Source organism: Heteronotia binoei, chromosome 14 (assembly GCF_032191835.1).
Source record: "Heteronotia binoei isolate CCM8104 ecotype False Entrance Well chromosome 14, APGP_CSIRO_Hbin_v1, whole genome shotgun sequence".
Taxonomy (NCBI): domain Eukaryota; kingdom Metazoa; phylum Chordata; class Lepidosauria; order Squamata; family Gekkonidae; genus Heteronotia; species Heteronotia binoei.
The window spans coordinates 14,324,454-14,542,388 of record NC_083236.1 but is presented as its reverse complement, the minus strand read 5'-3'; the positions used below and the strand labels follow the sequence as shown (position 1 = coordinate 14,542,388).

Sequence of the window (217,935 nt, the reverse complement as noted above, 5' to 3'; positions counted from 1 at the left end):
AGGCTTTGGGGGGGGCTGTTTTTTGAGGTAGAGACAACAAATTTTCAGCATAGCATCTGGAGTCTCTCCTCAACCCCCCCCCCCCAGTTTCAAAACAATTGGACCAGGGGGTTCAATTCTATGAGCCCCAAAAGAAGGTGCCCTGTCCTCCATTATTTCCAGTGTACGGAAGGCAGTGCAAAGGAACACGGTCCCTTTCAATGTGATGGCCAGAACTCCCTTTGGAGTCCCATCATGCTTGTCAAAACCTTGCTCCTGGCTCCACCCCCAAAGTCCCCAGATATTTCCTGAATCGGACCTGGCAACCCTAAGCAGTATAGACCACAGACGCCAATCATTTATCCAAGCAACGTAGTAAAACCATTTTTGTGCAGTGCAATCCTATTCCCTGTGCAGAAAAGCCCCCTTGAAGACTTCAGTTTTGCATAGCTGGCAGAAAGCCAGGGCACTGCGTGCTTTCCTGACCTCCTTGGGCAGGAGCCGTTCCACAAGGTGGGAGCCACAGTAGAGAAAGCGCTTGTACCAGCAGTTGCTGATTTTGCCCATTTGCACCTGCTGATTTAAGCAACGTTGTCCTGGTGGAGCAGAGGGGGAGAGGCGCTCCTGCCAATAAGAGGGGCCAAGGCCAGGAATAATACTCCATTTTGAAGACTGAGTACTTGGGTTCTCTGGAGATGCCATATTCCCAAACAGCATGCACAAGTTCCAACCTGGGAAACATGACAGAATGCTCAGTTGTCTGCCTGTGCTCTCTCCCCCATTGATCAGGAATGTAGGGAGAGAGTTGGCCAACAGGGATCCCGCAGCTCTACTGAATGCTCCACAGTTGTCCTCCTAGGGCAGTGTTTCCCAGTCTGTGGGTTGGGACCCAAAAGTGGGTTGCAAAGCCTCTGCGAGTGGATCGTGGGCCAGCACTCCCTAATGGCCACTCCCACTCTTTCTATTGCTCTCTTCTGTACTTTGGAAACTGAGATCTGATCCTGGAAGTAGTATCTTCCCTCTCATACATTAGTTGGTATTTTTTCTTGTCTATATATTAGGGGCATGAACTGAAAAACGAACTGCGGTTCAAGCACGAACTAGGCTGGTTTGGTTCGTCTTTGGGGTTGGCTTTTCCAGATAGCCCTGGCACTGTTTCAATCAATTTCTAGGTAATGCTGGGAATGGACTTCTGGGAGCCCTAGAAACACCCATAGCAATTGTAGCTTGATTGGCAATGGGAGCCAATCACAGAAATCGCATTCTACTCTGAGGGCACCCTGACTCAGGTGCTTTCATTTTGCAGCACAAGAGAGAAGAGTGAGTTGTCGCGAGAACTGAAGCTGAGCTTTCCTGGGGGCACTTTCTTTGGGGGGCTATACCTCAGACATTCCATGTCCAATCTTCACCAAACTTGGAGGGCAGGTGGAGAAGAGTCTGCTGAAAACTCTCAGTGAGTTTAGCATCTCTATCTCTTGAGGGTGCTCTTCTACACCTCCTGAACCAAACAAACCATGAACAAGTTTGGGCAATCGAACGAACCACAAACCATCACGAACCACCATTTCCCCAGCTCATGCCCATCCCTAGTGTATATACATTGATCAAGTAAAATGTGTCCTGATGGTCACTACAGTGAATGAGAATCTTAGGGAGGACTGAGAAGAAAAGGCTGGTCAAAGGCTGAAAGGAACCTTAACAGGCAAAGGCTGTCTAATGTCAGACTTCCACTTGCTTGGACTTCATAGTGGAGGCAGCTGTGCCCTTTGCGAGATGTTTGTTTTGTGATGTATGTTGGTTTCTCAAAAACATCTGGTATGCCACTGTAGAAGAAGAAGAAGATATTGGATTTATATCCCGCCCTCCACTCCGAAGAGTCTCAGAGCGGCTCACAATCTCCTTTACCTTCCTCCCCCACAACAGACACCCTATGAGGTAGATGAAGATATTAGATTTATATCCTGCCCTCCACTCCAAAGAGTTTCAGAGCGGCTCACAATCTCCTTTACCTTCCTCCCCCACAACAGACACCCTGTGAGGTGGGTGGGGCTGGAGAGGGCTCTCACAGCAGCTGCCCTTTCAAGGACAACCTCTGCCAGAGCTATGGCTGACCCACGGCCATTCCAGCAGGTGCAAGTGGAGGAGTGGGGAATCAAACCCGGTTCTCCCAGATAAGAGTCCGCACACTTAACCACTACACCAAACTGGCTCTCCACTGCAGAATATGGGAAGCAGATGGGCGCCAAGGTTATAGTTTGCCTAGGCTGCCAAAAAACCTAGGGCTAGCCCTGAATGGGTTACAATACCAAGTATATTTGGACTTGTGGATCACTTTATCCAAACTGGCTGTCCTCTAGGGGAGCTGTTGGAAGAATGCTGTCCACAGAGGCCTGAGCCCAGTGTGTGTGTGTGGGTGGGGGGGGGTCCCCTGCTCTCCCCCAGGCCGTGTCTCTGGCTCTTCCTCTGAAGCTGCTAAGTCAGCTCTAGACACTCACTGGGAACGAGAGCCGCCGACCTTGTGGGATGGCAAACCCGGAAAGGCCAGAAGGGTGCCATTGCACCAGTTTTTATTAAAAGGAGGGAAGCCGTTTTAGTCCAGTGTGCTTTCTGTTGATTTGTATGGCCCCTTTGTGGGAGACAAAAGCTGTTGTCCAACAGCAAAGCTATAATAATAATAATAATAAATTTTTATTTATATCCCGTCCTCCCCACCTAGGCAAGCTCAGAGTGGCTAACAACATGTCCATATAATAATTATACAAAACTTTTAAAATCAGCATTAGTCTTAAAACCATTCTAGTTTACAATTAACAAAAAATTAACAATGACCGTAGGCTAGTGGAAGCATTTTCTTTGGTTGCATGAAGGGTAACGCTAAGGAAGATTTTCTAAAAAATGTATTGGTATACTTGTTGTAGAGTGCTTTGGGACTTTTAGGGGGGAAACAGGATGCAAACATTTTAAATAAATACATATGTCTGAGAGGTCTGGTCCTTTACTTGTTCCACAAACACTTTTCCTAACTAGGCAAAATCACTACGTGACTCTTCATTCCCCCTCCTCCCATTCACCTCCCAGCATCCTTTCAGGTATTAGCAGAGGGCTGGCCCTTGGTGACCCCGCATGGCTAGAATTTAGAATCCCCCAAACCCAGAGGAAGTATATAAAATTTTATTTGGTAAAAAAGGAGTGTGTATAAAAATGTATTTATTTCCAGGATTAGCTAGTACGAGTTGGCTCTTCTGGAATTCAGGACTGTAAGTCGGCCTTGCAAGAGTCTTTGCTTTAAGCCTTTGTTTAACTCTGTGTCCCAAGAAGTTAGTTTGGTGGGGCTTCTTATAATGTACTGTTGCTAGAATTGGGGACTATAATGAAAGCCAGTTATTTGCAGCCATTTGCGGCATCTTCAGTGAATTTTCGAGAGACCTTGCTTGGTGTGGGATACTGCGGTGGTTGCTTTTTACCGCCTTCAGTAAACATAATTGGACTTGGTTTTTGCCATCAAGTTGCAGCCAACGTACGCCCCCCCCATAAGATTTTCAAGGCAAGAGACACTCAGAGGTGGTCTGCCATTGTCTGCCTCTGAATCACGACCCTGGTATTCCTTGGAGGTCTCCCATCCAAAGACTAACCAGGGCTGACCCTGCTTAGCTTCCAAGAGCTGGCAAGGTCAGGCTAGCCTGGGCTATCCAGATCAGGGCAACGCTAGCAGATAGCCCTTGTCCATTGCCTTGGACTGGACATTCCTGCAGGGAAGGTGCTCCAGCCTGCGGGGTGGGGGGCGGAACAGATACAGCAGTCTACAGCTATGGCAACAGCTCCCCCCTCAGGCAGTCTTTCCCTTGTTTATAATTGGGATCATCCAGAGTGAAAAGGTTCTTTGCATGCCTTCCGTTCGAAATAGATATATTTACATTATTTCAGAATGTAAGAGCCAAATGTCTGTAGGCTTTATTGCAATTTCCACTCACTTTACATATGAACATATGAAGCTGCCTTATACTGAATCAGACTCTTGGTCCATCAAAGTCAGTATTGTCTTCTCAGACTGGCAGTGGCTCTCCAGGGTCTCAAACTGAGGTTTTTCACACCTATTTGCCTGGGCCCTTTTTTGGAGATGCCAGGGATTGAACCTGGGACCTTCTGCTTCCCAAGCAGATGCTCTACCACTGAGCCACCGTCCCTCCCCAAAGACACTTTAGATACTTAAAAGATTTGCAACTTGGCATAATAATATGAACTAAAGCCTATGCTGTTATACATCTGGAAGGCTGTAATGAGCCACAGACATCATGGGGCCAGTACAAGTATTACTTCAGAACAGCATGCGAACGCAAGGTGGGAGTTTGGTGAAAAACATGAAATAAGAGTTTAGCTGTGGTCTTCTGTTGATGTTTCTACAATAGGCTGTCCTTTCTCCTGTCCTGAGAGCCTGTTATCCAGCAATTATCCCCAAGTGCTAAGAGAGAAACCTACTTTACACAGAGAGTGATTCAAATGTGGAATTCGCTGCCACATGAGGATGTCATGATGCCCATAGAAGAAGAAGAAGAAGAAGATATTGGATTTATATCCCGCCCTCCACTCTGAAGAGTCTCAGAGCGGCTCACGATCTCCTTTACCTTCCTCCCCCACAACAGACACCCTGTGAGGTAGATGAAGATGTTGGATTTATATCCCGCCCTCCACTCTGAAGAGTCTCAGAGCGGCTCACAATCTCCTTTACCTTCCTCCCCCACAACAGACACCCTGTGAGGTGGGTGGGGCTGAGAGGGCTCTCACAGCAGCTGCCCTTTCAAGGACAACCTCTGCCAGAGCTATGGCTGACCCAAGGCCATGCCAGCAGGTGCAAGTGGAGGAGTGGGGAATCAAACCCGGTTCTCCCAGATAAGAGTCCGCACACTTAACCACTACACCAAACTGGCTAACTTGAAAAGGGGATGAGATAGATCCAGGGCTTCTTTTGAGCAGAAATGCACAGGAATGCAGTTCCGCCTGGCTTGGCATCAGGGGGTGTGGCTGAATATGCAAATGAGAACACAGGAAACAATGAATCCACCAGAAAACAACAGAGCAAAAAATGATACTATGAGGAGAAGCAGACTCTTCACTACATAGGATTTACCTCTGTTGACATATTGGAACATGCCCATGGGGATGGTAGCTCTTTATCAAATGCTGTGGTGAAACTCACCTTTCAATTTTGCCTACAGCTGAATGTGGAAAAAAAAGGAAAGTTGTGGCTGTGAGGAGAAAAATGTTGTGGTCAGGAACCAGCCTTTGTTTCTGCCAAGGACTCTCATGTTCTTGCTGTGACACAGCCCTGAGCAAGAATTTATGGGGGATTCATGTGTGTTGTAGTCACCTGAATGCCCCCGGGGGATGCATAAAGAAGCAGAGTGGTCTAGTTTTTTCCACAGAATATTGAGCAAGTATATGAGGGGAGGTAAACCCTGCCCATTCCTTATTTTGTGGCTTTAACTATTCCTTTTCCAGCCTGGCTTACTTCTAGAAAATAGACAATAATATACTGAAAGACCCCCAAATGTATTAAGCCCTCAACTGACTCACAGTAGCCTTCACCATCTATTTTCTTGTTCCTTGTGCATGCCAATTCTTTACTAGCATCTTCATCAGATGCAATTTGGAACTTTTTTATTGGTCCGTCTTCAAACATTTAGGCGGTAATTTTATCTTTGATACCAAGCTGTATTAGTCTGCAGCAGCAGAAACAAGCAAGAGTCCAGTAGCTCCTTAAAGGCTAGAAATTTGTGGCAGGCAATGAGCTTTCCTCACGAAAGCTCCTACCTCCCGAGAAATTTTGTTAGTTTTTATGGTGCTCCTTGATATTTATTATTATTATTAAATTTTATTTGTATCCCGCCCTCCCCGCCTAGGCAGGCTCAGGGCGGCTAACAGCATTCAATAAACCATTATACAAAATACAATAATTAAAACAACATTAAAATTATACATAGTTAATACATATCTTAAAACTAATCCAGCATATATAATCTAATCACTGTGAGGATATCACTGTGAGGAAATCAGTAGTTGTTTTACTGCAAAGGAACTTCAAGAACAGAATGGAGAAATTGCTGAATTACAAATTATTATGAAACTTGGAACAAACACCTCTCCAGGACTGAACAGGGATATTGGCTTTTTATCTCATTACATATGCTAAACCCACTCTCAGTGACTATAGCTATACATCCACAGTATTCCAATGTATTTCTCTTTTGTAATAGTGTATCAGAATAATGTTTTATATTGACATACTCAAATAAGGGATATTGGCTATTTATCTCATTACACATACTTAACCCATTTTCATTTTCTGTATTCTTGTTTTCTAATGGCAGACTAGAATGATGTCTATAATGTATAGATTGGGTGGACTACAACTAAGATTCACCTAGATTTGCAGAAACACCATTTGGCAGGGAATTTTATTACCTTTTATGGCTAGCCAGACCAAATGGCCAAGCCGTACTGCTTTATGTGACCATGTGATCAGTTAGTTTGCTCTCTTAATCAACAAACTGCTTGTATTTCAGCTCACAATACCTGATCCCCTCGTCTGATGAAGCGTGCTTAGAGAGTGCACGGAAGCTTATGTTCTGAATAAAAACTGGTTGGTCTTAAAGGTGACACTTGACTCCTGCTTTGTTCTACTGCTTCAGACCAACACGGCTGCCCTCTTGGATCAACCTTCTGCTAAACTTCCCCTCCCCCCCCCAGTCACTTTTAGAACATAAAATACTTGTTATTCATCATGCCTTGTTCTTCAGGGCTGGGGGTGAGGGTCATGGCTGGGGCGGGGGGGGGGGGCTGAGACATGGTGTTGGGACAGAAGCAGAAAATATAGGGTTGGAAGTCAGGATCAAAAGAGGGGAGTTGGGAACAGGTCAGAAGAGAGGAAAGAACAGGCTGGGATTCACAGTCTGAAAGACCGGATTCAGCTGGAAATTAGCAAAAGGGAATATTTAGAAAATGTATATGGCACCTCACAAAGTAAAAACAATATACTATAATCATAAAGCATGTGATCTCGGACCAGTCACACCCCCTTAGTCTAACCTACCTGGCAGGGTTTTTGGGAGGAGAAAATGCAGACAAGGAGAACAACAAAGGCTGCTTGGGGTCCCCACAAGTGTATAAATGAATAAACGAAATCAGAACAAGAACGGCACCGTTCCTTAAGGGTCAAATTACACATTGCTTTATTAAACATGCGTAGTATCTGGGTTTTCCCAACCAGTCTTACAGTCATGCATCAGGTGTGAGGAATTTGTTTCCCAAGCATGCAAGGTCCCAGTGTGGATTGGTATCATGGTGTGAGGAAGAAAGGGTTTCCACAGGGTAAGCCTCGATGACTTTAACGAGACCCACTTCCAAAGAAACATGGGCCTCTAAATCACTCGGAGATCTTCCCCAGTCTTCCTTCCCAACCTCTCTTGTAGTGTCAGAAAAGGTGTGTGTGTGGGGGGGGGGGGGAGAGTAAAGCACCTGAGATTCTGGGGTTGCAAATTCACTTGCCGGTGCAGAAATTCCAGTCAAGCAGTTTATTAAAAGCGTACAAAGATCAGAGGCAGGAGAGATCACACACAGATTAAAAGGGAATGAAAAGGCCTGTGTGAGCATTTCAGAATACAGACAGGTTTCTACTTCTGCACTCCCATATCAGATGTACAGGGCAGCTTCAGGTTCATTCTGAAGAAGAAGGCTGGAATTCGGCAGGCATAGAGAGACTATTTTTTTCCAGCCCTGGAGCTTGGGAAGAAGGGAGAGGAAGAGGGAGGTAACTTAATCCTGTAACTTTTCTTCCTGGAGAGGAAAAAGGGCTCCTCATAGAGCATCAGAGTGCCCTGATGGCAGAGAGTCTCCCAGTAGTGTGGCCCATGGGATCTGGGGCCACTTGCCAGTATGGTACCGGTTGCCAAACCAACACAGTTGGCGGTGATGCTCTAGAATGAATGTACCACAGAGATCTGCATGTGCTTCCCCCTCCCACACGACTCCTGTCCCTCAGTCTCCTGATTACCAAACTGGGAACAGAGGAGGACGGATATGCCTCAAGTGTGAGTCAGGGGGAAGAGTCTACCAATCTAGGTTGGGAGGAGACCCCCTTCCAACTTTTTGAAATGACCTCGATTCCATCCTTGACACATCGCTGCTCCAGGTGGCCTGCATTGCCATTGAGATCGACAGTTACTGTGTGTGCCAATAAAACAGTGTGCCGTTTAATTTCACGCTGAGGTGCAACTGGTCCAGGGCACAAGCTGCATTTTCGCAGTTCAGTTCTCAAACCGAACCTGTTTGCATTGGTTCATGAGCCATTTAAAGCTTAAACCCCCGTTTTCTGCTCCCTGCAAAAAACAGGAGCAGAAAGCAGGCATTTAAATATCTCTGAGGTATTTAAACCAAGCAGCTGAGGAAGTATTTTTCGTGAAGAGCCACAAACTATATCAACAATTGTGGAATCTCATGGAGGTTCTTCAGTTCGCGAACAATTATTAGGGGGCATCGTCAGGTGCTTGAAGATTTGTCACTACGGATGGATCCACATGCAGGTGTGCAGAAGCAGGAGCAGAAAGCAGTGCAGGAAGGGATGGGAATGGTAAAAAAGGTAAAGGTAGTCCCCTGTGCAAGCACCACTTGCTTCCAACTCTGGGGTGATGTCGCATCATGACGTTTTCATAGCAGACCTTTTTACAGGGTGGTTTGCTGTTGCCTTCCCCAATCATTTACACTTTACCCCCAGCAAGCTGGGGACTCATTTTACCAACTTTGGAAGGATGCAAGGCTGAGCCAACCTTGAGCCAGTTACCTGAACCCAGCTTCCGCCAGGATCAAACTCAGGTCGTGAACAGAGCTTGGACTGCAATACAGCAGCGTACCACTCTGCACCACGGGGAATAGGGGGAACGGTATGCACCCCCCTATCAATGTTCCCTCTAAGCTGTGGAGTCTTGTGAGCAAAAATTCTACTTTGTGAGCTACTGGCATTAAAGTTGTGAGCGGCTGCATCAATGAGTTTGCTCTAAGGCCGTTTTTCCTGAGCTGAGACAAAAATGTATGAGCTGGAGGCTAAAAAAAAATTGTGAGATAGCTCACACTAGCTCAGCTTAGAGGGAACCCTGCCCCCTATTCATGTGCCCGTTGTTGCTGCTGTCCCCACTTCTCTCCCCCTCCCCCCCACACACATGCCCAACAGCCCTGAACCCCCACTCCTTGCTCTTACTGAGTTCTATTGTAACAGGCAGTGCTGTGGCTCAGTGGCAGAGCAAGTTTGGAGAGAAAGTTTGGTGTAGTGGTTAAGTGCGCGGACTCTTATCTGGGAGAACCAGGTTTGATTCCCCACTCCTCCACTTGCACCTGCTAGCATGGCCTTGGGTCAGCCATAGCTCTGGCAGAGGTTGTCCTTGAAAGGGCAGCCGCTGTGAGAGCCCTCTCCTGCCCCACCCACCTCACAGGGTGTCTGTTGTGGGGGAGAAAGGTAAAGGAGATTGTAGGCCGCTCTGAGACTCTGTCTTTGAAAGGGCAGCTGCTGTGAGAGCCCTCTCCAGCCCCACCCACCTCACCGTCTGTTGTGGGGGAGGAAGGGAAAGGAGGTTGTGAGCCGCTCTGAGACTCTTCGGAGTGGAGGGCGGGATATAAATCCAATATCTTCTTCTTCTTCTGCTTGGCATGCAGAAGATCCCAGGTTCAATCCTCGGTACTCCCAGCTCAAATGATAAGGTTAGGAAAAGGAAAGATCCCCTGTGCAAGCACCAGTCGTTTCCGACTCTGGGGTAACATTGCTTTCACAACGTTTTCACAGCAGACTTTTTACGGGGTGGTTTTACAGGGTGGTATGCCTTCCCCAGTCATCTACACTTTCCCCCCAGCAAGCTGGGTACTCATTTTACCGACCTTGGAAGGATGGAAGGCTGAGTTAACCTTGAGCCGGCTACCTGCTGAATCCAGCTTCCGCCAGAATCGAACTCAGGTCGTGAGCAGAGAGTTCAGATCACAGTACTGCAGCTTTACCACTCTGCACCACAGGGTTAGAGGTGATGGGAAAGACCTCTGCCTGAGACCCTGGACGGCCACAATGTCGCCAGTCTGAGAAAACAATATTGACTTTGATGGGCTGAGGGTCTGATTCAGAATAAGGCAGCTTTGTGTGGGTGTGCCTGCTACAGCATAACTGGAAAAGGGGAGAAAGCCATTTAAAGAGCCAAAGGTGGGGGGAAGCACAGGCCAGCTCCCAAGGCGTTTTAACAGTGGAACTTAACTTAAACTTCCTTGTAGTGGCGAGAGAGAAAATGTCCCCACAGACACTCCACCAAAGCTACTCCAAAGATTGCTCTTTAATCCAAAGAAAAACAGGTTAGTCTCTGGATTAACAGGAAAAGTCAAAGGAATGTAATGAATCATGCTCAGAATGAGCACATCACACACACACACTCCTCTTTATTTTTGGGGTTTCCTGCTTTCTATACGGAGGAAAAAACATGTCTTTAATATGATCTGATTTGCAGTTGCAATTTGTAAATCATGACTTTGCATTGGGCAATATCTGTCTTTGCTATGGATGCACAAATTAAAAGCTTAAGCCGGGGCCTGTTTAAAAAACAAAACTGAAAATACGTGAGAACGACAGAAAAGCCCTGCTGGATCAGACCAGTGGGGGCCCCTCTAATTCAGCCTCCTGTTTCTTGCAGTGGCCAACCAGTTGCCCTGGAGGAGCAACAAGGCACAGAGACTGAGGCTTTCTCCAACGTCGCCCGCTGCTCTACACACAGTCCCTCAGATGGAAATCTCACTGGTGTCGACTATGCTGATTCCCGAGTAAGTGGGCTACACTTCCAGCAATGTTCATTGAGGCACAAGAAACCAAGACACTGTCTCTGGGTTTAACCTGGGGATGTACCCCCATTTTGTAGTGCTGGAGAAAGCTACTTAAATGTTCCCTCTAAGCTGTGGAGTCTTGTGAGCTGTGGAGTCTTTGTGAGCTACCGGCACTAAAGTTGTGAGCTACTGGAATTAAAGTTGTGAGCTACTACATAAATGAGTTTGTTCTAGGGCTGTTTCCCCTGAGCTGAGACAAAAATGTGTCAGCTAGCTCACACTAACTCATCTTAGAGGGAACGCTGCTTAAGACTGCTGCAGGGGCCCAATTCTGGTCCAGAGAACCACAGCATTGGAGAGAGAAGGTGCTTCTACCTCCACCCCATGCCATTTTTCTGCCTTGTTATGGTGCTGGGGAGCATGTGGGCAAATGCACTCCTTGGCACTATTTTGGATAGGGAAAGCAGCACGGGAGGGAGGGAAGGAAGGAGCCCCCCCTCCCATCATGCCACAGAGGTCCTGATCCCAGGGCACTCTTAATCTGTTTTCCCTGCCCTGCATAACACCCTGGGAAACTGGGGAGACAGTCTCATCTAGCTGTGCACTAAGGAGGGGCTAACTCAGATTTCATGCATTCGAAACCTGATGCAGGAAGAGCTTCTTTAGGGGCCCATTTGGAGCAGGAAACAGGCAGGAGGTAAGGGCACTTCCTCCCCTCCGAAAGTGGGCTTGCATGCCCAACAAAGGGTGGGTCGCCTCTCTTGGCTACAGGCAAAGCCCTTGGCCCTTTCCTGACCTCTTTGCACTAAAGCCTGGCTTGTTAGCTCTGGAGAGGGCAGGGTTCCTCCTTCCTCTCTTTTATAGGTGCTTCCCATGGAGGCAAGCAATACTTGACATAATGCTTCAGCAATCCCCAGTTTCTGTTAAGGAAAAAAAAAAAAGCCCAAAAAGATGCAAGCAGACTGGGTCACCCAGTTCTGATCAGGAGGCATGACTTGGAATGACTGCAAATATGTCCCCAGAGCAGTCCTCAGAAGCAGCCGTTTTCTCATTCAGCAGTTATGCCTAAATGACTGTACAGATGAGTAGAAGCAGCGGGAGATTATGAAATCGGTGGCAATCCCAGGGAAGCAGAACCTGAGGCAGACATCGTTCAGCCTGTTTGTTGCATTCTTCATTGGCTTAGTTTCTGCAAAAGTGCCTAGGTCCTCTTTGATCAAAGGAACAAATGGCAATAGCTGACAGCTGTTAACAACATCAATGGTGCCTCCACATTAAGAAGCAGTAGAATTCGGAGGACTTGCTGCCGGCGCTCAGCAGCGAGGGTGGCCATCAGCACTGCAGCAGTGGCCCATTTGTGAGAACTTAGTTCTCCGTTGCACTTGCAGAGATGCTGATGTCCTACCAAAGGATCTCAAGGGATCCTCCCACTGGTTAGGGCTGCCTCACTTATTCAATGCCTGCGCTGAACATTCCACACAGGGAAGAGATAGATCAGGGGTCCCCAACATGGTGCCTGAGTGGTTTAGAAAGTGTTTTAGAAAGTAGAAGGGTTTGCCCAGCAGGGCTTCTCATTGGCTCTGAACATTAAAAGGCGTCCTGTTAAACAGAGTTTCTTCCTGGGATGTAAAATTGTTACTGTTAGAATTAAATACAACCTCACTCTTTGACATTTTTGTGGCCTTCTTATGGCAGCCAAGCGGCCCATGGCACAGAGTGGTAAAGCAGCAGTACTGCTGTACTGTGGTCTGAACTCTCTGCTCACGACCTGAGTTCGATTCTGGTGGAAGCTGGATTCAGGTAGCTGGCCCAAGGTTGACTCAGCCTTCCATCCTTCCGAGGTCGGTAAATTGAGTATCCAGCTTGCTGGGGGGAAAGTGTAGCTGACTGGGAAAGGCAATGGCAAACCACCCCATTAAAAAAGTCTGCCGTGAAAACGTTGTGAAAGCAAGGTCACCCCAGAGTCACAAATGACTGGTGCTTGCACAGGGGACCTTTCCTTTTCCTATGGCAGTCATTTTGTGACTGCCCCCTCATCCTGTGGCAGCCATTTTGTGACTGCCCTCACCTCCTGTGTCAGCCATTTTGTGATTTTTGCCCACCATCCCTTGTCCAAATTCCAAAGATGCTGGGGATCCCTGATACAGCTCATCATAAGGGGCATTTGAACCCATGCATATATGCTAGGAAGGACTTTGTTGCCAGCAGTCTTGCAGAGCAGTTAAGTGAGAAGCCTCTTCAACAGCGTCCTGTTCTCAAAACCAATTCTAAAGATGCTCCCTTCTAAGTACAAACACAGCCGACACAATGGGGACTTCCCCCGCCTTTGCATCACCGATGTGCCAATACCAAGTCACAAACCTGCTTACATTATTTCCAGGATACCTGCTGGGTGGAGCCTTTCTACAGTCTTTCCCAGGCCCTGGAGAGATGTGTAAATCTGCTACCGAAATTTCGTCATTCCACACATGAGTCACCCAAATGGGGCGTTAGCCAAATAGGTGATAAGCCACAATTCCGATTCAGCACCACCACCTCCGTTTTCTCACCCACATAAAAGAGAAAATTCCATCGCAGAATGAGTCACGGGTATGGAATCCCAGAGTGCGTGCTTTCAGTCCCCCCCATCCTCTCAAGGTGAGCATGGAGAGGTCAGTAAGAAGGAAATATGACCCTCCGTGTCTTTTGCCCCCACTTTGGACTGGGATTGCTTTCAAAACAGATTTTTTTTTTCAGGGCAAGTTTATCCCAAAGCTCCAGTCCTCGGAAAGTGGCAACTTTATGCCTTCTTGCTGTGTATCCCAATGGAAGACTGCTAGCTTGGGACCAAAAGATGGGGAAAGGGGCAAATAGGGATGCTCTTAGTTGGCATTAGTCTTAGAATATAAGACCAGCCCAACAGTCCATCAAATCCAGTATCCTGGGTCAAATTTTTGAAATGCTTTTTTTCAAAACGTTACTACTTGGCTTTGCTTTTTTAATGTTTGCTTCCATGAACTTACACAGGAAACACATTCCCACCAGACGATCATTTCAGAGGGTGACTCTGGTTTTCAGGATATGAGTTGGGGAGTCAAAGCTCCCTACATCGACATCATATTCCATGCAGGGAACGCTGACTCTCCAAACTTTATAACCCCCAAATCTTGTTGGTCTCTAAAGTTCTGCTGGACCCAAATCCAGCCCTTTCTCACCTGTAACTTTCTCCTGCCATCCCGCTTAGATGTAAGGAAAAGGTGTATCCGCTTAAGGGATCCTGCCTGCCAAATTCTAGGCAGACATTATTGATGGATTCATTTATACCCCCTTTCTCTGCAAGAGACCCAGAGCAGCCCACCTCATTCTCTTCTCCTTCGTTTTGTCATCACAACAACCCTGATAGGTAGGCCAGGCAGAGTGGGAATGGAGCCCTGGGTCTCCCAGACACGAGACCAGCCCTCTAGCCACTATTCCACATTGACTCTCATGCCTTCAACATTGACAGCACAAGAAGGGGAGGCCCACTTAAGAGCCGTATAAAGTTTGAGACGAGGACCCTGGCAGACCCAGATTCTACCATGGAAGCTTGCGGGGTGAACTTGAGCTCTTCACAGTCCATCAGCCTGCCTGAATCGCAGGGTTTTGTGAGAGAACAGAGAAAGGAAAACAACGTTCCAAGAAGCTCTGAGTCCCAAATGGAGAGAAAGGGAGATGTAAATAGATCAAAAGGATAATGGGTAGACACTTGGGTATGAGCCCCCCCCAAACATATTAAAACCAAAACAAGACCAAATGGAGAATTAAAGTTACGATCTGCTCCTTTCTGCTCTTGTCCTCGAACCAGTTTCTCTACCCAGCAGATGGGCTTTATCTTACGAGCGCCGCCCGATGTAGGGCGCCAGATGAGCTTTGGACAGCTTTTGGGGAGAAAAAAAGTTAGAAGGAAGGAAGCAGGCGATGGAAAGCCACAAGAGAGGGGGCAGGTTTGGCTCTCCTTGCCAGCACCCTTCACTGGGCCCAGGGTTGCCACACACACACCCCCCCCACTAGTGAGGGATGGTGGGTAGGGGTGCCAGATCCAGGAAGGAAACTCCTGGAGATTTGGGGATGAAACCTGGGGAGTACAGGGACCTCAGTGGGGTACAATCAAGGCCATAGAGTCCACCCTCCAAAGCAGCCATTTACCCCAGGGAGATCTGCAAAAAACACCGGAAGCAATAATGCTATCACACTGTAAGTGTGTAAATGCGTTCTTGTTTAGTGCAAAATAAATTAAGACAAGGGAACACGTATTGTTTGGAAAAAAAACCCCCAAAGTCACTGCATCAGTCTCTCCCTGGCAATTGCTTCTTCAAAATAAACTGTAGACCTGGGTGGCGTCTTTTGGCGTTCCATTTGTGATTTCGACAGAGAGAATAAGGAACGGCTTATTAAAGGAATCCTCACGGTTTCGCTTATCAAGTTCTTCTTCAGCCCTTTCTCCCGACGTTACATGGAGCCACAGTATTATTTTTCCATGACACGGATCAGCGCATGCTCTCAACATCTGCCAGTCGATAGGGTTTTTTTTTTCAAACAATACGTGTTCCCTTGTCTTATTTTATTTTGCACTACACAAGAACGCACTTAAAGCCTTACAGCGCGACAGTATTATTGCTTCCGGTGTTTTTTTGCAGCTCCTTCTATCTATATGCACCGGTCCCAGTTGTTCTAATCAAGGAAACTGATCAGTGCAGTCTGGAGAGGAGCTGTAAGCCTGGCATCTCTAGACGGAGGCTCAGCCCATGAGGGTCTACGCTCCCGACTCCATAACGGGCCGCCCACAGAGAGAGGGGCTGCCGCGTAGGCGTCTCGGGCAAGGAAGCCAAGCGGCAAGGCCTCCCGCAGGGCCCTCCGAAGCGGCCGGGCACCAACTCCGCCGACGCTTTCCCTCCCACGGAACTCCCGCAGGGCAAGGCCGGGCTGGGAGGAGGCAGGCAGCCGCCCCGGCGAGCAGAGCCCAGGGAGCTTCCCCGGCGCCCGGCCCGTCCCGCCCCGCCCTCCCGCCGCACCCGAGGCGAGGCGCGCCCGGGAATGGGGGCGAGGCGGCGGGCGCTGACGAGTGGCGCTTGGCCCGCCCCCTCGAGGCTGTAGCCGGGGCTCGGAGCCGCCCGGGCAGTCGCAGGCGGAGCGCACGTGGAGGGTGGCGCGCCAGGGCGGCTCCGGCAGGCAGGCAGGCAGCGGCAGGCGAGGCGAGGCGAGGTCCGTGGGGCGGCCGAGTGTCCCCGCAGCGCCATGAAGGGGCCGTCGGTGGGCGCGCAGGTGCTGCTGGCGGCAGGTGAGAGAGGCCCCTGGCGGAGGGCAGGCTGCAGAGCAGAGCCGCGCGGGGAGGCGGCCGAGCGCCCTTGCTTTGGGCCGCGTGGCGCAGGTGGCGCTCTCCAGGGCCCGGGAAGGGCTCCGCTCGCTGTGGACGCCGCGCGGGAAAGGCCCCACTTCCCCGCCCCGAGCGATGCTCCGGCGGCTCTTCTCGCTCCTCCGCGCCGCGGCCAAATTTAGCCCGTTCGGTGACAGCCGATACCGGCGTGGAAGGGGGTGGGGTGGGGGGGTGCGATTCGCGCCCGACGGAAAGGAAAGGCGAGGGAACCCCCCGACCCCGGGGCGTCCGAACAGGCTTGCCTGACACGTGTAGCGTCCGGAGGTTCATGTCGCGGGTCACATCCGTGCGCGGGTTCAGCAGCGAAGGGTGATTAACATGTGGAATTCACTGCCACAGGAGGTGGCGGCGGCCACAAGCATAGCCACCTTCAAGAGGGGTTTAGATAAAAATATGGAGCACAGGTCCATCAGTGGCTATTAGCCACAGTGTGAGTGTATATATAAAATTTTTTTGCCACTGTGTGACACAGAGTTTTGGACTGGATGGCCCATTGGCCTGATCTAACATGGCTTCTCTTATGGGTGCGCGCCTGTGCCGGTGGGAGAGCCCTGCAGCCAGAATCGACCTGGCGGGTGTTCTTCACACGCTTGGTACTTGCGTGTCTGTGTGTGTGTGTGTGTGAATGGAGCTTATTGGCTGTTGGGAACATGCACCTTGAACATGAGCTTGTGAACTTGCCGGACATTTACACACGGGAAGGATTGTGGGCCAGCTCACGTGGATGTGTGCATAGTGTGTGAATGCTTTGTTTGTTTTTGCAATGCCGTGGTTCTATAAATAACAGTGCCCGATATATCCTGAGAAATGTGTTGGTGGCGGTGGTGTGGGAGCCTGATGCAGTGCTTTCCGGGCTGCCTGCCCGGCCCCCGTGTTCAGGGTCCCCGTAACTGTTCCTTTTTTTCCCCCTCCCACCCTTGTAGCTTGCTGGGTGCTGGTGGATGGTGAAGGGATTGGACTACTCCGAAATGACGTTTACCAGAAAGAGGGCAGCGAAGATTTGGCAGCTTCCCAGCTCCTTCCAGTCCGGGAGATTTTGGAGCGTGAAAGAGAGCGAGAGGCGAGCGTCACCTCCTCTGGGGACAACTTCAGAGAACTCCCTGGAGGTATGTCTGCGGGTCCTGCTGAAGCAGAGATCCGCGTCTCTCTCTGTAAAACGGTTCCTTTGGGGTGGCACAGGTGCTAGTAGCCGGTGCCTGTGAAATGGGCTCTTCCAGTTCTTTGGGCTAGGAAATCTGGATAAACTGCAGACCTTGTCATGATGGTGTCTGGCCATAATCCAGTGGAACAGAATAGCCATATAGAGTTGTGTCCATTGAGAGCGGCGCTTTGAGCGCCTGATGAGGGGGGCAGATCCTCCCAAAGGGTGACTGTCCCAGTTCAGCAGACTTTGAACAACTGGTACAGGGGCTGCAAACTGGGGAAAAAACCATGATTTAAAAAATAAAAAAATGAATGGGGAGAAGGAGTTGACCTTTGAAGTGTCTGAGCCAGTGGGGTGCGCTGGTTAGAGTCACGGATGAGGATTTAGGAAACCCTGGTTCAGATCCTCTCTCTGCCATGGAAGCCTGCTGGGTGACCTCTGGCCAGTCACACACTCTCAGCTTAACCTACCTCACAGGGTTGCTGTGAGGACAGAATGGAGGAAAGGGGAATGATGTACGCTGCTGAGGAGGGGTGAAGGCAGGGTGTAAAAATAAAACAAATTTAGGTTTTGTTCAACCTGACCTGTAAAGATGCTAGACTTAGCGTGGTGGCACGGCACCCGTTTTACACTTGCAAGGTCTCCAGTCCAGTTTCTGGTGTTCGAAGGCTCTTGGGACTAGGGAAAAACTGAGTCCCTGGAGAACCTGCGCCAATCACAGCAAGCAGTGTGGGGCTAAAGGCGCTAGTATGAAGGGTTTCTTGCAGGATCCTGTTCATTGCAAACTCCTCTTTGTGAAAAGGTAAAGGTCAAGGTAGTCCCCTGTGCAAGCACCAGTCGTTTCCGACTCCGGGGTGACGTTGCTTTCACAACGTTTTCACGGCAGACCTTTTTATGGGGTGGTTTGCCATTGCCTTCCCCAGTCATCTATACTTCTTGTGTACCTCTTTATGAAGGCCAGGCTTAAATCCCAGCTAATATGGTTCAGAGAAACAAATTTCAGTGCCTCATGGACTAGATGGAGACTAATTTTTGACCTCTTAGTTGTCAGCCAATGCCACCTGTTGAGCAAAGTGCTTATGCGCATTAATTTAGGTACAAGTGCATCTTGAATTGGGTGACCTTTGCTTCCGAGGAAGTGCTTAGAGTGGGACAGTTACGCAGGAATGCTTTGGCAGCAGGGACATGTCTCCCTGCTGGGGTCCTTGAGAGCCTTTGTCACTGGAGGGCTGGCCAGAGTGTTGAGGAAACACCAGAGATGCGAGAGGAGGCTGCAAATGAGCACCATCATTCTTTGAAGTTGGAACAGAGATTGTGTGAAGCTCTGTCAGAGTCCTAGGAATCGGTGGTGTCCTGGTTAGAGTAGAGTCTCAGTCTTTTTGTCCTTTTTCTCTTGTCCGCAAGCCACTTAGTAGGAACAAAACCTTGCAACGGGGTAAGAGGGGGGCAGGCTGGAATGCTCCCATGGAATTTCTTGCTGCCTTTGCTTTCCATCGCCGTCTTTTCCTGCTTTCTATTTTCTGACCTTGCTTTTATCTGGGAGGGGCCCTTCCCTCCCACCCTCCTGCTCTGAGCCTGTTGTGCCTTCTCGGCTCCCCAGGGAGACTCCCGAATGCTGTGTGCGTGTTCTCCGGTGAAGTGCGACTGTTTGCCCTTCTGCCAGCCCCTGCCTTTAAATGGACTTTTGCAAAGTCAGTAAGCTGTTGGGTCAAAGGGGTGCTTTTGGTGAGGGAGTCAAGAAACTGTGGGAGGAGCCTTTCTTTTCTGCCTCCTCCCACTGACCTTGGGAAATTGGGCCAGGACGGAGTAACCTCTTGGCTGCTTCTTGGCTCTCCTGTTGGAAGCTGCTCCGTACCTTGTGAGTAACTGGATGTTTTGGTGGCTTCTTGCCCTACCAGTCTTCCAGCATTCTGCTTCCTGGTTTCTCCTTCCAAGAATCCGCAGGCCTGCCCCCTTCAGCGTTTCCTTTGCACCAGTATCCTTCCTCCCATCGAAAACATTTGCCAGCACTGGAGAGCCATAGCAACAGTGCTTCAGGTGAACCCAAAGCAAGAGAGACCTCGATTGTGGATGTTTGGCATCACTCAGGGCACCAAGGAGACTTGCAGTAGAGAAGGGCTGGCTGAACCTTCAGGTGTCTGTCATCCTGTGCCGATCCCTTTGGGGGCGCGTAGGCTTGTCCAAACGGAAGTATTAATTTTCTAGTCTGTAGGTGTGGGGTGGTTGGCGGAGGGGATGCACAGATGACTCACTCTGTCCCCCGCCAACCTGGTGTGGCTCTTCTTACTTTGTCCGGCTTAGTCACTGAGGCTAAAGTGATGCCATCTGGGGGTGTCTGGCTGGCTGGGTTACCGTTTCATCCTCCTGCCTGTTTGTGTCCTGAGTGCCTAGCATGTGTCGTTCCTGAACTGGATCTGAGGGCAACAGGTATTAGGTTCCACTGCGTGGGAGAAACTCGCTGTTGGCTCGCAAGGGTGCCCATATCGAGATCAGTTTTCTCCCCTTTCTGAGTCCTGGCATTTTCTCCCCACCCCCAGGCTTGGGCTGCCTGCATATCAAACTCCCTGACAATTGCAGCAGTTTCTCGATGAAACAGGCTTCCTCTGGAGGTGGTGGGCTCTCCTTTAGGGGGTTTTAAGCAGGGAAGAGATGTCCTTCTGACAGCAGTGCTGATTCTGGGAACTTTGGCAGATCGTGAGAGGGAGAGCAGGAATGGATGAGCCAGTGGTCGGTTCTCATGGCCCTTCCTTGCATGCTCAGGATAATGTCGATTGCTGCTTTGGGGCTACGAAGAAATTTTCCTTCAGGCCAGAGCGGTCCAGGGATCCGGGAGGGTTTTTGTCTTCCTCTGGGCATAGATCTGGGGGTGATGGGAGGTGTGGGGGAGGAGGTAGTTGTGAATTGCCTGCATTGTACAGGGGGTTGGGATAGATGATTGTTGAGGTCCCTTCCCAACTCTTATGTTTCTCCTTTTCCCTCCATGACAGGAAACCAGTGGGAGGGCCCAGTACAGACCTGTAGCCACAAGGAAGCCTTTGAGGGCAAATAAGTACCACAAGGAAGCGTTTGGGGGCAAATAAGTTCTATCCCCCAAAGGAAAAAAATTGAATTAAAAAAAATGCAAATTTTTCTTTAAAAAATGTAAGATGCATGTGGGGGTTCCAAAATGACCCCGGGTATGGTCAGGGAAGCTTCAGTCTTGTTTTCTTTTTTCCAGACAGGAAATAAATAGGTTTTTAAAAATGCAAAATAAAATAAAGTTAGGAAGTTAGTAGAGTCACGAGGGCTGCAGGTGGGGGAGCTGTTCTGTCAGCAGCTTCCAACTCTCCTATTTCTCCCACTCTCTTTCCCCCGGCTCCCCTGCCCCACGGGATTTCCCAATGCCCTGCCACCCAAAATTTTCTAGCTACACACCTGGCCCAGTAACAGACACCCCCCCCCCCTTTGTAGAAGAACATTTGTTCCTGTACCACATTTATGTACTTCCTGGCTTCATTGTTTTCCCTCTTCTTCCTTTGTCCACTTATAGTTTATATTTTTGACTCCAGTTTTTTTCCCCTTTGCTTCCAGCTTCCCCTATGAACCCTGATTTTTCCATTTTGGGTGAAATATTTGGTCTGATGAGTGGCATCACAATTCGCATCCAGAGCGGCAGATGAGCACTCGTGGAGGGTGTGACTTAAGACCCTTAGGTGGTCCTTAATGAGCTGAGTGCTAGTTTTGGTCCCTGTTTCCATAGCTTATCTCCTGCAAACCTTTTGTGGACCTTTTGTTGCAACTTTAGATTTTGGCCTTTGCGATTCAGCTGTTTCTGTCCTTCACAGGGCTGTTTGCAACTCCAGCTGCTGTGCCAGTTTCATGTGTGTGGGGTGGGGAGGGGGGTTGGAGGGTGCTTAATGTCTGAGGGGGGGAACGATCCCTGAGCTGTGCATCTGACTTTCCTCCTCTTGCATTCTGGATGCTGCAGTGCTTCCTTTTGCTACTGAATCCTGTCCAACACTTCAGAAAAATTGCTCTGTTGAGCAGAATGGAATATGAACAGCAGCCCCCCCTCCTCCCCCCACACATTGATACAAGACTTCTGGAGTGTTTCTTTATCAGTTGGACCAATCTCTGATGTAGTTTGGTATAGTCGTTAAGTGTGCAGACACTTATCTGGGAGAACTGGGGTTGATTCCCCACTCCTCCACTTGCAGCTGCTGGAATGGCCTTGGGTGAGCCATAGCGTTTGCGGGAGTTGTCCTTGAAAGGGTAGCTTCTGTGAGAGCCCTCTCCAGCCCCACCCACCTCACACGGTGTCTGTTGTGGGGGAGGAAGATAAAGGAGATTATGAGCCGCTCTGAGATTCGGAGTGGAGGGCGGGATATAAATCCAATATCATTAGAGTAGGCAAGGAAAAGATGATGAGACAAGCAGATGAGGCTGTGCAACAAAAAAGGAGGGTCTGAGCTTCTTCTCTCGTGCTGCACCTGTACCGTAGACTATCCTGCTGCCTGGGAGAGGAAGAGAAACTGATATATTCCTGGGGTGAACTGAATCTTGGTGCGGAGCTATTTGGGGAGGACTGGGGAGCTGCCAGTGGGAACACAGCAGCCTTCTGAAGTGAATTGTAAATCACCTTCTTGATCTGTCTTGTGTGAGCTCTGCTGTGCCAGGAAACTCCTCCCATTTATGCACCATTCAGTGGTCCACATGGATGGACCGTGCTATGCCAAAATGGAGCTGCAGTCCCCTGGTACCTCTGCCTGGACGATGTGCTTGGGTGCATCACGCAGCGGTCTTCAACGTGCTGCCCGTGAGCAGTGCCCGCCAATATCTATCCTGGCACCTGCAAAGTGTTTTTAGAAAGGGCTTTTTGCCAAGGAGGGCTTCTCATTGGCTGAACAGATTTTTAAAGATGTTGCTTTGGGAGCAGTTGCTGCCACAGCGCAAGGATTTTCCCTGAGCGATTAAAGATAAACTGGGTTTATCTGCAAGAAAATTATTTTAAGTGGGCTATTACATGGATTCTGCCTGAGATGTTGAGTTGCTGTTGGAGTTGCATATACTCTCCTTACCTGACACACTGTGGTTGGCATCACCGCCTGTCGGGGCCGTTCTGAAGCTGCGTCCACCACCCTGTGTTCCAAAGGAACTTGCAGGCTCCAAAGGCTTGGGGACTCCTGGCATAAGGTGTTTGTGCCTGTCAAAACCATAACCTGGGGTGTGGACCTGACTTTGAACGTGGAACTGCAGTTCACTTTGCATTTCTGGGTTTGTCCCAGCACATAAAGTGCATATCTACTCTTGTTGGGTGTGATCCTGAGCTGGTCAGACATGGATAAAACTATAGCAGCCCTGTGGTGCAGAGTGGTAAAGCTGCAGTACTGCAGCCCGAGCTCTCTTCTCACGACCTGTTCAATCCCGGCGGAAGCTGGGTTCAGGTAGTCAGCTCAAGGTTGACTCAGCCTTCCATCCTTCCAAGGTCAGTAAAATGAGTACCCAGCTTGCTTGGGGGAAAGTGTAGATGACTGGGGAAGGCAATGACAAACCACCCCATTAAAAAAAAGTCTGCTGTGAAAATGTTGTGATGCAACGTCACCCCAGAGTCGGAAGCAAATGGTGCTTGCACAGGGGACTACCTTTACCTTTTTATGTCTGTCTAACACTGCAATGTTTGAGCAGGCACTTCTTGTATCTTCCTAGGGCAGAAACATGGGATCTTGCCCATCTGCAGTAGCTCTTGAAGACCCCACTTAGGGAGAGCTCTCTGGCTCTAGGAAATGTGGCTTTAGATCTCTGCTCTTGCATTCCCTTTGGTCAAGGTTCTGTTTCAACCAAAGTTCTTCATCTATAAATCAGCCAGTTACTAACGGTCTACCTTCTATGGGGGTATTGCAAAGATTAAATAGTTTGCATAGTAAAACTCCTGAGGGAATTCTTAAGAGGATCAAGATATCAGTCGTTTGCTACACAGATTCTGTGCAGGATCTCTCAAAGCGGCTGAAAAAAAACCTAGGCAGATGCTGCTGTCTTCCGCAAGCTGTAAAACAGGGTACAAGTGAAGTGACACCCTCTGTAATGTGGGTAGGATGCTGGGTGAGGACAGCTTCAAACCAGAGTTGCCTTTTTAGTCCTCTTTGTAAAAACTGCATGTCATTTTGAAGCCCTGTTTTTTCAGGTTATCTTAATGATCCCCTTGTGGTGCCCATGAGCTCTGTGGCTCCCATTGACACTTTTTTCTGGCCCCCACCCAAGTGTTTTTAGGGAGTGGGTGGGCCAATAGGGATTTTGCTCAGCAGGGTTTTTGATTGGCTGTGCATTTATTTTAAAAAGTTGTTTTTGGTAGCGCTGCCGCCGCGACACTAGGATCTTCACTGTATGACTGAAGGCAAGGTGTGGCGGGCATTTTGTGGGAGACTCCACTTCCTGGGGCAACTGTTTTGTGGCAGCCATTTTGTTACCATGCCCACCATGTGATGTCAGAATTCTACAGGTGCCCACAGGCTCAAAAAGCTAACCCCAGGTTAGCTTGATGACTGCTTCTTGGCTCCAAAGAGCACCTGGAAGGGGCACCTGGGAATGCTGAAATGTGTCGGATGAGGGGAGGTGCTGAATCCTTGCCCTGCTTTCCTCTTGGCACTTTCTTCCCTGAGCCATGTGAACCTCTGCCAGAATTCTGTGCCTCCTACCACAGGTGGAACCCAGGCTGCGGCTCTGCATGTAGGGCACGCTTGCCTTTTACAGTTATTTTATTTTATCGGTTTAGTAGTTTATTTATCTCCTACCTTTCACCCCAGTGGGGACCCAAAGCTGCTCACATCCTCCTCCTTTCCTCCATTTTATTCTCACAACAACCCTCCCAGGTAGGTTGGGCTGAGAGTGTCTGACTGGCCCAAGGTTACTCAGCAAGCTTCTGTGGCGGGGGTGGGGTGGGATTTTTTTTTGTCCTGGTGGGGTGTGTGTGTGTGTGATGACGATTTACTTTTATCCTGTTTGTTTGTTTATTTATTTATTTATTTATTTATGGTTTATATCCCGCCCTTTCCACAAAAGTGGCTCAGGGCGGCTCACAACAGATAATAAAACATAAAATTAAATTAGCGTTTAAATATATAAACAGTTAAAACAATCAAAACATTTAAAACCTTAAAACATCGAACCTTATAACAATATAAATAGCAAGAATCTGGTAAAGCTACATTAGTTCCGATATCAGTTAGGTGTAAGCTAACCGGAAGAGGGTTGTCTTACAGGCCCTGCGCAGGGCCCTCACCTCACCGCAGGGCCCTCACCTCCTCCGGTAGCTGGTTCCACCATGTAGGAGCCATAACAGAGAAGGCCCTGTCCCTAGTAGACTTAAGGCGGGCTTCTTTTGGCCCAGGGATAGCGAGATTTTAGGTTCCCGACCTCAGTACTCTCTGGGGAACATGTGGGGAGAGACGATCCTTCAGGTAGGCAGGTCCCAGGCCATATAGGGCTTTAAAGGTAATAACCAGCACCTTGTACCGAACTCGCCCCCAGTTAGCAAGCCCCCAGTTGACTTTGTATCTTCCCATGCCATACTATTTTCTTTAAAGTGATTTCTGTGGATGTTGGGAAATTATGCAACCCCTGTACAACTTTCCAACATCCACCAGAAATCCCTTAATATTGAGTGTTCCTGCTGCTTTAGGATTCTCTTTGCTGGATTGGGATTGGGCCTCTTAGGAACTGCCTTGGCTCTCCACCACGTTTTTCTTGGGCCGGACATCGCACAGCCACAACACCTAACCTTGGCCTGATAGTTCCTTCTTCCTTGCAAGGCACCCTTGAGTTGGGCATTTTGACTGGAGTGTGTGTGTGTGGAGGGGTACTTTGTCCTTCCTCAGCCAGCTGACCCTCTTTCCCCTTCCCAGCTGCTTTTCACTTGCCAAATTTCAGGCTTGTGGATAACTTAACACAAGTCAGGAACATAACAGAGGGAGAGGCAGCCAGGTGGGAAGGAGATATTTCTGGGGGAGGCAGGGTTAAGCATCCTTCACCTGCCCCCAGTCTGCACTGCAGATGGGTCATCTTGAGGCTACTGTGTGGTAGGGGAGAAGCAGTCCTAGCTGCTTAGTTTAGCCTTGAGTCAGCTGCCAGGGGAACTGCATGAGAATCTCTTTGGTGTAGTGCTATTGGAAGTGCTGGATGTGGACACAGAGGAGCTGGCAGTGGTCTTGTGCTTTGTGGGTGCCTCCCGTACAGAAGAAGACCCTGAGGATTTGTAAAGCTTCATGTTGTGAAGACACAGCATGGGAATCTTCATTTTTTCATTCGTATGTGTATGAACCTCTGTAGTCTAAGTAGATAAGAAGCGTACACACTCTTAAGTGAGGTCTCTTATGGGTTCTCCATTTTGCAATGTGTGTTCATGCCCAGCAACCTTTGTGTGCCAGTGGGGTGCTCAGAAAGCACAAATGACAGTTCTGTTGTCCCCAAGACTGGGCAAACCAAGGCTGGGCAAGTTCACAGCAGTGGTGAGTGGGAATCTCTGTGGGGAGACCTCCGGTATAGGCTCTTCACTGACTTCAGGCAGCCAGCTGTAGCTGAAGCAGCCTGGGAAGAAGGGAGAGGTCAACTTTGCAGCTTTCCTTGCTGGCTGCTGTGTAGGGGAGCCAGCAGATATACTGTTTCACATGATAAATGTAACGAAGTGAGCGTGGGGGGCAACTACTGAGGGCTGGGAAACCAGGCCATTGCAGTCTGAGAAATCCCAGGGTAAAGCCACCAGCAGGCATAAAGATAGGAGCAAAGGCCATGTACTCTGACTTGCTTCACCATTTGGGTGTGCGTGAGTCATTTTGCAATTAGGATTCTAGGGTTCATGCCCTAAACACATGAAGCGGCCTTATACTGAACCATACCATACCAAACCTTTAATGGCATAAATATACTGAACCAGATCTTTGGTCAGTCAAGGCCAGTCCCCTCTCCTTTGACCAGCAAGTGACTCTTGTATCACCCCCTACCTGACCCCTTTGAAAAGGGGCATCGTAATTGGTGGCTGGAATGACTGAAGGCTGGTTCGTTAGTATTCAGCTATCTAACTGCCATCTTGTTGATTTCCTCCTTTTCCACAGTTGCGTTCCTGTCCAAGCCGCAAGATCCTGTGACTCCCAAGAAAGAAGGGACAGGGAAGAAAAGAAAGAAGGGGAAGGGGAAGAAGAGAGACCCCTGCTTGCGAAAATACAAGGATTATTGTATCCATGGAGAATGCAGATACATCAAGGCACTAAAAGCGCCCTCCTGTGTGTAAGTTTCAGTATATCTGACTGGGGAGATGCCTTGATCTTTTTTTGGGAGGCAATAAAGACAATCCCTGCCCACTTCTTTTTGCACGTTTGGGCTGGCACTAGTAGTGCAGAACTTGCTGTTCTGCAGAAAGAAGGGCTGCATGCATGTGTCGGTAATATTTTAGAAGTTCCCTTTGGTGTTGGAAGGAGGAAGTTCACAGTCCAAAGAAAACCAGGCAAAGACCAACAAAACTCTGGGACGTTTTGTCAGGGGAAGCTGGCATCTGGTTGTTTGACGTGCTTTGGATTCTTCAGAGTATGCCGGAGTGTCTCTTAGATCACGACGTGAAATAAAGAACATGGCAAAAAACACCTTTTGAATTTTCAACCAAAGAACTGGGGATTGTGGAAGGGGAGGAGCTGTCTTGCTTATCACCATTGATCTCAAGGGCAATGTTCCCCGGCTGCTTGTGACACTGGAGAGCCAGTGTGATGTCAGGGTTGGATTAGGGTCGAAGTGACCCTGGTTCAAGTCCGTGTTCCATGATGATGCTCCTGGGATGACTGGGGGGCAGTCCCTCTCTGTCAGGCTCAGCTGCTAAACAGGGATGTTGTGAGGAAAGGACGAGGGAGAGGGCTGCGTACATCATCCTGAACTCCTTGGAGAAAGGCTGGGCTAAAAGAATACATTCAATTGGGCAACTGCATCCTGGGTAGTGGGCGCATATCAGTGGACCTGCTAGATGATGAGACTGCTGAATTTTCCATGTGGCGGTAGTTAGCAGCTCAAGAGCCAGCAGTATGGGGCAGTGATGCTCTGTATTTTTGGTGCTTGGGAAGGCTTCTGGATTTCCGGCCCCACTGGTAGACGGCCTGATGGCACCTGGTTTTGGCCACTGTGTGACACAGAGTGTTGGACTGGATGGGCCATTGGCTTGATCCAATATGGCTTCTCTTATGTTCTTATGTGTGACACAGAGTGTTGGACTGGATGGGCCATTGGCCTGATCCAACATGGCTTCTCTTATGTTCTTGTGTGTGACACAGAGTGTTGGACTGGATGGGCCATTGGCCTGATCCAACATGGCTTCTCTTATATTCTTATGTGTGACACAGAGTGTTGGACTGGATGGGCCATTGGCCTGATCCAACATGGCTTCTCTTATGTTCTTATGTGTGACACAGAGTGTTGGACTGGATGGGCCATTGGCTTGATCCAGCATGGCTTCTCTTATATTCTTATGTGTGACACAGAGTGTTGGACTGGATGGGCCATTGGCCTGATCCAACATGGCTTCTCTTATGTTCTTATGTGTGACACAAAGTGTTGGACTGGATGGGCCATTGGCCTGATCCCACATGGCTTCTCTTATATTCTTATGTGTGACACAGAGTGTTGGACTGGATGGGCCATTGGCTTGATCCAACATGGCTTCTCTTATATTCTTATGTGTGGAGCAGTGGTGCTCTGAATTATCGGTGTTTGGGGGCAACAGTGGGAGGGCTTCTGGAGTTCTGACCCCACTGATAGCTCCCGATGGCACCTGGGTTTTGGCCACTATGTGACACAGAACGTTGGACTGGTCCAACATGGCTTCTTTTATGTTCTTATGTAAAATGCAGTATCCCTGCTAGAGAAATGCTGCCTTACTTTGTTGAGGTGGATCTGAAACACTTCCCTCGACTACTGAGTTAGAGCAGAAGAAAGGACCTGGCTCTTGCGTTACGTTTTAAAGCAAATTGTGAAAGCTGTGTGCTCAATTTGTTCTCAGTTATCCTTTGCAAACGAGGGGATACAGCCTCGAGCTTCACACTTTTCATATGAACATATGAAGCTGCCTTCTACTGAATCAGACCCTCAGTCCATCAAAGTCAGTCTTGTCTACTCAGACAGGCAGCGGCTCTTCAGGGTCTCAAGCTGAGGTTTTTCATGCCTCTTTGCCTGGACCCTTTTTGTCGGAGATGCCAGGGATTGAACTTGGGACCTTCTGTTTACCAAGCAGATGCTCTACCACTGAGCCACTGTCCCTCTCCATTTTCCATGTTCCTTTTGTGAGCCACCCAGATGCCACCTGGAGCCTGTAAGGGAACAAGCATCCCACGCATGCTTTGTGCTGGGCAGAGGTCTGCAGACTGTGCTTGTGTGTGTGAGAGAGAGAGACCGTGCAGACCTGCCATGGCAAATGACGAGTAGTTTTTCTTATTGGGAGGGCAAAACACTCTCCTTCCTCTGCTTGTTTGTGGAGGGAGGATATGCTGGATGACGCATTCTGTCTCCTTGACCTTCCAGCGAGGTCTCCCTCGGGTTCTCCAACAAGCTGAGCCTCCATCTGTGCCCCGCCAGTCCAAACCACTGCCTTCTGGGCAATGCCACTAGAATCTGTCTGGGTGCATGCTGTCAGCTCACTAGCTGAGGTCACTAGTGCTTCTATCTGGACGGTGGTGGGCATTTGTGGGCCACGTCATCACTCAGCATGCTGCCATCCTCCCTTTGGCCGCTGTGTAATTGGAGCATTGAAGCCTGAGGGTGACACAGAAGTGTGGTATGTGCTGCTTTCAATGGAGCTCTTTGGGAGCGTGAGACACTTGAGCCGAGATGTTTGGAGCAAGCCTCTTCCCTGTCGGAGTAGTGGGTTTTTTGAAGTCTGTTTACTTTGCTGCTCTGACTCACCTCTGGGGGAATTTGGCCCCTGTGGTTATTCTTACCATGCGAGTAAGACTACCTGGGCAAGTGAACAAGCAAAGACTCAGAAGCACTGAGGAATGAGCGCAGAGATCCTTACTACAGGGGACGAAAAGGAAAAAACCCATGAGTCACTTGTGGCCATTTCTCTACTAAGTAAAGACGAGCAGCAGCATGGAAGCGAATGACTTTTGCCTGGTCTTTTGTCGTCGCAAGAACAAAACATCAGGCCTCTCTGGGACTCATCGTCTCCACAGCTCCTCTGGGCTCTGCAGCCTTTGTTCCTGTTGCTGTAGAGAGCACCGTGTACACTGAGAGCAACCAGTCAGAAAGCCACGTCACTTCTGCTCTGGAGAGCAAGTTTGGTGTTGGCGGCTCAGGCTTGGTCTGAGGCAGCCTGAACTCAAGAAGGAGCATTGTGGGCAGGGAAGCAGGGAGGCCTCAGGGGACTGCCTTGTGGTGTCGAGGCGGGACGGTCCTGTCTGGTGTAAAACGGATGCCCCACGGTAACCTTCCTGGGCAGAGTGGGCTGCCAGGTGTCTGAGCGTTGAGGAGCCAGTGGCACTGATTGAGTGGGCTATAACGTGACTGTTCCTTTTGGGAGTTAAGCCAGGCATCTTCTCGTTTTCTTTCCGTGACTCCAGGTGCCAGCAGGGGTACCAAGGAGAGCGCTGCCACGCTCTCAGCCTCCCCGTGGAGAACCCCTCCCGCAGCTACGACCACACAACAGTCTTGGCGGTCACGGCCGTGGTCCTGTCGTCCCTGTGCCTTATCATCATTGGGGTGTTGTTGATGCTCAGGTAAGAGGCTTGGTGAGGCTAAGGAGAGTCCGGCGGTGAGGCTGTGCGGACATTTGGGGACTGCCTCACAAGGGGCCTGTCGTGGGAAGAGGAAAGGAAGGCAATTGGAAGCCACTCGGAGGCTCCTTAGTTAGGGTAGGGGAAAGTGAGGCATAAAAACCAACTCTTCTTCCTAGGAGAACTTTTTTGGGAGGGTTGCCTGATGTACATTGTTTGCCTGCTTGCTTTCAGGTCACTGCTTTTTTCCTAAAGGTCTTGAAGCGGTTTAGGCATTCTGCCCCAAAAGCCTCCCTTGCCAGCAGCTCACAGGGCCAGATCGTCCTCACTTCCGTAGCAGAAGGGTGTCCAGTTGTTCTCAGACTGTCTCTTGAGCTTGTAGCTCCACCCCCCCCCCCCCCCCCCAAGACTTCACTGCAGGGCTTCTTGACAGTATTTTAGCTTGGGTTTGCTGAGCTCAGCCGATAGTGCTTATTAGAAGCAGCAATTGTCCTCTAAAACATATGGAGTATTTCAAAGCACTTTACAATCCTAGCCTTGCTCAGTCTCCTAACCACCAATGCAGGGCTTTTTTTTGTAGAAAAAGCCCAGCAGGAACTCATTTGCATATTAGGCCACACCACCCTGGTGCCAAGCCAGCCGGAACTGTGTTCCTGTGCGTTCCTTCTCAAAAAAAAGCCCTGCACCTCTGGATTGTGGAGCCTTCAGGTGAGCATTGTGCAGCCGGGGAACTGAGATGGATAGATCCATTGGCCAAGCCAAATCCATTGAGGTCCTGCTCTATAGAATGTGCCCTAGAGAATGCCTCTATAGAATGTGCCCTATAGAATATTCAGCACCAAGCACTTCTCAGTAGGACCTTTTGGGAGAAGCGATTGCCCCTTTGATGAATTTGCAATAGTCATTCCTTGAATTTGGTTTGGACATCGCTTCCAATCTGATTTCTGTTAGTTGTAGCAACTCTTCTGCCAGGTTGAGCTCGGGTCCAGAAAAGCTTGTTCAGGAAGTGAGGAACGAAATCCAGTTCTAGATGGCGATGTCCCAGATCTTTTGCTCAGGGTGGACACTTGCCAAGGAAAAGGTGCACAAGGCAGAGTTTCTGATTCTTGGGTCTGGGAATCTAGACGGGAACAGGAGCCGTGGCCCGCATTGACAGCCGACAGTTTTGCCTCTTGCACGTAGGGTTGAAATTGATCCATAGCTTTCCCTTTTGGATTTCCCAGGTGTCACAAGCAAGGAGTTTACGATGTAGAAAGCGAAGAGAAGGTTAAGCTGGGCATCACCGTCAATCACTGATGCACCCTGGGACTACAAGGTAACCCTTCCAAATATGTTGCTGCGGGTTGGGAGGAAGAAGGGTTGTGGCAAGAAGAGATGACTCAGGCCTTTGTCCTGGCCTTGCCCTGAAGGGAAGGGAAGGGACTGATCCCATGATGGCAAAAAATAAAGTGGGGAATGTTTAAGCCTTATTTATTGACTTTAAGTATAGCCTGGCTTTCTCTCCAAGGCTCACGGTGGAATCGCACAGCATAAGGCAATGCAGTCAAATAGCACGAGCCTGCTTCGACGGGGAGGGCGGGATAGAAATACAAGAAATAAATAAATAAATCCAGTAGGATCGTTATTGGATCATTAAAGCAAATATCCATTAATAATAAATTAATGGATCATTACTAAGCAAATGCCCCCCAGTAGGAAGCAGTACAGAAGCTGGGCCAGACTAATGCAAAGCAGTAGAATTGTGGAAGTAGAAATAACGCAGCCAGAGCGACAGAAAACATAGCCCAGTTTCGCACTAGACTTTTAATCTTGGTTTAACTCTGTCCCAAAACTGATTCTACGTTAGAATCAGAGAATCACAGAAACCAACTCTATGACTCTATGATTTTAGTGTAGAATGTCAGCTTGGGGACAGGGCTAAACCAAGATTAAAAGCCTAGTGCGAAACTGGTCATACTGTAGATTAGACTGCAATCCTGTTCCCTGCTCCCTTCCAGGGCTCTAAAGCCTTATTTTCCTTTAGCAGCTTTGCCCTGCCTTTGCTTGGGGATCCCCCTCTCCAGCATCACGAGCTGCCTGCTTTTTCTTCTCAGTCAGCCCCTCTATATGTGGTGTGATTTGCTGCCCATCTGCTTCAGCGCAGTGCCCTTTTTGCTGCTGACTATCCTGTTGCCGCCCTGCCTCCCTCCTTGCGGGGACCCTCTCCTGCTGAGCTGCTTCCCCTCTTTAAACTGTGTCTAAGAAAAGATTTTTCACTTCTACAAACCTTTTTCTGGAAGTAGTTTCAGACTTAACTTCCTGTCTTCAGAGGCTGCAGAGTGTAGCTGTGGCTCTGGAAATAGGTGCCATATCTCTCCCCCCTTCCACCCGTTTCTCCCTTGCCAGTGGTCAGGTTGGGGACTCTTCAACCATTGCTGCAGGAGGCAGAGCCAGCCACAAAATGGCAGCCGCAGCTTCCCTTCAGTTACACAGTGAAGAGCCTGGTGGTGTGGCTGCTGCCACTGCCAAAACAACGCTTTAAATAATCCGCACAGCCAGTCAAATCGCCTGTCAGAAACCTCGCTGGGCAGCAGCTCCATCTGGTCCCACCCCCTTTCTAAAACCACTTGATGGGTGCCAGAGGTGTCAGTGGGCACTGTGGCACCCATGGGCACCATGGTGGGGATCCCTCATGTCTCCTGCCATCTTGAATTATGACTGTTGAGTAGACTGCCTTGTTTTGACCCTGGCTCTCTTTCTGTTGTGCTTTAGGATGCAAGAGCAGCTCTGCCTTCACAGCTCTGTGGATAATCCTTTTTCCAGGACACATTTCAAAGCCAGAGGGGAGTTTATATGAGTAGAAGAGTGTGCTGTCTTCCGAGGGGTGGGACTGTGCTGAATCATTGCTGCTTTGAAGAAAGAATACTGCCTCTCCACGTTGGAAGAACTGGACAAGCAGAGAGACAGACAGGCAGTGGGCTTGTCCCTGAAATGTGAAGCCACAGTGTACAGAGAAGAGTCAGGCCTTGCCTTAATGACATTGGAAAAAGTAGTCTTTGCAGACAGACAGTGGACTGGGAAACTGGATTCCTTCGGACACACCCTCTGAGGATTTAACTGTGAAAGACTGCTGAAGAAATCTAACTTTGGAACTTCATTAAAGAGAGGAAACTATTTAACAAGATATTTCATTTTAAATTATATATTTATTTTAGATACACATTGTACATATTATTATTTATTTAGGGCTTGATCCTGTTGTCCTGCCGTTGGAGAAGAGAGACAGGAGAATTTTGCAGTGTAATACTCTAATAAATAACTTTTTGTTAATACATACTGGTTCTTGGCACATTAATTAATGTAAATCTGATTTGAAATAGTAAAAAAGAGACACCATTTGTGACACCAAATTCTGACCTGTATAAATATTTATTTCTTTCCTTTATAGTCCTCTTTTTTTCACAGATGCTCATGATCTTTGCTTAGATCTCTTGATTTTGTTTGGCTTTTTGCATTAACAACCATGTCCTTCTTAATCTATCAAATCCTTCCTCCCAGGGTAGCTTGAACAAGGTATGACCCCAGTATATGTCAGGGAGAAGGAACCATTTCCCTGGCATGCTTGTTTCATAGGTGAAGGAAAGTGTTTTTGGTGGGGAACCTTTCTGCTATAAAAGACCTTCAGCATCCCATTGTAGGTATTCAGTTTAGAATGTACTCCGTTTGTACACATCTGATTTGCTGGGGAAGGTGACCTGTATGCTGAAAAACCATTTTGTGATCCACAGCTCATTGGGCACAAATCAGGATGCAACCCAGCTTGGCTGCCCCATGGAAGAGAATCCTGTGTCTGACCTGGCCCCCTTCAGGCTTATAGTGAGGCTAATGGCCTTTTCTTTGAAATCTAGCTTTCTCTCTGTAGAGTTGTGCATGTGTGTGTGGGAAAGAGCATTCACCTGTGAGCCCTTCCCTCCAGTCTGCAAAGGATGTTGGGCCATGGGTCCACTGTTGCATGTGGCAACATCTGTGACTCCAAAAATGCTCGGGGAGGGGTGATAGCCACACAGTGCACTCTTTCATAGATTTTAGCTTCTGCCTGAAAAGGAAACCACACAGGTACAGCAAAACAAGTTTCTCTCTTACCAGGTTTGAAGTATCTTTTCTTAAAATTCTAGTTGCATCCATTAGCTGCATGCGCGGGTCTAACATCCCTGCTTTTGCATGCAAGTGGATGATGCTGGGGAAGTCCCGAAAGGATGTGAGAGAAAGTGAGGACAAAAGTTGTTTGGAGCCATGCTGTTCCAAATCAAACTGCCCCAAACAAGGCATTTGGGTCTATCAAAAATTATGCTAACCAGTGTGCCTGTTTTCACACGTTGCAGAACTCATCAGCTGCTGTGGTGTGGTGGTTAAAGTGTTGGACTAGGATCTGGGAAATCCAGATTTGAACCCTCGCTCATGCTGCAGAAGCCTGCTGGCTGACCTTGGGCCAGTTCTATACTCTCAGTCTAACCTACCTCACAGAGTTGTTGTGAGGCTAAAACAGAAAAGACGAGAATGATGTAAGCTGCTTTGGGTCTCTGTTGGTGTGAAAGGCAGGATATGAATAAAGAAAAAAACAATCAGTCTGGAATGGATGCAGCAAAAAAGAGGAGAGGTGGGGAAGATTTTTCAGGGCCTGATTTTAAGGCCTGGGATGTCTTCTGAGCGTCAGAGGGCAGGTATCCCAAATTTGGAAAAGGACAGCAAAATAACTGCTGTTTCCTCCCAAGGAGAGCTCTGTTTCTAATGAAAGCACTAATGAAAGTCATCTGCTATTGGGAAATAAGAAAACTCCATGCTAAGGCCCAGCTATGCATGACCAGAGATCCAGTCTGGGCTGCCGGCCCATTGACCATATGGTTGATTTATTCCATTTCAGAAATAAAACACATTTCTCTCCCATGACTTCTGAGATGGTATCTATGGGCCAGGTCTTGGTGAGAGCCAGTTTGGTGCAGTGGTTAAGTGTGCGGACTCTTATCTGGGAGAACCAGGTTTGATTCTCCACTCCTTACACTTGCAGCTGCTGGAATGGCCTTGGCTCAGCCGTAACTATTGCAGGAGTTGTCCTTGAAAGGGCAGCTGCTGTGAGAGCCCTCTCAGCCTGACCCACCTCTGTTGTGGGGGGAGAAGATACAGGAGATTGTAAGCCGCTCTGAGTCTCTGATTCAGAGAGAAGGGTGGGGTATAAATCTGCAGTCTTCTTTGTAAGCATAAGAACCTTTGTTAGACTGATATACAAAGGAGACGTCCATCAGTGGCTATTCTTCTGTCAGGTCACATCTGACTTAATGGTGATCCTGTAGGGTTTTCAAGGCAAGTGACGTTCAGAACTGGTTTGCCATTGGCTGCCTCCGTGTCACGACCTTGGTACCCCCTGGTACCATCCAAATACTAGTGTGGGTTAGCCCTGCTCCGCTTCTGAGGTCTATTGTGATAAGCCTTGTGTGGCTATCCAGGGCAGGGCTCAGTGGCTTCTAGCCATGGTTGAAATAAGGCATCCTCCATAAGCAGAGGCAGCAGACCTCTGAACACCAGCGCCAGTAGAAACCATCAGGGTAGGGCCAAGTTTGTAGCTCCAGGTTCTTGGAGAAATGATGCTGTACTCGTTCTTCCCTCCTGGATTTCACATCACTTCCATGAGAGGGATCATTGAAAAGAAAGGCAGGCAGGAAAAAGATGGCAAAGCTGTGACCCAAAAGAGAGATTTAGCATGAGGTGAGCCAGGAAAGTGTGACTAAGGAAGAGTGGGGGTTTAAAACGCGTCAAGAATGTGATATGCTGTAGGGCATAAATTCCAGAGCATTTTCCCCACCATTAGTACCGTGAAATTTATTTAAATTGGATTCTGAATAATAATTGGATTTTTCGCACATAGTTTAGATCGTATTCACATGTATAAATGGTGATTGTGTGAACCTTATAAAGCTTCGAGCTTAGGCCTGCAAAATAAATGCATTGTGGGAACATCGAAGCAGGAGAGAAGTGAAACTGGCTTGGAGGCACTTCTGGGCAGGGGAAGTCAGCAGCGTCATTGCCGCGGCAGGAGTGGACTGGCCTCCCTATTTACAAGGACATTTCCTGAGCGGCTGCTGCTCTGGAGCCGCAATGGAGGCCATCCGCTCAACACCCACTCGGCTGAAGCTGATGCTCCTGCTCCAAAGGCTCTTTTAAGATCCCAGTCCACCCTGTGCAGAGCCCCGTGGCACAGAGTGTTAAAGCTGCAGTACTGCCGTCCTAAGCTCTGCTCACGACCTGAGTTCGATCCCCGGTGGAAGCTGGGTTTTCAGGTAGCCGGCTTGAGGTTAACTCAGCCTTCCATCTTTCCGAGGTCAGTCAAATGAGTACCCAGCTTGCTGGGGGGTGGGGAGGGAAGTGTAGATGACTGGGGAAGGCAAGGGCAAACCACCCCATAAAAAGTCTGCCATGAAAATGTTGTGAGAGCAACATCACCCCAGAGTCGGAAACGACTGGTGCTTGCACAGGGGGCCTTTCCTTTCCCACCCTGTGCAAACTCCAATCCTCCCACCCCTGCAAGCTGTTTCTCATTTTTTCCTTTTATTTTAAAATAAAAACGGTTCTTCCATTTTCATCCAGCCTTCCGTTCTCTTTTTGTTCTTGGTTCCAGCAGCCTGTTTTATTACCTTTTCTGCCCCTGCCCCCCCTCCCCCTCCTTGCACTGGTCTGACAAAGAGAGCTTTGACTTTTGAAAGCTGGAACCCGGAAACACTTGCTGCTCTCTTAAGGTGATCCTGGACTTGAATCTAAACTGTTCCACCCACTAGTTTCCTTCCTCTGTTTTGTCACACCTCTCTCAACCAGTGTTCCCTCTAAGCTGAGCTAGTGTGAGCTAGCTCACAGATTTTTAGCCTCCAGCTCACACATATTTGTCTTAGCTCAGGAAGGATGACTCCAGAGCACACTCATTTATGCAGTAGCTCACAACTTTAATGCCACTAGCTCACAAAGTAGAATTTTTGCTCACAAGACTCTGTAGCTTAGAGGGAACGTATCCACAATTAGGTTTCAGATCCTCTTAAGATTTCCATGTCCTTCATTCAACCCTCCTGCTACTGAACACCTCCCCCCCCCCCAGCCTACCCTTGTGGAGACCTCCTGCTCCTTCAGTAGCCAGTGCGCATTCCTCATTGAATGGCCCGGTTGACATCACTTGTCGAGCCAATGGAGAGCCCTTTCAAAGCCATCTGGCATTTTTCTGTTAATGGTGGGCCGTGGGTGGCTCACAATGGCTTATAGGCTGAGTAAGAGGGCGTGAAGCCTTCCCCTGTTTCAAGCCGGCGGACTGTGACAATAGCCAGTGTTTGCAAGCCAAGACTTTTTCATTAGCCTGTGGGAAATTAAGATAATGATCTCAGCCCCTCAGCCAGAAGGACTGAATCCCTGGCACTGTTCTCGTGGAATAATTGCCAGGGGTAGCAGGGAGCTCGAAGAGACTGTTGCTGTTCTCTGCCTTCTGTAGATGGAGTGCTGAAAGACTGGTTTGCACCAGTGTTCCCTCTATGCTGAGTTAATGTGAGCTAGCTCACAGATTTTTAGCCTCCAGTTCACATATTTTTGTCTCAGCTCAGGAAAAATGGCCCCAGAGCAAAATAATTTATGCAGAAGCTCACGACATTAATGCCAGTAGCTGATGAAGAAGAATTTTTGCTCACAAGACTCATAGCTTAGAGGGAGCACTGCACATGCCTGTATGTTAAGACTTCCACTCTGCAATGATTGTATGAACTGAGACAGTTCTGCCTGTGGTGGCTGATGTGGGATCGCACTGTCCAGAGATGTTGTCACAGTTCAAATTGCCTGGTTTGCAATATGAACTTGCCAGCAATATGAACTTATCAAACAAGAAAAGAAGAGTTGGTTTTTATGTCCCCCTTTTGCCCCGTGGGGCAGAGTGTTAAAAGCTGCAGTCCTGCAGTCCTAAGCTCTGCTCACAACCCGAGTTCGATCCCCGGTGGAAGCTGGGTTTTCAGGTAGCCGGCTCGAGGTTGACTCAGCCTTCCATCCTTCCGAGGTTGGTCAAATGAGTCCCCAGCTTGCTGGGGGGGAAGTGTAGATGACTGGGGAAGGCAATGGCAAACCACCCTGTAAAAAGTCTGCCGTGGAAATTTTGTGAAAGCAACGTCACCCCAGAGTCGGAAATGACTGGTGCTTGCACAAAGGACCATATGAACATATGAAGCTGCCTTCTACTGAATCAGACCCTCGGCCCATCAAAGTCAGTATTGTCTTCTCAGACTGGCAGCGGCTCTCCAGGGTCTCAAGCTGAGGTTTTTCACACCTATTTGCCTGGACCCTTTTTTGGAGATGCCGGGGATTGAACCTGGGACCTTCTGCTTCCCAAGCAGATGCTCTACCACTGAGCCACCGTCCCTCCCTGAAGGTAAGTCATCCTGTGAGGTAAGTCATCCTAACTTACCTCACAGGGTTGTGAGGATAACATAAAGAAGTGGAGACCAGAAACCCAGAGGGACCATTCCTTTCCTTTGTCTACCTTAAGGAGTCTCAAAGCAGCTTACAGCCCCCTTCCCTTCCTCTCCCCACAACAGGCCCCTTGTGAGGCAGGTGGGGCTGAGAGAGTTCAGAGAGAACTGTGACTGGCCTAAGGTCACCCAGCAGGCTTCCTGGGGAATCAAGCTGGTTCTCAAGCCCTGCTGCTCTTGTCCACTACACCACACTGGCTCCAGTTTCAGGAGACAGCTATATTGACCCGCAGAAGAACAGTTAGTTAGATGTAAGACTGACAGCACCTAAAAGGCCAACTAGAGTTTCAAGGTGTGAGTGAGAGTCAAAGCTCCCTTCTCGTGTCTGGCAAAGGGAGTTTTGACTCCGGAAAACTTCTGCCCTGAAATTCTTGCTGTTCTCTAAGATGCTGCTGGACTCAACTCTAACAGATCAGCCGAGCAGTTCTCCTCTGGTTTAGTAGGTCAGCCGAGATACTGCAAGTGCACAGTCGGCCTTGAGGCTGATGAGGGCTGCTTTGAAGGCGTGCACATTAAAGTCACAAAGTCTCAATGAAACTTTTGTTGGGCGCTGTGAAACTGCGTTAACGACAAACCCATCCGTTGCTTTGCAGCATGCGTGGAAGTTCTTTAACATTCGCCCTTTATGAAATTCTCATTGTCTACTGGGAGCTCTATGAGCTCTTCCCCCCCTGCCTGCGAACATTTTATACTATTGCCGCCTTCTGGGTGTTTGTTTTGGCATGGTGGCATCTGAATGCCAAAGGGCCTCTGGGCCGTGGCCCAGGCAGGGAACACCAGTCCCCAGGCAGCCATACAACGAGGCCATGGTGCCCAGCTGGCGGGTTGCTTGCTCCCCTCGTCTTACAGGTTGGTCCCCAGGCCAGGAAGGCTGAAGCTAAGACAGGAGGCTGGGGGCTTGCTTCCTCCTGCCAGAGGGAAAAGAAGGAGAGGTCTGCCGCGCTCTGTCCTTTGTCCCCGGTTCCTTCCATCAGAGAGGCGCTCTGCCTCCCAGGGGAGGGGGGCGTGGGAAGAAGAGCAGAGTGCAGCAGGTGGCATTTAGGACCTCTTGGTCCCAGGCTCTCAGTGGCAGAACAAGGCGCCACAGGGGCTTAGCTCAGCTTCAGGAGGAGGCAATGAGCAGGAGAGCTGCTACTTCTGGGCTCCATGCTGCTGGTTGCAGAGGGTGAGATGAGCCCTTGCGGTGAAATGGGTCTACAATGTAGTGGGCTCAATGCATGGAGAGACGAGGTTGCAGTGATCAAAGCTCGTTTATGAAGAAGAAGAAGAAGAAGAAGAAGAAGAAGAAGAAGAAGAAGAAGAAGAAGAAGAAGAAGAAGATATTGGATTTATATCCTGCCCTCCACTCCGAAGAGTCTCAGAGCGGCTCACAATCTCCTTTACCTCCATCCCCCACAACAGACACCCTGTGAAGTAGATGAAGATATTGGATTTATATCCCGCCCTCCACTCCGAAGAGTCTCAGAGCGGCTCACAATCTCCTTTCCCTTCCTCCTCCACAACAGACACCCTGTGAGGTAGATGAAGATATTGGATTTATATCCCGCCCTCCACTCCGAAGAGTCTCAGAGCGGCTAACAATCTCCTTTCCCTTCCTCCCCCACAACAGACACCCTGTGAGGTAGATGAAGATATTGGATTTATATCCCGCCCTCCACTCCGAAGAGTCTCAGACCGGCTCACAATCTCCTTTCCCTTCCTCCCCCACAACAGACACCCTGTGAGGTAGATGAAGATATTGGATTTATATCCCGCCCTCCACTCCGAAGAGTCTCAGAGCGGCTAACAATCTCCTTTCCCTTCCTCCCCCACAACAGACACCCTGTGAGGTAGATGAAGATATTGGATTTATATCCCGGCCTCCACTCCAAAGAGTCTCAGAGCGGCTCACAATCTCCTTTCCCTTCCTCCCCCACAACAGACACCCTGTGAGGTAGATGAAGATATTGGATTTATATCCCGGCCTCCACTCCAAAGAGTCTCAGAGCGGCTCACAATCTCCTTTACCTCCCCCCCCCCCCAACAGACACCCTGTGAGGTAGATGAAGATATTGGATTTATATCCCGCCCTCCACTCCAAAGAGTCTCAGAGCGGCTCACAATCTCCTTTCCCTTCCTCCTCCACAACAGACACCCTGTGAGGTAGATGAAGATATTGGATTTATATCCCGGCCTCCACTCCGAAGAGTCTCAGAGCGGCTCACAATCTCCTTTCCCTTCCTCCCCCACAACAGACACCCTGTGAGGTAGATGAAGATATTGGATTTATATCCCGCCCTCCACTCCGAAGAGTCTCAGAGCGGCTAACAATCTCCTTTCCCTTCCTCCCCCACAACAGACACCCTGTGAGGTAGATGAAGATATTGGATTTATATCCCGGCCTCCACTCCAAAGAGTCTCAGAGTGGCTCACAATCTCCTTTCCCTTCCTCCCCCACAACAGACACCCTGTGAGGTAGATGAAGATATTGGATTTATATCCCGGCCTCCACTCCAAAGAGTCTCAGAGCGGCTCACAATCTCCTTTCCCTTCCTCCCCCACAACAGACACCCTGTGAGGTAGATGAAGATATTGGATTTATATCCCGCCCTCCACTCCAAAGAGTCTCAGAGCGGCTCACAATCTCCTTCACCTTCCCCCCCCCCCCACAACAAACAGCTTCTGAGGTAGATGAAGATATTGGATTTATATCCTGCCTCCACTCCGAAGAATCTCAGAGCGGCTCACAATCTCCTTTGCCTTCCTCCCCCACAACAGACACCCTGTGAGGTAGATGAAGATATTGGATTTATATCCCGCCCTCCACTCCGAAGAGTCTCAGAGTGGCTCACAATCTCCTTTCCCTTCCTCCCCCACAACAGACACCCTGTGAGGTGGGTGGGGCTGGAGAGGGCTTTCACAGCAGCTGCCCTTTCAAGGACAACCTCTGCCAGAGCTCTGGCTGACCCAAGGCCATTCCAGCAGGTGCAAGTGGAGGAGTGGGGAATCAAACCCGGTTCTCCCAGATAAGAGTCCACACACTTAACCACTACACCAAACTGGCTCTTAACTACAGCATGGTAGTGGCTGAACTCAAAGGCTGGAGAACTGGGCCAACGGGGCCAGCTATACACATCAGGGTTCCCACGCAAGCACGCCATTGGATCCTTCAAACCAGCAGGGGTCCTGTGATTGGAGCAGGGCAGCAGGGATATGGATCCTACTACTGCCCATTGTTCCCGAGTCCCCAAGCTCAATCCTAAAGGCTCCACATACACAACAGGGTCTCACTTCAAGAAGGTCTACGACTCAGTGCAAGAAGGCATGTGTGCGCCCTACTGAACGATTGCTAGTCGGGTTGCCAGCTCCGGGTTGAGAAAAACCTGGGGATTGGGGGGCTGGAGGGAGCAAGAGGACGGCAGGGCTTGGGGAGGGGAGGGGAGGGACTGCAGCAGGGCAGAATGCCACAGAGCAGGGGTGGCCAATGGTAGCTCTCCAGATGTTTTTTGCCTACAACTCCCATCAGCCCCAGCCAGCATGGCCAATGGCTGGGGTTGATGGGAGTTGTAGGCAAAAAAACATCTGGAGAGCTACCGTTGGCCACCCCTGCCATAGAGTCCACCCTCCAAAGCCGCCCTTTTCTCCAGGAGATCAATTGTAATTGTGGAATATCTCCAGGTACCCCTGGAGGCAGTCAGTCCCAGTTGGCAGCTTCTGGTTGGGGAGTTCTTGGAGATTTGGGGGTGGAGGCTGGAGATGGGGGGAATCTCAGGAGAGTCCCAGTGCCATGGGTTCCACCCACCCTTTGCTCCAGGGGATCTGATCTCTGCAGCCTGGAGATCAGCTCTTCAGGCCCCACCTTTAGGTTAGCTACCCTAGTTTGCGGGGGTGGGGTGGGGAGGGAACTTTCAGACTCAGAAGGGCCTTTCCCCCAAATGGTTGCATGAACGCTCCGAAGTGCTGAACGGATCCTGAATCGATCTGGGAGGAAAACCTCTTTTCAGGGTTCCAGCAAGTCTGACCTTTGGGTTTAGGACTACACATGCAGCTCAAGAGAGAAGCCGATGGGCTGGTTGGTCATGCAAGCATCCCAGGCAACTGCTTCAAGTGCCCAACCAGTAAGGGGGGCAGCAAGGTAGCAGGAGGCACAGGTGGGGCTACAGCCTGCACTGCCATTCCAAGCCCAGGCTTGAGGCGGTGGCAACTCGAGGGCCGATGCTTGCCTCCTTGGATCCCTCCAAGATGGGCTGCAGAGGAAGGTGCTTTTCTGCAGCCTGCCTGGGGTTCCTTTGGAGGAAGCAGAAGAGCTTTGCATCTGGTGACCCGGACAAGGCCCTGTGGACTTGCTGGTGGGTTTGACTCCGAAGGGGTGGGGGAGAATCATGACCCTGCCAAATGGGGCACTCGGGAGCCACATTCTTCAAACGCCTGAGCGGTTTTTTTCATCCCAATCCAGTGGCCGCTCTTGCAGAAAGGGAGGGTGGAATAAGCCTTGGTTCCAAACAGCAAGTTCTGTTCCAGGCAGCCCAAAATGTGCTCCTGCCCGTGGGACAGCCCAGCATTGTTATTTAATCACACAGGATGCTATTTTCGGGCCCCCATTAATTTTACAGCCTGAGTGAAGAAGCTGTGTGGAAAGGGGATCCTGCCTGCCAGAGCTTCAGCAATGCAGGGCAGGGCGTGGGCAGGGGCGGCTCCCCAGAAGCTTGCGGGGGGGGGGGAGGGGAAGGGAGGTGGATGGCAGCCCAGCCAGAGCCTCCTCGTCGCCTGTGCCAAGTTTCCTACTTGACCCAAGTTTACTAGTTAGCTGCTGGCTGAAGTTGTCTATTTTGGAGCCTAGCTGGCCAATTTCATTTTGACCCTGAGTTCATCTTTAATGCTTTGCAAGCTCGCCTCATCAGTCTCTTTTTTCCCCCTGGAAGTTCTGGCAGCGCCATTTGGCTGCAGCCTGCAGACAAACGGATTAATCCATCACAAGCAGGCTACGTCCAGGCAGAGTGGTTACTGCAGCTCCATAAACCTATTTGACATCCTTAAGGTTCTTCAGCTCCTTTGTGGTTAAGTGGGAGATGACTGAAACATAGCTAAGGAATGCAATTGCTGCCAAAAAAAACGGGTTGGCTTACAGCACGGGCTGGCCGGGTGAATAACCAGATCTGGATGTGATCATAGCCACACGGAGGCCTGGCAAGCAGAAGGGAGAGAGGGAGGGAGGGAGGGAGGGAAGGCGCACAGGCAGGAAGGCTAATAGATGGGAGGAGGTAGGAAGAAGTGGAAAGAAAGCAACTTTAAATACATTTTTCAAGCTGCCTGCTGGCTTGGCTTGAAGAAGCGATTTAAAGAGACAAATGCCTTCTCCAAGCCGGCCAACAGGGCAGTGGGGGCTTCAAGAGCCACCCGATATGTGTGAAAGCCACCTGTGGCTCCCGAGCTGCCGTTTGGCTACCCCTGTCCTGAACTATCAATGTGGAATAGTTACTGCTTTCGACTATAGTATTGTGCCTAACTACTAGCTTTCATAACCACTTTAAACATGGTGAAATTCATTTTAAAAGAGAAGGGCTGGAAGGAGGAGAAGAGAGAGCAAAGCCCTCCACTAGCCTGCCTTCAAAAGTGTTTGCAAAAACAATTTTTGTAAGGTGGCAAAATGACCTTATTGACGGTATGTTGGTCCCAGACCACAAAGGGCTTTAAAAGTTAAAACCAACACCTTGAACTTGACCTGGTATTCAGCTGGAAGCCTGTGCAGCTGGCAGAGCACTAGTTGTATGTGTGTTCTCAGTGGTGTCCCTGGGACAATGTGCACTGTCACATTCTGGACCAGCTGTAGCTTTTGGATCAGTCTCAAGAGAACCCCAGCAGAAAGCAAGCTACAGTAATCCAACCTGGAACTGCCCATTGCATGGATCCCTGTGGCTAGGACATGAGGGGAGACTTGGTGAAGCTGGTGAGATGCCAACCTGGCAACATTCTGTTTTACATGACAGAAGAAATCTTAATTCGGATTGCCACAGAAACGTGGCTGTCCAGTGATGAACATATGAAGCTGCCTTATACTGAATCAGATCCTTGGTCCAGTCAAGTCAATATTGTCTACTTAGAGTGGCAGCGGCTCTCCAGGGTCTCAAGCTGAGGTTTTTCACGTCTATTTGCCTGGACCCTTTTTAGTTGGAGATGCCGGGGACTGAACCTGGGACCTTCTGCTTACCAAGCAGATGCTCTACCACTGAGCCACCGTCCCTCACCTGCTCTCCAGGGTCTCAAGCTGAGGTTTTTCACGCCTACTTGCCTGGACCCTTTTTAGTTGGAGATGCCAGGGACTGAACCTGGGACCTTCTGCTTACCAAGCAGATGCTCTACCACTGAGCCACCGTCCCTCCCCTGCTCTCCAGGATCTCAAGCTGAGATTTTTCGCGCCTACTTGCCTGGACCCTTTTTAGTTGGAGATGCCGGGGACTGAACCTGGGACCTTCTGCTTACCAAGCAGATGCTCTACCACTGAGCCACTGTCCCTCCTCTGATGCCAGGAAAGAGTAGTGGGTTAAAAGGGACATTACACTGTAGGGAAAGAGGCAACACATCTTCCCTCTCCTTGTGGTTATGGAGTGGAGTGGCTACGAGCCTGAAGCAAGAGAGAACTTTTTGTCCTACCTCATGAGAGAGAGTAAACCACCAAGGAAGTCTGGCTTTACTCCAGTTCTCTTGGTATGCAGTGGCTTACACTTGGACTTGCTCTGGCAGATGCAATCTGAAGACACTTATCTCTGCTTTGTCTGCCAGGACAGAGGCTGGATACAGACTTTGCCAAGTGTGCTATATACTTCGTGAAAATATGCAGGAATGCAAGCTGGAAACTCCTCCTCCACAAAAGCGGAGCTTGGCATTCTCCTTCCTGGGCAAGAAGTAAAGGAAAAAAAGGGGAAAAAATCCCCCTCCCACCACGTTTGTCAGCAGCCGCAGGATTTCCTGCCCATGGAAAAGGCATCAAAAGATCATGACGACAGCAGGAAACAAGGTGCACCAACAATATAGCAAAGACTGCAGGCAAACAGTGGGAAACGGAGCAGCTTTATAAAAAGCTTGCAAAGGGGCTTAGATTCATGGAGGTTAAGTCTATTAATGACAGCTAGCCTTGGTGACTGAGGTAAGGTTGCCAAGTCCAATTCCAGAAATATCTGGGGACTTTGGGGGTGGAGCCAGGAGACTCTGGGGTGGAGCTAGGAGCAAGGGTGTGACAAGCACAATTGAACTCCAAAGGGAGTTCTGTCCATCACAATTAAAGGGACCTCACAACTTTTTAAATGTCTTCCTTCCCTCCACCCTCCCCTTCTCTGATTTCACCTCAGAGGCGGAGCGGGCGACACCGCTGCGCTGCTGCCGCCTCTTCTCCACTTCACTGTAGCTGCTCCTCCGAGATGGGCTCAGCCTGAGCCCATCTCGGAGGAGCAGCTACAGTGAAGCGGAGAAGAGGCGGCAGCGACGGAGCGGCGTTGCCCGCTCTGAGATGGGGCAGCTCACCACGCTCCTTGGCGCCGTTTCCCCCCCTCCCCCCACTTCCATTTTTTTGGGGAGCGGGGGAAGAGGCTGGAAATCCTGGGGTCCCCCGCCAGGGCGGGAAGGTTGGGAAGCCTAGACTGAGGGGAACCTCCACATTCAGAGGCAAGCAATCTCTGGATCCCGGTGCTAAGAGGAAACATAAGGGAAGGCCTCGGCCTCTATGCCCTGCTGTTGGCCCTCCAGAGGAACTGGTCGGTCACTGCATGAGACAGGATGCTGGACCGGATGGACCACTGGTCTGATCCAGCAGAGCTCTTCTTATGCTATCATAAACAGCTGGGACCCAAACCAAAGTGTGACACCAGGAAAATTCAGCACAGGCCATCTGACAAAGCTGGTGTGATTGGTCCCCCCCCCCTTTCCCGCCATCATATGTAAATAGACCTGCTTATTCCAGGACTTTACCAAACACAAGTGAAAGACGAGCAGCCTTCTTGTTCATTTTGAGTAGAAGCTATCAGGGGGAAAGTTGAGTAGAAGACTTACAGGGGGAGGGTGGCCCTGCACCAGCGGGAGTGGAAGGAGAACGGAGTGATTCTCAGGGCCCAGTTTGATGTAGTTGTTTCTTAGTAGCGAATAGGAGGAAATGGGAGGGAATGTTCTGCAAAATTCTTTGTGCCCAATGAAAGACATCCTCCCTGTTTGCCAGGGCAGGAGCTGGGTGCTCAGGGGGAGGGGGAAGAAGGAACATGTCTCTGCTGTGCAGGGCACCCGTTTAATGTTTCCTTTCCCTGTACCCTGTGCCTTTCACTTGCTGTTGGCTAACTAGGACAGAATGGAGGTGGAGATGAACGGCCGCCTGGACCCATTGCTGCAAAGCGATTGTGGTCAGCGCAGCTGCCACAGGCAGGAGCGGCTCAGTTGCCATCAAGACGCACTCCCTTCCTCCATCCCGCCATTCAGAGGGGAAGGGAGCTGGAAAGCTTCATCTGCCCACGGTGGTCACCACAACACAACACATCTGACGACTTTGGGCAAGTTGTCTCGGACAGAGTTCCTGATACTTACCCACTGGGTCTGGCGGGGTGTGCTGCAGGGGCCAAACCCAGCGGCCCCCCAGACTTAAGGTGCCGGGATTCTCTCATCTGGGTGTCAAGACAACACTGTTTGTCTGCAGTTTGGCCACCCCATTATAAGACCTTGTGGCAGGTAGTTCTATAGGTTAACTGAGTGCTTGAACAAATAATAGCTAGTTCTTTAGAAGAGCTCTACAAACTGAAACAATTGACCTATATAGCTTTAAATAGTTAAACATCGTCCTTTATAAATAACAGTAACCCTTGCAGATGCCAATTCCTCTCTGCCGTTGACCGTACAGATCCACAGCACCGCCCAGGGCAGGGCTGGCCCCGCTTCTCTTCCCCTGGGTCCTCACTGGGCCAGGCAGGCGAGGCTGCTGCGTCCCTCCCTGTCTGGTCAAAGGGTTTTGCCTGGAGCGCCGAAGGGCTGTTGGCCTAGAAACACTTTCTGCCCCAGCAGCCTCCCAAGGCCGGACTCAGCAGGACTTGATCCCAGGGCTGGAAGAGGGCAGGTGTACCGAGGAGTGCTTGCAGCCGTGTTGAGGGAGGCACCAGTAGGTAGCCTTGCCTAGGGTGCCAAAAAGCCTGGCACCGGCCTGAGACGACAGGTAAACTTAGCTTAAAAGCTCACTGCGCTTCCAGTGAGGGCAGAGGAGGTGAGGTGTGGGAACCCAAGAGACTAGGGTTGCCAAGTCCAAATCAAGAAATATCTTGGGGGGTGGAGCCAGGAGCATGGTTGTGACAAGCATAATGGGACTTCAAAGGGCGTTCTGGCCATCACATTTAAAGGGACGGCACACCTTTTAAATGCCTTCCCTCCACTGGAAACAATGAAGGCTAGGGGCACCTTCTTTTGGGGCTCATAGAATTGGACCCCCTGGTCCAATCAAATTGGACCAAATCAAATTGGACCCAAATTGGACCCCCTGGTCCAATCGTTTTGAAACTTGGAAGGTATTTTGGGGAGAGGCACTGGATGCTATGTTCAAAATCTGGTGCCTCGACCTCAAAGAACAGCTTCTCCAGAACCCCAGATACCTGCGGATCAATTCTCCATTATACCCTATGGGAATCGGTTCCCATAAGGAATAATGGAGTGCCCAGCAGACATTTCTCCCCTCCTGGCTTTCTGATGACTCCAAAGCGAGGGGAGGACCTCCAAACCAGGGGAATCCCCCGCCCCCACCTGGGGATTGGCAATCCTACAAGAGACCCAAATCAAACAAGTCTCTGGGAGGGAGGAGATGAGACGGAGCCCCTGCAGGGCACTCAAGGCCATCAGGAGAATGGTGAGAGGACATCACATCCCAAACTCCTTAGCAAATCTTGGCAGTGCTTGACAGCCACCCAGGGAGATCTCCAGCATGGTGTGGGAGGGGATGCTTGGGGGAAGAGAGGGAGGCTCTTTGGAAGGGGCACACCCTTCCCTACGTCCCCATTTTGCATTTTAATTGTCACTTAAAGCAGAGAAGTGCTCTTAAGCCTTATGGCACGGTTGCCAGCTCTGGGTTGGGAAATACCTGGAGATTTTGGAGGTGGAGCCTGGAGAGGTCAGGGTTTGAGGAGGGGAGGGAACACAGTAGGGTATCATGCCATAGAGCAGGGGTGGCCAACCTTGCTTAACATAAGAGCCATATAGAATAAACGTCAGATGTTTGACAGCTGCAAGACAGGAAGGAAGGAAGGAATATGCATGGAGGAGGGAGGGAGAGAGGTGGAAAGAAAGCAACTTTATCTATGAATGCATTCTCCAAGCCACCAGCTGGCTTTGCTTGGAGAAGTGGTTTAAAGAGAAGAAGAAGAAGAATTGTAGATTTATACCCCGCCCTTCTCCCTGAATCAGAGACTCAGAGCGGCTTACAATCTCCTATATCTCCCCCCGCGCAGAGCAGACACCCTGTGAGGCGGGTGGGGCTGAGAGGGCTCTCACAGCAGCTGCCCTTTCAAGGACAACCTCTGCCAGAGCTATGGCTGACCCAAGGCCATCCCAGCAGGTACAAGTGGAGGAGCGGGGAATCAAACCCGGTTCTCCCAGATAAGAGTCCATGCACTTAACCACGATGCCAAACTGGCTCTCTTTTAGAGAGAGCCACCAGGGGCTTTGCCACACCCCCAGCCACCAGGGGCTTTGCCACGCCCCCAAAGCCCACACCACCCTTTCTCCACTTCTTATGTGATTTTGGGTGGTGGGTGGCTTGCTGGCCTTTTGGCTGGGGTGGGGTGGCCCAGGAAATGCCTTCTCTGAGCCAGCCAATGGGACGGTGGGGGCTTTGAGAGCCACACAATATGTGTGAAAGAGCTGCAGTTTGGCCATCCCTGCCATAGACTCTAGAGTCCATTCTTCAAAGCAGCCCTGTTCTCCAGGAGAACTGATCTAGGTCGCCTGGAGATCAATTGTAACAGCAGGAGATCTCCAGATGACACCTGGAAGCTGGCAACCCTACCTGTGGGTGAAGCCAAAAAAGAGTCCCACAGTGATCACATCAGCCACTTGCCTCTTGACTCGCACAGATGCTTGTAAGCCCAGTGGAAGCCAGCTTATCAGTGTAGGGTTGAAGACACCCAAGTTCAACTAAGGACTCAGACAAGGTGGTCATGGGGTGGCCTTGGACTAGCCATGCACAGCCTAATCTGTGCGAAGGCCCATGTAATCTGCCCACGTAAGTTTATAGGAGGAAGGGTTGGATCTAAAAACATACAATAAAACAAGAACTCAGATTCAGCAGGAGCTCACAGGAGCACAGCTCCTCTTCCTCCCCTCTTCCTCCCCACCTACCTTGTCCATTGAATAGGAGGTGCAGCTGCATAACAATTCCTGGATTAGGAGAGCAGGCAGCCAGCCAACCACCAGGGGCTTTGCCACGCCCCCAGCAGCCCTCATTAACCCCTGGAGAAGCCCACGCCACCCTTTCTCCACTTCTGATGTGATTTTGGGTGATGGGTGGCTTGCTGGCCTTTTGGCTGGGGTGGGGTGGCCCAGGTGAGTGAGGCCTCCTTGGGCTGGCTGGATCCCCAGCCAACCCAAGCAGGCCTCGCTCGCCCAGGGCTCTCCTTTCTTGCATTGGGTTGCTTTTAGCTTGTGGGGGTGGGGGCAGCATATGCTAATGAGTTATGCTAATGAGCTCTGCCATCTATTTTTCTAAAAAATTCCGCTTGGGAAAGGGCAGAATATAAATTAACCAAAAGAAATACAAAAGAAAAGAAACGAATAAAAAATGGTTAATATCTTGTCCCTCACTGGCTTGGAATCCAAATGAAGAAGCAGTTTCAAGTAAACCAAAAATGGTGTCCAAGTGGCAGCAGATGGTATTCTCTCACTGCAGCTTGATGAGGGGAAAAAGGCAAGAATAGAATGGGCAGCACATGCAAATGTAGCCCTCTGGAGCTAAGTGGTTTAGCCGGGGTGGGGGGGGAGCAGAGTCAGGGACTGGAGGCTCGCAGGAGACTCTGTTTGCTGGGCAGCTGTATACAATGTTGGTCTCTTACCACCTTGGTACAAAGTAATTGAAATTTATGTGTGTGAAATGTTAATTGGAAAGGGGTGCGTAAATTTAGTATGACTGGTGTTATTATTGGAAGCCGGGTTCAGGTAGCCGGCTCAAGGTTGACTCAGCCTTCCATCCTTCGAAGGTTTGTAAAATGAGTACCCGGCTTAAAGTGTAAAGTGTAGATGACTGGGGAAGGCAATGGCAAACCACCCCGTAAAAAAGTCTGCCATTAAAACGTTGTGATGCAACGTCACCCCAGAGTCTGAAACAACTGGTGCTTGCAAAGGGGACTGACTACCTTTACCTTTTTACTGCTCTTGTAGGGCTGTATGTTCAAGCTGATGACTGAAGTCTGATTTATGTGATGTCCATTGATTCCTTTTCTATGCAAGAGGGATGAGTTAGAAGCACCTGGCCCTTGGATTGGAGGAGCTGGGACTTTGCTTACCACCAAGTTGTTCTCAAGCAAGAACTAATTGCTACTTGAAGTTCTACAGATGATATATTTTGCAAGTAACTGGTTGCTGTTACATCTACATGTTTAACTGAGTTTGTTGCACTGTTCCGTGTTTTGGAGAGTTGTTGAGTACCCAGCTTGCTGGGGGGAAAGTGTAGATGACTGGGGAAGGCAATGGCAAACCACCCCGTAAAAAGTCTGCCATGAAAACATTGTGAAAGCAACGTCACCCCAGAGTTGGAAACGACTGGTGCTTGCACAGGGGACCTTTCTTTTCCTGCATTAAAGGAAAATCTTGTTTAATTAAAATTTGACTTGCAAGTTTTGTTCTAAAGTCAGCCCCACAGAACCTACAAGGAAAGAAGTTACACAGACATTTGTCTATCCGCATTTTTTTTTGTGATAAAAATTAATCCTTTGGTGCAGCGCTATTTTTATCTTCAGCCACGACAGCCGTTCCCAACATTTATCACAGTGACACTCTTTTTGTCATCATGAACCTCATATAGAGATGGAGCGAGAGAAAGACTTGCTTAAGGCTGGTGAGTTTGGAAGCTGAAGACCTAAGCGACACCCTACACTCCTCCGGGTTTGTTCCCCCAGTCCTGACAAAAGCTGTGATCTGGGAATTGGGCCCTCAGAACAGGGTTGCCAAGTCCAATTCAAGAAATATCTGGGGACTTTGGGGGTGGAGCCAGGAGACTTTGGGGGTGGAGACAGGAGACATTAGGGGTGGAGCCAAGATCAAGGCTGTGACAAGCATAATTGAACTCCAAAGGGAGTTCTGGCCCTCACATTTAAAGGGATGGCACACCTTTTCAATTCCTTCCTTCCATAGGAAATAATGGATAGGGGCACCTTCTTTAGGGCCTCATAGAATTGGACCCCCTGGTACAATCTTTTTGAAACTTGGGGGGTATTTTGGGGAGAGGCACTAGATGCTATACTGAAACTTTGGTGCCTCTACCCCAAACAACAGCCCCCCCAGAGCCCCAGGTACCCGTGGATCAATTCTCCATGATTTTCTATGGGAATAAATCTCCATAGGGAATAATAGAGTCCCCAGCAGACATTTCCCTCCCCTCCCCCCGCTTTCTGACGACCCTGAAGTGGGGGGAGGGCCTCCAAGCCGGGGGATCCCCTGCCCCCACCTGGGGATTGGCAACCCTACCTCAGAATTTGATTTCCAGGTGCATGAGGATCTGATTTAGTGCAGGACCTTAGCTTGGAGTGAGAAGGGGCTTAAGCCCCTGCCTTGAAATGGGCCGGGCAGCTGCTGTTTGCTCTTTTGGGAGAAACTTAATGTGTAGTTTATAAGATTGCCAGTTTCCAGAGGGCAACTGGTGAGCCCTGCTATTACAACTGATCTCCAAACAATCAAGATCAGTTCCCTTGGAGAAAATGGCTGCTTTAGAGGGTGGACTCTATGGTAGGGGTATCGAACTCATTTATGATGAGGGCCAGATCGGACATAAATTAAACCTTGTCGGACTGGGCCATGTGTGTCATAAAATGTAATGCCAGGTAGCAGAGATATAAACTTTATAAAGGACACAGGCAAACACAATTAAAGATTTTTTAAAAAACTTAAAACATGCTACAAGGATTAGCACTCTTGCAACATTTTGTTTATTACAGTCTTTGATAACTGACACCTCTTGCTCGGAATCATTGCATCAAAATCTGAAGGCAATGTCTGTACTGTAGCAATCCTGACTATGCTGTTCAGGTGTGTATCTGTAAGTTTGATTTACTGGCATTCATTACAGAAATCTCATGGTCAATGCTTTGAGCCTGAGATCCAGAGGAAAACAGGGAATGGCTGGACATTGTGAGCTTTTGTACATAAAAGTTGCTTCATGTGTTGGTCAACCAACGGAGAAAATAGAGGCTTTGCTCTGTAGCTTGACTGAGCAAGTCGGGCATGCAAGCTGTGATGCAGAAGGAAGCAAGAGAGGGAGGAAGCAGAAAACAGTGAGTTGCTCACAGGCCTGATAGGAGCCCTCTGGAGGCCTGATCTGGCCCATGAGCCACATGTTTGACACCCTTGCTCTATGGCATTATACCCTGCTGAGATCCCTCCTCTCTCCAAATCTTCCCCTCCACAGGATCTACCGCCACAATCTCCAAGTATTTCCCAACCTGGAGTTGGCACTACTATTATCAGTACACCCAGTGGGGTGACAACAGCTCTCCAGGGTCAATTCAGACCCAGGAAATGATGCTGGTGAAAGATTTGCATTTATTAAGGAACAACACCATACGCAGTCTGTTGAGATCTGCATAAGTGGTCCTGTTTGGAATTCCATCTCCTCGGAAGGCTCCAGTCTGTGGTTGCATGGATGTCTGTCCCAGTGTCATTCATTACTCGAAAAAACATATTGGAAGGAGCCAGTCTCTTAAAAAAAAAAATTAGACCTAAGAAAACCAGTTTTCCTTAGCCAGGCATATATATTTCTGATATTGCTGCAGCAGTTTATATTGGGTGGTATGTTTTTATATTGTAATTCATGTTTTAATTGGACTGGTATAGTCTTCTTCTTCATAATGTGCAAACTAAAGGGCGCATGATCAAATAGACTCTCCATGAGCGTCCTCTGCAACAGAAAGGTATGATATATATTTTAAAACTAAATAAAGACATGTACAAATTCCAGAACAGAGGACAGGCATTGAAAACATGTTTGGGGCGTAGTCCTTCTGAGTCCTGGCTCAAATTAAACCTTGAAGATATGTGGTATTTAATCGTAACCTTGGAGACGGGGGGTGGTATTTCATGGCTCAGTCCAGATCTGCCCATCTCCAGTCATCAGAGAATGACTTTAGGAACACAAGACATTCCAGGCAAACCTTTTTAGAGAGTCAGTCCCATGATCTCAGCTGAGAATAAGTAAATTTTGTACCCTCTGTCAGCTGATTTCTTACCTGTTAATTCCACAGAGGAATCTCTCACAAGTCACCGCTTTCTTCTTCCTCCTTCCAGCTTTCCCAATCTCAGCAGAGCCCTCTGAGCCCCCTGGGGTTCAAATGAGACACCCTGCAGAGTCGGCAATGGGCACCAGAAGCCACTGGGGTTTACAGGAAGCCAGCTCTAGCTGAGGGTTTTGCACAGTAACTCATAATCCTCATGATTTGGGGACGTCATGCAATAATAGAAAGCCAGTCTAGGGAATGCCACTGGTGAGATAAAGATTCTTGGATGGGATTCTCCTGTGGTTTATGCAAACTACTGCTGAGGAGGCATGGCAAGGGATGCAGCCGGGTTTGTCAACCTCTTCCAGGATTACAACTCATCTCCAGACTATAGAGATCAGTTCGCTTGGAAAAAAATGGCTGCTTTGGAGGGTGGGCTCTGTGGCACGATGCCCTGCTGAGGTCCCTCCCCTCCCCAAGCCCCTCCCTCCCCAGGCTCCACCCTTGAAGCTCCGGGAATTCCCCAGCTCAGACTGGCAACTTTAATGCAGTGAACTCTGCTGAAAAGGAGACGGGCGCTCAGATGGATCTTGCTCAATATGCCCTTCCGTTGCCATGCTAAGCCTCTCTTTGGATTACCCCAAAGATGTGATTGTGATTCAAAAGGAGCAGGACTGCGGCAGTTCAGCTTCTGCGCAGCGCCAGCATGGCAGCCGGCCAGGTAGCTGCAGATTAGGCGCTCTTGATTCTTTTGTCTTCATGTCTACATGGGACCGTCTTTCCCCATACAAGCCCCAGAGAGCACTGAGGTCAGCGGGGAAGAACAAGCTGACTATCCCCGGGCCAAAGGAGGCGAAATTGCAGAACACCTGCACATGGGCCTTCTCTATTGTAGCTCCATGCCTATGGAACCAGCTCCCGGAAGAGGTGCGGGCCCTGCGGAGTCTTGACCAATTCCGCAGGGCCTGCAAGACCATCCTTTTTAGGTAGGCCTTTGCGGACTGCTGATTAAGGACTGCTGAACTGATGGGTTCGCCTAAGCGACTTTAATTGACAGAATAGCGCCAAAAATGCCACTGTTATTGTTATTGTTAAATTATGTTAATTATATTAAATGTGAATTAGAACGGTTTTTAAGATAATGCTGATTTTAAAGTTTTCGTAGAACTATCGTATGGATATGTTGTTAGCCGCCTTGAGCCTGCCTAGGCGGGGAGGGCAGGATATAAATAAAATTTTATTATTATTATTATTATTAGTTGGCGCATGCTGCTTGTGTGCCTGCACATGCAGCCGCAAGCATCAGAAGGGATGTATAATATAGTGCAGGGGTGGCCAACGGTAGCTCTCCAGATGTTTTTTTGCCTACAACTCCCATCAGCCCCAGCCGGCATGGCCAATGGCTGGGGCTGATGGGAGTTGTAGGAAAAAAAAACATCTGGGGAGCTACCGTTGGCCACCCCTGATACAGTGGGTTCAATGCAGAGAGGAGACGCGGTTGCAGTGATCACAGCTCTCTTTATTAGTTACAGCAGGGTAACATGTAACTAGAAGACTGCTCTACTGGGCCAACGGGGCCGACTATATACAGTTCAAGGTTCCCGCGCTAGACCATTTAAACTAGCAGGGGGCCTGCGATTGGAGCGGGGCAGCAGGGATTTGGATCCTCCTGCCCATTGTTCCTGAGTCCCCAAGCTCAGTCCTAGCGGCTCCAATGAGCCAGGCAGGAACCCGGGTAATAGTATCATTAGCCCACATACACAACAGGATGCTAACCTTCAGGTGGGACCTGGGGATTCCCCTGATTTGCAGCTCATCTCCAGACAACAGAAATCAGCCCCCCCCCCCGAGAAAATGGACACTCTGGACGGTGGACTCTATGGCATTGACTGTATCCCACTGAGGTCCCCGTTTTCCCCGGGTTCCATTCCCAAATCTCCAGATTTCCCAACCTGGCTCTGGCAGCCCAGCCCAGTCCTTGCTGGTGGGCAGGGGGCACCTGGCAACCCTATTTGTCCATCAGTGGCATTTGTCCTCCTCTTTCCTTGCTCTTAACAGACAGGAAACCGTTCTTCTTTTTACATTGTTCTATAGTTCCCAAAAGAGCCCCGTGGCGCAGAGTGGTAAAGCTGCAGTACTGCAGTCGGAGCCCTCTGCTCACAACCTGAGTTTGATCCTGGCAGAAGCTGGTTCAGGTAGCCGGCTCGAGGTTGACTCAGCCTTCCATTCTTCCGAGGTCAGTCAAATGAGTCCCCAGCTTGCTGGGGGGAAAGCGTCGATGACTGGGGAAGGCAATGGCAAACCACCCCGTAAAAAGTCTGCCGTGAAAACGTTGTGAAAGCAACGTCACCCCAGAACCGAAAACGACTGGTGCTTGCACAGGGGACTACCTTGACCTTTTTATAGTTCCCAAAGGTCTGCACACCTCTGCAGTTAGGAAAACTTTGCTCAAGTTCAGGTTCCTACTCCAGACGCGGCACTCTCATCAAGGCGGCTCATTTTTAATTCTTCAAACGACATGTATACAGCAGCACGTTTCCTTTGTGCTGGGTGTGAGCACCAGCAAGAGAAACATCAAGCCATAATCGGAAGCACGGATGTGAAGGAGCAAGCTGAGGGGGTGTTCGGGGGGGAGCTTTTAAAACAAGAAATGGCAACAGTTACAGAAATTAGCCCTGGTTCACATCTTGCAGTAGCCCCCCCCCCACTCATTAAAGGGGGCTTCACAAAGCACAAGGAGATAATCAGGAGGACGTTGCTACAGTTGACCATGTAAAGCACCCTGGGTTGAGAATCCAAGAAGGGTTTGGCAGGAGTTGGACCACCTCCACTGCAGCATTTCTTGCAAGAATCGCAGCCCCAGGAAGGACCCTGAATTCTGGCCAGGCCGAAGGCCTGCTGCTGGACTGAGTTCTACCTTCAGCTCATCCCTGCCACAGGTGTTACGGGAAGTGTTCTCAGCCTCAGCCTCCTAGGGATGAACAATATATGGCTTGTAGCAGGAACTCCTTTGCATATTAGGCCACAACCCGTGATGCAGCCAATCCTCCAAGAGGCCCTGTAAACTCTTGGAAGATTGGCTACATCAAGGGGGTGCAGCCTAATATGCAAAGGAGTTCCTGCTACAAAAAAAAGAAATCCCTGGGCCTATGTAACAGGGCTGCTGTATGAACTTGAAAAGCATCATATAAATGCAGTTACGTGACTACTGCTATTTGTCTTTAAAACAGAGGATTTGGAGATCCATAGTGCAGCTTTTAGACTGGATGCGTGCAACAGGCTCTCTTCTGGCTACTGGCCTGTTAACAAAGCAGTGTTCTGTTGAGGTCCTTTCAGGAATGTGCTGTCTTTGAGCCTGCTGCACAACCCCTAATTCTTTTGTCTGCTTGTACTGATGGAACAAGATTGACTGTCCTTAGCCTTGGCAGTGATGTAACTCCTGGGATTCTTCAGTCAGAGCAAAGAATGATGCAACGCAGGCATTTATTTATTTGATGCATTTATGTCAAAGTTTTCCAACAAATACACATGAAAGAAATGAATGTGTGTGTATACACGTGTGCGTGTGTGTGCATATTCATTTCTTTAAATGAAATGAATCTATGAATTTGTAAAACTTTGTATTCAATTTCTTAATTGAAGAAATGCATCAAAATTACAAACACATATGTCTACAAAACATGTATAATTTTAAAACATTTATTCAATTAAGAAACTGAATATAAAGTTTTACAAATGCATCTTCAATTCAATAAATAAATATAAACATTATGAAGCTCAATTCACCATGCTGGTCAAAATAACATTCCATTTTACTGAACTCCATTCTGAGCCCCTATGAGGGAATGGGTGGAATATAAATAAATGAGTTCTAATAATAATAGTAATAACAACAACAACATCCAACTTTTTACCAGAAACTGTACAGGTTAATTTACTCAACTGTACACATTCTCCTAATTTTTCTAGCCATTCCTCTTAATTATATTCCAGTATCTGTAAAATAGAATCTTGTTGAAATTATGGCATTTAAAACAATTTTTTTAGTCTCTTTAGAAAGGAAAACTACATAATTCAACAACAACAAAAGCAATTTAGGGATAAAGAAAATAAAAATGTAATATCCCAGAAAACTGTTATTTTCTGTGAATCCATGATGTGCTGTTCAGGGAGAGTAGCAGTAAAACTGTACCAAGCTTCACATGACAAAATATCTTAGAATCATAGAGTTGGAAGGGATCTCCAGGGTCATCTAGCCCAACCCCCTGCACAATGCAGGAACTTCACAAATATTTTCCCCCAACAGTCCCCAGTGACTCAATGCCCAGAAGGTGGCAAAAAACGCCCCCCAAACACCCACCCTCCAGGATCCCTGGCCATACTGACCAGGAGACAGGGCTGGCTTCAGGGCATCTGTGTCAAATGCTGTAAAGTTGACGACCTCCAGGAAGAACTGGAGATCTCCTGGAATTACAACTGATGTCCAGACTCCAGATGTCAGTTCCCCCGGAGAAAATGGCTGCTTTGACAGGTAGGCTCAATGACTGACCACTCAGGGCCCTCACCTCTTCAGACTCCACCCTGCCCAGGCTCCACCCCAAAATGTACAGTTGGCAACTGTATGTTCTGCACGCATTCGGGAGTACCTTCCTCTCTCCTGTGGGCCAAGGTTTACCTTACCTTTTCCAAGGAAACCATACTGAAACTGTGTCGTTTTTTAATTTTTATTTTGCTTTGCTTTTGAATTCCATTCCAGAAGTTGCTTACACTACGCCAAGATGAGTCAGCGGGACTCACAGCTTGTTGAATGCCATTAATAGTCAGATGGGAGTGCTTGAAGGAAAACTCTCGTCTTCATGGTGGGAAGCAATGTGAATGATTCACTTGCTGGCTCTCCCTCCTTTGAGTCACTGCTAAATCAATAGCCTCGCGGACTTGGCAGCTGCAAGATCCATCTTCCAGATGACTTCAAACCATGGTGTTGACCATTACACTCTTCACTCCTTTTTGGATGTTCACTGGGAAGTGGGGGGGAACCTGCTGAGGAAGTTACAGCAACCAGCCTGCTGCTCAAACATCCTCCCAAGTTCAGCAGGGAACAAAATTAACCCCAAACCCCACGCAACAAGGTCTGGATCAAATAGAATTTCTTTCTCCCTTCCTTATGTTTCTATCCCATCCGTCTCCTGCTGACCAGTAAAAAAACAAAACAAAAAAAACCAAGCGCGCTTTCAAAGGTCGGGTCTCCTTTGATCCATTGTAGAATGTTATAATTATGGGTCCACCACTGAGTATGACCCTGCGTGTGACCTTGCTTGGCCCACACAACACCCTTGCAGTATGGTGTTCTCCAATAGTGTTCAGTGCCTTTTGGGCTTTATGCATTATAATCAGTACCCTGAATTGTGCCCTTTGTGTGCTGAGGGTCACAGAAGCTGCTGCGCTTTAACTAACTGAACCAAATTGTAACTGGTCTGGCTCTATTCCCGTTTTTCAATTATGGCTGCCTTTGTAGCCAGGAAAAAGCTTATCTGTTAGCATTCCTCAGAGAGTGTTAGATGTTGTTTCAGCCTCAAGAGAAGCTTTCCTTTGACAATGTGTGACTTTGTGAGTTAATATCATGCCCTTTCAATTCTACGGTTACAAGGGATCAACCAAATGAGAGACAGTGCGGTGTAGGGGCTAGAGTGCCTTTTGCCAGCAGCTGTTTTGCTTCTGCCTCATCCTCTCTATGGTTCGGTAATGACCTGGTACTTGCAAAGGGAACTACCTTTACCTTTTACATCCTCTCTCTCAGTTTGTCTGGTAGACAGTAGACAGACAGTTTGTCTGGTAGACAGTGATTTAGAAGGTACCTTCTAAATCGCTACCTACCAGATAATTTTACTTCACTGTCATTGGTTCTTAAATCTGTACCATTTTGCATTCTGGGCCACTGCCTACCAGCTATGTATGGCTCTGCTCACTGTGCCAGATTCCTCATCTGTTGAAGTGTGCTTAGAGAGCACACGAAAGCTTACATTCTGAATAATGTTGGTCTTAAAGGTGCAATTGACTCCTATTTTGTTCTGCTATTTCAGACCAACACGACTGCCTACTGGGATCTCTCCCAGTTTGCTCTTCCTTCTGCAATGACTCCCAGATGTCTCCATCCCACGTCTCTGGGTCCCACCTAGAAGAACTTACTAAAGTCTGTACATTCACAAGAGATCAGTGTGGAGATTGTGTTTGGGTTGGTCTCTATGGTGTGGGCAGGCAAACCAAACAGCGAAGGTCACACAGCCTCTCTTTTGGCTTGGGGTCTCTCCAGTGCCTTCCACAAGGATGCTTATTGCAGGTCTAACGATGCAATGCAATCCCAAGTCTTCTGGAGCACTATCAAGAGGACCCATGCAATCCCCCATATGGCCTTTTGGTCCTCATTTTCCAGCCCAAGCACCATCAGACGGTGCCTTTCTGCCACTGGGGTCAGACTATCTAACACCTATTGTCTGAACTCCCAGGTGATCTGGGGAGCGCGCAGTTCAATAGCTGAGCTACCCGGTCCCTTGCCAATATGGTGAGCCACTCAGGCATCTGTCCCTGCTCTGGCTCTTAACCACCTGTCTAGTTCCATCGTGGTGACTAGACAAATCCCATCATCATTGCCAATTGTTTCAGCGGAAGCAGGAATCCTTTAAGAAGTCTCTAAGATATCGGGGGCTCGTGCAGCATGCAAAATGAGATTTCACTCACACTGCCTCTGCTCTTCTGGGTGCTCTGCCATCCTTTGGGGACTGAGGCTGGCTTTCACAAAAATCGGCAAGCAACCTGGGGACTGGACAAGTTCCTTGACTCATCCCTGCCAGCCCAAGAGGCAAGACTTTAGGGCAGGGGTCCTCAACCTGCGGCCCGCTGAGGACGTTTATGCGGCCCGCCGGGTTATGGCAAAATCAGACCGGAAGTGACGTTCGACCTAAACTCGTGTTAGCAACGCACACTTCCGGCACTGGGCTGAGGCGGCGGAGACAGAGTGTGAGGCGATACCGAGGTGAGGTGAGTTCCCAGGCCGGGGTGTGTGGTGTGGGGAAGGGAGAGAGATGCAGAAGACGGAGAACTGACGGCCCGCGGCCTTGTACAGTAACGGCAGTCCGGCCCTCCAACAGTCTGAGGGACAGTGAACTGGCCCCCTATTTAAAAAGGTTGAGGACCCCTGCTTTAGGGGCATCAGCACACGCAGGAGGGCCTCTCACGGGAAGGTGGAACGTGATGAAAGCCAGGGAGAGCGTAATCCATGGGATTTACTATTAAGTTCATCAAATTGGGCTGCAGGGCTGCTGTTCTCTGCCCATTGACTTGGAAGCAAGTCAACATGAAGTCATTGAGGGTCGCTTCCAAGTAAGTGTCTCAAGGCTTAGGGCTGTAACCATTTTAAAATGTGTTTGCTTTTAAAATGTAAAAAAGAACACCGGCTGGCAATAAAAACTTCCAAGGCGTGTGCAAGCAATTCAATTTTTCCCTGCAGTTCCCCCCCCCCCCCAATTCACTATTATTAATCAAAAAGTAATGTTGCTGTTTAGGACACAGGCAATGAAGTATTTGATGTTTTCTTAGCATTGCATATTGCTTTTGCTGTACTTAATTTTTCTCACGCAACTCGAGTGCCGCTCTGCAGGTTCAGTACTTTACTCTGGCTTAATCAGCCTGGGACATGGATGCTCTGAGGGGCACAGGCAGTGAGAGGCATGGGAGGTGCCTCTGGAGCGCCAACTGCTTTGCACTGCACCTGATGCGCAGGCCAGCTAATCAGGGCCATAACCACTGCAGATAAGAGAATATTACATTGCTGCAGATAAGAGAATATGAACATATGAAGCTGCCTTATACTGAATCAGACCCTTGGTCCATCAAAGTCAGTATTGTCTTCTCAGACTGGCAGTGGCTCTCCAGGGTCTCAAGATGAGGCTTTTCATGCCTTCTTGCCTGGACCCTTTTTGGAGATGCCAGGGCTTGAACCTGGGACCTTCTGCTTACCAAGCAGATGCTCTACCACTGAGCCACCGTCCCTCCCCTAACATATGAACATATGAAGCTGCCTTATACTGAATCAGACCCTCAGTCCATCAAAGTCAGTATTGTCTTCTCAGACTGGCAGTGGCTCTCCAGGGTCTCAAGATGAGGCTTTTCATGCCTTCTTGCCTGGACCCTTTTTGGAGATGCTGGGGATTGAACCTGGGACCTTCTGCTTACCAAGCAGATGCTCTACCACTGAGCCACCATCCCTTCCTAATATTACATTGGCACAGTCTCATGTAGGGTTGCCAATCTCCAGGTGGGGGCAGGGGATCCCCTGGTTTGGAGGCCCTCCCCCCACTTCAGGGTCATCTGAAAGCAGGGTGGGGGGAGGGAACTGTCTGCTGGGCACTCCATTATTCCCTATGAAGATCGATTCCCATTGGGTATAATGGAGAATTGATCCATGGGTATCTGGGGAGGCTGTTTTTTGAGGTAGAGGTCCCACATTTTCAGCTTAGCATCCAGTGCCTCTTCCCAAAATACCCACCAAGTTTCAAAAAGATTGGACCTGGGGTTCCAATTCTATGCGCTCCCAAAGAAGGTGCCCCTATCCTTCATTATTTCCAATGGAGGGAAGACATTGAAAAGGTATGCAGTCCCTTTAAATGTGGTGGCCAGAACTCACCTTGGAGTTCAATTATGCTTGTCACACCCTTGGTCCTGGCTCCACCCCCCAAAGTCCCTAGATATTTCTTGAATTGCACTTGGCAATTCTAGTCTGATGCTTTCGGGCCAAGCAGGAACAGATACCTGAGTGGCCCACCATATTTGCTCTATTTTATTCTGTGGGTCCCAGACAGAGGGCTCCATGGAGCCATAAACAAATGTCTGTTTTAAAGTTTTATTAAGTTTTCATATAAGCATAAATAAGGGCCAAAGGGGATAAAAGGATATAGAAAAGAAACAGTACATCTCTCTCTCGGCTTGACTTCGCGAACGAAGATTTAAGAAAGGTGCAGTAGTCCACGTCTGCTGCAGGCTCGCTGGTGGCCGACAAGACCAATGCGGGACAGGCAGGTCCGGCCACAGTGGCTGCAGGGAAAAGTCTGATTTGGGGTAGGTGCTGTAGCAGTGCGATTCTTCCTCAATCTCCTTTTGTCCTCAAGACCAGCTATAGACAGACAGAAAAGTAGTCCATTCTGCACGACCATATGTTATTCACCATACAAAAGACCATAACATCTTTCCATATTTTCAGCATAGAACCTCAATGCTCAGTGTTATATACGTATCATTAACTCTCGCTCCAACTTTCTTAATTTGGATCATAGACTCAATATATATACAATACCACATAATAATAGTAAGTAAAAAAATAATTATGTTTCACATCAGACAAACTTAATCAGAAACTTAGCTAAGAGCGTCAAACCAAACGCATAATGGCTTCCAATTTTTTCTTGCTTCTTCTTTAGATTTGCCACAGCCATAAACAAATGTCAACAGACAATAATCACAGCCTATTTGGAACAAACATAATGCCATCCATATACTTTGAAAGTGTGGGCTGGGGCTGTGTTTATGCGAGGATAACTTTGTCAATATGTTTATGAATCCACCTGCCCATTCATCCCTATATTAGTCATCCCTACATTAGCGCTTTTTTTTTTAAAAAAGTACTTCCCGTTGATCAAAGCGTCCACACTAAGACTGTGGTCCGATGATCTGATGTCGTTGCTGTTCCCTTCCAGACTTAAAGTGCATGATCAGACAGCAACATCAGCCTCCCATTCCCCACCACACCGTTTTGACCTGCCTTCGATCTGAGTTATTAGGCACCAGGGAAAGTCCAGTCTTTTACAGATATCAGTGCTTTCACCCCCCCCCCCCATTTCTGGATGTTTGTGAACTCAAGCCAGTTGGGAAGAGTGAACCTTCCTGTCTGTTTCCGACCGCCCTCTTTGTTTTTTGATCAGGTCGCAATGTGTGCATAAGCACATCTATAGAAATTCACTCTTTTGCTGCAATAACCAATAAATGCTCAATTTATATTCCAGTTTCACAAGGTGAATCTGCCATATGACCTCTTCCTATTTTGAATCCAGCTTGAAGTCATTCCATACCCAGTAACGGTTTTTGTTGTAAGATTTTAAGCATCACTTTACTTGTTTTAATACAGGTGTTTAACAGAAATTTAACCTTTGGTCCCCACATTTGTTAAACATTTTTATGATGCTGTCTGCTAATTTGCTGCTAACCTTCTGCCTATAGGTATGGACTGGAACTTCCATCTCAATGTATCTGAAGAAGAGTGAACGCACATGAAAGCTTATACCTTGAACAAAACTTTGTTGGGCTTAAAGGTGCCGCTGCTCTGCCGTCTTTGATGTCTCCCTTTTGTGAAACTGGAATATAAATTGAGCATTTATTTATTTAACTAATATCCCGCCCTCCCCACCGAAGCAGGCCCAGTTTGTGGATCACTATCGTTTCCCACTTTTGTTGGCATATCCTTGTTAAGATTTTTTTTTTTAAATAGTAAGTTTATTGAGGAAAAAAAATACACATTACAAGAAATACCGCTATTTAGAGCAGTATAAAATCAGCACGCAAGAAAAGCTTGAGATTTAAGGTATGGACTCTGTTTCTGTGGTTTGGAAGAGTTCTATTGATATCCCAGACAGGAATCTGTCATCCTTTCCCCTCTTCTGTATAGTTTTTCTGTGTATTACTCCCATCTTTTATTTTGTCCTGCTCAGTTAATGTATTTCCATGTTGATCCATGTGCTTTAACTTTCCTTTTGATTTCTTGGTCAATAAAAACGTGAGGATAAATAGCTATGACTGCGTGTTTAGGCAGCCTTACACATGCTACATAAGAGAACATAAGAGAAGCCATGTTGGATCAGGCCAATGGCCCATCCAGTCCAACACTCTGTGTCACATAAGAACATAAGAGAAGACATGATGGATCAGGCCAATGGCCCATCCAGTCCAACACTCTGTGTCACATAAGAACATAAGAGAAGCCATGATGGATCAGGCCAATGGCCCATCCAGTCCAACACTCTGTGTCACATAAGAACATAAGAGAAGACATGATGGATCAGGCCAATGGCCCATCCAGTCCAACACTCTGTGTCACACAGTAGCAAAATTTTTTTGTGGCTAATAGCCACTGATAGACCTCTGCTCCATATTTTTATCTAAACCCCTCTTGAAGGTGGCTATGCTTGTGGCTGCCACCACCTCCCATGGCAGTGAATTCCACATGTTAATCACCCTTTGGGTGAAGAAGTACTTCCTTTTATCCGTTTTAACCTGGCTGCTCAGCAATTTCATCGAATGCCCACGAGCTTATTCAGCTCACCCAGGCCCAAGTAAACCTGACAGTACTGTGGCAGTTCAAGATAGCCCTAGCAACAAGCACCATTGCCTTCTCCTTCCCTGAGCACGCGCAGTCGTACTGTCAGGCCGCAAGCGGGAGGGAAGGGGGCGGGGCCAAGCGCGACAACGATCGGTTGCGGCGGTTACGTGATGCGCACGCGTAGTGGCTCTTCGAGCAGGCAAGATGGCGGCGCCCGTGGACCTTGAGTTGAAAAAGGTAGCGGTCTGGGTTGGGCGAAACGGAAAGGAGGGGCGGGGTGTCGCTGCCGGGGCAGGCCGGCGCTGTTGCATGTGAGGAGGTGGCCGATTGGATTGGGTCTCCTCGGGGGAAAAGGCTGCTCGGGCTTCTGGGGGAGCAACTTTGGAGGTTGCGCAGGAAGGACTTGCTCGTGAGGAAGCGGCAGGTCCTTTTCAGAAAGACGAGGCGCGCTGACTTCAGTTCCCCGGGGCTTGGAAAGGGCTGCTTCTATTCGCCTCGACCCTTGAGCAAGCGGACTGTTCTCTTGAGCAAGCGGACAGTGGAATTCACTGCCACAGGAGGTGGTGGCGGCCTCAAGCATAGCCACCTTCAAGAGGGGTTTAGATAAAAATATGGAGCAGAGGTCCATCAGTGGCTATTAGCCACAGTGTGAGTGTATATATAAATTTTTTTTGCCACTGTGTGACACAGAGTGTTGGACTGGATGGGCCATTGGCCTGATCTAACATGGCTTCTCCTATGTTCTTATGTTCTTTTTTGGAAGCGGCTCCAGACCGAGTGGGCGTGAATTAGCTCGTTAGCACCCCCTCGTCCTTACCTGCCCACACACCCCGGGGAAGTGACTGCCGATCCTAAAAACAGCCGTATGTGGTAAACACACACACACACACGACACAGGTTACACTGCAGAAAATGTCCCTCTTCATTCGTATCCCAGCATTTCTTTCTCTTGTACTATATTCCACAAGCAATGCCTTCGAGCAGTCCCTGAAGAAACATCTTTGCATGACAAGGAATCGGTAACTCTTTAGCCAGATTCTTCTATGAGTCATAAACAATAGGAAGTATCGATGCAGACCAGAATACCTGCGGCGTTTTTAGCACACATGAGAAATGCTTTAATTTCTCTAGAAACAGCTGCAAGGGTTATGAAGAAGTATTTAAAAAAAAATCTGCAAGTAAGCATGCACAGGTTTGCATGCTTAAGATTTTTTAGTTTTGAAAAGTCATATGTTATTCATTGTAATATCATTACATGAATTATAGTTGCGCAGAACGATATTCAGGTTGAAAATTCAGCTGATGTACATTCATTCCTAGCTACAAAAGATACTGTTTTATGCATTACGCTACCACTAAATTTAAATATCTATTTAAAAGTTGCCAACTTTCTTATTTGACATTCCTAAAATGCTGCAGTATAGCTAACTTTTAATTTGAAGAATATTGTAAACTTTCAAGAGTCATGATTGCTCTTTTTTTAATATTTGAAGGGCTGTCATTTAGAGGAGCTTAGGGAACTGTTCCTGTTGGCTGCAGAGGGTGGGACTCACAATAATGGGTTTAAATTAAGGGTGGGAAGGTATCTTGCAGTAAGAGTTGTTCAACAGTGGAATCAGATACCTAGAGAGGTGGTGAGCTCCGCCTCACTGGCAGTCTTTGAACACCAACTGGACAAACACTTGTCAGGGATGCTGTTGGCCAGAGGTGTCAAACAGGCCACATCTGGCCTGAGCAGGGCTCAGATCTGTCCTCCAAGCAACCTTCTTTTCCTGCTTCCTTTTCCAGGGCTGCTTGCACCATAGCTTGATTTTCCCCCAGCTCCCTCATGGCTCTTTGGTTCCTGCCTCTTGCCTTCCTTCTCTCTCTCTCTCTCTCAGACATACACATACACAAAGCTCTATGGCTGCTTCCTATGGGAGAATGTCTGTCTCTGTCTCTCACTCACACACACACAGTTTCTGCTTCCTTCTCCCTGGTTGCTTCTCTTTTGGGGAGGAAAGAGAGAGAGAAAGCAAAGTTGGAGTGAGTCCCATGGCAGGTTTAAGACCAACAACATTTTATTCCAGGTGTAAGCTTTTGTGTGCAAACTTCTCCTCCTCCTGCTGATTCTCCTTATTCTTCTGCTGATTCTTCTGACAAGCACAGTGTGTACAGGGGAAATTATTTTAGCTTGTTCTGGAAAGTTTTTTTTTAAATTGGATTTCTCTGTTCCCTATCTGGATTTATTTTCTTTCAAAAAAGACCCTGATTAGGAATTAGAACACTTGGATTGGTCCTTATATCTTGGAGAGTGGAGTGATTTCAGATGCCAAATGACAATACCACACATTGGTAAAGAGACGGGAAAACTAGCTCTCAATTCAATCCAGGAGGATGCATTGTTTTGAGCTTCTTTGAAATTTCTTTGTACGAGCATTGTTACTCTTAGGTCATTGTTACTGAATGTTCTGGTTATTCTTTGCTTCCTGCTGGACTGAATGCTCCTGGATGGAACTGAGACCTAAGTTTCCTGTCTCGTTACCAACACTGGTACCTCTCTGCTTATACTTAATCCAATCAAGCCTGAGCTATTGTCATTCTCCTGCTATTGCCAATCGGCATCTGAAACCACTTTTATAAAGTGTGTATCTCCGTACCTTGTGTTACATTTTATGACTCACATGGCCGGTCCAACAAAATGACACTTCTGTCCAGTCTGTCCCTCATAACAAATGAGTTTGACACCTCTGTGCTAGACTGATCCTGCTTTGAGCAGGGGATTGGACAAGATCAGGGGTGTTGAACTCATTTGTTATGAGGCCCGGATCCAACATAAATGAGACCTTGCTGGGCCAAGCCATGTCGGGCTGGGCAGTATGTGTATCTATTTACCATAAGATTAGGTAGCAGAGATATAAACTTTATAAAGGACACAGATGAACACAAGTAAAGATTTTTTTTAAAAAAACTTAAAATAAAACATGCTTAAAACATCAGCACTCATTGATCTTAAAGGTGCTTTTTTTGTATCTCTCCCATGGGATCCTGGGAACTGGGGAAAGGAAGCTCTGGCTCTTTCCTTCCTTCCCCTGGGGACCAGAAGGGGGAAGGAGGCTCAGCCAATAGAAGGAAGAGAGGCTTGGCTCAGTAGCTCTGCTGTGCAATTGAGAGAGCCTGTCAAAGCAAGCTCTTCCTCCCCCCTCCCTTCCTCCCCAAGGGAGGAGCCTCAGCCAATGGAGAAAATAGAGGTTTTGCTCTATAGCTCCTGTGCGATTCAGCAAGCCTTGCAAAGCAAGTTGTTATGCAGAAGGAAGCGGGAGAGAGGGAGAAAGAAGCAGACGACATGACAGCCAGTTGCTTAGGGGCCTGATAGGAAGCCTCTGAGGGCCTGATTTGGTCCCCAGGCTAAATGTTTGACATCCCTGGACTAGATGGTTTGTATGGCCCCTTCCGACTGTGATTCTTTGATTTATTGCTCAGTTATCTTGACTCTAATTAGCCATTCCTGGCAACTTATCCCTTCACCTATATGTAATATTTGAGGAAATCTGCTTCAATGTATCTAAGAAGTGTGCATCTACACAAGCGAAGTCTCTAATTTCTTGCTTATTCCCAGAGTTGAACTTTGGAGGTCTTGGAGGTGCCATTGGACTCAAACTCAGTTCTTACATCTGTTTGTTAACTCTTGTATTTGTTTGCTTATTTATTACTATTCACAGGTCTTACCAACTATTTTAATTGAATCTCCGCTATAATCATCCAATTACTTATGCATCCTTACTCTAACAAGCCCTTCCTTGCAACTAGGAAAGGAAAGATCCCCTGTGCAAGCACCAGTCATTTCCAACTCTGGGGTGACGTTGCTTTCACAACATTTTCTCGGCAGACTTTTTATGGGGTGGTTTGCCATTGCCTTCCCCCAGTCATCTACGCTTTCTCCCCAGCAAGCTGGGTACTCATTTTACTGACCTTGGAAGGATGGAAGGCTGAGTCAACCTCGAGCCGGCTACCTGAAACCCAGCTACCGCCGGGAGTCAAACTCAGGTTGTGAGCAGAGCTTAGGACTGCAGTACTGCAGCTTTTACACTCTGCGCCATGGAGCTCTCTTCTTGCAACTAACCCCCCCCCCCCCATATATGTAATAGTTGCGGACATCTTGTTTCACTGTATTTGAAGTAGTGTGCATGCACACAAAAGCTTAAACCTTAAATAAAACTTTGTTGGCCTTAAAAGTGCCGCTGGATTCAAAATTTGTTCTGCTACTTTAGACCAACATGGCTACCCCCACCTGAATCTATGCTACAGTGTAGATAGATCCCAGTAGGCAGCCGTGTTGGTCTGAAGCAATAGAACAAAGCAGTAGACAAGTGCACCTTTAAGACCAACTAAGTTTTATTCAGAATGTAAGCTTTTGTATGCTCTTAAGCAGACTTCGTCAGACAAAATGGGAATGGCAAGCAGCATTTCTTAATATAAGTGGGCAATGTTGGTATGTAGAATCATTGGAATGTTTTTAGCAGATTAAAAGAATCGCAAATAGGGATCTGTGTTTGTTAGTGTTAGAACAAAGCAGGGCTGAAACAACACTGGAGGGTGATAAAAAGCAGACTGCTGTTGTAGGTGTGAAGTGCCATAAATCTAGGTAACATTCTGGCTTTGTTAATTTAAGTAGAGGGCATGGTTTCTCAAGAGGTTATAACATCCATTAAAGTTTGCCATTAGAAAAAAGGAAGACATTAAAATACAGTGGAGGATGGGTTAGTATATGCAATAAGACAAACAGCCAATATCCCCCATTTGAGTATGTCAGTACAAAAAAACAAAAACAAAAAGCCCAAATATTCTGATACACTGTTCTAAAAGAGAAATAAGATAATTTAGCCATTAGAAAAACTGAGTGCGTTAAAGTACAGTGGAAGTTGAGTTAGTATATGTAATGAGACTAACAGCCCACATCCCTCATTTGAGCATGTCAACACACAAAAAAATTATTCTGATACACTGTTCTAAAAGAGAAATACATTGGAACATCGTGGATGCACAGCTATACTCAGTTTAGCATATGTAATTCAATGAGCATTCAATGGGTGACCTCAAAGTAGCTGTTTTACTGCAAAGAAACTTCAAAAACAGAATGGAGAGAGAAATTGCTGAATTACAAATTATCATGAAACTTGGAACAAACATCTCCCCAGGACTGTACAGGGATATTGGTTTTTTTATCTCATTACATATGCTAAACCAACTTTCACTGAGTATAGCTGTGCATCCACGGTGTTTCATCTTGTTTCACTGTATTTGAAATTAGAAAACAGTTTTTAAGATGTGCAGAGGTAGCATAGGTGTAGCACTTGGCTTCTCCCTCTCTAGCGGTTGGTATATTTGCAGTTTTGTGTGTAGAAAATTATGGCATTTAGATGTTCCATGGATATACCAAATACTACAGTTTTATAGACCAGTTATAAATGTTGTACTTAATGTTGTAACAGTTATTGTACTTAATGTTATAACATTAATGTAAGTTTAGGTTTGATGGGAAAATAAGTATATTGCATTTTTTTACCTACCTGCTACCTCCCCCCCCCCATTTAGAAAATCTAGTTTTAGATTATGTGCACAGAATTTACTGGAAGTAATCTTGGATAACTCTAAATGCTTGACATTAACGCTGTGTAGTTTCACCCCCACAACAAAAGGCCTTTGATTGGACCTAGGAATATAACTGAATCTGCTTGGTTGCACTGTGATGTTATTGCAATTGAACAAAATGGTGTTCTTTTCAGGGAGGAGAAAAAGGCTAGAAAACTCAGTCATAAAGCTGCTTGATTCTTTACACTGATCTCAAATATTCAGGAGATAATAAAACCACAACACCAGTCTGCTCATTGAACTTTTTACTGCTAGTTCCACCTTTTCCTGCCAATACCATTAATATTTATTAAGTAAAAAGTGTGTATCAAACAGGAACTCCCTGAGAACCTAAATGTTTGCTCAAGAAATTAAGGGTCGAAACCTTCTAGTTGTAGCTAGCCTGCACAACAATTAGTGGCGGCAAGCTTCCTCCTAGCAACTGTTGCTATGTAGAACAAACTTTCGCTGCTTGTAGAATGAAGGGCAGTGGCCTAGAGAAAGCCTAGCTAGCTGAGCAAACATCATTGAGTGAGTCAGGGTAGCTCTTTGACGGCACAGGACAGCCCTGTTCTCGAGGAGCAGAAAAACTGGGGAGGGGATATAGAAAACACCTTAAACGTCAGCTGCTTAAGGAATCTTTTAGAGAATTAGCCTATCTTTCAATATAGTATTTGAATTAATTACTGGTGATTTGAACCTGAGTCTTTCAGATCATAGTTGGAAACTCTGACCGCTCTGCCATGCTGGCACCCACAGTCGCCATGAGTGGAGAGAATGCTCTGTCTCTTCATCTTCACTACAAATGCTTATGTGCTCCCACTGGCATGTACCAGTCTTGAGCTGCCAATATTTGTCTTTTACAGATTGCAGCTGTGGCTTGAAGTAAATCTCAGACCCAGCAAATAAACAGAAGAATAGTTCTTTGTGAGTGGTCTTTGTGTGTGTGTGAAGTGCCATCTAGTCTGTTCCGACTTATGGCGACCATACAAATTAAATGTCCTTTGAAACATCCTATTGCTAACAGCCATTCTCAGGTCTTGCAAACTGAGGGTCGTGGCTTCTTTTATTGAGTCCATCCATCTCATGTTGGGTCTTCATTTCTTCCTGCTGCCTTCAGCTTTTCCTAGCATTGTTGCCTTTTCCAGAGATTGTTGTCTTCTCGTATGTGACCAAAGTATGATAACCTCAGTTGAGTCATTTTAGCTTCTAGGGAGATCTCAGGCTTGATATGGTCCAGAACACGCTTCTTTATCTTTTTGGTAGTATCTGTAAAACTCTCTTCCAACACCGCATTTCAAATCTGCTTTCTTCCTGTCAGCTGTCTTAATTGTCCAACTTTCACACCCATACGTAGTAATGGGCATTGCTATGGCATGAATTAACTCAATCTTGGTTGTCAGTGACACATCCTTACACTTAAGGATCTTTTCTGGCTCCTTCATGTGTGCCCTCCCCCAGTCTCAGTCTCCTTCTGACTTCTTGTGTCTCCCTGTTGATTTATGATGGAGCCAAAGAATAGAAAATCTTGAATGGTTTCAGTTTCTTCACTGTCCTTAAAGTTGTGTAATTCCCCAGTAGTCATTACTTTTGTCTTCTTAATGCTCAGATGTAACCCTGTTTTCTGCTTTTTATCAAGAGCTGTTTTAAGTCTTCACTGTTTTCTGCCAATAATGTGGTAACATCTGCGCATCTCAAATTGTTAATGTTATTCCACCAATTTTCATGCCAACTTCATCTGAATTTGATCCAGCTTTCCTTATATGTTCTACCAACACACTGAAGAGATGTGGATACAATGTGCAGATAGCACATTGTGGATTGATGTACTGATTTTAATGTTTTTAATGTTTTAATGATGTAAACTGTTATTGTATTTAAAATTAGAATTTTATTGTTAGAACCCTTTGTGCTGTGAGCCGCCCTGAGCCCGCTTCGGTGGGGTAGGGCGGGATATAAATCAAAGCAAATAAATAAATAAAATAAATCCTTGTGTGACACCTTTGACAATTGGAAACTGTTCTGTTTCTCTACATTCTGCCCTAGCAGCAGCCACCTGTCCAGAGCAGGGATTTAGCCGTAAAATTCTCATTGATGGGGCATTGGGAAATCTGGGGGTGGGGGGGTGGGGCCCTGCTGCAGCTCCTGTATGAGGAACAACACCCCTGTGAGCCTGCTGTGAGGAACATACACATGTACACACGGCTAGTGAGACAAGCCCCAGAAGCCCCATTGCTCCTGGCCGTCTTAGAGCAGGAAGTTGTTCGTTCCCTCATCTTCTCCTATTTATTTATTTAGCTGATTTCTGTTCCACCCTATCCTGCGAATGGTCTCAGGATGGAGTACAACATATCCCCCTTTCCTTCATTTCCCGGCCATTAGCCTCGGAGCCACTGGGTGCCTCCACCGGGCTCTCAGCTGTCTAGCCAGGAGACATTTAGTGGGCTGGGTTCACAGCAGCGAAGTGCTTCCACTGTCCCGGCAGCTGCCACAGCAATGGCACCGCCACCTGCCAACAGCAGTCTCGGTTCAGCCTCCTTGCCCGGAATATCCCACGGCATCTGCAGCCACAGCAGCATCAGTGACCAGAGGCCCCACCATTCCCATTGACATGCCAGCCAGAGGGAGGAAAGCTGGATGGCCGTGGCGTTGCCGCCCTGCTTAAAACTGAGCCAGGCAAGGAGCGAAGCCTGGGGGACATGGCACTTAAAAGCCCAGCCAGGGATGCGGTACTGACTCTTTGCCACCCCACCAGCTGAGCTAGCCGAGGAGTGAGCACGCTGCCTGCCTGCCTCCTTGTCTTCCTGACAGAGCAAGAGTGTGGGCTGGGCTGCTTGTGCTGCTGCAGTAGCAGCAGGAGGAGTCAAGTGTCCAGAGCCAGCCTGGCCACTTGATTTTAAAGTTTGCACCCCCCCCCCCCAAAAAAAAACCCCCATACATTTTCAGAAAAGAAGAGTTGTGGGGTGTGGAGGGAGAGTCGAGGACGTAGCCACAGTATGCCCCACCATGGCTACGGCCCTGGTCCAGAGTATAGATTGGACATCAGAACAATCCAATTCTGTGGCACACCCTTTTCCTTTAAAGCCAACCATAGCTTTTCATGATCTGCACAGTCCAAAGCTTTGCTGTAGTTTATGAAACACAAACTGATTTGAATGAATAAGTTTAATACGGTCAGAGACCAATCAATTAAATACAGACAACTTAATAAAGTACAATGAGATAAAACTGTAATCAGAATAAAACATACACAGTATGAAATATGATTCCCCCCCCCCCCCAAAGCACTAGTTAAATTCCATAGCCGAAGCATTCAATTGGCTATTTCCCTTAGGAATTGCTTCCGGAGACTTATAGCTCGCGAGGCAAATTTTGCCACACATAAAGTGGTTCTTTTGTTCCTATCAGCCAATAATTTATCTATCTGAAATCTAATGTTTCTTCCAGGGGCACTGGAACAGATCGGGAGTATATAATCGGCCCTAATACGCTGATATAATTTACATTGAAATAATACATGTTCCCTATCTTCCGGTTTCTTGTCCCCACAAATACACAATCTCTCCTCGTATGGTTGTCCTGTATATCTGCCTTCAATAATAGCTGACGGTAACATATCAAATCTAAGAAGAGTAAATGCTCTTCTGTACTCTACTTTGTCAAGATTTTGCAAGTATGGCATCATAAACAACATAAATGTGCAATATGATCTCTAGTGCCCCTTGCTTCTCTGAATTTAGCTTGAACATCTGGCATTTCTTGTTCCATATATGGTAGCAGTCTTTGTTATTATTTATTTTATTTTATTTTATTACATTTGTATCCCGTCCTCCCCTGACGGGCTCAGGGCGGCTAACAGTTTAATAAGATTTTGAGCATCAATAAAATTTTGAGCATCACTCTACTTCTCCATAATTTAGTATAATAGTATTACATTTAGCTTCTCAAATCTAAGGAGTTTTCCTTCCACCCCTGGAAAAGTAAACTGGCTCACTCGGATGAGGACCAGGTTACTCTGAGCATAGTGAGAGCTGAGCAGCAGCTCTAGTTCTCAAAGAGGCTGATGGTCAGGTCATCTAAGACAGGATCTGCTAGTCCCCAACAGTTCAATGATCAATGACAGTCCATTGCAAGAGTAGCTGTTTATTGATACCTGACGGGTCAGAGCAAGATGGTCCTTGTGAAAACTGGCAGGCAAATGCCCTCTACTTATAGTTCAGGACTAAACCGTTACACATTCAAATCATAAGGCACGAAGCGAGCAGTCCCTCCCCCAGTAGTTCTTTCCCAGACCCCTTGCAGGTGCGAACATAATCAGACAGAGACTACCTTGGCCATCCCCGAGACTAGGCAGAAAGAATTCTTCACTTCATTACACAGAGATAGGAGTGGCGCAAAGCAGAGATGGTGAAAAGTGAAAGTACTCCCAGACTAATGGCAAGAGTCTCTCTTGACATTTAATGGTATAGGCCAGGGTAATCTTTGGGAGATTTAAATAGAGCAAAATTTTAGATTTTCTGAAGCCTGTCTCATTTCTGCTGAGGTCTTTAGAAATGGCTTGGAAAGGTGTAAAAAGGGGTCCAACATGGACTAAAAACGTGTGCTTGAAATTATTTACGTCACAAATTGCATGAATATAGTTCCTAGCCATGATTAAGTTGGTTGCTGATAATTTTATTTAACTGTAGCTACATTTAGATAATTTTATTTAACTGTAGCTACATTTGTACTCTTCTCTTCTGTATCAGGCATTTAGTGAACTTCAGGCAAAAGTCATTGATACCCAGCAAAAAGTGAAGCTTGCGGATATACAAATAGATCAGCTGAACAGGACGAAAAAGCACGCACATCTTACAGACACAGAGATTATGACCTTGGTTGATGAGACACGAATGTATGAAGGTGTAGGAAGAATGTAAGTAAACCTTTCTGTTTATGAGCTTTTTGCAAAATTGAATGTAAATAATATTGCCATAAAATCTGAAGTCCTGCGTGCTGTGTCTCAGTGTTACCCATTTAGAGTGACTGGGCAGCTAGTAACTGGCTCAGTTTAGATGTCCTGTGAAGCCATGGTTTAATTAATACAATTGTGGTTGGTGAAATTTTGTCCACTGTGTATGACTATTTAGGGTACATCAGATCAGTTCAGATTAGAGATGGGCATGATGGAATGTGAAAATGGTGGTTTGTTTCATTTTGTGGTTCATTGCGTTGCTTGAATCGGTGGTTCATTTTGTTTTGTGTTTTTTCAGTTTCCTAACAATTTGTGGTTCCTTGGTTAGTTCAGTGCAGGGAGGCATAGAAGAGCCCCTGAGTGGGCTAGAAATGCCAGACATGTGGCGAACTCTTCAGTGGACTCTCCTTTATGTGCTTTCCAAGTTCGGTGCAAATTGGATTTCGGGGGGCTGACCTACAGCCCCCCAAAGCAGATGCTCCCCTAGAAGCTGGGGAAAGAAAAGGAAGCCGCCCTGCAGCTTCCAGTCAGTTTCACCTCAGGAAGCTTGGAAACTGACTAGACACTGCAGCTCCACTGTCCCAGTCCTTCTCTTCTGTTCAGTTTCCAGTGAAACTGACTAGGCCGCAGGGGGCTGGGGATAGCAGCTGCCATGTCTAGTCAATTTCACTGGAAACTGACTAGAAGTGCAAGGGGGGTGGGGAGAGCAGAGCTGCTGCTTCTGGTCAGTTTCACTGGAAATTGACCTGAAGTGCACATGCCAGTGCCAGGCTGTCTGAAAAAAACCAAACCAAACACGAACCAAACAACACACAAAGAAAAAGGCCGTGTATTCGGGTGTTTGTTTGGGTGTGGTGGGATCAGATGGACCAGTTTGGAATGAACCATGATTCAGCCATTTTTTAGCATGAATCATGATTTGTGGTTCAGTTCATGACCATCCCTAGTTCATATGTCCCATGAAATTAAATTAAAACAACTGTGATTGGTGCAGTCCCCTTTGCTATGTATGACTAGTTAGGCTATATCAAATCAGAGTATGAAACCATGGTTTGACATTGGTTGTATGTGCTAAATATTCTGGCTTGTTCCCTGGTGCCATCTTTGCTGCAATGCAGGCCAGTCAACAAAACCATCATTAGTCAAGGCAAAGCATGATTTGAATGCTTGTCAGTGAGACTGATCTGGGTTTCACAAATGAACTGTAGTTAAAGTAAACCATGGTTTTGTGTAAGCCACGATTTACACAACAGCGTAACAGTTTAGGGTTCTTCTGTGTGTGCGTGTGTATTCCACCTCTCCAAGTCAGGTTGAAGCAGTTTCCAGTATAGTTTAAAAATATATCAAAACACAACCATATACACACAAACATATACAAAACGTCTGCACAACACTGTTGCTTTCATTTTCTAACCAAAAGCCCTTTACAAGCTTTCCTAAATGGAAGAAGAAAGGAGAATGTGAGACTTCCCCTGGAAGACTGTTCCAGAGAGCAGCAGGAGCTTTCACAGTAATAGAATGTGTACTGTTCTTTTATAATTTGATCCTGGTCACAGTAGATGATTTTCAGGTTTTCTGTTAAGATGGTTCTGCTAATGCTGGTAAGTGTTTTGGTGCATCCCAAGAGTCACAAGGCTCTAGATCACCAACTGCTAGAGCTGCTTGTGCAGCAGTCCAGCAATGGCTTGTGCAGCAGAGGGGGCAGCGTGGCTGGCCCCAGCGACTGAGCAACACATGACACGTCTCCCTGTGCCGCAACTGGAACTCTAGCACCAGGTCATGTGATCTGTATTCCTGACAGAGCGTAGATCAACTCCCTAGATAACCAAACAGTTCAGACCAGGAAGTTTTCATTTCAGTTTTGACCTCTGGGAAGACCAAAATTGCCCTGAGCTTTACACCAGATGGATTATAAGTATTTCCTAAACTCTGACGAGTTCTATTAATGATCTGCGTGCTCAGATGGTGTAAAGGGAAACATCCTCAGCTATTCAGACAGGGAATTATGCATTTTAAACTTTCATCATAGTTCTGAAAGTAATATGTTGATGTCAGTTCACAAATAGTTTAAGCAGCAAAACTAGACTTTGGGGCGTGTGTGTGTGAGAGAGTGAAGGAGGGAGAGTGTATCAGGCTACGTCATGAGCCTTTCAAAAGTATATGAACTAACGGAATTAAAATGTACTGGCAAGATGCCAGGAGTCTAACTGTCTTCTGAGCAACAGATACCGGTTGCTTACAGTATGCAGCGGCTCATGATCCCCTACTGCGTGTTGCTGGCTTTCCTTGTATGAAGCCTAAAATAGCTATGGAGGGAGAATAGCATGAGCCCTGTCAAGCTTCCTTGGACTGAGAAGTTATGCATGGCCTGAAAATTCTCTATGTTGCACGTATTACGAATAATTATTTTGCTTAGATATTGCATTAATGGTTACATAGGTGTGCTGCTGTAAAACAGACTCGGTTTGGGAAGAAGAACACTTATGCTGAATCAGAGGGCCCCTGAAAAGGCAAAAGCGGCAGAGAGCCGCTAAGAGCTCAGTGCACAAGAAGCTGTTTAGGAAGATTGATTTCAAGAGCATTTGTTTTTGCTTAATTAAAATATCTTATTCCGTCTTTCTCCTAAGTGTCTCTAAGGCAGTTTGTAAAAATGAATACAGACCCAGAATGCCAATTTACCAAATTTAAAATCAGCCCAGAAGTATCGAATGATCAATCCAGTAGCATCAAATTATATTAAAGGACCAAGCCTCCATTGGTTTGCCCTTCCTTGTCTGGTTTGCCCTTCTCTGCCTGTCAGTGCATTAATTTGAGTGATGGCAGTGCAAGGATTTCCTGGGGTGGACAGACAAGGGCTGCTCCAAATGCAGTCATGCTAGCAGGGGATGCTCTCGCTTGGAAGCGAAAAGCAGCAGTGCTTAATTCACAAAAGTACTCTGCAAAAACTGCAGTGGAGTCGGTGCTTAAGGCATACCGTTTTTGAGCTGCCTTCAGTCTGGAGTTCAGGTCAGAGCTTAGCAGCTACCAACTCAGGAACTCTATCGAAGGAAATGCCTGTCCACCTGGAAGCCCCACTGGTGGGTTGGTGAAGTAATTTTTCTTTGCTATCATCATTACCACAGCATAGGCATTCATAGGAGGAGAACACTGACAAACTGGTAGATGTGTCAGCTGGAAGTTTCCCCAAGCCATCAGAAAACTATTTGAATCCCTTACCCTCCTGGGTAGTCAATGTGGTCCCTAGCCCTGATGATGCTAGAAGCTACAAATGGACTAAAAGACACTCGGTGAGCAGATCCTGTAACAATCCCTTGTTCCCTTGTCCCCATTCTACCCTTTTGGCTGTGGATTCCTAGGTTACAGTGCTCACTAGGCACCAGTTCTTAGGTCCATTCAGCAGAGACAAGCTGGCTCAAAGCATCAACCCTTTATTTGGAAGGAGCTTCAACTGGCCATTATGCTGAAAAAAGTAAAACTGCCTTAGCTGCACTCAATTGAAATACACTGCAGCACAAAATTGCAAGGAAAACATGGAATGGATTTTCCACTAAGGTCTCTGGGTGCAGAGAACTTAATGGAAAATCCATTCCATGTTTTCCTTGTAGCTTTGGAAACCCAGAAGCCAGCAAAGACAGGGCAGAAGGAGCTGGGAATATCAGGGTGAGGACAGGAGAGGAAGTGAGTGGGGGTGGGGGGAGGGAGGGAATTGCCTCAGGCCTGATTAAAGGGTGTGGCCTGTGGGCCAGAATTTTGACAGCGCTGTTCCATAGAGTTTAACTTTGGTTGAAAGAAACTTCAGTTTCACTATGAGTGGCTGCAGAAGGGCTTGTGAAACCAGTTAGATTCAGAACCTATTGACTCATGTTGCGTTTCACTAAAGGATGAGTCTCCCTGCAATGTGTTTGTGAGCAACTTATTACAATTCATTTATCAGCTTTACTAATCTTCAGTGTGGTCACCTGGTAAAGATTAATTACAAGTTTAAAACTATCCAGTTTGGCTGGCCCTGACTAGAATTTTGCTGCTAATTTCATCAAACCATGCATTTTTAGAAATGGAAACTGTTCTGTCGCAAAATGGACTAGCCCGCAATACTGTAATTCTCACAGTCACTTTTTGTAATAGGACTTCCAGTTTTTGATATGATTATGTAGAGATCACTTGGCCTTTGGGGAGTCTGCTTTATGAAATTGCAGCATCACAATCTCACTAGATGAGAAATCATGGTCCATTCAAACTATTTTGTTCACACCATCACATTAACAAATAAAACAAATTCGCCTTTGAATTGTAAGGCTTTTAAAGATTGTCAAGCATCGTTTGGGATGCTGTGTACAGTTCTGGTCACTTTACCTCAAAAAGGGTGTTGCAGAGCTGGAAAAAAGTACAGAGGAGGGCAACCAAGATATAAGGGATTGGTGCTTTGAGGAAAGTCTGAGGATCGTGGAAATTTTCAGTTTAGAAAAGAAGTGATTAAGGGGGTATGTAATAATGGTTTATAAAATTACGTGTGTTATGGAGAAGAGTAGACAGAGAACTTTTTGTCTCTCTCTCAAAATACTAGACTTGGGGACATCCATTGAAGTTGATAGGTGGTAGATTCAGGACAGAAGGAAATGTGTCTTTACTAAAGAAAGGAAAGGTCCCCTGTGCAAGCACCAGTTGTTTCCGACTCTGGGGTGACGCTGCTTTCACAACATTTTCACGGCAGACCTTTTTATGGAGTGGTTTGCCATTGCCATTGTCATTACACTTTCCCCACAGCAAGCTGGGTACTCATTTTCTCAACCTCGGAAGGATGGAAGTCTGAGTCAACCTCGAGCCGGCTACCTGAACCAGCTTCTGCTGGAATCGAACTCAGGTCGTGAGCAGAGGGCTCCGACTGCAGTACTGCAGCTTTACCACTCTGCGCCACGGGGTCTTGGCTTTACTCAACAACTACTTAAATTGTAAAATTCATTGCTGGTGGATACAGTGATAGCACAGATGACTTTAAAAGAAGATTAGACAGATTCAAGGAGGACAGGACCATCAATGGCTGCTAGCCATGATGATTAAAAGGGACCCCTCTGAATACCAGTGCTAGGAGAAAACATTAGGAGAAAGTTTTGGCCTCTGTGCCCTGTTTGTTGACCCTCCAATGCAACAGGTTGGCTATTGTGTGAGGCAAGATGCTGGACTAGAAGGACCAATGGTCTGATTCAGCAGGGCTTTTCTTATGTCCTTATATAGACTTTTCCAGTTACCTACAGAAATGCAGCAGATACTGTATTTAGCCTTGTATGTACTCATAGTTTCTACAGGCTTGCTTTCTTAACTGTCTTTTCCTTGACGTAATTGTATAGAATTGGTCCCAGATTGGCCATGTATGGGGAATCCTGTTGTTGATTTCATAGTATGTAAAAGCCGTAAATGATGCAAGATAGTGTCGTTGAGTAACTAGGCAAGTGTCCTAATTTTTAGATGAGTAAAACTACATGCTTTGCAGACATCATAGATCAAGAACCAGATGGTGTTTGCTACCCAGATATTTGGCCTGACAACTACATTGTTGTTGAAAATTGCTCAATTTCAGATTAGATTCTTCTTTCTAAGGAGAAGGAGTATAACTTGAATCTCTTTTCTTGCTCCAAGCTGCATCAGGCCATTGTCCATCAAGGTCAATATTGTCTACTCAGACCTAAAGCCAGAGCCTCAAATAGAGATCTCTCACATCACCTACTACCTGATCCTTTAACTGGAGATGTTGGGGATTGAACCTGGGATCTTCTGCATGCTAGGCAGATGCTCTACCACTGAGCCACAGTTCCTGTTGTAGTATTTGATTCAAGTTTGTAATGTGTGAAAGCAACCTTAGCGCCTCCTTTTGTAATATAAGACTGACATTTTAAATACATTAAAGGTAAAGGTAGTCCCCTGTGCTGGGGAAGGCAATGGCAAACCACTCCATAAAAAGTCTGCCGTGAAAACGTTGTGATGCGACATCACCCCAGTGTCAGAAATGACTGGTGCTTGCACAGGGTGCTTGTCGCATCACAACGTTTTCACGGCAGACTTTTTACGGGGTGGTTTGCCATTGCCTTCCCCAGATCTACGCTTTCCCCCCAGCAAGCTGCGTACTCATTTTACCGACCTCAGAAGGATGGAAGGCTGAGTCAACCTGGAGCCGGCTACCTGAATCCAGCTTCCACTGGGATCGAACTCAGGTTGTGAGCAGAGAGTTCAGAATGCAGTACTGCAGCTTTACCACTCTGCGCCACGGGGCTCCTTTTTAAAAATACATTAAACCTCCATATTAACTTTCACTCCTGTATTTCTCACAGGCCATATATCACTGCAGTAGCACTGCTTGCTACTGGTCTGCCCTCCCATCCTTTACCTCAAAGGAAAGCTAACATGCCTTTCCTATACTCCTCTGTAGCGAACAAGAGAGTAAAAAAGAATGCCTGAACAATGAATAGCTGTCTTGGCTTGGAACAAATAGGTCTGTGCTAGCCGACTCTCTGAACTGGCTTTATGTTTTTGGAAGTCCTGGAGGCAGGACAGGGCGTTCTTGTGCCTAGCTGTCAGGCTTGGCCTTCCCTTGATGTGCAGAGGATTAGTCCTGGAGCATGTGAAGAGGCACTAATGAATGGTACATTTGAACAGATCCTCTTCCCCGTGCAACTGGCGCAGCTAACAGAAGTAGGATTTCTGCAAGTCGTTGACCCAAGGAAACTCTCGGCTATTCCTTATAAAAAGTTTCCATTGCTTTTGAAGCTTGTTGAATGTTAATCTTGTTGGGTATGTTTTAGGTCTTGGATTCTGCAAAAAGATGACATGTATATTGTACCAAATTTTGTGGCTTGTATAAATTATGTGAAGTAAGCAAATTTGCACGTATTTGTTTTCTTTGCTTTGTTCTGCCTGTGCTAATTTTATGGACACCCTTTCATCTCTTTTGAAGGGCAAGTCCACAAAAGATGTAAAACATATTTGGAAACCTTTTTATGACCGGCTTAATGTATTGGTGGATCCAAGTAGCCAGCCGTGTTGGTCTGAAGTGGTAGAACAAAATAGGAGTCAAGTTGCACCTTTAAGACCAACTTAGTTTTATTCAGAACATAAGCTTTCGTGTGCGCTCTAAGCACATTTCATCAGATGAAGAATCCGGTACAGTGAGCAAAGCCACACGTCGCTGGTAGTCAGTGGCTCAGCATGCAAACTGGTACAAATTTAAGATCCAATGACAGTATAGTAAAATTATCTGGTAGGGAGTGGTTTAGAATGTAAAATGGTAAAATGACACAATAGTAAAATTAACAAATTGAGCAAACCTTTGATCTGAGTAGCATGAGCATGCAAAAGCAATAAAACAGTAATATGACAAAATGTGAGAATGTCTGCTGATGACTATATTGTGTTAAGCCTGGGTCAAAAGGAAGGTATTTATATTGTATTGTATTTATAATGTATTGGTGTATTTCTTGTACTTAAAACATTACATATTATATTCTGTCCCTTTATCCCTGAAAGTATAAGTGTAAATAGTAGATTATTAACAATCAAATTTACTGTTTCTAATGTAAATAGTGGAAAAACATTTTGTAGCTTTATGATGCAGAAAACAAGATGGTTAATTTTATCCTTTTTTCCTGATTCGCTTCTTTTTTCTGTATCCCCCCCACTCCTGACCTCTTTCTTTACAAACTGAACAAAATATATTGAAACGAAAGGCAAAGGAATTACATGGCCTTTCTTTTGGCTGCAGAAAATCCCCACTCAAGTCTTCTTACTGGCTCCTGAGATACCATCATGCATTGCCACACTATTTCAACTGTAGTTCTACATCCTGAAGACCCCCGAAGCATTTCCCCCCTCAAGTGAAGTCTCAGATTGGTAGGATGTTGAATGGGTGTGTCCATAGAAGTCCATGCAGGCAGTCTGTTTTCCTGGAATACAGAGGGCTTCAGTGACATAGCTTGTTCCTAGGGTTCACAGCCTCCCACATGGGGGGCGGGGATTCCCTGGGTTTTGGAACCTCCAACCCGCCAATATAGAGCTGGCCAGTGGGGGGGATCTCACCCCCAAAGAGCTTTGTTGGTGCCCAGTGTGCTGACATCACCTGGAAGTGACATCATTGCGCTGAGCACATCACACGGGGGACGCTCTAGCATTCAGGTAAAAATTCTATGGCACCATGGAGTTTTTTACCCAAATACTGGATCATCCCCCGACTGGAGCCAGGTAAGATCTGGGAACCCTACTTATTCCTTATTCTTTTTCAGCATACTTCTTACATTCTGTTGTGGCCTTCATAGGCTGAGTGAAGAAATGCAGTTTTTTCTTTGGAGGTATGAAATGAGCAAAGCCTTCACTCTGAGTTTTAAACATTTTCCCTCCCACCAGGCAGTGAGCATTCAGGAAGAGGGGAGGTCATTTCAATCACTTTCCAGATGTATGCCAGCCCACTTCATACAACTGCTAATAGAGCTTGTCAGAAAGATAGTGGGTGGGCTGAGGTCTCCCCCCTTTCAAGCAGGGAACAGAGATCTGGAGGCATTAAATACTAGAGAGACTTTAGGAAGGAAATTTCTGGAAACTTCAGGATAAGCCTCTCTGAGCTGGCCTGTCTGGGTCAGTGGGAGGGGAAAGGGAGAAGATGAAACTTCTGAGAGAAAGGAGGAGGCTATGAATGAATGACCTCCAAAATGTCTTATTGTTAACAGCCTTGCTTGGGTCTTGCAAACTGAAGGCTGTGGCTTCCTTGATTGAGTCAATCCATCTCAGGTTAGGCCGTCTTCTTTTCCTACTGCCTTCAGCTTTTCCTAGCATGATTGTCTTTTGCAGTGAGTAATCTCTCATGATGTGATCAAAGTACTTCTTAAGTTTCACATATTGGACAGAGACACTTTTGCTGTCCTAGGCATTTGGCAAAAATCAGTGTGTTTATGGTTAATTAATGTTTTTGGAGAACTTAAATAATTCATGTGTATGTCTACTCTTAGCACTTCTTGCATATAAGTTATTTGTAATTATTGCCCCTGGTTTTCATTGGATTGCTGCTGAGTGGTTTTATATTTATTACTAATCTTGTGGTGAATTGTTGTAGAAATTTGGTGTAGAAATTGTTTAAGTAAGTGTTGATAGGTTTCTTTCACAGTACAATTCTAAGCAGAGGTATACCCTTCTAAACCTATTGACTTAAGTGTACTCTGAGCAGTGTAATGGTGTTTGGGATTGTACAGTTCATCGTTAATTCCCACAAAGGGGGAGAGTGCTGGGGCCCATTCCTGCCTGAGGCCCCCACATTTAAAAAAAATGAGCGGTTTTCTGCTGTAAGTAGTGCTGTATAGGATATTCTATGTTTGGGGAGGCGTGACATGATCGTTTGAGGGCCCTTGTTGTGGAAGGAGCAGTATGGCTAAAGGGGAAGGTCTCCTTTGTTAGTATTTAAGCACATGCTGGCCTTTCTGCCTCTTCTTCCTGGATGCCTCAACATTCCACCAGGCTCATTATCATCTCCCGTCTTCTCTCATTTTCATGCTGTTGCTTTTTATTTATTTATAAAACTTCTCGGCACTGTACAAAAGTTAAAAATAACACAGGCCCTGCTTTACAGGCTTACAATTTAGTTTAGCATTTATGAATGCAAAATATTTTTATCCCTCTTTTTGGTCTCTCGAGATCCACAGCGAAACATCAAAGCATTAGTAAATCCATACAGTAAAACCCAATTGATACCGCAAAGCACCAGGTGATTAAAATGGATCAGTGGGACTGGGGAACCCAAATGAGAAGAAAGCAGGGTTTTGTTTGGGAGTTCGGATTAACTGGCCAGGAGTGACCAACCCAGTTAATCTGAACTCCAGTTAGTTTCCCCCAAACGCCTCCTGAGATAGAGCAAGGACCCAGAAAGCAACTGAAACCAATGCAGTTCTTTCAAAACTGGGCTTGTGTGGTGTGAAAAACTGTAAAAAAAAAATGGCAGACTCTTTTTGAATCAGCACTGTTTTGGGACACTTTCCCACGGAGCCAGAAAACACAAGGAATCTCTCCTTTTCCAGAGCATCCCAGCTCTTGAGCATGCTCACTGGAACATCCATTGATACTGGGATGCCTGTATAAGAGAGCTCCCAGTGCTTCCTGAGTCATTAGATGTGTTGGAAAGCATTTGAAACTCTGCTTAATGGCTGTGGAGACGCATCCAGGCTCGGTCTGCTGAGCATGGATGCACAGAAGTTCGATTGTACCTTAGAACCTTATGAATTTGAACATATGGCATATAGACAATTGCTCATGGACGTGTTTTTTATATTTGGAAACCTTTTATAGATGCTTACCTGTACGCTTGCCACCATTGTTGTTGTATTGTTTCTACATTTTTAAATGATGAAATAAAAAATGCGCAGAAGTGTTATTCCACGCCCTGGAAGGGTTTGGAGGGCTGTGCGCAAGCGTGGTCGCTTCCTGTAATGTGTGAGTCAGCAAAACTTGTTTGTGAGCTGGGTAATTTTGTATTTAAGCTATACCAATGTCAATAATAACCTCACATAACCATTCCTAGACTTTTTGGTCAGAGCTCCAGCTATTTAAACCGTTTTTATTTGTGGAGTTAAGAAAATTGCAAGTGACACCCCCCTCCCCCCTGCACACCCTTTCCATGAATCTTTCCCCTTCCCCTTGTTGACCTCAACTATGATTACGTTGGCAAAAACAGTGTTTCGTGCTAAGCCAGCTCCCTCTTACCAGCTTCAAATACTGGTTTAGATGGGCTGCATTTTACCATTAGTCATGGTTCATGTCAGAATTAATAAATGCTTAGATGTGGTTAAAATTAGCATGAGAAAGTGTATGGGATTAATGCATGAGAGGACAGGAAGGAACTGGGCTAAGGGACCGCAGGATCTGACAACTCATGCTTATTTCAGCAATGGTTCGGAGACATGCCTCCACCTTTGCTGACACAAAAACTGAAGGTGTGATTCTAGGTAGTTTTGTTTCCTTAAGTGCTTGTTGTAGAATAGAACACTAAAAAGAAACGTTGCCAAAAACTGACATTTTTAGAAGGAAAAGGGAAAAAGGAAAGTTCCTCTGTGCAAGCACCAGTCATTTCCGACTCTGGGGTGACATTGCTTTCACGTTTTCACAGCAGACTTTTTATGGGGTGGTTTGCCATTGCCTTCCCCAGTCATCTACACTTTCCCCCCAGCAAGCTGGGTACTCATTTTGCCGACCTCGGAAGAATGGAAGGCTGAGTCAACCTCGATCTGGCTACCTGAAAACCCAGCTTCCACCGGGGATCGAACTCAGGTTGTAAGTAGAGCTTAGGACTTCAGTACTGCAGCTTTAACACTCTGCGCCACAGGACTCTTTTTTTTAGAAGGACAGGGTGGTAAATATTAATTGAATTAAATTTATTTAGATGCTGGACTCCAAGGCTACATAAAAGGTAAAGGTAGTTCCCTGTGCAAGCACCAGTCGTTTCCGACTCTGGGGCGACATTGCATCACAACATTTTCACAGCAGACTTTTTATGGAGCGGTTTGCCATTGCCTTCTCCAGTCATCTACACTTCCCCTCCCAGCAAGCTAGGTACTCATTTTACCAAGTTCAGAAGGATGGAAGGTTGAGTGAACCTGGAGCCAGCTACCTGAACCCGGCTTCCACCAGGATCGAACTCAGGTCGTGAGCAGAAAGCTTGGACTGCAGTACTGTAGCTTTACCACTCTGCGCCACGGGGCTCCTCCAAGGCCGCATAAGAACTTTTAATTATTAAAGTTTATTCTTGAATTGTTCAGTTTATTTTCCATTGCATGTAAAATCCAAATTAGAATTTTTGTAACTGGCTATTCATAGATCTTTTAAAACTTTGCCTAGCAAATATTATGATGTCCTAATATCATTTAAAAGCAAGAGGTCCCGTTTGTTTACCAATGCTATACTACCTCAAAAGGTTATTTTAGCACAGTTCTGCCTTATTTTTTTTTACGGGCTTGAGGTATGAACAATGGTATAAATCTACCATCTAGTTAAGTGTCTAGCAATGCAAAAAGCCCCATTTGGAAGCTGCGTGGCTATTTCTGTTTGCTTAAGTAATGTAATATGTTAGAACTGTAGACCAGCCCCACCCCCACCCCCCCCTCCCGGTGTAACTAAAGTTCCTATAATTCCAGGTATAATACCAACGTTGTGTTCTATCCAAGGAGCCAGTAAGGTGTTGGTCTTTTTACTGCCACTTCTCTGTGCCTTTGACCACTGCTTACCTCTATACTATAAACATACTTGCCTGTTAAGGCACAGGGGAAGAGAAAAGGTGGCAATCCTAAGAGCAGGTGTGCCACAGTGAAGAACACCCATTTTCTGGTCTTTGTCTCTGCTTTGTGGTAGTACCAGAAGTTGCTTTTGGTAGTCGCAATGGAAGTTTAGGACTCTTAAGTGGCATACAGAGCATCCTTAGCAGAGTTTCTAAGCCTGTTGAAGTCAGTAGTCTTAAAAGGATGGAACTCTGCTTCGGATGGCACTTTAAAATTGCATGATTGTTACACTTGTTGGGGTGGGGAGGCCCTTCTGTGGGTGTCCCTGATGTCAGCAGTAGTGGCATAGGTGAACACTGGGTAGAGGACTCTGTCTGTGGTGGCACCTTGGTTAGAGCACTTTTCTGATAACTTCACTTGAGACCACCTTTGTTGAACAGTTTAGACCAGGGGTGTCGAACTCATTTGTTATGAGGGCCAGATCTAACATAAATGAGACCTGGTTGGGCTGGACCATGTCGAGTTGGGCTGTTCCATGTTGGGCTGGGCCATGTGTGGACCTGTTTAAGATTAGGTAGCAGAGATATAAATTTTATAAAGAAGACAGACAAACACAAATATACACACGCACACTTAAAACATGCTTAAAATGTTAGCACTCATTGGTCTTAAGGATGCTTTCTTTGTATTTCTCCAATGGGATCTTTCCTTCCTTCCCCAGGGGGCTGGGGGGGGGGGGGAGGAGCCTCAGTCAACAGAGGAAGAGATGCTTGGCTCAGTAGTTCTGCTGTGCAGTTGAGAGAGTCTGGCAAAGCAAGCTATTCCTCCCCCCTTCCTCCCCAAGGGAGGAGCCTCAGCCAGTGGAGAAAATAGCGGTTTTGCTGTGTAGTTCCTGTGCAATTGAGCAAGCCTTGCAAAGCAAGCTGTTATGCAGAAGGAAGCAAGAGAGAGTAAGAAGAAAGCAGATGACAGCCAGTTGCTTGGGGGCCTGATTCAGCCCCCAAACTGCATGTTTGACATCCCTAGTTTAGACAAACAGATTTTAACTAACTTAGTATATTTATTGACCTGGCTTTTTAACAGTATCTGATTAACTGAATTACACTACTATTCTTTTACACTACACTGCTGAATTACACTACTATTGGTTCTTGTTCTGTTTTTAGGCTAAAGTGTGATTGTGTTGTGTACCGCTGTTTGTTTTAAGCACTATTTTCCTTGTTGCATTATAACTTTTAAAATTATTTGTAATTTGTGGGAGAGCTTTTCAGTCTGCCGGAATGCACTATGACTGACATGAAAGAATTCAGACTAAATTTTCCATCTGTGGAACAGAACTTTCCTGCTTCCTCCCACTGATCTCCATGAGATGCTGTTCCTGGGGTCCCCAAGGAACAACATTGTGTGTGTGTGTGTGTGTGTGCCCGTTCACCAGGGGTGGGGTCTGAAGAAGGAACTGGCAGAAAATTTAGTCTGGATACAACTCCTTTTTCCAACAAAAGAAGTTTAAAGGGAGACTCCATAAGAAATTCATTGATTAGAATGTGTCAATAGATTTCATAGGCTGGAACAAAACTGGAATAGTTTTTTTAGCCTCTGCAGGTGCTAAACTGCATAACAAACTGTCTGCCACCAAGTACAACTGCAGTTGTTTTTCATAGGAATGTCACGTTTAATGTTTGATTTTTCCATAGTTTTTTAATCCACATTGATTTCCCCCTTCTCTCTGTGTGTATATGTCTGCAGAGAGTCTGCTTCATGTGCTTGATGAAATGTGCTCTAGCCCTTGAATGCTTAGACTTCCAGATCTTCAACAAAAGAAGCTATCTTTGTAGGTTGCTAACCTGTCAACCCTGCCCTAACTGTGGCTAGCCCTTTGATTGATGCTGTAATGAGCTTCTGGGTTGTTTTGGATCAGGACCGCAATTCAGGAGGGAACTCCCAAGTGTGTGTTTAATATCCCTGTGGTCAGGGGTCCTCAAACTTTTTAAATAGGGGGCCAGTTCACTGTCCCTCAGACTGTTGGAGGGCCGGACTGTTGTGGTGGCTGCCGTTACTGTACAAGGCCGCGGGCCGTCAGTTCTCCGTCTTCTGCATCTCTCTCCCTTCCCCACACCACACAGCCCAGCCTAGGAACTCACCTCGCCTCGGTATCGCCTCACACTCTGTCTCTGCCGCCTCAGCCCAGTGCCGGAAGTGTGCATTGCTAACGCGAGTTTAGGTCAAATGTCACTTCCGGTCTGATTTTGCCATAACCCGGTGGGCCACATAAACGTCCTCAGCGGGCCGCATCTGGCCCGCGGGCCGTAGTTTGAGGACCCCTGCCTGTGGTGACCATGTCCCTGTATATCCAGTGTTCTCTTTGTAGATGCTGTTTGCGTCTTTGCAGAAACTACTGCTTGGTCGCTTAATCAATGAGGATATTTTAACCTTCTTCTCTTACGCTTTGTAGGTTTATTCTTCAGTCCAAAGGGGTGATTCACAATCAGCTTTTAGAAAAACAAAAAGTTGCAGAAGAGAAAATAAAGGAATTGGAGGTAAGCGTAAACATCTTGGTAAGAGACCACTTATTTCGTTGGGGGGCATTTTTATCCTCCATTTGATTAGAACGGAGTGGTTCTGAAATTAAAGCCCTTTTTTATTACTGAAATTGTGGGGAGGGGCAGGGCTTTGGTCCAGTATACAAATGGACCTTGAGTTTGTCTGGAAATTCTAGCAGGGGAGCGCAGCTATCGTATACCTTTGAGTGAAGAACGGTACACTCCTTTTATCTGGGATGGTCGTCCTTTTCCACTGAGCGCACAACTTTGGGAGGGACTTACGTGGAACAGTGAGGGTGGTAGGGGACACCTACCTAGCCACCTGGATTACCCGAATCAACCCCTGGCAATCAATAGGGTGACAGACGTCACAGCAAGATCGCCCTCACATCCAGTATAGAGATCTCATTTCTTGTGCAGCTCAAAAATAATAAGAGCACACAACCATATTATATAATGCGAAAGCCACTGGAAAGAGGAATGGATTTGACATATTTCAACAGGTGGAACTCCACTTTGGCTATCCCTAATCAGTCGCTGATTAACAAATACGGTCTTATGAATGTATATGCAGACTGGAATTCTCTGGCTAACGGGAGCCAGTCTGGGCAGAAGGATGTGCCCAAGGAGAGTATAATGGGATAACTGGGGTGTATCTTGGTGTAACGTGCATCCAGTAAGCATCCAGGGTTCTTGTGGCCAGTGGGCATGTGCTGTGGAGAAAAAGGCTTACTTTGAAGTGTATGCTGTGCAAACCTTTCTGTGAAGGACAGTGAAAATGCCGCTCTCTCTTTGCTTAGAGGGAAGGAAACCGTTTCTTGTCTGAGGCTTAACACTGAAAGTGTATTAGCAGAAAAGAAAACAAACTTTTCTGAGTGACTCTAGATAACCTCCAATGAAGGCTTTTCCCCAACTACTAACTGGAATTGGAACACAAAACCAGGAAATTTTTATTTATTAGGAATTATAACTGATCTCCAGACTACAGAGATCAGTTCCCCTGCTTTGGAGGTTGTTCCTATACCTCGAGGTCCCTCTTCCCTCCTCATATCCTGCCCTCTCCTCCAACGCTGCAGGGTGTGACAAATGTCACTGCTTCCTCCCTCCCACTCCAGTGTTTTTAGCCCTGTGAAAGTTTGTTTTAGGGGTTTTTAGGGAACTACATAGTGGGGATTTGCTGTAGGAGAGGGGAATTAGCAAAAAAACCCACCCCCTTCTTAAGGGCATTTGTTTCCTTAATAAGATTGGCTCCACCCCATTGTCTTATAGATCCAAGTGGGCAGCCGTGTTGGTCTGAAGCAGAGCAAAGTAGGAGTCAAGTTGTACCTGTAAGGCCAACAAAGTTTTATTCAGAATGTGAGCTTTCGTGTGCTCTAAGCACACTTCATCCGATGAGGAATCAGGTACAGTGAGCAGAGCTACATATAGCTGGTAGGCAGTTGTTACCAAGTCACTTAGTCGGGAGGATAGAGTGTGGCTCTGCTACCTCCTTAAACTTTACTCATGCTGGTGAGACATTTCCATGCCCATTTCCAGCCAGAGTTTTAGCAGCAGGTAGTTCAGCAGTCCCCTCTTTAGGTCAAGCGTACATTGAGTGCTGTTTCATTTTGGCCTTTCAAGAACATTGGTAGCTTTGCGGTCTTGTAAAGACTCTCCCCACACTGACTGACACTGCGGAATACTTATTAATCTTCCAAGGGAAATAGCGTAGGAATTGCTTGTTCAGTGCTCTGTTTTGATCACTTGCAAACCACCGTAACAAATCGTTCTAAGTTGCATCCATGTTTTGTGCATAAAATCTGCGATATTCGTTTTATGCAGTGCACAACATGAACACTGCCAGCCTCTTGCAGCCAAGGGACAAGCTTGTCTTCACTGTCTTCTAGCTGTAGTGGCCTGCCAGTGAGCACTGACCTGGGTGGGTATGTCCGCCACTGTGGACTGGGATGCGGAAAAGGTATATATGCCGCACTTTTCCATGCAACTACTGAAATAGCCCTGCCACCTAACGGGTAACATCTCTTTCCCAAAGCCGTTGGCATGGCAAATATGTTCTTGCTGTAATACGTGTATTATATATACACGGATTCATACTGAAGGAGATCTTCTAACAATTTTCTAGTCTTTGAATGTCTATTTTTAGCGATTTGTTTTAAATGGAAAGGGGGGTGGATAAATACGCTCAGGGACAACTGCGCTAACGATATGAAGCAGGCGAGCCTTTTAATTTCATTTGGGGCTGAATGTCAGGTCTGATCAGATGGAGACAAAGTCTGCTTGACTCGGCAGCTAAGGACAGCCTTGGCGGCCAGCGTAGGTCAGATGTCTTAGAGGAAAAATGGCAGACATGTTACAGCTATATTTGTTCCTCTTTCAAAAATGCATTTAAGAATAACAGCTGTCAGTTTGGAGCAATGATGATCATGGTACCTTCATTGCTAGGACAGTTGGCATTGAAGTAGATCTCTGGACAGTTTCCATTCTCTTCTTGCACGGGCTTTACAGTTACTTAAAAACACCACCCTTTACCAGGCTGTTTGCTATCTAGGGATTTCTTCAGCCATTCCGTTAAGCTGCCATGCAAATGTGGGGGTGTGTACGGAGTAAATGGATGGAAATGGAGGCTCAATTGATAATTGTACAATAGGGAATGCATAGAAGGTGCGGTGGAGTCATTGGCACGTCAGAGCATCAATCGTTTTTATAATTTGCTGGAGCAGACTGTTTCCGCAGTGGCAGTTCTTCAGAGATGCCAAGCGTGTTCAGAATGCGAGAGGTATCTGTTGGATGCGAAAAATGGTCACAAACTTGTCCTTCCAAGTTATTTTAAAATTTTATTTTGTATTCAGCTTGTCTTTGGGGCCATTCCAGGCCTTCAAGGCAGTTTAAACAATAAAAATGTTTTTTCAGCATTCAAGGCTCCAGAACTGCAGCTAGGAAAAAAACTGATTTCCAACATTTTATTTCTAAAACAGCAACTAATTTGAATTATCTGATTCTTTGGCTTGTCATAACTTCTGCTGAACTTCAGTTTGTGGGAAGAAGCACAACTTCCTGCACTCCTGGAGAGCGTTCTGGCCTGAGCAGAGTGGATGGAGCTCCCTTTCATAAGAATACAAGAGAGCCATGTTGGATCAGACCTTGTAAGAAAATGCACTTTCTGTGGCCACCAACCCCCTCTCTTCCAAGGGTGGGGGGATGCCAAACAGGACTTTGAAGGAGACCTTCCTTATCAGCCAGATTCAAATGGGAGTCAGCGGCCCTTAGGAGCCACTGTCTAAGGGCATTCAGCCCAGGAAAAAATTGGTAGTCCGTGCAGATCTCTCAGGATGGGTAAAAATATGTGCCTCCTTTTTCTGACAGTCAACCTGCCTTGACTGTCAAGGATCCGTTGTGGTTTCTGAAGCCATTGTGGTTTCTAAGTGCTCTTTAAAGGCAACTTCCCTGTGTTGTATTAGTTTAAGGGATCAAACCAGGGGTCATGTTGCACTGAACAGAGTCACACAACATGGTAGTCTGAAGTGGGCTAAACAAGTTTGTGCCACAGGCAGCCCTTGGATGTCCCACTGTGGGCTGGATCTAACAGTGCCTCAAAGCTGCATGTCTAATCTGTTGAGGAGAATGCAGGTCTGTTTGGAACAGGATGAATCCTCTGTCTTTGGTCTGCTACATTACCAGCTATCAAGCTCTTGGCCTATCTGGGTTATTAGTTTATTTTTTTCTGGTCCAGAACTCTGGGCTTCTGTTGCACAGTGCAAAAGTGTCTTGTCTTGTCAGTCATGCACCATAAACTTCTGCATCTCCCAGAGGTCTGTGGGTTAGGGCTTATCGATGCCTGTGCCTCAGTTTCCTTGTATGCCTGGCGGCACTTCTCCTTCTCAACCTGGTCCCGCCAAGGCTTATACGTCTCATAGTCCGTCCATGCCTTGTTTTGATGGAGAGCTGCGCCCCAAGTTGAGAAAGTGCCATTATGTTTGCAAGAAACTTTTGTCTTAGCTTCCCCCAGGTGTTTGTTTTTTGTATCATTGTGCAGCATGTTTATTTCACTCACCGTTCTGGGTTGATTCATGTTTCTTCTTGTATATTGCTTCATATTTGCCTCAAGCTGCGCAGGCAGGATTCTCCGAGCAGACCATAGCCTGGGTCACTGGAAGAAGCCGGCCAAGAGGTTTTGTGCCCTGCTGGATTGTTGCCAGGCACACCTGTACCTTCTTGCTGCTTCGAGTAGCGCCTGGGACTGGGCGTTGGGAAGGAAGACAGAGCTTTCTTTCATTGGTTCTTTTTTGAGTCTGCTGCCTTTGACTGCATGAAGGGACGGCTGCTTTTGCTGCTTGGAGATGCAAACCCAGAAGCCAGATGTGTTTTTGCTAGCATGGGTGGTAGCAGCAGTGGTATAGTGAGGAGTCTGTGTCTAGACGGCTGGACCGTGCTGCTCTAGTTCTACATTTCATGACCACCGGGCAACTCCCTGTGCAATCCCAAGAGACTAGGAAGGTTTGCACTCTGCTGCTGTTCGTTCCGCTCTGAAACTTTCCTGCAAGGAGGGTAGGAAACATTGGCCTTGTTGGGCATAGACACACCCAAGGTGCAGTGAGACTGGGATCAGGGCCTGGGAAAGTGAAAGCTATAAGTCTTCTTTATACTAGTTAGACCTTTGGGTTGTCCAGCCCAGGATACTGTAGTGTAGGGCTGATATCCGGCTAAATAGCATCCTTTGTTGCTGGAGATGCCAGGGCTTGAACCTTTGGGTTGTCCAGCCAAGGATACTGTAGTGTAGGGCTGATATCTGGCTAAATAGCATCCTTTGTTGCTGGAGATGCCAGGGCTTGAACCTTTGCGTTGTCCAGCCCAGGATACTGTAGTGTAGGGCTGATATCCGGCTAAATAGCATCCTTTGTTGCTGGAGATGCCAGGGCTTGAACCTTTGGGTTGTCCAGCCAAGGATACTGTAGTGTAGGGCTGATATCTGGCTAAATAGCATCCTTTGTTGCTGGAGATGCCAGGGCTTGAACCTTTGCGTTGTCCAGCCCAGGATACTGTAGTGTAGGGCTGATATCCGGCTAAATAGCATCCTTTGTTGCTGGAGATGCCAGGGCTTGAACCAAGGAAAGCCACCAGCTTGCTGAAAATAGGTTCCTCATCATCATCTTTGGTTGCTGGCACTGCAGACCCTGCAAAACAATTTTATATACTCTTGATATATTGTGTGTGTGTGTGTGTGGGGGGGTACGTATGAGAGGGAGGGAGGAAGAGGGGAGAAGAAAAGAAAACAAACAATTTCAGGGGCATCGCAATAGGTCGTGTTGCAGCTCCCCTGTGAGTTCAACGGTGCCGGGAGGGAAAAATAATGTTTTTCTTCTCTTGTTTTTAAGGAAACCCGATGCACAAGTAGCGTGACAACGGTTTGTTTCCAAATAGCGTTATCTGTTTCCATGATGGTTCTAGTTACATTCCATTTTTATATGTGGTGTTTCAGAGCGCTCAAAACATTGTGAAGAGCAAAAGGATGTGGAAAACTCGCACTCTTCCTTACTGGAGGAAGTGGTTCTGGTCGTGTGTGTTCCCTGGCCCTGCTTGATAATCCCTCCTCTTGACTATTCTCAGCCTGCTTCGTTGCCGGGTGTTGTCAGACGGGGAGGCTAAAAATAACAAATAAGAGGAGGCTGCCGTCAGAGGGCTTCCTCCATTGCTGCCGCTTGCTGAATTTGGTTTTGCCCTAAGAAAGGAAAAGAAAGCACCTGCCGGTCCTGTTGAGAAATGCAATTTGTTTTAACCTGCTTTTGTGTTTCTCGGTTTCTCAGACTTCTGTCATTACATATGGGAAGGGGAAAGCTCCCAAGTATTTGCCTGTCTTCAACCAGAATTCATGTCCTCTGAAACCACAGGAAATCGCTTTTTATCTCTTCTTTTGACATCTTCCATTAGCCGTTTAGACCAATGGCACTTGCTTGTGTTGTCCATTCTCAGCATTGCTAGCTCGTTGCAACAACAGTGCCACTTCTGGCTTGTGTTTTGTCCGGGGTGGTGGCCCCCTCCCCCTGCACTCACCTGCTCCAGAGGGGGCAGCCTCACGACAGGATCCTCAGAATCGGCTGCAGAGAAAAGGAGCAAGGGGTGAGGCCATGCCTTGATATGGGCCAGCATTGCCCTCAGAGCCTGGCAGGCCTGGTGTGTGCCTCAAAAGGGAGGCATGTCACGGCTGGGGCCGGGTCAGGCAAAGTCCAGAGGCAGTCCGAGGTCTGTAGCCAGTAAGCAGGAGGGTCCGAGGCGCCAAATCCGAATCACTGTAGAAGTATCGCAGGTCTGAGGTCCAGAAGCCGAGGTCAGGGAGTCCAGAAGTCCAAAGCCAAAGTCAGGGAGTCAGGAACCAAAGTCAAGCCGGAGTGGATGCTAGAATGTCAGGGAGATGACTAGTTGCTTCCACAAAGCCTCCTCCCAAAGCCCACAGCTATATAGCCCTCTGCTGGCTGTTGCCCGTTTGGGCTAATTGCTGGCTCAGGGAGGCAGCCAGGATCCTATTACCACTCAAGCATCCTTGCTCTTAGAAGGGCCAGAATCCTCTCAGAATGCAGGGCTCAGGGAGCGTCTTGCTTGTGAGCGTGCTGCCCTCCTCCGATCCCTGAGGTCCTGCCGGAGGCGGTCACGCACACGAGCCACCCGAGAGGGCGAGGCAGGGGGGCTGGGATCTTCTCCAGCAGGAGGCAGGGGCGCTGGTGCAGGTGGCAGGGGCACAGTTTCCTCATCAGACTCAACTTCCTCTGAAGGGCCCCCAGCACCCATGACAAGGCAGAGCTCAGGTGGCAGACTTGCACCCTGGAATGGGTCAGAGGAAGGGACTGGCAGCAGTGGGGTCTGCACAAGCTGGCAGAGCAGCCTCTTAAATCCTCAGGAGAGGGTGAGCAGGAGGGCCCAGCTAGGGAGGCTATTTGCCCAGATTCCCTTCACTCGCTGTGGGCCTGTCCCTGAGGAGAGGGCATTAGAGGAATCTAGGATCAGTCCACCCCCAGACAATCCTTTATTAGGCTGGCCCAGGGAGAATCAAGGACAAAGGGTCAGACCACGCCTTCACAGCCAAAAGACTAGCATAAGGCTGGAGAGAGAGAGTCAGGGTGCAGCTTGGACCCCCCCCCCCTTTCCCTAACCGAGGCCAATCCTTGGGCTTGCTGAAGAAGGTATGCTAGAGGGCATGCCCACCCTGGGCTCTGGCCCCACAGGAGTCAAGAGTCTGGCAGCTTCTTTTCAGATGGTGCCTAGTGGTCCCAGCTCAAAGCCTGAGATCATGAAAGTCATGGATTTCTCCTGCCTATTAAATCTAAATGGCCACACTTCATGGTTTCAACTGAAAGATCTGCGATGCCTCTTAGACAAGATGGAGAAAGCTAATATAATAATAATATAATAATAAATTTTATTTATATCCCGCCCTCCCCGCCTAGGCAGGCTCAGGGCGGCTAACAGCAGTTCAATAAAATTATACAATACATGATATACAATATAAGATGATTAAAACAACATTTAAATTATACATTAATTTAAAACAACAACCTAAAACCAGTTCCAAATGTCTGGGTCATTCCATAGTTTAAACGGCGGTGATCTTCCTGATGTTATTCTGTACACTTATGTTCTGGCAGGGATCACTAGGTAAATCGTTGGTGAATTAAACAGCCATCCTCTCGACGTCTACAAAAGCCTGCTTGAAAAGGATGGTCTTACAGGCCCTGCGGAATTGGTCCAAATTCCGCAGGGCCCGTACCTCCTCCGGGAGTTGATTCCAAAGGCACGGGGCTATAACAGAGAAGGCCCGTGCCCGTGTACTTTGTAATTTTGCCTCCTTTGGCCCAGGGATAGTCAGCATGTTCTTCCCTGCCGACCTCAGTGCTCTTTGGGGCTCATATGGGGAGAGACGGTCCCTCAGGTAGGCAGGTCCTCGGCCATATAGGGCTTTATCGGCTAAGATGTCAGAGGCCTTGTTTTTTTTACTTCCATGAGGTTTCGTTAGTTTTGAAGTCACCTTTATCCAGGTGGCTGTGGAACTGCTCAGAGTTGGCTTATCATCCTTGAGAAAGACACCACTGTATGGTCTTATGGCCCACTCACTGGAAGGTCTGCTGCTTTTCAGGAGGAGGTTCCCTTTCCCCAGTCGATGCGTGTGTCGGTGCACATGTGCACTCCGCAATGCAAGACCCCTGTTCTTTTTTTCTGCAGATACAGCTTTTGGCAGGAAGGTTCAGAGGGTTCTGGCCTGGAAAGACTTCCTCTCTTCTTGGGAGTCCGCCTAGAGGTTACTGCTGTGTTGCGGCCCGAATGATCTAGAACAGGGGTGTCGAACTGATTTGTTATGAGGGCCGGCTCTGACATAAATGAGACCTTGTTGGGCCGAACTACGTTGGGTTGGGCCGGGCCAGGCCATGTCGGGCCAGGCCATATGCGTACCTATTTAAGATTTGGTTGCAGAGATATAAACTTTATAAAGGATATAGACCAACACAATTAAAAATATATATCTTAAAAAACTTAAAACGTGCTTAAAGCATTAGCACTTATTAGCACCTGGACCGGGGCGGCGTGGCGGTGCTGATGTTGTTAGATCTGTCGGCTGCGTTCGACACGGTCGACTATCGGCTACTGACCCGCCGCCTCGCCGATATAGGGGTGAGGGGGTCTGCCTTACAATGGCTCTCCTCCTTCCTCGAGGATCGGGGACAAAGGGTGGCAATTGGTGGCGAGCGGTCCCGGAGGCGCACACTGGATTGTGGAGTGCCTCAGGGGGCAGTTCTCTCACCAATGTTATTTAATATCTATATGCGCCCCCTTGCCCAGATTGCCAGGAGATACGGACTTGGGTGCCATCAATATGCGGATGACACCCAACTCTACTTACTGATGGACGGCCGGCCTGACTGCGTCCCTGAGAATTTAGACCGGGCCTTGCAGGATATGGCAACATGGTTGAGGGGGAGCGGGCTGAAATTAAATCCAGCGAAGACAGAAGTCCTTTGCCTGGGTCGGGGCGCCCGGGAAGGGGAAATACCTCTTCCGGTCTTCGACGGGGCGCCGTTGAAAGCGGCGCGCCGGATTAGGAGTCTGGGAGTCTTACTGGAGCCTTCATTATCTATGGAGGCTCAGATTGCAGCCACTGCCAAGTCAGCCTTTTCCCATCTAAGGTGGGCAAGGCAGTTGGCTCCCTTCCTAGAGCGCCAAGATCTGGCAACGGTACTTCACGCAACGGTCACCTCGAGGCTGGATTACTGTAATGCCCTCTACATGGGGCTGCCTCTGTACCGAACCCGGAAGCTGCAGCTGGTGCAGAACGCAGCGGCCGGACTGTTGCTGGGGCTCCCTAAATGGGAGCACATACAGCCTGGGCTGCGCGAGCTGCAAGGGCTGCCAGTTATATACCGGGTTCGTTACAAAGTGCTGGTCATTACCTTTAAAGCCCTATATGGTCGAGGACCTGTCTACCTTAGGGACCGTCTCTCCCCATATGAACCCCAGAGAGCACTGAGGTCAACTGGAAAAAACTTGCTGACCACCCCCGGACCAAGAGAGGTGAAGCTGCAATGCACCCGCAACCGGGCCTTCTCCTCTGTAGCCCCGAGCCTATGGAACCAACTCCCAGAGGAAATGCGGGCCCTGCGGGACCTTGAACAATTCCGCAGGGCCTGCAAGACCTTCCTCTTCCGACTGGCCTTCGCTGAAGAAAGAAGCTGCTAAGGATAACCGCCACCACAAAAGAATGAATAGCAATAGCACTTTTATTAATTTAATTTAATTGATTGATTGATTTTAAACTTGTCAGAATTTTGAATGCTGGATGTAACTTTGTTTTTATATAATGCTGTTAGCCGCCCTGAGCCTGCTCCGGCGGGGAGGGCGGGATACAAATAAAATTATCTTATCTTATCTTATCTTATCTTATCTTATCTTATCTTATCTTATCTTATCTTATCTTATCTTATCTTATCTTATCTTATCTTATCTTATCTTATCTTATCTTATCTTACCTTACCTTACCTTACCTTACCTTACCTTATCTTATCTTCAAGGTGCTTTCTTTGTATTTTTCCCATGGGATCCAAGGAACTGGGCAAAGGAAGCTCCAGCTGTTTCCTTCCTTCCCCAGGGGACTGGCGGGGGAGAAGAGCCTCAGCCAGTGGAAAGGAGGCTTGGCTCAGTAGCTCTGCTGTGCAATTGAGAGAGCCTGGAAAAACAAGCTCTGCCTCCCCCCTTGCTCTCTCAGCCAATGGAGAAAATAGAGGTTTTGCTCTGTAGATCCTGTGCAATTGAGCAATCCTCGCAAATCAAGCTGTGATGCAGAAGGAAGCAAGCGAGAAGGAGAAGGAAGCAAATGACAGCCAGTTGCTTGGGGCCTGATAGGAGCCCTCCAAGGACCTGATTTGGCCTCCGAACTGCATGTTTAACACCCCTGATCTAGAATGTCATCCTGCCTCTACTGGAAGGAAAACAAGTTCTTTACTGGAAATGTCTGTTTTGGGGGCAGGTGGAGGCTTTCTGGCTGCCATGCTCAGAATCAAGATTATTGTTCTGGATGATCATGACATGTGAGGGTCTATTTCTCTTTCCACCGACCTTTCCCCTCCTTTTAGTTGTTGTTGGTAACTGTTCTACCATTGGCTGTCATATAGATCTGCCATGTTGGCATTTGTGTATGTTTGTTGGAGGAGTTTCTCAAGATGGGTTCCTGCTCTTTCCAGTTCAGGTTGGGAAGTGCCTCAGCGGAGGAATCTGTTAACAAGCTGCTCCTTCCTTCTTTCTGGATTGGAGGCGGTGATCCCAAAGGGCCAAGGATGCCTTTCTGTCTTTCCTGAGAACATGAATTTGTGCTAAGAAGAAATTGCCTTTTCTGGCTAATGACCGTTGTGTTGTTTAGAGAACCCTATTTTGCTGCTTGTGTTTGTGGGTGCCCTTCTGAATTTAGATTTGTTTTTTTCATGCTGATCTTCTTCGTGGTCTCTGTGCATCACACTTATGGGAGAAGGCGCCGGCGCCGATCACGATCGGTAACTTCAAAGCCGCGGATTTCCGCGCCCCCGTCCTGGTGCGTATGCGCAAGCACTCCCCTCCCTGCGCATGCCCACCAGGACAGGAGCGGACATCCCGCCAGTTCTCTTCTGACCGCCGTTGGGATCAGTCGATCTTCGCATCGGTCGGTGGATTTCTTCTTGCTGTTTGGATTTCCTTCTAGCTGTTCTTTGTTCGTCTGTCAGTGAGTGGGGAGGAATAGGCGTTTGTTATTTTTCCTATTTCCAGTTTCCCTTTTTCCCCTTGTCCCCCCCCTTAGCCTTCCCCCCCTCACCCCCCGCGCTTTCCGCGCATGGAAAAGCGCTGGGGATTTTTCAAAAGGTGCAGGAAGTGTGGCAGTAAAATCGCCCCTCCGGACGGCCACACTCTGTGCCTACTCTGCCTCGGGGAAGCGCATAGACCGGACTCTTGCTCTCATTGCGCAAAATTCTCCAGGCAAACGAGAAAAAACCGAGCCGCTCGCCTCGCGGCAGCCTTGATCGAGCGAGTGCTGACCCCTCGCGAAATGGCGTCGTCATCCGAAAACGCGCCAAATTCCTCGGTGTCGACGGTCGATGTCGACAAGACTCCCTCCGATGCCGATCGCCCCCTGAAAAGAGCGGGCTCGGCTTCGAGGTCGGATACCTCCACACCAGCCAAGAGGCCCAAGGAGGTAGAAGAGGCTTCCTCGGAGCCGAAGAAGAGGAAGAAGACGGACAAGCAGAAGCATGCCGAATCTGCTTCACGCTCCGTCCCGAAGTCTCCATCCATCCCGAAGGAATTACTTGTCCCGCCGCTGAAGCTACTCGCATCGCCGCGTCGACAGCAGAGCCCACCCAGACTGCAGTCGATGTCGACGCAGATTGCCATCTCGTCGGACTCCGACCACGACCTCGACCCAGCTCAGCGGTCGGTGAGGGGGGAGAGTCCTCTGGAGGTTCAGTCGGAGCAGCGCAGCCCCCAAGACCGTGCCGGAGGCGTCAAGCGGGATCGGTCTCGCAGTCCCCGCAGAGTCTCACCCTTGGTTCTGAGACGTGAATCGGTACCGAAGGACCGATCGGACAGCTCGCATCGGGACAGGTCTTGGAGCCCCCGACACCGAAGAGACTTTAGAGTGTCGAGAGACAGATCTCCGGAAGATCCATCCCCTAGGAGACGTCAGGACTCGCCAGGGCGGAAGACCACTCCCCCGCTGTCGTGGGACCAGCGTCAATGGCAGTACCTATATGGGTCCTGCCCGATGCCCACGATGTTCCCATGGTTTCCTCCTCGACAACCTGACTGGGACCGGCGCTCGGAGGCATCTCATCGGTCGAGAACATCCTATCGACCGCGGATGAGATCCCCATCCGCATCGGTATCGAAGCCCCCGGTGGAAGGCCCTCCCAAGAAGAAGTCACCACCCAAACCTCCTATGAAGGAGACAACGCCACCAGACCCGCATCGGGACCGAGCGTCGCACCCGTCCGAGCAGTCGGAATCTCCCGGGGCATCGCCGAGGTCGTCGGGAGACTCGGTACTGGAAGATTCTGCTCCATCTTCCCCGGAAGACAGCCCTCCCTCCAACAAGGTCGGTGAGGATCAACCCATTTCCCCTTCGGAGGACTTAAAATCCTACGGGGACTTGGTAAAAAGAATGGCCCAATCCCTATCCCTCTCTACGATTCAGCCACAGCCTGTCATCACGGACACTGTGTTCAACATCGTGCAAAGGGATACATCATCGGCGGTCGCCCTTCCAATGACGACGGTGCTGCTGCATACAGCCAAAGCTTCGTGGGACAAGCCTGCGTCGACGCCTATATCTTCGCGCAGGCTTGACCACATGTACCGCGTACAGGAGTCTACAGCCGACTTTCTGTTCAACCATCCGAGACCAAACTCCGTGGTTGTGGCATCTTCATCTAAGGCCCGGAAGACCCATGCTTCCCCCCCAGATAAGGAGGGAAAGAAACTCGATGGTCTGGGCCGACGGGTCTATTCGGCCGGGGCGTTAGGCCTGAAGGTTGCTAATTACGCCGCATGTATGGGGCGATACCAATATGCCATTTGGGACCAAATCTCCACACTGCTGTCTGGGCTCCCCGAACAAACCAAAACCGCTATCAGGAAGCTTCAGGCAGAGGGCATGACGGTGGCCAAGCAACAGCTCAATTCCGCCAGGCATGGCGGCGACATTGCAGCAAAAACTCTCACGTCAGCTGTCACACTAAGGAGGCACTCTTGGCTTAGGTCCACGGCTCTGCAGGCTGATACCCAAGCATACATTGAGGACTTGCCGTTTGACGGGAAGGGGCTGTTCAGTGCTAACACTGATACAGTCCTGCAGGAAATGGATAAAAGCATCCGCACATCCAGAAACCTTGGGGTACCAGCTTCCTCTAGGCAGCAAAGCAAACGTTCCTGGTCGCGAGCTTGGCCTAAGAAGTCTTTCCCCAAGCAGTCGACTGAGCAGCAGTGGAGGCCTAAGTCCACAGCTCCCTTCTCCAAACCACAGTACGGCAACAAGTCTAAGTACTCCCCAACCTCTTCCCCATCGTCTCGCCAGAAGGGAAACCGACAACCTAAGCAGGGACTTTGACTCTGTTCTCCCTTCTTGCACCCGCCCTTGCTCCTTTTTGGACCGCACCCGGCTCTGGCCTTTTTACAACGCGTGGGCAGCAATAACATCAGACCAGTGGGTTTTATCGATAGTCCGGCTGGGCTATCAAATAGAATTCCAACAGGAACCAAAGGTTCCAACATTCGTCTACACCACTCCGTCTCCGACGCTTCAAAAAGAAGTAACTGCCCTCCTTCAGAAAGAGGCCATAGAACGGGTCCCGTCGGACCAATTAAGACTGGGGTTCTACTCCCGCTATTTTGCAGTCCCCAAGAGGGATGGTGGTCTCTGGCCCATCATGGACCTGCGGGGCCTCAACCTGTACATACCACACCAAAAGTTTCGCATGACGTCGCTACCCAGCATACTTCCGTTGTTGAATCTCGGGGATTGGATGGCGACCCTGGACCTGCAGGACGCTTACTTTCATGTAAGCATCCACCCATCCCACAGGAAATTCCTCAGGTTCGCCATCGGGACTATGCATTACCAGTACAGGGCCCTCCCATTCGGGTTGTCGACAGCCCCCAGGGTCTTTACGAAGATCATGGTAGTGGTAGCGGCTCATCTCAGACTACAGGGTGTAGCGGTGTATCCGTACATTGACGACTGGCTTCTGGTGGCCGAATCAGAGGCCAGTCTTCTCCGGCATATCACAATGACTCTTTCCCTTCTAGAAGAGCTCGGCCTGAAGGTGAATGCAGCGAAGTCCTGTCTCCAGCCCTCCCAGAGGGTACACTTTATAGGGGCTATCCTGGACACGCAGTTGTGCAAGGCCTTCCTGCCAGAGAAGAGGGCGGAGGACATCATGGACTTGGTGCAGGTTTTCCTGGAGAGCGAATCGGTCACGGCCCTTCAGGTGCAGCGGATGCTGGGCCTGATGGCATCCACTACAGCGGTGCTGACCTTTGCCAGGTTCCACATGCGGATCCTTCAGCTGTGGTTCCTGGGGGTCTTCAACTGCGTGCGAGACTCCCCTCATCGCAGACTATTTCTTCCCGAGGGTGTGCTCAGGACTCTGCTCTGGTGGCAGCACAAGGGCAACTTATTACAAGGGGCCCCCTTCCACAAACCACGCCCGACTGTCACTCTGACCTCGGATGCGTCCCTGTGGGGGTGGGGAGCGCATGTAAGCGGACTATGTGTGGGCGACAGATGGCCCAAGGACCATTTGCAATACCACATCAACTTCCTGGAGCTACTGGCGATCCATCATGCGCTCCTTTCTTTTCGGCACCTGCTGGCGGGGCAGACGGTTGCGGTTGTGACGGACAACACCACGGCACTTGCGTACATAAACCGTCAGGGCGGCACAGTGTCTCGGAAACTTTGCCTTCTAGCCTTGCGGATCTGGGAGATCTGCAGAGGGATGGACACGAGTCTGGCTGCAGCCCATCTGCCGGGAGATCAGAACGGGTGTGCAGATTTTCTCAGCCGAGGAGGCGCTTCCATACACGAATGGGAGCTCAACTGGACCCTCTTACAACCTGTCTTCCAGAAATGGGGGACTCCGGACATCGATGTCTTCACCACCCGCGACAACAGGAAGTGCCGGCAGTTCTGTTGCCGGGGGGGGAGGGACCCCCTGTCGTTGGGGGACGGACTATTGCTACCCTGGGACAATTGCCATGTCTACATGTTTCCCCCGATCCCTCTTCTTGTTCGGGTGGTACAAAAGATATACAGGGAGCGCCCGAACGGTGTCCTAATCACTCCATGGTGGCCCAGGCAACACTGGTTCACCCACATCCTGCGGTTGTCCAAAGGAGTCTTTCACCAGTTTCCCCCTGTGCCAGATCTACTGCTCTCAGAGCAGGGACGAGTGGTCCACCACGATGTTCCACACCTCAAGTTGACGGCGTGGAGACTCCCATGACTGCACTGTCGGAAAGGGTTCAGCATGTGCTACTCAACTGCAGACGGGAGTCTACAAGGAAGTCTTACGCCTATAAATGGACCTGTTTCGTTCACTTCGTCTCTGAGACCGGGGGTGACCCCAGAACGGCAGGCCTTCCGGGGATCCTTGACTTTCTCCTTACCTTACTGGACAAGGGGCTGTCGGTGTCCTCTATTCGGGTATACCTGGCAGCCATCTCAGCCAATCACGAGCGCATTGAGGGCCACTCGGTGTTCGCTCATCCTACCACAAAGAACTTCCTTAAGGGACTGCTACGGCTGTACCCTGCAGTCAGGAAGCCGACCCCATCCTGGGACTTGCCGGGAGTTCTAGAAGCCCTTACGGGCAAGCCCTTTGAACCCATGGCCACGTGCTCTGTGCAACTGCTATCTTGGAAGACGGCATTCCTGGTAGCTATCACTTCAGCCCGGAGGGTGGGGGAACTGGCGGCACTACGCTGCGATGATCCCTACCTTCAGTTCCGACCAGACGGGGTGTGGCTACGCCCTGACGTGACCTTTCTACCTAAGGTGGTATCCACCTTTCATCTGAATAAGGACATTTGCCTACCAGTGTTCTTCCCGAATCCTTCAACAGATTCGGAACGTCGGCTTCACGCTCTAGATGTTAAAAGAGCGCTGTCTTTCTACCTACATAGGGTAAAACCTTCGCGTAAGGACCCTCGGCTCTTCATCTCTTATGCTTCAGCCTCGCTTGGACAGAAGGTCTCCTCGCAGAGACTGTCAAAATGGCTGACAGAGACTATCAAACTCTGTTATCTCGTACGGAAGCGGCCTCTGCCGGGACCGGTCAAGGCTCACTCCACAAGGGCAATGGCCACCTCTGCGGCGTTTATGAAGGGGGTGCCATTACGAGACATCTGCAAGGCGGCCACCTGGTCTTCTCCGCATACGTTCATCAGGCACTATGCGCTGGACCTCCGGTGGAAGCATAGTTCGTCTGTGGGCCGTGCAGTTTTGCAGTCGATGACCTGTTGACGGACCGTGCAACCCTCCTCCAGGTAGCCTGCTAGCTTGCTAATCTCCCATAAGTGTGATGCACAGAGACCACGAAGAAGATAAACAGGTTTCCTACCTGTAACTGATGATCTTCGAGTGGTCATCTGTGCAGTCACACTACCCGCCCACCTTCCCCTCTGCTGCGGGTCCGTCTACAGGGCTTCTGCAGCGGTCAGAAGGAACTGGCGGGATGTCCGCTCCTGTCCTGGTGGGCATGCGCAGGGAGGGGAGTGCTTGCGCATGCGCACCAGGACGGGGGCGCGGAAATCCGCGGCTTTGAAGTTACCGATCGTGATCGGCGCCGGCGCCTTCTCCCATAAGTGTGACTGCACAGATGACCACTCGAAGATCATCAGTTACAGGTAGGAAACCTGTTTTTTTCTTACCTCGTGAGGCTGTTGGGAGATTTCTGCTATTGTTTTTGTTATTGCTATTTTGTTTAAAGCCTGTCTTTCTCAACAGCAGGCAATCAATGAGTGGAGTATACAATATGGTAACATTTGACTCTAACAGCAAAGATTTCGAGTATGGCAAAATAATGCAGCCATGCTGAGATTGCAAAACTTGGGATCGAAGGCAAAACAGAACGCCTGCAAACCTCTGTGTTGAAGGCAGCAAGGTAATCCGCGCAGGGAAGACTTTATGCCTTATAAAAGTCACCTTCTGAATGAAACCATTACACTGCAGCTTTACTCCTTCTCGCTCAGTTCAGAGTAAAATCAAGAAGGTCACATATTCTGTCAAGGACTGAAAGCCACAGTAATGCATCTTACATTTTAAAATGCTTTGTGGTTGAGGAGCCTGAATCACACATTGAGAAATTAACAACAACAACAACACAAAACTGGCAGAACGTCAAAGTAGTAGTGATCATTTTATGGGCCTGGAATTGTTGCCAAAGCCGGTTCTCTTCTTTCCGTACAATAAAGCACTGGCATGTACAGAGTCCCTGTTTGGATTTTAACTTGGTTTTTTTTCCTGGTGGATCTTAATGTTTGCATTTATTTTGCTATGTTTGTATCTGCTTAACTTAAAAATAGTCAGTGAAGAAGACTGCAGATTTATACCCCGCCCTTCTCTCTGAATCAGAGACTCAGAGCGGCTCACAATCTCCTATATCTTCTCCCCCCACAACAGACACCCTGTGAGGTGGGTGGGGCTGAGAGAGCTCTCACAGCAGCTGCCCTTTCAAGAACAACTCCTGCAAGAGCTATGGCTCACCCAAGGCCATTCCAGCAGGTGCAAGTGGAGGAGTGGGGAATCGAACCCAGTTCCCCCAGATAAGAGTCCACGCACTTAACCACTACACCAAACTGGTGTAGACCGTAGATTTATACCTTGCCCTTCTATGTGAATCAGAGACTCAGAGCGGCTCACAATCTCCTTTATCTTCCTCTCCCACAGCAGACACCCTGTGAGGTGGGTGGGGCTGAGAGAGCTCTCACGGAAGCTGCCCTTTCAAGGACAACTCCTGTGAGAGCTACGGCTGACCCAAGGCCATTCCAGCAGCTGCAAGTGGTTTGACAAGACAGCACTCTCTTATACTTTCCTGCAACGGCAATGTGTTTAGAAACCAAGTTTTGTCTTAGGTGGTAGTTCCATCTTTTTTCGTAACATTCCAGCAGAGAAAACTTTTGAAACAGGCAGATTTGTACATATGCTTCAATAAGATGTACTCTGTGCAAAGAAGGAAGAACAAATCCTAAAGCCAGACATACCCATGCACCAGTACTTGGGCAGCTGCATTCTGCCAGCCTTTGAATCTTGGTTTATAATGTTGACTCAGCTGCAGAGTGTTCCCCGTATGCCAGCTGGGTAATGGGAGTTTCCTGATTTCATCCTTTGGCATGGAAATATGTGAGGACCCTCCAGCTCAGTGCCGTGGTGGTGGAGGTGGGTGGCAAGGGCCCTGCCCTGTCTAAAATGTATCTTGGCTTGTGGACTTGGGAGGAAGGGTGGGTACTGTGGAGCCCAAGGGCAGTCAGAGTCGTTGCTCTTTAAGCAGAAGACTATTGCAGAACCTCAGCTTTTCTGCCGCACCCCTCCCTGCATTTTGTGAAGTTACTTAGTTGTGCAGGGTGTCTTCTTCCTGTGATGGCACAAATGAAAAGTGGATCTGTTCCCTTCCATCTTTATGTACTGCACGGCAATGTCAGAAGCTGTCTGTAATGAACATATGAAGCTGCCTTATACTGAATCAGACCCTCCTGGGTCCATCAGTATTGTCTACTCAGACTGGCAGCGGCTCTCCAGGGTCTCAAGCTGAGGTTTTTCACACCTGTTTGCCTGGACCCTTTTTAGTTTGAGATGCCAGGGATTGAACCTGGGACCTTCTGCTTACCAAGCAGATGCTCTACCACTGAGTCACCGTCCCTCCCCAATGCAGGTTCAAGGATGTATATCCAAGTCACAGTTCAGCCCCAGTGGCAGACCCATGGAGAGGGCCTCGCCCCTTCCTGCTGGCACTGAGTTGTGAGGCTTTGAAAGGGAGGGGCTGATGCTTGGAACCAAGGTGAGGTAAACTTGCTTGGCTCTCCAGCAGCCTCACTTGCACCTCCTTGGCAAGATCTGCTTGCTTGGAGCTCACAGAGTAGTCCTGAGTGTGATGCTTTGATGAGAAGGGGCCATTTGAAGATCCAAACCTTTCTCCACAGGCTCTCCCAGCATCTCTGACGTGCCGAAGTACTGATCTGCTGAGGTTTCCCACTCAAATGCCTGATGAAATCAGCTCTAGCCTGGAGGGATGAACTCAGAAGAGCATTTTTAGCCTTTATTTAAAGCACAAATTTATATTATAGAACAGTTCGTGTGTTCTAATATAAGATACTTGTGACTTAAAGCAACACAGCACTTAGATTTAATGAGCAATATCCACATTTCCAAAAGAACTGGGTCTTTGTTAGTTTGTTGTTTTTTACTCTGTTGGTCAGTTTTTGGATTATTGTCTGGTACTGACTCTGACATTTGTTGGGGGAGCTCTGAGAGACAGTTTGGTGTAGTGGTTAAGTGTGTGGACTCTTATTTGGGAGAACCAGGTTTGATTCCCCACTCCTCCACTTGCAGCTGCTGGAAGGGCCTTGGGTCAGCCATAGCTCTCGTAGGAGTTGGCCTTGAAAGCACAGCTACTGTAAGAGTTCTCTCAGCCCCACCTACCCCACAGAGTGTATGTTGTGGGGAGGGGGAAGGTAAAGGAGATTGTGACCACTCTGAGATTCAGAGTATAGGGCGGGATATAAATCCAAATCCAAATCCAACCATGTGGCTCCCATTCTAATCCCGAAACTGAGAAGTCTACGCCAGTTTCTGAATGAAAATTAATATATCCCAAGCTGTTTTTACTCCCGGTGGGGAAAATGTACCACCTGTACTTTTTCCAAGCACAAGTAAAAGCGGCAGTGGAAGGGAGGGAGGAAAGGGTTTAAGAGAACTCCCCCCCCCCCCGATTTTTTTTTGCTGCCCCTGTGGCTTGATTTTGCAAAAGAATGCCCATTGAAGGGAGCTATGCATGATGTTCCCTTCCTCTTTGCAGTAATGAGCTGCAGTCTGGAGGGAATTAAGCACTTGGATTGGTTCAGCACAGCCTTGTAACATTGGGTGTGTGTATGCACATGGTTGGATACTAGGTTTAAAATGTTACATTCAGATGCTTATGCAACCAAACGGCACTGCTGGTTTTTGGCAGAGCCCTTGAGCCTGCGGAGAAGCTGTTTCCCACTTTTAAAAGGGGAAAAGTCAGCCATCTGTGGAGCTTGGCTGAGAACGCTAGTAGCCTTATTTGGTACGAGCCTTATATGCTACTGGCAGGAAGCAAGGTAACTAGCCATCTGTGAAAGCCTGCTAGAAAGTAGGTTAAAAGTAAAAGTGAATTGAGGGCAAACTTAGCCTTAAATGTTTTGATTTGGCAGTATGATTGTTGGCATTAAGATGCAGCTGGAGATTTTTGGAATGCATAACATCGGATACTATCTGATAAGATAGAGATGGTGAGATGGGTCCAAGCCTTTAAAAGCTCTGGACTTTGGGCAGAACGCTGCTGATCTGCACCAGAGGCTGCCTCTGTGCTGATCATGCCAAGCTAATTGGGACTTAGACTCTGGCCTGGCCTGCGTGAGAGACAGTCTCTCCGCTGGTCAACTCAAGAAATTCACAGCCTTTGCTGATTTCAAGCCATCTCCTGTTTGAGGCCTCAAACACAGCCTAAATGCTCTAATTTAGAATATAGAGCATAACTCTATTAGAGACCTGGGACTTAGATTTTAAATGGGACTTATATTTTTCAGTATATTCTCTGCTTTATTGTAGAACTATGCTTTATGCTTGACGGAATTCTATGTTTTCTGAAAGTTATCTAAACTGTTTTGCTTTTCCATCCATATATTTTAAGCCTTCTGTCTAAAGGAGAAACTTGGAGCCTAATAAAGTCTATCTGTTATTAGTGTGTACGTATTAGCCTTCTAACTGCAGGTTGTTTTGGTTTCTGGGTTTTTGTTTTGGGTTTGTGTTACTGGGGGTACAAAATAAATCCTGCGACAGGTGGCACTTGGTGAGGTGGTCTTTCAGCAGCACCCACCCTCTCGCCAGTGCTATTTAACATCTATATGTGCTTCCTCACCCAGTTGGTATAGAGTTTTGGGCTGGGTTGCCATCAATATGCTGATGACACCCAGCTCTATCTGTTGATGGATGGCCACCTGAACTCTGCCCCAGAAAATCTGCACTAGGCAGTGGAAGCCATGACTGATTGGCTGCAAAGGAGTTGGCTGAAACTTAATCCAGTGGAGATGGAGGTCCTTTGTCTGGCCCTGGGCGAAACTGGTTCAGGAATTAAGTTTCTAGCCCTCAGGGGGGCATCTCTTGCCCTGATCCCAAAGATTAGATGCCTTGGGATGATCTTGGATAGCTCACTTTCTATGGAGGCCCAGGTCACTACAGTGGCCAGATTTGCCTTTTACCATCTACTGCAAGTCAGGCAATTAGTCCCCTTACATTTCTGTTCAAGATCTTGCCATGGTGACCCAAACAATGGTCACTTCCAGACTTGATTTCTGTAATTTGCTCTACACAGGTTTACCCTTGGCCCTGACCTGAAAACTCCAGCTGGTGCAGAATGCGGCAGCCCGCCTGTTAACTGCAGTGCATGCTGCCGGTGCTCTGCCAGCTGCACTGGCTACCAGTTGAGTACCGGATACGGTTCAAGGTATTGGTGTTGACCTTTAAAGCCCCGAGCGGCCTGGGACCAGCATATTTAAGGGACTATCTCTCCTCATATACCCCCCGGAGAGACTTATGCTTCACTGATCAACATCTACTTGTTATCCTTGGCCCAAAAGAGGTCCACGTAGCCTCAACCAGGGCCAAGGCATTTTCTGTCCTGGCCCTTCCCTGATGGAACAAGCTCCCACTGGAGACCTTGATGCAGTTCTGCAGGACCTGTAAAACAGAGCTGTTCTGCCAGGCGTTTGGTTGAGGCAGTGGACACCATACCATCTGGCTTCCCTGCTCACTCTCTAACCCCCCCCTCCCTCTCTCTCTCTCGGCTTGGCTTCGCGAACGAAGATTTAAGAAGGGTGCAGTAGTCCACGTCTGCTGCAGGCTCGCTGGTGGCTGACAAGACCAATGCGGGACAGGCAGGTCCGGCCACAGTGGCTGCAGGGAAAAGTCTGATTTAGGGTTGGTGCTGTAGCAGTGCGATTCTTCCTCAATCTCCTTTTGTCCTCAAGACCAGCTATGCGTGCGTTCTCAAAGGAAGAGACAGCCTGGTGGATGGTGTGCCTCCATGCTTTGCGATCTGAGGCTAGGTCAGACCACTGGTGATGGTTGATGCGACAGGTGCCAAGGGATTTCTTCAAGGAGTCCTTGTACCTCTTATTTGGTGCCCCTCTATTTCGATGGCCGGTGGAGAGTTCGCCATACAGGGCAATCTTGGGAAGGCGGTGGTTTTCCATCCTGGAAATATGCCCTGCCCAGCGCAGCTGCGTCTTCAGCAGCAGTGCCTCAATGCTGGTAACCTCCGCCCACTTGAGGACTTCAGTGTTGGTCACAAAGTCACTCCAGTGGATGTTGAGGATGGTGCGAACGCAGCGCTGATGAAAGCGCTCGAGGAGTCGCAGGTGATGACGGTATAAAACCCACGATTTGGAGCCATAGATGAGGGTTGTCATCACAACCGCTTTGTAAACATTGATCTTTGTGCCTTTTTTCAGATGCTTGTTGCTTCACACTCTTTTGTGCAGTCGGCCAAATGCACGGTTTGCCTTTGCCAGCCTATTGTCAATCTCCTTGTCGATCTTGGCATCTGAGGAGATGATGCACCCCAGGTAGCTGAACTGCTGGACTGTCTTCAAAACTGATTCACCCACAGTGATGCAAGGAGGGTGATAATCTTCCTGGGGTGCAGGCTGGTGGAGAACTTCTGTCTTCTTCATACTAACTTCTAGGCCGAATAGCTTGGCAGCCTCTGCAAAGCAGGACGTCATATGATGCAGAGCTGATACCGAGTGCGAGACGAGTGCAGCATCATCAGCAAACAGTAGCTCTCGGATGAGTTTTTCCATTGTCTTGGAGTGGGCCTTTAGTCACCTCAGGTTGAACAGGCTGCCATCGGTGCGATAGCGGATGTAGACACCATCATCATCATCTAGATCTACTGCGGCTCTTTGAAGCATCATGCTAAAGAAGATCGTAAAGAGAGTTGGCGCGAGAACGCAGCCTTGCTTTACACCTGTGCCTATTGGGAAGGGCTCCGAGAGGTCGTTGCAGTGTCTGACTTGGCCTCGCTGGTCTTCGTGTAGCTGGATGATCATGCTGAGGAACCTTGGGGGACATCCTAAACGTTCCAAGATTTGCCACAGGCCTTTCCTGCTAACGGTATCGAAAGCTTTGGTAAGGTCGACAAAAGTCACATACAGAGCCTTGTTCTGTTCCCTGCATTTCTCTTGGAGCTGCCTGAGAACAAAAACCATGTCAGTGGTGCTCCTGTTAGCTCTGAAGCTGCACTGGCTCTCTGGGAGGAGTTCTTCTGCAATGGCGGGCACCAGTCTGTTCAGGAGTATTCTGGCAAGGATTTTGCCTGCGATGGAGAGCAGGGTTATCCCCCGGTAGTTGGAGCAGTCTGACTTTTCCCCTTTGTTCTTGTATAGGGTGATGATGATTGCATCGCGAAAGTCCTGTGGTAATTTGCCTTGTTCCCAGCAGGTGACAAGTACTTTGTGAAGTGAGCTATGTAGTACTGTGCCCCCATGCTTCCAGATCTCTGGTGGAATTCCATCAACTCCTGCTGCCTTGCCACTTTTCAGTTGCTTGATGGCTTTAACAGTCTCTTCTAGGGTGGGGATCTCATCCAACTCTGTTTTCACTGGTTGAAGTGGGGTGAGGTGGATTGCTGAATCTTGAACTACGCGGTTGGCACTGAAGAGAACCTGAAAATACTCCGACCACTGGTTCAGTATGGATGCCTTGTCTGTGAGGAGCACTTGGCCGTCTGCACTACGCAAGGGACTCTGAGCCTGATATGATGGACATATACTGCCTTCAGGGCTTCGTAGAACCCTTTTAAATCACCACACAGCTGGGTTCTCTCTGCAAGCTTGGTCCACCAATCGTTCTGAATGTCTCGAAGCTTGCGCTGGAGGTTGCTACATGCAGCGCGAAAGGTTGCTTTTTTCCCAGGACAGGAGGGCTGAGCAAGATGTGCTTGGTAGGCAGATCTCTTTTTCGCCAGTAAATCTTGGATCTCTTGATTGTTCTCATCAAACCAGTCTTTGTTCTTCCTTGTGGAGAACCCGAGGACTTCTTCAGAGATCTGCAGGACGGTAGTTTTTAGGTGTTCCCAGAGTGCTTCTGGAGAAGGGTCTGTGGGGCAACTGGGGTCCTCAATTCTTGACTGGAGTTTTGCCTGGAAGGCAGCTTTAACTTTGGCTGACTGGAGACTGCCAACCTGAAACTTCCTCCGAGGGATACCTCCTCTCCTGGGTGTGGGGACTAAACCCAGGACTATTAATATTATGCAGAAGTGGTTTCATCTGATTTGCCTTTTGCAGCTGTGAAGCCTCATGTGGGATAGTAGTTTGTTGTCATCTTGATAATTTTAATTGGTATCTGAATTGATATTTTAATTTTCCGTTGTTAAATGGCTTGTGATGTCCGTTTGTTTTATGTTCTCACCTGAGCCCACTTGTGGGGAGAGAGGGCTAGAAATTGAAGATATAAATAAAAATAAAATAAATAATATCAAAACCTTGGAACGTGAAGCCAGGGCAGCTGGCAGAGTACAGGTTGAGTGTGGGCTCTGAAAGAGTTCTCAGGAGAACATGAACTGCTGCATTCTGGACCAGCTGCAATTTCCAGGTCAGCTGCAAGAATAGCCCTGCATAAAGTGAGTTCCAGTAGTCTAGTCAGATGAAGATCGTGGCATGATCCACTGTGGCTAAGTCAAGGCAAGACAGGAAGGGAACCAGTTGCCTAACACAGTGCGGATGGAAAAATGCCGCATTTGTGACATGGGCCTCCGTAGAAGGGAGGCATTCAGAATCGCACCCAGGCTTTTGATGGTTGGCATTAGCATTGAAGGCACATCGTCAAGAGCTCCAGCCCCAAATTAGTGTTGAAGGCACTCCAGCCCCAAATTTCCTTGGCTCAGCCAAAGAACCTCCATTTTAGATTGATTTAATTTCAGCTGGCCTTTGTTTTACCCAGCCAACTACGGCCTCCAAAACCTTGGTCAAATATCTGGGGCAGTATTCAGCTGGCTGTCCATCAACAGATACAACTGGGTGTAATTCCATATCAGCTGGATGAGGGGTGCATGTAGATGTTAAATAACATTGGGAAGAGGACTGCCCTTTGAGGGACGCTATACACCAAAGGGTATTGTGGCGAGACCCTATCCCCTAGCACCACCCTCTATCCCTGACCTTGGAGAAATGAGAGAAACCACTGCAAGGCTGTCCTGTGGATCCCCATATTGGCGAGGTGATGGATCAACAGATTGTAATCCATAGTGTCAAATGTTGCTGTCAAATAGTAACAGCAGCGCTGACCCACTTCTATCCAGCTGCCTACAGATGTCTTTGAGGGCGACCAGCGCTGTCTCTGTCCCATGGCCTGGGCAGAAACTGGATTGGAATGGATCCAGGGCTGAAGTGTCTTCCAGGAAAAAGTGGAACCATTCTGCTGCCACTCTCTCAACTACCTTGCCCAGAAATGATAAATTCGATAGTGGTAGTTGGCTGGATCAGTAGAATCCAAAGATGGTTTCTTTAAGAGTGGTCTCACCACTGCCTCCTTTAATCTCCTTGGGAAGACCCATGAACTCAAGGACAGATTAACAGTGTCTACCAGGGAGGCCCGTATTCCGTCACCACTGGCTTTCACCAGCCATGATGGTCATGGGTCTAATAGGCAAGTGGTAGGCTTCACCACTTGCCAGGCTCCTGTCGACATGGGCTTGGAAGAGTTGTCTGAATTGCTCCAATACCAGACCGAAAGACAGCCAAAGGCGGCCTCCATTTCTCATACTGTGTCATTGTTGGCAGGCAGGTCCTGGCAGAGTGACAAGACTTTGTTCGCAAAAGAAGCTTGCAAAAGCCTCAGAGCTAATTGTCAAATTACTAACATTTTGGGCAAGAAGTAGTGGATACAATGGAAGCTGCATAAAATTCCTTCCTATTGTGGGGGAGGAAGGTAAAGGAGATTGTGAGCCGCTCTGAGACTCTTTGGAGTGGAGGGCGGGATATAAATCCAATATCTTCATCTACCTCACAGGGTGTCTGTTGTGGGGGAGGAAGGGAAAGGAGATTGTGAGCCGCTCTGAGACTCTTTGGAATGGAGGGCGGGATATAAATCCAATATCTTCATCTACCTCACAGGGTGTCTGTTGTGGGGGAGGTAAAGGGGATTGTGAGCCGCTCTGAGACTCTTCAGAGTGGAGGGTGGGATAAAAATCCAATATCTTCATCTACCTCACAGGGTGTCTGTTGTGGGGGAAGGAGGTAAAGGAGATTGTGAGCCGCTCTGAGACTCTTCAGAGTGGAGGCGGGATATAAATCCAATATCTTCATCTACCTCACAGGGTGTCTGTTGTGGGGGGGGGAGGTAAAGGAGATTGCGAGCCGCTCTGAGACTCTTCGGAGTGGAGGCGGGATATAAATCCAATATCTTCATCTACCTCACAGGGTGTCTGTTGTGGGGGGGGGGGAGATAAAGGAGATTGTGAGCCGCTCTGAGACTCTTTGGAGTGGAGGCGGGATGTAAATCCAATATCTTCATCTACCTCACAGGGTGTCTGTTGTGGGGTGGGGGGAGGAAAGGAGATTGTGAACCACTCTGAGACTCTTCGGAGTGGAGGGCGGGATATAAATCCAGTATCTTTATCTACCTCACACGGTGTCTGTTGTGGGGGAGGAAGGGAAAGGAGATTGTGAGCCACTCTGAGACTCTTCGGAGTGGAGGGCGGGATATAAATCCAATATCTTCATCTACCTCACAGGGTGTCTGTTGTGGGGGAGGAAGGGAAAGGAGATTGTGAGCTGCTCTGAGACTCTTCGGAGTGGAGGGCGGGATATAAATCCAGTATCTTCATCTACCTCACAGGGTGTCTCTTGTGGGGGAGGAAGGGAAAGGAGATTGTGAGCCGCTCTGAGACTCTTCGGAGTGGAGGGCGGGATATAAATCCAATATCTTCTTCTTTGCGGCCTTCACTGCCGTCGCACAGGATCTTATAAATGCCCTCTTGGATGTTCTTACAGCTTTGTCACAAGGCTGTTGCCAAACTCACTGTAGCCATTTAAGCTCCCACTTCATCCTCTGAAGTGCCAAGGAATACCCGGGTGCTAATTTGGAGTGGGGATGAAGAAGGCACTGGGGAGTGATTTCATCAATGGCTTCAGAAGGACAGCTATGCAAAGTCTTCTATGAGCCTATCCAACAAGCCACCAGGGATCATTGGATCCCACAGAGCATTCTGGAACCTGATTGGGTCCATTGGATTGGGTCGTTATTTCCTGTTAAAGCAGGAGATGACAGAAGGCGTTTCAATAATACTGCAAAACAAACCGATATTGGCATTCAAGGTGGGAGATCAGGCACCCTGATTACAACTGACTCTGGCCTGAACTTTGCTGGCCACCTCTACACGCAGAGGTGCTGTCATCTGTGTTTACCACATGAAAACAGGAACATAAGAAGAACCCTGCTGCATCAGACCAATAATCCATCTAGTCCGGCATCCTGTCTCACGCAGTGGCCAACAGGGCATAGAGGCTGAGGCCTTCCCTTGACGTTGCATCCTGGCTTTGGGATTCAGAGGATTCGTGCCTCTGAATGCGGATATTCCCCATCGTCATCATGGCTAATAGCCATTGACAGACTTACCCTCCATGAATCTATCTAGTCCCCCTTTAAAGGTGTTTATTCCTGTGGCCATCCCTATGTGTCCCCCTCCCCACGAAGTAATCTCTTCTCCAAACTGAAAAGTCCCTTTCCTCATAGGGAATGTGCTTCATATGCCCTCTTGCCCATTCATCCTTGCTGTTCTCTCCATCCCCCTTCACTTTACTGCTTGGAACCGGATTCAGCTTGAAGGTTTTTCCCCTCCTTTTCTAAGCCAGGGCTGGACACGCTTGAACAAAGAGAGAAGAGCCTCCTGGCGTTCTCTTGGAAACAGCTCTGAGTCACAATTGCTAAGCATGCCTTTGCTTTCAGGTATGTGGATGTGGTCTCACCACTTCCGGCATGGGCCTCCCCCCTCCTTTTACACACCTTTCACTCTGGGTACGGCTCTATGCTAAGTGTGTGGCTCACTTCCTTTCCTTGGTATATAACTGCTGGGCATGCAGATTCAAAAGTGACAGAAAATCTTATTGGGCTCTGTTGGACTTTTGAGCTCTTGGCTGCGGTCCATGACCAATTTCCTATGCTTGGGACAAGCAGAGCATGGTGTTTTTTAAGCACACTTCTGATGCTGGGTGGACTTTGCTTCAGGAGAACAGGGCAAAGCTTGTGCCTTGCATTGTGAAATAGTTCTGCAAAGGAGTGCCCCACAGAATAATGCTGTAATAGATCAAGTTGGATATATCATGACATTGTTTTTTAAACGCACTCAGCTTCCGTCTATTTAAGATAGCTTGCCAAGACCTCATCACCCAGCGATCTGGCCAAGGAATCCAACCCAGGATGGGGCTGTGCAAATAGCGGGCCCGGCTTTCTTCTCAGGGGCCTGGGTCCCTAGAGGGCAAGGAACAGGGGTAGTCTCCACCCCTAGTCGGGTCCCCCATTTGCCTTCTCCTATATGAAAAGGAAAGGTCCCCTGTGCAAGCACCAGTCGTTTTCGGCTCTGGGGTGACATCGCACCACGATGTTTTCACGGCAGACTTTTTACAGGGTGGTTTGCCATTGCCTTCCCCAGTCCTCTACACTTCCCCCCCAGCAAGCTGGGGACTCATTTTACCCACCTCGGAAGGATGGAAGGCCGAGTCAACCTTGGGCCGCTACCTGAACCCAGCTTCCGCCGGAATCGAACTCAGGTCATGAGCAGAGTTTTCAGACACTACAGCTTTACCACTCTGCGCCACAGGGCAGTTATTATTTACTCCTATGGAGGACAGTAAAAGTGCTGCATTTGGGACAGTTGTCTGTTCATATGAAGCTGCCTTATACTGAATCAGACACTTGGTCCATCAAAGTCAGTATTGTCTTCTCAGACTGGCAGTGGCTCTCCAGGGTCTCAAGCTGAGGTTTTTCACACCTATTTGCCTGGACCCTTTTTTGGAGATGCCAGGGATTGAACCTGGGACCTTCTGCTTCCCAAGCAGATGTGCTACCACTGAGCCACCGTGTTGTTTCTTTTGCGTGGTCAATAAATGGTAAGGAGGAGAGCTGGTGGATTCTGTACATTTCCTCTGGCCATTTTTTTTCCTTATTACCATTTTTGGTCATGCTGTCCTAGTGCATTATTTCACCACAGGAGGAGGAATAAATGGAGAGGTTCTGGAGTGATAAACATCAGAGTTCCGTATTGTGTCATGTTCAGTCAAGGAAGAGAAGTGAGCTCTGAGAGTGCATCTTGTCCCAGTTTTGGTTTTGGATATTGCTGCCTTGGTTCTAAATACACGTTCCTCTTGAAGGCCTTCCCTTGGTTTCATCGACTAAAGGGGCTTCAGTAAAATAGGCTTGCAGATCACCCCAGCTGGGCTTATAACTGCTACAGATACCCTCTTTTCCAGCTTTTTTTACAAACTCAAAAGAAAAACATATACAATATAGTATTACAATTATACATATGATATAGACAGTTGTCTTGCAAAAACAGAGATAAATGCATAGGTATGAAATAGACAATCATTTATGGTTATCTACTTCACTGTCTCTTACATAAACTACAATACTACACTGATCTATTTATTACAGTTGTCAGTCAGAACTTACTTGATTACATAAGATCTATTTATATATACACTCATTTTCATTTCTGTTTTTTCTTTATTCATTGCTTCATATTTAACAGTTCAATCATAATTTTCAGCTATATAGTAAAAAGTACATTAAACTTTTCTTGAAATCCTGAATTCAATCTGTTATGTAAATAAGATGTTAGTTTTGCCATTGCTGCATATTCAGTTAATTTGTTCTTCCATTCTATCCGTTTTGTGGCTCTGCTTACGATACCTCATTCCTCGTCTGAAGAAGTGTGCATGCACACGAAAGCTTATGTTCTGAATAAAACTAAGTTGGTCTTAAAGATGCAATCGACTCCTATTTTGTTCTACTACTTCAGACCAGCATTACTGCCTATTAGTTTTGGGCGTTTTCCGATCTTTCTATTTAAATGCCAATATGACCCTTCCCACCATTATCATATATTTAAATAATTCTTGTAATATTCTTTGGTAAAATATTTAATAGCATGTTTTTGGGGGTCTATCGCAAACCTAAATTTTAGGGTCTTTCATATCTCTTCAGGGATCTTTATCCAATATTGTCTTGATTTCTTGCATGTCAACTGTTGCACCCTTCAGATTCCCTCTTGAGGTGCTTTGGTGAAACTGCCCAGATGAGCATTCTTTTGCCATAATATTTATGCATTGCCTTTTCTGCCATCAAAGAGTGTCTTCACCATTTGAGTAACCTGATACTATCTGCCCAACTTGTTACTTATTTATATGCCTCACGACATAGCCAACTTGGCCAGAGCTTAGAATACAGGGAAATTCTCAGACTTCCCCTTGGTTTTATTTTGATTCAGTGCTGGTAAAATGCCTTGTCCTAAATCCCTGTCTTTGGAGAGGCATTCAGAATAACTGGAATGTCCTGGCTTCAGTGACCTTCTAAGCAGATAAACTGCTATGATGGGTTAAAAGTTGCCCCAGTTGAATCAGGCCCCCTGGAGGGCTCCTATCAGCACCCCAAGCAACTGGCTGTCCTCTTGCTTCCTTCTCCCTCTCTCTCGCTTCCTTCTGCACTCCGTCTTTACAAAGAATGAGCTAGAGCCTTGTGAGGAAGAGACACGCTTTTTGGGTTCCACTTAAAAGCCATCAGCCTTGAAAAAGGCAATGAAACGTTTGACACCGGCTTAGGTGGACTGACTGGCTTTATGTGGATGAACTTATTCTTTATCCTACACCTCACTGAAACAACAATGGACTGAATGTGCAAGACTGTGAAGTGGGATAATTTGTTTCTTAAAGTACCTTTGTGCAATCTGGATGAAAGAATTCATTACAGACTGTTTTCTCATGTTTTTGGTTTTTGAGTCAAAAGCAGACTCTTAACCTTTAAAAAAGTGCCTGTGTGCACTTTAAAAATGCCTGAGTGCACTTTGATTTATTTTTCTGCAGACTGTTTGAATTCATTTTAGTGCAGACTGTAAGAGGTTATGTCTAAGTGTCTGTGTGCACTCTTGTGTTTCATATTGCAGTCTGTTTAAAGGTAAAAGCTTTGGAATATTAAAGTGCCTTTGTGCACATTTATATTGTTCATCTTAGATTATTTAGAAGTGGAGTCTACTCAGAAGTAGAGGCCAAAAGGTTTTTTTTCTAATACATAGATAGATAGATAGATAGATAGATAGATAGATAGATAGATAGATAGATAGATAGATAGAAAGAAAGAATAGTTTCACCTGACGTTTCTTCTATTGCTTAAACTCAGGGAACCCCCTTTTTTTCTATAGTACTCTCCTTCTGCATCACAGCTTGTTTTGCCAGGCTTGCTCAATAGCATAGGAGCTACAGAGCAAAACCTGTATTTTCTCCATTGGCTGAGGCTCCTCCCCAGGGAAGGCAGGGGGAGAGGCAAAACTAGTTTTGCCAGGCTCCCTCAAATGCACAGCAGAGCTACTAAGCCAAGCCTTTCTTCCTTCTATTGGCTGAGGCTCCTTCCCCTCCTGGTTCCCTGGGGAAGGAAGGAAAGAGCCAGAACTTCTTTTGCCCAGTTCCCTGGGCCCCATGGAAAAATACAATGAAAGCACCTTTAAGACCAAGTGCTAATATTTTATGGATGTTTTAAGGTTTTTTAAAAATCTTCGTGTTTGTCCTTTATAAAGTTTATATCTCTGCTCCCTAATCATTAACAGGTACGCACATGGCCCAGCCCAACCCGACATGGCTCAGTTCGACAAGGTCTCATTTATGTCCGATTCGGCCCTCAAAACAAATGAGTTCAACACCCCTGGTCTAAACTGTTCAGGCCTCTTGCTTTCACTGTGGTTTTACCGTTCTCTTGCTTTTATTCTTCCTTGCACTGAAAATATTCTGACTGCAGTGATCCACTCCTCAAACATTTTTAAACAAATAAAAATAATCTCTTCATTTCACAGGACAGGGGGAAATATTTGACTTTGTTGACCTTGAAGCGTTTATCACCAGAGTCGTTTCCCTGCCCAGCTGGAATGATGGGAGCAATTCTGAGCATTCTGATGGTGGTGGGCTGCGTCAGCATCAGCCCCGTTCGATTTGCCATCACCTCGCACTGCTCCTGTCTGACCTCGCAGGGTAGGATGAGGGCTTGAAGAGCACGATCCACTTAGATGAGCCTGCCCAGCTATGTCTCAGGACACAATTATCCCTTTCCCAAAGTGTGTTTGCACACAGTGTTGGAGGAATGCAAAAAATGAGAAGTGTTAACTTTAGAGAGGTATAGAAACACCACGGCGGTGTCACAAGACACTCGGCAGCACCGTTTTTTTATTCGAGGCAGTTGTATCATGCTGAAGGATTCCAGACCTTCGTGGAAGAAGGCATCGGGTGGTGTGAACGAGGGGCCAGCATCTCGCAGGCCAAGGCTTCTGAACGTGGTGCCAGAGGTCAGGAAGGGGATCCTCTCTCAGGAAAGCTGACCTTGCCGCTTAGCTCTGTCACTCCAGGGATGCTGATCTGGCCTGAATGGTCCAGAGATAGCAGCATTCTTCGGAGTGACTGGAGCTGGCTAGTCACTTTGTCTGACAGACTCTGCGGGGGTGGAGGATATTAAGTGTGGCTTTGGGCCCCAACTGGGGAACGATACCTAAATGAATAAGAAACCACGGGAGAAGAAAGGGTGTGCGGCCCTCGCAGTAGTTTAGACTCTAGCCTTCAGCAAGGCACGCCAACAGGGGCCCCATTCAGCTTGGTTAGGCTTGCGTCTCAATACCAGGTCCCGAACCCGTGCCAGAATCCAGGTCAGCCCACTGGCCTTTTGCTTGGTGCAGCCACGGCGTGGTTGCATGACGCGTGGGGGAAGCCAGGCGAGGGGAGGGTATTCTTGGCTTGGAAGGGTCAGTCATTGTGGGCTCTGACTCATGGGTGTTTCATGTGGGCGTGGAATTCTTGCAGGGTGATCGTTCTTCTGTGCACTCGTCTGAGTGGCAGCGAGTCATCGCTGCTACCAGGGGAAATTACGTTCTTTTTGCCAAAAGGCAAAAGGTTTCACCTGAGAGCGGCCTTGTGCAGTGCTGTGGGGCCCAGAGCTGAAGGAGCGTGAATGCGAGCCGGCTGCCGGCTGCTGGCAAAGGACGGAAGGCCGTCTTTGTCCACGTTTTTATATATTCATGGTGGTTATGAAAATGCTGGGGGAAGCCAGGAAACGTGGTGGGGGTGGCAGCATATCAGCTTCCTTGGCGCATGGGCAGGCAGTTCGTGCAAGCAGCCGTGGGAGATGGAGAGGGGCTCTTCTCTGACAAACGCGTGGCCTGCAGATTTTGTGATGCTGACTCAGCACAAGGCCCTTCGGATCCTGATAGAGAATGCGGCAGAATTGCCAAACATTTAGCCAGGCAAGCTGCATTTTTTTTTGCCCCATAAGTTCCTGCTGTCTGGAAGATTTAATGGCAATTTCACTGTCGATCTTGTAGCTTCCTTTTGGGCGACCTGAACAGAAACTGGACGAGGATTAGTGAGGAAAGAGCAGTCAGGCATTCCCAGGGAGTTGATTCATGATACTGAAGTATCTGTAAATTTGGGGCTTGTTGACATCTTTCACTGCACAGATATCAGGTAGGCTTGTCTTCTTGGGACAGGCCTAGTCATGGTCTCTTGATATTAGTCTCTGAGGAGCACATGTCGCAGTGTTGCATGTTTGCTCTCCAACCCCAAAGGTTCTCTTGAACGACCATGTACCAAATTGGGAAGTGTCTCCAGGCCCTGGACCCCAACTTGGTTTCTAAGCCCCTCTCTATGGCAACACAGAGGGACGGTGGCTCAGTGGTAGAGCATCTGCTTGGGAAGCAGAAGGTCCCAGGTTCAATCCCTGGCATCTCCAAAAAAGGGTCCAGGCAAATAGGTGTGAAAAGCCTCAGCTTGAGACCCTGGAGAGCCACTGCCAGTCTGAGAAGACAATACTGACTTTGATGGACCAAGGGTCTGATTCAGTATAAGGCAGCTTCATATGGTCATATGTTCAACATGGTTGGATTGGCGGTCTTGCTGCCTTGTGTTGGGAGAGAGAGAGTCCAAAGCTAGAATCTGTTTCCTGCTCCATAAAGATTGTGTGTCTTGGGGGGCGTCCTGGATTGGAGCTAGCAGTGTAAGGAGAAGTTGTCATCAGCAGTGTGATGTTGTGTTGGGCTGGAGATGAAGCTCCCACCTAACAGGGTTTATCTGGCTGTCCAAGCTTGCTTGTCTCAGATGGAGCAGGCCGACAGTTAAAAGGAAAAGAGCCGCGGAGCGCTCCTTGTCTGTTGGGAAATTATGGGAAGTGTCCTTGGCTACACCAGAGATAGTGGGATATTTGCATATGCGCACACTTGATGTGCACTCCAGAGGCCTCCTGCTTTGAGTGCCACATCCAGAGCAGGCGTAGCACAGTGGCTAAGAGAATGAGCTGTGATAGGAAAGACTGTTGGTTCAGATCTCATCACAAACTCATCAGGTCTCCTGCCTCCGTCCCAGTGTGCAGCATGGCCGGGATAATATTTCTGGGCTTACATAACACGCTGGGCTACTGGGATTATGTAGTCAGTCAGTCAGTCAGTCAGTTTATTACGGCTCTAGGCCAATCAACAACAACAATACAGCACAACACCGAGCTAAAACGCGACGTAACTATCTAATAACTGTGTACAGCCATCAAAATAATGTTAAAGTTAAAATTTTCTGATATAGGCAACATATAACTAAAGACAGCATTGTACACTCAGATCGCAGCTTCATTCAAATACAAGCGACATTAAGTTTCTTCCTGTCAAGGTCAGTAACATATAGAAACTTAGCGAGATCCAGGGAAAGTTGATCACTCCCGTCCCCTAGGAGGAAGTAAATAGCTTGAGACTGATTTAAAGATTCAGCTTGCATTAGATGGTTCCGCAGAAATCTACACCTTGCCTCTGTATGGAAGAGACAGTTCAAAATGAGATGGGAAGCCGTATCGATCTCCTCAAGGCCGCACGGGCAGCTGGGATTATGTATATGAAGCGCCCTGGACACAAGAAAGACTTGAACAGGTACTAGGTGGTGGCAGCAGCGGTGGTATCTTCCCTGCCTGCCTGTGTTTCTTGAGAAGAGAGGTACATAAAACAAAGGGAAGGGGAGGAAAGGATTTTGACCGGAGGTATGCCTTTAGCCCACTCCCTGCAGATGCGTAACCATAGCAAATACTCTCCTAGGATCTCCGTTTCCCGCCTTCTCTCCCCCTCCCTCTCAGCCCAGGGTTCCTGCTGTCTGATTCCACTAGCAGACATGCTTTCCTTCCGTGGAAAGAGCCTGCCCCCGGGGACAAGTTCCTCTGCTAACAAATGAGATCCACAGGATCCATCCCTGCGCAATTCTTCCCATACAGAAGGAAGCACTTCTTGTGCCAGCAGAGGAAAAATCTGCTGAGCTGTGTACAGTCCTGTGTAAGTCATCTACTTTGTTCTCAGAGCAAGAGTATTTTGCTTGTGTGTCAACCTCTTTTACTTATTTGGAGTTCCGGCTCAGAATGCTTTAGCCAGGATTTCCTGCGGATGGAAAGTAAATGCAGTTCAACCTAGAAAGGCATGCAGAGGCTCAAGACAGGCATCGGACCAAACCGCTGCTAAGGAAGCTTCACTCACGCTTGATGTGGTATCTGCCTTGACAGACTGATGGCTAGAGCACCAGCTCTGGATGTCTCCCAGAGGCTCCAGATGTTGCAGTTTTGGCACTAAGCCAGCACTTAGAAGCCATGGATGACGGGGACAATCATGAGCTTAATCCAGAGCAGATGGAGGTGATGCTAGTCAGGAAAACTGATATGATTGAAGGTACTGACTTGCCAGCTCTGGTAAGCAGGTAGTTAAAGTTTGGGATTATTTCTGGACTCAGCTTTGCTTCTGGAAAATCAGGCCGCTGTTGTTGCTAGAAGGACCTCCTGTCATCTTTATCTGCTGTGTAAGCTGTCCTCCCTTGTGCAGGCCTAGCTGTGGTGATCCACGTTTTTGATAGGTTGGATTACTGGAGCAGGCAGATAACCACGTCCACTTAGTAGTATCTTGAAAACTTTGGTTGGTGCATAGCAGGACTTCCCTTCTTTTGTTGGGAATAATAATAGCAACAGCAGCAATAATAAGACGACTGCAAGTTCTAGCTCTTTTAGCATTACACACCACTAGGTGGCGAGCTAGACTTGCTTTTAAGGCAAGAGCTTTTTCAGAGGTGGTTTGTCATCGCTCCCTCTGCGTCACACCCCTGGTATTCCTTGGAGGTCACCCATCCAAATATTAACTTTGCTTCTGAGATCTGAAGAGACCAGGCTAGTCTGGGCTATCCAGGTCATAAATGTGATGTCAATCTAGAAACAGCAGTGCTGGCTGCCTTTGTGTTTCCCAGTTCAATTCAAGGTGTTGACTCTCCCTTATAAAGTCTGCCAAACTTAGGTGCACACAACAGTTGCTTTTAATTGTGCTAATTTAATCTGTTTGCCAGGTGTGGTTCTCTGGCTAGATGTAGAGCAGGAGTGGCCAAGCTTGCTTAACATAAGAGCCACCTAGAATAACACACCAGATGTTTGAGAGCCACAAGACACGAACTTCAGATTTTGAGAGCTGGAAGGCAGGCAGGCAGTAAGACAAATGGATGGGGGGAGGGAAGAGGGAGGAAGAGGTTGAAGAGGGAGGAAGGAGTGGAAAGAAAGCAACTTTAAATGCATTCTCCAAGCTGCCGGCTGGCTTAGTTTGGAGAAGTGATTTAAAGAGAGAAATGCCTTCTCCAAACTGGCCGATGGGGTGGTGGGGACTTCGAGAGCCACACAATATGTGTGAAAGAGCCACATGTGGCTCCCAAGCTGCAATTTGGCCACCCCTGATCTAGAGCTTGCATAATAGAGGCCTTTCCCAGGCAGTCTGCAGAGTTCCTTCCCCAGCTCTTTCTCACAGATCATGTAAAAGGCAGCCCTACTCAGGAGCATGTCTGGGGATGAATGACAAGAGTGCTGTTTTTATTACTGTTGCCTTTAGTGTGGGTTTATTATTCATGGTTGATGCTGTTGCTCAGTGAATTGTTTTAATATTTTACTGAAGATACTGTATTTTAGATTTTTGTTTTAAGGTTTGATTCCCCACTCCTCCACGTGCACCTGTTGCGCGGCCTTGGATCAGCCACAGTTCTTGAACGTTTTTCTCTCAGTATTTTATCCTGGAGCCTCAGTACAACATTTAACAACTTGGATCAATGCAAGTTAATTGCTCTTTCTGTTTCCAGCTCTCCGGAAACAGAAAGAGCGGTCAACATGTGTTGATCCAAGTTGTTAAATGTTGTACTGAGGCTCCAGGATAAAATACTGAGAGAAAAAGGCTGACGAAGGTCTGAAACCGGGAGGAATCGCTGGAGTCTCTTAATCTCTTGGAGGCAAGCTGTGCTGGAGATTTGAGGGCTCCACCCAAGTTGCTGAACATAAGGAAGAACAGCAGGAAGGCAATTGCCTCTGAGGAACTGTACCTTATTATCTTCATACAGCAGACAGTGTGGGGGAGTGAAAAGAACTCTTTTTTCAGCTGCATTTGTATTATGAGCGTTTGTGAATTTAGTATCAGGAGTGGTTTATAAGTTACTAATGATGAATATTGCTATGCATATATTTTGATAAATTTAACTTGCATATACACTATATTGCAGGGGTGGCCAACGGTAGCTCTCCAGATGTTTTTTGCCTACAATTCCCATCAGCCCCAGCCAGCATGGCCAATGGCTGGGGCTGATGGGAATTGTAAGCGATAAACATCTGGAGAGCTACCGTTGGCCACCCCTGCGTATATTGTGTAAAAGGTGTTATTGTTATTCCGATGTTTTTTGACTTATTATCCACTCACATCAGAACCTGTTGATATTTACCACAGTTCTTGAAAGAGCTCTCTCAGCCCCACCTACCTCACAGGTGGGTGCCTGTTGTAGGGAGAGGAAGGGAAAGGATATTGTAAGCCGCTCTGAGATTCCAACTGAAGAGTGGGATATAAATCCAGTCTCTTCTCTTCTTCTGGGTAGGTGCAACTGGAGACTTTTGCCTCTGGTTGCCAGATATGTACAGTTATTCTTGCAGATTATGGGGATGTTGTTCCATGGATAGGAACACAGATGGCCCATGAGGTGCAGGAAATTCTAAATTTTGTGTAAAGGTGTATCATTTTGTGGGAATGTCATTAACATGAAGAAATGCAACACACATCATTATGAGGACTTGGGATAAAATATGCCAGCTATTTACAGTGTAGCATGTTCAGCTGATGCAGCCAAATGTACCTGAGAGATAGCCTGGAAAACCATTTCCCATTCCCTAATATTGATCTTGGCTTGCCATTCTTCAAGTTCTAATAATCTTCAAGATCTAATAATCCAGTGGCCAATGGTAGCTCTCCGAATGTTTTTTGCCTACAACTCCCATCAGCCCCAGCCAGCATGGCCAATGACTGGGGCTGATGGGAGTTGTAGGCAAAAAACATCTGGAGAGCTACTGTTGGCCACCCCTGTAATAATCTAATAAAGGCTACCCATATGATGAGAGATTTTGGAGGCTGAGTTCATGCTTTAAAAGATTATGATGACCTGTCATAATCTAAAAAACACCCCTTCATCCTGTCAGTGTGACCAAAATAGAGTGCAAAAGATAAACGTCCTCCTCCTTCAAGGGTGTCAAACATAAGGCCTGGGGGATGGAACCGGCCCATCCATGGCTGTTACGCAGCCCATGAGCAACTGGTGCAAGGGAGGGAACAGGAGGCTGCTTGGGGGGCAGGGGGCGGATCCACTCCAATTGTCACTTCAGCGTGGTGGGACAACCTTGGCTACAGCAGTCAAGCAAAAACTCTTCATTTTAGGGACTGGTAAGCTGGGAGCTGCTGCAGCCGCAGTCATACTTCTCCACTCAGCCTGCACCTCTAGTGATGCTGTCCCAGATGGCCATGGGGATCAGTGTTTGCACAGTGTGCAGATAATCCTCTGTTGGGGCATGGGAGTGTCTGCCCAGGCCGCCCATGTGGGTTTCCTCTGCACCTTCCTCCCAGCCCGTGGGGCCTTGCAGTGAGGACACACCAACTTGGACCTTACCAGTTGCTGACCTTGATTAAGTTTATATCTCCAGTATCTGGCATTACATGACACACACGGCCCAGCCAACCAAGTGACATTTATGCGAGATCCGTCCTTAACAACAAATGAATTTGACATCTCTAATCTAAATAGGCCAAATGGATCGGTCTCTACGTAAAATAATAAGAGCCTATGTTGCTTGGGGTAGCCTAGTCTTGTCAGAGCTCAGAAACCAAGCAGGGTCCGCTGTGGTTAGCACTTCGACGGGGGGCCACCAAGAAAGCTCAGGGTTGCTACGCAGAGGACAATGATCATTCCACCTCTGCTCATCTTTTACCTTGAAAACTTTATGGGCGATTGCCATAAGTAGGAGGAAGTTTGACTTCAGTGGCACCCTTTAAGACCAGCAAAGTTTAATTCTGGGTATAAGTAAGTTATGACTTGATCCCTCCCCCCCCCCAAAAAAAAACCTCCATTAAAAATGGTGACACTCAGAAGGTGGTGTTCTCTGGCACATTCGCTCTCTCTTCGTTAAGTTCCATCAGGTTGCTTCCAACTTACGGCAACCGTATGAATTAAAAAGGTAAAGGTAGTCCCCTGTGCAAGCACCAGTCGTTTTTGGCTCTGGGGTGACGTTGGCTTCACAGCGTTTTCACGGCAGACTTTTTACGGGGCGGAATGACCTCCAAAAGATCCTATCGCCTTGCTCAGCTCTTCCCAACTGAGGGCCGTGGTTTCCTTGATTCGGTTCATCTCGTGTTGGTTCTTCCGTTTTTTCCTGCCGCCTTCAACTTTTCCTAGCGTTATTGTCTTTCCCAGTGACGTGACCAAAGTACAGTAGACTCAGTTTAGTGAGTTTAGCTTCTAGAGAGAGCTTTATTAGCAGACCTTAAAAGTCACCATTCTCCAGACAACAACATTCCAACAGGAGACCTGGGGATTCTAGTGCAGGACTGCTGCATTTGATCCCTGCGGAATTTAGTCTCAGCGAATGTTGGGAGGGGCTAGCTCACTTTCATTAGGTGTTTGTTTACCATGTTGATGTTGCTGGGCTGTTCATCCCCAGTCACGGCTAGCCAGCCGAGAGTCCCACCCATGCTTATCGGATCTTCTCTGCCTTTGATTGGATTCTGTCCTCTTTTCTGCTCCTTGTACGACTGTGACACACCTGCTGCTATCTCACGCATTGCTTGGCCTTTTGGCCTCACTTGGTAAAATGCCAGTCCTTTGTTCCTTGTACAGTACTGGGCGGGTGGGTGTGTAAACTTCCTATTTAGGTGTTTCATGCATCTAATGAAGCAGATCGGATGTACAGCAAGGAATGCATTTTGTCGGTGTTTCAGATACCGCAGGGCTCTTAGCCTGTGACAGCAAAATGACAAACCCAGGTACCCCTCTGGAATTGATATATCGGAGGTTTAAAGCATTTTCTTATTAAGAACATAAGAACATAAGAGAAGCCATGTTGGATCAGGCCAACGGCCCATCAAGTCCAACACTCTGTGTCACACAGTGGCAAAAAATTTTATATACACACATACACTGTGGCTAATAGCCACTGATGGACCTGTGCTCCATATATTTATCTAAACCCTTCTTGAAGGTGGCTATGCTTGTGGCCGCCACCACCTCCTGTGGCAGTGAATTCCACATGTTAATCACCCTTTGGGTGAAGAAGTACTTCCTTTTATCCGTTTTAACCTGTCTGCTCAGCAATTTCATCGAACGCCCACGAGTTCTTGTATTGTGAGAAAGGGAGAAAAGTACTTCTTTCTCTACTTTCTCCATCCCATGCATTATCTTGTAAACCTCTATCAGATAATGCAGATTATTGTTTTCCCTCCCGGTTTTCTCTCTCGTTAATAGGATCGATCCACAGGGAGAGTGTTAAAAAAGAGTTGGTGAAATTTGATTTCACTCAGTGGCGTAAAAGCTTTGCTCAAAATTTCAGGCGCTGTTCTTTTGAGATGCATCTCACCGTAATGTTAGAGCTCCCCCTAGCCCACCGGAATGAAGGTTACAGTGACTCCTCTGATGCTGTGGTTGGGCCTCCAAGGTTTTCCACGTAACCGATACTGGCCCTCATTCTCTTGTTTTGCGCTTTGGTGTTTTTCAGCAGAGGAAGTCGTACCTGGAGCGAAGCGTAAAAGAGGCTGAAGATAACATCCGAGAGATGCTGATGGCTAGAAGAGCACAGTAGGGGGCTTCCGCCTCACCAGCACCCCCTTTCTTGTCTTTGGACCGAGCAGAGAAATGCAGAGCAGCTTCAGTGCAGAGGACCCGAGAGACTTGAGTTACACACTGAAACTGCACCCCTCCCCTCATCCCTATTGTTTGATGTACCAATAAATTCTACCTAAGGGGTTTGGTTCTCTGCTGATCTTTCTTTGAGCCTCCAGCTTCCATGTTCCTTCTGTCTAGGGTTCAGAGTTTTCTGTTGACAATATCGCTGTAGCTGGGACTGGGAGGAAGGGGGACTGGGTTTTTTTGGGCTTTGCAGCATCCACAGTAAGCAAGAGCTTTGTGCAAAAGATGATAACGGTGGATGAAAACCATGCACACTCCAAAAATTGTAGGAGGGCTCAAGCAGCGTTTAAGCAGACGTTTAGCTTGGAACATTTGAATTTTTGCCTCAGGGTTACCTTTTCCTGGGGGAAGTGAGGGTGCAGAATTCTCTGCAGCGGATTGGAGATATTCAGAAAAGCAGTCATTAAAGATCTGTTAATATGTATAAGTACAAGGTACAAGGACTCCTTGAAGAAATCCCTTGGTACCTGTTGCATCAACCATCACCAGTGGTCTGACCTAGCCTCAGATCGCAAAGCATGGAGGCACACCATCCCCCAGGCTGTCTCTTCCTTTGAGAACGCACGCATAGCTGGTCTTGAGGACAAAAGGAGATTGAGGAAGAATCGCACTGCTACAGCACCAACCCCGAATCAGACTTTTCCCTGCAGCCGCTGTGGCCGGACCTGCCTGTCCCGCATTGGTCTTGTCAGCCACCAGCGAGCCTGCAGCAGACGTGGACTACTGCACCCTTCTTAAATCTTTGCTCACGAAGTCAAGCCGAGAGAGAATATGTATAAGTGAACAGAAAGAATCGGAGAAGTTAGATACACTTTTTTTTTTAGTACATGGGGCTTTGAGGTGGGCAAAGGGTGATGTGAGAAGGACTTCCATGCTGGGGGAAGGTTGAGATGGCAGCAGCAAGTCATGATATGGCACAGGAGGGTGCCTATTCAGTGGGGAAGCATTTTATCCAGAAGCTGCTTGATGCTGCGAAAGTCAAAGGCTAACAGGATACTGCGGCACTTTGCTCTATTGCTTCAGACCAGGGGTGGCCAAACTGCGGCTTGGGAGCAACATGCGGCTCTTTCGCACATATTGTGCGGCTCTCAAAGCCCCCAGTGCCGTCAGCTGGCTTAGAGAAGGCGTTCGAAGTTAGCTTTCTTTCAGTCTCTCCCTCTCCATCTATTTGCCTTCCTGATCTTAAAAATCTGACATTGATGTTTTGTGGCTCTCAAACATCTGATGTTGATTCTGTGTGGCTCTTACATTAAGCATGTTCGGCCACCTCTGCTTCGGACTAACCTGAAAGGATACTGTAGCTCTGGGGCCACCTTGTGGAAGATATTAATCGTAATTGTTCACTGTTGTCTGGCTAGAAAGTATCAGCACCACCTCACACTTGAATGAATGATTATAATATGTTCATTTAGGGGAGGGACAGTGGCTCAGTGGTAGAGCATCTGCTTGGGAAGCAGAAGGCCCCAGGTTCAATCCCTGGCATCTCCAACTAAAAGGGGTCCAGGCAAACAGGTGTGAAAAACCTCAGCTTGAGACCCTGGAGAGCCGCTGCCAGTCTGAGAAGACAATACTGACTTTGATGGACCCAGAGTCTGATTCAGTATAAGGCAGCTTCATATGTTCATATAATAATTGAAAGAGATGGTAAGGGTAATATTGTCACCATTGCCTGCCTTGGACATCAAGCTCGCTCTTTTGGGGTGACATGAAAACGATGCTGATCCGACTTGGAAGGGGCCTGCCTCGGCCAAGATAAATCTCCCTTTTCACACCGCGCACAGCTGATCGATTGCCAGCCTGGATTCAAATTTGGAATTAGAAGAGAGACAGACCTGCGCAGAAGGGAGGGGAAATCCACTTTCCCTCTCCTCCCCTGCCTGAACTCACGGTTGCACCCTGCACTGAATCTGTGGGCGTACTCTGTGCGTATGTGTGCAGGGGTATACTTTGGTGTGCATTGTAGTTACTATGGCAATACACTATGCCAGCCAAACACCAGAATGGAATCTTTTGCAGAAATGCACTGAATTTTTGCTGAGTTGTACTCTTGTATTCTTTTTTATATTTTAATTATTCAGCAAACTCCTACACCACAGCTGTGGTTGGCCTCAACGGTGTAGATTTGTCTGTCTGCACAGGGGCCATTCTTTGCCGTGTTTGTCAGTTACATATAATGATTATTCTAAATCTAGCTTGAACTGGCTGCTTTGCAGGCCAGTCCAAATGGGAAGGAACCCAGCTGCTAGCTGAAGGCAGCCCCAGAATTCCTCTGGACTGAGCATTTCCCTGCAGGTCTGAATATACCACTCACCCACAATAGTGTGATTCAAGACCAGGCTGAGGAAAAAAGCTCGGCACTTGGGGCTGGGGTTGCCAGCCACCAGGTGGGGCCTGGGGATCTCCTGTTTTTACAACTGATCTCCAGCTGGCAGGGATCAGCTCCCCTGGAGAAAATGGCTGCTCTGAAGGGTGGACTTGATGGCATCGGACCCTGCTGAGGCCCCTCCTCTCCCCTAACCCCACCCTCTTCTGGATCCACCCCCAAAGTCTCCAGGTATTTTCTAGCACAGACCTGGTAACCCTAGTTGGGTCTCCATCTTATGCTGGAGATTCCTACAAGATCTGCATGGCCTTTATATGGAGACTTGGTTTCTTGCAGCAGATGTCCTTTTGGTTAGTTTTCTATAGGAATTCCCATCTCTCTCTGATTAAGGGCTGGTGTAATTGTGCTGCACAGAAATATGAGTAATTAGGCCACAGTACATAGGTGATAAGAGCCCCGTGGTGCAGAGTGTTAAAGCTGCAGTACTGCAGTCCTAAGTTCTGCTCACAACCTGAGTTCGATCCCCGGCGGTAGCTGGGTTCAGGTAGCTGGCTTGAGGTTGACTCAGCCTTCCATCCTTCCGAGGTCGGTAAAATGAGTACCCAGCTTGCTGGGGGGAAAGTGTAAAAGACTGGGGAAGGCAATGGCAAATCACCCTGTAAAAAGTCTGCCATGAAAACGTTGTGAAGGCAATGTCACCCGAGTCTGAAACGACTGGTGCTTGCACAGGGGGAACCTTTCCTTTCCTTTTTCCATAGGTAATGCTGCCCTCTGGTGGTGAAAACCTATAATTAAGCAGTAGGATGATTAGTTGGCTTATGTTGCTGACACTGAATTCTAGGATTTCTTAAAATATGCACAGTATTTGATATTTTAGAAGTGCAAAGAAGCAGTGTGAAAAATAACTTCAGTTTGGGACTTTGTATCCAACAAGGCTTCCTTGCAGGAAGCTTCCCTCTTGTGCTGAGCTCCCCTAATTCCCCCCCCCCCCCGCCTCCCCGCTCAGTGACTGATTGGGACTATAAGAAGAGACAAGAGGTGGGAGTGGGGAATAGAGAGAAATCACCCCTCTCCTCAGTCGATGAAAGTGTCCTTAAACAAGGGGAAAATCAGTGCTCACCTCCAATATTCCCTCTAAGCTGCAGAGAGTCTTGTGGGCAAAAATTCTACTTTGTGAGCTGCTGGCATTCAAGTTGTGAGCAGGCAATTTGGCTACTGCATAAATTCATTTGTTCTGGGGCCATTTTATCCTGAGCTAAGACAAAACTGTGTGAACCGGAGGCGAAAAACTTTGAGCTAGCTCACACAACTCAGCTTAGAGGGAACACCGCTCACGTCAGTAGCTGCCACGTAGATCACCCAGGACCACTCCTTATCTCAGCAGTTTGGTGAACGATTTCGCAGGATAGGTTTGTGCAGTGGAGTGAAATGACCACCTCTGCCAGCCACCCTTTTAGGTTTCACTCATTTGCTCAAGCATAGGAAGGTAGAAATAGGTTCACTGCCTATCCGGTAGATTACTGCCTACTCACTTTTCTGTCAGTAAACAGGACTGTAGTGTATCAAAAGGAGTTGGGATAAGGTCTGCTGTGCTCCTCTGCCACAACATCCTCCAGGAGCGGGCCTAGTCCCACTGGAACAAGCAGTACAGGTTGTGCTGTTGCAGCTGAAGAAAACCCTGCTCTAAGCGGTTAGTATCTCACTGGCTGCATTCTCTTGCCTGCCCCAAGACTTCATGGAATTTCTCCCTTCCTCACTGCATCAAGGATGCAATTGGGAGTCAGAACGGCTTAACTCAAGGAAGCCTCACCTAGTTTTTTGGTCCAAAGTTTTTTGGTCCAAAGGTGTCATTCCTGCAGAGGCAGGTGTTCTCTGGTACCAAGAAAGCACAGAGCCTGGAGGAACACCTTGTCCTCACACTTCCTCACCCTGGTGCTGAGAGCCAAGCTAGAGATTTCTTGCCCAGGATCCCTGCAGTAAAAAGCTAGAGGGTAGGAATCAGACTATTATGTAAACAGATGCTTGAGTAAAGGATGTGGGATGGGTTGGAGGAAGAGTCAAATATCCTGATGAAGAATTCCAGTCTACATCTTTTTAGCTGCATCTTCACTGGTTATTTCCCATAAACACAGGTGAGTCGCTAGCAGCTCTTCCTGTATTCCTACAGGAATAGGAGTGGGTTCTATATTTGCATCCAGGAACCAATCCTTCCAAGGCCAGAGAGGGTTGTTCAAGGCAGGGGAGGGGGAACAAGGGGAAGTGCCACAACACTCCACTGCCCGCCCCATCACTGGACCCAGCCCTAAGTTTCACTTTGCTTTCTAGTCTGCTCAGCCAGAGGGCACAAAAGCTGCTTCTTGCTTTCTCAGCTATACAAAGTGTGTGCGTGTGGGGGTGGGGTGGGGGACTGGATTTTCTGAGGCGTGGGCAAAATTAAAAAATGACGCCCCCTTATGGGCCATTCTAGCTTATGGACCCATAGAATATAATGGACTCCATACCCAATTTGGCACCCCCCTCCATCAGTGCCAGGGGCACGCATCCCCCTCTGCCCCCCACCAAGATCCGGGTCTGGCGTGTGTGTGTGTCCTACAGTTCCTTGCAGAGTTCATAAAACAGCAGGCAAGTAGCTACGGAGGGGAATTGGGGCCATGCCCCACTGCCCCTGCCTGTGTTCAGGGAAAGGCTGGCCAGCTGCAAGAGCTGTGCCTCTTTCCAGGAAAGCCAGACTGCTTGGCGCTCTTTCTGGCCTCTCCAGAGGAGTGGTGAATGGAAGGACCAGCTTCCCATTGCCTCCCTTGTTGCCATGTCCTGCACGAAGCTTCAGGCTTTCATCTGGAGCAGGAAGCACAAGGTGGACTGCAGAGCACCCTCTCCTGCCTGGCAATGCAAAGTGGCTGGACTGGTGATGGATGTGGTTTGAAAGTGAGGTGTGCGCAGCAGGAGAGACCTTTTCCACACCTTACTGGAGTTGCCCTCCTTTTGTCCCGCCCACCCCTTGATCCCCCAGATGAGATGGGAAGGATGGAGGAGGACACTGCGGCTGCCAAGTGAGGTACTCCTGGCTGGAAGATGCTCCTCTAAATAAGCTCACTGGCCTCCCCCAACACCCCAAAATTTCTGGATATGCCCTCCCCACCGCAGGAAGCAGTTGGAAATGCAGAGATCTCAAAAGTATCCAGAAGTCCATGGTGAAGTAATGTCCAGAAGTTAAGGGACAAGTAGAGTTTTAGCCTCATGGAACTTTTGTTGGTGCTGAATGGAGAGAGACTTCCCCAAGAGATGGAATAAATAATGTATGTGAATACAGCCTATTGACTGTAAAATTCAGAATCTGAACCAACAAAGGTCCATGGATAAGAGAAGAGGTTTTTGGACACTTTTTTCAGGATTTCCCCCAGTGAAGTTCCTTAGAAATCAAAGAGGGGACCACAACACTGAGCAGGATGCAGAGATGCTCTTTAGGAAGAACAGGCTCAGCAACCGTTGAAACTCATCTTTGGACACCTCATTGGAGGGGACCAACTGAGCAAGCAACAGGCCCTCTTTGGATGCTCTCCACAAAGTTGACACCCACATCCAATTCTTACTTGGTCCATAACTTTATTGGACTAAGTTCATTGAAAACAGAAGTGGAAGCTAGTAAGAAAAACAATTGGCTTAAATTATTGCATATTTTCCCATCTCTAATTATAAATACACAATTTGTAAGAAAAGCTGTTTGCAAAACCAAAACAAACAAAAAAAGACATTTAGCACATTCTTCAAAAGAACAACAGAAATACACTCTAGAGAGGTGGGAGGGCTTCTTCCGCTAAACTGAAAAGTGCAGACCCCACCAACTGTCACGGTGTTACCTCTACGGTGGACGTGTGCTGCTGTCACCTGTGCAAAGCAGATCATTTATTACAGTACTAAGAAGCTGTTGAATCAGAGGAAAGATCAGAGGAAGAATGCATAGCACTCCACGTGAGAGGGATCGAGAGGCCGGGCTCCTCGGGGCACTCAGGTCAGCATGTCCCAAAGGCAGCAGCAGCAAAGCGCAGTCCAGCACGCTGTCAGGCAGGCACTTTCCCCGGTGTCGTCTCTCCGCCGCTCCTCCACAACATACACTGCAGAGAGGAAACAGGACAAAGCCCTTAGAGGAGCTGCATCCGCTAAGGAAAGCTGTGACACGAGAAACTGGATTGGGTGTTCCACAGCGGCCGCCCAAGGCCAGCAAACAAGGCTACAAAATGGTTCAGTTGCAGAACTCCACCCCCCCACCCCCACCCCAAGCTGTTGCTGATCAACAAGTGTCAAGCATACAAGTTATTCTTAATATGAAGCTGTATTAGACTGTTACTCTACCACTGATGCATATCAAAGCTATGTAAACCCTTCCTTAGTTCTCACCTTCTGCAACAAATGCAGGAATGCCTGCTTTGAAGATAGTGCCTCCCTAGACCGTTCCCAAGCTCAAGCCTGGGACTCAGGATGTTTCTAACTGCAAGAGACAGTCAAATGCATAGTTGTAGTAATTCATACGCTCATGCTAGAATTCCAAGTCATCTCTACTGTTCCCTTTGACGTATCTCTTAAAGCCAGATGCCATGTACTGAAATGTATCACTTTCAAGTTGTTCCATCTATGAGCACAATGGATTATCAATTGATTTGCTTCCAAATCATCGCTTGGTTCTTCTGAAACTTCCATGCTTGACAACAAGTGGGAAACAAGCGAGCGGCTTGGCCATCCCCTGGGCCAGAAGCCATGTAGAGCGGCAGCAAGAAGCCAGTAGTGCGCAGAAGGCTGAACTGGGGCGTTGCGGTCAGATTCACGACAGCTCCCTGACACCTTAACGGGGCACAAGAACAAGCAGGTAGAAATATCCTGTCCTTCCTTCTGAGTGCTCTAAACAAGCCTTTCAGGCAGCTGCTTTAAGAGACACAGAAAACACCAAAAGGAGTGACTCAGACGCAAAGAAGCCTGGACTCTTCCTCCCTGTTGCCTAGAGCAGTGGCTCCCAGGGGGAGCTAAGAGGCAAGGGAGAGCAGAGGGCACTGGAGGTGTGCCTCTTCGACCACACTCTTCACTTGTTTAGAACTGACCAGGCAATGGCATCATGCTGGCAAAGGGCACTCCCAACCTTCTGTCGCTGCGTAGTGCTGGATTCAGGTGGAAAACTATTGGGATGTGTTCTCCCAGGACTCTACGCTACCAGGATACTGAATTCTGAAAAGCACCGTGTGTGTTTTTTTGTCATTTTTCAGGTTTCTGCTGTTCTTCATATAATAATGCTGAGTGTGGTGTTTTATTTTCCTGTGTTACTGACCCTGTTGGTTATGAAGAGCTCCTTTTAGCTATCTAGGTCATATAGAAGTCTTTCACAACACTGGCTCCCAACCCCCTGATTAGATATCTATTTAAAAAATTACACAATTCTAGATATTCACAGTTAAATGACATTCCCTGTTCGGGAGGTTATGGAAAGGTTACCAGCTCTGAGCTAAATGAGGTTTCTTTAGTCTCCCATCATGTAAGTCCGCTAGTTCTGTCAACTTTGCCATTTTCACTGTTTGCCATATTCATTAAACATTAAAAATGGATTATGAATTTGAAAATTTCTATCTGCTAGTTACAAACATTCTTGTGAGTATAATCATATTATGAACCATTAATCTTTGTTTTGTTGGAATGTATTCACTTATCAAGTCCAATAAACAAACTTTAGCTATAGAATTATTTCTGAGGCAGCCCAACCATTACTAATATTTCTAGGTTATATAACAAGGGTGGCAAAACGTGCCTCACAACTACATAGAACAAATGTCAGATGTTTTGAGAGCTGCAAGACATTAACAAATATTACACACACACCTTTATTAAAACTGTTAGTATTTTCTTTGCACAGAAAGATAAAATACATATGTATGCAACTTTACAAGATGACCATGCTATAAGGAGACTTTTTAAAAAACAAAAGCTGGGAATAACAAACCCTATAAAACCAGCATAGGGAAAGGTTAGGGAATTATTTTTGGCACCAGTGGGAGAAGGAAAAACTGACCACCATTTCCATCATTATGCATCTCTCTTTGCCCTGATACCAAGGTTAGTAAATAGAGCTCCTACAAGAGCTGTGAAACTAAGGGGGAACCCTGCGCCATCCTCTTTAATTCCATCCCTTCTTCCAGTGGCTCCCTTGGCTCTTGTGCTCTCTCCTGTCTCCAGGTAACCTCTGTTATGGGGAGAAGAACTTGCAAGCCTGCCTATTTTTTCCTCCTTCCTTGCTTCACACACAGTAGAAATAGTCACCTACCTATGGGTCAGCACTCAGGCTGACTGAGGGTCCGATGCTAAGCATGCTTATTTGAGAGTAAGCCTGCATTAAGTTCCTCCTTGATCTCCAGGAGCCACACAGCATGTGTGAAAGAGCCGCATGTAGCTCCTTAGCCACAGTATGGCCACTCCAGTTGTAGGCACAGAAACCCCTTTTCTCAAGGAACCTCATTTTTGTGAGGGGGCAGAGCTCCAGACTCCCCCCTCTCCCAATTAGGAGCATCGGATGGCTGGTGGGGAATGACTGGGCTCTGAAAATAGTGTGTGTGTGTGGGGGGGGGAGAGCGATGGATAGGCTGTGAACCTGCTGGGCTAGGTTGCCCTGCTCCTCACCATGGTGGAACTCTGTGCTTACTTTGTGTCTGCATCCCTGGCTCTTCCTGCATGCATAAGGCAGAGCAGGAGGAGGAACAGAGGGAGGGGCTCAGCCTCAAGCTATAACCCCCTCCCCCAGTTCACCTAAAGTAGAACAGCAAAAGCACAGTTTATAGGCAGCACATAGGCCTCCAAAGACCAGACTGTGTGGAGAGGCATTTTATTTAAAATATTTATATCCCTCCTTTCCACAGGCAGCTTACAGAATAGTCATGTGAGTTACAGCACAGTACAATGCAAATCAATGCCATCAAGTGGTGTAAACCAATTAATAATCTCCCAACGGCTTTCTGTATCAACTGAGGCTTCCACAGAGTTCAAGGGCAGCTCCATGTATAACCTATTACAATAACCTAACTTTAACACTGCAGTGTCACGGATAAGCATGGTGAGGTCTACGTGATTAAGATGGGGCACAGTTGGTGCACTCAATATAAACGGAAGGCAGTGCTCTGAGCCCCTTCCCCAACCTGCTTTCCAGAGGACCGCTGGATTCAGTGTTACTCTCAAGCATTTCACCAAGTCAGAGAAGCAATGCCATTGTTTAGGGGCAACCAATACTCCCTCTAAGCTGTGGAGTCTTGTGAGCAAAAATTTTACTTTGTGGGCTACTGGCATGAAAGTTGTGAGCTGCTGCATACATTAGTTTGCTCTGGGGTTCATTTTTCCTGAGCTGAGACAAAAATGGTTGAGTCGGAGGCTAAGAAACTGAGCTAGCTCACTCTACCTCAGCTTAGAGGAAACACTGGTGGCAACCCCACAGAACTGGCCTGCCCTGCCAGTATCACTTCAGTCTTTCCTGCGTTCCATTTCTTTCTCCTTGTTTGCCCTTAAATGACTTGGCTACTGCTTCCATGCATTGGTCTACCACTAAGTCTGATGCTTCTGGCAGCTTAAGAGAGATTTATAGTTAGATATCTGTCATATGTTGGGGACAAATGGTCCCCTCGGCTCCAGATCATCTTCATCAATGGACTGGCCACACTCCATGGATAGCTGCTCTTTTGAGGGCTGTCAGATAGGAGCAGAACCATCTCAATGACAAACTTTTTACCTGTTGGCCTTCCAGAGACACTATTAAGATGGCGTGTGTAACAGTATCAACAAAAACAGGCCCAGTAGGTGCCATCCCAGTCCCCAAGCCAAGCCTAAAGACAGTCTACAGTGGATCAAGGGCAGACATCCACATATGCCTGGAGTTGATCTGCTACCACTTTTTCCTATCAACTTCCTTAAGTATAAAAAGGTAAAAGTAGCCCCCTGAGCAAGCACCGAGTTGTTACCAGCCCATGGGGTGATGTCACATCATGACGTTTTCTTGGCAGACTTTTTACAGGGTGGTTTGCCATTGCCTTCCCCAGTCATCTACACTTTCCCCCCAGCAAGCTGGAGACTCATTTTACCCACCTCGGAAGGATGGAAGGCTGAGTCAACCTGGAGCCAGCTACACATCTCTAAGTATGGAAGGCTACAAATAGCTTGCTAACTGCTAGCATCACCCTCGAAGCAACAAAGGTTTCTTCAGATAAGAGTTTTATGGCCTCCTGAAGAAGAATGAAATCCCTCCAAATTCCATGTGTTGCCCTCTCCTGCAAAGGCAATCCACCTGTCCTGAGAAGAAGGTTGAGGCTTCTCCCCCCACAAGAGAGGACCACCAAGACACTTCCCTCTCTCTCCAATGTCTTCATTGCAGTTAACCACATCCTGCTATTAAGGACTAACTCAAAAGAACCAGAAGAGGACTCGGGCTTTCCTGTTTGCATCCTGCTCTTCTGTCCACCCTCTGGGGTTCTGATGAATGAAAGCAAAGGCATGTGGGTGACTGACAAGTGCTTGGAAGAAGGGGGAAAAAGAGGAGGAAGAGATTGGATTTATACACCACCTTTCACTAGTCCCGGGGCACAGAGTGTTAAAGCTGCAGTACTGCAGTCCTAAGCTCTGCTCACGACCTGAGTTCGATCCCCGGCGGAAGCTGCGTTTTCAGGTAGCCGGCTTGAGGTTGACTCAGCCTTTCATTCTTCCGAGGTCGGTCAAATGAGTACCCAGCTTGCTGGGGGGAAAGTGTAGATGACTGGGGAAGGCAATGGCAAACCACCCCGTAAAAAAAGTCTGCTGTGAAAACATTGTGAAAGCAACGTCACCCCAGAGTCGGAAACGACTACTGCTTGCACAGGGGACCTTTCCTTTTTCCTTTCCTTCACTACTCAAAGGAGTCTCGGAGCAGCTTACAATCTTTTTTCCCTCTCCCTCCCCACAATAAGACACCCTGTGAGGTAGGTGGGGCTGAGAGAGCTCTGAGAGAACTATTCTTGAGCAGAACAGCTCCAAGAGTTATGACTAACCCAAGATCACTCCAGCAGTTTCATATGGAGGAGTGGGGAATCAAACTCATTTCTCTCAGATAAGAGTCTGCACACTTAACCATTACACCAGCCTGGCTCTCTACAAAAAGGTTAAATAGTTTATCGTATGTGGTGATTTTACAAAAAACCAAAAAAAACCAAAGAGGAAATACTAAATTGAAAAAACATGCAGAGATCCAGAAATTCTTAAAATTCCAAAGACAACCTTATTAGGAAGGATACCAGATAATGTTGAAAAAAACCCACAAAATGTATTCAGACATATATTAATGGTGGCAAGAACACAGTTCACATCTATTTGGAAAACAGAAGACTGTCCAACAAAAGACCCCTGGTGTGCTAAACAAGCTGAATATGCTGCAATGGCAAAGTTAATGAACCAAGTAAATAAAAGACCAATTAAATAATTTCTTCAGAAATGGAAAGAATATTACTCATATTATGGTAAAGGTTAATAACTGATAAGTCTGTATCACCCAGAATAAAAAGTTGGCACCGCCTGAAATAATCAGAGATAGGGAGACATTATAGTCATTATTAGTGTAAAATATTTATTCTAGCTATTAATATATTTTACTTAAGAAGGTTTAAAATAATATTAAGCAAGCAATATGTATAATTTTCTTGCTAGAAAAAGAATTAAAAATGTTTCCCCAAATTTACTATATCAAACTTTTTAAAAATGGGTATGCTTTTAAAAAAGTATACTGATATTCTGAGACGTTTTGTGTAATTGAGCTGAGATGTCCAACTTTGATCTATGTATTATATATTAAATTGTGTCCTCGACAAACGCAAAATATAAAAGCTTCTGATAATGACATTTTGATATCCTTCCCATTTTTCTTCTGTACCCTTCTAATTATATAATAAAATAAAATACATATTAAAAAATGTTAAATAGGACACTTATTCAAGTTTAATATCAGAGAGATGTAGAGCTCCGCTCCTAGAATGAGCAGTTCCTCAGTGGAGCAGGCTTCCTCAGGAGGTGGTGGGCTCTCCATTGGAGGTTTTGAAGCAAAGGCTAGATGGCCATCTGATGGGCCAGACTAAAGGTTATTTGCCTTCCTCTGGGTGTAGAGCAGGGGTCCCTGGCGGAGTGGATTTCCTGCAATGTCCAAGGGATTGGACTAGATGACACTTGAGGTCCCCTTCCAGCTCATTATTTCTAAGTTTAATATTTGAGGCCACATAAAACTATCCCTCCCCCGCCCCCCGCTTTGAAAACCTGGGCAGTACTGAAATATGCAAAAGTAGTATTTGGACAGAAACAAACAGTCTCAGATTCACAACTGGACTAGAAACATATTTGGAGACGGAGTTTATTTTATGACAGTGAACTCTTCAGTAATCTCTGCTCTGTAATAGAAGCCCTACCGCATTGCTCACAAATCACCTACCCTCCCATTGGCTGAGCTGCCTCACTTCACAGCTCAGAGGTGCCGGCTGACTCAGAGGGGGCCAAGATGGCGGCGGCAGAGTGGTGGCTTCTGTGGCAGGAAGGCGCCCCTCCCCTGGCAGCCCTTCAGTCGCCATCCAGCTTGGACAAGGCAGCTGGGCTGGCACTCTGCGACGGGCCTGCGTGTCACCCACCTGGTCTCTGCCACCAGCACAAGGTGTCCACCCCACAGAAGCACCAGCATCGCATCAACCACCTGTTGCTCCTTGACCCCACTGGCAGGAAGGATGCAGCAGGCAGCAAAGGAGCGCTGCTCTACCTGCTGGTGGGCCCACAAGGGGATGAGGAAGCGGAGGAGAAGGGGGCCACCACAGCCTGTTTCTCCAGCATCCTGTGCGTCTCCTTAGGAGGAAAAGGAGCTGGAAGGTTTGCTTAGGAGACGGCCATTGGTAGCACCGCTCCTCCCACAGCCCAGTGGCTCTAGGCCAGGCCACAAAGTGGCCCAGATGGTCCGCAAGCATGCCCCCCTTCAGCAACTGCTGATGCCCTAAACAGCCCTCTACATGCCCCCCACCAGGGACGGGGGGGGGGAGAGGAGCCACCACCCTCCAAGGTCATCACTGCCTGTTGCGACCACTGTCTCCTCCGGCATCCTGTGGACAATACACCAGCCACCCAGGCAATCCCCCATCCCCTTTTATCTGGGAAAGGCGAGCCAGCCCCTTCCAGACTGCTTGGAAGGAAGAGACTGAAGGCCTGGCCATGTAGGTGGCATCAGAACCACTGCTGCTGCTTCCCCCCTGCCCGGTGGATCCAGGCCATGGAATGGCTCATGCAGCCCGCAAACATGCCCCTTTCTGGGGTTGCTACTGCACAGAAGAGCCCTCACTTTGCCCCCTCCCCCAGTGGGTGGCCAGGTAGAGGGAGGTCTGGGATGAGGGTGGTTGGGGGCCACTTGACCTGGCCACGCCCTGCCCTCCTTGCCCAGAGGACTGTTCCAGTTGCACCCGGCCCTTTCTTTCAGAGGCTGTTGGTGGTTTCAGAAATGTCTTTGCCCAACTCTTGATGATCTGCCTGTCTCTGTTGGTCTGTGTCTGCCCCTTTTGTCTATCCTTCTCTCCATCTTTCTGTATTGCTCTAGCATCTATTTGTGTCTCTCTCTGTCTACCTCTCCACCTACGTACCTATCTGTGTTGGTCTGTCAGTCTGTCTATATTGAGACGTGTCTGTCTGTATGTCTATCTGTGTTGGTCAGTCTTTCCCTTCCCTCCCCAGCAAACCTCCCCCCCCCTCCCACAAAGGCTGAGGCACACAACCACAGCTTCATTCTAGAGCACATTGTACCTTTCCACAACAGGCCTTATTCCTAGTGTATCATAATGCACATTACAGCATATTGACAGACTAAGTCACATTTAATATATTGCATCCATCTGCAGTATAGACAGGAATCATTGGGTAAAAAGCTTTACTTTACAGCATTAGATAAATAAGCAAGTAACATTTCTCTCTTTAGCGTTTCAACCATTTCAACAAGGAAATATTTTCTAGGTGCCCCTCTCCCCTCCAGCATTTGGCCCAAATTCCAAGATTTCTAACTGGAAAAGTAAAAAGAAGTCTAAGCACGGGGCAGGCCTCCACCTCTCTTGTTATAACACAGTCGCTTTACTCAGGCTTCTGCAGCCCTATGCTGACCTCCTCCTCTTTGTCCCCCCTTGCATTCCCTCTCCACTGACCACACCATTTTCAGCTATGCACCTGCAGGATCTTGCTGAAGCCAAGGCCTGGCCTCCCTTAAACTAACCAAACGTGTTTGGTTTGCCCTGAAATCCATCTGGACCTTCCTTTGTGTGACCAGCTTGCATGAAAGATGAGTCTCACAAACATGGTTTTTGAATTTGCCCACACAAAGCAAGCACTCTGCTTTGCTCAACGCTCTGGCACCCCTCGCTGCAGTTTGGCCTTGGAAGCCAGCAGCTTGGATTCTCTGCAAGGCACTTACAGTTGCCAAGGCCTTCCTGTGGGCAGGGGCTATGGAAACTGCAAGGAAGAGGAGGAGGAGGAGAATGCTTACGCTTACTGCTTTCACCTTCAGCCTGTGCCCTGTAATAAGCAGCCTGTGCCCTGCAATAAGCAGACTTTGCCCAGCCACTCCTTGCTAATGGCAGATGCAGCTGGGGGGGGGGGGGGGCAGATTCCAGAGAACTTCCTGTATGGGCACAGCTCAGTTTTTACTTAAGAGATGGGGGTGGGGAGAATCAGCTCTCAGACCTGGTACCTCCTTGAAATAATAAGCAGGCTTACTACGAAGTACCAAAACCAGCCTCTCCCTACCTCAATGTGGCAAGAGCATCAGTTAAAAGCAGCCTGGTCTGCCTGAGAAAGACCAGCATGCAGAGACCACCACCCAGCAGACCGTGCCCTCACTGTGGTCTTTTGGGAATGCTTTGGCTCCTGCTGAGCGCATGTGGCTCTGAAAGTATGTGACAGGAAACCTTTCATTTGTCCTCCTCACACTTTATTTTCCTGATCTGGAGAGGGCATTTTAACCAGCAAGATGGGCTGTTTCTACCCCCTGCTCTATCTCCCTGGGTAACTGTGGGAGAGAACGGTTTCACGCTCTCTTCTGTAGGTTAACTCCTTGCAATAGACTGATGGATGAACCAGTAGGAAGCCTGTTCTTGGCCTCTCTTCCGCACCCACGTAGACAGGTTCCACAACAGCAACTGCTACCACTATCCTATTTTATCAAGTAATATATCGGCTAACCCCAGTTCTAGCAGTCTCCACCTCCCTGTATCAGGTGTGGCACATAAACACCTTTTGGTTTACTTCGTTTACACCCCACCTCTCTCCCCAAAGGGGAGAAGCAGCTTACATTGTTCTTCTCTCTTCCATTTTATCCTCAAAACAGCCCTGTGAGGTAGTGTGTGTGACTGGCTCAAGGTCACCTAGCAAGCTCCCATGGCAGAATCGGGAATTGAATCTGGAGCTCCCAGACCCTAGTCTGACACTTTAACCACTGCACAACACAAACTCTGTATACTACCAGGAGTTCCTGCCCCAGCACGAGTGGACTTCAGGCACCTGTAGCTGGTGAAGCAGTGGAAGAGCTGTAACCTTTTGTGAAAGCGAATACTTTTCTATTAGCCCTTTTCTATAAATGGTACCCAGAGACTGGGAAGGTGCACGGCTGTTTTACAGCCAGCCACAGCACTAGACTGAGAGCACTCTCTGCCCACAAACAGCAGAGACCCTCCCCAGAAAAACCCGATAATGGGACTCTGCTGCCCCCTCTTGGTTGAAGGAGGCAGTCCTATTCAGATCTTTGCAACCTCTATAGCCAAGCTAGCCAGAGAACACAGGCTTCTGAGACACCGAATGGACCTTCTTCCCCACAAAGCAGGAAGAGACCAGGAGACCATTTTCTCCAGCCTCCTGTCTAGACCAAAAGCCTCAGCCCACCTTGCATGGCTGCCACATGCCACAAGCTGTCTTCCTGACTCAACAGAAAAGTTTACTTTATCTAGATGTCTCAAAGCAAGTAAGCCTAACAGTCTACCAGAAACAGCTCTAGCCTGAGCAAAATACAATACCTGCCCACCTCACTCCTGCTCCAGGCAGCATGGCGGCCCAGGTAGACTCCCTGCCCACCTCCCCCTCCCTCTGCAGCGCCGCAACCGGAGGGGAGAAGCCTCCTCCAACACTGTCTTAGTGGGTAGGGCTCTGAGCACGTGGCGGGGAGGGGGGAGTGCACCGCTGTGGGAGGGGGCAGGCGGCAGCAGCAGGGGGGGAGAGAATTAGCCGTTTGCCTTGCACACCGGGAAGGGGGGAGCCCAATTTGGTGCCCCCTCTCCTGGCACCCTAGGCAAACGCCTAATTTGCCTAGTGGGCAAGCTGGCCCTGGCCCCAGGCAACACTGGCTCTCCAGTAGTGGAAATCTGATGCAAGCTGGGACTCAAAATGCAAATGACATCAAGACTATCAGCAGCACTGCCTTACAGCGGACAACTTCAGGGCTTAAGACTGGGCTTTCCCATCTCTGTTCTTCCAAGAATGTTTCTGCACTGCTGGGAATCCTTGGGTCACCCAAATTAAACCAGTTTGGTGTTTTGAGCAAAACAAAAAAAGTCCTCGGAGGATGATATCCTCTGCCTAAATATTTGATCTTCTGTTGCCTGAAAGCAGAGGTGGTGATGTATGCAAAGCAAAAACCTATTGCCATTAAGAGCCGTTTGCCATTGTAATAGAAAGTTCTGATACAGACCACCTGAGTGCTCATGGGCTTCCCCCACGTAGCCCAGCTTCATGCACCCAAAGCTACAGATGTTACAGACTCACTTGTCCAGCAGTAATTTCCCCAGCCTGGCCATGCTGCCATGGACGCTTGCTGGGTGACCTTGAGCCAGTCACACACACGCAGCCTAACCTACCTCACAGGACTGTTGTAAGGATAAAATGGAAGAGAGAAGAACAATGTAAGCTGCTTTGGGTCCCCACTGGGGGAAAGATGGTTATAAATGAAGTTTCCATGCTGTGAGAGCCCTCTCCAGCCCCACCCATCTCACAAGGTGTCTGTTGTGGGGGAGGAAGATAAAGGAGATTGTGAGCCTCTCTGAGACTCTGAGATTCAGAGTATAGGACAGGATATAAATCCAGTTTCTTCATCATCATTGATAGTCTGAGAGCCAGTTTGGTGTAGTGGTTAAGTGCGTGGACTCTTTATCTGGGAGAACCAGGTTTGATTCCCCACTCCTCCACTTGCACCTGCTAGCATGGCCTTGGGTCCGCCATAGCTCTGGCAGAGGTTGTCCTTGAAAGGGCAGCTGCTGTGAGAGCCCCCTCCAGCCCCACCCACCTCGCAGGGTGTCTGTTGTGGGGGAGGAAGGTAAAGGAGATTGTGAGCCGCTCTGAGACTCTTCGGAGTGGAGGGCGGGATATAAATCCAATATCTTCTTCTTCTTCTTCATTCCTCCCCCATAGTCATTTTTATTCACATTATTTGTGGTCTGCCTTTCCTCACAGGAACTCAAGGCGGATTACACATTGTGAGTCAGTAGGAAACAGCAAGAGTCCAGTAGCACCTTAATGGCTAACAGAATTTAGGCAGGGTAGGAGCTTTTGTGAGTCACTGCTCACTTGGTATCTGAAGAAGTGAGTGGTGACTCATGAAAGCTGCCCGCCACCAATTTTGTTAGTCTTTAAGGTGCTCCTGGACTCTTCCTCTTTTCTGCTGCTACAAACACAACTGCATATCTATCTAGAAGATGATGATGAAGAAACTGGATTTATATCCTGCCCTATACTCTGAATCTCAGAGCGGCTCACAATCTCCTTTATCTTCCTCCCCCACAACAGACACCTTGTGAGATGGGAGGGGCTGAAAGGGCTCTCACAGCAGCTGCCCTTTCAAGGACAACCTCTGCCAGAGCTATGGCTGACCCAAGGCCATTCCAGCACCTGCAAGTGGAGGAGTGGGGAATCAAAGTCCACGCACTTAACTATTACACCAAACTGGCTCTCTACATAGAAAGTCTGTACAATCAACAAAATGGAGCATTCAGTGGCTAATGCATCCGGAGATTAGAAGTTCGGGATCATCAAAAAGGAACAGAAACACATTATAACTATTAACACGGCACATTAACAGTACAAAAATTACATAATAGGATCCCATTAAAAATACACTATTTTTTTTAATGTAGACCACAAGTCCCAATCATTTATTCAAGTATGTTTGTGAACCATTTTATACTGTGCAGCTTTATCTGGGCAGAAAAGCCTTCTTGAAGAGTTCAGTTTTGCATAGTTTGTGGAAAGCCAGGAGACCGAGCGCTTTCCTGACCTCCTCGGGCAGGCCACTCCGCGGGGTGGGAACCACAGCAGAGAAAGCACATGTATGAGCAGTTGCTGATTTTGCCCATCTGCATGGGCTGATGATTTGGAGGGCACTCTCTGGGCGCGGGGTGCCCCTGCTGGTCCTTAAGGATACCATTCATTCTTATAAGGGAGATGCCACATCATCATCACACAGGCTGGGTGTACTCTTGGGCTACACTTTGTCTCCATGTGTACATGAAGCCGAGTTAGGTGTGAGGAGAGGTTTTAAGACAGGTGAGTTCCGGTGTCAGGTGGAAGTGAATTACAGGGGCAGGGAACTGTAATTGAGAACAGAGATCATTATCTCAGGTTTAGTGAGGGCACTTGTGACAAGAGCAGAGGAGCACAGGGTCATGGCAATACAAGTTGCAAGAAGCTTACCATGGCCATCACGACAGGAGATGCCTTCCTTTTCCTGAAACTCTAAAAACAGTGAAAAAGCATCTTCATGCTGTGGCGAAACGAAGCCCTCACCACATAGGTAGCTTGTGAAAGAGCTACTGTTATGGAAGGGAAAGGTTTAATTTGCACTCAGCTAATGCTATGAGGCTAGCTTAACACATCCTTTTCCAAATGGACAAATGCTGTAGAATAACTAATGTGCAAAATGGGTCACATTTTTCTGGGTCATGTTCTCAAGGGAGACATTCTGAAGATGCTACCCAGGATGATCCACTAGTCTCGGTGGGTTTTTTTTTCTCCTCCTCAAGTCACAGTTAACTTATGGCGACCCCATAGTTTTCTCAAGGCAAGAGAGGTAGTTTGCTGTTGCCTGGTTCTGTGTCTTGACACTGACATTTCTTAGTGGTTTCCCATCCAAATACTGCTCTAGGCCAACTCTGCTTAGCTTCTGAGTCTGAACATGGTCAGAAATTCTGGAGAGGGGTTAAAAGCATAGCATTTTTCCTTCTTCACCTGGCAGGGGAAGAGAGAGAGGCCTCTGAATAGAACCAACATTAAAAAGTTGGAAACAAATATGTAATTTTAAGATCCAAATAGACAGCCGTGTTGGTCTGAAGTAGTAGAACAAAATAGGAGTCAATTTCACCTTTAAGACCAACTTAGTTTTATTCAGAACGTAAGCTTTCGTGTGCATGCATACTTCTTCAGTCGAGGAATGAGGTACAGTAAGCAGAACCACATATAGCCGGTGGGGTTTGGAATGCCAAGTGGTACAAAGTTAAAAACCAATAGCAGAATAGCAAAATTAACAAATTCAGAAAACCTTTGATCTGGGTCGCATTAGCGTGGGAAACCATAAACCAGTAACATGTAGGAATGTGAGAATGCCTGTTAATTATTCTATTGCTAATAAACCCGGGTCAAAAAGAAGGCATTTCTTTCCCAGAAGTTTTTCCTGTCCAACTAATTTACCTTTTAACATGTAACATAAATATATACATCATTCTAGTTTGTCATTAGGAAAAAATACATTAAAATATAGTAGAAGATGGGTTTAATATATGTAATGAGGTAAACAGCCAATATCCCTAGTTTGAGTATGTCAATACAAAAGCATTATTCTAATACACTATTCTGAATAAAACTAAGTTGGTCTTAAAGGTACAATTGACTCCTATTTTGTTCATGTAATTTTAAGGTTATTTCACCTCTCAGTGTCATAAACAGAAGTTTAGATCTAGGGAAGGAGGACTGGATATGCCAGAGTTTGCTCTTTTTTAAAAAAAAAAACCCTTTGCTAAGCAGCATTTACAGCAAGCAATCTAATTTTGTTCCTTTTTGTAATCTATGCTTTAATTATATTATACGTTTTTCTTTCTGAAATTGGTATCCTGGAGATTGTTGTGCCCCATCCTACAATGCCTAAGCTGCAAAACCATTTACAGAGTTGCAACAAGGTGGGGAAACTCCATGGAAATCTTGCCCCGACATTCAGGATGAGCTGGAACAAGCGGCCAGGGAGATGCCTGTGACCATGCAGTGAAATTACTTGAAGGTTTCTGATTGAAGGAAGCGGCGAACACCACAAATTTCTGCCTGCTCCAGCTGATGTGAGCATTGAAAGCATTTTATTTCTATCAAAGGAGGTGGAACGGGGTTGGAGAACACTCCATTAAGGCCCAGGAACCTGAAACCTGGGAGAGCTGAATGAATACGACATCCGAAGAGAGTCATCCGTGGGGCTTAGTTCCCAACCCATGCCAGCAACATTTGGCAACAACCCTCATTAGAAGAGTGGCTTCCTTGAGATTCTCCTTTATGCAAGTTTAACAGAATGCTCAGTGGCTGTTTCTGGACAAGGAAAATACTTGCATGCTGCAATGCCACTGCAGCGTTTAAGGCAGTGTCTCTTTAAAGGCTTCTCTCCAGCCAGCCTGTTCCGGGAACAAGCAGAAACTCCAGAACATTTTTGCAATCTATGGAGTGGGGTGGAGGGTGGGGGATGGAGAAGGTTAAAAATAGTCCCAAAGGGTAACCTCTAGCTAACTCCACAGTTAGACACAGGCCTGAAGAGAGTATACAAGAATTATTGTGGGCAGCTCACAGCATTTAGAAACTGAAGAGTAAAAAGAGGAGAAGAAACAGGAATGTAAAAGATTACAAAGGCAAACAACAAAAACGACTTTTTTGGTGCTTTGATCCCACGGCCTCAGATCTGGATTGAGGAAAGAGGAGGATTCATAATGATCATTACTAGTAAAAACTGTTTGTAATGGCACTCTTGTTGAGCTCTGGAAGCATTTCCACTGGGTGCATTTCTCAAGATGCTCTCAACTGACAGCTCGTACTGGGGGAAAGGAGAGCAGAAAACTGGCAATTCTTGCTTTTTGTCTCTGACCAAGATCGTTTCTTTTCCCATAGGCTGCCTGTGCAAAGTTGTTTTGAATTACTTGTGATCTAACAATATTAACTCGGTGCCTGAGCAACCCACCATTTTAAAACAGGCCTCAACAAGTTTTCTTTAAGCTTTAGGAGCCAGACATTTTTTTTTTTAGTCTTCAGGTTTTTGTATTTTAATGACCACTGTAGTGATCTGAATTTATATATGTGTGTTCCTTTAATTGTTGGTAAGTTGCAGTAAAGAAAGGGGGGTGAAAGAGGGGGAATGAGTGAGTGCGGTGATTGGTTGGTGACTGAGTGTGGGCGGAGCTCAGAAGTATGTATGTGGGGTGAGAGAGAGAGGGAGGAAGGGAATCAGTCAACAGTGAACTCTCAGCAGAGTGACAGCAGTTAACTGTCAGTTGCGGTCAGTCAGCAGTCGTGAGAAACAGTCTTTTGATTAGAATGTCATATAGTGCTTTGAATGGTATTAAAATTCTAGGGAAGAGAAAAAACAGGTTTCCTACCTGTAACTGATGATCTTCAAGTGGTCATCTGTGCAGTCACACTGATGGGATATAGGCGCCCGCGCCGATCTCGATCGGTATTCTTGAAAGCTGCGGATTTCCGTGCCCCAGGCCCAGTGCGCATGCGCAGAAGTCCCACCGCGCATGCTCATAGGGACCGGAGCGGACATCCCGCCAGTTCCTTCTGACCGCTGCATAAGCCCTAGAGATGGACCGGCAGCGGAGGGGAAGGAGGGCGGGTAGTGTGACTGCACAGATGACCACTCGAAGATCATCAGTTACAGGTAGGAAACCTGTTTATCTTCTTCGTGGTCTCTGTGCATCACACTGATGGGAGACTAGCAAGCCAGAGTCCTACCTGGAGGAGGGTGCAACGGTCCATCAGCGAGAAGCCTCTTGAAGAACAGCACGGCCCACTGATGAATGCCTACGCCAGCTCAGATCCAATGCATAGTGTTTCACAAATGTATGCGAGGAGGACCACGTGGCAGCGTCGCAAATGTCTCTTAATGGTACCCCTCTCATAAAAGCCGCAGATGCGGCTAAGGCTCTAGTAGAATGAGCTCTGATATGTCCCGGTAGGGGCTTCTTATTCAGTAAGTAGTATAGTCTTATAGTCTCTGTGATCCATTTGGAGATTCGTTGAGACGAAACTCTGACGCCCTGTGACGTTGAGGAATAAGAGACGAAAAGTCTAGGGTCCTTACATCCCGGTCTTACCCTATGTAAATAGAAAGAGAGTGCTCTCTTCACATCTAAGGTGTGGAGCTTCCGTTCCAGGGCTGTACTCGGATTAGGGAAGTATATGGGCAGGCATAATTCCGAGTTCAGGTGGAATGAGGAAGCTACTTTCGGGAGGAAGGTCACATCAGGCTGTAACCATACTCCTTCGGCACTAAATCTTAGGTACGGGTCATCGCAGCGTAGTGCTGCCAGTTCGCCTACTCTGCGAGCAGAGGTGATAGCGACTAAGAAGGCTGTTTTCCAGGACAACAACTGGAGGGAACAGGTTGCCATGGGTTTGAAGGGTTTCCCCGTTAGGGTTTGCAACACCCCCGGTAGGTCCCACACAGGGGCCGGATCCCGTACCGCTGGGTACAGTTTCATAAGACCTCTGAGGAATCGTTTGGTGTCAGGGTGTGAAAACACCGAATAGCCTTCTAGCTGTTCATGGTTGGCTAATATGGCTGCTAAATACACCCTCACTGACGATACAGCCAGTCCTTTATCTACCAGTGAGAGTAGAAAGTCCAAAATTAGTAGGAGACCTGCTGTCTTGGGCTCCTTGGAGGTTCTAGATACAAATTGGACGAATCTTGTCCACTTATACTCGTAAGACATCCTAGTGGATGATTTTCTACTGTTAAGGATAACGTGTAGCGCTCTCTCGGACAATTGCGTCACCCCAGCTTCCAAGCTGTTAGCTTCAAGTGAGGTACGTCGTGGTGAATCACTTGCCCTTGGTGAGACAGTAGAAGGTCAGGCCTCATCGGGAACTGATGGAACGTTCCATGAGACAGTTTCAGTACTGGGGAGAACCATTGTTGTCTGGGCCACCATGGGGTGATGAGGATCCCTCTGGGGCGTTCGTGGTAAATCTTGTGAACTACCCTCGTGATCAATGGGATCGGTGGGAAAAGGTATACGTGTCTGTAGGTCCACGAGATCAGTAGCCCGTCTCCCAGTGACAGTGGGTCTACACCTCCCCTGCAGCAAAAGTTCTTGCATTTGGAGGTGCTGCGTGTGGCAAAAACATCCACCTCCGGAGTGCCCCATTTCTGGAACACCGGCTAAAGGAACTCCCAATTGAGTTCCCACTTGTGGAGCGAGGCTCCCCCACGACTGAGGTAATCTGCACAGGCATTCAGATTGCCGGGTAGGTGTGTGGCTATCAAGGTTGTCTCTGTTTCCCTGCAGAGTTCCCAAATCCTCAACGCTAAGAGGCATAATTTCCTCGATACTGTGCCCCCCTGTCTGTTTACGTATGCCAGGGCAGTGGTGTTGTCTGTCAAGATAGCTACTGTCCTTTCCGCGATCAGGGGCCGGACGAGAGAATGGCATGATGAATTGCCAATAACTCCAGAAAGTTTATATGGTGGCGCAGAAGATCTTGAGGCCATCTGCCCCCCATGCACGTGCGCTCCCCAGCCCCATAAGGACGCATCGGATGTTATGGCCAAGGTCGGGGTTGGTCTGTGGAACGGAGCTCCTTGAAGGAGGTTCTCCTTCTCCTGCCACCAATACAGGGTAGATAGCACTGTTTGTGGGACAATCAGCTTGCGTGACGGACGATCCGTGCGGCATTTGAAGACTCGTAGAAACCACAGTTGTAGTATTCGCATGTGGAATCTGGCAAATGGTATGACTGCTGTGGTCGCTGCCATTAAGCCCAGAAGGCGTTGGACTTGGAACGCAGTGACTGTAGCGCTCGTTAGGAATACCTGTATCAGGGATACAATATCTTCCGCCCTCTGTAGTGGAAGGAATGCCCTGCAGGTTTGTGAGTCTAGGATGGCTCCTATGAATTGTACCCTTTGGGAGGGCTGTAGAGTAGATTTCTTTAAATTGACCTGTAGGCCTAAGCGCCGGAGGAGGGCTAGGGTGGCGTCTATTTGTCATAGAAGTAGGGGCCTGGAACTTGCCACCATGAGCCAATCGTCTATATAGGGAAATATAGTAATCCCTTGTAGTCGCAGATGAGCTGCCACTACTACCATAGTCTTTGTAAAAACTCTCGGTGCCGTGGAGAGGCCAAAGGGCAAGGCCTTGTACTGGTAGTGGGTGTCTCCCACAGAGAACCTGAGGAACTTCCTGTGAGCCTGGTGTATCGTTATATGGAAGTAGGCGTCCTGCAGGTCTAGGGTGGCCATCCAATCCCCTTGGTTGAGGAGGGGCAGGATGTTTGGCAGGGAGATCATTCTGAATTTTTGGTGTGGAATGAAGCAATTCAGACCTCGAAGGTCCATGATGGGTCGGAGGCCTCCGTCCCTCTTGGGGATGGTAAAGTATCGGGAGTAGAACCCCTGTCCCACTTGTTTGGTCGGGACTAATTCGATTGCATCTTTCTGGAGGAGAGATTGAACTTCTCCCTGAAGTGTGGGGGATGCTGTAGTATGAATGACTGTGGGGACTGTGGGGTTTTCTTGGAATTCGATTTGATAACCCAGCCGGATTATCGATAGGACCCATCTGTCCGTAGTGATTGTGGACCATGCCTGGAAGTAAGGGAAAAGTCTGGTATGGTCAGAGTCCGAGGGGGGGGGAAGAGGGGAAAGGGCAGTCAAAGGCCCTGTTTAGATGGTCTATTCCCCTTTTGTCTGGACGGTTGAGACGAAGTCAGTGAGTACTTCGACTTTGGGTTGTATGGAGGTTTCGAATAGGTTGTGGAACCTTTTGGTCTCCATTGTTGTTCTGTGGGTTGTTTTGTCGGTATCGACCGACTCCGATGTCGACGGCTTGTGTATTGCCACTGACATCTTTTGGGGCGATAGCGCCTTCTCCATTAGCGCTGCTGCCAAGCGGCCTGCCCGGTTCTTCTTGGTCTGGCGGAAAAACTTTGCTAGGGTGACCATAATGTCTGAAGGCCAGCCAGGGACACGTGGGGGGGGGGGGGAAGGTAGGGGTGTGCGCGCGCTTTGCGCGCACGCGCCGCCGGAAACAGGAAGTGACGTCACTTCCGGTGACGGCATGCCACCACAGGAAACAGGAAGTGACATCACTTCCTGTGACATCACTTCCTGTGACATCATTTCCCCCAAATGACATCATTTCCCCCAAATGCCACTGCCGGAAACAGGAAGTGACTTCACAGCACTTCCTGTGACATCCCCAAAAATCCCCCAAATATCACCGCCGGAAACAATTTTGTTCTGAAATCCTGTATATACTTCATCAGTATATGGGATAAGGCACTTTCTCAACTGTGCTGCATAATGCAGCCTATTTATTTTGTCCTGTTTGCTCTGTTGGCTCTATCTGCGCCACCTTCATCACTTTCGGGGTGTGGATCCCCCAGTGGGGTGGTCTCCCGACTCCCTCCGCCGGCTGTTTCTGATAGCCCTGCGCCCCCTCTTTCATTTGATATGTGTCCCGTGCGGGTGCCACCCTCCCGCCGGGAGATGCCGCAAAATGAGCCCCCTTGAGGCTTATGGCGGCAGGGCTCGGGGGAAGCGAGCTAGACTGCTGTTCTTTTGAGGGGTTATAGAGTGTTTCGAGCCCGTCCCTGTGGCATCGGTCCCATCGTTGTGGGGCCCAGGGGGCCGGCGCAGCGGCACGCCGAAGCAGCCTGTCACTAATAACACAGGTCGAAATGCAGGACAGGAACCCGCAAGTGACCGACAGGCTGCTTCAGCGTGCCGCTGCGCCGGCCCCAACTCTTGATATGGCAGACAAGACTGTTATGGGAAGTACCTCTCTATTTCTGTGGCATCTGACCTCCAGGCAATGGGATTGGAAGCAACAGATGGAAGAGGATTATATGTACAACACTGCCTTTTAGAGAAGGCACACGAAGAGGGAAAAGGTTACTTGAAACTGGTGTTGATGACGCTAGTGCGACATGCAGCACCACAGCCAACTTCACTCTGGGGAACAGAAGCAGCAGGAGAAGTGGGAGGTATTCTTCTTGGAAGAACAGAATTTCAGCTATGAGAATCTAGTCACCATTTCCAGGACAATCCTGACAACTGAAATTCCATCTTGCCTTTCAATTAGTTTTAGAAGACAAGCACTAAACCAGGGGTGGCCAAACTGTAACTCTTTCACACATATTGTGTGGTTCTCAAAAGCCTCACTGCACCATTAGCCAGCTTGGAGAAGGCATTTAAAGTTTAAGTTACTTTCTTTCCACCTTTCCCTCCCCCATCTGTTTTCCTTCCTTCCTTGTCTTGCAGCTCTCAAACACCTGACGTTCATGTCTTGTGGCTCTCAAATACCTGTCGTTTATTTTATGTGGTTCTTATATTAAGCAAGTTTGGCCACCCCTGGACTAAACACGTAACCGCCCCCCCCCACACTAAAGTTTATCCATTGCCTTCATGAACAGAGGAATATCTAAAGTTTCTCTAGTCTTCATGAAGTCCCCTAGTCTTCACAAACAGAGAAATCTACAAAGCTGAACTTTCTATCATTTAGCCTTTAAAAGTCAACCATCTAGGAGCTTTCACAAGAAGCTTTATCTGAATCCAAAGTATCACCACAGCCTTAGAAGCTCATTATCTAATCAGATCCAGGGCAAAAGAAACCTTGCTTTACCATCCATGGGTGTAAACACTAGCACCAAGCACCAGTCCTCACAGTACAAATAATATGAGCAGCTCTACTTTAAAAGCAAATATGTTACCTTTGTCTTACTACTGAGCCCTTTATCTTGGCTTTATGCATCTGTTTTCTACGTGTACGCAATTCCTTAGTTAACTATTAACTCCAAATGTTCCTCACAAAATCTGCGTCTCTCCATTTTTTATTTAGTTTTGTGCAGCAACAGTTATATGAATACAGAATGTCTGCCTACAGAATGTCTATCTCCTTTACCTAACACAAGACAATAGACACAGTTTCACAATAAGAGGCTGCCTAAAATCCAGTGTGGTCTACTGCCTAGCAAGTTAGACTAGGATGTGGGAGACCTAAATACGACCCTTCCCCCAACTTTGCCACTGAAGCTTGCTGAGTGACCCTGGGCAAGTCATACCCATTGGGCCTAACCTACATCACAGGGCTGCTGTAAGGATGAAATGGAGAGAACAAGGAAAGTCTTCAAATTCCCAATTTGATATCAGCTGAGGATCTATTTATTGACTGCATAATTAGAAACAAGCACGTCTGAAACAACCGAAGCTTAAACCCCATTTCAAATAATCTCTAGAGCACCCACCCCCCCAAAAGGGACAGATTAAATCAATTCTGTTACAGCAAAAGACTACCGTTTGAATGTACGGAATGTGTTTTTATTTTGAGTGTTAACAGAAAGGGATTTTCAGCTGCTTGGGAATTCAAGTTCACAGGCATCCTACAGATGGGCAAAGATTGCATAACTGGAGAACACAAAATAAAGCTACCCCAGTCTCTCTAAACACTTAGGTAACTTGAACAGAAAGGACCTTGGTAACTGTTAGCAGGACAGACCAATGCCACAATCCAGAAAAGCTACAGAGTGCCAGCACTTTAGTTTTATCATCATCATTATTATTTTAGTTTACTCAGAAATTCCTGAATAGCAGCTTTCCAGCACTTATTATGTCAATTCCTGGCAAAACCTTAGAAGACAGAAGTCACTGAAGGACACTTGCAGGGGTCTGGACATGGACTTCCATGCCATGGTTAGCTCCTTCCCATGATCAGCAGAAACAGAATATGTTCTGTAATACACTGCAGAATACCGGCAAAATTCTACATATGCAAGATGACTGCACAAGTTTGCTCAGTTTATGCAAGTCACAGAAATCAATGTACGTAATCAGGGGTGGTTTTTTTTTTAAAAGCACAACATACACAATCCTGACTTTAAGCTGTCTGATTTTCGCCACCACTGAAATGGAAAACATGTATTATTGCTACTGCTGATGTCCCCGTTATATAACACAGGCTCTCAGCATCCGAGGCTAACTTGCTTCTACCATTAAAGTCACTTCACTGACATCTCATATGGCTGGTCTCTGGCAGTATGTAAGAGGTGCCCTGGTGGATCAAACTACTGGTACAACTTGGGGTGAGATTGCTACAACACTTAGTTGCACAGCTTTTGGGCTGGTGTATAGTACAGAACATGGTACTTCAGTGTGGTTCAACAACCCCCATGTCCATAGACTTGATGTCCAATTCCACACAACAATAGAACCATCAGCGGATGTATTAAACCCACTCCAACCTATTGGCTACCCACATTGTGCCACATCGTTGCCCCGCACCTCCGAAGACAATATGCTCTTCTTTGTGAATATAGAAAACAGGCTCCCCACTGCAGCCTTAATACTCTACACTGGCCCAGTTTTTCAGAAGTTCTTGTTACCTGGCGGCTCCGGTCTCTGACTCAGTGTATTCCCATCCAACTATCATCTTATTGTAATGGTTTTATTCTTATTTTGACTGTTTTAATTTACTATGTTTTAACTCATTAAGTATTTTATGTGATGTAATCTATCCTAAGTCCGCTAGTGGGGAGGGCAGAATATATAAATAAATATAAATAAATGAATGAATGATGAATAATTAATTAATAAAATAAAAACTAAATAAATAACTACTAAATAACTACTAAATAAATTCTAAATAAATACTAAATACTAAATAAATACTAAATAAATAAATAAATACTAAATAAATAAAAAAATGTCAAAGTAGATCTTACTAAAAATTATACCAAAATATTTATCTTCATTTCTGCAAGGAATCCCAGTCATGGCAGAGAGCTTATAAAGTACAGAAATCTGAAACCTCCCATTATCTTCTGATTTATACTCCTGTACAGCGCTAAACCTTGAAAGTATAGCAAGGGTTAGTGGAATAAATAGGCTGGGATTGCTTATCATGCACATACAGTACTGCTTAATAACTGCAGCCATTATTTATTGCTTAAAGACTCTACTGATAGCGCAAAGAGTATAAGTGGAGAGTGGACACTCCTCCAGTGTCTGAATGCATCCAACAGAGACTGAAACAGCACTAGGTTCAGTTCTCCAAAATCCAGGCAGGTATAAACAGCAGAATTTTAGGATTAAAAAGGTCTTTTCCATGACTTCTTTCTGGCTCCCAGAACATTTTGGTCTTATATGTTTGCCCCTCAATCTGAACATTTTATTTGGGGAATGCTTACCCTCCTGCTATTGAGGAAGCGCCTCAAAATCCAGAGAACTATTTTCCAGGAAAACTCATTGAACCACAAGTAACCTCAGATTAGCAGACAAGGACAAGACTTGGCTGTGCCTTTTTTGCATATTACCACCACCTCTATCCAGTCATATCCATCCTCAGCCACACAAAAAAGAACTCCCTTCTTAAACTATTTATCCATTAAAAACTTCAATTTCTTATACAACAACAGACTAGCACTGAAATTGTGGCTTGAGTTGTATGTTTTTCCACAAAGCCAATACTGTGATAAGCCTAAGGGAAGGGAACAAAGTCCAATTTTTTTGGTTAATGGTATGGAAAGAATTGTATGACTCATAGAAAGAGTGCTTTTATATACCTTACCATTTTGGTGAAGCAATTTCATTAGTTTCACCCGGGGTGAGACCAACACAGATGTTCTCCACTTGAGATTCACAGTAAAGCCGATGTGCTGGGAGCATCAAGTGACAATCTACCCATTATTTCAACTATCTGTACCTTGCCTTTCTGTCATTAAAGATTTTAACAACTCAAGCCACATTATTTAGAAGTGAATGCGGCGCACCTTATTTGGCATATTAAAAGTATAAATGCCTCAATTTTATGCATGCAAAACTGTAATTGTACCCAATATCTCAGAAAATGAGCTGTTAACTGCTGTCCGTGTCCCTTTCTTTTTGCCAAATGAAATTGGGGGGGGGGGGGAGAGGGTGGAACGAAAGCTGAAAACAGAATGTATAAGTTGTACTAACAAAACAAGAAGCATTACCTGCACAGAAATAGTTTCACATGATCATAAGGAAGCTAGCAGCAAGGATGGGGATCAGGTTAGTTTTACAGCACTGGAAACCCTGAACTTTGACACTGTACTGTCACACAGATTATACCCTATTAATTGTGGAGAGATTTAGTCACAGTTAAACAACATATATTTGGAAATATGCTGCACTTGTCCACAGTACTCATAGGAAACATTGTCTAATGCACTAGAGTGAAGATTTTATGTCAAGACATGCCATACATTGATTAAAGCCTTGCCTTAAATTTAAAATATGCAATATTTTCTCTTTGGGAAAACTGAAGTATTTAATTGCTCCTGCAAATTTTCATTTCTTTTTCTGTTAGACAAACTGGAAGTCGCTGGTTGGGGAGGGCAGTCTGTGATGTTTTCTGTTTTTTTTCTCTAGCCCTTTACATCTTTCAAGAAAGAAAAGCAGCTTAGGTGAACTGTGGAAAATTGATGGAGTTGCATCAGTGGCTAGAGGTGGCACCTCAAGGATTGGCACACGACAGGTCAACACACACTGTTGACAGTTCTCTGCTTGGAATTCCTGACTTGAATCAAGACCATAGCACATGGGGAGACGGTGCTTAAGCCTCCCCTGCAACATTTTCTTGACTTGAAATGCCCCAAGGAAAATTCTTCACTTTGATGAAAAAATCTGTATCCAGATATTCCCAACAGGGCAAACAGTGGTTTCCAGAGGTAGCGTCAGATTGGGAAAATGGTGCAGGGAGAGGACCTTACTAGCTGAATTGGATCCTTTTGCACCTGGGAAAACAGGGCTGCACAACCTGTAACTGTTGTTCATGAAATGGTCTTCTGTGGAGTCCCACAACTTTGTCCTGGAGTACCAACGGGAACTCCCAATGATGTTTGATTGGGAGACCTCATGGTGGTCATAAGGACTTTATACCACGTGAATTCGTCTGGAGAGAGCTGAACCAATTGCAAGTTAATTGGGGGTTTTTTCCTTTTAAAGAGAAAATACTATTGGTTCAGTCAATGGAGCCACATCTAACATTAACCAGAGAATGGAAGCGAGCCAATCTGCCAGCAAATTTTCCCTAGGGTTGCCAGCCCCCCAGGTCTGGGTGGGAAATCCCTTGATTTTGCAGGCTCCTCTGTGCTGCTGGCCAACTGTATTCAGAGAAACTGCACTGCTGTATATTTATTGTGAATGAGAAGGTCTCCAGGCTCCACTCCAAAAATCCCTAAGTATTTCCTGAGTAGGACCTAGTAACTTGCAGCTGCTGGAATGGCCTTGGGTCAGCCATAGTTCTCACAGAGCTGTCCTTGAAAGGGCAGCTTCTGGGAGAGCTCTCTCAGCCCCACCTACCTCACAGGGTGTTTGTTGTGGGGGAGGAAGGCAAAGGAGATTGTAGGCTGCTCTGAGACTCAGAGTGGAGGGTGGGATATGAAGATATGAAGCTGCCTTATACTGAATCAGACCTTTGGTCCATCTAAGTCAGTATTATCTTCTCAGATTGGCAGCGGCTCCTTCTCCAGGGTCTCAACCTGAGGCTTTTCACACCTATTTGCCTGGACCCTTTTTTGGAGATGCCAGGGATTGAACCTGGGACCTTTTGCTTCCCAAGCAGATGCTCTACCACTGAGCCACCATCCTTCCCCTAATATTGGATATAAATCCAATATCCTCCTCCTCCTAATTCTTTGCCAGATCTGCCTTACTAGCAGTCTCAGAGTAGGCTGCTTTAACAAAATAAAGAAATTCCAGTCTCAGGTTTAGTTCTTTCTTCTGAGAATTTCACCGAACATTAGTCATCACCTGGAATTCTCACCTATTTCTTTCTACATGCCAAACATCCTCCTCTGTGTCAGTGTGGGCACTCCCTAGGAGTTCTGATATTATGCAACCCATCCATTTGTTTCAGCAGAGTATGTGAGTTACATGAACTGATTTTCAAAGGTCTCTTATTTATATATGTCCCACTACAGACTTTTAAAGTTTCACAGTCAACAATTTAGTGATTGCTCTTAAAACAGAATTTTACTTCAGTCCCAATTAAAAGTGGCCTCTTGCAGATGATGTTATCATCTTGTCCCAAACTAAGGTTGGGCTGCAAAGGGCCTTGCAATCTTTTCCTAATTATTGTTCTTGAAAAACCTGGTGTTTAATTCCCTTCCCAAATTAGATCCTAGCTTTCATCAAGACCAGAAAATGGAACCCATCTCAATTGGCCATCAACAGGTCCAATATTGAGCAAATGAAGGTCTTCTCCTATTTGGGGATTTTATTTTCAGAAGTTCTATCTTGAACCCCTCAACTTAGAACAGTGCTTAATAAAGCTAAACCATGCACAAGCACCATGAATAGATTCTTCCATAATAAAAGGGGGGAGAGTATATTCCTGGAGCCGTGCAAGCTTTTAATTTGAAAGTTCCCCTCACCCTGTATGGCTCAGCTATATGGACTAAAGCTATCTCTGCTAACAATGATCAACCCTTAGCCCAATTTTTAAGGAAAATACTGAATATTTCCTGCTGTGTGTCAAACATTGTACTGTGGGCAGAACTTGGACAGATATCCCCGGAAACCAGAGCATGGCTTTATGCCTTTAAACTGATATTAAAACAGTTTTTTGCTGAAGTTGGTTTGTTAGCTGCTCTAAGTTGAGATACCCACAAATCAACTTGGATGAAAGCCCTGGATGAAAACTGATGATAGCTGGAATGTCGATTAATGATATTTTTGAGATGGGCAAATCCAAAGCATTTTGTCTGACCAAAAAGTGTGTCCTAGAAATCAATTATAGTAGCCTGATGAGAGCCTGCAGAGGTTGCTCACCCCTGTCTTTTGGTCTTTCTTTCCCAAGATCTTTACCCCTCTATATGTACTATTTTACCACCCAATGTTACTGTAGAGCTTTTTGTTTGCAAAATTAAATATTTTACCTACAATGAACTTACAGGGAAGTTTTTAAAATAGGCTGTATTCTGACATCTGGCCTTGTGGCTTTAAAAGGATAGATACGTCCCTGCTTGAACACATGTTTTTTTAGTGTACAAGGGACCACTATATTATTATTAATTAACCAACCATCCCCCCTGTACTCTGGAAACCCCATCTCTTTTGCTCAGTGATAAGGACCCTAAGTCAGGAATGTCAAATGTCCATCGCACAGGCCTGATCTGGCCCCCAGAGGGCTTCTGTCTGGCCCCCGAGGAATTGCCTAGGGTGTGCTTCCTTCTCCCTTTCCCCTGCTTCTGTTGTTGCCATTTTTTATTTTCTCTATAGGATTGAGGCAGCCAAGCAAAGCAGCCTCTCCTCACTCTTTCCCTCTTCCCCAGGGAAAAGGAGGGAAGAAGAGTCTCAGCCAGTGGCACAGCTAGAGCTCTATCAAAGCTAGAGCTGTGCCAGGCTCTCTCAATCACACAGCAGAGCTACAGAGCTAGGCTCCTCCTTCTTCCCCCTCTTGGGGAAGAGCAAGATGCTGCTTTGCTCGGCTGCTTCGATCCCACCAGAGAAATACAAAAACCACCTTTAAGTTCAACACAGTTTTATTCAAGAACTTTCTGCCTTTTCTCCCTCTCACCACTATACATTGCAGTCTCTCTATTCTTGCACTGCCTCATAGGAGTTGTAGTTATTTTTCTGGGGAACGACCACTGGATACCTACCGTGAGGGGTCCTTCTCCTCCGAGGACAGGAGGACACCTTGTGGGTGATTCCTAACCTTCTTGCAGGAAGGCAAGAAAGGAAGTTTGTTCTTCCTGTTCCGTTAGGGATCATCCACTTCTCAGTTCGGAACTCCGATAAGCAGTAACTCCTTAATACCTCAATATACAACTAGTTAGTAACAATCAACTAACCCCCATAACAGGAAGAATAACTTTGACAGTATTCATGGAGAAAGTATGACACTAGGATCAAAACTAATACAAAGAATAGTGTGATATCCTATTTGTGCTGTAATATGAGACAGTATCTGACTGAAAAAACCTGCTAAGATACCATTTAACCCTCTGAGCTATTGGGACTTTCTAAACAAAAGGAAAAAACAGGTGTGTTGGAGAAGGAGAAAAAACAACCCTGGGCGGGCCAAGGTGTCCTCCTGTCCTCAGAGGAGAAGGATCCCTAATGGTAAGTATCCAATGGTCATTCTCCCTCTGAGGTAGGAGGACATCCCTTGTGGGACATCCCAGTGTTCCAATTAGGGTGAGGAAATGTTGTCCTCCTCCTCCACCACCTGTTGCAGTATGCGGCGGCCGAAGGCTGCATCCGCTGAAGAGTAAGCATTAATCTTATAGTGTCTTATGAAAGTAGAGACAGACGACCAAGTGGCAGCCCTGCAAACCTCCACAACTGATGCTTTCTTAGCCAGGGCCGCACTGGTAGCCACACTGCACACAGAATGTGCCATAATCCCTGTGGGAACAGGAACATTTTGAATCTTGTAGGCCTCGGCAATGCAAAGTCTGATAGTTTTACTAATGGCAGCTGTAGACATCTCTTTTCCCCACGTAAGGTGGAGAAAAATTAATAAAGAGTGTGTCTGTTTTGCATATTTTTTCTGTACAGAGGATGTAACACTTCAGGGCACATCTCACGTCCAAGGTATTCCAGATTTTTTCCCTTGGATGGGATGGTTGAGGACAAAATGTAGGCAAGTAGATTTCTTGTTCCTGATGGAAAGATGATGAAAACTTGGGTCTGAAAGTGGGATCTGTCCTTAACACCACCTTATCTTTGTGGAACACACAAAACTCTGACTTAACTGACAGAGCCCCGAGTTCTGAAACCCATCGTGCTGATGTTATTGCCACTAGAAACAGGGCTTTCGTCCTGAGATGCGTCATGGATGAATCTGTGATGGGCTCAAAAGGTGACTTAGTTAATGCTGAAAGAACTGTATTTAGGTGCCAAGTGGGAAACGTATGGACTTGAGGACGTTGAGACAATGTCGCACCTCTAAGAAAACATGAGATATGAGGATGTTTAGACAGCGGAACCTTGTCTACTCTGGGAAGGACCGAAGTTAAGGCTGCCACTTGCCTTCTTAAGGTTGTTGCATGTAGCCCTAAGGATAACCCTTCTTGAAGAAAAGCAAAACTTCTTTCAGTTTTGGTTTTATGTAGTTGACACCTTTTCTTCATTCCCATCTAACGAAAGCTTTCCAAGTGATGTTATATATCCTCTGTGTAGATGGCCTTCTAGATGCTATCATGATGTTAGTCACGGACTGTGAATAACCTAATCGTAGTAGGCTGTTGCCTCTCAACCACCATGTGGTCAAACGTAACCACCCCAGATGTGGATGAACTATTGGACCCTGCTGTAGAAAATCCTCTCACACAGGCAGAGTTAGTGGAGGTTCTAGGGACAGTTCCCTTAGATCTGCGAACCAGAGACGACAAGGCCAGCAGGGAGCTATTAAGATTATCTCGGCTCTCATCTCCCTGATCCTCTGAATTAGTCTGGGTATGAGTGGAATGGGAGGGAATGTGTAAAATAGTTCCTCTGGCCATGGAGCTGTTAGGGCATCCGTTGCTTCTGCCGTTTTGCAGAAGTAGCGGGTGAAGAAGCATTTCAGCTGATAGTTTGTGTTGGAAGCAAAGAGATCCACTTGAGGATGACTGAAATGTCTCAAAATCTGAAGAAACACTTCTCGGTTTAGGGACCATTTTCCTTGCCTTATCTCCTGGCGACTCAGCCAGTCCGCGCTGATGTTGTCCACTCTCTTCACATGCTCCACTCTGATCGATAAGAAACATGTTTGAGCCCACTTGAAAAACTGACAAGCTTCCCTGTGAAGATTCTTCTATCTGGATCCCCCCGCTTGTTTATGTAGGCTTTTGTCGCAATATTGTCTCTCCTGACTAGTACATGAGTTTTGCGCAACGCAGGGGAAAAGTGAATCAATGCCAGTTGCACTGCTCGCAGTTCTAGAATGTTGACAGGTAGTCGTGACTCCTCTTGAGACCATCTTTCCTGAATGGGGGAGTTCTGTGAATATCTGAAGGCATTCTGGAATCCAGAAGATTTGACCCCTGGACAGGTTGTAAGTCTTCGTCCACCAAAGGCTTGATTTGACTGCAAGGGGAACCCTGATAGGCATATCCACTTTTTTGCGATATTTTGATTTGATAGGGTAAGAGAAACTCCTGGAGTCCTCTCGCATGAAACCTTTCCCACTGAACTGTGTCGATTGTGGAGATCAACAGACCCTGTAGCCTGGCCAGGTTCATCAGGTTGGAAAACTTGTTCTTGACCACAGCAATCGATGCCTCTCTGATCCTTATGACTTTTGAAGCTGGAAGGTAGAGACGAGTTGATTTTGTATCCAATATCACTCCCAGATGTTCCAAACGATGGCTTGGGGTTAGAGAACTCTTCTGAATGTTCACCATGAATCCTAGAGACTGGAGGCAGTTGATTGTTGTCAGAGTGTCTGCGTTGGCTCTGTCCATCGAAGGAGCCTGTATTAAGATATCGTCCAGATAAGAGTGGATCCGAATGCCCTTCTCTCTGAGCATGATAATTGGGGTTACTAAAATCTTCATGAATACTCTCGGTGCCGATGCTAGGCCGAATGGAAGGGCTCAAAACTTAAAATGTTGATCCTGGTAACAGAAACATAGAAACTTCCTGTGGCCCGGAAAAATTGGTACATGCAGGTAAGCTTCTGTGAGATCTATCGATGTCAACAGCTCCTGTGGTTGTAGGGCTTCTGTGATAGTCCTGAGGGTTTCCATTCTGAAATGTTTTGAGACTACAAATTTGTCCGCATATTTTAGATCCAATATAGAGCGCCAGTCTCCTGACTTTTTCGGGACCGTGAAAAAGATTGAGTATATTCCTTGTTGATGTTCCTGAATTGGGACCCTCTCTATGGGTCTGATGTCGAGGAGGTGTTGAATTGCTTCCATGGTTCTTTTTATTTTCTTTGGGTTTCTGTGTGATAGAGAAAGAAGGAAATGAGAATGAGGAATAGAGTGGAACTCTATTTTGTAACCCTCAGAAACAATCTCGACACCACTTATCTGCAGGAGAAAGACTCCATTGGTTTGTGAAGTGTAAGAGACGGGCTCTAACTGGAAGGAGGGTATAGTCATGCCTTGGTTTGCTTGGAGTCTCTGTCAGCTCTAACTGACTGCTTGGTGCCTGCTTTTCCGAATCTGCCTGAAAAGTTTTGTCTATGAAAGGAAGGCTTTTGATTCCAGGAGGATCTGTGAAAATCCTGATTTGACCTTGGCAAGGTGTGTTGAGTCCAAAAGGATGAAGAAAAGGGTTGTCTTCTGTCTTGTTTGTGTAGAAACTTTGGCATTGCTTTCTTTTTAACCTTGGTTTCTACTAGAATCTTATCCAGTTCTTCACTGAAAAGATGTCCACCATGGAAAGGATAAGCTATGACGATGTTTTTGGAGTGAGAGTCGGCCGACCAGGCCCAAAGCCACACCGAACACCTGGCAGTTGAGGCAGAAGAGATTACATATGACGCGAAGACCATAGAATCCAATGCTGAATCAGTGAGAAAAGATATAGCCTTTAAAATCCTGTTTGCCCCATCAAGAGCCTTTGAATTTTCCTGAGGTAACATCGGAATTAACTTTCTCATCCAGACTATGCTCACTCTGGCTGCCATAGACCCCACAGCGGAAGCTTTCAAAACCATTGCTGTACCCTCATGAGGTTTTTTTGTCTGTTTTTTTTGTCAAGGCTAGAAAACCTTGGCCATCTTCTGATACTAGACCAGAACTTTGCAGTGCCATGACTGGTGCGTCTACCAAAGGGACCTTAAGAAATTGCTCTGTAAAGGAATATAGGTGGTATAACTTTTTGAGAAAACCCGGATATTGCTTGTTTGCAAGGGGGTTTTGCCACTCGGTTCCCATTTGCCTCTCAAAATATTGTGGGAAGGGAAAGGCTTTCCCTGCAGAGGTCTGCTTAGGAAAAAATTCTGCATCCCCTTTTTTGTGTCTCTTTTTAGACTGATGTTCCTGATCCTCATCTACATCAGGATCATCATGCAAGTCTAGTGCCATCAACGTCTTAAATAGCAAGTAGGAATGATCCTCTGCCTTAAAGAACCTGACTGAAGGTTCTGGAACCTCTATGTTTGACTCTTCCTCTGAAGAGAATTCACCTTCTTCTCTTGCACTATGTTCCTCCCCCCCCCCCCCGAGCTTGCTGCCCCCATGGAGAAATCTCTGTTGTCGTGGCTAGCTGTCTCTGTGCAGCCTTAGTTGGCCAACAGGATCCCACAGAACATCTCTGTCTAGAACGGGGGGATGGGGAGGAAGAAGAAGAGGACCGAGGTGACCTGCGCTTTCTCCTAACCCTTTTTTCACGGCATTTTGAAAAACCTTCCAATATCTACTCAGATAACTGAGTAAAAAACTCCAGAGGCAGAACCACTTGAGTGGGGGCAGCATTTAATTCAGAATGCCCTCTTCACGAGCAAGCCCCGGAGGAATGCGCAGTAACATGGCTATTTTCGCCATCCCCCCCCAGGGGGACTGTCTAACTGGGTCGCTTTGCTCACCACCCTGCTGGGACGCCATTTTGTAGCCTCTTGTCTCTTCCATTCTCACAGACAAGGTTCTGGTGTGCCCCGAAGCGCCATTAGGAAGCCTGTGGAAGTGCGAAATGGCAGCGGCAACGCTGTGGAGGTCTATGCAAGCCAACTATGGGTCCTGTTGGCTCCACTGTCTCCCCTGACGAGACCGAATGACTCCCGATCGCCTTCGGAAAGAAAGCCGCCTTCGTCACTGCGAGGCATATGCGCCTCCTAAGCGAATGGCGCCCCCCTCTTTTTTTTGCCGCGGCTTTTGAAAGCGCGCTCAAGTAAAAATGCCTGACAGGCTGAGAAGGCTAACCACCTTGACAGGGGACCGGGGGGAGGGGGGGAGATTGGTGGCGATTAGAGAAAGAAGAAAGTGTGTAGAAGGAAAGTAGAACAAGAAAAGTATAGACAAGTTGAAGGCGAAGCCTGATCTAGATGCTCTCCCTTCTGAGGCAGGAAAAGAACTGAGAAGTGGGTGACCCCTAATGGAACAGGAAGAACAAACTTCATTTCCTGCCTCCCTGCAAGAAGGTTAGGAATCACCCACAAGGTGTCCTCCTACCTCAGAGGGAGAAGACTATATCTTTGTAGATAAAACACATAGCCCTCATGGTACCTTCACATGTTCTTGACCAGCACACAAAGCAACTTATGTACAAAACCTCACAATGCCTAGCCATGTCATGTTTTCCCCTGGGTCCTAGGGCACAGAGCACTGACCATGAGATTTCTGTAATGAATGGCAATAAATCATAAGTTTACAGATACACACCTGAACAACACCAGAACGTCTGAACAGCATACTCAATATTGCTACAGCACAGACATTGATGCAATAATTCAGAGCAAGAGGTATCAGTTATCAGAGACTGTTAAATAACCAAAATATTGCAAGAGTGCTAAAGTTTTAAGCATGTTTTAAGGTTTAAAAAATCTTTGTGTCTGTGCCCTTTATAAAGTTTATATCTCCGCTACCTGGCATTACATTTTATGACACACATGGCCTGGCCCGACAAGGTCTCATTTAGGTCAAGATCTGGCCCTCATAACAAATGAATTTGACTTTGACACCACTACCCTAAATTTACTCCAGCAACTGCAAAATTTGTCTCAGTGCTTTTAGCTCTTGCATAAAAAAATCAATAAATAAGAAACAAATATCTTTTGCTGTTTAAGATCTGTGAATCAATGAGCTGGGAAGGGAAGGGAATTGGGGGGGGGGAGAAAGGAGATCTCTCCAGAAAAAAAGAACAAAAAACCTCTGCCATTGCAGATCTCTGTATCACTGACCAACTCCCAAGAACAAGCACGTGGGGCAGCACATTCAGGGTAAACAGTGGTAACAGGAAGCAGGAAAATCTCAAGTCGAGCAGATATCATTAAAAGCAGGCTACTACTCACTAATCAAGTCAATTAAGGATCATCATGAGAGAAAATACTGGCACACGGTGACAACCTCACTCTACTGTCTCTTGCACTGAAGGCTCACCAACATTTAAATCTTGTCTTGCTTTCATTTTAGAATGCTACAGCTGGCAGTCCACTAGAAGCTCTTTCATATAGGTGACCACTATTAGAAGGCAAAGAGCAGCAAGCCCCATGCTGGACAGCCCAGGCTAGTAAGGATGAGTAATGATGAGAAGGGGAGGGGCAAGCAAAGAGGCAGCAGTTGCTGCTCCTGACAAGGAAAACCATTGTTGCTTTTTGTTCTTGCGGAACCTGGACAGCTGTACTTACTATCCACCTTCCAGAGCTCAAAACTCCATTCATGCTGGCAGTGAATAACTCACTACAATTCTCAGAAGGGAGGAGAAGAGCCTACTTTATTCCTTCCTCCCATCAACCACCCTCTCTTGTGGACAGTAGGACTCTGGCATCAGCAGTCTGCTTCACAGCCATTTGTTTTAATACATGCTATGCCATGAACTATCCCACAAATGTATCTGCAAGAATAAAAGCTGCTCAGGTAGTTGCTTGGGATTACCTTCCCTATATGTGCCATTTAGGAGCCTGTGGAACACCTGCCTATTAAAACCAGGAACTGACACATTTTATAAAAGAGCCAAACAAAAAATAGTAAAGGCAAGCTAAACACGAAGAGCCTGACCTGCAACTACAGTTCAAAGTGGAGTAAGCAATCAGTTTGTCCATCGTGGAAATCCTCCCCACTCTTGGGGTAGAAAACTGACAGGACAGCTGTAAGTGCAGAGAAGCCAAGTCATACCCTCTCATTTTGGTGACGTTAACAACCCTTATTCTGGGGATAATAAGTATTCTGATAAGGATATACAACAAAAAGTAAAAGCATGAAAGACAGCAGAATTGGATGCAAGCAGCAGACCTTACCTGTGTTTTTAGGTCCATCTGCATAGACAGGCCCAGGAGGCGGGGGAGCATTCTGCCAACCATATTGTGGATATCCTTGGTAGCCTGGTTGAGGTGCCGGATATGGCCCTGCAGGCCCTGGTGGGTAGCCAGGGTAAGGGCCAGGACCTGGGGGTCCACCTGGCTGTTGGGTATATGGCGGGTACGGGGCGGTAGGGGCTGGGCCAGGATAAGGTGGAGGATTTTCGTAGTTCATGTAGGATGCGAAATGTCTCCTAAGAAAAAGGAAGCACAACAGATTTAGCTTTGGTTTGTTGTTCTTAATTGTGCGTAAGCAACAAGCACCATCCTTCTCCAGTTCTGCAGATGACCACACTTCTAAACAAATCCACCCCCTCTGCTTCCCAGAATCATTTGTGCATTATTTAAAAAATCAACACTTTCAGAAAGAGGTCTTTTGTTCGATAACACTTGTTCCTGCATAGGATGCTACTGAATCATTAACAAGCAAAAGCACTAAGAGGCAGAATGTTTCAAGTCTCTATTTGAAGTAACAGTAAAACAAGGATGACTGCTGAACTACAGACAGCTTCTGTTGAACTACAAATGGCACAGCTGGCAAAAGCATAAACATAATCACAACTTTGCAAAAGCAGAAGAACTGAAATCACACTGTAACAATATACTTTAAATGCTAAGGTGACTTAAGGAATAAACTATGTCAGTCTCTAAGTGGGGATGTGGAAGGTAATCCAAACCGGGGCAGGGGAGAGGAGGATTGTGTTATTTCCAGTTTAGTAACTCACATGATTACATTCAGCTGAACATACTTCAAGGTAGCTTACAATATTAAAGAAATCCAGATTAAGGAAAGATTCTACAAACCATGAAAGCAAGAGATAAACAGCAGCAAACAGATATAAATAAAAATAGCAGATAATAGAAGCAACAGAACAAAGTTAACAATAACTCTACTGTTAAATGCCCGGGTTTGGAAGAGGGAGAGAGTTTTGATCCGCCATTCAAAGTGTCTGGGGAGAGTATATAAAATGTGAGTGATATTCAGGAGCATGGACATTCCACCCCCAAACCCCAGGAACACCTGACAGCTATTAAATTGAGTCAAAGTCTGCTTAACGTGAACAAGAATATTATTAAGCATTATACAATGGTACATTATGCATTATGTCCATTACTGAGGTTTCCTGTTGGGATTAGAGGCTAGCAAATAACAAGAGGCACAAGGATCGAGAGAAATTCCAGCCTATATCTCACCAGAAATATAACACTCATATCAATGAACTTGAGCTCTTATGTCTCTAACTATGTGAACTCTACAGTGTACTGAATTCCCCAGATTAAAAATTTGATACTTAATGTGGACACACACTTTCCAGCACCAGTGGGACCAGTGACTACTGGCCTTAGCCCATGGACACCTGGGCACACTAACTTCAAAGTAAGCACGCATAGGATCCTGCTCCCACGGTGGTGCCTGTGAGTACTATGCCAACCATTGATGGATCTCCTGGCGCCTGCTTACTGCCTGGCTTTCCCCCCAGTCCCAGCTGGTGTGAGACAGCAATAGGCACTCAAAGCAAGCACTATGCTGGAACCACTGCAGGAGCTACAAACTTGTCTTGTTTATTTTACGGTGGGACCAAGCACTGTAGGCACTCAGGTAATAATAATAATAATAATAATAATAATAATAATAATAATAATAATAATAATAATAATAATAATAATAAATTTTATTTCTATCCCGCCCTCCCCACCTCAGCAGGCTCAGGGCGGCTAACAACATTTTATAAAAACATACAATAATAATAATAAAACCTTTAAGTTTAACAATATAAAACATCAACAATAAACTTAATAACATTAAAAACCAGTTCAATAAATACAGTTATTCTGCGGTATAGTTCTTCTACCGCAGTAAACCAGAGTCCACAGTTGTGGCTATGGGTAGGATTCAGAGCATTTAAGCTACCAATGACAACCTGATCCTTAAGACTGGCAAGTCAGGTGTGGCTGGTCAGGTTTGCTCTGATACACCATCAAAATAGTTTGTTCACCCACACAGCATCAGGTAGTCCAAGAACCTATGAATTAAGGGCAAAGGGGATGGGGAAATCCACTCCAAGGAGGAAGTATGTTTTTACCCCAAGCATGGCTCCCTAGTACTGGGAAATCACACTCATGTCTGCACTGGTCCACTTCAGCATTCTAAGAATGCTTGGTCTCATTGTAAAATAAAAAAGACAAGTTTGTAGCTCCTGTAATTTACATGATTAGAAATCAAAGTGAAGAGGCAACCATCTTCCAGCAGAACAGTAGCCTTTGCCAGTGATTTGTAAGTCAAACGAACAGGACTCCCAGAGACAGAAGAACAAAGCTGCGCGTGACCTGTTTGCCTTCCTACTTCTCACAGTCATAAAACCATTCTTTTTTTTTCTGCCCTTCTTTTGCTTTATTTGCTAGCACTAAACATCTCACAACTGTTCATAAGCTACAAGTCAGCATTTTAACTGTTAATAAGAGGCTTTGTTTACATGCTGCTTTATATAATCATCTCAAGAGGAAGAAACTGTACCTTTCCCATGGGGTAATTCCTGGCTCCTCTTGCTTAGTTACAGGTTACTTTTCCCTAGTTTGTGGGAGTGGGGGGTTAACAACAGGAAGAGATTTCTCCATCTGCTTCCCATTGCTCATGGAGCTTGTGTTTTGTAGAATTTATCTTATTTGCTACAAGAACCCTGTAAGCTGCAACAACTGCCATGCCTAGGAACACTGCTAGCAAAAAAGCAATTCCTGTAAGTGCTTCCCAGAAGAAGAGATTTCCACCCTTCCTACAATACTGCTATAAAGTAGTTACACTTTAGAAGATTCGTTATCCCCACATTACAGACAAGGTTGCCAAGGGAATTGTGGCGTGTATTAACAAAAGAAAATGACAGCAAAGGAAAAGAGGCCCACAAAAACACATACACAGTTGTTTTCCCATTTTGTACTGACGGAAAGAGATCATTCCACCCATTTCAAGCATACGTATTTAACAGATTTTTTTAGAGGCACTTAGCTATACTGTGTCTTCAGTGTATTTATTTTCCTACCCCACATTTCATCTTATTGGTTCGAGGACACATTTATTAAGAAAGAAGTTGAAAATAAGACACCTGGTGCAGTAAGGTCTTTATAGAACTGTATATCTTGCTATTTGGAATACTGTGCCCAGTTCTCATCTCAAAAGGAATACAGCACTGGGAAAGCCATAGAGAAGGACTAAAGAGTAAGGAAGGTGTTAAACAGAGCAGAATTTTAATTGAGAAAAAAGGGGGCATGATAGAAGTTTATAATATTAAGTACTGTGCAAAAGAAAGCAGATAAAACATTTCTCTCTCTCCCCCAGACTGTTAGAATGGGGATGGAGAGTCACTGAATATCATCAGTGAAAAGAAGAAAATATGTTAATACACAAGGCATGGGAATGGGATGATGCGTCTATCAACACCTACAAGCCAGAAATAAGTTGCAGGGTCACAAGAAATCTCTGGGCTGAGCAGCAAGGAATCAAAGGGAAACTAGGAAATCCCCCCCCCCCCAATAGTACAATATATCAAGATTTCCGAGCTCCAGGCCAGGCAACACCTAAATCCAGAAACCCTGAACCTCCATAATTGAGTACTGTGGTACAACTGCCAGAGCACTGTGCTAAGCACAAAACTGTGCATCTGCTCCAGACCTGAGCAAAACAGCACAAAGAGGTACTTCAGCAGAGCTATCTCTTGACACTTAAGGCCACTGACGGAATATCTACAATTGCTAAATCACGTGACCCTTCCCTTTTGTCACACCACATTGACTGATCTATACTGAAACCAAGTCTGTAATCCACACACACACCCATCTCCCAACAACATTCAACTGTCCTCAGCATTACTGGAGGGCAATAAAAAAGGTCAGTTATAAGGTTGCAGTATTAAGCACGAGACTATCAATTTTGCTATAGAACGGCAATACACGGTTGAACTTTTCTTGCTAGCAGGTAATGGGCAGGGAGGGGTACTACCTTTATGCCCTGTTTGTGAGCTTCCCAGAATTATCTGGTTGTCCACTGTATGAAACAGGATGCAGAACTAGATTAGGGGTTCCCAATTGCGCAGGGCTAGCCCTAGGGCACATAGAGCCCCAGGCAGCCTTGCCCCCCTGCCCCCGCAGCATCTCCTCCTCCCTCCGTTCTTTACAATTTTAAGCTCCGGGAAGGGGCAGTGAAGTGCCGCGTTCCCAGGCTCTTTAAAGGCCAACCCCCAGGAAAGGGCCACACCCAGGAAGAAAGTGGGGAGGAGGCAAGGGTGCTGCCACTTTTTCAGCGGGTTGCTCGCCGCCGCTGCCCCCAGTGCTGATTGTGAGCGCACCAGAGGGGCATAGGAGCCCAGCCTTTGGGGCAGTTTTTCCTGCCGATCAGCTGATTGGTGGGGAGGGGGGGTTGGGCTTTAAAGAGCACGGGAACGTGGAGCTTCACTGCCCCTTTCCGGGCCTTAAAATTGTGACGAATGGAGGGAGGAGGAGGCTGGGAAGGCAAACAGGGATTTGCCTAGAGAGTGCAGCAGGGGGGAGGCCGAATTTGGTGCAATGCCTAGTGGGCGGCCGGCCCTGGGGCCGCGAAGTGAGGCAGAGACCTTCGCCCACTTCCCATTTAAAGACCCCCATGGGGCGGCAGAAATGGAGCATGGACAGCAAAAACCCTAACATCCCCACCGGTCCATGGAAAAACGTCTTCCACAAATCAGTCCTTGGTGCCAAAAAGGTTGGGGGCCACTAAACTAGATGGATTAGGGTTGCCACTGGCAGGAGGTGGGAAGGTAGGGTTGTCCACTCCAGTTTGGAAAACTCCTGGAGATTTAGGAGTGGAGAATGGGGAGGGGACAGGGACCTTAGTGAGGTACAATGCCACAGAGTCCACCCTCCAATGCATCCATTTTATCCAGGGAAACTGATCTCAGTAGTCTAGCAATTAACTAAAATTCCCAGGTCCCATTTGCAGGCTGGGATCCCTATGAACCAGCATGTCTCACTTTGTGTTCAAGTTCTACTTTTGTCAGCTCAGTGGGGTAAGCTTTGTTTTTTCATTAAAGATTCAGGTCAGTAGCTGTGTTAATCTGAAGCAACAGAACAAAGTTTGAGTCCAGTGGCACCTTTAAGACCAGCAAAGTTTTTTTTTCTGGGAATAAGCTTTAATGTGCATGCAGATACCCAGAATAAAACTTGGTTGGTCTTAAAGGTGCCACTGGACTCAAACTTTATTCATTATAGACTAGTGGAGCCTTGCCTAAAGCTACCTAGGGCATTTCTGACAGGGCTGAGACAAGCACTAGACCAGGGGTGTCAAACATGCAGCCCAGGGGCTGAATCAGGCCCCCAGAGAGCTCCTATCAGGCCCCCAAGCAACTGGCTATCATCTGCTTCCTTCTCCCTCTCTCTTGCTTCCTTCTGCATCACACCTTGCTTTGCCAGATTTGCTCAATCGCTCAGGAGCTACAAAGCAAAACCTATATTTTCTCCATTGGCTGAAGCTCCTCCCTTGGGGAGGAGTGGGGGGAGGGAGAGCTTGCTATGCCAGACTCTGTCAATTGCACAGCAGAGTTACTGAGTCAAGCCTCTCTACCTTCTATTGGCTGAGGCTCCTCGCCTTCCTCATCCGCTGAGGAAGGAAGAAAAGAGCCAGAGCTTCCTTTGCCAAGTTCCCTGGATCCCCTAGGAGAAATACAAGGAAAGTACCTTTAAGACCAATGAGTGCTAATTTTTTTAGCATGTTTTATTTTAAGTCCCCCCCCCCATCTTTAATTGTGATTATCTGTGTCCTTTATAAAGTTTATATCTCTGCTACCCAATCTTAAATAAGTACACATATGACCCGGCCTGACATAATCCGGCCAGGCAAGGCCTCATTTATGTCAGATCTGGCCCTCATAACAAATGAGTTCGACACCCCTGCACGAGACAGCTTGCACTTGAACACATCAGCTATTGATGAGCCATGCAGATAATTATGCCTTCCATAAGAAGAACGTGCAAGCACACACACAGCCTTCCTTCAATTCAGGCCAGATTATGCCAACTCAGTTCTGGGATTCTTAGCATGCAGACGTCAACCTTGTAAAGCAAAAACTAAAACTGCCTCCATTACCATGAGGTTGACTGGCAGATATATTACCATGAATAGGAGCTTTAGGATGTCAAACCACGAAGTCAAACATTTAAAATTACCAGTTCCACACTGAGTCAATCACTAAATGGCCAATACTGTGGGAGCTAGGATTAGATTTCTATGTGGAATCCAGAAGAGGACTAGTGGTTTTCAGTTAGGCTGAAGTATTTCCACAGCCTCCTTTTTTGGAGAGTTCAGGGCCCCCACCATGCAATAGGTGGGTAGAGCATGGCCTGAGATATCAATAGACTATGCTGTTTATTTTCTTAGAGTTCTAGCCCATTCTTCTTCCACCATGGAACTCAAAATGTCCCATGCAGGCTTCTTAAAAGATCTTCCAGTACTGACACTGACTGCATTCAGACTTGCTTAGCTTCAGCACCACACATCAGTTCTAACTGCATTATCCTGGGCATGTAAGAAAGGGCCCCAAGAATTAAGCACTGATGCAACCCTTCCTGCCCTCCTTCTCGTGATCTGCCTAAGTTCAAAGAAACAGCATTGCTGTCAGATGGCCATCTAGCCTCTGCTTAAAAACCTCCAAAGAAGGAGAGCCCACTACCTCCCAAGGAAGCCTGTTCCACTGAGGAATTACTGTGTCAGGAAGTTCTTCCTAATGTTGAGCTGGAAATTTTTTGATTTAATTCCAGCCCATTAGTCCTGGTTCAACCTTTTGCAGCAACAACTCCACACCATCCTCTATATAGAATCATAGAGTTGGAAGGGACCTCTAGGGTCATCTAGTCCAACTCCCTGCACAATGCAGGAAACTCACAAACACCTCCCCCTAAATTCACAGGATCTTCATTGCTGTCAGATGGCCATCTAGCCTCTGTTTAGAAACCTCCAAGGAAGGAGAGCCCACCACCTCCCGAGGAAGCCTGTTCCACTGAGGAATCATTCTAACAGTCAGGAAGTTCTTCCTAATGTTGAGCTGGAAACTCTTTTGATTTAATTTCAACCCACTGTTTCTGGTCCTACCTTCCGGGGCCACAAAAAACAATTCCACACCATCTTCTATAGGACAGCCCTTCAAGTACTTGAAGATGGTGATCATATCACCTCTCAGCCACCTCTTCTCCAGGCTAAACATCCCCAGCTCCTTCAACCTTTCCTCATAGGACTTGGTCTCCAGACCAAGTGTTTATGTACTACCCCTATGCTGATCCTAGGTTGGAACTTCATACCCTCCTTATATGTTCGTTTTTTGCCATGTTGAGCACAGTTTCCCTCAGAAGAGAAGACTGAGGAAAAGTAGGAACTGAGCAGTTCCGCCCTCTCTTCATTCATCCAAACCCAAAGAAAACAATTCCACACCATCCTCTATATGATAGCCCTTCAAGTACTTGATGATGTTTATCAATGTCATCTCTCAGTTATCTCTTCTCCAGGCTATACATACCAAGCTCCCTCAGCCTTTCCTCATAAGACTTAGTCTCCGAGCCCTCACCATTTTTGTTGCCCTCCTCTGGACATGTTCTAGCTTGTCTACATCCTTCTTAAATTGTGGTCCCCCAAACTGAACACAATACTCCAGGTGAGGTCTAAGCAGAGTAAAGCAATACCATCACTTTACATGGTGAAGAATAACATATAATGTAACCATGCCTATGCTCACATACATGAGTAAAGATAATAACCAAGGCAGAAGGTTTAAACTAAGACAGAAGCAACAAGGCAATATATCTGATCAGTTATAAAACCAGCATGTAACCACTGCTTCATCAGGCCTTTTACAGCCAGGAAGTCTTAACATCTCCTAAGAGACAAGGAACAATCAGCCAAACAAAGCTCCTTTGGCAAGAGCCCCCAAAGAGAGGCATTACCACTAGGACCTTCAATCACACAGCACCATATGAAAGCTCTCCCCTGAAGATCTTAAAGCTTGTAGGTATCAGAGAAGTTGGGTTCATGCATCATTTTCCTGGAGCTTGAATCCCAGAAAATCGACATAAAGGTGTATACATGCAGGGCTGGATGCCTTTGGGGGCCCCAGGCTGACTTCCCCCGTTTTTCTCCCAGATTGCAGCCCTCCCAGTCTGCACACGCAGCCAGCAACTGAACTGCTCTTTGCCTGACTTGCCGGGTGCGGCTGCTGCTGGTGTCATCGCCAAGTTTGCCTCTCTGCCTTTACCCTGCAGCTTTGTCAAAGGGCCTTTAAAAAAAATTGTGAAGGGGCACCTGAGATTTTGACTGCCTAGGGGCCTCCACAGGGTTTAATCCAGCACTTTGTGCCTAGATGAAAGTATGAAATACTGCACTTAACAGAGATATGTCATGATTTTTTAATATAAATGAAGATTTAGACATAGGGATGGACCAGTTCACATACCTAACTTTATCACAGATCAGGGGCCAGTTCATGGTCTATTTGCCTAATCCGTGCATTTGCAGTTTTGATGGACTGCCAGCAGACCACAATTTTTGGGGGGTGGTTCATTTGTTCCATTGAAGTGGTCCATACAGTGAGCTCCTGAACTCACTTCTGGGTCCTCACAGACCTCACAAATTACTAACTAGTTTGTAAACTAGGAAAGTCCTTGGAAGTTCACAGTTTGTGAAATTCATTAACTTCAAACCTCCATGGACCTCCATTTTTCTGGTCTGTGCCTATCCCTATTTACAGTTTCCAGCTTTATAAGCAGTCCATTAGCAGCTATCAGAATTTAGCCACTTTGCCTTCTCTCTGCACATGTGAAATTCAGCCTCTTTCCCCCCTCTACAGTTAGAGGTATGTGAAACAGAAATGCCAGAGCACTCTTCTGCCAGCCCAAATCAGAGAAACAAATCATTTCACCTGCTTTGTACATTTGTTGCAGATATATACTATAGAAGATAAGCAATTAATGCATCACAACAATTTACATGCATATAATCATACTGAATAGTAAAATGGATTGTTCCTGTGCCATAACCCAGACATTCAGTCACAGATAAGGTGTTTGTGATGGGGAGTGTGTGTGTTGCAGGGGGGGGGGGGGGGAGAACTCCCTGAGTGATTACTAGCCAAGCCAAGAGGATATTCTTGAATTCAATGCCTTTCTCCTACAAATATGCGCAAACAAGTTATTTAAGAGCAACAATTTATTTAAAAATTTTTCAAATTGCCTTTCCAATTTACAGCCCCAAGAGAGCAAACAATGAAAATGACAGAACAATTAATTAGACATCGTGATATATAGAACAAACAAGCAGTTTATCTAACTACACAACTAAGCATTTAATGGCAGTTTTAACCCTACAATCAAGCATTTCAATAGCAGGAACTCTCCTCAAGATGTAACTTCCTTAAACACCCAATAGAAACTTTTAGTCACCAACCTATTAGGGTTGAGGCAATAAGCTGTCTTGTGGCTAAGCAGTCAATGGACTCCAAGTCTGCTTGCCCCAATTAAAACACTTAGTTTAAATTTAAATTGTGTCCTCCTGCTTTATCCACATCAGTATGCCACGCAATACCTTCTGAACGTCTTGCCTCAGATCAGCAAACAGTGTTGCCAAAGGAATACTGTGAAAGTCACAAGAGGCCACAATCTGTAGTCAGGCTGGACTGACAACTGCCTTGTTTGGTAGCCATTGTCCTGCCACCTCTCATTAATACCTATGGAGCTGCCCTTACTCAGAACCTTCTAGTATTTATAGGAATGTCTGTGAACAAGAACAGACTGACTTTCACACACACACACACACAAATCACATATGAAGCTGAATCGGACTCTTGGCCCTTCATAGTCTGTACTCAGACAGGCAGCTGCTCTTCAGGGTCTCAGGAAGAGGTCTTTAACATCACCTACTGCCTGGCTCTTTTTAACTAGAGATGTCAGGAATTGAACCTGGGACCTTCAGTGTGTAAAATAGCAGCTCTTCCACTGAACCATAGTGCTTCCTTTGCAAGATTCAAGTTTATTTTTTCCTCAACCAGCTATTGTCTAAAGCCAGCGTATACATACACAAATTAGCCCATCAAGTACTTAACATTTACTTAGGGAGGGACTGTGGCTCAATGGTAGAGCATCTGCTTGGTAAGCAGAAGGTCTCAGGTTCAATCCTCGGCATCTGCAACTAAAAAGGCTCCAGGCAAATAGGTATGAAAAACCTCAGCTTGAGACCCTGGACAGCCACTGCCAGTCTGAGTAGACAATACTGACTTTGATGGACCGAGGGTCTGATTTAGTAGAAGGCAGCTTCATATGTTCATATGTCGGTTTTAGAATATTTAATAAGAAAGGGTTCTAGTGTGCTGGGTCCTGAACCACTCTTGAACCATTCCTTCTCCCAGAACATACAAGATTCATATAATGCTACAAAACTAGTCATGTGCCAGCGAACTGATTCAATCTTCAAATTATGGTTGCCCATTTCTAAGGAGATTTTAGGGCTGAAAGCCTTAAGAGACTCAGCTTCTAACCTGAAATGTCCCCTATCTCCTGCAGGTGCAGCTACTCAATAGTAAGATAAAAGGATTTGGCAAAAGTCCAGAGACATTCTACTAAACCACAAAATTCCAGAAGGTAAGTGTGGGCCAGCTTCCAGCTATAATATGTTTGTACAAAGGGGAGTTTGTCAGTGTCACCCACACAGTATTGACCCTGGCCCAATGGATGGAATAAAATCTGTGTTCCGTTATGGGGAGGGAGAAGGTTGCCTTACACAAATCAGTCTGGTCCATTTCTGAAGAGAGAGAATTTATCACCTTGCAGATAGTTTCAAAGGGTAGCTATGTTGCTCTTAGAACAGCTAGATTCAAGTCCAGTAGCACTTCAGAGAGCAACAAGATTTTCTTTGGGGGGTGGGGGTATAAGTCAGATACAAGTAGGAATGGAGATTTTTGAGTCCTTATATCCCAGTCCGAAGGTGGGAGAGGTGTTGCAAAAGAATAAATGGGCCAGTTTGGTGTAGTGATTAAATGCATGGACTCTTATCTGGGAGAACCAGGTTTGATTCCCCACTCCTCCACATGCAGCTGCTGATGTGACCATGGGTCAGTCATAACTCTCTCAGAGCTGTTCTGGAGAGCTCTCTCAGTCTCATCTACCTCATAGGGTGTCTGTTGTACAGAAAAGGGAAAGGAGACTAAGTCACTCTATGACGCAGAGTGAAGGGCAGGGTAGAAATCTAATCTCTTCTTCTTCATAAATCTGATATCAATATTTTTGCTAGTCTTTAAGGTACTATTGAACTTACATTTTTCTATCAAAAAACTCAGCTCTCAAAAACCAGCAGCAAAGCATTTTAATCTTCCAGGACATTCCATTGCTGACCTAAGAGTAGCAGTCCTCAAACAGAGAAGCTTTAAGGGGAGATCACAGTGAGAGGCACTGAACCTGAGGTCATTCACAAATTCAGAACAATGACACCACGCCACCACCACTGAATAAGGATGTCCGATTCCTATTGCAATACAGGTGCTAATTTTCTGCCCCTAAGCATTTCTCCCCTTCTCTAATCAAGCTGATTGCTTTCTGTGCTTTCTGTCCCTCTTCCCGATTATGAAAGATTTATTGCTGGTTCAGATTCGTACCCATTACAGACTACCAGGCTAGTTGGCCTAACACAAACCTATACTAATGAAAGGCTTTCAGCCACAGAAAAGCCTTGCCTCAAAGCAGGCAAGGAAATTCTGCCAGAAGAGATTTATACCCTACTTTTCTCCACAATGGGTACCAAAACTGACTTACAACACTGTTCTTCTCCCATCCGTTTTATCACAGCAACCATGCTGTGAGTTAGGTTAGAATAGCCAAAGGTCACTCAACAAACTTTCTTGGCACAGCAGGGATTCAAACCTGGTCTCCCAGATCCTAGCTGCCATTCTAATCACTAGGCTGGCTCTCAGATCTTAGCATAGTGCTAATAAAATTTATCAAGGCCTCTGACAGCTTGCTAGAACTTGACTCTCAGAGTGCACAAAACTAAGCCTTCCAGCTACTAGGCAACATCAGCATTAAATCTCAATAGATCATTTACTGAGTTCAAAAGAGTCTTCAGTTTTAATAGCCAGCTTTATCTATTCTCACTTTATTTCACAGGGCCCTGTAGAGAGCCAGAGAAGCTACTTCCTGCCCACCCAAGCTTTTCTTCTTGCATAGTTACTAGATAGGAAGTGAGAAAGAAAAAAACCTTTAGCACCCCCCTCCAAAAAAACAAACCAACCCAGAAGTTTGTTTTTAAAATAAATCTTTATCCTCCAGGTATTATAAACTGTGGGAGGTTATACCAAATATGAACAGTATTTACAACAGGCTCTGCCAGTACTGTATCTTTACTGAAGGTAAAACTTGAGGATAGTGGTCTAATTCCATGAGTGCTGAATAAAACCTGATCTAGAATAAAAAAAACAATAAAACCTGACCTATTCAAATCACACAGTGCAAACATTCTTTTAGTATAGATATTAAGATGTTCCACCTGAATTGGTAGAAGTCAGGCAGAAGAGGCTTTAAGGGCATTTAAACCTCTTCCCCAAAAGAGGCTACACTCATACAGAGAACACATCCTCAACTACCTTGCCAGAAGTATACTTATATCAGAAGCATACTCAGCAGGCCTGCACACACGCCGCGCTGACTTGGCTAGAAATTTCAAGGAAAGCACGGAATGAAATATTCAGGCACTGTAAATGACAACCAAGGCATCCCTGACATTTTTAGTGATCATAGCAACAGAAGGCAGCTTTTTCTACTACTGGTCTCTTACAGAGAAATCACTGGAGATCAAGGCATTTCAGAGACTGTCTAGAAGCCTAGAATTACATTTACCTCAAGAAGCAGAATCTCCCTGCGATGGTAAAGATGCCACATTTCTAAAAGCCACAAACAGCCATGTCACACAGCTCTGCGTGACCACCATGGATTTCAGGAGATGGGTTAAGAATTAGCGACCGATAATTACCATCTGCAAGCCTCTTAACTACTGTCCTGCTCTGAACATTCCTTGGCGTTCCTAAGTGCTTAAGCCCTAACACGGATGGCCCAGGCTAGCTGGAACTCATCAACTCTCGGAAACCAAGCAAGGTTAGTCCTGGTTAGTATTTAGATAACAAACCACCAAGAAAGTCCAGGGTCAGTATGCAGAGGCAGGCAATGGCAATCTATCTTTTCATCTCTGCCCTTGAAAACCTTATAGTTGTCCTAAATCATTTGCTATTTGATGGCACTTTCCACTATCAAGAATTTGTCAGCTACAGCGTGCTGAGAACCTGAGCAACTGATGTGAGGGAAAAGTCAGTCTGCGTGGATGCAGTGTTACAAATGGACCACAGGGCAGTGGACTTTACTGTTTTAATTATATAGTCACTGCCAGTGTTGTTAAACCCTGAACTAGAGGAATACAGGACTACTTCATACATGGACTATATCATGTGCATATCCCAGACATGCTAAAATAGAAAATACTATACTCTGAAACATGCAACACAGATACAAGTGGCAAGGTGTTCCTATTTTGCTTTGACTTTCTTTGGCAGGTACCAACAGAGCAAACATGTTAAACTTGGAAAACTTATAAAGCCAAATATTGAGAATCCACTATCATCAAACCTGCCTTGGGTTTAAACTATTTTAAATAAACTCAGTGATTCCTTCAGCCAGGGCTTTTTTTGAGCAGGAACGCACTTCTGGCTTCCTTGGCATCAGGGGTGTAGCCTAATGCAAATGAGTTCTTGTTCAAAAAAAGCCCTGCCTTCAGCATTTTTAATTCTTATGTTACTTTAATCAGCCATGCACCAGCTGCTTAGGTATAATGATTACCCATGGGATGGAGGGTGGGGAGTAATATGTAGCTTCACTTCTCTTGTGGAAAGTTCCAAGTATCTGAGAGCTTCCACAAATTTCCATCTCATTTGCTGTCTTCTTAGCTTTTATTCCAGCCAGCAGATAAACTACTTTCTCTTTAGAGAAGCCATGAGCAGAGTTTAGGTCCCTCTTGTGAGATTTATATAATGTCAGTCCTGACAGACAAGAGAGACAGGTCTCTCTTCAAAATGCAGCAGAATGAAACAAGGACACATACCATTCAGACTCAATTTTGAAAGTCACACTATTCCAGTTTCTTCTGGGGCTTTCCCAGCTGACCAAGGGAAGTCCACAAGACTATCAACAAAATTAATACCACTCCACCCTCAGTTCAAGCCCATTCACTGCCCAACAGAGGGTAAACTGTTCCTTTATACTGCTAGCCTTGCTGGGACCTGGCCTTTTCACCAGAGGCTCCAGCCTCTCTCATACGGTCACCAGATCCCTACTAAAGCATGGCCAGATCCAACTGGCTGTGCATCCGGATAGGCCTCACCAGGACCAAGTTTAAAATAAACAACTTCTTTGTTCTTGCTGTGTAGGTGGGGGAGGCCATGTCGTGGTCGGAGATTTCAGTCGTAACAGGGCGGGGAAGGTATGACGGTGGGAATAGGTTACGAAAACAGAGAGGGAACCGGAGATATGGAAATGCTCGGACCCCCTCTCACCTATGCCCCATCCCAAGACATGTTGGTTGTGGGGCTAGGATAATCACCCATCTCCTTCACTGGTGTTGATAAATGCCAGGTCCATTAATAATAAGACCGCTATTTTGCGGGACTTTATTACAGAACAAGTGGACCTGGCATGTATGACAGAGACCTGGGTGCGGGATGGCCAAACGGTTGCCTTGAACCAGCTTACCCCACCTGGGTTTACTGTCCTTCACCAATTTTGGACAAATGGGCGGGGGTGGGGGAGTTGCAGCGCTCATTCAAGACTCTTTTCCTTTCAGGGCACTCCCTCACCCGAACATCGTTGGCATAGAGTGTACCGGCCTGGTGTGGGAAACTGAGGAGAGTTTGGCGATCTGGGTGGCGTACCAACTGCCTAACGCACAACCGGAGAGCCTACCTGCCCTGCTGGACGCGGTGCTCACCTGGGCTTTGGACTTCCCCAGACTTCTAATTTTGGGGGATTTCAATGTTCACGTTGATGACGCAGCGTCCTTGCAGGCACAGGACCTGGTGTCATCCATGGAAAAACTAGGACTCAACCAGTTTGTTTCGGTTCCCACACACCGAACCGGTCACACGCTAGATTTGATCTTCAGGGCAGGGATAGTGGATCTGATGGCAGCAAATGCTGTTCCTTGAAAGTCTGGCTGGACCTGCAGCTTCCACCCTGTTTAGGCGGCAAGCGGATTTATGCTCACCCGCGGAGCCATATGGACCCAGAGTGGTTCCAAGAGGCCCTGTGGGATCCGATGCCCCCTGGTGGGTCATTAGATGAGCTTCTGGACAACTGGTATTCCTGACTCTCCACTGCCATCAACGACATTGCCCCCCCAGGGCCCTCTTCGCTGCCGTACCAAAGCAGCTCCCTGGTACTCCCTTGACCTGCTAAGGATGAAATGGCAGCTTAGACGCTTAGAGAGAGTGTGGCGGTGTGCTCGTGATGAAGAGTCCAGAACCTCTTATAGAATGCTTATGAAATTCTATGAGAAGGCTGTGAAGGCCGCTAAGACAACTTTCTATGCTGCCTCCATAGAGTCTGCAAAGTCGCACCCAGCCCAATTATTTAGAATGATTCTGTCTCTGACAACTTTGCCATCGAGCAATCAAAAAGATAGAGAATTGGATATTGGCTCTGAGGCTTTAGTGACATATCTTGCAGATAAAATCTTGACTCTCCACCAGGACCTCCCAGCCACGGTTGATACAGTATGTGAACTGGAAGCCTCTTGGCCGTTGGATGGTCTGACATTGAACCGCTTCAGTCGACTCACATTAGAGGATGTAGACAGGATCCTAGCTGCAGTGAAATCTACCACCTGCCCCCTGGATTCCTGTCCATCCTGGCTCATGAAGGCTTGCCAGGATGGTATTAGGGACTCTCTGGGTAATATTGTTAATCTGTCCCTGACAAGTGGGAATTCCCAGAGATGCTAAAGGAGGTTGTAATTCACCCGCTTTTGAAAAAACCTTCACTAGACCCTGGTGTGTTAGCTAACAGACGCCCAGTCTCCATCTTGCCGTTTCTGGGAAAGGTAGTTGAGAAAGGGGTAGAAGGCATCTGGACCAAGACGGGTCGGCGTTGCTGATTCTTCTTGACCGATCAGCAGCGACATGGTCAACTATGACCTATTGACCCACCTCCTTGCCATTGCCGGGGTACAGGGGGTGGCCTTACAATGGTTTTCCTCCTTCCTCTGGGGATGGGGACAAAGGGTGATGCTTGACGAGCAGACTTCCCTGCGGCACCCACTTATATGTGGAGTGCTATTCTCTCGCCTACATGCTCTTTAACTTGTTCATTAATAATTTGGAGTTGGGAGTAAGCAGTGAAGTGGCCAAGTTTGCAGATGACACTAAATTGGTCAGGGTGGTGAGAACTAGAGAGGATTGTGAGGCACTCCAAAGGGATCTGTTGAGACTGGGTGAGTGGGCATCAACGTGGCAGATGAGGTTCGATGTGGCCAAGTGCAAAGTAATGCACATTGGGGCCATGAATCCCAGCTACAAATACAAGTTGATGGGTTGTGAACTAGCAGAGACTGACCAAGAGAGAAATCGTGGGGTCGTGGTAGATAACTCACTGAAAATGTCGAAGTGTGCGATTGCAATAAAAAAGGCCAACGCCATGCTGGGAATTATTAGGAAGGGAATTGAAAACAAATCAGCCAGTATCATAATGTCCCTGTATAAATCGATGGTGCGGTCTCATTTGGAATCTCTCGGCTTGGCTTCGCGAACGAAGATTTAAGAAGGGTGCAATAGTCCACGTTTGCTGCAGGCTCGCTGGTGGCTGACAAGACCAATGCAGGACAGGCAGGTCCGGCCACAGTGGCTGCAGGGAAAAGTCTGATTTGGGGTTGGTGCTGTAGCAGTGCGATTCTTCCTCAATCTCCTTTTGTCCTCAAGACCAGCTATGCGTGCGTTCTCAAAGGAAGAGACAGCCTGGTGGATGGTGTGCCTCCATGCTTTGCGATCTGAGGCTAGGTCAGACCACTGGTGATGGTTGATGTGACAGGTGCTAAGGGATTTCTTCAAGGAGTCCTTGTACCTCTTCTTTGGTGCCCCTCTATTTCGATGACCGGTGGAGAGTTCGCCATACAGGGCAATCTTGGGAAGGCGGTGGTTTTCCATCCTAGAAATATGCCCTGCCCAGCGCAGCTGCGTCTTCAACAGCAGTGCCTCGATGCTGGTAACCTCTGCCCGCTTGAGGACTTCAGTGTTGGTCACAAAGTCACTCCAGTGGATGTTGAGGATGGTGCGAAGGCAGCGCTGATGAAAGCGCTCAAGGAGTCGCAGGTGATGACGGTATAAAACCCACGATTCGGAGCCATAGATGAGGGTTGTCATCACAACCGCTTTGTAAACATTGATCTTTGTGCCTTTTTTCAGATGCTTGTTGCTCCACACTCTTTTGTGCAATCGGCCAAATGCACGGTTTGCCTTTGCCAGCCTGTTGTCAATCTCCTTGTCGATCTTGGCATCTGAGGAGATGATGCACCCCAGGTAGCTGAACTGCTGGACTGTCTTCAGAACTGATTCACCCACAGTGATGCAGGGAGGGTGATAATCTTCCTGGGGTGCAGGCTGGTGGAGAACTTCTGTCTTCTTCAGACTAACTTCTAGGCCGAATAGCTTGGCAGCCTCTGCAAAGCAGGACGTCATATGCTGCAGAGCTGATACCGAGTGGGAGACGAGTGCAGCATCATCAGCAAACAGTAGCTCTCGGATGAGTTTTTCCATTGTCTTGGAGTGTGCCTTTAGTCGCCTCAGGTTGAACAGGCTGCCATCGGTGCGATAGCGGATGTAGACACCATCGTCCTCATCTAGATCTACTGCGGCTCTTTGAAGCATCATGCTAAAGAAGATCGTAAAGAGAGTTGGCGCAAGAACGCAGCCTTGCTTTACACCTGTGCCTATTGGGAAGGGCTCCGAGAGGTCGTTGCAGTGTCTGACTTGGCCTCGCTGGTCTTCGTGTAGCTGGATGATCATGCTGAGGAACCTTGGGGGACATCCTAAACGTTCCAAGATTTGCCACAGGCCTTTCCTGCTAACGGTATCGAAAGCTTTGGTAAGGTCGACAAAAGTCACATACAGACCCTTGTTCTGTTCCCTGCATTTCTCTTGGAGCTGCCTGAGAACAAATACCATGTTGGTGGTGCTCCTGTTAGCTCTGAAGCCGCACTGGCTCTCTGGGAGGAGTTCTTCTGCAATGGTGGGCACCAGTCTGTTCAGGAGTATTCTGGCAAGGATTTTGCCTGCGATGGAGAGCAGGGTTATCCCCCGGTAGTTGGAGCAGTCTGACTTTTCCCCTTTGTTCTTGTATAGGGTGATGATGATTGCATCGCGAAAGTCCTGTGGTAATTTGCCTTGTTCCCAGCAGGTGACAAGTACTTTGTGAAGTGAGCTATGTAGTACTGTGCCCCCATGCTTCCAGATCTCTGGTGGAATTCCATCAACTCCTGCTGCCTTGCCACTTTTCAGTTGCTTGATGGCTTTAACAGTCTCTTCTAGGGTGGGGATCTCATCCAACTCTGTTTTCACCGGTTGAAGTGGGGTGAGGTGGATTGCTGAATCTTGAACTACGCGGTTGGCACTGAAGAGAACCTGAAAATACTCCGACCACCGGTTCAGTATGGATGCCTTGTCTGTGAGGAGCACTTGGCCGTCTGCACTATGCAAGGGACTCTGAGCCTGATATGATGGACCATATACTGCCTTCAGGGCTTCGTAGAACCCTCTTAAATCACCAGTGTCTGCACACAGCTGGGTTCTCTCTGCAAGCTTGGTCCACCACTCGTTCTGAATGTCTCGAAGCTTGCGCTGGAGGTTGCTACATGCAGCGCGAAAGGTTGCTTTTTTCCCAGGACAGGAGGGCTGAGCAAGATGTGCTTGGTAGGCAGATCTCTTTTTTGCCAGTAATTCTTGGTTCTCCCTAGGAGGCGGAGGACATCTTGGGTGCTTTCCCACCGTCCAATCAGGGAGGCAGGAATCAAAACTTCCTCTTCCTGTGGCTGTGGGGAACCACCCATCTCCAGTTCCTTTCCTGCCTCGACAGGGAGAGCATGTGCTTAGGATAGGTCCTATCCCTTTAAGTGCCTTTCCTTTCAAAAAAAAAAAAAAAAAGATCTTTCTTCCTCCTTCCTTCTATTCATCTTACCAAGCTTTCTCTACTGCTTCTTTGGATCCTTATTCACCTGCCAATACTTCTTCCTTGCTTCTTTGCTTCTTGGCTTCTCTGCTCCTGGGGATTCTCGAATCCCCCCCCCCCGAAGAGAAGCGGCGCGCCGGTGGCTCGGGCTGCACTCAAGCCGCGGCGCGGAACAGATGGCGCGCAGGGCAAAGGACGCTTGCCCCAACGAGGACTCGGCTGCCTGCGCATCGCGCAGGACCGAGAGGCCGCTTCCCGGAGCCGGCATGACCACGGGGCTTGCCGCGGCTGCCGGCAACGTGCCCTGTAGGGGCAGAACAGGGAGAAGATCCGAAGAGGAGCGAGCGGAGCGGAAGCGGCGCTGGTCGTCCTCGGCAGCAGAGGAGACTTCCTCCTCAGAGCGCCGCCCTGGCCACGAGGGCCATTTTGAAAAGCGCAAACGCACACGGAAGGACGGGGACCAGCAACTGAGCAGCCTCCAGGGGCGGGGAACCCCCCATGCCAACCTCCAGGCGGGAGATTTCGACACCTTCTAGGTGCAGCCGCAGCAGGAGGCCACGCAGACCCTCCAGCCCCAGACGGGCTTGGGTAATGTACCCATGATGGGACCTTCTCTGTTTTTCTGATTTCCTAGAATCAATCAGGCAGACTGTAGGAGCTGCAGTTGAGGCAGCCACCCTCAAGAGGCCAAGGCCCTCTAGCCCACCCTCTCCTCCCGGGTCCCCCTCACCCAAAAGGTCTAGGGAACGGGGCTCCCATTACAGGGCCACCAGAGACTCCATAGCCGGTGACTCCCTGGAGGGCGAGAGATCCCAGTACTGGGATCACTCAGATGAGTCAGAACAGGGGGAAAGGGAGGAGGGCGAACTCATATCGGATGAGGAGATAGAGGGTACGACTGTACCAGAACCCTCCTCACGCTTCTTCAGGGCAGAGGAGTTCCAATCCCTCTTACCCAAAGTGCTGGCTGCTCTGGACCTCCAAGGGTCGCCAGAGGACCAGGAGGTTGTCAACCCCCTGACTAGCCCCAGGAACATACCCAAGGGGAACTCAGAGTTCTTCCCCAGGCACCGACCCTCTGACAGGATCTTCCCCTTTCCAGAGTTCTTCGAGCGCCAGCTAAGAGCCGAATGGGCAAAACCAAGTACCAGCAGGCAGGTTCCCAACTCTTTTAAGAAGCTATATGAGCTACCTGCCTTTGCTAATAACTTACTGCAGGTTCCCCTGGTTGATGCACCTGTGGCAGATCTACAGTCCCAGGGTCTACTAGCAGAAGATGCAGAGTTCCCCACTTATGGCACAAGGTATTCCTTTAGCAAGGACTTGCTCCAGACACTGCTACATGAGCAAGCCTCAGCCCTTTACGCCAGAAATTTTCTGTCTTTAGCTCATCCCATTTGGGGAATTTGAAAGCCAGAATTCTGTGGAACCTCAGGGAATGGTAGTCCCGCATGGGCAGGCAAGGTTCCTTTGTCTCTGAACCTCCCCCCCTACCCAAAGGAAAATCTAACATCTAGACTTGAATGTCTCTTAAAACAGAGAGATCTGGCTTTATTAGGTTTAAAGGTAACAAGGGCGCCTTTTCCCTTGACTAAATAAGAAAACATACAAGCAATGACTTGGACTACAATTAGACCAGGCCATTTCTCCAGGTGAGGCCTGGAGATCTCCTGGAATCCCAGCAAGGGTTCCAGCCTGCAGAGTTAGTTTTCTCTGCAGGGTAATGGGAGCTTGATGTAATATATTTAGGTTAACCCTTTAAAGATGCCAGCATCAAGTACCTGAGAAAGAGAGATTGAACTAGTTTTTATTCATTCAAAGCATTTATAGCAAAATGTAAGAAACTGACCAGTTTTAACTTTCAAATTGGCTGAATGAAAATCTGTGAAACCCCCAAGTTCATCTTTCTCTCTCTTGCTTATAAAGTCAGGAAATATTTATTTCCTCAGTTCTATGAAATTTAAATGGTATAGCCTCTGAGTTTGTACAGAGTGCCTGCAGATTAGCCCAAATAGAACTGGCTAAAATATGCAAATGCTCAGCACTCCTGCCATCAGGAAGAAATGCTAATTGTTCTCCCTCTTGCTCAATGGAGATCTGTAGCAGTAAAGATTTGATAAGCAACTAAGGCAAAGGAATAGAATTTTAAATGCATTGCCCTGAGAAATTAAATTTTTGTTTATCTCAGGTCTCCTTAAGGTACAAGCAACTCAGTGTCTTTGAGAGAAAGCCTCATTTTCTTATAGACCTATAACTAGCTAGTGGCAAGAGGAACCACAGTTTTTGGTTTGCCACCATTCTTGTACAGAACTTGTCCCAATATCTTCCAGTGGATGGCTGGCTAGGAAAGTTTTCTTGCAGAGCCTCAGAAAAGATCAAATTCAGTGTTTGTAATATAAGAGGTGTTGCCTCTCCTTCTCAAAGGTCACAGTAACACAAGACAGCTAACCTCAAATGGGCAAGTTTGTCATTTAAATCTGAAAGTACAGAAAGTAGAACCTCCAGCTGCAGGAGCAGCAACAACTAATGTAGTACTGATTGGCAAATCTCATGCAGACCCTCTTGAATTAAACTCAGCCAAATTCAGCTTGAGTTAAAGAAACTGGAAAGAGTTACAATTTTGAGTCCCACCCAGGCAGAAAGCTCATTATTCTCCTCCTCCACCTTTCCTTTGTAAAAACTTATCAGGGTCAGATAAGAGTACTGGCCAAATCCATTGTGTCTGTTTTTAGCCTTTGTTAAGGTAAGCATTCACCTAATCCAAGAGGGAAGGAATTTTGGTTTGTCTGTTCAAACCTTCCCCTCCTTTCACATCTGGAGGGGGGGGGAGGGTGGAAATAGTGTGGAAATACAGTTGAGGTATTTTTGTGCTATTTTGAATTCTCATCTTCTGATTTTGGGTCTAAAAAGATATAATTTCAAAAGCTGTTCATTACCAAACTTTTTTAATATTGCAGTCTCTCACAGAGACAGCCTCTTCCCAGCCAGAGAAATACCTGGATGGAAGATGTGCATACTACTTTGTTTTTTGTAAGGTTGCCTGTCTCCAGGTGGGACTCTCCGGTTGGGGGGCAACCCTCAACGAGATCCCAACACAGGGCCAGTGGTCGACCAGGGAATCGAACCTCCCAATCAACCTACTAGAGCTTCGGGCAGTTCGCCTAGCCCTCCTACACTTCCAGGACCAGGTCTCAGGCCAACACGTCCTAGTGCGAACGGACAACATAGCAGCGAAGGCCTACTTAAACAATCAAGGGGGGTCCAGGTCCAGCTCCCTCTACAGGGAGGCCGGAAAACTGTTCGGCTGGGCAGAACTTCATCTGAAGTCAATAAGAGCAGAACACATCAAGGGGGCGCACAACGTGCAGGCGGACTGGCTCAGTCGAGAGAGCATCCAGGCAGGGGAGTGGTCTCTCAACAGGACTATATTCCTACAGATAGTGGATCACTTCGGCCCGCCAACCCTGGACCTCTTCGCATCTCCGCAGAATCACCAGCTGCCCCGGTTCTTCACAAGGTACTTTCACAGTCAGGCGGAGGCCACAGACGCCCTAACATCCCCGTGGCCTCAAGGTCTCCTGTATGCCTTCCCGCCAATCCCGGTCATCCCAAAAGTTCTCAGAAGGATCAGGTCGCTGGGGGCAGAAGTCATCTTAGTTGCGCCCTGGTGGCCTCGGCGTCCCTGGTTCTCTTCAATCCAGCAGATGTCGGCGGAGCAACCCCTCCACCTACCAACCGGGCCGGACATGCTGCTGCAGGGACCAGTGTGGCACCCCCGCCCAGAATGGCTGAGATTAACCGCGTGGAGGTTGAGAGGAGATCGCTACTAGACCTAGGGTACACCAGCGAAGTGACGAATACCATCTTAGCATCCAGAAAGGAATCCACGACGCGGATCTACAACATGTCTTGGAAAGCCTTCCACAGGTGGTGCCGGAGAAAGAGTGTGGATCCATTACACCCTACTGTTCCCAGGGTGCTACAATTCCTTCAGGATGGGCTACAGTCCGGCCTGAAGCCAGCCACCCTCAAACGCCAGATCGCGGCACTGTCATCAGTACTTCAGCAGGTGGATGGTGTATCCCTGTCGTCTCACCCTCACATCCGACGGTTCCTTAGAGGGGCTTCCTTAAGCTCCCCACCGCAGACCCATCGGTTCCCGACCTGGAAGCTGAACCCAGTGCTGACCGCCCTAACAGGTCCACCCTTCGAACCACTCATGCAAGTGCCCTTAAAGATGCTTCGCATGAAGACGATTTTCCTGGTGGCGATAACATCGGCCAGAAGGGTCTCCGAGTTAGGAGCTCTATCTGCTAGGAAGGAGCTATGCGTGTTCCACAAGGACAAAGTCGTACTCTACCCGGATCCTACCTTCCAACCAAAGGTGTCATCCAGATTCCACCAAAATCAAGAGATCAACCTACCATCCTTTTGTCCGGATCCCAGACACCCCAAGGAACGAACCTGGCACACCCTGGACGTGCGCAGGGCGATCAAAGTCTACCTGATTAGAACAGAGTCACTACGTAAGTCAGACTCTATGTTCATCAATATCTCTGCACCCAGATTGGGGCAAAAGATGTCCAAGTCGGCCATTAGTCATGCCAGTAAGCAGTGCATAGCGGAGGCCTACAAGGCCTTGCACCTCGAGGTTCCGCCTGGGATCACAGCACACTCGACCAGAAGCGCAGCCGCCAACACAGCCTTCAGCAGGAACGCCTCAGTCGAGGAAGTGTGTAAGGCAGCTACGTGGTCGTCAATCTCCACCTTCGTTCAACACTACAAGCTGAACTCTTACGCGTCGGCGGATGCGGCCTTCGGTAGACGAATCTTACAGCATGTACTGCCTGAGTAGGGCGATCCCTCCCTAAGTAACCTACTGCTCTAGGAGCACCCAAGATGTCCTCCGCCTCCTAGGGAGAACGACCCTTGGCACTTACCGTGAGGGGTCCTTCTCCTAGGAGGAAAGGAGGACATCTTGCCCTCCCATCTATCGCCCTACCTCGGGCAACTGAATTCTCCACTGTACCTAACTACATCTCTACCAACATTTGATGGCCTTCGGGCCTGTTCCCTACTTTTCCTATCAATAAAGTTTATACCTTCGTCGATCGCCCATCTCCTTTATGGGCACCGACAGACTAATAGTTGTTGTTGTTTCACTTGTTAGAAGTTTTTATTTTTATAGATACAGTTAACGTTATACTGCTGCTCGGAGTCACCCGAACTGAAGATGGGTGGTTCCCCACAGCCACAGGAAGAGGAAGTTTTGATTCCTGCCTCCCTGATTGGACGGTGGGAAAGCACCCAAGATGTCCTCCTTTCCTCCTAGGAGAAGGACCCCTCACGGTAAGTGCCAAGGGTCGATCTCTTGATTGTTCTCATCAAACCAGTCCTTGTTCTTCCTTGTGGAGAACCCGAGGACTTCTTCAGAGATCTGCAGGACGGTAGTTTTTAGGTGTTCCCAGAGTGCTTCTGGAGAAGGGTCTGTGGGGCAACTGAGGTCCTCAATTCTTGACTGGAGTTTTGCCTGGAAGGCAGCTTTAACTTCGGCTGACTGGAGGCTGCCAACCTGAAACTTCCTCCGAGGGATACCTCATCTCCTGGGTGTGGGTTTAAAGTGAAGACGGAGATTGCAGCGTACAAGACGATGATCCGTATGACATTCTGCGCTGGGCATTACTCGGGTGTGTAAGACATCTCGAAGGTCTCTCTGGCGCACCAGAATGTAGTCGATAAGGTGCCAATGCTTGGACCGTGGGTGCATCCAGGTTGTCTTCAGACTGTTCTTCTGCTGGAAGATAGTGTTGGTGATGGTGAGCTGGTGCTCCATGCAGAATTCTAGCAGGAGGCGCCCGTTGTCATTGCAGTTGCCAATGCCGTGTTTGCCAAGTACTCCTTTCCAGGCTTCCGAGTCTTTACCTACTCTGGCATTGAAGTCGCCAAGGATGATCACCTTGTCCTCTGTAGGGGTCTTCCGTACGAGGTTGCGTAGATCAGCATAGAACTTGTTCTTTTCTGCAGGATCTGCTTGAAGGGTTGGGGCATACACACTGAAGAGTGTTGCATGCTGCTTGTTTTGAAGTGGGAGGCGCATGGACATGATGCGATCTGAGTGACCTGTTGGAAGGTTTTCGAGTTTGGAGGCAATGGAGTTCCTGACCATGAAGCCAACGCCAGAAAGGCGGCTCTCAGCCTTTGACTTACCCGACCAGTAGAGGGTATAGCCAGCACCGTGTTCTTGAAGACTACCTTCCTCAGGGAAACGGACCTCACTGAGAGCTGCTATGTCGATATTCAACCTGAGAAGTTCGTGGGCAACTAGAGCAGAGCGTCGTTCAGGGCGACCACTGCCTACTGTGTCAAGCATGGTTCTGATGTTCCAACACGCAAGCTTTAGTCTTTGCACACTTTGTGAGGCAGGTGCATGCCTTTTCTTTGTTGTTATTTTTCGACCGCAAGTAAGGATGCCCGTTGACCGCGGCTAGCCAACTGGGGTGGGGGAGACGAGCTTTGTTTAGGCCACCTTTTCTAGGCCCCTCTCCGTGTGGAGCAAGCAGTGCTGTCCCTAGATAAGGCTGCTTGGTCGTTCAGGGTGCTGCCGAAAGATGCTTTCGTCTCCGGGTTAGCATCAGGCGACCAATATCCTGAACCGCCTACATGCAGGATCGGGACTGCGGCTTCTAGTGGCACCTTCCACCTGCCGTTTCGCCCCTTGCCTATCGCTGCAGGACTTGATGCGTTGTGGGTTGTGTGTGTGGATATGCCCTTCAGGCCTGCGCAGAGGAATTTTTTAGGTGAAGCGCAGTGTGCGCGGTACTGGCTCCACCCTTTCACCTGGGGGTCATCTGCCATGGCCCAGTAAGCCGGGACGCCGGCAGTGAGTCCTCCAGGTGGTAGGTGTTACATTAACGAGCTCTATCTGCCCGGGTTTGATGTTAGAGTTTTCCTTCTCTTAGGCTGACGAAGTTGGTGGGCCCAGCCTGCCCATCCGGTTATACCGCCGGACAATTCGGTCGCACCATGACGTAGCAAACTCTGTGAAAACGGGGGGGACCAGCGAGAAGGTGTTGCTACGGATGCAGTAATGCAGGAGAGGCCATTGCAGTGACCATCTGCCAGGCATAGCCAGACAGTGACCACGCGGCATTCACTACACCGGGAGAGGAGAGGCTATGTATTGCGCATGCACTTTCCCTGGGGGGGTAGGATTCCCAGAGGGAGCCCACCCCCCCCCCCCACCACCCCATTTGGAATACTGTGTACAATTCTGGTCACTGCACCTCAAAAAGGATATTATAGCATTGGAAAAACTGCAGAAAAGGGCAACTAGAATGATTAAAGGTTTGGAACACTTTCCCTATGAAGAAAGGTTAAAATGCTGGGGGCTCTTTAGCTTGGAGAAACGTCGACTGCGGGGTGACATGATAGAGGTTTTACAAGATTATGCATCGGATGGAGAAAGTAGGGGAAAAAGTACTTTTCTCCCTTTCTCACAATACAAGAACTCGTGGGCATTCAATGAAATTGCTGAGCAGTCGTTAAAATGGATAAAAGGAAGTACTTCTTCACCCAAAGGGTGATTAACATGTGGAATTCACAGCCACAGGAGGTGGTGGCGGATACAAGCACAGCCAGCTTTAAGAGGGGATTGGGTAAACATATGGAGCAGAGGTCCATCAGTGGCTATTAGCTACAGTATATATATGTGTGTGTGTGTGTGTGTATATGCACACATACACACATATATTGGCCACTGTGTGACAGAGTGTTGGACTGGATGGGCCATTGGCCTGATCTAACATGGCTTCTCTTATGTTCTTACATTATTTAACATCTATATGTGCCCCCTTGCCCAGATTGCCCGTGGTTCTGGGTTGGGTTGTCACCAGTATGCTGATGACACCCAACTATCTGTTGATGGATGGCAGACAGTCTTCCACCCCTGAACAGCTGTCGGAGGCATTAGGAGCCGTGGCTGGATGGCTACAGCAGGGTCGACTGAAGTTAAATCCAACTAAGATGGAGGTCCTGTACCTGACCTCTGTCTTAGCTGTATTGTAAAGGAGGGGTGGGTTCGTGCATCCAGCTCCCAGCCCTAGATGGGGCCACTTTGGTACCGGCCCAGCAGGTGTAGAGTCTGGGAGTGATTCTGGATGCCTCCCTTTCCAAGGAGGTCCAGGTCACAACAGCTGCACGGTCTGCCTTCTTCCATCTATGGCAGATCAGGCAACTAGCACCATACCTATCCTGCCAAGATTTGGCTACAGTGATCCATGCAATGGTCACTTCCAGGCTGGATTACTGTAACTCCCTCTACACTGGCTTGCCCCTGAAACTGATCTGGAAACTGCAGCGGGTGCAGAATCCGGCAGCTCGCCTGCTGACTGCATCACCTATATGGGTGAGCATACGGCCGGTGCTTTGCGACCTGCACTGGCTGCCTATAGAGTACCGGATCCATTTCAAGGTGTTAGTTTTGACTTTTAAAGCCTTACATGACCTGGGACCAACATACCTATGGGACCATCTCCTTCTATATACAACCCGGAGGTCGCTTCGTTCGGCCTCCTAGGATCTTCTGACAGTCCCCGACCCAAGGGATGCCCATCTTGCCTCTACCAGGGCCAGGACTTTATCAGTCCTGGCCCCGACCTGGTGGAATCAGCTCCCAAAAGAGATCCGGGCCCTACTTGGCCTACTGGCCTTTCGTAGGGCCTGTAAAACGGAGCTGTTCCACCAGGTCTTTGGATGAGGCAGCAGGCATCCATCCATTAGATCGGTTGGCCTCCCCCTATGCCTTTATGGCCCACTGCATCACTGTATTGTGGAGCTATATCATTTCGTCCATATCACCTTGCTGAACTAACTTACTGCATGTACTGAAAGTTGAATTTGGTTTTTATTATGATTTTATTGTGATTTTAATTAAAATTGTTGTACTCTGCTCTGAGCCCCCCAAAAGGGGGAAGGGGCGGAAGAGAAATAAACTAATAATAATAATAATAGGTTGGGCTCATCAGCAGACCATTACATTTTTAAAGGCATCACTTTAATTATCTATTATTCCTCTATTTGCAAAGGAGATACGGCAAACAAAAAACAAACAAACTCAGGGCAAGAATATGCAGACAGGGACTGGCACAATTCTCAGTGACTCAAACTGAGTTATATGAAACAAAGTAAGGAAGCTGCAGCCAAAGATGCAGATGACAGGGAGCCCAACCCCTGACACCCTCACCATGACACTGTGCTGGAAACCAAGGGATGACACTTGTCTGAAGTATCTCAGGCCAAGGTGCACGTGAATCCAGCTCAGGGTTCCACAGCTTGGTGCTTACCAACACCTTTTTGGTACCCACCAAGTGTTTTGAGAAAGTAGGTGTGGCTAGAAGGGGGCTCTTGCCCATCAGAGCTTCTGATTTGCCGCTGAAGATCTGAATGGCTATGCAGATTAAAACAGCACCATTTTAGCAACAGCTGCCACTACAGTGTTCGTCTTATTCGCTCATCTCTTTTCCAATGTATTTTTAAACTACCCTTCTCCCCTGCACTGGACTTCCTCTTTGTATGCGGTTACCTCCTATGGCAGCCACTGTGTGATTGTGCCTACCACCTTGTGTCACAATTCCAGATGTGCCCACAGGCTCAGAAAGGTTGGGGACCCCAGTCTAGCTGAATAGTATGAAAGGCTTTTGGCAGTAAAGATGAGCATTCAGTCATAAACAGGACATGTTGAAGGGGAGGGACAGCGGCTCAATGGTAGAGCATCTGCTTGGTAAGCAGAAGGTCCCAGGTTCAATCCCTGGCATCTCCAAAAAGGGTCCAGGCAAATAGGTGTGAAAAACCTCAGCTTGAGACCCTGGAGAGCAGCTGCCAATCTGAGTAGACAATACTGACTTTGATGGACCAAGGGTCTGATTCAGTATAAGGCAGCTTCATATGTTCATATGTTGCCCAAACAGCTTTTCTGCATCAGATAAATCAGACATACTATGGGATAATCACCACAATCTCATGGAACAATCTGGGCTACTACCAGAAGTATGTTGTGGCAGGGATCCTATGGGCGCTGTTAGGGGAATCTATTATCTTCTGGTTCATCTCCTGAAAATGAAGCTTCCAAAATGGCAGATGCCTTGGGAGTAGGACACAATTCTACCATATCCTGGGAGCTGCAGAGTCATTCTGCACTCTACTTTTGTGGGTGTGTATGCTGAGGGTGAAAATCAAAAACTTCAATCCACCTGGTGTTATTACTCCCACCAACCAGGAAAAATAGAGGAAGAGGACCATAAAGAAATTTCCTGAATGATATGCTCAGCACTAAAGTAACGCCTGCATGCTCCAAGAAGTGGTGAACTGCCAGCAGACCTGGCCATGCAGACGCATTCAGCAGTAGTCTTGAATACTGTAACATGCTGTATGCAGGGGTGCCCTTGAACGTAATAATATTTATATCCCGCCCACCCCGCTGCAACAGGCTCAGGGCGGCTCACAGCATATAATAAATACATAATTACAATATAAAACATTATATCAATACAATATAATTCATTAATTACCTTAAAACCAATGTAATGTAACTCATACTTCAGCCAATGCAGACTGCAGCAGCCCATTTGTGTCCCATCATTCTCTGCAGGGAACCTATTATACCAATTTTGAGGTTCCTACACTGGTTGCCACTTCTTTCCAGATACTGCCAAAGGTGCTGGCATTTACTGTTACAGCCCTTCATGACATGGACGCATACACCTGAAGGACACACGCCCCCCCCCCCCCTTCCCAGCAGCAGTGCTGCAGTTCTCAACAGGACATTCTCTATGTTCTCCCTCTATTGCCAAAAGCAATCAGCCATTGCCTGGGACCAAGCATTCTCATTTGCTACCCCACTCCCACTTCTTTGGAAAAGCTTACTGAGAGAGGCACAGAAAATCTAGTATGCTGATGACAGTCAGCTCTTCCTCTTGTTGGACAAACCAGCAGCTGCTTTCTCTTCTCTGACTCAGTGCCTGGACGCTGTCGTTTAATGGTCAAGGCAGAACCAGCTGAAACTTAATCCATCCAAGACTGAAGTCACATGGCTGAGTAAGACTGGGCCTGTCAGGGGACTGCAGCTTCTGGCTCCATATGAAGTCCAGCTCTTATCGCTGGACTCTATAAAGAGTCTGGGGGTCTGGCAGGATGCATCTTACCCTGGACAAACAGGTGTCTACAGCAGCAAGGCAAGCAGGCTTTTTTCCTATCTATCTCAGGTCTGTCAGCTGGCCCCTATCTGCTCCAGTTGGATCTAGCTACAATGATTCATGCCACAATCACCTCCAGAATAGACTACTGAAATTCATTAAATGCAGGACTGCCCCTGAAGGCACTTCAGAGACTTTACTTTGTCCAAAATGCAACTGGCCATTAGCACATATATAGCCTGTCTTGAAGTAGTTACAATGGCTGCCTACTGGTTTCCAGTTCAAATTCAAGGTGTTGGGTTTGACCTTTAAAGCCCTAACATACCTGAGGGACCGCCTTTCCCTTTATGATTCTCCTCAGTGCCTGTGGTCATCATCTTATGGCCTAGTAGTAGTGCCAGGTCTTTGGGTTGCATGTTTGGCATCAACCAGGGCAAAGGCTTTTTCATATGTAGCCCCTTCCTGGTGATGAGACCTGGGCCCTACAGGATCTCACTATGTTCTGCAGGGCCTAAAGGCCAAGCTTTTCTGTCAGACCTTTCCCAGTTAAGTGTGTTTTGGGGGCTTAATGTCGGGTCCACCAATATCATTGTAAATTGTTTGTTTATACTCGGTATTTTATATTGTTTTAACTATAAATATTACCTCTGTTTTTATACTGCGGTGAACTGCTCTCAGCCCAACTTTGTGGGGGAGGGATGGTACATAAATTGAAAAAAAACCCTCATAACAGTTCTTATTTGTTTTATGGCAGTATTTGTTCTTGGGGTTAAAATAGTGTTTTGATGGCCAGGATACTGACAGATTTATAGCTGGCACAGCATGTATGTATTTTATGTTAATTTTGTTTTCAAATGTTACATAATGGATGCTTTTCGGTTGTCATCCATGCTGGGAGAAAGGCAAGCCTTCAAACATTTTCAATAAAATAGACTCTTAGGTTTCCATCAAGATGGCACAATTTGAGACAACAAAGGTAAAAGCTTCTGTAGCACCCTGACCAGTGTCATTGGGAGGAATGACTGATGGCAAGTACCTTTAGGAGGAGGTCTCAGGAGCTCTGGCTTCTACTGCCCAGAGAAGGCAGGCAGCATAAACACTTTTCTTCCCAGGTGACACCATTTGGATACTATCGACCAACTGCCCCCTTCCATAAGAGAAAGAATTTTAATTATGCTATTTGTTCCAAGTCTGTACAGTAACATTTATTCCCCTGTCGATCGACACATGCTGCAAACTCCCCAAAACACGCAGTAAAGAAAGTTATCTGGCGGCGATTCCTCGGTGTGAATAGCTCTCACAAACTGTTGCCTATTTTATATTCAGAATAAAGCTGAGGACACAATACACTGATAAGTTATACACCCACTATGCTATTGAGATGGTAAGCAATACCTTCCATGTCAATATCTAACCAGACTGTCTGCAATTACAGGGAGACCTTTCAGCTTCCATGGAGCACCAGAACAAGGAAGCACTTGTTATCCAAAGGAAACGCACAAGGAACCAAGTTATACTGAAACAACCAGGGGTCATTAAAGGAGGCAATTTTAGAACTAAGTTAACAGTCTGCCCTAGTGCACTGAAATAAGATTTCCTATACTACCACTTCCTAACAGACATTCTTAGAACAGCTCAAAAGTAGCATGCTCTGAGGAGAAAACAAGACGACCAAGAGCCTAACCAGACATGACAGTGTCCTTGTGTATATTTACAGGTACCTGAAAGTCCTGCATCTGCATGTGTGGGCAACCAAATCTTCATGCTGCCCCACTTCATGCCTGTGACTCCTTTCTGTTCACCTTGTTCATACAACTGAGTGCCTTATGTGTGTGCTGCTTGTATACCTCCAAGTCACTGAGAAAGCAATGCAAGGCACTGACTTTGTTTACGCTTAGACTGGACAGCCTTTGTTTTATGAAATGCCAGTATGGTGGGAAAGCAGCACTGCAGAAAGACATTATTGGCTGGTATCCACATGTTTGGGCTTTTCTGTAGGCTGTGGAGGCAGGTGAATGTTGTCATTTTGGAGGGTATTGTTAACAGATGTGCCGATTCAAGCCTATGAACAAGCAACACTACACACAAAAGGTTACCTGAACACAAGCTCAGTTTTTAAATAATCCAATAAATGGCATTGGCAATATACTATCACCCGGTATCATTACTGATACCGGCAACATGGTCAAAGCAAGGATGAGAAGCCCCTTATTTTGAAATACAGAGAATGCTCAAAATGTCAAGGTAATCAAAGTCTCATACATACTGTAATAGATACAACCAGAAACATAGGAGAACAGTTGCTGGCCTTGACTAAAAAGAGGGCTTTAAGTGTACCCCTGTATCTGAATCAGGCCTGACCAGAATCATCTGGAACAATACACACACAGATCAAAGAAACATTCATTTACATAACAAAAATGCCATACCTGATTAAATCTCAAGAGACCACAGATCAAAAATGCCTGTAGGATGACCAATAAACTGAGAAAAAGAAAACAAGCAGCTAGAGAACACTATTATTGCAGCAGCATTGACTGCTCCAGCTAGGGCTGGGTTCTCAGCCTATAAGTGTGGCTATCAAGGCTGTTATGCGCAAAGCTGCATTCACCTAGGAGTTATTTGCCTTCCAGCACTACCCCATTTAGATGTTCAAGACAGCAAACATGGAAGGTACCAGAGAACAGCAAGGCCTAAGGGGTGGTGGGGTGGTGGTGGGAGAGAGTGTTATACATCATTTTCAGACTCACCAACACCACTTCTCATGTCAGCTCAGTCCTCACAAGTGTTCTAACAAAACTATTGTAGAACTCATGTCCTCTCTTGTTTTCAATATACTTCTGTATGATCTCATGACCTCCAGCCCAAGTTTGTTTGGTGACAACATAATGTGTGTGGTTGTTTTTTTTCTTTCACTGACCTTTGGGTACCCATGCCCAAATTACCAATTAGCTCTTGTTTTACTGCTCTATTTGTTAGATATGTTTGCTTCACTTTGGCACAACATGGGCTTTCACAATTATTCTTCTGATCTTGTAGCATGACCTGCCAGCAAGTGTTAAAAAAGCCTGTGAAGTAGTTCTCAACAAGTCTTTGGCTGAATGTATGGGACTGTATTTTTTTACTGTCCAGGTTTTTGCCACTGATTATTGTTGTGATTTTATTTTATTTTTTTGTATTTTTAACTTTTGGGCTTTGAAGACGTTGCGAGCCATCCTAAACCAGTTTTGAGAAAGGGAAGATAAAAGTATTTCAATGTAAATATTTTTGTACTACCCATTAACCTATATGGGAGAGAGATTTAATTCCTCATGCGGACACACAGCATGGAAATGTTCCAGTTAAAGCTGTCTTCTCCCTGCTTCCCAAGGAAGTGAAAAAGAGAAGGTCTTTAAGCAAGGGCTGTACCTACAAAAGTGTACAATAGCTATCCATTCGTCTGGCAACCTAAAAATTTTGGAGCCAGGCTTGTTTTTCAGCCGTTAGGATTCTGTATTCGAATGACCATTATTTCCAGTGATTGCTACAGCAAAACCTAATACCTTTAAGCTTTCCACAGTGTCTCAGTTTATTAAAGCAATGACAGGTGTTGTGGTATATCCATAAATACAGAGGGTAACTCTGGTCATCATCACCACAATGAACAGTTGACCTAGCTTCTTCCCAGATTCTTATAGTTCAATTACTACTTTTAAAAACTCCACTTAATTCAATATCAGAGCCAGCACAGAAAGCAACAGATTAAGAAATGAATTCATCCATGTAATATTAAGCATGCACATAAGAAATGACACCTTTATTCACATGTGGTTTTTACGTCATTCAACAAAACATTCTGATGCAAAATAATAAAGACGCTTTGGGTTGGATCTAGGCAGCTTTATTACTCAGTTTCCACCAATTCCCCTTGTTATTATGGCCCCCATTCCACATGACCTTTTTCCCCCCTACAGGACACATTCTAAATATGGAGGACTGTTAGTGGAAGTACTGGTTGGCTAAGGAAAGTAGATTCTATGGTATTAAATACCACTGAGGTCCCTCCTCAAACCCTGTCCTCCCCAGAATCAGAGTTGGCAACCCTCGGTAAGAATGTTTGGTTTCCCAGTTCAGCTGCAGTTAATATTCTGATGAGTATCGCTGGAGTTTCTAAAGAAATCTGTCCAACTGAGATAAGAAGCAATTCCTCATACTGCTCCACCCTTCTTCTTTAGAAATGGAAGAGGCGCAACTGTGTCACGTCACTACCATGAGATGTAGTAACACAAGACAATAACATATGACATCATTACTTACGGTTGTTGTGGTCCAGTTTCAGAGCAGCTCCCTATAAATAAGTCTTTAACTGGGTTAAGGAAGGCAAGACAGGACCCGGCAGGGATTACTCATCCCACCCTTGCAATTCATGAAAGCACCTTAGCTACTATATTTAACACAAGCATCTTCCTCAATGACCCAACTGGTGCCCAGAATATTGTGCTCAGATGTGCTTTGTTTCTTGTTGCAACATCACCAGTTAAAGGTGTGGAAATTCAACTCCACTCTCCAGAAAAGGGAAGAGGGGTTCGGCCAGGAAACATACTAATGACGCTACCCTCTGCTTTCCGTAAACTGTACGTGACTTTCTGTTCAAAGAAGACACAGTGAGAAATGCACCCAATTCAAGGGGGTGCAGAGCAAGAAAAAGTTACAGTGTGGCCAGGAATATTACCTGCCGCAAGTAGCAGGAACCAGAGTCACAGAATTACCTCAAAACATATCTTGTCAAGAAGCACAGAATAGCCCCACAGGTGGGTTAGCAGTTTCTCACAATCGTAAGAGTTTACCATCAAAAAATATTCATCCAGCATTTGCTGCACTAGAGGAACACTATGCAGCAATCACGCTGCTAGCTAGGCATTTTGTACATATTGTCTCTTTTTTTTGTTGTTGCAATCTTGTCTATATTCCAAGGCACACAGGGCACCATAGTTCAAATGACTGAACTTCCTGATATCTCCCCTTGCAAAAACAACAAACTCCATCAAGAGAACAGATGAATGCCTGCAGTTTTGCTTTCCTCAGTGGGCTGCCGGTCTGTCATCTCCAGACACAGGTATGGAGTGCTAGGGAGTGGTTCAAGTGTCAGACTAGGATCTGAGAAACCCAGGTTCAAATCCCCATTCTGCCATGGAAGCTTCCTGGGTGACCTTACATCAGTCACCCACTGACCAGCTAAACTACCTCACAGGGATAGAATACAAGAGAGGAGAACAAAGTAAGTTGCTGTAGATCACCTTGGGAAGAAAAGCAGGGTGTAACTAATGTAAATGACCACCCATCTTATTCCAGCTACAGAAGAGGTACAACTACAGCATCAGCTAAGACTACTCAAATCATTTTCACCCAAGCTTGTTCCAAATGCACATCAAGTTTAAAAGGCAAAAATCCTCAGCACTCAAGTCTCATGCCTCCGCTTCCCCACCCCCACCACTGGTGCTAAAAGCACTTAACATACACTCAGTGCAGTCCAGAAGAGCCATCTTGCTAGCCTGTTGCAGGAAACACAACAAGGAGTCCCATGGGTTCGTTCAAGAGCATTGGATCAGTGGCAGCATCAGCTTTAGCCCCTTGGACAAAGATGTAACGTAACATTGGGCAACACTGCATCCCACAAAGCCAATACCGGCTGATGGAAGAAGCTTCTGCCTCTATTCGCTCCCCTATATCAGTAGCCCTCAACCTTTTTGGTACCAAGGACCAGTTTTGTGGAAGCCAATTTTTCAACGGACTGGTGGGGGAGCTGGGTTTTTTGCTGCCCCAGGCTGCCCCCACCCCATCTCTGCCCCCCATGGAAGTCTTTAAATGAGTAGGCAAAGGTCTCTGCCTCACTCTGCGGCCTGGTTGCTAACAGACCATGGACCGGTACTGGTCCGCGGCCCAGGGGTTGGGGACCCCTGCCCCATATTATCCTCTCAACAACCCTGCCAGGTAGGATGGAGCACGAGGGTTACCTCAAGATCACCCAATGAACTTATCTCCAGGCCCTACATCTCCCTTGGTACCTGCTGTGTTCCACAGCCCTTGGTCCTCTGCTGCTCAGGATCTCCCCCTTCCCAACCGCACACACAAAGTGCTAACAAAACAGACTCTGCTACACACACACACACAAACTGCTAACGCAAAAATAAAAGTTCACCTCTCAGGGGCCTCCGCGTTTAAGCTTTCCCAAGAAACAAACTCTGGCTAACACAAGACGCCCGCTCCCTTCAGCGGCAAGGCCCACGGTTGCCAGCTCCAGTTTGGGAAATTCCTGGAGGCTTGTGGGTGGAGCCGGGCGAGGGCAGGAGCCGCAGAGCCCTCCCGCCACAGCAGCCACCTTTGCTAGGCAAGCGGGGATAACGAGGGATGCTTCCCAGGTCCCCATCCCCGGCACTGCGGCATGCAGGCAGCCCCACGCCACCCCCCTGCCAGCCATCACGAGCAGCGCCCTCTCACGGGAGCCCGGGGTACCGCGACCGAAAGGGCAGCTCTCGCTCTCTACCCCCCGCCGCAGGAGCAGCGCCCCTCCCTCCCTCCCCCTCAGAAGGAAGAAAGAACCAGGGCCCGGCTCAGGCGCAGCCCGCCCTCAGGCCAGCGTCTCCGGCACGGCTCTCTCGCGCCTCACCTGCTCGCCTCACGAAGCCGCCTCAGCCGTCAGCGAAGCACCGAATGACGGCTAGCAGCCTGCGCGCGCGCCTCTCTCCCTCACTCCCTCCCGCCCCGCCCCCTTTAGAACGGACGAGCGCAGATACGGCCCTGACGTCACGCCAGGGGCGGGGCCACCTCGGCCGCCGGGGAGGAGGGGGCTCTGCGGCACGTCACTGCGCGCCCGAAGCGGAGCGAATCCGCGACTTCTCTTCCCCCCCCCCCTCTCCCCCGCTTGGGAATGGAGTGACGTTTTCGGGCTTCCCGTGTGTGAATGCGCATTGCGTGCACAGCCCCGTCTGTTCCCACCCCCACCCCCGCCAAACACGCACGCGCTTTGTGGCGGGCCTCCGCGAGCTGCGCGTGCCGGTTGCTTGGAGAGCTGCGCGCGCTGCTCGCTCGCTCGCGGGAGTTGAATCTTTCTGAGCGGGTCTGGTTCCAGGGCTTAGGGTGGCCAGCCTCCAGGTGGCGCCTGGAGAATCTCCCGCTTTGACAACTGAGCTCCAGCTGGCAGAGATCAGCTCCTTTGGAGAAAATGGCTGCTCTGAAGGGTGGCTTTGTAGGATGCTGAGGCTCCTCCGCTCACCAAACCCCGCCCTTTCCTGGAGCCAGCCCCAGAGTCTCCAGGTATTTCCCTACACAGACCTGGCAACCCTATCCAGGTTTTGAGGGGGGGGGGGGCTCAGGACAGAGTTCCCAGGCCACCTTGCCTCCTCTTTGGCCCTTGACCAGATCCATACAGGTGCCCACCTTCCCATCCCCCTATCTGTGTGCCTGCCAGCTGTGAGTTTCTCACTTCCCATGCTCACCACTGCCTGGGAGCCTTTTGTCCTGTGGCACCAGGCCCTGAGTGTAGCTGGTAGCTGGAGCACAGGTGAGTGGAGTGCTAGCGAATGGGGGGGGGGGACGGGACAGCAGTGGGCCTTGGCAGCTGCTCCACCTCCAGGTATGCTGATGATAGCCTTGGGTTCGAGGGCTGCATCTTGGAGTCCTTTGGTGTGATGATTCACTTGTGCAAAGTGTGCAGCTGAATCTGCACTTACAGCTACTACTCCCCCATTCACACAGGCAGGGTTTCCAGGTGGTGCGAACAGGAAGCCATCACCAAGTGATGTTTTTTGCAGTGTGTGTGACTTGTAAGGGGCAGTGTGTAGGAGGCGAGGTATAAATCCAATATCTTCTTCTAAAATATGTTTAGGTTTCATAAGAAAGTGAATACTGCATACATGCCTGCATTTTTTTTTAAAAAAAGGATATTTCCCCCCAGAAATTTTACATCTCTATCCCCACCTGTTTGAGTGCAAATTACTCTCCTTTGCTATAGTTTTTTTCAGCAAAAGAAAGCATATTAGGCACATGAGTTACCTGTAGCAAGTCTTCAAGGGGAGAGTGCATTTAGCACTGTGGCCATGCCATGGGGCAAAGGGTTAACCTCTAACCAAAGTTAGGGTTGGCAACTTCCAGGTGGGGCTTTGAAATCTTCTGGAATTATCCCCAGACAACAAGTATGTTTCCCAGAAGAAAATGGCAGCTTCAGCGGCCAGACTCTATGGCATACCATAGATTCTGGTTGAAATCTCTCCCCAAATTCCCCCTTCCCAGGCACCACCCCAACCTCCAGGAATTTCCCACGCTGGAGCTGGCAACCCTACTCCCAGGGCCATAGCACACATCCTAGATGACCCCACAGCTGCTTTTGACATTTTAAAAGTGTGGGAGGGACAGTGAGAAATCTCCCTGCCTAGCATTTCTCCTGGTTTTAGCTTATCAGAGCCAAAGAGAAGTCCTTTGGTGCTCTTAGCCCTGTCTGAAATTTGGGCAAGACAGAAGAATGAGTTTTAAAAGCTTCAGAGGGCCTTCTTGTATCAGGGAGCAGTAACTATGATCAGTGACTCCCCCAGGAAATCTCAGCTACTCAAGACAGTAGCTCTGCCTCCCTGTATTCAAGAAGGCACCATCTGCAAGAGCAGCGGGTATTATCTCTCTTCTACAAGTGATCTTGTTTACTTAGTGCAATCTCCAATTTAGAGCAACTTTTGATTTAAAACATGATAACAGAGGTTCCTGGAACTTGCTAAGCCTTCCAGGAAGCAACATGAACTTCCAAGTTTAGATTCAAGTGGGAAGCCGTGTTAGTTTGAAACAACAGAACAAAGTTTGAGCCCACTGGCACACAAACATTTATACCCAGAATTAAACTGTTGGTCTTAAAGGTGCCACTGGATGCAAACTTGGCTCTGAGTTTAGGTCAAAACTGAAGTCAGTGTCACTGGCAGACATCTCAAATCTGATACAAATATTTGTTTTTATTTACTTTATAGCCCACCTTTCTCACTTGGACTCAAGGCAGTTTCTCCCCAAGCTGGGATCATGGCCTGGGCCTAAAGTCCCAATGTGGACAAATCCCCAGTGCCAAGGTTCTCTTCTTGGGGGGGGGGGGGCAGGTGTGCCAGGCTGATGCCAGAGTCTCAAAGCTGTTTACAATCTCCTTTACCTTCCTTCCCTACAACAGACACCCTGGGAGATAGGTGGGGCTGAGTGAGCTCTCACGGAAGCTGCCCTTTCAAGGACAACTCTTGTGAGAGCTATGGCGAATCCAAGGCCATTCCAGCAGCTGCAAGTGGAGGAGTGGAGAATCAAACCCGGTTCTCCCAGATAAGAGTCCATGCACTTAACCATTACATCAAACTAGCTTTAATAGCATCATCTGCATAATTCATTACCTAGCATATAAAATGATACTATTCAGTTTATTTCTTAAATTTAGAAGTATAAATTCCTTCGTCTTCTACAGGCAAAGTTAGAAATATACTCAGTGTGAGAGAGAGCTGCTAACTGTTGCATCTTTTGCTGCCTGAGCCCTTGTATCTTAATTTCTGTCATCTGAGAGGCAGGGGGAAAATAAAATGGAAATTTGAAAACAAATTTTGTAGTAAACCAAAGAAAAATGTATTATTTGGACAGAAACAAGCTGTTTCAGCTGGGTGGTAAACTCTGCCATGGGGAGAGGGAAGAGTCATGGCTTAGCGGCAGAGCAGCTGCTTGGAATACAGAAGGTTCCAGGTTTGGTCCTTGCAATCGGCAGTTAAAAGGACCAGGCAGTATGTGAGAAATCTCTGCTTGAGACCCTGGAGAGCAGCTGCCAGTCTGAGTAGACAGTGCTGACCTTGATGGGCCAAAGGTGTGACTCAGCATAAGCAGCTTCGTGTCTTCATGGCTCTCAAACTAGAGTGGACTATTTCGGAGCAACATCCTCCTCCAGTTCTTCTTCCATCTCCTTCCTTGATTTCTCCTGGTTTGGCCTGTTATTTTCCAAACCTTTGCTCTGATCTCTCTGGATAGATTGTTTTGAAAGTGGATGTGCCCACAATGCAGATGGGGAGGCAAAGATTTCTGAACCTCCTACCTCAACGCCATTTCCTCCACAAATCTCTTTGTTTCCTCTGTACAATATATAGATATTAGAGTTTCCAGCTGGACAGGGGAAAGGGGACCAGGACTTCTCTTGTCCCATAAGCAGAAGTTTTGACAAGTGGACTTTGCAGGTGAAACTCCAGATGGAAAGAATACCGGAAGCCAGGGTTGGATTAACCAGGATGCCTTTCTGGGAATTGGTAGGATACCATCCCAGTGGTAGGGATTGTTTTCCTCCTAACCCAAAATGACTGTACGTTCCTTATCATTAGTCAGAGTACGGGGGATGGAGGTTGGCTGCAATATGAGAAAACAAGCCCTGAACTGGAGGCGTTTGTAAGTCTCCTCAAGGCACTCAGTGGCTTCTCCCCACAGCAAGAATCCTGGAGCATGTGTTTATTTAGACACATTGAAAACAGCTTCTCTAAAAGAGATTTTAAAACTCTTAACACAGAGGAAAGCATTTCCTGCCAAGAAGACTCTCTGGGATCAGGAATGGGCCTGCTGCTCGAAGCCGCTGAGCTGCTCTGCAGCCAAAAAGGCACTCGGTTGATGCCCTGAGAGCATCTGATGCATTCAGAGCCTGGCCCCCACAAGCTCCCGGGACTGGGCTAGAGGCCAACCTGTTCTCCAGCGCTGGATGTAAACCAGGTTTGGCTCCCTCTTTATTCTCAGGCACATTCTTGTGGGATGTTGCAGTTACTAGCTTTCAAAAATTAATGTAGACAGAAAGGATTTTTTCAAAAGGGAAAACATGCCTTTAGCAGGAACCCCTCCACTCCACATATACATGTATGTTCTTCAACACTTACTACTTTCTTAGATGTCACCGCTAGACTCACAGTGAGTCCTGCTGTCAAGCATGCTATTTCTGTGTATTAAATCAATATAGGTATTGGAAGCCATTTCCTCTCTGCCTTAAAATTCTTCTCTCTCATAGTTGCATTTCAAAGCTTGTTCCCCTCCTCTCTTTTTCTCCTCTCCTTTCTTTCTCACCCCTGGGTAGAAGATTTAGAATATGCAAGTAAGTAACCTTGATGATAGAAGAAAGGCGCCTCCCCCGAACAGTTCCCATTCATACATCTTATCAGAAAGACAGCAATGTCTGGGAACCGGGAGAAGTTGTAACCACATAATGGCCGTTGGTAGTACCCTTTGAACATCTGTTGCAATTCACATCTGTATGTTATGGTTTGAAGCTATCTTTCCTATTGCTTTTGAAGTAGCCTTTAAGAATCTATACCGTGTGAACTTTGTATCACTTCCAAGGTATCGCACCTTGGGCAAGTTCCGGATTCTCAATAAAACGAGTCTTTGTATCAAACAATTGCTTGGTTATTCAAAATACCGATGCTTGACACCTGCCTTGAAGCTCATTTTATTCAGGCTCCATAAGGCCTACGCAATTTCTATGTTTATTTGCAAGACTTTGTAAAAACAGCCAGAATACAGCAAGTACTTTCAGGGCCCCCAGTTCCCAGTTGTTCCTCCAGGGACACTGTCAGAGATGCGAGGTCTTCTAAATGAGTCCTGAAAATTGTGGGGTCCCACAAGGAGGTTTGGAGTTGGTTGCCATCAATATGCTGATGACACACAGCTCTTCCTGCTGCTGGATATGCGGCAGGGCTCTCAGTGCGATCCAGTGGTTAAAGGGGAGCTGGCTGAAGTTGAATCCATCCAGGATGGAGTCCATGTGGTTGGGAAAGACTGAGATGCTAGCTGGAGGCTCACTCTAAGACTCAGTGGTGTCCAGTTGACACTGTAGACTCTGTCAAGAGTCTCAAGATGTGATTGGATTTTGTGCCTCACTGGATAAACAAATATTCATGGTAGCACAGTCAGAGTTAAGAACATAAGAGCAGAGTCAGAGTTAAGAACAATAAGAAATTTTACAAATTCTTAATACACACTCGTATACAAAATATTACAAATTTCATACCCTGACAAGCAAACACCTCAATCTTAGTGCATTAGAAGGACATAACAAGATAAATAGGAAATCCAGTCCTGGAATATTTCAAAAAGTCCTTCCACTTCAGTGGAATCCCCAGGCCAACTCCTGAGGAAACCAAGCGATGACTCAGTCCACAATATCAAAATCTTATGTGTAATTTTCTTAAAGCACAGCGAGCACAGCGACGAGGCAGTTATCTTGTTATGTCCTTCTAATGCACTAAGATTGGAGTGTTTGCTGTTTCAGGGTATGAAATTTGTAATATTTTGTATGAGAGTGTGTATTAAGAATTTGCAAAATTTCTTATTGTTTGTTGTTTTCTTGGCGAGGCTCGTCAGCGCAGAACCTTTTGCGGGTTTTTTTCCTGTCACTCTCTGCCGTGCTGCTCAGTTTGGTTTGCACAACCTCCAGGTGATACCTGGAGATCTCCCTCTATTGCAATTGATCTCCAGGCTACAGAGATCAGTTCCCTGGGAGCAAATAACTGATTTGGTGGGTGGACTCCATGGAATGATGCTCTGTTGAGGTCCCTCCGCACTCCAAACCCTCCCCTCGCCAGCCTTTGCCCCTCAAATCTCCCAAGTATTTCCCAACCCAGAGCTGGCAACCCTATACTTCAAAGACGCTCGTCTTGGGAATATGGGGAGTTTATCAAATGGTTGAAAACATCTGAGCACTTGTATTTTGTTTTGGCCTCTAGTTAACAGGTACAGTTCTCACTGACCAACACAGTGGAAGAAAATGCACTGCAAATCAAGCTTTTAAATGCTACTGGGTCAAAAAGCTCTCTAAAACATTTGTCTAAACAGAAAAGAAGCATTATGTGATTGTTTAAAAAATACATGCCGAACTTTGAGTCTATGATTCTATTCAGGTAATTTAAGGAGTTACAGGTACAAAGTTTCTAGCTAGGTAAAGTGTAAATGAGAACTTTTTCAAATGAAAAAAGTAAAACCTCAAACTGATCGGAATGAAGGATCTCATGCTAATAAAAAAGCAGGAATGCCAGCCTGTGCATTGCAGACTCCCGTTCAAGTACAGGAAAAAGACATAAAGGCTTTCCCCCCACACTGGGGATTTGCTGTGTTGCTTTCATCTCTGCTGCGAATGCAGACACATGCCACTGAACTACAGGGCTTTCCACCTGGTGTTCCTGTGCACTTTCTCAGTGTTTGTCTCTTCTACACATGATCCACAGTGACTCTGCGTTGGCTTTTGAGGTGTAGTCATCACTGCTGCTGTGCTGATTTCTAAGGTTGAAGAGTGCCACCTAGAGGGTCTGTGATCTCAGCCCCCAGGAGGCTTCCAGTAGAATATATTTCCATTCCACATTGGACCATCCTGGCAGACTTAATCCCTTTTGGACAAAGGAGCCAGGTTTGGACCAGACCACCTATTTATCATGGAAGTTCAGAACCATTACCAGATGCTTGGTGGAGGTGGG

The 217,935-nt window shown here is 47.3% G+C and overlaps 3 protein-coding genes across 3 annotated transcripts; 2 read left to right on the top strand and 1 right to left on the bottom strand.

Moving 5' to 3' along the window:
• The first annotated feature begins 16,071 nt into the window (after positions 1–16,071).
• On the top strand, positions 16,072–33,379 carry HBEGF (heparin binding EGF like growth factor). Its single transcript, XM_060253789.1, has 7 exons — positions 16,072–16,114; positions 16,447–16,519; positions 17,090–17,316; positions 26,438–26,609; positions 29,918–30,073; positions 31,294–31,385; positions 32,822–33,379. Exons 1-6 carry the CDS (start codon positions 16,072–16,074, stop codon positions 31,364–31,366), a joined length of 744 nt encoding a protein of 247 aa, XP_060109772.1. The 3' UTR covers positions 31,367–31,385; positions 32,822–33,379.
• A 32,078-nt stretch (positions 33,380–65,457) lies between these two features.
• On the top strand, positions 65,458–132,560 carry PFDN1 (prefoldin subunit 1). The gene is made up of 4 exons (XM_060254095.1): positions 65,458–65,604; positions 75,726–75,892; positions 90,620–90,704; positions 132,313–132,560. The coding sequence occupies exons 1-4, from the start codon at positions 65,572–65,574 to the stop codon at positions 132,394–132,396; spliced, it is 369 nt and encodes a 122-aa protein (XP_060110078.1). The 5' UTR covers positions 65,458–65,571; the 3' UTR covers positions 132,397–132,560.
• A 5,849-nt stretch (positions 132,561–138,409) lies between these two features.
• On the bottom strand, positions 138,410–211,224 carry CYSTM1 (cysteine rich transmembrane module containing 1). The gene is made up of 3 exons (XM_060253617.1): positions 211,104–211,224; positions 173,961–174,214; positions 138,410–138,938 (listed from the first exon to the last, which is right to left on the bottom strand). Exons 2-3 carry the CDS (start codon positions 174,193–174,195, stop codon positions 138,832–138,834), a joined length of 342 nt encoding a protein of 113 aa, XP_060109600.1. The 5' UTR covers positions 174,196–174,214; positions 211,104–211,224; the 3' UTR covers positions 138,410–138,831.
• Positions 211,225–217,935: the final 6,711 nt, after the last annotated feature.

Coding starts and splice junctions, on each gene's coding strand:
- HBEGF (XM_060253789.1), top strand. CDS start 16,072: ATGAAGGGGCCGTCGGTGGGCGCGCAGGTGCTGCTGGCGGCAG. Junction 17,317..26,437: donor CTTCAGAGAACTCCCTGGAG/GTATGTCTGCGG, acceptor CCTTTTCCACAG/TTGCGTTCCTGTCCAAGCCG. Junction 26,610..29,917: donor CTAAAAGCGCCCTCCTGTGT/GTAAGTTTCAGT, acceptor CCGTGACTCCAG/GTGCCAGCAGGGGTACCAAG.
- PFDN1 (XM_060254095.1), top strand. CDS start 65,572: ATGGCGGCGCCCGTGGACCTTGAGTTGAAAAAG. Junction 65,605..75,725: donor TGGACCTTGAGTTGAAAAAG/GTAGCGGTCTGG, acceptor CTTCTGTATCAG/GCATTTAGTGAACTTCAGGC. Junction 75,893..90,619: donor TATGAAGGTGTAGGAAGAAT/GTAAGTAAACCT, acceptor TACGCTTTGTAG/GTTTATTCTTCAGTCCAAAG.
- CYSTM1 (XM_060253617.1), bottom strand. CDS start 174,195: ATGAACTACGAAAATCCTCCACCTTATCCTGGCCCAGCCCCTACCGCC. Junction 138,939..173,960: donor AGATGGACCTAAAAACACAG/GTAAGGTCTGCT, acceptor TCCTCTCTGCAG/TGTATGTTGTGGAGGAGCGG.